General features: G+C 41.3%; 1 protein-coding gene across 17 annotated transcripts; it reads left to right on the top strand.

Moving 5' to 3' along the window:
* The first annotated feature begins 55,770 nt into the window (after window positions 1-55,770).
* On the top strand, window positions 55,771-278,183 carry EPHA7 (EPH receptor A7). Of its 17 annotated transcripts, none has more exons than XM_053287504.1 (18): window positions 57,313-57,415; window positions 61,226-61,340; window positions 62,048-62,112; window positions 68,236-68,905; window positions 134,791-134,946; window positions 135,816-136,151; window positions 237,462-237,586; window positions 240,290-240,458; window positions 242,651-242,759; window positions 244,593-244,648; window positions 250,377-250,502; window positions 253,659-253,844; window positions 254,427-254,488; window positions 256,573-256,782; window positions 259,387-259,536; window positions 272,643-272,836; window positions 274,148-274,303; window positions 274,781-278,183. In XM_053287504.1, exons 2-18 carry the CDS (start codon window positions 61,331-61,333, stop codon window positions 274,893-274,895), a joined length of 2,895 nt encoding a protein of 964 aa, XP_053143479.1. In that variant the 5' UTR covers window positions 57,313-57,415; window positions 61,226-61,330; the 3' UTR covers window positions 274,896-278,183. The 17 variants fall into 17 exon arrangements, 15 of the variants coding, with proteins under 15 accessions (XP_053143485.1, XP_053143486.1, XP_053143488.1 ...); XM_053287506.1 differs by lacking the exon at window positions 57,313-57,415 and adding an exon at window positions 57,681-57,809; XM_053287503.1 differs by lacking the exon at window positions 57,313-57,415 and adding an exon at window positions 58,037-58,552.
* The last annotated feature ends 10,175 nt before the right edge of the window (window positions 278,184-288,358 follow it).

Raw genomic sequence — 288,358 nt, 5'->3', positions numbered from 1 at the left:
CGTGGCAGCAGACGATCAGCAAAGAACAGGCTAGGCTCCCTTAGCCCACTTTTTGCTGATTGTGAGAATCTCCTCTATGTCTTTCATTTCTAGTAAAGGTGTCTATATTTCCTCAGAAGAAAGTCTCATTGATTTTTAGTAGAATTTGTCTTTTTTTAAAACCCATAATTTGGATCAGGTTGTATATCTTTTCTGAGAATTATAAGGTCACTTGCTCTTTATTGATATGTAGTTTCTCTTTAAGGGAGAAGACCTAGTCTGTTCATGTGTTAGTTGCCAGTGCTAGCATCTGCCAGGGCTAGCAAACTCATGTGTTTTTGTTTGTCCCTGCCTGGAGGGGGTGGAGTCAGCCAGGACTGTGGGAGGCCTCACATTCCTTTGAGAGACAGCCTGTGTCTCAGTTTGAAGCCTACTCTGGGAAAAAGCAGCAGCAGCAGCTTCAGGAGGTGAGCAAGCTTTCCTAATTAACAACATCTAGCCTTCCCCCCCTTTAAAATAACTAACAGGAGAAGGAGATTTTGAGGAGCTGTTTTTTCTTTAAGGGATAAGTCCTAGTCTCTGTGTGTGTTATTTGCCAGGGCTAGCATTTGCCAGGGCTAGCAAACACCTGTGTTTTTATTTGTTCCTGCCTAGAGAAGGTGGAGTCAGCTAGGGCTGTGGGAGGCCCCACATTCCTTTGAGACACATCCTGTGTCTCAGTTTGACGCCTACTCTACATAAAAGGTGAGGGCCCGAGAGCATAGAGAACAGAGCATAGCAAACAGGACGTTTGAGTTTAGCAGGAAGTGTGCAGGGGAGCCTGGAACAAGCCCCTGTTTTCACAAGGAGCCTGGTGGAGAAGAGAAGGTAAGTACAAATCCCTCCCTCATACTCTTGAGAAAGACTGTTTGGACAGTTAATAGCTGACCATTACAGCTGAGACCTATCCTTCTAATAAACTATCTCTAAATAGTGTAAACAGCCAACAAAACCAGTATGAAGACAGAAAGCCAGCAGGAGAGGGGGCACTTCCCAGTGTACTGCACAAAGTGCCACATGTATGACTATTTGCTCTGTGGGCAGAAGTCTTGGGTGTGTGCTTGGTGCAAGGAGTTCCTGGCTCTCAGGGAACAAGTTCGTTTCCTCGAGACCAAGGTGGTGGATCTGGAGAAGCTCAGCGGATGAGACCTTCAGGGACCTGGTAGAGGCATCCCACTACAGGGCTGATAGCTCCTCTTGTAGTGGACGATTTGATCATTAGAGGTATAGAGAGATGGGTTTGTGACCCATGTGTTGACCGCACAGTGACTTGCCTGCTTGGTGTGAAGGTTGCGGACATCACACAGTGCCTAGACAAGCTGTTAGGCAGTACTGGGGAGAAGACAGTTGTCGTGGTGCACGTTGGCACCAACAATGTGGGGAAATGTAGTTGGGAAGTCCTGGAAGCCAAATTTAGGTTGATAGGTAGTGTACTGAAGTCCAGGACCCCCAAGGTAGCATTCTCAGAAATGCTACCTGTTCCACGCGCAAGTACAGTGAGACAGGAAGAGCTGAGGGGTTTCAATGCGTGGATGAGACGTTGGTGCCGGGAGGAGGGGTTTAGATTTGTTAGGCCCTGGGAAGCATTTTGGGGCAAGCAAGGCCTGTAAAAAAGGGAAGGCTGCACTTGAACCAAGATGGAACCAGACTGCTGGTGCTTAAAATCAAAAAGGTTGCAGAGCAGCTTTTAAAATTACGCCTGGGGAATAGCCGACAGGAGCTGGACAGTATCCGGTTTGGCAAATGCCATCCTTTAAAGTGTGAGGGCGCGAAGGATTCAGATAAAACAGAAGGGGACAGAGCAGAACCACATAAAGAGCAGACAGAAGGCTGTGCCAGCTGGTCAAGAGTCAAAAGAAAGATAGCACACACCAGGGAAGAGATTCAGCATATAGGTGCTTATTTGCCAGTGTCAGAAGCTTCTGAGCCAAGATGGGTGTGCTGGAGTGCTTGGTTGCTAACACAGAAATAGATATAGTGGGCATAACAGAAACATGGTGGAACAGTGAGAACCAGTGGGACACTGTTATCCCTGGATATAAACTCTATAGGAAGGACGGGGGGGTGGGGTGCCTTGGAGGTGGAGTAGCACTGTATGTTAAAGAAGGGATAAAATCTAACAAGGTAGAAAACGTAGGTGGACTGGGGTCCTCCATGGAAAACCTGTGGGTGACAATACAAGGCCTGAAAGGGAACGTGCTACTGGGGATGTGCTATCACCCTCCGGATCAAAATGCTGACAGTGACTGGGAGTTGCTCCAGGAAATCAAGGAGGCTTCAAGGAGAGGCAGAACAGTAATAATGGGTGACTTCAATTACCCACACATAGACTGGGTAAATTCACAGTCAGGTAATGACAAAGAGGTCAAATTTCTAGATACATGGAATGACTGTGCCCTAGAAGAGTTGGTCTTGGAACCAACCAGAGAGAAGGTGACCTTGGACGTAATCCTGAGTGGCACCCAGGACCTGGTGTGTGATGTCAGTGTCATCAACCCTTTATGGAACAGTGACCATAGTGAGACTAAATTCAGCATACATGTGGGGAGAGAATCACCAAAGAAGTCTAACACAGACACTTTGAATTTCAGAAGAGGAAACTTCTCCAAATGAGGAGTATTTTGAAAAGAAAGCTGAGAGGGAAAATCAGGAGAGTCACTTTGCTCCGGAATGCATGGAGTTGCATGGCTTCTGCAAATGGAAATCTTGCCTCATCAACCTTCTGGAGTTCTTTGAGAGTGTCAACAAGTGTGTGGATCAAGGTGATCCAGTTGACATAGTATACATGGACTTCCAAAAAGCTTTCGACAAAGTGCCTTTCATCAAAGAATCCTGAGAAAACTTAGCAGTCAAGGGATAAGAGGACAAGTACATGTGTGGATTGCTAACTGGTTGAAAGACGGGAAACAGAGGGTAGAATAAATGGAGAGTTTTCACAATGGAGGGAAGTAAGAATTGGAGTCCCCCAGGGATTTTTACAGGGACCAGTGCTTTTTAATTTATTAATAAATGATGTAGAAGTAGGGGTTAGCAGCGAGGTGGCCAAATTTGCAGATGATACCAAACTCTTTCGGGTCATGAAATCCAAAACTGATTGTGAGGAGCTCCAAAAAGATCTCTCCAAACTGGGTGAGTTGGCGACAAAGTGGCAAATGCGGTTCAATGTTGGCAAGTGTAAACCACCCTGAGCCATTTTTGGAAGGGCCGTCTAGAAAAATAATAAATACATACATACAGTAAATACATAAATACATACATTAATAATAATAATAATAAATGTAAATGGATGCACATTGGGATGAAAACCCCCAGCTTCAAGGCAATTTGAAGAAAGAAACAGAGGGTTTAATACTGGCTGCACAAGAACAGGCACTAAGAACAAATGCAATAAGAGCAAAAGTCAAAAAATCCACCACAAACAGCAAGTGCCGCCTTTGTAAAGAAGCAGATGAAACAGTGGACCACCTAATCAGCTGTTGTAAAAAGATCACACAGACTGACTACAAACAAAGGAATGACAAGGTATCAGGGATGATACACTGGAACATCTGCAAAAAATACAAGCTACCTGTAGCCAAAAATTGGTTGGACCATAAAACTGAAAAAGTTGAAGAAAATGAAGATGCAAAAATATTATGGGACTTCCGACTACAAACAGACAAACATCTGCCACACAGTACACCAGATATAACTGTAGTCGAGAAGAAAGAAAAACAAGTTAAAATAATCGACATAGCAATACCCGGGGATAGCAGAATAGAAGAAAAAGAAATAGAAAAAAATCACAAAATACAAAGATCTCCAAACTGAAATTGAAAGGCTGTGGCAGAAAAAGACCACAATAATCCCAGTGGTAATTGGCGCCCTGGGTGCAGTTCCAAAAGACCTTGAAGAGCACCTCAACACCATAAGGGCCACAGAAATCACCATCAGCCAATTACAAAAAGCAACTTTACTGGGAACAGCCTATATTCTGCGATGATATCTATAACAGCAACATCATTGACAATAAAATTCAGCCATCCCAGGTCCTTGGGAAGGACTCGATGTCTGCAAAACAAACCAGTCAATAATACCTGTCTGACTGTGTAAATAAATAAATAAATAATAATAATAATAAACGCAAACTGATGCACATTGGGATGAAAAACCCCAGCTTCAAGGATACGTTGATGGGATCTGAGCTGTGGGTGACTGACCAGAAGAGGAATCTTGGAATCGTGGTGGAGAGCTCATTGAAAGTGTTGACCCAATGTGCGGCAGCTGTGAAAAAGGCCAATTCCATGCTAGGGATCATTAGGAAGGGGACTGAAAATAAAATGGCTAATATTATAGTGCCCTTATACAAAACTATGGTGCAACCACACCTGGAGAACTGAGTACAATTCTGGTCACCACATCCTAAAAAGGAGATTGTAGAACTGGAAAAGGTGCAGAAGAGGGCAACTAAGATGATCAGGGTTCTAGAGCACCTTTCTTATGAGGCAAGTCTACAATACCTGGGGCTATTTAGTTTAGAAAAAAGATGACTGCGGGGACACATGATAGAGATCTATAAAATCATGCATGGAGTGGAGAAAGTGGACAGAGAGAAATTCTTCTCCCTCTCACATAACTCTAGAACCAGGGGTCACCCCATGAAATTGATTCCCGGGAAATTTAGGACCAGCAAACGGAAGTATTTTTTCACACAATGCATAATCAACTTATGGAATTCTCTGCCACAAGATGTGGTGACAGCCAACAACCTGGAAGGCTTTAAGAGGGGTTTGGATAACTTCATGGAGGAGAGCTCTATCAATGGCTACTAGTCGGGGGGCTGTAGGCCACCTCCAGCCTCAAAGGCTGTAGGCCACCTCCAGCCTCAAAGCCAGGATGCCTCCGAGTACCAGTTGCAGGGGAGTAACAGCAAGAGAGACGGCATGCCCTCAACTCCTGCCTGTAGACTTCCAGCGGCATCTGGTGGGCTACTGTGTGAAACAGGATGCTAGACTAGATGGGCCTTGGGTCTGATCCAGCATGGCTGTTCTTATGTTCTTATGTAAATACAGATCTTTTTGAATGTCAAATGGGAAGATCTGCCTTTTTCATTTGGCCATATATAATAGAATTGATTTTCCAGATATCTAGTTAAAGTGAAAGGAAAAACCATGGAATCTGACATATCAAATCATTTCCTTTTCTTTTAAAATGTGTGCCTAACTCTCCAAGCCAGTTCAGTTTTCAATAATGAAGTTTTTCTACAATTATCTTGTAATGCGAAATAATCAGGTAAGATGCTTTAAATTGGACAAAATGTTAAGTTTTCATAAGCAGTTGTTGGGTGCTGAGTTAAGATGTTTACTATGCAATATATGTTGTGAGTTTATAATATGCAATCTGCACTATTATTACAACCCAGCATGTCCATTTTCGGAGGAATCATTACCATTATGCTGTTAAATAGCAATCATAGTAATTGCTGACTATATTTATAAAACATAAAAAGATACGGGTGGTTGAAAATGGTCCAAGGAGTTTTCCCATTATACTTGGTATATGTATCCATAATAAATATTCCATATATATGTACGTAGGCACAATGCATTAAGTGTAATTCAGCTTAGCCTATGGAATAGCTCATCTTAGCACTAAATGACAGTCATGCTGACAGAAACCAATGAGCCTGTTGTATTTTCGCAAAACTTTCATCGCAGTTCCGCAAATATCATTTATCCAAAAAAACCTAGAAGCCTTCAACCCAATTCTGTAGCTATCGTCATGAACATAACTTAATGATTCTTACACTTTTAAGACAGAAATGTAAGAGAAAACACATAGACACGCCCCCCCCCAAGTTAAAGGATTTCACCTCAAGGTAACAGAAAGATTCTGCCTCCTCTTTATTTTTACCTCAAAGTAGTTGTCACGTACTGAGCTTGGGTAGTGTAGTGCTTAAGAGTGTGAACAGTTGCTGGTATAATTCTCATCTCTCACTAGGTAGTCATGAGATGGTAGCAGGCATACAGGTGGACCTCATTATCCACGGGGGTACACTTCCGGCCAATTTCTGTGGATAATGAGACAAAGAGTCAGTTACATTTTGCAGGTTAGATTCTGGGGAGCAAAAAATGGTTTAAAATTGCAGAAATAAAAGAAATAAAGTTCCTTCCTGTGCTCCGCAGGTCTCCAGCTCTCCAACAATGCCCCTCACCCCACAATTTCAGTGATTTTTCATGGAAAATCATGATAATTTTTCCCCAGGAAAGAGCCACAAAATGGTGGCTGCAAATGAACTTGGAGGTAATTTCCAGCCACTTAGGAACCATGGATATGCAGATTTTAACCCTTTTCTGACTCAGGTATATCGAGGTTGGGTGCACATGGCCTGGCCACAGATATGCAAAACCGCAGGTGCTAGGGCTGTGGATGACAAGGTCCACCTGTTCTACTGTTGCCTTAGCACACTGTGAGCCCTTTCTCATGATCCAGGAGGAAGGGCTTGAAGGGGCAGGGGAGGAAGCCTCAAAGGCAGATTATCTCCATCCTTTTGCTGGGCAGGCAGATCTCCTGCTCAGACAATTGCTGGCTGCTGCTGGCAGGAGGGAGGTTTTGGGGCCGGTGCCCCCCCCCGAACTCCCATAATGCACCGTGTGAGTTCTTGATGCACTAGGGAGATTCCCCCAATGCCGGCCAGGAGCCCCACAGTCTCCCAGCCAGGGCTGGTGGACAATAAAAAAATTGGGCTAAGGGAGTGCTTGTTCCCATAAACTCATTTTTAAGGTGGACTCCGGTGGCGGGGTTTGGTGCCGGGAGACATGCGACTCCCAGCAATTCTGATGATCGGCGGAGACCGGGCTTCTCTTTCTTAGCCCAGTTTTGGCTGAGCATCAGAACAGCCTCTGTGTATCATATGGCGGCGGCGGGGGGGGGGGGGATGCTGGCGTGCTTCCAGTGTGTTGTAATTCTAAGTGTTCAAGTAGACATGGCACATGAAATCCTTTATTAGCATCTCCCACTTTAAAAAACAAAACAAAACAATAGTAGCGGTGAGGCTCCAAAACAAATCAGGACTGTGGCACTGGGGGAAGAGAAGTTTAACTCTTTCACTCGTTATCTTTTCCTATTAAAATTTCCCCACTGTACTGTGGGCTGTCAGTTCCTGGTCCCTACTCTAGCTCTAATCTCTTGGCTGATTGATGGAACTAAATCAGCTTTTGTGATTGTGTGCACAACAAGGTAAGTCGAAAGAATGTCCCAGCATTTGCTGAATCTCCATGAGCAATTGCCATAGAAAAAGTGTGGATCTTACAGAGGTAAGGATTATTCCAGGGGATAATAGACCATTGAAACAAGCATAATGCTGATGCATTCTTGAGAGCAAAATATTCTTAGAATATGACAGCAGGTCCTCTTCACTTACAGCCAGTAAAGTGAATAGAGGAATAGAAATTATGGAGTTGGGTTGGGACATAATTAGGGGTGTACAAGTTTTTCCTATGGTTTCATTGCTCTATTTATTTGTCATAGCCATTTGTTTTATGAAGAATAGTAGGAGCTCTCCATTCGTTTTATCAACATGACGTTTTATCTTATAGCATGGAAGAGTGGTAGGATTTCCCAGCCACCCCCACGCCCCCTTTAACTTAGTTTAGACTGAAAAGGGGTGGCAGGTTTATTTTTGGTCACTGCCTTTGGTGGTGACAGCGTCGCCCCTGACATACAGTGTCCCAGACACATTATTGATCCATGGCATTGTGGGTGAAAGAATATGCCTGCCACCAAAAAGAACAATTATGTCTTCGTTGAGTCAGCCATGATTACTCCCCCCCACCACCATAATACCTCTGATTGATGCAACAACCAGGGCATCATGAGTTAAAATCAGGGTTGCCCAAAGGAGCTCTACCACTTCTACTCAATTTTAAATGACTGAAATAAGGGGAAAGGCAGCTGTTCCCAGGCACTGCAAGGTAAGGTAATCCCATCCTTGTTCTGAAATTGATCAAGAGTCCCAAACTGCATGAAATATATGCCATTCATTCCATTTGGGGCCTCTCTACATTCACCTTGAAGCTAATAAAAGTGGACTAAATGGGCCCCATTTGATTCATTTCCCCATTCATTACAAAATGAATGCACACTCCTAGTCTCAATTTGATTGTTACTTGTTAAACATAGGCAAATGTATTTCCAAGTATATTATTTATTATTATTTTGTTACACACATTATACATTTCATTTCAGTTTATTATTAAGATTATCTGTTGTCAGGCCGTGTTCTTACTTTCTTAAATTACTTTATAATAGTAACATATAAAACTGAGTTTTCCAAAAGGGCCTAAAAGCTATATGTGTTGTCAGATCCCAATACTAATATGAAGTTGTGCTTACCTGGCTATTGTGGGCTATCAAAATATTAGCACAGTTTCAACAGGATTTTAAAACACAGTAATTTAATGGAACATGAGATCTGTACCTCCAAAACAAAACCTACAACAGATGGTGAGAAGGGATTTGTTCCCTATCCAGAGGAGCACTTGATTACACCTTCTTCTTTCTAAAACTAATTGGGAACACATTCCAAAAAATAGAGGTGTACAGGTTTCTTCTCATGTGGAATGACTAGTTCTGCAAAACATATTTAATCATTGCTTTGCCTCACTGGATTGTAATAAATAGAATTATTCCATAGTGAAATGATATACAGTATGAAAGAATGGGTACACAATTTCTGGAAGAAGAAGGAGAAGAGCAGCCAGTAACTTAAAGTATGTCAGCACAGCACCCAGTAGCACACATCTTGAAGCACAGGATTTTTCATAGAAACAGATTAAAATAATGCTATTTCACAGACAATTCCACAAGTTGATTATGTGTTGTGTGGGGAAATACTTCCGTTTGCTGGTCCTAAATTTCCTGGCAATTTCATGGGATGACACCTGGTTCTAGTGTTATGTAAGAGGGAGAAGAATTTTTCTCTATCCACTTTCTCCACTCCATGTATGATTTTATAGACCTCTTTTTTCTAAACCAAAAAGCCCCAGGTATTGTAGACTTGCCTCATAAGAAAGGTGCTCTAGGCCCCTGATCATCTTGGTTGCCCTCTTCTGCACCTTTTCCAGTTCTACAATGTCCTTTTTTTAGATGTGGTGACCAGAATTGTACACAGTACTCCAGGTGTGGTTGCACCATAATTTTGTATAAGGGTATTATAATATTAGCCATTTTATTTTCAGTCCCCTTCCTAATGATCCCTAGCATGGAATTGGCCTTTTTCACAGCTGCCACACATTGAGTTGACACTTTCAAGGAGTTGTCCACCACGACCTCAAGATCCCTTTCTTGATCAGTCACCGACAGCTCAGATCCCATCAGTGTATACTTGAAGTTGGGGTTTCTTGATTGCTTTTTCCTAAGTGGTCTAGTGCTTCACACAGTGGCAACCAGTGAGGGCGGTGCAGGGGGGCAGCAATGAGAGGTACTTTTAACAGACTTGACCAGCAATATCACTGGCACCTGAATGCTGTGAGGAACAGCAATGCCCTGCCCGGCATTCTGTGTGCTGCATACAGCACTCACCTGGAGGTTTTTCACACATGGCTCTATGCCTCGGGGTATCTGAAGAGTGAATCTGCTTCGCAGCACATTCAAGGCATTTTAATTCAAGGGATTAGATCAGGGCTGCTCAACTTCGGCCCTCCTGCAGATTTTGGCCTACAATTCCCATAATCCCTGGCTATTGGCCACTGTGGCTGGGAATTGTGGGAGTTGTAGTTCAAAAACAGCTGGGGGGCCTAAATTGAGCAGGCCTGGATTAGATGGACCATTCGCAATTCGCATAGCCTTCAGCACCCCTTTCACATAGCCATCGGCACCTCCACCAATACCTTTGGAGAAAGCAGAAGCCCCGGAGTGTTTTTCAAAAGCTGCTCAAAATAGAGGATTGTTTTACCCAGGACATAACTCGGGCTAAGCCAGAATTCGCAGCCTCTCTTCAGAGAAAAACAAAGTCCTGTCTGTCCTGGTCCCTGACAGCCCGCAGGGTGGTCGGGTTAAATCCAGCGAATATGTGGACTGGAACACTCCAATTAGGAGTGGATTCGGGGGGGGGGAGCCCTGTCTGCAAAACCTCCTGGCTGTCGCGCAGGCACAGTCAGTATGGTGTTGCAGCGCACCCAGCCCAGCATTAGGCATGGTGGCAGCCCCACCTACATCATTCACCTGGCTGCTGCACATGTGTGGAGGCCAGGTAAGTGCTGTGGGCCGCTGCCATGAGGAATGCCAGTCGAGGCACCACTGTTCTCCACAGCAATCAGGTGCCAGTGATATTGCTGGTTAAGTCTGTTAAAGGTACCTCTCGCTGCCACCCCTGCACCACCCTCACCAGCCACCAGTGGCTTCACATGGGCCATTTAAAGGCCTATGATGCGGCAATACGTGCAGCAAGGAAGTGTTTTTATTCTGTGCATAATGCGTCTACTGGTTCTCACCCAGCAGAGCTGTTCCGGATTGTTAGTAGTTTAACCCAAGCCCCTTCTGTTTCAAATCTGTTTCCAGAATCAATGTATTACTGTGATGCATTCAATTAGTTCTTTGCAGATAAAATCTCTCGCACTTGGGCTGATCTGGACTCCAGTATTTCTGCAGGGCCAGTTAGGGAGGTGTACAGCTAGTATCCCTCTTGAGATTAGATTGGATCAGTTTCAGTCTGTGACTCCTGAGGATGTGGACAAGCTGTTTGGAATGGTACGACCTAGCACCTGTTCTTTGGATCCTTGCCCAACATGGCTGATTTCATCTTTCAAGGAAGTTGTTGGAGCTGGCCTAGTTGATATCATTAATACCGCACTGAGGTACAGCAGGTTGCCACCTTGTTTGAAAGAGGCAGTGGCTAGACCTCTTCTTAAGAAGCCCACTCTGGATCTTATGGAGATGGATAATTATAGGCCAGTCTTCAACCTCCCATGGTTGGGTATGATGATTGAGAGGGTGGTGGCTGACCAGCCTCAACAGTCTTGGAGGAAACTGATTATATGGACACATTTCAAACTGGCTTTAGGGCAGGAATATGGGGTGGAGACAGCCTTGGTCAGCGTGATAGATGACCTTTGCCAGGGAATTGACATAGTGAGTGTGACTCTGTTGGTTCTCTTGGATCTCTCAGTGGCTTTTGATACTAACAACCACGGTATCCTTCTGGATCACCTGAGGGACTTGGGGATAGGAGGCACTGTTCTACAGTGGTTCTGCTCCTATGTCCTGGGGAGATTTCAGATGGTGTCACTTGGTGACAGTTGCTCTTCTAAATGGGAGCTACTATATGGAGTCCCCTGGGGCTCCATTCTGTCACCAATGCCTTTTAACATCTACATGAAACTGCTGAGTGAGGTCATCAGGAGATTTGGTACTGGGTGTTATCAATATGCTGATGACACCCAAATCTATTTCTCTATGTCAACATCATCAGGTGAAGGTGTAACCTCCCTAAATGTCTGCCTGGAGGCAGTAATGGGCTGGATGAGGGATAATAAACAAGCTGAATCCAAGCAAGATGGAGGTGCTCATTGTTGGGGGTTATAATCTGCAAGATGGGATAGAACTTCCTGTTCTGGACAAGATTAATCTCCCCCAGAAATAACAGTGTTGGAGTGCTATTGGACCTGCATCTCACCCTGGTGCCTTAGGTTGGGGCTGTGGCCAGGATCACTGTTTACCGGCTGTAACTGATTCAACAACTCTACATGTTCCTTGAGAAGAATGACCTGAAAACAGTGGTACATTTGCTGGTAACCTCCAGGTTGGACTACTGCAATGCACTCTATGTAAGGCTGCCTTAGTTCGTAGTATGTTGTTATGAAATGTCAGTTATTCCAAAATGTGGCAGCCAGATTGGTCTCTGGGATATCCCAAAGAGACCACATTATGCTTCTTAAACATTTGAACTGGCTGTCAATATGTTTCCGGGCAAAATACAAATATTGTTTTTATTCGATTTGTGCCCAAATTGAATGAACCCTGATTTGTTTTGTCTCTGAATCTGTTCCCCCCAATTATACCAGATTCGATTTTGATTTGATTCAATTTGATTTGGACTGATTCAGACCACTTATAAAGGTCCTAAGGGCACCTGATTTGGGTGGTGGGTAGGTCCTCATGGGTATCACCTACCACCCATATTTCAAGGCAGTGAGGCAATTGGTTGATTTTATAGATCCCTTTTGGGTTTTACTGATTTTGTATATTTCTGCCATAGGAAATAATGGGGACTCAATGTTGACCTATCCTAACACTAACATGGATCCCCAGCTTTAATTTTTTTTTTTTTTAAAGCTAAGCTCTAGCCTTTGTAGAAGTAGAGTTATGGAGCAAAATGGGCAGTCACTATTTTCCAAGTGTTTGGCTTCTTTGGTGTATAATAACTTTTCTTCATAATGAATCCCTATGAGGATTCATAGCACACCTTCGTTTCATCTGTTCATTTTGACTGTCTTTTTGACAGTACCAACTGTCAACTGCCATGTGCCAACTACCACACACACACACACACACACAAACACACACACCTACCTGCAAGGCAGTGGGGTACTCATTTTTTGTTTGTTTGTTTTTAGGAATATTAAAGTGTTTAGATCCTTTGGTGTCTAATAACTTATCCTCATAATTAATCCCTATGAAGATTTATTATATCGCTTTATTTCTTCTATTCATTTTGACTGTCATTGGACAGTGCCAACTGTCAACTGCCATGTGTCAACTACACCGCTCCGCCCCCCCACACACTGGGGTACTCAGTTTATTTTTTAGGAATTTTTGAATTGTTTAGATTCTTTGGTGTTTTTATTGCACACCTTCATTTCTTCTGTTCATTTTAACCCCATGTCAGTATCTGGCCACCTGGCAGGGAACTTCACGGTATCAAACGGAGCTGCAGAAACAAGATACGGCTTGGACACAGTTCTTCTTTATCGGGCTTGGCTGCAAGCTGTCAACACGGAAGTTGACAAACGTTGCTTTTCAGCAGTGAATAGAAAGCTGGTGATGTAATTTATAGTATAAGCTGCTCCCAGCTGGCAGGAATTCAAGGCTTATCAGCCCTCTGCAAGAGGCGTTTACTCCTCCTGATAGTTGCAAGCTGAGTTCACCGCCTTGTAATACGCCTCTGTTGTGGAGTCAGTGGAGGTTGCTTGCATAGCTACTCTTCTGATTGGTCCGTCACGGTTTCTGCTGTCTCAGGTTGTTGTGCCTGCTCTAAATCATCAGCTGGATCTGCCTCAGCCGTTTCTTGGAAACTGACAGCCGGGCTCTGCCCCTCAGACACCCCGGCATTGGCTGAAAAGTTGACAGCTTCCCCTTCCTCCTCGCTGTCTGAGACCGAGGGCGTGACACCCCACTGCTTTGCAGGTGGGGCTGGGGAATTAGTGCCAACTACCCCAGAACCCTCAAGCCACAGGATACTCACTTCATATTTTAGGAATTGTTGAGGTGTTTCATTATGAAGAAAGGTTATTAGACACCAAAGAGTCTAATTACTTGAAAAAATTCCTAGCCCATAAACTGAGTAGTACCCCACTGCCTTGGAGGTGGTGGTGGGGGTGTAGTTGGCACATGGCAGTTGACAGTTGGCACTCTCCAAAGACAGTCAACATGAATAGAAGAAATGAAGGTGTGTAATGAATCCTCATAGAGATTCATTGAGGGAAAGTTATTATACACCAAAGAATCCAAACACTTGAAAAATAGTGACCACACATTTTGCTCCATAATGCCACTTCTACAAGGGCTAGAGCTTAGCTTTTAAAAAAAATGAAAGCTGGGAATCTGAGGGGGAATGATAGGAGGAATCCAAATCTCAAAGCAATTTGAATAGAATCTAGTGCGATTTGATTTGGACCCGAATCTAGCCAATGGACCACAGGGGCGATTTGTCCTGTCTCCAAATTGCCCAAATCAGCTAGATTTAGGTACAAATCAATTTGTACCTGGATCGATTCACACATCCCTACTGGTTATTAGCTTTAAAGCCATGAAAGGCTTAGGTCTGGATTACCTGAGAGACCACCATTTTCTACAAGATCCCCACCGCTCATTAAGATCATCAGGAGGGGTCCATCTTTGGTTCATCTGGTGGCAACCTGGGATTGGGCCTTCTCACTTGTCGCCCCTAGGTTGTGGAACATGCTCCCCATGGACATGAGAGGATTATCTTCCTTGGAGATAATCAAGAGTGCCTTAAAGTCTCATCTTTTTAGCCTGGCTTTTAAGGATATCTAGTTATAATTTTAATCTGGTTTAAATGGTTTATTAAATTTTATTTCAATTGTTTTATGATGTGTTTTTGGTTTTAATGTAAACCGCTCTGAGCCACTTTAGGAAGGGCAGTTTATCAATCAATCAATCAATCAATTCAAACAAACAAACATATAAGCTATAGCCTGTAATGTAGTGTAGCATTAATGTCCACATATTGCAGGCCAGGTAGTTATTTTAAGCATACTATTTTTGTGATGACTGCAGGTTAATCACTGAATGCAAGAGCTGGCCGGCAGATGATGCTGCAGCAATTGTGCTAGCTCCCTGCTTTACCTGCCACTAGCAAATATGAAGGTGGAAAGAAAGTGGGTTTCTTTTTAGATTGTGAGCCCTTTGGGGACAGGGATCCAGTGGGTTTCTTTTTAGATTGTGAGCCCTTTGGGGACAGGGATCCATTTTATTTATTTATTCTTTCTCTATGTAAACCTTTGTTGAAAAGTGGTATATAAATGTTGTTGTTGTTGTTGAAAGAAGGAGCCAGTCAGACTGCACTGGCAACTTGCAGGAAAGCACGTATTTTATAGTGCAGGAAAGCACAATAAAAGCTTGCAGGGAAGCCCATATTTTAAGACCCATACCCTAGGTCTTAGAATGAGGGGACAAAAACAGAGGGATTGTTCTAATGCAGCAGGGGGTGATGCATAGGGATGTGCAAAAAATTTCGGGCACAGAACGATCTGTGCCCAAAACGAACAATTTCGGGTGATTCGGGGCCGAATCGAATCACCCCCGATGCCCCCCGAATTTTTTTGGGCACGAGCCGAATCACCCGAATTTCGGGCACAAAAAATTCGGGTGATTCGGTTCATGGTTGATTTTTGGTGATTTTTTAAAGTTTTAGTGACTTTGGGGCAGTTCGGGGGCATAGCATGGGATTTGGGCAAAAGGAGTGGGGTGGGGTGGTAGTGCCTAATGGGTGCAGGCTACCACCCCAATTTCAGGGGGATTGGGCAAAGGGCTGATTTTTGGTAAATTTCTGAAAATTTCATGTCTTTGGGGCAGATTGGGGCATATTGGGGCAGAAAGTGGGGGCTGGGGCAGAATAGTGGGGTGGGGTGGTAGTGCCTCATGGGTGCAGGCTACCACCCCAATTTCAGGGGGTTTGGACAAAGGGGTGATTTTTTGAGAATTTTTGAAGTTTTGGTGACTTTGGGGCAGTTTGGGGGCAGAAAGTGGATCTGCCCCAAAATAGTGGGGTGGGGTGGTAGTGCCTCATGGGTGGAGGCTACCACACCAATTTCAGGGGGATTGGGCAGAGGGCTGATTTTTTGAGAATTTTTGAAGTTTGGGTGTCTTTGGGGCAGATTGGGGGCAGAAAGTGGATCTGCCCCAAAGGAGTGGGGTGGGCTGGTAGATAGTGCCTGATGGCTGGAGGCTACCACCCATCCCCAATTTAAGAGTGATTGGGCAGAGGGGTGAATTATGGTGAATTTATTTGTATGAGGTTTGTCTTCATAAGGTGAAGTGTGCTAAATTGATTACTTCCTCATATTATTCATAGTAAAGGAAAGTGTGAAAAAGTGAAAGTGGGGTCATGAGAGTTGTTTAATTGAAAAAAATCTCATTTGCTATGATAGAATGAGAATTTAGCACACTTCACCTTATGAAGACAAACCTCATACAAATAAATTCACCATAATTCACCCCTCTGCCCAATCACTCTTAAATTGGGGATGGGTGGTAGCCTCCACCCATTAGGCACTATCTACCAGCCCACCCCACTCCTTTGGGGCAGATCCACTTTCTGCCCCCAATCTGCCCCAAAGACACCCAAACTTCAAAAATTCTCAAAAAATCAGCCCTCTGCCCAATCCCCCTGAAATTGGTGTGGTAGCCTCCACCCATGAGGCACTACCACCCCACCCCACTATTTTGGGGCAGATCCACTTTCTGCCCCCAAACTGCCCCAAAGTCACTAAAACTTCAAAAATTCTCAAAAAATCACCCCTTTGTCCAAACCCCCTGAAATTGGGGTGGTAGCCTGCACCCATGAGGCACTACCACCCCACCCCACTATTCTGCCCCAGCCCCCACTTTCTGCCCCAATATGCCCCAATCTGCCCCAAAGACATGAAATTTTCAGAAATTTACCAAAAATCAGCCCTTTGCCCAATCCCCCTGAAATTGGGGTGGTAGCCTGCACCCATTAGGCACTACCACCCCACCCCACTCCTTTTGCCCAAATCCCATGCTATGCCCCCGAACTGCCCCAAAGTCACTAAAACTTTAAAAATTCACAAAAAATCAGGACTTTGCCCAATCCCCCTGAAATTGGGGTGGTAGACTCTACCCATTGGGCACTACCACCCCACCCCAAAATTTTGCCCCTGGGCCCCTTTTTACCCCCCCGAATCGATTCGGATTCAGATTCGGATTAAATCCGAATCCGAACCGAATCAAGGGTGATTCGGGTGACCCAGATTCGGGCACAAAACAGAACGGGGGTGATTCGGCTCGGGTCCGAGCCGAATCACCCAAAAATCCGAATTGCACACCCCTAGTGATGCAGTCATTCGGATTATCTGTTAAAATTGACTGAACAAATGCTGGCAATTCCAGAAAAATAGCAAGCATGGAAGCAATCCTAGCAAGTTCATGACTGAGTTGAGATTTAAACAATAATAAGCCACAGCTTATTATTTTATCTTTAGGAAAAAGAACCATACAAAGCCACGTGCATATAATTTTTGTACTTCTTTTTAAATTAAATATGCAGCTTTAAAAAGCAATGATGATCTATAATTATTTGTAGCCAACAAAACGTAGAATTCCAGCTTGCTGTTTTCTGGAACTTCAGCACCCTCAGATTCTTCTCTCTCTTTCACTTTGCTCATTGATAACTCCTACATTTTAGACCATTGTGTGGAAAATGATTTCCCTGAATTAAAAGCTCCCAAATCTTTGCTTAGCAGACACTTACCTCACAGAGAAGAGTACAAACTTTACATCCTTGAATGTTTTCATCTTAGCTACTATAAGAAGCTCCTGGGTGCTAGGATAGGAACTAGTGCAGAACCTACCAATCTGAACAAAAAAATTGAAAGCATGAAATGACACTTTCATGAAAGTGTCACAGGCTACACTTGAATTCTATTGTGGCAAAAGAACATCCTGCAGTCATTCTCACAGTAATCTCACCAGAAAGTGCAGTACAGAGACGCCAGAGTATAAGCAGCAATACAAAAGGGCTATTCACAAGACCAGGAAGGGTGGGTGAGTGGGAAACGGAGATGAACCTACCTTACCCAACCTTTGACGACGGTGGCTGAATTCTTTGACAAATATTTATATACCACTTTTCAAAAAAGGTTCCCAAAGCAGTTTACATAGCTATGAATGAATACATATATAAATAATTCTTTTGCAGGCCACCACGCACCTACTTGATCTGCACTGCTTCTGGCAGTGCAGATCAGTGGAGGCCAGGAAAATGAGTCCTGGCTTCCAGGAATCTCATAATGAACTGCGCAATGAGCACAATGCATTGGCGGATTCCCCTGGGAGTAGAGCGCTCAAGGTGCAGCCGAGTCACCCATGCAAACCCAGCGCCGGGGTTAACAACGCACTCATGCCCTTAAACCCTGGCTAAAGGCTGAGGCTAACGTTGGATTGGGTGGGAGGACAGTGGGAGGATCAGGCTCAGTCCTAGTGCTGCACTTATTATTATTATTTATTTATTCACACAGTCAGACAGGTGTTATTGACTGGTTTGGTTTATCCAGACATCGAGTCCTTCCCAAGGACCTGGGATGCCAGAATTTTATTGTCAATTGTTATAGAATGTAGCAGAATGTAGGCTGTTCCCAGTAAAGCTGCTTTTTGTAATTAGCTGATGGTGATTTCTGTGGCCCCTATGGTGTTGAGGTGCTCTTCAAGGTCTTTTGGGACTGCACCCAGGGCGCCAATTACCACTGGGATTATTTTGGTCTTTTTCTGCCACAGCCTTTCAATTTCAATTTGTAGATCTTTGTATTTTGTGTTTTTTTCTATTTCCTTTTCTTCTATTCTGCTATCCCCTGGTATTGCTATGTCAATTATTTTGACTTGTTTTTTTTTCTTCTCGACTACAGTTATATCTGGTATATTGTGTGGCAGATATTTGTCTGTTTGTAGTCGTAAGTCCCATAATATTTTTGCATCTTCATTTTCTACAACATTTTCAATTTTATGGTCCCACCAATTCTTGGCTACAGGTAGCTTCAATGTTTTGCATATGTTCCAGTGTATCATCCCTGCTACCTTGTCGTTCCTTTCTTTGTACTCAGACTGTGCAATCTTTTTACAACAGCTGATTAGGTGGTCCACTGTTTCATCTGCTAATTTACAAAGGCGGCACTTGCTGTTTGTGGTGGATTTTTCGACTTTTGCTCTTATTGCGTTTGTTCTTAGTGCCTGTTCTTGTACAGCCAGTATTAAACCCTCTGTTTCTTTCTTCAGGTTGCCATTCTTAAGCCATTGCCAGGTCTTGGTGATGTCTGATTTTCCACTTATATTGTGCAAATATTGACCATGCAGGGGCTTCTTTTTCCCTTTTTTGCTTGGTTCTTGACTTGTTCTTTCTTGTAGGCCTGCTTTCTTTCATTGGTGTTGAATAGTTTCTCGTTCTTGACCATTTGAAGTGCATCTTCTTCACTGTCCTTGATATATTCTTCAAGGCCTCTTTTCTCCTCCACTGCTGTTTGATGGACTTGTAGCATTCCTCTTCCACTTGAGCTGCGAGGGAAGTATAGCCTATCGACATCACTGCGAGGGTGCAGAGCATGACTGATGGTCATGATTTTCCTGGTCTTATGATCTAGCGTCTCTGGCTCTGCCTGGGTCCAGTCTATTATTCCTGCAGTGTATCTGATAACAGGTATAGCTCAGGTGTTTATGGCTTGTATGGTGTTCCCGCCATTGAGTTTGGACTTGAGGATTTTTCTAACTCTCCTGATTTATTCACTTCCAATTTTTCTTTTCACTTCAGTGTGTGCAATGTTATCAGCCTGGAGAGTGCCCAAGTATTTGTAATGTTCTTTCTCTTCCAGGTTCTTGATCTTGCTTCCATTGGGCAGTTCTATTCCTTCTGTTTTTCTTATTTTTCCTCTGTTCATTATTAATGCAGCACACTTGTCTAGTCCAAACTCCATTGCTATATCGCTACTGAATATACGGACAGTGTTTAGCAGTGATTTGATTTCTGACTGGGACTTTCCATACAACTTCAGATCGTCCATGTACAGCAGATGGTTGATTTTACTTGATGTTTTAGATGTTTGTTATCCGAGGCCTGTTTTGTTTAGTATTTGTGAAAGTGGGGTCATGGCGATTACAAACAACAGAGGGGATAGTGAGTCCCCTTGGAAAATACTTCTTCTAATGCTAACCTGTCCAAGTGTCTCGCCATTGATTGTTAACTGTGTACTCCACATGCTCATGGTTTTTTTTTAAAAAAATCTGAATGTTTTTGCTGACACCAGTTGTTTCTAAACATTTTAGTATCCATGTGTGAGGCAATGAGTCAAAGGCTTTCTTGTAGTCAATCCATGCAACACTTAGATTTGTTTTTCTTCTCTTGCAATTTTCTAAAAGCATTTTGTCAATCAGCAGCTGGTCTTTTGTGCCTCTGGTGTTCGGGCAATTTCCTTTCTGTTCAACTGGAAGCTGTTTGTTAGTTAATAAGTGTTGCATCACTTCATCTGCTATTATTCCAGTTAATAATTTGAACATGGTTGGCAGGCAGGTTATTGGTCTATAATTACTTGGAACTGCACCTTTTGCTGGGTCTTTCAATATGAGATGAGTTTTACCAGTTGTTAGCCATTGTTCAATATCACCTCCTTGCAAAGTGTGATTGAACTGTTTTGATAGTTGTTTATGAAGGCTTGTTAGGTGTTTAAGCCCAAAGCCATGCAGTTCATCGTCGCCTGGTGCAGTCCACTTTTTAATTTTCTTTGCTCTTTCACTTATTAATTCTGGTGTTATTATTAGATCTTGCATTTGTTGGTTACATGTTTTGACCTCTTTCATCCACCCTGCTTTTTTATTATAATCTATTGGATTGACCCATAATTTCCCCCAGAATTGCACTGTTTCTTCTTTATTTGGTGTTTCTATGTTTCTTGCAGTTTCCCCTTCTATGCTTTGGTATAAACGACTCTGATTCGACTGGAATTGGAGATTCTGCCTGTGTTGTGTGATTCTGGCTTCGTATCTGCTAATCTTCTTTGACACTGCTGTTATTAGCTGTTTTATTATTTCCAGGACTTCTCTAATTTTCCTTGAATCTAGGTGATATTTTTGGATCAGATACTGTTTGGTGTTTTCATTCTTCAGCTTCTTGTCTTTCATATATTTCCATTTACTAGCATCTGATGTAAGCCTGGAGATTTTATTTTCTAATCTAATCTTCCATTTAGGTGATGTACTACTTTCTTTTTTTACAGGTCCATTGATCTTATATCTGAGCTCTTGTGTTGTTATTGTTGCTGCACTGTACATTATTTGGTTTGTTTCTTGCAAATTATTGGTTGTTATTTCTGCAAGTGCAGCATTGACATCTTTTAATGCCTGAGCAAGTTGTTTTTTGGCAACTGTTTTTAGAGCTGGAAGTTGAACCCTGGTGGTTGTTTGGTTCATGTGCTCAGTTATTTTTTGCTTTAGTTCTTGTTGCTTTTCTGTTAAAGGGCATTTGGGTTTTTGAGGTGAAGGCAAAAGGGAGGTTGCCTGGTTTTGATTTTGAAACAGTTCAGCAACAGTGGCATCCTCTATTTCCAATACCTCCTCCACCTGCGCCTGAGCAACTTCTTCAGTTGGTGGTAATTCTTCTTCTGTGTCTTGAGCCTGTGTTGCTCTTTGCAGTTCTTCCAGCTCAACTCCTGTGAATACTTTATTTCTTATTATGAATCTTCTCTGGTCTGCTAGCCTTTGTTCTGTTATTTCTGTATCTGGATGCTTCTCTATCCAGATTTGGTACATTCTTTTTAAATAACCTCTTCTAGTTGGACTAGACTTGTAATAGCAGATCATTATTTCCTTGTTGGCATTTTTCGTATTTTTTTTTTTTGGCTAAGCGACGTTTCTTCCAGTAACTTTGCTGTCTTCAGCCCTGGTTGGCTCAGGGCGGTTTACACAGAGGAATATCTATATATTTAATTCTCTTACGGCTGACTGAGTAGGGAACTGCGTGGATGTGGGGATCCATCTGGGTGCCTGCTGGAACAAGTTCCAGCCATTGCCTTGCCTTCCAGCCAGGGAGGTAGGTGTGAGAGAGGAGGAAGAAGCAGAATTGAAGGGGAATCAGCAGAGTCAGGTGAAAGGAGAAAACCAGACCCATTGCCTTGGGAGGAAATAGCATCGAAGGCAGCGAGACACCAGGCATCCGCCCTCAAGCTGCCCGATGGGAAGTATGGCTGTTTTGGGAGCGGTGCAGGTGGGAAATAAATAATGGTGGCATTGGTGAGAAAGCAGAGGAGAATGGGGCAGTAGGCGGGGGGCAAAGGAGACTGGGGCAGAAGGGGGCAGGAAAGAGAGGAGACTGGGGCAGAAGGGGGCAGGAAAGAGAGGAGACTGGGGCAGAAGAGGGCAGGAAAGAGAGGAGACTGGGGCAGAAGAGGGCAGGAAAGAGAGGAGACTGGGGCAGAAGGGGCGGGGGAGAGGAGCGGGCAGGTGAGAAATAATGGTGGCTGAGCGGGCAGGTGAGAGATAAATAATGGTAGCAGCAGCGAGAAAGCAGAGGAGACTGGGGCAGAAGGGGGCAGGAGAGAAATAATGGTGGCTGAGCAGGCGGGTGGGAGATAAATAATGGCGGCGGCAAGAAAGCAGTGGATACTGGGGCAGAAGAGGGTGGGGGAGAGAGGAGACCGGGGCAGAAGAGGGTGGGGGAGAGAGGAGACCGGGGCAGAAGAGGGTGGGGGAGAGAGGAGACCGGGGCAGAAGAGGGTGGGGGAGAGAGGAGACCGGGGCAGAAGAGGGTGGGGGAGAGAGGAGACCGGGGCAGAAGGGGGCGGGGAGAGAGGAGACCGGGGCAGACTGGGGCAGAAGGGGCGGGGAAAGACTGGGGCAGACTGGGGCAGAAGGGGCGGGGAGAGAGGAGACCGGGGCAGAAGGGGTGGGGAGAGTAGAGACCGGGGCAGAAGGGGCGGAGAGAGAGGAGACTGAGTGAGAAGGGGGCGGGGGAGGTGGGCAGAAGGTTGTGGGAGTGTACTGCCACACAGATGCTCTGTGCGGGTTCAGCTAGTAAATAAATAAGATGGATCCCTGTCCCCAAAGGGCTCACAATCCAAAAGAAACATAAGATAGACACCAGCAACAGTCACTGGAGGTACTGTGCTGGGGGGTAGATAGGGCCATAAGCAGCAGCCCAACCCAGGCAGGGCTGCCCTAGTCTGCTCATGTGACTAGGCTTTAAGAGTAGAACATACAGGCTAATTCAGAAATAATATCCATTCTTATCCAGTGTTGTCATACGAGACCTGACCTGAAAACTGCAGATTGGTGGTTTAGGCTATTAAGATCCATTTAGCACTTGCCTATGAATGCTTACACAGAAGTAGTAAGTCCTGCTGTTTTCAGTGTGGCTTATTCTCATATAAGTGAACATAGGATTTTAGCCATGGAGCCCAATCCCATGCATGTTTATTCAGAAGTCCCACTAGTTGTGTGGGACTTACGCCCAAGTAAACTTACATTCCAAAACTAAGCCAGCTTGATCCACAGAGAAGTTAAAATGAAATACTTTGATTCAAATCAATTTAGCCATCCATTTCTGATTAATCTGAGGTATTTTTTACAGCACACTCCTATACATGTTTATTCAGAAGGAAGTTCCATTGTGTTCCATGAAGCTTACTCCCAAGTAATTGTGCATAAGACTTAACCCTTGATCTGACGTTTCAGCATGGACTTCTGAATAGTAAAAACAAACTTTCTAATGTACAGAGTTAATGCAAAATATTTCATTTTATCAGCTCTTCCCATAGCAACGGACAGAAATAATCACAATACCATTTGTAGATTTCAGGGCCAAGAGCTGTATTTTTGCTTTGACTCTTCCACTATCCCAACTCCTTCTCTTAGCTCTGTAACACCCAGTTAAACAAACAATGCTTTTCCTTTCATGGTGGAAAACCTGAGCCAATGACACAGCTGAAGTAAAAACTGTTTGAAAGCAAATGAAAGCTTTTGTTGGGATATGGCTGGAAGTCATTGCTTAGTGGAAGGCGAGAGTGTTCCTGCTTTCCCTACAAATACTTTACAAGGCAAGGAACTTTAAAGACGGATGACAGCAAAAACTATTAGAAGATTAATGAGGATCCCTGCAGCCTGGTCTTTTATGGATCGCCAGCTTTTCTTTCATCAGCTATATTTACTGGGCAAGTAAATCTAATACTATGAAATATGAAAAGATCTCCCACAAGCCTGCTTAAAGGTAAAAGACCCTAAACAAAAGACTTAACATCATTCCACAACAATGAAAGCACCCACTTTAAAAAGAAAAGGCGCAAAATGGAATGAGGGGAAAAACCAACCAGGAAAATGTCCATTGTGCCTGTCAATTAGTCATTTTCTATACACTGCCATGCAGATGTTGGGCTGCCTCTTCTCATCTGCCTAAAGAAGGTAACATAAGGTGGCTAATCATATTATAGCATTGATCTTTTACTGCACAATATGTGAAAGCTATAAGGTCTTTACTAAAACGATAATGTTTTTATGATGTACAGTCTTTAAATGGAGGCTTTATGATTTAAACAACATCCTAGAGCACTTGCATGCTCAGGAAGTGAGCATTTAAACAACATCCTAGTGCATTTGCATGTTCAGGAAGTGAATGGAATCTGTTTTTTATAAAAATGATACACATAGTACAGAGTAATAAAAGCATACTATGCCCATATAATAATGGGGCCTATATAGTAATAAACCTCTTTCATAACGGATGAGAACTCAGGGAAGGCCAGTATGGGGTCCATGGGCTCTTAATAAAAGCTGTTTATTTATTATTATTATTTATTAGATTTCTATACCGCCCTTCCAAAAATGGCTCAGGGCAGTATACACAGAGAAATAACAAATAAATAAAATGGATCCATGTCCCCAAAGGGCTCACAATCTAAAAAGCAACATCAGATAGACCCCAGCAACAGTAACTGGAGGAACTGTGCTGGGGGTTGTTTGAACCCCCTCCCAACAAAATGTTTCACTTTTCAGCTCTGCTGGGTTTGATTTGAACTGGAGTCAGTAATTACAAGTGAAAGTTTACAATGACTGGGAAAAAGTTATTCTCCCACCCACAAATTCTAAATCTGTTCCTAACTGCCCCCACCACAAATCTCCAAACAATAATCTGGAGCAGCAGCATCTACCATCTTCACTTGCTCTGTAGCATCTGTGCTGAAAGAGAGGCTATACTCTCCCCTCATCCCCTACCCCCCCACCCCCGTGCACCTTTATTTCTTAGTCTTTTTCTGTATCTCCTCCTCTCTCTCTGGAATGCCAGGAGACGTAAATTTCCCAAGGCATCCCTGATATCATCAAGTTCCTTAGGAAAACTACATTCCCATCATTGCAGGTACCAGGGAGATGAAAAGGAAGAACAGAAAGAGAAAAGTAAGAAAAACAGAAGAAAGAAAGTGACCCTGACATGCTGTCTTCCCTCCCTGCAAATGCTGCTGTCATCACCAAAGCTAGAGTATGACTGGCAAAATCCCATCAGGAGAACAACTCAGGGTTTGTAATGTTGCCTTGACCATTATGAGTTGCTGATATTCACATTTTGAGCTACTGAATCACAGCACTCAACAACATGACTGATATCTTTGCTTTACCAAGTGTTCTATAGTGACGACATTCAAAATATGAAAAGGGAGCTCAACACACTGTAAGCCTCCTTTTTATATATAGCATATGAATCTCACATCATGACCAGTGCCAAAACCTGGCAAGATGAGGAACTCACCTGGATTCCATTAACGCTTAAAAACCTGGCTGTCAGAGTAGTAAGCACATAAGAATACAAGAAAAACCCTCCTTGATCAGGCCCAAGGTCCCTCTGATCCAACATTCCATTTTGCACAGTGGCCAACCAGATTTCTTTGAGAAGCCCACAAGCAGGGCATGCAGGCAACGCCCAATTGTTGCTCCCCAATCTAGCAACTGGTATTCAGGGTCAAACTACATGTTATGCTAAACATATAGTTTTTCCCATTAGAAAAAGTTAAATAGCCACCGCAGGATAATCTAATATGGACCAGGACCATGGTGCACAAGGAGGGGGTACTAAACTCTTTCCTGCCATGCCACAGTTCCAAAATCTTTTCCCCCACACAGGGTGAGGCAGGTCTCACAATCAGTGAGACCCGCTTTTGCTGATACTGCGGGGAGAGCGGGCTAAGCCCGCTCTCCCCGCAGACGATCGCTGCAGGAGCCCTGGGCGGCTGTATCGGCCGCCCACACGATTTCCGGGTCCGTGACGATCGGCCCCCGCAAGTTCTAGCATGCCCTGTGTGAGTGTGCAGGGCATGCTGGCGAGACCCCCGGAGCCGGGAGGCGGCTTTTTGCCTCCCCTCTGGGGGTCTCCTCATGAGTAGCTGTGGCACGGAGCTGCGCTGCATCTACTCACAATCAGAAAGCCCAGGTTTGTGGAGCGCTTGCTCCACAAACCTGGGCTTTAGGGAGGGCTACCAAAGCGGGTGACCTGCTTGTAAGCCACCGGGCTTGCCTGCAAGCCCGGTGGTTTACACAATCAACAAAAATCGAGCTAGGCTCTTCTAGCCTGATTTTTGTTGCTCGTGAGAATAGCCCCCATGAATTTTTGTTAGACCAAGAAAGCAGCTTAATAGCAGCTTAAGGAGCACAAATAGTTCCCTCCCTGTACATGTGATCTTGATTGTGATCAGCCCCTCCATGGTAATTTAAGTGGAGTGGGAGGGACAGGACAAAGAATATCACATGTAGCTTAGCTTCCAGTGTCAGGTCTCTGAATATTAAAGGGCCATATAGCCATCATGACCTATAGCCAGTAGATTGGTTTGGACAATATGTCTACTGGCCCATCCTAAACACATGGAGGAGGAGTGAGTGCTCACATCTTCCCCCTCTAGCGGTCAATGCATTGCCTACTAATTGTTCTAGGGAAGTTCAGGGGAACCACATCTCCCTAATTGGGAACTGACATGCTCACTGTTGCAGAGGAAGACATTCATGCCCACATTCCTCCCCCATGCATCTGAGTGAAAAGTTCAGATTCTTGTTTGAACTGTCCCACTGATAGACCTTCTTCATGAACGTGTCTAAGCTAGTTTTAAATGCATCTAAAATAGAGGCCCTCACCACATCTTGTGGCAGCAAATTCCATTCAAATCCCCACTGATATGTTTCCAGACTATGGGAAACACCTATTTTGGGCAGCAGTGATATAGGGAGATGCTGAAAGGCATCATCTCATACTGTGTGGAAGGAGGCAATAGTAAACCCCTCCTGTATTCTACCAAAGAAAACCACAGGGCTCTGTGGGCACCAGGAGTCGACACTGACTCGATGGCACACTTTACCTTTCTTGTACATTGAGGCTCTACACACAATCAAGGTGCAGAGCCTCAAGGGGTCTGGCGGGGAGAGAGGGCTTAGCCCGCTCTCCCTGCACATGAGCAGTCACTCATTGCTGGGCAGCCAAATCGGCCGCCCACATGACCGGAAGCTGTGGTTGGACGCTCCTGTGCCAGGCTGCAGCTCACTGGGGAGCTCCAGCGAGCGCCCCAGCCCCTGGAACTCCAGGATGGCACCATGTGAGTGCATGGTGCCTTCCTGGGGTCCCCCTCCCCTCCCCCCTAAGTGTGTAAACCACAGCTGCAAGCAGCTGCGGCTGACGGAGGATCAAAATAACACTTTGATGGAGCACTCGCTCCATTAATCTTGTTCAGCTGGAGGGTTATTTAGGTGGGCTAGCCATGGTGAAGCCAGCTGGCTTGCCCGTGAGCCCAGTGGTTCTGACGATCACTAGAATTGTCAGAGTTTAGGGCTGTGCTGGGTTACCTTAGCCCAGGCTCCCTTAGCCTGGTTTCTAGTGATTGTGAGAACAGCTTCATTGTTTCCTTTTTATTTGCCCTAAATATACTGCCAATCAGTCTAATTAAATATCTAGTATAATGGGACAGGGAGAAAAACTATTCACTTTCTCCACCCAATGCATACTTTTATAAACCTCTACGATTCTGCAGGCAAATCCTTCCCCAACTAAAAAAAGCCCTAAATGCTTTAGCCTTCCATTGCCAGGAAGATCAAAGACATAACTATAACTGAATGGTGTGTGTGTGTGTGAGGGGGGAAATGTTCCCAGATCCATGAGGTAGGGGCCAATTAGCTGGGAAACAGCCTGCTCTCAGTGGCAAGTTGACGGCTCCCGATTGAAGTGTGTGATGTTATCAGTATAGAGGCAAGAAAAAGGGCATTCTGAGAATGTTTTTCCCTCACCATGATCATATAGTTGTACTGAAAGAAAGATGGTGGGGGGGGGGAGGAGAAGGCAAGGAGACTAGGGGGCCCCATCTTCACTTTTTGTCCCAGGGCACACAACAACCTTGCTATGCTCCTGGGGATGATGCTCCAATCCCTGATTGGGCTGACCATTTCTGTATCTTTTCTAACTCTTGATATTCTTTTTGATATAGGCAACCAGAATTTGACACACTATTCCCAATATGGCCACGGCATAGATTTCTATAAAGGCAAGCACCATATTTGACTAATAAAGGAATACATCTGAGCATCACATAAAGAGGCGATTCTCACAATTAGTAGAAAGCAGGGTGAGGAAGCTTAGCCCGCTGTCCATGGATCGTGGAAACTGCCAGGCTCGCAGACGAGCCTGGTTCCCCCAAAGCGGGTCACCCGCTTACCTACCCCTCCCCTTAGCCCAGGTTAGTGGAGTGAGCACTCCGTTAACCCAGGTTTTGGAGTCGTGTATTGCCACGGTGCGGCTCCGCAACAACACACGAGGAGACCCCCGGCTGGGAGGCTACAAGCAGCCTCCCGGGCTCGGGGGTCTCTGCAGCATGCCCTGCGCACTTGCACAGGGCATCCTGGAACTTCCAGGGGCCGCATGGCCCCTGATCTCCGCAGCCCCCGCCGGCTGAGTTACAGAGCTGACAGTCATGTGGGTGGCTGATCTGGCTGCCCAGGGCTGCAGCAGTGCTCTCCCTGCAAATCTCATTTTGGCGAGTCTCACCAATTGTGAGACTCACCTCACAATGTAATATATAGGCCACCTTATTTCAAACTATTTTAAGTGAAAACGTTCCTACAGTTTCCTAAACAAGAACAAGTCTCCCCATTATTAGAGTGTTAGAAAACAAAGTAGTACTTGAAATTTGTCTTAATGCATTTAAGCCCTAGGTGAATTAGCATTTATTCTCACTGTCCATTTTCTCCACACCATCTTATAAACCCCATCATGTCCCCCTTTAGTCATCTTTTTTCTAAATGAAAAAATCCCCCCAAGACTGGAGCATTTATTTGTACCTAAACTAAAGTGTGCTGTCGAATCGATGTCGACTCCTGGTGACCACAGAGCCCTGTGGTTGTCTTTGGTAGAATACAGGAGGGGTTTACCATTGCCATTTCCCACACAGAATGAGTTGATGCCTTTCAGAATCTTCCTATAGCGCTGCTGCCCGATATAAGTGTATCTCATAGTCTGGGAAACGTACCAGTGGGGATTCGAACCGGTAATCTCTGGCTTGCTAATCAAGTCATTCCCTCACTGCACCATTAGGTGGCTTATTTAAGGTATTTCAATTCCTTGATCATGTTGGTTATTTAAGGTATTTCAATTCCTTGATCATGTTGGTTATCCTTTTTGGCACCCTTTCCAGCTCTAGGATATTTCTTTTTTTAAAAGGGTGGCCAGGACTGTACACCATATCCCAATGTGGTCACTCCAGAGATATGTATAAAGGCATGAGGATACTGGCAGTTTTATTCTCAACCCCTTTCCTAATGATCCCTAGCATGCAATTTGCATTTTTCACAACTATTGCACACTGAGTTGATGTAGGTGAAATAGAAATAAGTAAGTAAGTAGATAGATAGATCTTTTTCAAATCTGGGGTCTGGACAGAGGCTGGAGGTGCCCAGAGCAGGTCTGGCAGTGGAACTGGGAAAGGGGGAGCAGTTTTTGGCTGACCCTTGGATTGTGCCAGTAATTTCTGAGTGCTCCAGGAAAAGAGCCCATGCAAAAGCTTTCTGTTCATAAGAGGTGTACAAGTTGTTATTTTTAAAAATAAACCTCTTACATTATTGGTAACTGACCTGAAAACAATATAACTTGTCACCCATCCCCCCGCCTCCCCTGCCAAGAGGGTAGATTAATAAGGATTCTAAAGTGATTGGTTGCTTTTGCTGAGAAAGAGGGAGTTGGGAGGCTTATTACAAATGGGAAGTGGTGGCTGGTGCTGGCAGGGCTGTAGGGACAGGGGCAGTGTTCCCTCTAACAGGGATTCTCAGACGTTGTTGACTACAACTCCCACAATCCCCAGCCAAAGGCCACCACAACTGGGGATGTTGGGAGTTGTTGTCAACAACATCTGAGTGAGTATCCCTGTTAGAGGGAACAGTGGACAGGGGCTGGTGGGTGCAAATGGGCCAAACAGCTGCATCTTCCCACCCTGCCCTAGCGACATGTCTTTCCTTCTCCCCCTCTCTCTTTTCGCCCCAGGGTGAATGACCAGCCCGCATGGCTCCAGTTACAGCTGGGGCTGGGTAAAAAGAGAGAAAGACAGAGACACACAGACAGGGCAGGAAGACAGAGGGAGAGACACTCAGCTGTGACATTTTTGTGCCTGCCAGCCTCGTCTCCTCCTCCCAACCCTCCGACCCCTGGCCCCACTGGGACCAGCCGCCTCTGCAGATGGGAGCAAAGACTCTCAAAATATGAAGGTGGGCATAGTTACTCTCTTCATAAATGTTTCATCCATAACCTCCAACAAGAGTGCACATGCTATGGGATATATTATCTTGTCCATAACATGGCTTTCAGTTGGTGTTCAGTCATTAAAGTAACTGCACAGTGCAACTATGTGCAAGCCTCCAGACATACTGAAACAGAGAGAAAATGATAACAGTGGGAAATTGCAATTCAACACGCACAGAGAGAAAGTGTTAGTTCTTTATTCCCACCAACATATACAACATCCATAACCTAGGTTTATCATGTCATCAATACTGAGTTATAGTCTGGATCTCTTACAAGCCCATAAGTATACAATCCTGGGAATAAGGAATCAGATACTTTGCCTTTCACCTTCTGTAGCTTTTATAACTTTCTAGAATGTATAACTTTTGCCCCCAAAGTAATAATGCCATCAATAATAACAGCACTGGAAATGTCTTGATTTTAGCAACAAATGTTTTTTTGGAAAAAAATCATTTTCAAGTTTGATCTTCATCAGACTGTACACTATCCAAACCAGTTTCAATAGTCAGCATGTGATGTTATACCATAAAAGATATGGATGAGTTTCTTTTATAAAAATTAAGAGCCAATATACATATGTACATAGTTGAAAACTAGATATGTGTGGGAAAGTAGTGCATCAAAAAGAGAGCTAAACTTGAATTTTCTTCCCAACATTAGGTTTCCATGGGCAGAATATTTTTGAACATTCAAACATGCAATCCTGTGCCAGCAGTCTGAAATGGTGCAACCCACAAATTCTGTATAATGTGATTTATCTTAGTATGCAGGTCAGGTGTAAAGACCTGCATGCTCTAAAAATACTTATTTTTTATTTGGCTGGGACACCTGAGTGAGAATCTAACTGTAACCAGAACAGCACAAGTCATGCTCCATTTCTTATTAACCTGGCTCTGTGATTTAAAGGATGGGAAAAAGGACCACAACTCACAAACTGCTGCGGACTTATTTTTACTTCATTAATATCCTCCTGTGTGCAATTCACTACCTTCCAATATTTGACTGATTCAAAGAGGAACACTTACACAATTGTAAGGCCCTGGTTTCACACCAATGACCAGTGCTGGAACACATACACACACACCTTCACTATTTTGCTGAAGGTTCTTTTCTGCCAGTTGTACTGTGCTAAGTGTTTGCTCTGCAATAGTCTATCCTGCACTTGCTTCCAAAGGAGACTGTGTTCGTAAACTGATCATTACAGTTTCCTTTTTAGAAAACGTGAATGTTAATAGAATATTAAATTTCACAATGCATCTGGTTGGATTTATTACAGAACAGCTGCAACACAAAACTCTTGGCATGTATTATCTGGATAAGCAGTTATCAGTGGTTTGTGTGTGAAAGGGAAGCTAGTGATCTTTATTACATATGTGTACACACTAACCTTTTTTTAAAAAAGGCATCCCAGAAGATCCATAAAAACGTAGAATTTGGACTGTGATTTTACCAGGGTTAGGTACCAGAAAATAAGGACTATGCCTGGCAAAGAGGGACAGGTGGAGCAGCAGATGAAAATCAGATCCATACAATCCCGAGGGCTTGGCTTCAGGAGAAAGCATGCTATATTATGAGCTAGGCCAGATCAAACCAAGGGAAGGCATATGGTATACTGTGAGACTGTTCTCACGCACAGTCTAACCCGGGCTAGGGAAGCTCAGCCTGGGTTAGGCTGCATTTGAGAACTGCCAGGATCAGGCCCGATCCCAGTGGGGCAGTGCCACCTTTTAGCTGGGGTTAAAGGCACAAGCATGCCCTTAACCAAGGCACTGAGATAATGTGTTTGCTCGGGCTGCATTCAGACACAGGGACAGGCATCTAGAATGCCCTGTCTCCTGGGGGAATCCCACGGTGCATTGTGGTATATCCAGAGGCTGGGACACATCATCCCAGCCTCCAGAGCTCTGTGCTGCATGGTGCAGCATGGGTCGTCTGGGAATGCAATCTGCACACCCAGCAACATTTCAGCAATCGTCTGAGGGAAGGTGAGTTGAACCAGCCACCCCCTGCCCGCCCACCTGGTCATGTGAGTGTTCCCCATCCTTCAGACTCATTCGTTTCTTTGCTGCTGATTTCTGCTGATGAGTTCTGCATAGGAGGCCCAGCAAGGCTAAAGTGTGCTGTTGAGTTGGTGTCAACTCCTGGTGACCACAGAGCCCTGTGGATGTCTTTGCTAGAATACAGGAGGGGTCTACCATTGCCTCCGCACACACAGTATGAGATAATGCCTTTCATCATCTCCCTATATAGCTGCTGCCTGATATAGGTGTTTCCCATAGTCTGGGGAACATACCAGCGGGGTTTTGAACTGGCAACCTCTGGCTTGCTGGTCAAGTCATTTCCCCGCTGCGCCATTAGGTTGCTCCAGCAGGGCAGGAGTAGCTGTATATAAATGTATGTTTTAGAAAACTATTTTTTTCTAAATGTATAGTCTTAAGACTTTGGAAAACTCACTTTGTTCCAAGTTGGAAATAAACTCAATTTATTGTTGGTTGGAAAAATGTTTAATTTTTAGGAGGGAAAGAGACAGGGGTGTTCCATTCTCAAACAGGTCTACGGTTTTTGTTGAATACACTTATTTTATGTGTGATGTTTTCCATATTCTCCTCCTTACATTTCCCTCCGCTGCACTTGTTCCGAGGAGCTGCAGTGGGTGTTGGTAGTTATAGCTGTTTGTTTTTAATGTAGATTTTGTTATGTTGTTGCTCAAGATCTAATGTTTTTTTAAAGTCCTAACCTGGGTGAAGCCTAACAACATAAGACTCCAACGGCTATTAATCGCATAATCACTTCTAAGGCCAACAAATTAACAGTAATACCCTTTAATGTGCAAAGCACATAAACCCAATTAGCACACAGCAGTATAAGTAAATTATACAAGAAGAAAAATTTCCCCTTTGCAATGTTCTCCAGAAAACCAGGACAAATGGGATGGGATAAAAAATGTCCAAGTTCCCGTGGTAACTTTGTTGACTTTAATTACTCACTGATATTTCTGGTGGGCTGAATTCTGGTGTGGAAGGGCGGGTGATTTGGATTGGGGATGGCAGTCATAAAAATGGCTAATTGTCCCCTGCCACCTCTGCTCCCACCTGCCCCTTCCTAAAGCAGTTTGAAAGAAAAAAAATAAACAAACAAAAAGGACACCAAGTACCTTTAAACGTGATTGTGCATAATGCGTAACTTAACTTCTTCACTTTTATATCTTGCTACTTGAACTGAAACATTGCAGCATATCTTGTTTTATTTTTCAGAAGAGTCATCTTAAGTTGAATTATGAATAGCAAATTTCAAACTAGATGTAAGTTTTAATAAGCTATACATATGCAGGAGGAGTTGTACCTGTAGTGTTATTCTGGAAAGATTTATGTGAAATCTTTCGTGATTTAAGACACTCTTAAAACATTCTTTCTAAGAGTATCTCCGTCTGTTACATTTTACATTCAAAATCAAATCAGTTTATTGTGGTCAGTGACCAGCTTGATACAGAATATCATATTTTAAACAAGAGTATGTTACATGAGCTAATACACATAAGATAAAGTGACAAAAACTACTGGAATCTTGTCCGTTGTAGTTATTTAACAGGCGTGTCCATAACATAACTTTTACATTATCATAGCACTATATTGTAAAAGTATGTTGCTTGATTTTATCAAGAGTTTTGAGATATTCCACTTGTTTTCCATTACCAGCTATTTCACTTTTGGACAGTGTCAATTTGCTATAATGCTTCCATCAAACTGAATTTCCTGGTGGGTCGGTGGGACTTACTATAGGAAAGGGTAGAACAATATGCCATCATACTGCTAATGTGTAAAACAGATCCAGATGCAACACGGCTGTATAGTTAACTGCATAATTAATGTAAATATGCAAAAACTACACTGGTTGTCTAAAGAACTAAAATGTTGTTCATGCTGCAGTGAATACTGCTTTGGTGGTAGAGTTAGTCTGTCTCAATATAATCAAATTGTATTGCTAATATGATTCTTAAATAAAATGGGGTTGAGCTAACAAGTGAATATTGATACTCCTAGATTTGCTTGACAAGGATAATTTTTTTTAGTTATTTTGCCCTCATTATTATCCTACCCATTTGTCAAATAATTGAAAAGATATTGGAAAGATAGTTTACACAAGTGGCAACTGCCACCTTGATCATACCTTGCGATTGAAATGATGTAATTTATTTCCAAGTACATCTGTTTGGGATGGAGTGCAAATTTTAAAAAATGAGTTTGTACCTTTTACTTGTTTCTCTTATTAGTGATGTGGGTTGCTTATTAATCAGTGTTGAACAATGTAATTACAGCTGTTTTTAGTCACACTAGATAACACAGATGAATAAATGATCTGCAAGTACTACTGATGTGTGTAAAAAGGGTAATGAATTCTCTTCATAAGCACATTAATTTACTAGTAATAAATAAAGAATGATGAATTATGAGAAATTGTATACTTCCTGAATATTGCAACAAAAATTTCCAGATGAGAGCATTTAATCATTCAGTTTTCCTTCATTTACTGCTCTTCCTGTGTCTTCAAGGGGATCAGATATGCCTTTCAGATCTGAATTAAGCAGTCCATCTAAGATTTTTCAGTTTTACTTTGGTGCAACTGGTATCCCCATACTTTAGCTTCACCTACCAATGGCTGTGGCATCACTTTGATGCAAACTCATTACATCCTTTCCATTAAGGAGAGCAGCTTTAAAGCTGCTCAGCCAAGTACTACTGAATTAGTCCTGAATCTTTAAAATGCCCTTAACAACATTGGCTTCAGCTTGAAAATGATACCATTTGTAGGCAGAAAGAGTTGGGGAAGTAGCCTAATTAATATTACCCACGCCAGCTTGTTAAGTGGGGTTATCACACACATCTCTATTCTTCTAATCTGTAACAATCACACCCACAAGCAAATTTTGTTTTAAAAATGTGAACTGCCTTTCTGTGAACTGTCCTGGTACCCAGTCCATTAGCCTTTCTGTGATAGGTAGGCACGGCACAATAGGTCTTAAACTATTGAGATTAAACTGTATGGGTGATTATTCAGCACATTTTGGGGAGGAATATTGGTACTATTCCCTTGATTTTTACATGGTGATTTTGTTGTTTTAAAAATATGATATGATTTTTACTTTGTGATTTCGTTATTAATATGACACACGTCAGCTTGTTAAGTGGGGTTATCACACACATCTCCATTCTTCCAAGATGTAACAATTGTTTAAACAATTTAAACAAGCAATTTAAAACAGTTGTTGTTTTAAATAATATGAAAGATATCCTGTGATCTGGAAACTCTTTTTCTGAATCCCAGAGGGGTGCCAGATTATACAAATTTGCTAGTTATGGACAAATTTGCTAGTTATGACATACATGCTCAAAGGAACTGCTTTATTTTTGATACCCATATTCCAGAACTCAGTTTTGAAATATAATGAAATAAATAATAGAATAATAATAATAATTCTTGATTCAAGATCTGGTGAGTCCTGGCTCAAACTCAGCCTTGTATATAAAGTTAGATTAAGACTATGACAGCAAGTAATATATTTGGACTTTTTTGGGGTTTTTTTTTAAGGCACAATGCTCTCTTCTTGAGAATTAACAGTTCCATTGTAGGTTCTGTGCACAGCATGGATCTCTAAAACGCCTGCTCAAAAGCACTGTGCAAGAGAATCAGTAAGACTTAAAAACTATTGGCCAAACTAACTAACAAATGTTAAGTTAGAGGTAATAGTTAGAACTATTGACCAAACTAACATAACGAATGTTATGTTAGAGGAATTAGACTGAAACTTGCAATGTACTTTCTTGATGCAAAAGCAGCTACAGAGACCCCTAATTTGGATCAGGGCTGTGGTGTGGAGGGGAAGCTCCAACCCTCCCCCTGTGCCAATTCTCTTATTTAAATTGCCCCCCTAAAGGTGCTATCAGCTGCAGAGAGAAAACTTACTGGCACAAAAATTGTGCTGATACATTGTACGTTTCATGGCTAATAGCAGCTTTCAAAGGTCAATTTAAGTCAGTGCAGGGGGAAAGGATTGTCCTCCCTCCGCACTGCACCTGCACTGTGGCCACCACCCAAATCAATCCCCATGACTGCTTTTACTAGAAGAAAATTATGTTGGCAGTTTCAAACATGTAACACAAACATAATGGGGCTGTTCACATGAGCAGCCCTACCTCGGCTTGCACAGCCCTACGGAGGAAGGGCTGCTCGTGTGGAATGTTGGGATCGAGCCTAATCCTGGCACTGCTCTGCCGGGTAGCCTACACTCCCCCTCCCCGGGCTTTCACTGATGTAAGATGGCACATGTCCATACCCTCTCACCTCAGTTCCTGGTTGTACGCTAGCTGACTACTTGCAGCCCTGTTTACACTAATAATGTGTGACGGATTCCCTTCTTCCACAGACCGCTCTCTCACAAGAGTGTTAGGCCATGGAGACATCCATGTGGGCCAGACGACAGATGCCACCTATCATGGTTGCTCCACACAAGCGAGCCGTGGCACCCTGTCTTAGCAACTGCCATGAAGAAGCAGTCAAAGAAGGCCTTCTGCCAGTCGGTCTGCTCATCTGAACATATCCATCCTTATTTTTGCCTGAGACAACAACCCCACTCTCCTGGGGTCACAGACGAACAGGGCTCCTCTCTCCTGTGATGGCAGATCTGCATATGCCACAACACTGGTCCAAAACTGAGAAATTTGAATGAGAATAGAATTCTGTCCCAGGTGCTGGTGTTTCCCCAGTCTGCTCACCCTGCAACACCAGGACACATGGAACATCAGATTCGCCTTTGGGTGTGTCAAAGGCTTTCCTGGAGATGAGGGGGTCACTCTGCAAAGGTTCTATCATTAACCTGAGAGAACAAGGGCCCCACACAAGCAGGGCTCCCTTTTTTTGGATGGCTCAACTCATGGGACAGTCCAATAGAAGGCCAAAGGTTGGCAAGCCTAAGGTCCTCCCCAGTAGACTAGCCCTCTCATGAGAGTGCTAATCTCCTGGAGGCAAGCCGCCATGGAGGCAGGAGTGTGGCTTGGTCTCCATGGACCGCTTTGCTGAGGTGAGCCATCGCAAGAGCTTCCTTGATCACAGTAGGTCAGACCTCAAGATCCTTTGCCCTCCCTCATATACATACCCCCTCCTAGGAAGTCGCCGTGCTCCCTTCTCATCCCTGAGTAACATAAAAATAATGCCCCTCAGCATCCCCTCCCTGCCAGAAATTGTGCTTCTGCTAGGCTTTTGTTGCATGACTCTTATAAAGGTGGTGGTGCAATCATTGTCAGATGAGGGGACTTGCATGGCATTTAAATTCCCTCTCCCTGCCGAGGGCTGGTGGTCCTTTCTGAAAAGGCACGATCATGTTTGGCACTCCCCCTTGAAACTCCTGGCCAATGGCTGTCACCCTGGAGACAATCTGCCACCTTGCAGACAGTCTGGTGACATGAGTGCTACAGAGCTTGCTGGGATGCAGACTCAGCAGACCAGGAAGAAGGAGGGGCTCCCCTGCTCTGGAAACGGAAGTTGCCGGGCTGCAGTTGGATGAATGTCTGTGATGCAATTCACGGTCAGAAAAAATAACTGAAAAGCTGGATTTTGAGAGATGTTGCATGTGCAAATAATGTGCAAATATTTCTGCAAATAATTATGTAAAGACATTTCTACTCTTCAAGTAAGTGCACATTTTGTAGTGTATTCTTCAAAAATTATTGGACAGCAGAAGTTTGCTAGTCCAAACAGAACTGACTCTCTCATTAGGTTTGTGAAATGCTATACAGTCATGAAGCCCTCATATATTTTCATCTGTCAAATGCTTCGTGGTATGTAGGTGTTAGGGATAGAATAATTCAAAAACTACAGCAATTAACTGCTTGAGAAATACCTTACAAATTAATATGTAACTACTTATTTACTGTAATAAGTAAAAGTGAATAAATATTTGGAAGAAGAAACATGAATTTATTTGGTGGAGCACAGAGCTCTCTGTTTGTGTGGCTTCTGTGGGAGTAAGCTGAAGAAAGAGAGTGAAAGAGTTGTATAATAGGATGATTTGCTTGGGGGAGCTCATTCACAAATCATTACTATTGAAAGAAGAGAAAAAGTATTTGCCTTAGCATACAGCAGAAATAGAATTACGTGGACTGGAGAGGACAATGCAAATGATGAGAAGCAAAGGGAACAGGGATGAATCATTAGTGGCTAAGCAAAACTATAGCACATGAAAACATTATGTAAACCATTTTCAAATTTGTTCCTAAACTTTTAGTAGGGGAGAGAGAGAGCATGAGAGAGAGTGCACCAGTGTACATTTGAACTAAATAAAAGGAGGTCCATGACATAATGGCAAGACAGAGAAGTGAAGATGTTACGAGGGGGCACTGTTGTGCCTCTTTGGGGACCTTTTTGGCTATGGTTATAAAGCAGGCAGTTTCCTAGAAAGTCACAACTGCAGCCTTAAATCCAAACAAAAGTATATTTTATTGAATACAGTGAGGCTTGGACAAACTAGGACTCATGAAGCATTCCCACCTTACACAGAACACACAAGGTGCTTCATGTGTTTGGATGTTACTACTTAATCTCTGTTATATTGGCTATTTAAATGTATGTGCTGCACTGAGGGATGGGGGATGTGAAGGGGAGACAGAGAGAGACATATCTGGCAAAGAGGAAAGGCAGGGTCAGTGGAAAAAAAGATCCAGAGACAGAGTGGAGGGAAGAGAAAAACAGATCCAAATCAATTCAGGTAGAGGAAGTAAATTGGGGTTGGTCCAAAGGACTGGAGAAAGAGTGGAGGATGGAGTATGACACACACAAATGAATGGCGGGGTTGGGGGGGAGAGGAAACTGAGTTGATCCAGAGGACTTGGGAAAGGACTCGGATGAAGAACAAGAGAAGCCCAAATGAGTTTAAGAGGGGAAAGTAGATTGAGAACATCCAGAGATCCAGGGATGGCAGCAGAGTGAAGAAGCAAGAAAGCCCAAACAAGTCCAAGTGAGGAAGCTAGGGAAGAGCAGTGAGAACCCCCTTCACTTCATGACAGGATGGCCACAGCTTGACTTCCTGACTAGGGAGTGAACTTCAGGATGGAGCTATGTAAACAAAAGGGGACTGTTGCATACTGGGAGATGAGACTGGTAAAGTGTGCCATTGAGTTGGTGTCAACTCCTAGCGAACACAGAGCCCTGTGGTTGTCTTTGGCAGAATACAGGAGGGGTTCACCACTGCCATCTCCCGTGCAGTAGGAGATGATGCCTTTCAACATCTTCCTATATCGCTGCTGCTCGATATAGGTGTTTCCCATAGTCTGGGGAACATACCAGCAGGGATTCAAACTGGCAACCTCTGGCTTGCTAATCAAATCATTTCCACACTGTGCCATTAGGTGGCTATGATGAGTCTGGTAGAGATGGTAATCCCTGTGTTTCAGGGGGCCACCTATGGGAAAGCAGATGACTATACCAAAACTATGGGGAACCAAACAACCAGGCACCATGATCAGGGTCTGAGTGGCCAGAGTAATTTGAATCAAAAGGTATACTTGAGAGATACTCTAACAAGGAAAATCAGCTGGAACTCATTCCCCGAGCATGGTGGTAAAAGCCAATGGCAGGCCTTCTGACTGCAGTCTAGACTCTCATGAGAGAGTGGTTCATAGGAGTCATAAGACATTATTGACAAAGACATCTATGCTATTCTCCAGTCTTACCACAAATCATGAGATTGCAGTCTTTGGCCTACAAGGACTTACCTTTTATTCTGGGGAGGAGATGACTGCCCTTCTGACAAGGAAAGCAGGCATATCCCTTCTCTTAACAAACCTTTCTAGCCTCACTGGTTCAAACCTGAAGTGTGTGTGTGTTTGTGCGCACACACACGGACACACACACACAGCCAGGACTTGGGAATGGAAAAATAGAACAACCCCAGGAGCAGGAGGAAGGGAGAGGGTGCTCCCTATATTTACCTGCCCGATGTGAAGAGAAGAAATCTGGAGTCTCAGCGGAAGAAAAATGTGGTGCAATTGTGATTTTTAAAAAAGGGCTAACATTCTTTAGAATGGGTCCCAAAGACTGCAAAAAATGAAAGTCTCTGGCCAGGGATTTGATAGGATTAAAAAAAAAAAATCACTAAAACAGGTTAAAAATTAATGGAGATTGTCGTCAATGGATTCAATGGGGCTAAGACTCATAACAGGATAACCTGGGGCCCCAACACTGAATTTACAGATCAAAAGATTTATTTACTGTAAGGCTTAGGCAGATCTGGAGAGAAGAATTGGGAGGTTTTCACACCTAAATGCAAAAATGAGGATGTGCAGATAAACAAGAGTCATGGAGCCTGATTTGGGGTCTCAAGAAGAAGGCTTTTGGACCATGTGGAGAATCTATTTTGTGGTGCCGGGGAGCCATATGCAGATTCCTATAAGGTAGGATGCAATAGCTGTGCCTCCTTCCTTGCTTGATTTCCTAGCCTGCTCTTAGTTACAATGTTCTTTTGTTGGACTCTCTTTTGTTGAACATTGTTCTTTTCCTGGACTCTCTCTCAAGAACAGGTCAAGCCCAGGTCAGCTCATATGCACTTCTGTATGAATGCCAAGAGGGTGTACATACAGTCCCATTTCTGGACCCCATAACAATTATGTCAACAGACCATAGTGAGGGAGGGAGGAATTTTGCCATGATTGTTGACATTTTGTTGTTAAACTCGCAATATCTTTTGACAAGAGATAAAGGAGGAACTTTCTACCATTCTTGGTTTCTTGCCTACCTGCCTACATCTCCAATTCTTACATTGAGGGTTTCAAGTATAATTTTGATGCCATTGATTCCACTAACATTTCTTAAAAATAGAAGCTCTTTGTGTGTGTGTTGGTTATTGTTTTTGCCACTGGAGGATAAGTCTAGCCTTGTCCGGCTTTTTTTTTTCCAAATGACACATGTACTTACATCTATAGACAACAACCTTTCCTTGACAGTTTTGCCTCTTCCCTCATGTTTCTGTTGTGCTGTCCATGTTTTTTGTTGGCTTGTCTGACATGCTGTTCGTATGATTATTCATTTAAACAGTCATGCATCACTTAGTTGTTTCTTTCTCTCTTTAAACTAGGCCTGCACAACATAAGGCCCAGGGGCCAGATTTGGCTCACAGGGACTTTTTTGCTGGCCCCCAGGTAGAAATATCCTGCAGCAACATGAAAATATTAATATTTAACTTTAATGTAATGATACACAAAAAATAATGCACTGTAATGTAATAATGTACTGAAAATTAACCTGTACACAAGTCATGGTTGGTATATGAGTTGTGCACCCCTGCTTTAAACAAATAAACAAAAACTACCACCAGACATTCATTTGAAAATCTGTTCCAAGAAGAGGATGCTTTATGATGTCAGACATACTTAGCCAATCAGCACTCAACCCAACCTTTTCTGCTTCAGTGGCAGAACTTGTTTCCTTCATATTATCATCAAGACTGTGCATGTGACAATGTGAGCTCTATCAGATATTGTATTATTGTGTACACATGCAGTTGTTTTGTGTACTTCACTTTTAAAAAGTGAAGCTGGGTTGCATGTCTCCTCAAATGGAGGATACAAATAGGAAGTGTACAACTGAATGACATTGGTTGAATACATCATGTGAATAGGGCTATAGTGAATGAACTTTCCTGGGAGGAATGTTTCCTGATCTTATTTACATCGAAATTCTCCCTTGTTGATTTAATGTAATAAGACAATAGACCAGATAATTATTCTTGTAAATTCTGAGGAGTTTTTGAATTGTAACTGAAGCCAATAAAAGGGCAGGTCAGGGAAGTCCTTCATAAAGAGGATTTTTGGGAGCCCATTTTGTAAGTCACAATTGACAGCAGTTAATGTTATTGATTCATTTGTCTGTCATGAGCATGTTCGACTAAAATGTCAGGATAAACATTCGAATACCCACTGGAGTAATCTGGGAAGCAATCAATCTGTTGCACTTTCTGAGATTCACTTCACCATCAGGTCTATCAAATGCTTGTCAAAGTACAAATGCATGCATGCTTTTTTTTTTTTTTAACAGATTTGTAACTCATGTCTCTCCAAAGATGTGAACAATATAGTTAAACAATAAAAGATAGCACAATAATAATAAAGGTTTACTTTAAATAGTAAATAATTTAAATAGTAAAGGTTTTCCTCCATTCAGTTCAGCACTGCTAACCCCTAGGTAAATACTGGTCTTCTAAAATAATACAATATTTTAAAATAAATGCTAAAAGAGGATAGCACTCAAGGCATTTTCTATGGCTAGTCATTTTGATTCGAAAGGCTTGTCAAAGGTGGCTATGGCTAGTGTTCAATTGATTTCTGAAGTGTATATTCACATCTGCTTTTCAACATATTTTCAGAAAAAGTGTAACTCAAGTTCAATTCATACATTATCTGTGTGAACTCAGTGACTCTGCACAACTCTGTCCTGTTATCGGAATGGTGGAAGATCCAACCATGGGGAAGGGAGAGTCTTGTTGCTCTGGTAATGCATGATCAGGCCTCAGCTTTGCCTCCAAGCAGAATGTTTCCCAAGTGTGTTTCAAACAGCTGAGCAAACCTGGTCCTGGAAACCCAGAAGTTTCCTTTCCATGTCTCCATATATTTTCTTATTCTCTTAAAGACTAGGAATAGATTGATCTTTAGAGTTCTCAAGCACCATTCAAATTCATGGGTGCACTCTGTACATCTTCCCCTGTACTATTTAAGTATGTCACTTGCCTTTTGAGTATGATGCTTCCAAGAACTGAATTTTAGCTTACTGTACCACACTGCGAATATGAAAACATTGCCCAGACATCACTGCTTATTTAGTATAAATGCACCCATATTTCTCCAACGCCTAGATCTCTAGAATTATTGAATGTTTCATCATTTTTTTTCTCTGCAGATACTTCCTTTGATATTCCAGGTTAATTTATGTGATTAAAATGTCAGATCACCTTAAGGGTAATCTCAAGTGGTTGAAGTCCAAATCCTGCTGCCGTTTTCAATGCTATGTCACTTCTGTTGCCATTTACTGTGCTATGTAGCTTAAGACCAGAGTTGGTCCTGCCTCATTCCCATGCCAATCCATTCTATCCTATTCTACCCCTGCCCACTGCTACATTTTTGTTCCCAATACTTTAAAAGCTCCAGGCAGCGATGTTGTTATAGCAAGTATCAAACCGAGCCTGGGCTTAAGGCAGCTCTATAAGGGGATCTGGTGTAGACAGGTAGGCATCCCATGAAGACCACCCCCCCACCCAGGAATATAGGGAGCTCACCCCTCTTGGAAGTGTTGGTGGGTTCTAAGAGGAGATAAATTAGGGTTGATTCACATTTGATGAGACAGACATTTCTGGTTTTGTGAATAATGTTTGGCATAGTGAATTCCACAAACGTTAAAGGCAAACAAATGCCCGGAGTTACACCTTACTGTGGCTCTCTGGCATGTGTCCCCTGGTCTTTCAGGACATATATCTAGCCTTCACACTAGATGTATTTGGCCCTCAACATCTGGTGGTTTCCAGGAAACCACAATATACTCATCTGGACTACTTTCCTTTGTCCGACAACATAATCACGAGGGCTAAGCAGCCTAGAGAGTGTGCAAAATGGTGATTCTGCAGGACCACCAGTGAGACAGTTGGTGTCTCTGATGTGGTACCCTGTTCGCTATCAGTGGGACAAGCACTCTAGACAAGCCTTCCTGGCCAAGGAGATGGGACAATTCACATATTACATTCTTTTCTGCAAGGGCACCCTCTAAAGATAGTGTGTTACACGCATGAACAGCTCTGCTGGATCAGACCAAGGCCTATCTAGTCCAGCATCCTGTTTCACAAAGTGGCCCACCAGATGCCTCTGGGAAGCTCACTAGCAGGAGGTGAGGGCATGCCCTCTCTCCTGCTGTTGCTCCCCTGCAACTGGTATTGAGCAGTATCTTGCCTCTGAGGCCAGAGGTGCCCTATAGCCATCAGACTAGTAGCCATTGATAGACCTGTCCTCCATGAATTTGTCTAAGCCCCTTTTAAAGCCATCCAAGCTAGTGGCCATCACCACATCCTGTGGCAGAGAATTCCATACATGTATTTATATTTCCATTTAGACCAGGGCTGCTCAATTTTGGCCCTCCAGTTTTTAGACCACAACTCCCATAATCCCCAGCCATGGTGGCCCATAGCCAGGGATTATGGGAGTTGTAGGCCAACATCTGCAGGAGGGCCAACGTTCAGCAGCCCTGATTTAGACCCTACCATTTAGCTTACAATATTTACAAATATTTAAATAAAATCACAATGCAAGCACAAAATAAAATTACATCAGTAAATACCATTTAAATGGCAACAAAACTAATTTAAAAAGCAGCAGCATACTGAAATCATCTTCAGTCTCAAAGGTCTTCAAAACAAAAATAATGTTACTATGGCTGCCTTTGGACATAGCATGAAACCTCGGGTAGACTAACCTGTGGTTAATCTGTGAGCCCATGAATCATCCCACAGGCAATTGCCAAACTGTGGTCTCTCCGCTGCCGGCTTGTGGGCAAAAGGGCTCCTCCCTCTTCTCGGTCTGCCAAGGCCCCATCCCAGCAAGCTCTATAGTGCTTGCGTTGTCAGACAGCAGGCAGGTGTCAGAGCATCAGTAGAGCAGCAACCATTGGCCACGATATTCAAGGGGGTGTGCCAAGAGTGATCGTGCCTTTTTGGCATCGGTCACCCATCCTGGCAGGGAAATATGGACACAATGAATATTTATATATCGCTTTTCAACAAAAGACACCAGCAACAGCCACTGGAAGGATGCTGTGCTGGGGGTGGATAAAAGGGCATTTAATCCCGTTTCTCACAAGCACAAGCAGAACTACTGGTATCAGGGGATGAATGGGGCACCAGTTTCCTGTTACTCCTGGAAGGGGTCATGATGACTTCCTAGGAGGGAACATGTATATGAGGGTGAGCAAAGAATCCTGGGGTTTAGTCCACTATGACAAAGAGTCTCTTCTCATGATCTGTGAGAAGGGCTAAAGGGCGGTCTGCAGGAAAGGTGGGTTAAGTTTACCTTCTCTACAGATGACCGCAGCGGCGTTGCTGGATCATCTATTACCTGTACGTCCAGGCTGTGCAGAGGGGTTAGGGGTTGGGATGTGCCACCCTAGCCTCCAGAAGTACCATGATGCACAATCCCCAAAATGAGGTTAAGGGAGTGCTCACGCCCTTTACCTCCTTTTACAGGGTGACTATTTAGGCAGGTTTGCTGCTGTGGAGCCACCGGGATTGGCCGGATCCAGGCGGTTCACATGTGCATGCAAAACCAGGCTGGGCTCCCTTAGTCTGATTTTGCACATGTGTGTGAATAGCCTCAAAGGATGCTCTTGGAATGGTAGACATGGGCCAAACAGTCCAGGAAAACCCAACACTTTTGTGCCTGGGGACTAGCTTTCTCATGAGAGGGCCAATCCACTGTCGAGAACTGTCGGACTGCACTCTTATGAGGTAAGCCATCCAACTATAGGGGGCCCTGCTGATATGGACCCCCCAGTATCTCTGTTTAACAACAGAACTCATATTCTGTGCCTTCCCCTCTCCAAACAATCCTTACAGACTCCCAAGGAGTCTGGACCGCTCCATGTGTCTGGGTGATTCTAGGCGGGCAGAATCGGGTAACATCAGGGATGGCTCCTAGTACATTCAAAATTCCCCGGCTGGGACCGGCGTCGAGGTGTATATAGATTTGCCACCATGGGAAATCCCAGATCAGGGGAACCACTGCTTTAAGATATCTCTGCCAAGCTGGGTGGCTGGTGCTGGGCAAAAAACCCCACATGCCAGTGTTCAGGGACAAACAGACTGCCAGAGGGAGCACTTTGACTCCTGCTTTGGTGTTGCTGGGGTACCGTTCCCCGGGGCTTGCAGGGATTTAGCATCTGGGCTGGGTGGCAACAGCTCTCTGGCCTGCATACATGCCTCTGTGGCCTGTCACTCTCATGACAGCAGACCATGAGAGGATTTATCATGACACTTGGTTTTATTGTGCAGTTGATGTAACTAATACCTAGGTGTAACCAAGGACGGTTCTTCTCATGAAGTATGGCTGATATTGCATGCTTGCACCCCAGGGGAAGGGGCTAGACAACTCTTCCCCCATCAACTTGTACAACAAACAGAACAGAAACACTCTATAATTCCAGGGACTGTCTTTTAACCCAAACTCTGCAGTGACTCCATGTGCTTGTGGAAAAACTTCTGCAGCCCTTGATTACTGCAGCCCTGTCCTGCTGTGCCTGTCTTGTCATTCCATACGGCACAGTAGAAAGTGGGCTTTCCCCAATGTACTTCTCTGCCCTTACATGCATTAAAGCTTAGAATGCGGTATCCTTGTTGCCAAGCAATGGCAGGATTCGTGTGGGGACTGCGCAGGGCAGGGTAACTGATCAGAGAGGTGGTCAGTGAGAAGCAGGGCAGGCATAGAACTGACATGTTTCTGGGCTGGTCTGAGCCACCCTGTCTATGGTTTTGTGAGCAGCTACAGCATGGAGCCCATGTTACAACAGTGGCAGGATTTGGACAACACAATGCCACCTTTAAACCTGGGGTTGCAGCAATGAACTCATCACAAGCTGAAGGTTCAGATTATGGTTTGGGGATGGCAGCTTTGGGTCGGTTTGATTTCACGCCTTTGGACGATCACGAAATCGAACCTCTGGCTCATTTGCCTCCAGTTTGTCATTATGTGCAAAGGCTGCCAATATCTTTAAAGGTTTGGAGCAATTGGGTCCAGATTTCTACAGGGAAGATACCATCAATGATAAGAACTTGCTTCCAGCAGATGTGAATCTAACGTCTAAATGATTTGTATACAGTAAATCACATGTATTCTGTTTGGGGACTCAGATTCTGAAGTTGGGGGCTAGCAAAAATTCACATACACACCACATTCTTTCACTAATTTCCCCATCAAATTCAAATATGAGATTGGGAAAGATTCCATGACTGGAAAATGTAACATGTGAATTTGTCCTTATTTATTTATTTAACATATTTTTATACTGCCCTAAACTTGCGTCTCTGGGTGATTTACAACCCAGTCACTGTTTGGAAGGTTAATCTGGATTTAGGCCTTTTTACTGTGAAGATACTAACCTAGTGAGTGTAAACGTTCACTTGCTAAAAATAACAGTTTCAAAAAAGCAGCTTTATGAGTTTATTGCTGCAGTTAAAATTTTAATTTGATAGTCTTTGAGCTCTAACCTACTGAGTTCTATGGAGCCTCCAGCGGGTTTTTTGGCAGGGAATTTTAAGGGGAAATTGATGGTTACCATTTATTCCCCCAAGGTGTTTGAATTTACTTGTAAGTAATATTTTCTCTTTTCAATCTGTTCTTCCTCACAGAAGGTAAATAACAACTACCCAGCAGGATGAAGCAAGGTAGCTTCTATAACTTACTGCACAACGAACAAACAAAAATATGCCAAGAAATATTTCCAATAGATATTGGAAAGGAAGATACCACAGATATTCATGGAAAAGGATTTCAACATGTATATCCCAGAAAATACTTGGGGCTAGAACCAGAATTAATTAGAAGCCATTTTATGCCTTATATCCATAAAATCATAAACAAAAGGATAAATATTAAAAGAACTTTCAGATTTTAGGGCTCTACAGTACTATATTTGTTCACTTTAACCGACTATAAATCCATTGTTCTCTTCACAGTATTTTTCAATGCAATTTATTTCAACCCAAATCATGCTGTTTGAAAGCACTTGTATGATTTGTATCAATAAAGTCCCACTTTCAGGCAACACACATAGGATTATAGCCAAAACATATAGAATCACAGAAGCACAATCCTATAAATGTTTGCTCAGAAGTAAATCTGATTGTTTTCAATGGGGCTTAGTGCTAAAAATAAACTATGCACAGGATTAAGGTTTTGGTTAGTTAAAGTTACTTTATAATATACATATTTACAAAAAAATACTTATTCAAAAGTGTTTAGCAGGGCTGCTCAACTTCGGCCCTCCTGCAGATGTTGGCCTACAACTCCCATAATCCCTGGCTATTGGCCACTGTGGCTAGGCATTATGGGAATTATAGTCCAAAAAGAGCTGGTGGGGGCAAGTTGAGCAGGCCTGGTTTAGACCCATCAGAACCAAGTGAATGTCCAGGAACACCTGAGAGCCAAATAAGATTTGAAGTTGGGCCAGGCCTTGACAAATTTTATCTGGCTATAAGAGACAAGCTAAAAATTGAGGAGCCAAACAGTGAACAGTTGATAAAATTACCAGACTTATTGATGTGCATTGTGGAGTGGAGGGTAAATAAGCTTCTCTAAGTATGTTCTGACAACTTAGGACAGAAACAAAGCTACCTAGCACAAATAAATATTTTAAGAAATAACTTTACCTCTGAATATCCTGGTCTAGGTGCTACAGATAAGCTTCTAGGTGCCATGGCACCCTGGTACCTGGGATCTGTCAAATCCTGCGCTAAGTCTGGAGATGCTAAAGTTTAGGATCTTAAGGCTGAGATGCTAGACTTTAACAACTTAAATAGCAACCTGTGGGTGAAGGGAATCAGGACTGGGACCTTGGAGTGGGAGGTAGATTTACTCCTTTGTCATCATTATCCTGAACTGGATTGCCCCTCCCAGATGGCTATTTTCATAAGAACATATGAACAGCCCTGCTGGATCAGGCCCCAAGGCCCATCTAGTCCAGCATCCTGTTTCACACAATAGCCCACCAGATGCTGCTGGAAGCCTACAGGCAGGAGTTGAGGGCATGCCATCCCTCTTGCTGTTGCTCTCCTGCAACTGGTACTCAGAGGCATCCCCTGTCTTTGAGGCTGGAGGTGGCCTACAGCCCTCATACTAGTAGCCGATGATAAATTAAAAAGCACTGGTCCCAGTACAGATCCCTGGGGGAACCCACTTCTTTCTTCCCTCCATTGTGAAAACTCTCCATTTATCCCTACCCTCTGTTTCCTGTCCTTCAACCAGTTAGTAATCCGCACATGTAAATGTCCCCTTATCCCATGACTGCTAAGTTTTCTCAGTAGTCTTTGATGAGGAACTTTGTCAAAAGCTTTTTGAAAGTCAAGGTATACTATGTCAACTGGATCACCCTTATCTACACACTTGTTGACACTCTCAAAGAACTCCAAAAGGTTGGTGAGGCAAGATTTATCTTTGTAGAAGCTATGCTGGTTCTCTCGCAGCAGGCCCTGTTGTTCTATGTGCTTTAGAATTTTATCCTTGAAGATGCTTTTCATCAATTTGTCTGGAACGGACAGTAAGCTAACCGGCCTGTAATTTCCCAGATCACACCTGGATCCCTTTTTGAAAATCGGTGTTACATTTGCTACTTTCCAGCTCTCCGGCACAGAGTCTGATTGCAGGGATCAGTTATATATTTTAGCAAGGATGTCGGCAATTTCACATTTGAGTTCTTTGAGGACTCTTGGATGGATGCTGTCCAGCCCTGGCGATTTGCTAGTTTTCAGTTTTTCCAGAGAGTTTAGAACATTATCTATTGCCACTTCTATCTGGCTCAGTTCTTTAGCATCCATCCCTAAAAAGCCTGGATCAGAAACAGGTATATGCTCAGTATCCAATGTCGTGAAGACAGACGCAAAGAATTCATTTAGCTACTCTGCAACCTCCATATCCTCCTTAATAATCCCTTTCACTCCCTCATTGTCTAATGGTCCAACCACCTCCCTGGCAGGTTTCATGCATCTGATGTATTTAAAGAAGTTTTTGTTATTCCCCTTGATGCTTTTAGCTGTTTGTTCCTCAAGCTCTCTTTTCGCCTCCCTTGTTGTAACTTTGTATTTCTTTTGCCATAGTTTGTGTTCCATTTTGCTCTCTTCATTTGGTTAGGCCTTAATTTCAGAAGGAAGTCTTCTTCCCTTTTATGGCTTCCTTGATTTTACCTGTTAGCCATGCTGGCATCTTCCTGGACTTAGTCCCTTTCTGCCTTTTGGGTATACTATCTAACTGGGCTTCAAGTATTGTGGTTTTGAGTAAACTCCATGCATTCTGGAGCAAAGTGAATCTCCTGATTTTCCCCTTTCAGCTTTCTCTTCATCATACTCCTCATTTTGGAGAAGTTTCCTCTTCTGAAATTCAAAGTGTCTGTGTTAGACTTCTTTGGTGATTTTCTCTCCACATGTATGCTGAATTTGATTGCACTATGGTCACTATTCCCTACAGAGTTGATGACACTGACATCACGCATCAGGTTCTTGAGGGAGGCTCCCATGGGTACCAATGGGAGATATTCTGCTGGGGCAGATGGCATCCATGAGAGGGCTGCTCTGCATCAGATCAAGTGTATACTACAGATTTGGAAATTGAAATCTTATTAGAATACCAAGTGATTTTATTGGGAATGGATCTAAGAGAGCTTCATTGTAATTGATGGAAGTTAGATTTTGCTCTAATAGTATCTCTCAAACATTTTGAACTCGGGTCCCTTCTTCCAAGCCATGAACCTGTGGCAACCATTCAGCCCATGACTGCCAAGAATTTTCACATGCACTTGAAGGTACACAGCCCACAGCTGGGTACAGAAGGATTGGACTAGAGCACCAATCCAACACTGTCATAAGAAAATAAGTAAAACAGGCTACCCTAGACCCTCTCTAAAACCAGCCAGCATGTAGCAGGACAGGAGGAGCTGTTAGGGCAAGTAGGAACATAGGAAACTGCCATATACTGAGTCAGACTATTGGTCTATTGTCTTCAGAGACTGGCCGCGGCTTTTCCAAGGTTGCAGGCAGGAATCTCTCTCAGCCCTATCTTGGAGAAGCCAGGGAGGGAACTTGAAACCTTCTGCTCTTCCCAGAGTGGCTTCATCCCCTGAGGGGAATATTTTGCAGTGCTCACACATCAAGTCTCCCATTCAGATGCAACGCGGGCAGACCTTGCTTAGCTATGGGGACAAGTCATGCTTGCTACCAGAAGACCAGCTCTCCTCTCCCAAGTAGTTCCCTACCTCTTCCTCTTTTGCAGTTAATAGCAACATGGTTGGCTGTGAAACTAAACATTGACTGCTGGGAAGAAAGTGCTTGTGGTTCTGGCTGCTGAAGTATCCTCTGACTCTTGAAACTTTGCACAAATGCCTCCATGCATCCAGGAAGGCCCACCTTAGTTTGTGACCTTTCTGAGGAATACTAGTATAAAGGGAATAAAACCTTAAGACAAGACAAAGTAACTTTTAAACAATGTTAATTACGTACACTCCAGTTCCTGACCTCAATGGAACCTACTTCCTGTTGTATTTAATTAGGATGGCAGCTTTGAAGATAGTATAGCGACTCACGCATATGCATACACACACACACGAGCTACATAACTAGCAATTCCACTAATTTCTGCAATATCAGCTGTACTGTCTATCATATTTAGATGTGGTAGTCTCAGATTTAACCATAAATAAAATAAGTAACCTTCCTTTTGTATTATTCAAAATGATGATGAAACTAACTAGAAAAGCTTATGTACCTGGAGGCTTTGGCTGCAATAAATATACACAAAATCGGTTTATACCGGGTATGATTCAACCAAAACAAAGCACTTTTAAGTCCCAATGATTTTAGTGGGAGACTGAAGCATTTATTGCAAGTGCTTAACTTTAGCTGGACTGCATACTCATGGATAAACAATTGTGTGCTTGTGCTCTATTAATTTAAAATCCTTGATTTGCTATTTAGGTCTTTACTCAAGGAATCCATATACCATCTAAAAAGAACCACCACTTTATAAATTCACTTTATAGCATTTCTATATAAAACAGTAAATAAACAACATAACCAGATCAGAATCTCCATTGCAACTATGCAAGGTTTTATTTTCCCCCTAACACTTTTGTAAACTGGAATTGCCCTTTTCCCTGAGTTGCCTTCATCAGCTTTAAAGATGTAAACAGGTATTCCATGTATAATTTATAAAATGGGACATTTGAAAAATGTTAAGTAGTTTATATAAAGACTGAGTTTCATTCCTTAGAATATCAAGAAATATGAATACATTGATTTCTGCCAACACACAAGAATTAAATCCATCATCACTTGATAAAGAGTTCTTTCAAAACGGAGGTTCACTGGGTCACCGTAGTGTATGTGGATGTCTTTACTAGCAATTTGATTATAGACTTCATGTGTTCTGTACATGATAAGCAGTCCATGGACTTTATTATTTATATAATTATTTCTATTGTGGAATCTATAGTTTGTATATACCACTGTAATATGTACTTCTAGTTGATATAGATTGTATATATTTCATAATACAGTATTTTTGATCTTATTGTGGTCTTTATCTATTGGTAATTTCATGAGTGATGTTTTTGGCTTTTTTGTGACATTCTAAATGTCTTCATATAAAAAGGCATTTTATACAAAACCCTATAAAGTATGAAATATGATTATAAAATAAATATTTACTAAGGTTCAAATTGCAAGCAAAAAGAAGACAATTTCTTGTCCTGAGTCTCAGTCCGCAAAATTTTCTCAAAGGAGAGTCAACTATCCTATAACATAAAACTCCCTATCTCACGATTGTTGACAAAAATATTTTTGTTGTGCATTCTGTCTATTTGAAGACCATTGCTAAGCTAAAATGCCCAGTACAATCAACAGTAATATTCAAATTTCTTTCTCCTTTGTGTCACTCTTAAAAGCTTTCTTAATCTAAAAGAACTTTTTAAACTTGCTGTTCCACCTATTCTGTGCCCCACACTCCCACAAATAACAACAGAATGAGAAAGTGGAAAGAATGAATATACAATTGTCAGGTTTCTGTTGCTGGGAAAGCACTCTTCGCATCAGTGGGCTGAACTTTAAAATAATTTGACAAATTTCTTTCTTTACTAAAGAAAACAAACCCTTTACTTTTATCTGAATAATCCTTGATTCTGGTTGTGCCTGACTGGAGAAAAAAATGCTGAATATCAAACAGATTCATGTTGTCATTAAACTGTTTCTTCATAACTGTGGAGAAAGTGCTAAAACTGAAAGTGTTGCTAATGTTAATAATTTTACTTTCTAAAGTTCAAAAAATGACAAAGTATACAAAAGTTTTGAATTACAGGCAACAAAAAGAGTTTGTTTCATATTTACAATGGTTGCATGAGAAACAGAACCAAATGTTTTATTACAGATGTTTGTAGTCGACAGAAGATCAAATAGATGAGGCTTCACATTACATAGTGTTATTGTCATTTTTAAAAAAAGAGAAAACAATATTTCCTTTGTATTTTCTTGATGTTTTCAAGCCAGGGTCACTGTTAACTCTTAAAAAGATTTGGAGCTTGAGCCTATTTCATTTATATTCCAACCTTCCTTGAAGGACCTCAGAATAGCTATATGGTTCCCTCCTTACCCTCACAGCAATCCCCTGCGGTAGGGTATGCTGAATATTGGTGACTGGTCTAAGATTACAGAATAAGCTTTGTGGATAGGCATGGCTATGCATTAAGATCTCCCTGGTCCAAGTCCGGCACTCCAACCAGTACACGGCACAGCTCTTTTAATACAGGGACGTGATATTCACTTGATTTTTTAGAAGACATGAATTAGTTTGAACAGAGGAAAAAATTGCTTTATTATTGCTCCTTAAATCTTTGGCAATAACATTGCCATTTGATGCTCTATATTTTGTTGTTACTGATATTTTACAGAAAGTCTTTTTCATTTTAAAAAACAGGGCAACAAACTGCCACCCTCCCTTCCCTGCCCACCTGGCCAAAATACACATGTACGATTAGAAGCTGGTCCAATCTGGTGGAGAAAATTTGCCCAGAATGAGGCAAATCTTCCACTGCTCTGGCATTCTAACTTCAAACAAACAGAGTTAAGTATCCTAGATCCCATCTCTCATTCCCCAACAGAATCCACACCCCCCCTCATACTTACACACATTCACACCAGTGTAAAGGGAAAAAAGGAGAGGGGAGAAAAGAAAGAAAAATCAACACATGTATATCAGAGTGGAACAATCCAAAAGGAATTCTGGCAGCAGAATACCAGTACTTCATTGTTTTTAGAGTAAGAGGAGGAAAAAGCAGGAAAAAAACCTCTATGTTGCACTTTCATATCTCCATATGAATTTGATTCTAGTAAAATAAACTGTAGAATCGAGAGCCTCAGGCTTCCCAAAACACATGCTAGCCATGGGATAATGCTCATCTTCAGCACACTCATCTTTCCCCCACAAACTCAGGGTGAGTGAGGCCTGACCATTAAAATCCACCTCAATGTGAGATTCCCGTAAGTTCAAGTACAGCTCAGCTTAAAATAAAAATTTTTTTTTTAAAAAAAAGTCAAGATTCTGATTTTTTTTTTTTTTAATGAAGACTTTCAAGAAATTAGCAACCCACTCAGGAACCATAAGGGGCCCCTTCTTCAAGTCTTGCCTGACCACGCCACCCTACTCCTGCTACTGTGTCTTCTTGGCAGGCTCAGTCTGCGGAGCCCGCCAATTTCCCTTTGCGCGCATGCACCACCCTCAGCATAGGGCACATGAAGTCCTGCTGCTCTCCCCGTCCTCTTTGCAGTCTGCAGGGAGAAGGAGACCACGTGCAGCCGCACGCTGAGCAGCGGTCTCTCAATGGGGGCTCGCGAAGGGACAATGGGGGGCGGAGCTCCAGCCATCCCCGCCACCCGCAAGGATGTTCCGTTTTGAAGCCAAGGACACTATGATCTGCAAAGGATACAACTGCCAACTGTTTAGGTGTTGTTGTTTTTACACGCGAACTTCTACTCGGCCGAAACTTTCCAAAACACGGAATTTAAACCAGGCTCATAAGTCAGACAATATAAAGTTTCCGGAGTGGCATAATACACCGATGACTATGTCTGAAGAATGTGGTGGCGGCAACATGGAAATCAATTCCCACCTACCATCTCGGATAACTGCGGCAAAAAATAAAAAATTAAAAAAGGGAGAGGGACCATCCAAGTCAGTACCTCGAAAAATAAGTTCTCCACGCGTGCGTGTTGCAGTGAGGCCACACTATATATTTGCATACTTTCCTGCTTACGCGTTACGCAGCTTCTAGACGACCCAAACGATCTAGTTTAGCTATAGACACAAGAACCGCCTCAAATGCCACCGTTAGCTTAAAGGGGTTGCGGCTCGGGCTGGGGGATACGATTTATTAAATAGCTGCGTTGCTGTTGGCTTATACTTTTCTCAGACAGCTCCACCACCAACATTCTCACCTACTGCAAGCGAGCGCTAGGAGGAATACAACAACCTGAAGGGAAATCCTGGACCAGCTGTAACCTGACACCTTTCCCCGTTCATTGGATAAAACGCCTAGCCCCGCCTCCATCCCCGTTGCCCAGCTGAGTCTCCAGAATCTGGGATTCAGCTATGTCTTAGGCTGAGCTTGCCTGCCAATCATTTTGAAGGACGGTCTGCTCTCGCGGCTCTAGTCCTGCCCCCTTTCCCCCGCCTCCCCCCCGCGCCTATTGATATTATTGGAGTGTGGAGCAAGCGGCCGGTCTGCAGTCGGAGACTCGCAGGCAGCAAATACGGAGAGAAGAGCGAATAGGGAAGAGAAGAAGGCAGCCGGGGAGAGCTCCGAGTAAGATCACTGCGAATAAAACACATTGCAGAACAAGCCTTTTAAAGACTCACCGAGTGGCAGCAACGGGAGCAGCAACAACGATCGTATCTCTCTGCATATATATGTAAATAGATATACTTAAAAACCTGAAGCTCACGCACCATGGTCTTTCAAACTAGGCTCCCTTCTTGGATTATGTTGTTTTGCATCTGGCTGCTTCGCTTTGCACACACGGGGGAGGCACAGGCTGCAAAAGAAGGTAAGGTGATTCCGAAAACAAAGTTTATCTGTCGCTTTCTCCCTTGCCAGGGCTTTTTAGGGTGGTTTGCGAGATGCAAACTGCATGCAGCCTTTAACAACACCCCCCCCCCATACAGCAGAGATGAAAGACTGATTGGCACCCGCAGCCTCGTTCCGAGTGCCTCTCTCTACTTCCTGTTAAGGTGGCTGGATACCCATTCATAGATAACGGATCAGGGTTGTTCCCTGATTGTGTGTGTGTGTAGGGGGTTGTCTGTAAGGGCGATGCATTTGGTGTAGGGATTTAGGTTTGCAAGACGCTGCACGTGATGCAAAGCTCCTAGGATGGTTTTAGGTATGCATGCATGCATGCATGCTTGCGTGTGGGGGCCGTTGAGAGGATCGCTGGGGTGGTTCTTCCATTATAATTACTTTGCAACATATAGGATCACTGCTAATACAAGCAGTGCAAAATAAAAAAACCCACCAAAAACAAATATGAGAAATGCCCTCTCCGTGTCGAAGCTCCTACAATTTGTGAGGGAACGAAGCTATCGGCCCACTTCAGGACTGCAGAGGAGTTTGGAGACGGAGGATATGCATCCTAAAGGATTTTGGGGTTTTTTTTGGGGGGGGGGACTTGTTAGTCACCCTTGTCACCCATAATAGCTAATAATAAAGTCCACTTGTTAGTGTCGTGCTGATGGCGTGATCTGCAGCTCTCAAAGGGCGCTCAGTCAGAAAGCTAAAAGTGGAGCAAAGCACACTCATGTCGAACTATCGGCATCCCATATGCATCTAGGTATGGCGCCGCGTTTCTGTGAATACAATGCACATACCTATACAGACTGTACATATAGCATCGCCCCTTTCTCTCTAAGCCTATGTGTACTGTACATATTCAGGCTTCCGTGTTCAGAAGGGAGCAAGCATTTCATCCCTGAATGGCAACCAGCGCTTCGTAATTCCCATCGATCGAGCCAAAATACCTTGAAACATGTACAGTAATCGTCATTTGCATTTTGTGGAAAACTGTTTCCATTAAAAAGAGCGGTCTGTTCGTGCTCTGATGCTGAGATGCTGTTAACATCTGTTAAGGGGCATATGATGTCTTTTAGAGAGAAAGGATTTCTTCCCCCCCCCGCATACGTCAGGGTTGCCCCCTCCCCTTGAGCTATTGGCATAAGGTAAAAAATAGCTTGTAGTTGTCGGGGCGAGTGCAAGGGAAGAAAGACTTTTCTTTTTCAACGAAAAGCCCCGTGTTTCAGCAAGGGGAGGGAAATCAAGAGCTTTCTCTCGGTAGGTTTTGAAAAGTTTATCTGAAAGACTAATATACAGAGTAACATGGTGAAAGGGTGAGACAAGCTGAGGGAGGCGACGGACGGGAAACCACTGAGTGCAGAAGGGCGAGATCTGGGATGGAATGGAAAAGTAGCCTGCTTCGTCCCTCCTCTGCTCTTCTGGAGGTTGAGGAGGTGTATGAGAGAGACAGAGAAACAGGTGGCCCGAAGTCAATGAGCCTATGTAACTTCAATGTGCATTGCGTATCTAGAAGCACGTAGTAATTTGTGGGCTGACTCAAGGTTGAGTTGAACTGACGGAAGAAGGGAGGCGTGTGTGTAAGACAGGGAACTCTGATCCCTGGGGTCTCCCTCGTGTTTACCTGCAGACATGATCGGAAAACTCTTCAAAAGTAACTAACTTCTGAAGCAATTCTTGCTTTGCCTTTCCACTCTGATAGTGAATAGGAATCGCCAGTTGCCGCTTTCCTTGCCAGTTAATGTTTGTCTTGCTTTGGGAAAGAAGCGCGAGGGAGTCGGTGGCGGTGATGTGGAGCTGTTAGTTTAGGGGGGTTGTTGTTAAAAAATAATAATTTGTGGCTAAGTAACTCATACAGGAACGAAAGAAGGATGGGGCGGGGGGAGGACGCATGGGCGGTGTAGAAAAGGTTCCGTTCTTTCAGAGAGGGTAAATTGGCCACCCAGTTGATCTTGGAAAGGGGGGTCGGGTCAAGCGGAGGCGTCTGTCTGGAAATGGGGCGCAATGAGCTGGGTGCGGAGATCAGGGTCGTGACTTAAGTCAGTGGAAGCTTCCCCTCATTTGGTACGGAGCTGCCCGGGATTGGACGCGAATTTGCCCGGTCTGACTCGGATGCCGCTGGTGTTTAAAAGCCAAAACAGAAGACGCGGCGCTTGTGAGCTCTGCGAAGGCTCGTTTCAGCTGCTTCGTAAGGAGGAGCGCGGGAACTTAGGTCCTCCCGCGGCGTCCGTCGGACTGTCGGAGGATGGATTCATTAGCTGAGCTGGGGGATGAAGGCAGAAGGGGCTGCTTTTACTTGCGGCTTGAGCTGGGAAAGAAAAGGAAATTCCGCTTGGAGGCGAGATACTGCTGCTGTTCCTTCCACTCCAATCCCTCCCGATGCCGTTCGCTGTTAAAGTAGGCAGCCCGGAATTGGCGCACCAAAGAGACTCCTGCTGCCTTTCCATTTCCCGCCCTCTGTGGTTAAGGGTGGAAGAGTTCCTTGCACTAAGTTTCTAGGCAGGTCTCTCTGGGTGGTACATATTAGTACCGCTTAATGTACCGCTTCACTATGCAGGGAGCCCAGCCCGGCATTGTATTCTGTATACAGGGCTTCAATGTGTGCCTTAAATGACTCCTGTTTCCAATATCGGGGTTGAGGCCTGAGATATGAGGAGTGCCTCTGGGCATGTGCAAACGACTTTCACTCACCTCTGGCAATTCCAGAGGGTTTGTTCTTGTGCAGCAAAAGCAAAAAGGAGTCTGGTGGGACCTTCCAAAAAAAGAAAAGAAAAAACCTTACTACATTAACTAGGGAGCAGATCTGACCTTGGTAGAACTTACTTGCCTCTGATTGCCCTGTGCTAGATGTATTGTGGCATATACTCATGCCACAATACATCTATTAGTCTTTAAGGTGCAGCAAGACTCCTTTTTGTCCTCTTTGCTGAGCAACCACAATCTGTCTCCTCGCAGAAGCAGGGCATGCATGATCCAAGGCAGATGGTATGGCTCCCTGTCAGATTTGAGTGCTGACACCAAACTGAACAGTGTGTACAGCAGAAACAAAACAAAACAAAAACTGGTCAAAAGCTTTTAAGGTATGTGTTAGGGAAATGAGTTGAGAAATCTTGTCAATAACAGTGTCTATGAAGAAAGATATTGGAGGTGGTGGTGGTGGCTTTCCATTATTGTCTCTTAGTTGTGTATGCTTCAGCGAGTGTAGGAGGAAGAACTTGGATCTTACTGTCCAGAACAACACAGTAGACCATAATGGACACACCTTATTACAGCATGCTACACTCCATTTATTTTTATGGGACATACATCAAGGGCAAAAAGAACTGTGGCAAACCTTAAGGACTAGCTACTGTCTTATACTTTGGAATAAGTTTTCATAGGCAGGAAGCTGTTCCATCTGGAAGGTTCAACTGAGTCCCTTATTCTTGAGATGTTGATTAGTGGGGGTCTGATTTTGCAGTAAAGCAGGTTTCTTCTATTGAGTGGGCTACAGATTTCATTATAGGCCTTTCGTAAACAGCTTCTAAAATTTTCATTTTCTTCTCTTATCAACCTGATTTGAGCAGGCTGGTTGAAGGAAAGATCTTTGAGAAGGAAAGGTGGCAATAACTTCAGGACTGCCTTATAAAGTATGAATAAAAGTATCTCTCAAGACCTGTGAAAGTATAAAGGTAAAGTGTGCCGTCATGTCGATTTCGACTCCTGGCGCCCACAGAACCCTGTGAGATTAAACCCCACCAAAAAAAAGTTACTGTATATTCAGAACTTAGTACCATAAGAAAATATTCTTCTACTAATTTAAAAAATTGAGTGCACACACTAGGAAAGTTAAAGCACCTATCTTGCATACTCTTGAGCACAAAAAGGGTCAACATTATAACTGTTTACAGTATATGTTAAAGCTTAGTACTGAGGATGTTTAGGGCAATCAAAGAATTACAACAGCTTTTCAGTAGATACATTGGTACTGTCACAGAGGGTTTAAAAGCACACTGGCTTTTTTTAGCCAAGCTTTATCAGCGTGGTCTTTAATTAGCAACCCAGTACACAGTATTCTATCAGCTCTTGCTAGGTACCATTAATAGTGATATCTTTAAATATATGGATTAATTAAATAAATGGAAGTTATTTAAAGTTTGAACTTCTACAGTGAGCAACTTCAAGATAATAAGGGTACAGAAACAAATATGATAAATGATATTCCTCAATAGGTTTATAAACATTTACTTGGGAGTAAGTACTATTAAAATAAGTGGGACTTGGTTTTAAGTACACTTGCATGGATGACCAGAATGCAAGACTGTAGCCCTGTTTACTTGGAAATAAATGGCAGTGAAGTCAGTGGGACTTGCTTTCAATTAAAATGTGTTTCGTTTTGGGAAGTAAAGTTAAGCAACCTCTGAAGTATCTGTTTTCCAGAACTTCAAAGTTCTGGATGATGATGATGATATTATTATTATTATTATTATTATTATTATTTTTAACCTTGTTCAATCCTCAAAATATGTCAATATATACAGGATGAATTTCAAATGTTACTGATGATAATAAATTAGTACTTATAAATCTAAGACCATCAATATATTTGTGCAGGAGATTTCAATGGAATTTTCTGCTAAGCAACTGTGTAGAGGACTGTAGGCTATACATTGATTTGTATTAATTGCTTATTTCAAAGGGAAAGGTGTTTTTTTTGTGTAAATGCATAATAAACTGGAAAAATGTACTTGGGGCCAAAATGTGTCAACATATAAACTGTTAGGTTTATATTGGTAATTAACGGATGAATACACTTTAGCCAATTATTTAATTCTATTGTTTACAGTTTCAGCATTGAGCAACATCTTAAGTAGTGCTGTGCAACTATACAGTACCTTTTGGGAAGAGTTTGGGGGTATTTAGCTGTACATGCTATCTTCAGAAATTTATGGGGCAAAAAACCCCTATTTATGTATACGCTTTTAAATTTATGGTTTTGTGTATCTTCTTGGATTAACAGTCAGAAGAAACTGCTGCTAGTAGCAGTATCTATCACTAATAGCTATGTTTGTTACATCAATTTTATTCCAGAAAGTAGGAGCATAATCTATATTTTGCTGAAGTGGCAAAACTTCCATTGAATATAGTGGGCAGAAGCCTGACTAAGTTAATCATGATCAAGCACTACTGAAACAAATGAAACCAAGTTAGTCTTAACTTACTTAAATTTCATTGATTTCCATTTAAGTTAATTGGATCCTGACCGATGTATGTGGGTTGCTTCTTGGATTTCTTAAAAGATATTTAGTAAGATTAAACATTTTTAGTATTTTATTGAACCGTGATTAATTGTTCAGCTAATGTGAGTTTTTGATAATGAAAAGTGACATGTGAATTCCATATATTGTTCTTATGAAATCTTCTTTTCTCATATAATCTTTATTTTAGATATATCTTTCAATGAATATTAGAGTTTCTCACATTCTTTAAAATAACTTCTGGCCAGTACAGATCATACTAGTCTGTTGGATATAAAAGGGGTGGGGGAGTGTGGCTAGATAGTTAATATTATGTGCAAAATTGTTTTTCACGAGGCCAAGATGAAAATATACTTAAGTTTCTTTTAAAAGAAAAATGCATTCTTAAAATGCACACACACACCCTGTAACATTCCCCATACAATTATTTTGGTTTATACATTATCTGCTAAAGTATTTATATACTTCCAAGTGCATTAAGATTTAGACTCTATACCTGAAAATTTAGATTTAGACTCTATACCTGAATTTGCACTTCAGGATGCTATTAATTGAAAAATAATTTAATACAATTTGTCTGTTCAGTTTCATCATGAGGCTTTTATTCTTAATACAGTATAAGTTTTTAATACAAGGGTTTTGTTTCCCCCCCCAGTAATATTGTTGGACTCTAAAGCACAACAGACAGAATTGGAATGGATTTCTTCTCCTCCTAATGGGGTAAGTATATCATACACTTAAAATAAGTAAAATAAACCTCACTAACAATATTCGGGTTTCAAAACTTGTCTCAAATTAATCCTCTTGCCCAAACCTTTTCAACAATTTCAAATTTGGATCAACTCTGATGTCTGCAAAGTTCTTTTTTTTTTAAAGTAGATAATTTGCATTTGTATGCTCTAAGCTCAACTAATTACAAGCAACTATCTCCTTATTCAGCTGATCAGCATAATTCAAAAACTTCTGTATTCTTATTTAGAATGTCATATCTAATGCTTTGTATTATTCAGAATCGCATTATGTGTGCATTAATCTGTAATATTGAAGATGGGCTTTGTGTTCAAAGTTCTGAAAATTTCATTGCTTATATAACCGCATTTTGAAATGCATATTTCAGAATGCTGTTATATAGAAAATATATGTATATATCCAGTTCCAAAACTGAATTGTTTTGACATATACAGAAGAATGAACCCAAAGCAACATTTTATTAAAATGCTCCATAGAATACCTGAATCTAAATCTAAAACTTGCTACCTCTGAAGTAGCAATGTGCATAGTTATTTCTCCAACTTAAAAAAAAAAGGTCTTATCCCACTGTACTTTGACAGCATGCTGATCAATATATATTTTTCATTATATACCCGATCAAGCCCTACCAGTCACGGTTAGAAACCATTTCAAACCTAGCCAAATAATTGCTTCAGTTATTAATTTGAATGTGTGAGAAATACCTATAACATTACAAGAGATACAATATAAAGCTCAAGAATCTAGGGTTCTTTTTAAAATCTTGTAAACACCTCTTAGACGACAATGTAGACTGTTTCCCCCTCTCAGAATTCAAATCAAACAAGTAACAAGACATCCTAAATGCTCTGTCAGATGCAGCTTTGTGCTGCCCCAGTACTTTGAGGATTGGGCTGCACATAATTTAGTTCTTACTCATGCAGGTAGTCTCTTTGAACACATGTGAATAAAGGTTTGCAAAATCAAGCCTTTAATCCAACGCCTGTAAAGAAATCTGGAACCAAATGAGCGTGAACAGTGAGTAGGGGATATAAAAGTGTAACAAATCCTGTAAACAAAAAGAATGAAAATCTGCAAGTATCTTCGTTAAAAAGCAAGTTCGTAAAATCAATCCAAGCACAGAGTGGAAGTAAGTCTAAAGGCTTTTGAAACATATGTAATGTGAGCTGAATGCTTAAGATGAGTACTAACTTTGGCATTAGCATTTTGCATTGATGTAATCCTTTTAAGAGGAGTGTGGGGAAAGAGCAGTTTGAAGCAGATCTTGGCAGTATAGCCTTGAGATAATAAAGACGTGTCCATTTCTTAGGAAAATAGATGAAGTGTTGATGAAAGGTGGTGCAATCACAGCGGAGTTATAGCCAATGGTTTAAATGTATTCTGGTAAGGTTGAAAATATAGGTTCCAAGAAAATAATTACACCTTAGGTGTTATAAAAAATCATTAGTGAGATCTATAAAAGGAAAAAAGTACAGTTTTTAAAATTGTGTGCATTTCCTATGTATGTAGTCCACAAATTCTCAATAGAATTGAGAACAAATCTTCAAGAATTTCTGGTGAAGAAATTAGCAGCTCTTGGGTGGGGTGGGGAGTGCTAGTTCAAGTGGTTTTACTGAGAGTTCTGAAATGTCACTACCACATACAATAGTCTCATTCATTAGTGCATGGAGGAGGCATAAATATGAGCTGTTTTTCCTCCTATAACTTTAGAAAACCCCTAGAATACTTTTAACATGTATATTTCTTTGAAGTTCTAGTAATATCCAAGTTCTAGTGTGTCACATCTTGAAACCTTTTATCTTAAGATGTCTCTGTCCCTGTTTTATACAGCAGTTTATGATTGCTTAGATTCAGGGTTGCAAATGTGTAAAGGTGAATGCAGCAGTTATCCCTTGGTCCTCAAAGGGATGGAATTCAATAGGTATGAGACGACTGAATGTACGTAACTTCTGCAAATTTTCAGTATGGAAATGTCTTGTGTGTTCTCTCAATGATATGGTGAGATTTCCGCCCCCTCCCCCTAATAACAGTGTTGCTGTGTACTGTTGTAAGCAACATAATTGAGGCTTTCCGGTGTAAATTATCCTGGTATATAGACATTTTATCTACATATTCGTTGTTGCACTTGATTCTAACGCTATTCACTCAAATTATGTTGTTTAAAACATCGACTCTGTAGGCTAAATCTTATATTTAAATAGAAGGCAAGGAACTGGGATCACTTCAAATTTACTGGCCGACATCCAGATCAGCGCTTTGTGTACAAGCCAGGAAGGTATTGTTTATTGCAGAAAGCTTTCTTAGCTGCCTTGTACCAGATTCACAGTTGGGGAGAGAAAATTTGAATGATTTGTGCTGCTTCCAGAAGTGCCCTATGACACCCAAATATATGTCCCTGAGGGCTGTGCAGCCTTTAGGACATGATTTTGGGTGACATGGCATTTCTGGAGGCAGTGCATGTTGTCAAAACTTTCTCGCCCCCACAGCAGCAGTAGTGGGAAAACTTTCTGCAGTGCAGACACATCTTCCTGACATGTCCACAGAGTGCTGCTTTGGGTGTCAGCCACTGAATTTAATTTCATTGGAGAACATCTGGACTGAGTTATGTCCCATTATTTTCAATGTGATTTAGTCATGATTAATTCATCTCATTGACTTAAATGGTTCTTTTCCATTACCAATTAGTCCAGATGCTGCTCACTGTGCTTTTTCTATTTGTGTTTTTATAGGAAATGTGCCTCAAATGCCAACAAGGATAAACAATAAACAAAATGCCTCTTTGTTTATGTAAAAATTGCTCTCAGAGCAGGCAACACACGGTTACAGATTTTTACATGGGATTGGCAAGGGAGAGGGGCATAGCTCAGTAGTAGAGCAGTGCTCTTCATACTGGAATTCCCAGGTTCAGCTCCCCGTTAAAAGAATCTTGTATACTAGTAGGGCTGTGAAAGATATTTACCCTCCAGTCAGAGTAGAAAATTCTGTTTTAGACCAATGGTCTGATTTAGTATATGCAGCATCATATGCTTCCCCCCTCCCTTTTCTTTTTAAAATGAATGTCATGTCTCAATAGGCAGTTCAGTTCACTAAAGAAACATCTATCTATATATTTAGTTCTTCTAGACGTACCCGTCACTAATCCCATGTGTGGCAGCTCTCGCGAGAGCTCGCAAGTGAGCTGATGATTAGTGACAGGATGGCCAGCCACCAAGGGAAAAGCGGTGGCCTGGCAAACGGCTGGCCGTGTGGGGGTGGGGGGAGAGAAACAGTGGCCTAGCAAATGGCTGGCCAGCTGCCGGGGCAGGGGAGGAGAAGTGGAGGCCTGGCAAACGGCCGGCCGCGGGGAGCAGGGGCGTGTTAGAAGTGGCAGCCCAGCAAACGGCTGGCCGCTGGAGGAGCACTATGGTCAGAGATGCTGTGCGCCAGGTCAGCTAGTTCCATATATTTCATTACGTTACATAGAAACATGGAAACATAGGAGTCATACTGAGTCAGACCACTGATCCATCCAGCTCAGTATTGTCTGCACAGATTGGCAGTGGTTTCTCAAAGGTTGCAGGTGTCTCTCTCAGGCCTACCTTGGAGATGCCAGGGAGGGAGCTTGGAGCCTTCTGCATGCAAGCATGCAGGTGCTCTCCCCAGAGCGTCCCCATCCCCTCAGGGGAATATCTTACAGTGCTTACATGCAGTCTCCCATTCAGATGCTTAGTAAAAGGGCCATGCTTGCTAAGACCAGCCCTCCTTTCTAATGTGTCATAACATTTGTATTGTAACATAAATATTGTAGTACTTTGAAAACGTTTTTTTAGGTTTACAACTTCTGTGCATTTCAACATTTACAACCATAATATATTTTGTAGTAATAAGTTCCAATATCAGTTCATCATTGCCTGCTTTTCTTGGAGCGGTGGCCAACACTAAAATGATCTCATTTGCTGTCAGGTGGTCTTATGAACGACTATGTGCTACAAGGCTTTGAGCTTCGTAACCTAGTCTCTCTCTCTCTCTCTCTCTCTCTCTCAGTGCTTGCCTTTAATGAGTCATTAATTGTGAGTGAGGGCTAGTATGTAATGTTGGTCAATCTCTTAACCATGGTTAAGAGAGCAGAAGCAGGCTGCACTATCGTGTTGTCCCTCACCAGATCCTTTCTGCCTCCTGAAACAAATTCAGAATTGGCTTTAAAAGCAGTTAAGATGTACATTGGCACAGTTATGGCTAACACTAAACAGGGCATGAAACTGGTTAGGAAACCCTGGTTGAGAAGAAACCTGATTAAGCAGTTTTAATGTTGTTAATACAAGTGGGGGCGTTCATGTTGAAAGAAAGAGAGCGAGCTGGTGAGGGTGGACTGTGTGATCTTGCAGATGATTCTGGATCACTACGGTTGCACCTGCAGTGCCCATGAATTCATTCTACAGGAGACTGAGTATTCTGGTCCAACCTGATCCATACTCAACGCTTGCTCACAGTTAAGTACACAAATAAATTCAATGGCCCACATGTTCTGAGCAAGAGAGCAGAGCAAGACCTGTGCCCTCACAGAGAGGCAGTTACAGAGCTCGGCTAAAGTCTTGTCCCAGAGCCAAGTGGGGTGGTGGTCGAGTGATTCCGCCAAACATAACTTTCTGGCTTCTAGAAATATGTCCCTGGAGGGTCATGTAGCCTTTAGGGATATATTTCTGGAAGCCTTAAATTTTTGGAATTAATTTGAACCCTAGATATATGATCAAACTAACTTCTGCACAGTGTTCCCTCTAAGGCGTGTGCATGTGGATGCGCTCACACATTTTTCTGATGTCCGCTCAGTTAATTTTAGATCCTGCTCAGGTTTAATCAGGAAGGCCCCACTCTGAATGCATGTGCACAAACATTGCCCTGATACTGTTGCCTAGAACAAAACTCATTCCTCACACTGATGAAAAAAATTAGAGACTACTGCTTCTGCATATTAGTCATATTTGCATATTGGTCATTTTTAGGAATAATGGTGTAACAAAACCTGTTCCCCCCTGGTGTTTTTTCTATTAAAAAGAAAAGATCCAGGTTTTTATTATCAATACCCAGATAAATCTGAAATATGGGCTGAAGCTTTTCCAGATGTCCGTTTTTAAGTTATATTGGATTTGAGAAGAAAGATATACAAAAAGTGAATTCACATGTTTATTGTTGACGGAATTGCAGTTATGACGTGCTACTTCAATTATTTTAATTCTATGATGAGTCATTGGATATAATTGTGCCTTTCTCAAGTCCAGGAGAAAACTGGAAGGTGATAAGCCTACCCCATTGCATGTTTTACATACGAATGGGTGACTTTGTTCTCCTAGGTTTGTTAAAATCAAAAGTCTGCTTTTGTGTTACCAGTTTAGTGTTTATATCCTATTATGTTCAGTCAACTAATTCTCTTCCTCATTGCCAAATCACCTGTAGCCACATTCAAAAGAACTATATTCCTTAACCGGGGGTGGGGGGTGGGCGGGAATCAGACAATACTATTTGTCCTTTTATTCAGAAGAAAATGCACTGGAGTTGGTATCACCTTGATGCAGGTTGAGCGAGTTATGTGAGTCAAGAAGTCAGACCTTTGGATTGTAAATGATAGCCAGTATGACACTAGGTGAATAAAACCACTAAATCAGAAGTTATCTTTGTGCGTTTTTCCTCAGTTGTAAAATTTAGTGCTCTTGGGGTGTTTGTTTTTTGCACTGGGGTGGTGGTGGATCCTTTGCACCTACCAGAAATTCTCCTTCACAAATCTTGAGGAGCTCAAAGAAAACTCGAGTTCATGACAACAGTGGAATTGGACAAGCTTAGTCTCTTGGCCACTGTACTACACTAGCTCTCAGTTTAAATCCTTCAGTTACTGGCTGTTTGTTTGTTTGTTTGTTTGTTTACTGAGGAGACTGGCAATGATTTGCAGCAGTTTGTTTTTTTAATGAGAATTTTTAAAACTAAGGCACACGAGATCTCTTGTAGGTTGTTAAGTATGCAAGGCGCAAGTTTTGGGCAGTATAGAAATCTCTTAAATAAATTAAATAAAAAATTGATTTATTAGCATACTAAATATAAATAACTATTTCTTTATTGTTTTAGTGGGAAGAAATTAGTGGACTGGATGAAAATTACACACCTATACGAACGTACCAGGTATGCCAAGTCATGGAACCTAACCAAAATAACTGGCTTCGGACTAACTGGATCTCGAAAAGCAATGCACAAAGGATTTTTGTAGAACTAAAATTCACTCTGAGGGATTGCAACAGCCTTCCTGGAGTCCTGGGGACATGTAAAGAAACCTTCAACTTGCATTATTATGAAACAGACTATGACACTGGCAGGAGTATCAGAGAAAACCAGTATGTAAAAATAGATACTATTGCAGCTGATGAAAGCTTTACCCAGGGTGACCTTGGGGAGAGAAAAATGAAACTTAACACAGAGGTGAGAGAGATTGGACCTCTATCAAAAAAGGGATTCTACCTTGCATTTCAGGATGTAGGTGCCTGCATTGCTTTGGTTTCTGTCAAAGTATACTACAAGAAATGTTGGTCCATAATTGAGAACTTAGCTATCTTTCCAGATACGGTGACTGGCTCAGAGTTCTCCTCCCTAGTTGAGGTACGAGGAACTTGTGTCAGCAGTGCAGAAGAGGAGGCGGAGAACTCTCCTAGGATGCATTGTAGTGCAGAGGGAGAATGGTTAGTACCCATTGGGAAGTGTATCTGCAAAGCTGGTTTCCAGCAAAAAGGGGACACATGTGAACGTAAGTAGCAAACATGTATTAGCTTTCTAAATATTTTATGTTATACTCGATTTTAAACAAAAAAAACATGTCTGAGTGAAAGTGTTATATTATCTTGTTCAAATACACGAGCTTGGGAATTTGTGTGCTTCACAGTAGCTGGCATAAATCAATTGCATTTGGGGATGGAAGTCAACAACTGGATGTCACATTTTGAAAGGCTATTAAACTGACTATACAGAGTACAGTTTACCTTCCCCCAACACTGTTGTACTTGGTGTAAATGCAGTTGCATAATGATGCTTTTGCACAGACACAGGCCAAAGAGGACATTCTTGACTTAAGGGTTCTTCAGAATACCTTGAGGAAATCATAAGTTGCAGAGAACATGCCATTAATGTTCTTGCATCTAAGGATCACCTGCTGTTTGTTCAGTAGACTTATTTATAGAAAATGATACAGAATCTGCAACTAGGAGTATAATGCATTTGTCATTAGCAGCTTGGAATGCAGCAATACTGGGCACTGGGTGGATTGGGGATGTGAGAAATGAGAAAAGCTGATATTCAGAGAAGAAAGTCCCTCCAAGTATGAATTCCCCCACGCCCATGTCTGGATCTGAGGATTTGTCTGTCAGGACTGCAGGATTTGATTCAAGAGTTAGGTTTCGGTTCCAGAAGCCTATCACAATTTTTTTTGCTGCAAGTTTTTCCACTAGTAGCTTTTGTACAGCATTGAAGTGATATCGACTCCAAACCTTTGCAGGACTGAGCAAATCTTCCAGCATTAAAGAGGGGAAGAATAAGTGCTTATGCATTAACAAGGGAGATCTCATTAAGAATTGTAATGTGAAAACTACCCATGCAAATCAGTTCAACTTGCTGTGTCTTCATTCTGTAAGGAGTATTAAAAAGTACTCTGTGTTTATCAAATCTGATGGGTTCTTCTACTGACTTTGACTTATAAAAAAAAAATTAGTTGACTTCAGGATGAGCAGAGAGATTCGTAGTAAAACCAACTGTATGTCTCTTTCAGAAAAATTGGGAAGAAGTAAAAGTTTGAAAACTAAAGATTATTGGGAGAGACCAGTGTTTGGTAATTAGAGTTTAAGTAAATTACAGCCGCCTTAATTTTAGATATCAATGATGTTACAAAGGCATTAAATTGAAATTAATGGGACAAAGACATTGCATGAACACAGGGACTTGAATACGGAGTGAAGCTCTGTGTTCATGTTGCAAGAGCACTTCTCATGCCTGATTCCAAAGCAACTGCTAAGAGAATATCATGTTAGAAGTGATCCAGTTTTTCTTCTTAAAGTATGTTTCCTTTTTCTTTATTTCTGCCCCACCCAACTCCCCCCTCCCAAATGATCCTGGTAAAAGTTGCAAAATAGACCCTTACTCTATATTTCAGGATGCTCTACATGGTTTGATTTGAGAGAAGAGAGAATGCAACTACTCCCTACTATCTGGATAAAGAGGCATGATTTTAAAATGATAGCTTTCTGATATTTAGCAGAGGGAGAGCAACTGCCTCTCTTTATTTCAACATAGTATTTCTCTCAGTGGTTGGTGCTGGTCTTACTTGTTTGTTTTTAGGCTGAGCATCTTTGGGACAGGGAACTATCTTATTCCTCTTGCTATGTGAAACGCTTTGAGAACTTTGATGCTCAAAAGCAGTGTATTGGCATTATTTATTTTTATCAATGCCATTAGACTGTAAGCCATGTCAGAAGGACATGCTGTGAGTGAAATGTATTTAGTCAAGTGCTTGAGTCTTATACTAATTAATCAGCTATACTATTGCTGGAAGAGTTATACACTCACATCGATAGAAACTATCACCAAATGTAATGGGCAGTATCCCGATGAGTTAGTCATGACTATGTATGTTTGAAATCAATCAATCAAGTTAATGATGACTAATGCCCCATTATTTTTAATGGGATTTCATCTGGATGCTAACCAGTGACTTTAATACAATTGATTATTTCTTATTTGAAGCATATAAAGCAGAATTGGTGAGATTCTTTGACCCATGGCTTTAATTATTCTTTCAGTGGCCTTCATTGTGCAAGCAATGTTTATGGTATATAAAATATTAACCTCAGAGGTTCTGTTAAAAGATATATACCTAAATGTACTGCAAAGGTTTAGGTATTTCTCTTGAGAATATTTGCTGTAACCACAGATTAAGTGCAAGAGTCTCTGTGTGTACAGGACTGAACTGAAGATTTAGCAGCCAATTTGCCTATTTCTGGGGAAGAGAATAAGATCTGAATTTAGTTGACCCACCCTCCTGAGATGAATAACTAATGCCATCTGTTTGGTGCTGTGAATAAGCATGATTCTCTAAAGAGATATGTGGTATAGCCCAAGATGCTGGAAAAAAAGAGTATCCAACATTTCCTGTATTTCTGTTTAGAGAAACCCATGTAGAAAGGAATCTGCCCACAGAAACCTGTTTTTGTGTGTGCAAATTGCCCTTGCAAGATTGGGGTGATTTTGTAAGGTCTCTTGATTTCAGTGGAATTTACTTTTTAATAAACTTACTTTTGTGTACTTAGAATTGCTGTCCAAGTAATTCATACTGGCTCAAATTCTTCTTAAATGCTGTCAGATGTTAATTTCCAGAAGTCAAAGTCACTTCTATTTTCTAGCAGATATCCATAGAAATAAAATATATAATATGGAAACTATTTTTCCTTTATTTTATTCCATAGCCCAGTTTATGAAGCATGAATATATCTGTTCTATCTTATATTTTCTGGATTTTCAGTACTTCATCTTCTGGATTTAGTTGTCTGCATGGCTGTAAGCTCATGATGTCAACAGATTAAATATTTTTTTGGTTAATTATAATTTAGTTTTTTATAAGTCAAGATGAACTATTCTTTTCCTATTACTGATATGGATTTGTTATTGTGTATTTCCATGCATATGACCCTACCAGTAAAGAAACAAATTCAGATTTACAGAAACACTGTTAAGCAAATACTCTGGAACAAATTAGATGCTTAAGACTGTGTTGGAATACTATGTTGGGATTCACCTCAGTTCCTCTTACACAAGGCAGCTGAGGGAGGTCCTGATTTGGATTGTGACCTTTGTGAGAGAAGAAAAGGGACTAACTCCTGCTCTGCTGCCTTACCACTGAAAAGTGCCCCCCCCCATTGTTCATGTGACTGGCAAAGCTTTGTCAATTAGGGCAAACAGCAGATCCAGTTTGTAAAATAAAAACTCAGAACATCCCAATCATGGGATTCCAGTGTGCTCTTAAGGCAGCATCTAATTTAATTTTTTTGGCACTGACTAAATTCTCATTGTGTTGTATAACGTAAGTTTATTTTTTAGACAGGTACAATGCTCACGTTAAAAATGAATGAGGATTTTTGTGGGAGGGGGAAATTTTGAGAAGTACTGATACATACACATAATCCATATTTCACATGTTCTGTGTTATGGGGAATAATATCCATTTGCTCACACTCAGCTGTATAATATTTCATATGCTAGGAAACACTTCTCACTGTGCATGAAATATATATGAAAATTAATTTGGCATTTTGTCTGAAAATTCAGACGTCCAGTACAAGCAAAACCGATCTGTTCTTCTGTTTAACAGCTTCATAACACCATGGATTAGTCATCCAAAACATGGAAGAGTGGTAGTTGTTTTTTCATTACATAGCTATGTGTTCCAATTATTCTGCTGTACTGTATAGTATACAGTGCTATGTAATTGCACTGTTGTGAGCCGTTACAATTATAAAATATTTTAAAATATTGATTTACTTCTTTTAAAAAACGTTTGAGTTTAAATATAACCTGGTCGAGACCTAGATTATCCCTTTTGTTCATGTCAATGATTATGCTAAATGAGGAATGCTAGATATCTCATGCAATAAATTATCACTTTGTGTAAGACATGATATGAGCAGCCACATATTATTCCATCCACTACAGACTGAATGATTGTAGAATCAAAGAACTAGAAGGTCTTCTGGGTCTATTTGATGCAGGAGGTCCTCCAGAGTGTGAGGCAGTCTAAGTGAAGGAGAGGAGAGTGGTCTTGTGGTAGCAAGCGTGGCTTGTCCCCTTAGCAAAGCAGGGTCCGCCTTGGTTACATATGAATGGAAGACTTGATGTGTGAGCACTGAAAGATATTCCCCTCAGGGGATGGAGCTGCTCTGGGAAGAGCAGAAGGTTCCAAGCTTCCTCCCTGGCATCTCCAAGATAGGGCTGAGAGAGATTCCTGCTTGCAACCTTGGAGAAGCCGCTGCCAGTCTGTGAAGACAATACTGAGCTAGATGGACCTATGTATGGCAGCTTCCTATGTAAGGCTGGTTTGTCTGGACTCTGGAGACATAATTTCTATAGTTCTTCCCCCTCAAACAAACAAAAAAAAGAAGTGGGAGAGGTCTCTGTATATTCCGACCTTCTATGTGGTGGAGGGGAGAACAAGCACCCACTTCGCCACCATAAAAAATGTGGAGCCAACTCACTAGGGTTGAAAACTTTGCCTCTGGGGAAAGAACTGTACATTGTATTGGCAAGCACATGTTTTCAAATGTGTGTTTGCTTAAGCAGTGTGTCTGTGGGTGTGTGTAGAAGTGGAACTTTTGGGTGGAAGAACTGCTTTAACTTTCCTGCATTTACAGATTTTCCCATGCAAGTACCTCCTAAATGATAGTTTGGGCATTTGAACTTGTTTCTAGTTTTGTAGTCTGCCTGTGGGGAAAGGGGAACTAAAAATGGTCAGAGGAGACCATTTATAAGTGGAAAATCCAGTAGGTGGTGAAACAAACATACAAAGCTATCTTATACCAAGTTAGACCATTGGTCTGACCAGAGCTGGTCTTGTGGTAGTAAGCATGACTTGTCCCCTTAGCTGAGCAGGTTCCACCCTGATTGCATTTGAATGAGAGACCTCATGTGAGCACTGTAAGATATTCCCCCTCAGGGGATGGAGCTGCTCTGGGAAGAGCATCTAGGTTCCAAGTTCCCTCTCTGGCCTCTCCAAGATAGGGCTGAGAGAGATTCCTGCCTGCAACCTTGGAGAAGCCGCTGCCAGTCTGTGAAGACAATACTGAGCTAGATAGACCAATGGTCTGACTCAGTATATGGCAGCTTCCTATGTCCATCTTGCTCAGTATTGTCTATTGTACTGACTGGCAGCAACTTATCCAAGGTTTCAGGCACGAGTCTTTCCAACCATACCTAGAGATACCAAGGTTTGAACTTAGAGCTTTATTCATGCAAAGTTGATGCTCTGCCATTGAACTATTGCCCCATCCCCGGAGGTGGCATTCATGGGGCTCCCATCCAGGCACTGACCACACTGAGATGTGCTTAACGTTAGCAAGGTGGCTGTATTGTGTGTCCTTAAACTGTTGGCTGGGTTAAGCATCATCTCACCCTAAGTTTTCCCCTACAAGTGCCATCTTTGCTCTGTGTTAGTGTTAAGCAATAAATATGGATTTGGGAATCCTGCATTTCCCTCATAACATGTGGGGGGTTATCCATATTAGTTTTCTCTTCCTGCCAAATTAATCATTGTGTAGGCCTTTTGTTTTCCCTGTTATGGCCACTTGTTCTGGAGACGAATATTTCTATTTGTAGCATGTAAGTCCAGAACACAGGGAGAGTTCACATATTCACTCTGTTCTCCCCTGCATTCATATTGGTCCACCTTACATTATCACAGCAGTCCATACAACAATGGTAGGTAAAGCTAATTGTTATATGGATACTAAAATAAGTAAGTAATAATCGATAATACTAGTGCAGTATCTTGATCATGGCCTTTAAACTTGAGACCTGGTATTCTAATTTGCATTTGATTAAAAGGTAGTCCTTTAGAAGTGGGCTCGGGAAGAGACGAGGGAAAGCTTACATTTGGTATGCTAGACTCTTCGTTGTGTGAGTGTGTGGTGTGTGCACACATTGCTCTTTCCAGCATATGTAGAAGTGTAGGTAAATGCATTTCCAACCAAAACAAGCCCTCTTAATGGTGTATATAATGAAGAATTACTGAAAATATATGCCTTGAAGCTGCCTATATTTGCATATTATGTCCTGAAACTGGGAGAAGTAGTAGGTTTACAGGAGCTAGAGCCAGACTCTTGTGAAAGGGCAAAGACCAGAGCAGCAAAACTTTCCACGCTCAAGTAATGAGGGAGCTACATGTATGCATTTCATTATTATATTGCACAAATCTGTTAAGATGGTAATCTTCTGTACTGTCCACACTTCTATGCATGTGTCTGTCTGTGTCTGTAGCATATTTTTTGAAGGTGAAGGCATGGTAGAAATGAGAAATGCCAAAACATTTGTATTCTACAGCAAGACTGAAAGGAAATCCAGCATGGGGGAGAAGAGAAGGGTACTGTAAGCACCCCATGCATGAAGCTGCAGTGGAAGATGAAAGATTTATGTTGCAAATATCTGCATGATTGGATGAAACATTCCATAGTTCTTGTGCCTGTGAAAGACTAATTCATGCACTCACTTTCACTCAGCTGTCCATCCATTTGTATTGATAAGCTTAGGAATTCTAATATGAGTCTCCTTTTACCTGAGAAACCATGGAAATTGTGCTCTTTGACCTTTATCTGGGCCTGAAGCTACTCTTATATTTATTGCCACTTAAGACTATAGTGTAAAAATCAATTATTGCTCCCTCACTTTTAGCATTAATAATACATACTCTTAATGTTTGCCCTCCATTTTGCAAGCTCCAAACTAGAATGGTAGCCTAGTTGATTAAAACCAATAAGATGTTCATAGAATGTTGACATGTAGTCATTAAGCCTGAAAGCTTATGAATTAAACTGTTTCAAATTAATGTGCTGCAGTAGGTGAAATGGAATTCTCTAAGTGGCTTGCTTACTGAATAGTTGTTGCTGCTTTTCAGAAATTGAGACTAATTTTTATTTTATAGTTGACATAAACTTTTATTCCTTAAACACTTAAGCTTTCCTATGGGCCTTCTAAAAAAACCACTCTGAATAAATTCAAGTGGAATTAGAATAAAAACACAAATAGAACATAACAGACTTTAAAAATCCCAAATGCAAGATTTCAAGGAATTTTGTAAACTGAGGCATTAAAAGAAGCCATCTGCTAAAAGCTATGTGAAAGTTCTTTCATATGATACTACATTAAATTCAGGGAACAAAATGGTCAGTACTGTATTTGCAGATCGCAGTATTATCAGTACTACGGCCTGATCTCTAAGGTCTGTATCAGTGCACATTTCGCAGGACCTGAGAAATTTAAGTGCTGTTAACTCCTGATTTATTTGTTCTGATTCAGCTCTGTTAAATACTCGCCGGACCCAATCCAGCCCAAACTGGATGGTACTGATGCAAGCCAGTGTGTATACTACTAAAAGTGTTATTTGGCCTTTGCTGCTGGATGGAGAATAAGGAAGGATCTCTGCACCTCATTGCAGGAAATAGGACTGCAATGCAGGAGCTGTGCCTGGAGAGTGTGTGAGTGCCAGAAGCAGCAGAAGAGGATACTATCAGCCTGTTTTGCATGCTGGTAGTACACAGTATGGATGCTAACCACTCTCCATGTACAGTGCCTGCATGATGAAGGGGGATTTCCTACTCAGCTGCTACGAAGCAGTGCCCTCTGGTAACATCCTTCTCCCACCTTTGTACCAATGAGCAGTAGCAGCCAAGTAATAAGCTTAGCCACCGTATTTTACGATGGATATTGTAGAACTGGAAAAAGTGCAGAAGAAGGCAACCAAGATGATCAGGGGGTTGGCGCACCTTCCTTAAGATGCTAGGCTACAACATCTGGGGCTCTTTACCTTGGAAAAGAGACGATTAAGGGGAGATATGACTGAAATGTAGAAAATTATGCATGGAGTGGAGAGGGTGGACAGAGAATTTTTTCTCCCTCTCTCACAACACTAGAACTAAGTTACCTCTGCTAACTTGGCAAAGAGGCACCTTTTAATGTGGTTCTCTTTCTTTAGCAGGGGGAGAGTAACTGGCCCTATCCACCCCCAGCACAGTAGCTCCAGTGACTATTGCTGGTGTCTATCTTTTTTTAGATTGTGAGCCCTTTGGGGACAGGGATCCATCTTATTTATTTGTTATTTCTCTGTGTAAACCACCCTGAGCCATTTTTGGAAGGGCGGTATAGAAATAGAATTAAATAAATAAATAGAACTAGTGGTCATCCTATGAAACTTAAGGCTGGGAAATTTAGGACCGACAAGTGGAAGTACTTTTTCACACAGCACATAATTAATCTATGGAATTCCTTGCCATGAGATGTGGTGATGGCTATCAACTTAGATGGCTTTAAAAGGGGCTTAGACAGATTCATGGTGGACAGGTCTATCAATGGCTACTAGTCTGGTGGCTGTGGGCCACCTCCAGCCTCAGAGGCAAGATGCCTCTAAATAACAGTTATGGGGAGCAACAGCAGGAGAGAAGGCATGCCTCAGCTCTTGCCTGTGGGCTTCTCAGAGGCATCTGGTGGGCCACTGTGTGAAACAGGATGCTGGACTAGATGGACCTTGTGCCTGATCCAGCAGGCCTGTTCTTGTGTTCCTCTTATGTACGCTAAGCTACTGCTCAATGGGGTTCTAGATAAACCAGTGGGGTTTGAGGTAAACCAAGGCCTCACAGTTCCAGATCACCATTCAGTGTCCCCAGAGAATTGCTTTTCAGTGGGCTATACTCCCCCACACTAGTTTGTGCCAAGTTACATGCACTCATTTAGCGCCACAGAGTTTCTTTGTGGCCAGAGGCCATAGATACAGCTGTAGTTGTGGGCAACTAGTAATTCTTACTGGGTATGTATATATATGCCCCTTCGCATTAGACACACCTGGCTAAGTTCAGTAGTACTTAGTTGAGCATTACTATAAGGATGAGGAGATACATAGAAATTTACACAGTTAAATGATGTAAAATGTGAGTTTGTTTTTCCTAACATGGAATTGCTTCTTTTAGGTTTTTAGTATACAGATTTCTATTGGTTTTTCATATTCTGTTTTGAGGCTACTTTCAATATTGTCCTTGTTCCATAGGAATGAATAGCAACCAATAGTTAAAAGGTTATGCTGAATATATGATTTATAAATAAGTGAAACCTAAAGTGATTTGGGACTGAAGGGTAATGACAACTATTTAAGAAAGACAAGTGCATTTAACTGTGAGGATAAAGACCTTTCTGTCCTTTCTCTTAGGAATAACTGCTTCTAGATTATTCCTACTAAGATACAAGCTTCAATTTATTCCATTCTTCATGTGCCAGGTTAGAAGAATATGTTTGTAACTAATAATGGTTTGTGACCTCTGCTGACACTGCAGAAATAACTACTTCAAAGCTGTCCACTCATTCTTTGTATAAATGTAGTAATATCATCTAGGAAAACATTACTCCATTTCTTTGCCAAGGTGGTTATCGTTCAGTTCAAATCACCTAGTAGATCTTTTAACAAGTAGTATTTTCCCTCCATTTAAGACACTTAGGTATTATTCAGACTTTATTTTTAGGCAATATGCTGCATGTAGGAACAGGAGACGTGTTCAGATTAACTCATAATAATCTCTTTATACCTTTGCCCTCTGCATTGCTTATTGTGTTTCTCCCATTATCAAAACTTGAATTGTAAGTTCTTGAAGGCAGGGACAGATCTCTTTTTTACTTACTCTGTAAATTGCCATTTAGATTAATGGTTCTATAGAAATAATAGTTTGTGCTTAACAAGCAGAGCTGCATGTTTCTGATTATCGAGGTCTAAGATCTGAAAATGGATGCTGAAAAAAGTAAGGATGCTGATCTTTCTAACTTTTATCATAGTAGTAGCCCTGTTGGCCTTACTTCATGGTTGGCCTACTAATGATGTTTGGCAAGGCAGCCTCTTCAGATGGTACATTGGTGGAGATGGTGAACTAACCATGTGCAGGCAGCTATGCCTGCTCTCTGGCAGGCCTGCTGCTATTGCCAGTGCCACTATTCCTCTTACTTATCCATCTCACATCCTCTCTTTTGGAAAAATTATAAGGCAGGGCAGAGTGGAAGGAAATGTTCAGTCCAGTCCAAGTAGCAGAGAGTGGGATGGACAAGTGACAGGAGGAGGAGAAAGAGGCTTCTGTCTCTAGGTGGGGGAAGAGGGGCATTTGGCTCATGTGCACTGCAGGTGGGAAGATGTTGGGGAAACTCGCACACTTTTCTTACCATGGAGAAATGGTTCACCATTCTGCCTCAGGAGCTTGGGCTTTGCCTGTCTTTCCTAGAATGTTTAAATACAGATATGATTTCATATCTTTGAGCAGGAAAGAGCACAGCTGTGAGTTTAACCTGATTTAATGCTGGCGAGTGGAGGGCTACCAGTTTGAATTACAAGCCCTGTACTGAGATGAGAGGGTAAATCTGTTGAGGTGGTCGAGACCAATGTTGCCTTGTAGGCCTTATTGTAGGCCTCCTTGTGGGAGGAGATCTGGTCCTGTAGTAGTGAGCATGAATTGTCCCCTGTGCTAAACATGGCCTGCCTTAGTTTGCACTTGGATGTGAGACTACATGTGATTGCTGTAAGGTAAGCCCCTTAGGGGATGGGGCCATAGCTCAGTGGAAGAGCATCTGCATGCAGAATGTCCCAGGTTCACTCTCTAGCATCTCCAGGTAGGGCTGGGTTTTCCTTGCCCGCAACCTTGGAGAAGCTGCTGCCAGTCTTCAGACAATACTGAGCTAGATGAACTAATAGTCTGACTTGGTATAAGGCATCTTCCTTTGTTCCCTTGGAATATTTGAAATCACATTGAAAGAGTCCTAAATCTTGACCTGGCATTTGGTTTGCAGTTGTGGCATGATAGTATCTTTTATTTTGCTGGGGTGCCTGCATGTATTTAAGAAAAGACAATTGCATTCATTATTCATTAAAATTCAGTGGATGACATACTGCTTGTTGCCAGCCAAAAAGTGGACTCTAGGAGAATATTGAGGTTGATTGATGGACTTACTTGGAGAATATTCACAAACAATCTGCTTAGGTAACTTGGGCACATGAAACCAATGTAGCATAAGCTCAAAGATTCCCCCCCCCCCCGCAAGATCTGATTCTTAATCTAATAAATTTACCATTAACCCTCATTTATGGTCTCTGCGTCTTCATTCTGCCTCCTGAGGCAAAATGCAGAAGCCATTTGATAATTTTGCTTCAGCGACCATCCTGGGCAAATGAAGTAGCTACAGCAAAGGCCAAGTACTTTTAAGATGTCACAATATTTTTTAAAAGATCACATTTTAGAAACCACAAGGCTGCTGGTGCACTGTACGAAGAGTACATGTCCTTCTCAAAACATCATCTTAACATAAAGCAAATCTAGCATACCATACTGCCAGCTAATAATTAACTAGCTGGTGGGATTTATAGCTATGCTCCACCTGCAAGTTTTATGTCTGGAGGCCTAATGTGTCTAAATTCTTAAGTGAGATATCAAATATCAGCCCAGTCTCCTCTGTTAGGAATCAAATATTCCATCATCAAAGACTTAATCCCTGTACTCACTTCTGCCTTTTATATGCTGTTAGTCATATACCTCTTTTTCCTTTTTTTGAGAAAGGCCTTTGTTTTTCTGCTTGTTTCTTACCCATTCAGCTAGCAGTTCATAAATTGTGTTTGGCCTTGGTAGCTAGCCATTTGTTGCCAGCACAGGAATCGTGTTTAAAAAAAGAAAGAAAGAAAGAAATGTGAGCATACGCAGAGTGCCTTTCTGAAGTCTGACTCCTCCCTCTGCAGAATTGCATGGCAGACCTTACATAACAGTTGGTATAGCTTCCATACCAGCTCAGTTGAGTCTGTATATTGATCTCTCTATCTCTTTAAATTAAAAAAGAAATTAAAAACGGCTCCATATTGCCTCGAGGTGGCTAAACATAGTGGCTGACATACAGATAAAGGATGCCCTAGTAAAGCGAGAGAGCAGCCTAACAGAAATTTCTTACTAAATGTGCTGGTGCAGCAGGGAAGTGACAGTGTTTGATGCCTTTCCCTTCCCCTCTGGTACATATTTTCAGGTAGCACAGGGGACTTCCTGGGGATGGCAGGGCATCTAAATCTGCCGCTTCCCTGCTGCAGGGATGCAGTTGAGAAGTTCTGCTAGATTACATCCTTGCTCTGTGTCAGATCTCACTCATATAATTACACACTATCAACATGTGTTACAATAATTTGTTTAATATAGTTTAACAGATTACTTCCTAGGAGCTGCAGGAGATTTATTGGGGGAGGAGAAATAAAGTGAAGGGGGAAAAAGGGGGAAGAAACTCCCAAGGTGCTAGTAGATTTACTCAGTGTTTTTATCTATTATATTAATTCTCCTGGGTGTTATGTGTCCCAGAGCCCAGCTGATTGGCTGGGCGGCGGACGCGCCTGATTGGCTGAGGCGCACCCAGGAGAATTGGTTGCCGCGGAGGCCAGAGGCGGTGGGCCTGGCCCAGAAGGGGAGAAAGAAAGGGGGAGCAGAAGTGGCAGTAGGGAGGAGAGGTGGCTCGGCCCGGAGCAGAGACTAGGGCAGAAGTGGGGGGGAGAGGTAACCGCCGGCCCCAAGGAGCTCACAGATGCTCTGTGTGGGGTTGGCTAGTTGGTATAATTTCATAAACGTGCTTTAGTGTTGCCTTGCGCATTTTGAGCTCTGCTCTTCTTCAGAGGCAATTCTTGGTTAGATAAAATTAAATCACATTTGTTTTTCCTGGAGTTATCTCCCTGCACCACCAAGGTGCAGTCAACATTGTGATTTAATTTGATCTAACCAAGAATTGCCTCTGAAGAAGAGCAAAACTCGAAACACGCAAGGCAGCATTAAAACAATTTTATGAATGTATACCAATAAAAACATTGAGTAAATCTACTAGCAGTTTAAGTTTCCCACTGCCTCCCTTTTTTGCCTTCAATTTGTCGGTGCAGTGTCATTTTTCTGTTTCTCCCCACCCCTGCTTCTGGGGAAATATAGTCAAAACTATGTAAAGTACAGGAAAAACAATATTAACTACTAGTAAAGAAGAGAGTGGCTGGCATGGTGAGGAGAATCTCTCAAAGTAGTCCAATGGAAAATAAAAGGACAAGTGCAGCAATGACTAGTTTGTTCTTTTAACTTAAATAGTCCATGGGACTACTCTGAATAGTTTTCCTACACATGTCAGCAAGTATCTTTAAGTATATGCGATAAGTCTATAGCAATAAGTACCTTATTGTCCCCATTAAGATCAATCCAAGTGATTTCCACACATTTTGGATGGGTTGGGTGTTTCATGAGTGGCAGTGGCTGACACCCAGGCTAGCAAAGTGCATATGAGCTGTGTGATGCACAGGGGCATATTTGGTTGGCAAAGAACAATTCAGAGGGAAGGGGAGGCATGTGAAAATCGCACCCACTCCCCATGTGAGTGCCCGCTTTAGCGTGGAATGAAGTATGCTGCACATGTGCTTCCTTTGCTGCATGTTCAGTGGTCAGCCAGTTGCTTTCAGGCAAGGGGTATGGAGAAACAGAAAATTCCCCAAATGTGGTGTTGGGAGGAAGGACTGAAATTCAGACTGAATTTTCAGTTTCTCCTTGAGGGAATCCTGAAATCTCTGAGATTTGGAAAGAATTTCCACTGAAGAAACTTCCTACAAGTCTCCTCTCTGACTCATGTACAGAACTTGTCCATTTCTATATGAGAATTCATATAGGATCAAGCAAATGGACAAAGGTTTCCCTTATCTGCTGTGGTGGGGGGGGGGGGGGAAGGAAAAGTTGTGCTGTTGAGTCGATTTTGACTCCTGGCAACCACAGAGCCCTATGGTTGTCTTTGGTACAATACAGTACCTTTGACAGTACCTGTCTTTGGTACAATACAGTAGGGGTTTACCATTGCTATCTCCCGTGCAGTAAGATGATGCCTTTCAGCACCTTCCTGTATCGCTGCTGCCTGATATAGGTGTTTCCCATATTCTGGGAAACATACCAGTGGGGATTCAAACCAACAGCCTCCTCCTCTCTAGGCAGGTTACTTCCTCACTGCGCCATTAGTTGGCTGTGGTGGGGGGATAACAAGTTTATAGAATAGAACATCACAACTTCACAATCCTGTGGTATGCCTATGCGCACACTCAGGGAGCGGATTTATGCCTCTAGTAACTGTAGCCTTTTCCTACTGCTGAATGAAAGGGCAGGGGCTGGGTGGGAGTTCAGAGGGGAAGGGGGTGTGGAGGATGAGTCGGGGTGCTTCTGAGCTCAGCAATCAAATAAGAGGTGAAAGGTAGCGGAGTCCTAGCCAGTTCTAGTTTTTAAAGCAAGTGGGCATCTTGGAGTTAGTGGGAGGCTAAGAAGGCTAGATAACTGTCAACAAAGCTTGTCTTTCTGGAGGGGGAGAAAAGGAAAGCAAGGTCATAGTAGGGGTAGCAAATCTGAAGTAAAACTAGGCTAGAATAAAGGAGCTCACTGTCTGTAGAGAATTGGAACATGTCTAGAAGCTGAATCCAAAAGCTGTAGTCATGCCAGGGCAGCAGCAAAGAGCCAGCAAGCATACTCAGCGGTTTTAGTTACTGGTATCTGCTGGAAACAATGGCTCCTGCCTCCAGAGCAACTACCTGGCTAACCAAGGCTTATTTGAAAGTGCTCCTTACTTAGAAAAGCTGTGGAAACAAAAGAAAGTGGCAGGGCATTAAGAAATGCTTAGAGAAGGTAAAGTTGGCAGGGATATGGTTCCGGTATATAAATGTGCAGTTTCCATGGCAACCTGGTTTGGGGCAATCCTTGAGTTTATCGCTATGACTTCTCTAATGTTAAATCACATCTACTCTGTAATTAGATTGCTAATGGGTTAATAATAATATTTTGTTGCCCTGATACACCAAAGAAGATAACTTGTCCTGGGGTAACTTGTATGTACAGATTCCCTTGCTGAATCGGGAGCTGTATAATTCTCTAGGCTGCAGATGTCCATCTGAAGATGAATAATCGAATGCATCCCTCATACTCACTGCATACTTTGCCATTCCTGTCTGCACTTGATGCAGATGTGCATCTCCAAGCACTGTCCTAGGTTGTATGTTGTTTGTGAGTGTATCTGATCCAGTCTTTGAACACTTCAAAGAAAAGGCTATTCAGAGTACCTTGTGTTCATTATTTCAACAATACTTTCAATCCTCCTTTTAAGAAAGGCCAGCACTATTACCTTGTATTATGGATAGAAGGTGAAGCACAGTGGCTTGGCTAAGTAAATAGGTTCATGGCCGAACAAAGGGACAGCATGCTCCTAGTCCATACTCTGTGTTAGGACTGTAACAAGGAAGGCTTAAAGCCCTCTGTTACCACCCTCTACACTCCTGCCACAGACTTGATTCAGATCACCTCCCTATGTGTGCTATACATAAGAAAAAACAAGCATTCTAGGGCTGTGACATGGTTAAGAGTCACATCTAGCTTGGCTCTTGAAATTATTAAATAAGATTGCATGTGAAAGAACTTGACCCACAGACAGCAGTGGCTGAGCTGTTGTAGGGATCAGGGAATAAAACTTGATTCTCAAATGCACATTCAGGCTTTTAGCTGTGAGTGAGTAACTGAAAAGAGAAGGTATATTCTGTTTTTCACATCACAATTCTGTGGTTTGAGAATACATATTTGTATTTGATTTTAGAAAGAAGTATGTTCATTATTCATTAAGGCTGAGAAGATAACATACTGCTAGGTGCCAGTCAAAATAGAGTCTGGGAGAATATTGACATTGATTGATGGACATGCTCTGAGACTATGCACCTACAGTCTATTTAGGTCATCTGAGCATGAGGGCAGTGCATTGTAGGCTCCAAAGATTAGAAAATAATCCTTTGCCTGAGTTATCACATGAAAATGTGAAATTCACTTGAAATAAGTATTTTCTAAAGCTTTTGTCTTCCATTATGTAGAGTGGCTACCTTGATCTGCAAATACAATCAAGTTTCTTATGAACTCAGAATTACACAGGAAATCTCATATTTCCATATTAGTGCTATATTATTTAACATTGGACATTTTCATATGCACACTTAAATGAATCTATACCTCTTCCATTATAGAATTATAAAACAGAAGAGTTCAACATCAGATGCTAGTGAAGTACATAGCATTCATTGTGGGTATCATTTTGAATTATTTTAAACAAAGTATTCCCTACTGATAGGGCAGGGTATCCATTATTGCCTTTGGAAAGGCAACAGAGTATGAACACCCAGCTGAGAGCATGGACCTTTGTTTTCCATAGTTGTGGGCGGCTTTGAGCATTTTCACCTATCAATTAAGGATCTCTCAGGATCTGTTTACAATGACTTGGAAGAAGATGCATCTCAATAAAGAAGAAACAGCCTCTGTCATCTGCTGTGCTTTGGGGTTGTTTGCTGTTTGAAAATGGGTAGAAATAATCCAATGGCAGCCTGCAGCTGATGAACATGTTTTCAATGCATCACAGGCATGATCTACAGAACTCCTTTGGGCTGCTTTTGGAATTGAAATTCTTCACTGCCACAAGTCCCTGATTTAGGGACATTGCTGTCCCACAGCAGACTAAAAAAACAAAAAACCTGAGCATGCTAAAGATTTTTAGACTATAATGTCCATATCTTCCTATGTGGGTGATTAATCTTCAGTGGCTCTCTATACAGTTCAAATTACTTTCTACTTTCCAAGTTAGTGAAGTTATTCTGCATCCTACATTCAGCAGTGGAAGTGGAGCCGTTCCATGGTACAGTATTTTCCAAACCTTTTTACTAATTGGACTTCCCTGGCAGAATATTAGCAATGTAGCATTACCCCCAAAACCCAAAGCCAGTAACTATCTGCATTTATGTGGTGTGTGTGTTTTTTTTAACCCCCACCTAAATTTTCTTGGAATTTGCTGGTAGGCTTTGATCTGCCATTTGGGAATCATTGGGTTGCTAATGTCTAAGTAAGGTATGCAGTAGTAGCTCTATGCCGTCACCTTTTCCTGTAGAATGTATAGCTTAATTTGGATATTTGGCTCTGTTAGGCTGTAGTTAGAATGTTAGGAAGCAAAAGACTCACTTTACAGTTGTTGTATGAATGGACCAAGCTCCAGATTTCAGCTTAAAGTTGGGCAAAGGGTTTTACTAGCTTATTGGAATTTATTTTGTGTTTTTGAATAGTTGACGCCTCCTTCTCCCTGCTTCAGACACTGGTTTTGAGACTCCCCCTTTCAGTTAAGAACCAGAAATCTGAAGCCCACTCATACTTACAGAATATGTTTTCATTGATCCATGGATCCTTCTTATGAGCTACTACTTTGTGTAATGTTGGTCCCACGAGGGTATCCTGCATCAGCATATAGGGGGCCAACCTATTACACACAGACTAGTAATTCATGGATGTAATCGATGGCATCATCATGAATATATTTGAGTGTTGTAGAAATATATAGATCTGATAAGAAATTTATAAAAGCAATATATAAGTTGCTGCTTTAATCTGAGGCCAGATAGTTATTTAACCCAGTGCTTCCCCCATGCTGATTGGCACAAGCACCATTGGCTCTGAGCGATGATTCCCAGGCACTGCTACATGAAAACTCCTGTACAGTGATGAAGATTGAATTTGGCTCCTTATATGCAAGGCATGTGCTCTAACACTGAGTTACCAATCCTCCTTTTTATTACCTTTTGAGAAAGTGATGCTTATTATGAATTGCTTACCTCCCTTGGACTGCTTGCATTATTCATACAAATGTTAATGCTTTAGCTTAGGAACTATAGGACTTGGCACCTTTATAATAATTATCTGCTAGTAGGAAAAAGTGCAAGGATTCGATCTTGCAACCTTTCATCAGAAATAAGTCTACAACAAGGTGAAATGACAGATTGCTGAGAAGCTCTTTTTTTTTTTTTTGCTCATAAAGGCTTTTAAAACTATACACGCAGACGCACACACTCTCACACTTGTTTGTGTTCTGCATTCTGTTCTCTGAACTAGCTGAAAACTGTCTGAGAAGACAGGACAAGTATCATGCACCATGGTGTAAATTTAAGTTGCATTCACATTGCTTATGTCCCCTGCTAACTGAGCAGAGAGGCACCTTAAAGTGGTGATGCTCTTTATTGAGCAGGGGGAAAGCAACTGGCCCTATCCATCCCCAGTGCAGCACCCAACCAGTGGCTGTTGCTGGTGTCTATCTTTTTTTGTTTTTTTATTTAGATTGTGAGCCCTTTGGGAACGGAGGCTATTTTATTTATATCTAAATCTGTGTTAACCGCTTCAGGAATTTTTGTTGAAAAGTGGTATATAAATATTTGTATATGATAAGTAAACACAGATTTTCTGCAGTGAGGCATATGTATTTCTGGGAAACTCATTCTAATCTAGATCAGCAAACAATTTACTTTCATATAGAAAGTTGTACTGTGGCTAGATGGGAATTGCATATATAGTATAGCCATGTCCTCACAACCATGGGGTGCACAGTTAAAGAGTTAACCATGATGGCCGAGCCCCATGTGCTCCTGTGGAGCATGACGTGATCAGATCAGATCCTAGTTACCTATCCTGGTTAAATGTGGTTTGTTCGGGATTGCCTGGAAATTCTGTGTTCTCATATTAGTTAGTTCTTTAGCTGTGCTTGCTGTGGTCATGAGAACATGGCATGCTATGCACCGGCACAGTGCCAATAAACATTCTGCCTTTCACTAGGCAAATCTACAAAACAGTATGCTGCTGGAATGATCCTGTTGAGTAACTGCAGACATCTTAGAAAATGTGCTATCATGCATTTAAATGTGATGCTTGACTTATTTGCTTGAGTCAGTTGGAACTGTTCTCTGCATCTTTTGTACTGCATATGTCCTCAGTCTGCTTGGAGTACACTGAGATCTGGATTGCTCAGTCTGATGATATGTTACTAAGTTTCATGTTTGCTAGCTTCGAAATATGAAGGGTGTTTTTTGTGATGCTTATCTCAAATATGAGTAAGTATCACAATTCCATAATTCTGCTCTGGGTCATATTTTATTAATTGTCTCATTTCTGTTGTGCCCTTTGTCTTAAGACCCCAGTGTGGTCCAGCAGTCTAAACACATCAAATTTTTAAACATGAATTTTTTTTTAATTAAACACAACAATAAAAATTTAAAACAAAGGCAGCCAACAATCACATATGACTTAGAGGCTCAATGCCCAGGAAAACAGGGTCATCCTCACCCATTTCCAGAAAACCTGGAGCCAAGATGGCATGGATATCATCTGGGAAAGAGTTGCACAATCTGAGTACCTTCAATGAGAAGGCTATTTCATGTAAACAACAAGAGTGCTTGCCAAAGTGTTGGTGTGAGAAGCAGAGCCCTTCCAGTAGATCTCATCTGGAGTAGGCAGTCCTTGACCTACCTGGAACCAAACACAAACTGTTGAGGGCCTTCAAGGTAATGACCAGCATTTTGAATTCAGTACCCTGAATCAGTTTTTAATACAAACTACATGTCGTGTCCACAGGCCTGAGTAGGACACAGAGCTGACCCTAGGAGTTGGTGCAATTGAGCCAAAGAAAGCAGCCCTAGGTCACTTCCTAACCCCAAGCCACTTCCTAACCCCAAAACCTGAGCCCATCAGCTGGGAGTTCACAGAAGCGGAGGCCCCCAAACTGGCAGTCACTGAGTCTGAACCGGACTACACCAATGAACTGGCCTTTCCTATAGCACATATTTAATAGTTCTTCACGTTTGCACAACAGCACCAGCAATGGGCCAGGATAAATTTGATGGCATGGAGGAGAAATGCTAGACTCCAAGCCAGAGGATGCCCTTTTAAATCTCTGCTCTTCAGCTTTGGAGGCAGAGCCTGGGAGAGGTAGTCTGAACCATTTTAGACCTCATTTCACTTCTGGCTTTTGTCATAGAGAGGGAGCCAGTGTGGTGTAGTGGCTAGAGAGCCGGACTAGGACCAGGGAGACCTGAGTTCAAATCTCCATTCAGCCATAAAGCTAGCTGGGTGACTCTGGACCAGTCACTCTCTTTCAGCCTAACCTACTTCACAGGGTTGTTGTTGTGAGGAGAAACTTAAGTATGTAGTACACCGCTTTGGGCTCCTTGGAGGAAGAGCGGGATATAAAATGTTTGTTTTTTATATATTTATATATATATATATATATATATATATATATATATATATATATACACACACACACACACACACACACACACACACACACACACACACACGATATATATACACATAATATATATATATAAAATAGCAAGTTGCTCACTGGGAGTTCTTCAAGGTGCTTGAATGCCAACTACCTTGACAACTCTCATTATAGGACAGGACACTAAGAACCCCATCTCAGCCACCCAGTCCACATACATTCTCTCCCCTGCCCCCACATAATTCTCCAAGGCTGGTTTCCACATTCCTATCATCTTTTACTTGACACTGGCACAGCAGTCAGGATGGGGAGCGAGGTCTCTGTGGCCTTTCCCACTTGCACTAATTGTGCTATACAGCAGTGTGCTGAACTCAAGTAGACCTAGAAATGAAGTTTTCCTGAAGACCACTGACATCCACATTGGCTCTTGGGACACCTAAATTTCTCTCAGGTTTACTTGCACTACTTGATGTGGTGTTATGCAGTATTCAAGTTGTGGGGAGGCATCTCTGCCACTGGACCCAGCAGCTATGTAAGTTGTTGGGATGGGGGATATGCTGATAGGAGGGAGGTGGAGTGGTGGGTTTGGAGCCTTTAAAGTGGGTGGGGCCAAAGGCTGAAGGAGGATTGGGGAAGGTGAACGAGGCGGAAAGGGCCCTGAAGATCATGTTGAGTTCTGGGGAAGGAATCAGGCCCCATCCTCAACTGGGGATATAATAAGGTCCAAATAAATTCATACTGGCTTAGAAATCTGCTGAGGTATTTCCTGAGATGAGGGAGAGAGCATGTTTATTTACAGTCAACCCAGATTGATCCTGGGAACACTTGCCCATCACTGTGATGCATGGATGGTCCTGCCTCAGAAGCCTATGCCCATTTTGTCTCTTCTAATTCTGTTCTCCTGTAAACATAGGGTTACTCTGTGGCTTATTTCCTTCGATGTACTAAGTGACTAGCATATATTATAGTGTTATGAGAATAGCTGATCCACAAACATCCAGAATCATTGTAGCACAGTTAAAGCTTATAGCCCAGTATGTGTATGCTACAGGGAAGTGCTCACTGCCTCCTGTCCATAACATACGTAGCAACAAAGGATTGTGGTGCATTCAGTCAGACTAATAATTTAAGTGTGTTATCTGTGACTAGCAGCCACATATGATTTTTTTTCACCCAGTTCCAAATCATTTAATTTTGTGCTGCTTTGCTCTCTTTGGATTGTCATGTCATGATTGCTGCTATGACAACAGTGTCCCTGAATGGGGTGAGATAGATATTTGTGGGCTTAAATTTTCTCATCTCAACTCACCCCTTTGACAAGGTAGAACTTTTTGTCAAAGCAGTGGGCAAGCTATGGACAACAAATTTCATTGAAAGTGGTTTCATGTGGCCAGTCCCACAAAAACAGCAAGGCCAGGAAAGCTCCTGGTCAGCAGGAATGAAATTTGCGAATTCCTGTGAGTGACCCCAAGATAGCCAAGCCTGGATAAGTTAGTCACTCAGCAGGAGGGAGCTGTGTACAAGTGCATGAAAATACCCAGATGTTTGACTCTTTTAGATTTCCAATTTAATCCAAATATGATTGAATTCCTTTTTTAAAAATTAAACACTGTTCCAGAACAGTGTGTTAGGGTTTTCCTTACACTAGAGGAATAAAATTATTGTTTCGAGTATAACACTTGTGACTCTAATAGCTATAATTCTGAACCTTCTTATCACAATCTCACTATTTTTGTTTATACTGTTCAGCAACAAATGCCACAAGGGTCTGCAAGGGTTCTATAGATGAAGAGCATTGTTTTTTTTAAAAAAGAGATTTGTGTTTAGTTTTTTCTTTTCTTTTAAATCAATGCATAGCAAATCTCTGGTGGTTCTGGTAATCTCTAGTATCGAAGTGAACATATTGTGTGATGCTTGTAGCAAAGTCACAGCTTGAATTATTTTTTTCTTCAGTTGAAAAACCTTTGATGATCTATAAAAGGGTTAAACTCTGCAGTCCAGCCACATATCAGTTTCCCTAAAATGCCATTGGGAAACTGAGATAAATAGTGCAGCATTTTCTGTGTTGACATGATGTTCGCCTGTCCGATTGCATCCTTCCCAACAGACAGCGGTGAAGCAATTACAAAATAAAACGACATATGTGCCAAGGTTTGGCTAGCCAAAGAGGGCAAACTCTTGTGTTTAAGAGGTATAGAATCCAATCGATGAAAATGTCTGGACCTGTTAGTACCAATAAAGCTGAAGGCCACTGGGAAGCTCAGAGAGGGTCTTTTGTTCCAGAGATAGAAAGGAGGCCCAAACGGTGACACTTGGGGAGGAATGGGGTCAGCCAGTACGATCATCCATCTTCCTCAGTGGCAGCTTTCTGTCAGCTTGTAACCCTGCTCAGCAGAGGATCTAAACCTCTATTGTTGACACCAGCCAATTCTCAGCCAAGTGTAAATGAAGTTAATATTCACTGACCTTATGCATAGCCAATGAAGGCCCTCAGTGTCATCTTGGAAATAATGTTATCTGACACTTCAAAAGCAAACCCTGGCAGGTTGTTTGTGTATTTTTTCTGTGTGTGTGTGTGTGTGTGTGTGAGAGAGAGAGAGAGAGAGAGAGAGTTGTGCAAGTAAGCAGAGCTCTATTGTTCAGCCATGATGCTATTTTTTTACTTCATTTTTTTTTAAAAAAGATTCATTTTTTTAACTTTAAATAAACATGTGTGTTTGTTTCAAGCCTTACCAGTCTATGCTTAAATGATTAGTGTGGGTTGACTTTAGATAAGAGATGTATCTGTCAGTAAAGAACATTTATGTTCTTACACTGTAAGGTATTTTGCAGCTGTTGTAAACACTAAATGTGTAAAGTAGAGTTTGATTAACATTGGCAAGAATAGATACAACATTTTACTGTGAAATAGTGTGTTTTATTTCTTCTTCTTAAGGGACCTCTTAGAAGCAGCTATCAAGGCTGTACTTTGACTTACTAATGAATGGTTGTTATAACAGCTTTTTCCCCTCAATAAGAGAGTAAAGGAATCTTAAAATATCAATAATAGCTGTATGGCTCAACAATTTGGGGAAAGTCTTTTATAACTTGGTTTTATTTTAAGGAAGTCTATAAGCAGCCTTTGGAAGTGATTTTACTGTTAGCCTCACTAAGTTCTAATTGTGTTTTTATAGTTCTTTTTATGCAAATGGAAGCATTTAACAAATTGAATGGTCATAAATTTTAAAAATAGATTCTGTATTACATACAGTAAATCTCAGCTACACTTTAGAAACAGTCAACATTGATTGAGTCTGTGAACAGGAGACTTTCTAAATTCATTTCCCACAAATATCTCTAGCCAGCTCTTTCCCTTTTAGAGACTACAAGTCACTGTTCAGAGAGCTCTCTACAGCAGAACTTCATTTATGTGAATGGCCTAAGCCAGGCTTCCCCAAACTGCGGCCCTCCAGATGTTGCTGAACTACAACCCCCAGCATACCCAGCCACAATAAATTGTGGCTTGGGATGCTGGGAGTTGTAGTTCAGCAACATCTGGAGAGCCACAGTTTGGGGATGCCTGGCCTAATCCTTGGTCTCTAAGAAACTTGAGATTGCTTGGGAGCCCTATGTACCATCTTGAGCTTCCTGGAAGAAAGGCAGGATATAAGTGTATATTATATATAAAGTAAAAGGACAATCAGGTGTTCACATAAACACAAGTGCTAGTTCCATGTCAAGACAAACAAATGAAATTATCCAGAGACAGTTGGAAAATGGCCAAATAATGGAAACTGTAGTTACTAGAGATGTGCACAAAACATGATTTGAGTAGCAAATCGCAGCACAACCCCCACACCTTCAACATGGAGGAGAGCAGGCCCATACCTGCTCCTCTGCCTCTTACTCCCACAGGAAGTTCAGCAGCGCCCCCAGCAGTTGCTATCATGCACTGGCGGGTCATCTCCCAGCTGCCCCCGTGTGACACATGGCAGTCATGAATGCAGGCAGCTGGGAGATGGCCTGCCAGTGCATGATGATAGCTGGGGGGAGTACCGCCTAACTTCCTGTGGATGACGTGCAGCAGAGGATCAGGTATGGACCTGCTCCCCTCCCTGTTGAAGGTATGGGGGAGATGTGCTGCAATTTGCTACTCAAATCACATTTCATGCACATCCCTACTAGTTATATACACTGTGCTGCTCAATAAGCAAAAATCAAAGTTGTTAAGTTATAGCCACCCATAAAGAACTGTTTTATATGAAGTAGTCCAAACTTCATTCGTTTTGGCATGGAGTGAGGCATAATTGCTGAACTCGGATGGTCAGAACTAGTGAGGTATGATAGGTATTTTTTAAACATACTGGATAATATGCTGAGAATTGCTAGAACAGATCTGCATCTAATTCACATCACTCTAAATATAAACAGTCTATAGAAATTTTGGAAGGCATGTATTGATTTTTCTTCACTTCATCAGACTTGTTTATTTGTACTTATTAAAGACATGAACATGTTTTCTGTAACAACAGATTTGTTTAGACAGCAGATGATCAGCTAGAATTTTCTTTTACATTATATTAATTCAAGTCAGATGGGATAGAGTGGGTTTGTCTATATTCCTGGACCAAAGGATGTGAATAAATGAGTGTTTAAAATAGAAAGAAAGATTTGTAGTTCAGAGTTATTGGTCTTGACCATCTGCAGATAATTAATCAAAACTTTCTGAACATCACAAGATGCTCAAGTTGCCTGATTCAATTGATAACTGGTGCATTCGATGACGACGATGACACTGATGGTATGATGATGATTTTGCTTAATAGAGGCACCTTTTAAAAGTAGTGATTCTCTCATATTTGGCAGTGGGAGACCATCTGTCCCTGTTCAACCCCAACATAACATCACTCTAGTGGTCTTTGCTGTTTTAGAGTGTGAGTCCTTTTGGGACAGGGAACCATCATTTATTTACTATTTATTTTTCTAGGTAAACTTCTTTAAGGACTCTTGCTGAGAATTAGTACCTAAATATTCATAGTTGTAGTCGATTTAGCAGTTTCCAAAGTTGTTTTGTTTCTTTTTGGAAAAACACAGAAATAGTTATAAGCACCCAAGGGAAATGTAGTAAGTGATGGTAAAAACAATCATGGGGTGAGGAGTAATTCTATATTTAATGAGGACAGGTTCAGATGACATTTTTTAGGCTGATCAGTCCCATCACATGGAAAGGAGAAGTACATTCTTGCTCTTCTCCATCTCTGTGTAAATGGCACGACCAGTTGCCCTACACACATTAAATTCAACATATATAGGCTCCATTCATACAGTCAATTCCTTGGATGTTTTCTGGGGAATCAACTGTGCAGAGGCCTAAAAACGTTGAATTTTACATGCATAAGTCAACTTGGAGCATACTATCTCTATGTATGTACAGGCCAATGCATTTGAGTAGCAGGAGAAGACAGGCACAGTAGGATAGACTAGCCTAAAATATAATCTGAACCAGCACAGAAATAGCTGGCCAAAATGCCCTTTTCAAAAGTAACCTATTCCATACTCCTTTACGTGGTTCAGAGATAAATTTGGAACACCTTAAGAATTCTCGCAGCTCAGTCTTTTCTAATGTAGTCCTTTTACTATACACTATAAATCAATTTAGCTTAATGCGACATGTTCCCTGCCTTGTGGAAATATAATTTGGCATGCATGTTCGACATATTTTTCTTTGGAAGTATTTCATGTAGGTGTTATGTAGAGCACATTGGTGACGTTAAATAAATGTAGTACTAGTAATAATATAGTCTGTTAAAAAAGCAAGGTCCTTGGCTCTAAGTCTGCGGTTTTCAAATTTCTGGTCTTCAATACTTCCTGAACTGACTTGCCTCCTGAGGAATCATTACATATTGCAGAAAATTTTTAGAGTTCAACTGTGCATACTTAGTTCATGCTGTGTTCTGGCCAGGACTTCTGTTTATTTTATTGTATCTTTTATTTAAAATATATCTATTCCACCCCTCTCGTACATTGCTGCTGGGGATGGCTTAAAATAAAAATCATAAGAAACTTTTTTTTAAAAGGATAAAAACAAAGCAACAGCAAGATAGAATGGTAGACAGGAGAAACAAATAATATTTATTTATGATCAAAGATCAGCTACAAAGTTTCACCAAAAACTAACCAAACAAAAAAACATTCAGAACCAACTGGATCATGACTGCAACTTGTTGTCGTGTTTTCACGACTGCCATACAAAACTTAGCTACTGTATAAATGGGGTTGTATCAGATATATAAACATGATATAAACCCATGTTTATATCATGTTTGTAACGTGATATAAACCCATCCAATCTACCTGGATATTTCAACAATAAGGATGTTTTTATAAAAAGTATTTATACTTATAAAAGGGGCAATACACCAAGACTTGCTGTATTGTTTCAATCTTCTCTGACCCACACGAACAAGTTTGCTCTGCTATTGGCACGCTGGAATATCTACCCTTCAACAGTGCAGAAGGGAGAACATTGAGTCTAGCCCTAAAACATTTCTTTCTCAAACTGGGAAAAGTGAGTGTTAAATAATTCACAGGTTACCAGGCAAAATTTATAGTTCAGACCTTCATATTCTGCAATATTCTATTAAATTCATTTTGATATTCCATATCATTCTGCCTCTGAAGCAATACTTGTTTGGCTTGATCGTATCCTAGAGAAATAAGGAGCTCTATCAAAAGGCCATATGAAAGTAACTTGGTCACAATTTCAGACTTCCTATTGGACAAGTTCTCATCTGACAGGACTAGCCAAACTAATCCTTTTGGGGGAAACGGAACCGTGAGCCAATAGCTGATGATATACCTCCAAGCCTTCGCTTCAGTTTTGGACATCCCGGTCTCTAATCTGCATTGTACATTAGACAGGGATCTAGGGGCAGAGAGGATGCTCCTTAAGAACTTAGTTTGAACTGTCTCTATGGCATCCCAATTAATATAGATTCCCACTTGTGCCTTGTATAGAATTTGGGCCAGAGTTTTAGCTTCAAAGAGCTTTAACGCTGCTGAAAAAATACTTCTTAATGACCATTGAATATTTTAGTGCCGTTTGCATAACATGCTCAATATGGGACTTCCAAATCCTTGTGGAATGGATTATTACTCCCAAATATTTAAAATTGGGAACCTGTTCAATTCTGTTACCCTCAACAATCCATTTTTGCGGTCTCACTCTTTTTGCAAATTCCATGTTTTTTTTAATTTTTGGAAGTTGATAACCAGTCTGGGCTCTTTACAGTATTAGATTATAGACCTCACAGCCCTTTTAAGACTGGTTCGAGTACACAAAATGACTGCCGCATCAACTGCCTACAAAAGTATGGGGATATTAGTTCCTGCAATTGTGGGTGGATGAAAATCTGAGTTGTCTAAACTTTTGGCCATTGAGTTAATATAAAAATTAAATACTTCCCTGTTTAACCCCTTTATAGGTTGATAACTACCATTTTAAATAATTAAAAATTGGATTGTTTTATTTAAATCAGATTTCTTTGATTTAAATTTATTTTAAAACCTAGTCAAAGATATAATCATGAATATTAGTCATAATTCTATTCTATAAACATGTTAACAGCAGTATAGAGGGATGAGAGATAACGAACCTGATCGGTCCTATTCTGCAGGTAGTATACATGCAGCACATGCACACAGTCAAGCCCTTGCTCCCCTGCCTCCAAGTACAAACACAAAGGAGTTCAATGAACAAATAGAGAATTTGGGGGGGATGGAGTAGATCTGAGCAAGGAAGATATACAATTATTACAGAATGGAGAGGTGAATAGAAAGTGAAACCAAAAATGAACAGAACATACTCATGTAGTCCTGAGGAAATGATTTCCGAGTGTATTCTCCACTGTAGTAGTGAAACACCTATCATGGCAGCAGGCCATAAAATACATGTGGGAATATTTTAATGAAGTTCCTGTACCTGTGGGTAAGAAAGGCATGTGTGCAAAATGCAAACAATGCAGTGATGCTATGCAAGGCCTGGTGGCCCAAATGAAACCACGTAATGAGAAGTGTGCACCTCTTAGTATGTTCCTACCTTGTAAAAATGAAGCCTACATCTAGCTCTAAACATGTATTAAGGTTATATTAGTCAACAAGAATGTACTTTTATAGAAAAGATGAATAAATAGAATATTCCTGACTAGTTATTTAAATTGTGATTTAAATTATTAAAAATGGAGTCCTGTGAAGCATAATTTAAATCTAATTGATTTAAATCAAATCAACTTGGGGTGGTCATCATTTTTGAGAGCAACCCTTGCGGGTTGCATCTCACTCTTAGGGAAGAGTTCGGATACAACTTCTGGATAAGGAAGAATAAACACCTGTCAATGGATGACTGCTTTCCCCAAAGGATCATTCTTAAAATTGAATTGAAAACAATTCTGAAATCATGAAAGACCACATATAAAGCAGAGTTATATTTACAAATATATTAATCTAGTAAATGATGTAAAACTACAGTAGCAGTAGAGTAGTTTGAAGCTTACTCTGGGAAGAGCAGAAGCGGCTTCAGGAGGTGAGCAAGCTTTTCTAAACCTAACAACATCTAGCCTTTCCTCCCTTCAAACTTGCTAACAGGAGGAGGGGAGATTTTGAGGGGCTGGTTTCTCTTTAAGGGATAAGTCCTAGTCTCTCTGTGTGTTATTTGCCAGGGCTAGTATTTGCCAGGGCTAGAAAAATCCTGTGTTTTTGTTTGTCCCTGCCTGGAGTGGGTGGAGTCAGCTAGGGCTGTGGGAGGCCCCACATTCCTTTGAGCAACATCCTGTGTCTCAGTTTGAAGCCTACTCTACATAAGAAGTGAAGGCCCAAGAGCATAGAGAACAGGGATAGCAAACAGGACATTGGAGTTTAGCGGGAGTTTATTGGGAAGCATGTGGGAGCCCCCGTGATCGAACGTAAGTACAAATCCCTTCCTCATTTATTTACTGATCTCTTCCTCATACTCTTGAGAAAGGCTGTTTGGGCAGTTAAATAGCTGACCATTACAGCTGAGACCTATCCTTCTAATAAACTATCTCTAAATACTGTAACAGCCAACAAAACCAGTATGAAGATAGAAAGTTTGCAGGGGAGGGGGCACTTCCTAGTGTATTGCACGGAGTGCCACATGTATGACTGTTTGCTCCATGGGCAGAAGTCATGGGTGTGTGCTCAGTGCAAGGAGCTCCTGGCTCTCAGGGAAAAAGTCCATTCCTGAGAAACAGAGAGGCATGTGGATGAGACCTTCAGGGACATGGTAAAAGCCTCTAAGCCCAGGGTTGATAGCTCCTCTTCTGTCAAAGAGAATGAAGGTCTCGGGGAAGGAGGACATCGGTCTGAGGAAGAGGGAAATTCTCCTTTAGAAGGGACCCCTACAGTGGAAGATGAGCCCATATCTTCTTGTACAAGGGATACTCCTCTGGGGGGTGGGGGCCTCCTTGTAGTGGATGATTCGATCAGAAGTATAGAGAGATGAGTTTGTGACCTGCATGTTGACTGCACGGTGACTTGCCTGCCTGGTGCGAAGGTTGCAGACATCCTGCAGTGTCTAGATAGACTGTTAGGCAGTGCTGCGGAGGAGACAGATATTGTGGTGCACGTTGGCACCAACAATGTGGGGAAATGTGGTCGGGAGTTCCTGGAAGCCAAATTTAGGTTGATAGGTAATGTATTGAAGTCCAGGACCGCCAAGGTAACATTCTCAGAAATGCTACCTGTTCCACGTGCAGGTACAGTGAGACAGGCAGAGCTGATGGGTTTCAATGTGTGGATGAGACGTTTGTGCCGGGAGAAAGGGTTTAGATATGTTAGGCACTGGGATACATTTATGGGCAAGCAAGGCCTGTAAAAAAGGGAGGGCTGCACTTGAACCAAGATGGAACCAGACTGCTGGTGCTTAAAATCAAAAAGGTTTCAGAGCAGCTTTTAAATGATCCCTGGGTAATAGCTGACAGGAGCTCGGCAGTATCCAGTTGGGCAAATGCCATCCTTTAAAGTGTGAGGAGTCAAAAGAAAGATAGCATACACCAGGTAAGAGATTCAGTGTATAGGTGCTTATATGCCAATGCTAGACGCCTCCGAGCCAAGATGGGTGAGCTGGAGTGCTTGGTTGCTAACACAAAAATAGATATAGTGGGCATAACAGAAACATGGTGGAACAGTGAGAACCAGCAGGGTGGGGAGGGGGAGGATTCCTCCAGGTTCAGACAGACAGCACAAAAACTATTTAAAGCTAGAATCCTAATTAAAGTCAATATTAAAATGCTTGTTAAAAATGAGGTGGTTCAGTTTCTTTTTACAACTAATCAATAAGCGAGTGTAAAGCACTCCTGGAAGGGAATTTCCAACGATAGGAGAAATTAATGAGAAGGCCATGCCCTGGTCCCCATCAGCCTATGGGGTCTGGTGGGGCCACAAGCAGGTTCCGAGATGATGATCTGAGGACTGTGTGAATTCACAAAGGAAAATGTTGTCTGACAGATACCCTGGTCCCAAGCTGGGTAGGGATTTGACCAGCACTTTGAAGTTGACCTGGAAGCAACCTGAAGCTAGTGAAACTGCTGCAGGATGGGTGTGATACTAGTGTAGCAATTAGCACCCACAGTCATTCTTGTGCCAGCATTCTGAAGCAGATGAAGCTTCCAAGCCATCCTCAGAGGTAGCTCTGTGTAGAATATATTAAGTAATCCAATCTGGATGTGACCAGTGCATGGAAATAGAGGTGAAATCCAGTTTCTCCAGGCAGGGTTGCAACTGTTGTACTAGTTGAAACTGGTAAAAGGCACCCCGGACACTGGTTTCCAGGGAGAGTGTTGCGTCCAGGAGAATCCCTAGCCTATGAATTTGGTATTTCAGGGGTAGTGTAACTATCTAAGATAAGATTTTTCTTGCTGTTTGGACTACCATTTTTACTGATGCAGAACACGTCTGTTTTAATTTAGATAAAACATTTGTCTTAATTTAGTTTCATTTTGTTTGCCCCTGTCAGCCCAGAATGTCCTCCACACACCATTTCAGGACATCAGCTACCTCCCTGCTACCAGCAGATGTAAATAATATGTAAGAGCTGGGTGCTGTCAGCATACTGATGACACCACAGCCCATAGCTGTGGATGACCTTTCCCAGATAGTTCATATATATATATATGTTGAACAGCGTGAGGGACAGAACAGAACCCTGTGGCATGCTAGGCACCACCTGGGTATGAACTTTTGGGTATTTAAAGTGCCCCCAGTGGCCAGTCCTGACCCTGAGAGAGACCATGGTATTAAAAGGTCCAGGCAAATCCACAGGGTCACAGTCCCCTTGCCTTTCTCCTTGCATAGGTCATCCACCAGGACAACCAAGGCAGTTACTGCACATGCCTGGGCTGGAAGTTGGCCTGAAAAGGTAACTGGTTTCATCCAGTTACTGGAACTGCTGGTAAATTACTCTAGGGCACGGGTGGGCAATCTGTTGTTGAACTACAGCTCCCACCACTCCCAGCCACAACGTACTGGGATGGGGATGATGGGAGTTGTAGTTCAACAACAGTTGGAGGGCCAACATTGCCAGCACGTACTCTAGGGGTGGGGAAGCTGGGCTTAGCCAGCAGTTTACAAATACGATGAATATTTTTATACTGCTTTTCAACAAAAGGTTCAACAAAGCGGTGTACATAGCTATAAATACATAATTTAAGTTAAATGAAAGGGCTCCCTGTCCCCAAAGAGCTCACAATCTAAAAAAGAAACACAAGTTAGACAAAAGCAACAGTCACTGAAGGAATGCTGTGCTAGGGATGGATAGGGCCAGTTGCTCTCCCCCACTAAAGAAAGAGAAGCACCACTTTAAAAATGTGCCTCTTTGCTCATCAGGGGAATGTATTGTTGCTCCTTAAGAGTTTCCCCTCTTACAAGAGGGAACTAGTAGCTGACTAGTATTTTATAGAGCAGTATAAAGTACATCATTTTTTAAATATTTAGCAACTTTAAAAAAAATCTTAATAAAAAAGGAAACATTTTTTAACGGGGAAACAAATTTATCACAGGAATTTATTTCCTGCTTTCAATATTGAAGAGGTATTGCTTTTTACGTTCAGGTTTACAAAAAAATGTGGTTTTTTTGTTTTGGATCACCAAACAAGTGATCCTCAAATAATCTAAATAGAAAGTGTTTGGTTTAAGATACATTTCTGTTTGTTCCCTGCAAAGAAAAGAAGTCAGAAGACAGGTTCTTTGTACTAAATGTCAGCAGAAGATTCATTACGCAGTAGTCACATCTCTAGCTGTGAATTGTGGGTTTCTGAGGAGGTGGCTGGTTTCCTTTGTAGCTTTCCAAGGGAGACATAAGCCTGGCATTACCAACAGCTCTTTTAAAGCTGTCTGTCTGTTTAGCTTTAACATTGTCCACCTCTTACAGGCAAAAGATCATGCAAGGAGTAGGAAGATGAAATCTTATGATAAGTTAGCATGACTCTTCTCCTGATTAATTTGATTTGTTGTGGGGCAAGATTGTAAGAGGCAAACTTTGACCTACTTGTGTTATTCAGAATAATAGGTAATTTTCACCTCGTCTTTGTCTTGGTCTCTGTAGAAAAGGTCTCTATGAATTGGAGTTTACTGTTTATTGCATTGTCAGCATAGCTGTGATTTCCTCTGACAGTTACATCAGTGGGGATAAGGAAGTGGGGGGGAATGGAATTAAAGTATGAAAAATTGCTTTGTTCTCTGGAGTTCTAGAAAAACTGGTTTTGAAGCTTTTCTGTGCAATCTTCAACACATCTGCAGATAATTACATTTATAAAGAATAAGCATCAACATTGTATTTGAAAAATTTAATATTTTAGAGGGGAAGGGAAAAACAAAATCAATTGTAAGTGTAGATAGAATATTTTATGGTGAGTCGCCTACACTATTCAATAAAAAAGCAAATTACGTGACTAATAAAGAACTACCTTGAAGCCAGCAATTAAGCCCTGTGTACCAGTTGCTGTAGGGATTAGAATTAAACAGATAGGCCATAAATAACAGAACTGAAAATGAGTTAAGCCAAATATATGAAAATAAAAAAGTAATTTGGATGAGTATTTGAGTTACAAGAGAGACTTTGAGCCTATTCACATGGGTAGCCTAAACCAGGCTAGGGCCGCCCGGCCTGGGTTATGCTGCATGTATGAAGTGGCGGGATCAAGCCTGATCCCGTCTTTGCCGTGGCGGCTAACCTGGCTTAGTTGGGTTAGACTTTTAACCTCCAGCCATGGCGGGGATTGTGTGTTTGCATGGGTTACAAGCAGCCCGAGCAGACACAGAGATGGGTGCCTAGAGCTTGGAATTTTTTTGCTTTCTTACAAGGATTCTTACCTTCCCATTTCTTACAAGGATTCTTTCTTATAAGGATTCTTACATTCCCATTCTAAACATTCTTGAAAGTTAGACCTACTGACTTTAGTAGGATTTGGTTCTGAGCAATGTAATAAGCATTGGAGTGTTCACATATGTTATAGAAGTTCCCTAGTATATTATAGTAATTCAGACAGGTATTGTAGGCATTGTTACATTTTGCATAGATTACACTTAAAGGAAAGTTAAAAAATATATATAAGTAATACATTATTTAAAATTAATGTGCTTGCAGAAGGGAAGTAAAAGAAGAGTTTGAAACTTATAGGATTTCAGCTTCAAACACTATTCATTTAATTGAATAATTACCATTTATGGTAAATTTGAATCTGAGAGAAAGCTTCTGCTTCTCTTGGGCATGATGTTGTTCTGGAATTATTGAGTGTTACAAATCTGTTGAGAACAGTAGCCATTGAAATGTGATTATATTAAGAATTTCTTCTAAAAAAAGATACATTTAAAAAACCCCAACCTTTTAACTGAGCATATTCTGGTGTAAAAAGTAGTGCATTCAGCTAATTTCAGTGGCAAGTTTGTATAGGCAAAACTTGCTGTCTGTAGGTAACCAGGAAGTATGACATTATTTCTCACAAACCAACCCACCAACAAATTCTTCAAAATCTATAATAGATATTATTTTTTGTTCAAAGTAACTAGTGGGGGAAACCTCATACTAGTTTGTTACAAATTTAGATAGGTTAAGCCTTTCTGCCCAGTTTTGAAATGTGATGCTGGAAAAAACCTTGGTTGAGTGGCATTCCACATGCCTAGAATAATCTAAACTTGAAATTATTAAACAAGATAACTGTGCATTTTTTCATCAGACCAGGCAACCAAAACCAACTTATTCTTAATGAAACTGGTGGGCCACTGTGTGAAACAGGATGCTGGACTAGATGGGCCTTGGGCCTGATCCAGCAAGGCTATTCTTGTGTTCTTATATTCTTATGAAGCTCTTATTAATTGCTGTGTAACTACACCAGTGATTCAAGCCCTCTGCTTTGTAGGTGTATCTGCATAAGTTATTTAATGTATATCTCTCTGATTGAGTACATGAGCAGACTACTTGGTTGTGCAAACTTTAATGTGTTGGGTATCTTTTTCAGTTCAGTCAAATTTTAACTTTTTAGGATTTATTAAGATTCCTTAGCAAATCTTTTTTTAGAAATATTTTAAGTGATGAATACAATTTTCTTATTCCCAAGTGTGTTCATTTTGGAAGAGACAATTCTATCTTCAGAATCTGTGTGACTGGTGCTGTCTGAATGGTGTGGGACGTTAGGTTGCCTACTCTCGTTTCTAGAGAAATCTATAAAACCATATTAGCTTAAATATTACGTGATTTGCAGCCTTGGGCCATGATCTGTAGAACACTTTAAGTTGTGGTGTGTAGCAAACGGATCTACTACAGGATAGCTTCTGAATAAGTACACTTTTTGGATTCCAGTACCACAGTCTGGAGGCATTGTCTTGCCCAGTTCAAGTAGACTTCTTAATTCACTACAGTAGACCCAAGAGAACTCTTCATACATTTGAAATGTATGTGCGGAATGTTGGGATTACAGCTGTTCTTGCTGCCTCGCTGTCAAAGTTCTGAAAGAACCTACTGTTGCACTCACATGCTTACTTCTTAAAAGCCCTGCTCATAGTCTGTTGCGCACCTCTGTTACCCTATGTTGTCTCACTTCTGTTTAGACTGTGGCACATTTGTTGTCCACATTTGCAAATTTAATTTTGCACAAATTCCCCCCAAGTTAGATCCAAGTGTGTTGTGCTCACACATTTATGTAATCAATGTGCTGAAAATTGATGTTGGCTCTCCACACACTAGTCATTGTTGGTTCCGGCACACCGGGGCATTTCAGTTGTGTATTACATGATTGTGCCATGTGCTGGCCCAGGCAGAATTTTGCAGGTGTGGGGTTTTGAAGTTCAGGTATGACTGTACACCAAGAACTTCTTCAAGTTCTTAGTAATACTTGTGCACAAGGGCCAAAGCAGGGCATGCAAATGTATGCAATAATGCCCAGCTTAATAAATAAAGAAAAATCAAAAGTAGCTTCACAAAACTGTGGCATTGAAGAAGAGTGGTGAGAAGGGAAGGAATGCCTGTTTCTCTCTCTGACAGCTACCCCCACCCCCCAATAATTACTTTCCTTTGTCCCAATAGGATTCCAAATACATATATCTTTGTCAGGAATCCTGTGCATGTGTGGAGATTAAAGCACCTTGGGTGGGATTGAGCAGAAGAATGGCTAGTGGGCAACCAGATTTCCTCTTTGATCCTCCTCTCAAATGAGAACCTGGTTTTTGTTTTTTAAAAATGTCAGCCATCTGCTTAGATGGTTTATTTTGTAGCTGGTTTATTTTGTAGTTGAACCACTACAACTGGTAGCTGGTTTATTTTGCAGTTGAACCACTGAGTTTTCTTTTAATGTAACCTCCACAACAAGAACAGTTTAGATCTTACTTGTACAGTTTAGATCTACAACTGGCAGCTGGTTTATTTTGTAGTTGAACCACTGAGTTTTCTTTTAATGTAACCTCCACAACAAGAACAGTTTAGATCTTACTAATCAGTGACATTAGACCAGTGAGATCCCTTTGCATTAGAACTGGGAATTCATGTGGATTTTTTTTTTTAAAGTACCATAACATATTTATAGTAGTTTTCTGTGCTAGAATAGGTGGGGCGGGGGGGGAGAGTCATGTTTGGGTCACAAGTCCAGTTGTGTGTGAGGATACAAGGAGTCAGTTTGTCCCCCCCCCCAATAAAGTTCTTTCATTTCTTAATGAGAAGCTAAAAGGGATCTTCAGAGATAAATGTGCAGCTGTAAGAAAGGTTCTATGACACAAATGAGAAGCTGCAGAAGAATCCATGTAAAAAAAGAAAGCAAGTAGAAGAAATGATAGGAACTGAGCTTGAGCCACATGTTAATGGCTGTGACCGCACACAAATAGGAGGAATTATGCAATTAGGAGAAACTGGAGATTCTAGCAAAAATAAGAGAGATTATATATCTTGTTGCATGCCAAGGCACAGACCATGTAACAAATCATGAAAGTGGGTAGAAACCAAATCAGATTTTTTAAAATTCCAAGCCAGGTTTTTGTACCTTGCAAAAAGGTTTTTATGTTCTATTACATTATGGGGATATAAAACAAAGAGTTGGGTTCTTTTCCATTGCTATTTCTTTGTGTGCTTACCTTTTTGCTGTCTATAAGATGAAGGAAATCGGCTGTGGAGACGCTCTTTATTAATTCAAGTATTAAAAAATAGCAAATATGTTTTAATATAGGCTGTCTGACAGTGAAGAACATTCCTGATGCTGCAAAAAGGTAACCCATTTAAACTCATTAAAAACACATTGTATGTTTGTTCTCACTATGATGCGTTAATAGCACTTCGAGCTATTAGTGTCTGTTGTGCATTTGCAATAAGTTGCATTGCTGGGTCAGCATGTGCATTACCATCTTGTGATAAACGAGCAATATTAACATACGAGGACGTAAGTGGATTAAAAATAGCTTAGGATATCAGCTTTTTATTGTATATTTCAGCTATTTCCTCCTCTTGCTAAAATTATGAGCCAGCCATTAAATAATTTATGACTTCACATTTACCAACAGGGGTTACATTCTATTGATCTAGTTGCAGTCTGGAGCTTTAATGTGAATGCATATTATTCACTTCAACTTTAAGATTCCTTGCCCCCAGGGAGGAGTAAAGGAGCACCGAAGTACAAGCGTAGAACATTTTTTCTTGCTTGGATTGAGTTTGGTACATTCAGAAAATTTTGAGGTGCAGGGGACAGAGTTTTTTGTGTGTATGTCTTGTGTTTTCCCCAAGGCCTAAAATGGAAACATTTGTATTTTGGGGAGAAATTACAAAAAAAAAAAAAAAAAAAAACACCACCCAAAAACTTAGGGAATACTTTCTGTTTCAGAGTAAGTGAAATAAAAAGTATTTTTATTAAAGTATTTTAAAAATTAAAATGTATTTTATATATTTAAATAAAATACTTAGAAAATTAAACCACATGCTTTGAGATAATCTTGCTTCCTCGCCAATACATACTGCTGCAGAACGCTTAGATCGAAAGAATGAAAGACTATAATGTTAGTGATAATAACATTGTAATTGTAGTTGGCAAAATTACTAATCAAGAAATAGTTAAGACCTTATGTTGGAAAAGTCCTTTAAGTGCTGCCCAGTACAGAGCATCTTCAGGTACTTGGTGCAACAGTGCAATCTGGAAATGTTCCGAAACATTGGTCCTCCAACAAGAAGACAAGGACTGACATCCTGACTAACCATTCTCCTGTGTGCTGGGGAAAAACGCCCCCACTGCAGAGAGCTTCCTGAGCTCTGCTGTGCTTATTGTGCATGGGAAACCTGGGAAAATTCTGAATGCAAAGCATGTGCTCCGCCACTGAGCTATAGTCCCTCCTACCATTGGCATTCTTCTTCTTCTTCTAAGTGTGTGAAACTTCTATTTGATTCAGCTTGGAAACCTGTTGTGTGTGCACATATGCCTGTCTATCTGTCTATAGATGGAGCTAGCTAGGTAGAGATATATCAGGCTCATGTTGTTTTTGTTTCTCAGCTTTATAGGACTTTTTTTGTAACCTGATACACTTCTCCAACAGCCAGTTGTGATGCCAGAAGGGGATTGTGACTCAAGGTGGGGAATAACAGCAGTAAGCATTCTTCCAAACATCCTTGATTCTGTCTTATGCAAATTAATTCTACAATAAGGCATCACTGTTTATTGCAGAAAACAGGCGGGGAGGTGGGGAATCCATGCCAGGTATCAATTTCCAAAATTTAAAGATGGCCAGAAGGGTTTTTTGATTTTTTTTTAAAAAATGAATGGTTTCAAGTTTTGTAAAATGTTTAGTGCTGTTAAGGGAAAACTTTATATGCACAGTCTAATTTGCCGTGTCAAATTTTGCAGACATGAACAATGAGTAGAGAACTTGCCAATACATTCACGAGCCAGTCTTTCTTTTCCTCCAAAGTGTTTTCTACAGAAACAGGAGAAGTAAACTTAATAAGAGGCATAGCTTTATTCTGCTGCTGTACAGAAGGTTGTCTTTTGTGAAAGATGAGTTTCTGAATGAAACATTTGTCTCTGGCTTCCTTGTAATCTGCAGTATGGCTGAGCCTGTTGGTTAGGTTGGAATAATGTGTCGATTTTCTGAGGATAAAGAGAAATTTATCCTCCCCCCGCTTTAAGGTCTCCATGCTGTGATTTCCTTGATATCACAATGCCTGACTGGCTTTAGCAGCTCTGATTTCAGCCTATTGCTTTCCTTGGCTAAAGTGTAAAAACTGATATGCTCTGCTCTTTGAGGAAAATGAGGTCCAAGGTAGAGTGCTGTTTAACTAGAAGCACAGGAATCTTTCTACATACCACTGTCTCCATTCATTCTCTCTTTTGAATCCTGTATTTTTTGAACATAGATTCTAATAACTAGGATGCATGGGGGAACAGATTTGATGGAACAGTTCTGTCTGCTTCTGCTTCTCTTTTGGACACATGTTCTCTTTTGAATGGGGATAATTGAACTACCATTCAAACATTATCACCATTCATATTATCATTCTCCATTCAAATAACAGGTAATGCTATAAATTATTTAGTGCTATACTGTATGTTGTTTCTATGTCATCCTTGCATTTCATCCTTGTGGTATGAAATGATAGGTTCCAGAAGTGGTGGAATTGACTGTACCACTTCAGATTTACCACTTCAGACTGGAGGTGGGAGAATCCCATTTTTTAATATACTATGTGAAAATCTTGCTTCAAGTGGTAACATAGGTGGGCTGTATTTTTTCCCAGGTTGTATTTTTCTAGTCATGGGGATTTTTTGACATGGGTAAAACATCAAAAAATGCTATCCTCTGCATAGCTGAAAACAGATTCAGGTAAATATTCAGTTTCAATTGAATAATCTTCTTTTGCTATGTCCTTTTGCATATTACTTTTTTCAGCACGTGCTCTGGAACAGCTTGCTGCCTCTTAGCTTCCATGTCCCTGTCTCCTAAAATAAAATCACATATGTTGGCTAATACTGAAATCCGAAAGGTTTTGTCAGGGATCTTCCTACTGTGCCTACAAGGATAGAGGAATGGGAGACATATTCTCTACAGTGTGTGTGTGTGCACGCACGTGCGCGCATGCCATACACAGTAATCTTATTGAGATGTTTGGCCTACATAAATATTAATCTTGTGCTCTATGGTCATTGCCAGTGCATGGGGGAGACTGAACTAACTACTCAGCTGCTGGTGGTGGTGGGAGGAGTTCAGTGGTAAATCATTTGCTTTGCATACATAAGGTCCCAGTTTCAAGCCTTGCCACCTTGAGGTAGGGCTAGGAAAGACCTAACCTGAAGTCTGTCTACACCAGGGGCGTAGCAAGGTTGGAGTGGGCCCAGAAAGAAGATTTTAAAATGGGCCCCCCTGCTGTTCTAGTAGCTCCAGGTCTTAACACTCAAATCAATTTCGGAGGATGAATACATCTGAAGGAAGCCCGGGTGGGTGTGCAGCTGGGGGAGTCAGTCATGTGACTTGCCTCTGGGGGCCCCCAAGGCAGTGGGCCCCCAGACAACTGTCTCCCCCTGCCCTATTATAGTTACGCCCCTGATCTACACTGAAGCCACTGCCAGTTAGTGTAGACAGTATTGAGCTAGGACCAATGGTCTGCCTCAGTATACGGCAGCTTCCTATCTTCCTATGGCTTCACTCGATATCACAAACATTGGATGGATTGGAGCTGCTTATTGCAGGTGCTATACCTGAACTGCTAGCAATATCCACTATGAGCCAGATCTCATGGGCCTGAGCTCCCACAGTACCATTAGTGGTTATCTTTGCTAAGCAGGAATGACATCTTCCCCCCATGTAAGGTAAGGAAAGAAAATTGGTTCCTTGAGCTTTTCTGCTGGCTGTGTAGTTGACAGAGGTTGCAAAAGAGTGGTCATTTCCTAAAGGCTTTGGGCTAAATTACCTTACATTATCTGGTTGGTGTGATTTTCTGCATTATCACATCCAATCCTATGCCTGTCCATTCACTTTTGAAACATTGTTGCTGGATGTTGTGTTAAGTGTCGGTGTTGTCTGATGCGGTGGGTGTAGCCACATCGTTTGGTCCTCTTGTGTTCTCTTTTCATTTCTGATATTAATGGAGCAGTCCAGAATCAACAATAAGCAGAAATGGCATTTATGTATAATGTAAGAACTTTACATAATAACCTATCATAAGAAGCCTGGGAATGCTGAATGTGAAGAATGAAGGACAAAATCTTCAAATTTTCCTACTGCAGGGACATTTGGGACAGGTGTTACACCTTGTGAAAAGTCTAGAAAATGTCAAACTTGATCTGGCACAAAGGCTAAAAAGTTTGCATCAGAAACAAACAGCCTCAGCTTTTTTTCTCACTTTCTAACTTGTATCATCTTCACATACCTGACATGTAAATAAGTAAGCTCGATTGTGTGACATTTTCAGTAAATGAAATATGTAAGCAGCACTGTGTGCTTGTCTTTATTGTCACCAGCTTGGAGACAATGTTCTCAAGAGGATGTGGGGAATATAGCACTTGAATTCAGTAGTTTATTTCTTAGTTTTCACTGTCAAACTTATATAAAATCCAGATCACAACATTCTGAAGTATACCACTCTCTTCAGAATGAATGTGGAAGTGAATAATACATGATTTCAGACTTTACCCATCAACTGGTATGACTCTTTTTTTTCATTGATGTGGGTGACTAGGAGGGGAAAAAATTCCAAGAGCCTCTGTTTGTATTTTCTCTGTGACATTTATCTTTAAGTAATTATAATTTGTTTCCATATAATATCAGAATTAGATGCTACTAGGTAGCTGGTCCCCCCCCCCCCCTTACTTCTAGTGAACTCATTGTCCATAGTTTTGCTTTGTGATAGACCTACTGCTAGTTAAGAGATGAGTACACCAGTTTGTACAATGGCCAAAGGGTAATACAAAGTATGAGCATATATTGGGCCCTGTCTCATGATCAGTGAGAAGGGCTACCGGGCGCTCGGAGAGGAAGGCTGCTGGAACGTACACTCACTGCAGACGTCCATGCTTGGTGCTTGAATCACATGCCCAGACAGACACTGTCTGAGGTTCAGGGGCTGGGATGTACAAGTGTGCAGTGCACAGGAGCCCCTGGTGGCGCAGTGGTAAAACTGCTGCCCTGTAACCAGAAGGTTACAAGTTCGATCCTGACCAGGGGCTCAAGGTGGACTCAGCCTTCCATCCTTCCGAGGTCGGTAAAATGAGTACCCAGAATGTTGGGGGCAATATGCTAAATCATTGTAAACCGCTTAGAGAGCTTCGGCTATAGAGCGGTATATAAATGTAAGTATTGCTATTGCTATTGCTATTTTGGGGATCTCCCCGGTGCTGGCCTGGAGCCCCACAGTGTATCAGCCATGGCTGCCAGTGCTGACACACAAGCAGTTAGATGGCGGTTAAGGATGTGAGCGCGCTCTTAACCTCTGATAACTTCTTTGGTGGGTTTGTCACTAAGGTGCTGCTGGGATTGGGGCTGATCCTTGTGATTCTTACATGCAGCCTAACCGAGGCTGGGCCTCCCTAGCCCGGGTTAGCCTGTGTGTAAGAGCAGCCTCCGTGAATATCTTTTATATTATCTCCATTCTAAATCAAAGTGACTGGGACGTTTTGGAAGAATACCCATTGCTTTTCTTAGAATATGTTAAGATACAGTTTTTGTTACTGTTTTTAAGTATTTAAAACCCAACTCCCTAACCCTGGTGGGAACCTGAATTCTGTAGGCTGGCCACTATTAGAAGCAGAAGCTGGACTAGAGATATAGTATCTTTGATCTGATCCTTCAGGATTCTTTTTATGTTCCTATATGCTTTATTGCATACAACATTCATGACTAGGGTTGAAAAGAAGCACAACTCACACAAACTATTTTCCCAAATAAGGCAGGTCTGCATGATTGCATGGTTATGTGAGCCACCAACCTGAATGTAGACCACCACCCAAACTGGGATGGCTGTTCAGTAAGGTGAGATGAGGTGGTTGCTTCAATCCTCAGGAGTGATCACCCAGTCCCATCTCCACTGTGTTTGCCACCCAACCTGCCTCTAAGCCTATGGCTTTCACTCCTCCTTCTCTGTTAGCCCTTTTATGTTGTCTATTCCCTCTCCTCCCCCTCCCAGGAGACATGCTGTCTGCTCACCACTGCAGCTTCTTCTCTCAGAAGAGGAAATTGAGGCATATTTGGAGTTGAGAAGAAACCCTATCGCTAGAGTGTCTCTCCAGCATCACACTTGAATCCACCATTTCTCTTCTGAGAGAATGGAGAAGCTGGTCATTGCTGCAGTAGCAGCAGCTGTAGCAGAGGCAGGCAATTGTGCCCTTGGAGTAGAGGGGAACAAATAGGAAAGAGGGACAGCAGCAGGCTCCAGACCACTGGGGCAGGGCTGGCCTTGTTGCAGGGGAGGAGGAGATAGGATGAGGAAAAGGGGGAGATTGTCAAATCCCCTGGAAGGCCATTGTACATGGCTGGTATACTGTATTCAACCTGGTGGGTCAGGAGTTAGAGACGTTCAGTAATAACTACAAATATGGTTTTGATGATGTAGCTTGCACCATCCCTTGTGCTTCCCTGAACACTTATGATAGCAACGGTATGATAGCTTACGATAGCTACGTATGTAAGGGTCACTTATCACTTAAGGATCACTTATGATAGCTACATGCTTAAGGGTTTAGATTTCACTGTAAGTCATAGCTATCTACTACCCTATAGGTGTTAACTGTAGTCACGCGAGAAGGTGACAAAGCATATGGGGTAGCCTCAGGCACAAATTCCTCTTAAAGGCCTGGGATCAAGTATTGGTCTGCCATGTTCCTTTTAGGCAGTGGAATAATATGAGAGAGCTGCTCCTGTGCCAATATTTGATGTTTTGGTTGATGCTATTGTATTTTTATTCGCCACTACTCTTTTGCCCTTTTGAGTCTCACTTCTTCTCCATACTTTATCTATGTGATGTTTCATTTCTTGGCTTCACACTGAAAGTAATCATCTTTGCATACATTACAAGAATATTTATTATTTACTTCTGCCCATGTTTTTGGCTGTATGAAACACATTATGAACTGCTTTCCATATTTCATAAATGCTTACTTAACAACATAATATTTATTCCTTAGTTAAATGCTATTTTGTTACTTTACAATGATGTAGAAAACACTATGTTTGTATCATGATAGCTTGAATACCCCCTCTGAAAGCAATAACAATAAATGCATATATTGTATTTTATATCCCCCCCCCCCAAAGTGGGGGGAACTCTGGGCTAGTTTTTGGTGACACAAGGAGTCTGGCAACCACAGTACTTGGGAAACAACTGAGACGGTAACCAATGCACAGAGGACAGGATGGAACTATAAGGTAGTTGTAGTAGTGAACTATTCATATCTGAATGATGTCAGTAGAGCACATGAACTTCAGAAGATCTAGTGTCAGGTGTCTAGTTTGGTAGTTGTGATTGTGTTTGTCCAAGCAACAAAACAGTACAGAAAGCACCTAAGAAAGGAAGGGAAAGAGGTGCATCTCTGTGTGGTATGATTCTGTCCTATGACCCATGAGAGAGACCCCAGTGGCCATGCCAGGCTGGAATTTGCCATGAAGGCACTTGCTGGTGAGAATTTATGCCAGAGCAGAAGGTCTCCCAGCCTTCAGGGACATATTTCTGGAAGTTAATAATCTTTTAGGAAGCAGTCGAGAGAGCAACAAAAGTCATTTCCTCCCTGCTGTTGCTGCTGAACTGTGGAAGAAGGAAAAAGTGCAGCTAGTTTACAATCTCTTGACTTTTTCTATTGCCTTAGCACTGTGGAGATGTTAGCCAATGGGTTTAGCTATTCTGCAGGCATGGCTTTATACCTGAGCAGAAAATTGGACCAAGCCACTGCAAAATCTTTAACTGAATATATTATCCAGCCCCAGGTCGTTCCTGAACTTTGACTTCACTGGTGAAATCAAGTTAGTATTCCACTTTCATAATAAACTTAATTGGGCACAGCTGAACACATCACATCAGAAATTCAGAATCACTAGAACTTGTCCTTATAACCTTGCAAGTGTGTAGGTAGCCTTGAGGTGATGGTGGTTTAATTATTCCTCAGGTCCTGCTTGCATGAAACAATAAAAACTCTCTCCAAATCCCATTTAAATAAGGATGCATATCTTCTGGGTAAAAGGCACTTTTTGAGAGCTTCAGAAGTGTCTGTGGATCCTCTGCAGTTCTGCAAATGAGGATTAAACTTGTAACTTGACCTCTGTGAGGTTATCATAGGGTGAGATTTTTCAGCCATAGAAGGCTTCAGTAACAGCACTGAAGCACTTTTTGATGCATGCTCTTAAGCCTGGTGACACTGAACCTTTCCACCTGCAGACAGCCTCAGCAGCAGCTGCTTCAGCAGCAGAGACACAACCAGACACTTGTAGTGGAAATGTTAGACCCATATACCCTTAAATAACAAGGGATCTGACACTGCTTTGGCATCCCTTTGAAATTGGCTAAAGGGACTCCAGTGGCCAAGCTATCCCTGGTCTTGGGGGCTGTAGGGAAGCGCTGGTGTTGCAACATAAACATCTGATTCTTTACAGGGTGGGCATATCCCAGCATGTACCATGCAATGCTTAGTCATTTTGGTGCTTGAAGCATTCACTCCAGCCCTAAACCAAATTATGCAGAAGTCAGTCATAAATAAGTTAATTTATGGATGCTTTTTGTTCTGATCTAAGATGTTACTGATAGTGGCCCTTATCCGCAGTTTCAGCAGCCACAGTGTTGTGTATCCACGATGAGGTCCTAGAGACCTAGTTTCCATAGCTGCGGGTGCAAAAATTGGTGATTTCTGCCTATCCGTGGTTTCAGGGCCACCGGACTTTACTTCCAGGATCATTTCTGGTCTGGAGGCAGTGTGAAGCCATTTTGTGCCCTCTTTTTTCTTTAAAAAAAATTCCTGTTTTCTTTTGCTAACATTGGAGGTATTGGGAGTTTTGGAGAGCAAGGTAGTGTACTTTATTTCTCTTATTTATTCTCCCCCTCTCTGGTTTTTAACCTTTTTTGGTGTGTGTGTGTGTGTGTGTGTGTGTAGGAATCTAATCCCTAGATTCTCACAGGGGTAAGATTTCGTTATTCACAATTTTTGTATTTGCCCTTGTAGGCAAGAACAGAATCCTTGTGAATAATGAGGGTCACCTGATTGCAAAATATATTGGGACCCTAGTTGTGATGAAGAAGATGGCTCTACTCCATCAGAAGATGATCAAAAACCAACAGTTGCGTTCGTTCTGGGAGAAATAGGAGGCAGTGTGGATTGGGACCATGGCAAAGTCTAGTGGCTTCTATTTGGGGGAGGGACAACCTTGCAGTTCGACAAGCACAGGCCACAATTCAGCCAGTTCAGTGGTGGCACCTGGATGCAGTTGCACATCTCCCTAAACATAGGAAACACTCCTTTCATGAATGGACTTGCTTACTGATCTAGGCAAAAGTTTGTTTGTAGAAGTTGCTTTAATTACGTTATTACAGTTATATTAATCAACCTAAATTAGGGTAATATGTCGTGATGTGCACGGACTGCGGAGGCGCGTTCCGACGCCAGAGGGGTGTTCCTTTAAGGGCGGGGCGGGGATTGTACTCACCCCTCTCACTGCTTTCCCCCCTCCAGCGCTGTAGTTTTCAGCAAAATCTTCGGGGCAGCAACAGTCCTCCCTGCCCCCTTGTTGGTGCCCAAATGCGGAAGTAACACGTGCACATGTGCCTGCCGCCGACATGCACATGCCGCCAACGTGAGCGCATGTGACGCACACGGCGGCGGGTGCATGTGCGCGTGTTAATTCTGCATTTGGGCACCAACAAGGGGGCAGGGTGGCAGGGAGGGCCGCTGCTGCCCCAAAGATTTTGCTGAAAACAACAGTGCCGGAGGGGGTAAAGCAGTGCCGGAGAGGTGTGAGTACAACCCCCCCTGCCCTTAAAGGAACACACACACCCCCGCCAACAGTTCGTTGGACTGCAGGACCAGCGAACCAGTTCACAGGCCTCCAACTTGGCCTGCGAACTGGTTCGTGCACATCCCTAGTAATATGTTATTCTGATGAAACATTGTGAAATATATTCATTTAATTTTTATTGAAAATATTTTGGCCATGCTTTTCTGATGGACTTTAAAAAGCAGCTTAACTTTCTGGGTCTAAGATTGAGCAGTTCATCAAAATGGTAGTACACTCATGAGCTAATATCTAGTCTCAGTCTTGCCAAACACAACCCATCAGCTAAATAGTTTGATAAACAAGGAGGTTTATCAAGCATTCTTCAGGTGTTTGCTAAACATCCTGTGTTTGTTTCCTGAAATTCCAAGGAAATGTGGGTTGTCAGCTGCCAGGTAGGGCGCCCAGGATATGGGTGGTGGGCTGTATTCATCTAGGTTCAGCTCAGGTTGTACAGGCTTTTTGGATGTGTGATTGGGCTTTATGATGATTTGGCCATACCTTGCTTTTGCAATGTCTTATTAACATAAATTAGACCAATAATGCATGGTCCTCCATACCCATTTTCATTCCCTGAAGCTAATCATGTCCTTGAGATAACACTGCATACACATATCATTTCTTTCCAAATTGTCTATTCATGTTGGGATATTTTGCTTTATCTAACCAAATCTTTTAGTTCAACTCAAGAGTTTGAAAAACCACACTTGTTAACTGCAGTATCATTTTACAAGGAAAGAACAACTCACTCTTTTCCACAGCCTGAGGAGGTCGTCCTCCAATAGTATGGGTTGTGCACCAAGCATGCTCTGAAGACAGGACCCATTTTAGAACTGAAGGAATGGCTAGCGTCCTGCCTGGGAGGTGGCAAAACCCTAGTTCCTGCCCTGTGTTGCTCCGGTAAACAGGTCTGTGATGTAGCTCTCTTTTTCCTGTGCTAAATCTCTGTTTTACTGGCTAGCTTTTTCCTAAAAAATTATTCTTCTGCCTCCTCTATCTTAGCATTGTGCCAGGGTGGGAAGGAAGTAAAAATATTCTCTAAAAACTTGAAATTTACTTTTTCATTCCCATTCTGCCCGATTGGCGTCTTTTACTTTCATTTTTGCCTTGAGCTTGTGTCCTCTGCTGCATGATGTAGTGTTCTCATTCTGGAGCCCCCTTAGAGGCCTCTCTTTACGAAGGGCTGCAGTCATAATCCAGAGGCAGATCTCATCACTGAGACCCTCCCTCTAGTGGCAAACGTCCCCACTCTGCCTTGCCTGTTCAGGAGCATGACTCACCTCCCTTGATAGCCCACAGCAAAGCTGTGGAGGCCTCAAAAAAGGTTCACAAAAAGTAAAAGTCCAGGCACCTGGAGGTCATAAAAGAACTAAGTGTGCTGTCTTTAAAGAAACACACGGTGCCAGCTCCTGGCGTTAGCCTGAGTGAAAGGCTGCTGCTGCAACTGGTTTGCAAGGAGCATCTTCCTCTCCGCTTGCCACTTCCCGTGGAAGATGCTGCTGCTCAGCCCTTGGAGCTATATACCTCAGCAGCCACTGATCCCTACACTCTCCCGCCTGAAGAGGTGATTGTGCTTTCGGCTCCTACAACAGAGCCTGTTCCTGCTGAGCCGCCCATTCCTGTCTCGGAGCCTCCCTTGGAAGGTGAGCAGCCTGCAATCCCGGCGGACTCTTCCCACCCCCTTGAACTACTCTGCCTCCTACCCTCCCAGCCTCGCCGGTTGATAAACCTCCTGCAGAGCACCCTTCAACTCTACGTCTGGTGCCTCCTTTACCAATGCAGCCCATGCTTCCCACGGAACCAGCAGGGCTGAGCTTTCCACCTAAGGGACCTTTAGATGCGGGTGCTTCTCCCATTCCTGATGTGGACCCATTACCACCAGAGATTGTTGCTTGGTTGGGGGAATTTATAATGCGGCAGTGCACTTTCATTATCAAAGTTAAGTTTATTCGGTCATTGACCAGCAAACTCATTATCAAAGCACATCTTATGCCACCTTCTAACTCTTACCTCTTCCTCTTTCCCTGCCCCCCTGCTTTCCCCTCTCTCCCTCTTATGCCCAGGGCTAACCGGCATCACTCCAGCACTCCAGATCACATCCTCCCCAGCCTCTAGCCTGTTGCAACAGCCGATTCCTCCTAATGAAAGGGGCCATTTTCAACCTTTTGGAGAGCCAGCGTGGTGTAGTGGTTAGAGTGCTGGACTAGGACTGGGGAGACCCAAGTTCAAATCCCCATTCAGCCATGATACTAGCTGGGTGACTCTGGGCCAGTCACTTCTCTCTCAGCCTAAACTACTTCACAGGGTTGTTGTGAAAAAGTAACTCAAGTATGTAGTACACTGATCTGGGCTCCTTGCAGGAAGAGCGGGATGTAAATGTAAAATGTAAAAAAATAACCTTGTCCCAAGGCCACACACAGAAAAAGGAGGGATCGATCTCTATTCTTGTCATCCTCTGAGAGGGCCGCTTCCCCTAAGCATCCTGCTCTCACTACTTCCCAACCTCCATCTAACCCTCTACCTCGTGCCAGACCGTTCCCTCCTATCTCGGTGGTGGTTCTGACAGAGGCTCATGCTAATTCTCCTAGGGCTCATGTTACTATCTCTGACCAGTTCTAGACAAGTTAGTCCTAAGTGATACTGACAGTGCCAAACTCTGGCAGGGCCTTAATAAGTTGGTCAAAGCCACAGCCCTTATGTTTGATTCCAGCCTGGACTGTATTTAGTATGCAGCCTGGGCTATGGCCTCAGGGGTATTAGTATGATGTTTCCACTGGCTAAAGCACTGGAACATAGACTCCAGGTCCAGGCGTAACCTGTCCACCCCTTTTCCTGGTGTCTGCCTATTCAGCGAAGCCTTGGACCCCAACCTAATTGAGACCAAGGACAAAAAGAATGCACTCCCTCCCACACACAGTGACTTTCGGAGGCCATTTAGATTTAGTAGTCTGACTTTTCATCCCTTGAGGAATTTCTTTAGAGTGGTCTGCCTCTTTTCACATACAGGTTTGGGGCAAGACGTACTCCTCCTCTTGGCGCAGCCAGTGGCAGCAGCTGGGAGGAGGTGCATCCAGAGTTTGGTCCACCCGCCCCTTCCCCCTCCTCCTCCCAGCCCCCTGTAAATAATGACTACCCCCCAGTGGGAGGTAGGCTTCTCCTCTTCTACGCATAGTGGTAAGCCACCACGCAAGATTGCTAGGTACTCTCTACCGTAGCCCTAGGCTATGCCTTGGATTTTCAGACACACACACACACACCCCGACCATGTCACCAGATCCCCACAATGGAGGGCAGTTCTAGACTTGAAGCATCTCAGCCACTTCATTCACAAATGGAAGTTCCTCATGGAGTCTCTCTGCACTATCAAAGAAGCAGTGTCAAGACTTCCTATCCTCTATTGATTTTGAAGAGTCTTATCTCCACATCCCAGTCCGGCCAACTCATTGGCATTTCCTCAGATTCTACTACAACAGCCTACATTACTTATTATACAACATTTATATACAACATTTATTTATTATTTCTCTGTGTAAACTGCCCTGAGCCATTTTTGGAAGGGTGGTATAGAAATCGAATTCATCATCATCATCATCATCATCATCATCATCATCAATACAGGGCTCTCCCCTTCGGGCTCTCTTCAGCCTGAGGGTTATGGTGGTGATGATTGCCTACCTCAGGGTGGCTGGACTCCATATTAATATGTTCTTGGATGACCTGTTGATCAGGGTGCCACCCTTCAAGCACAACAGGCAGTTCAGCAGACTAACAGAACCACCAGAAAAGACACCATATTCCATCCCAATTGCTACAATGTCTGGGGTCAGTATTCAATACCTCTCAGGCAGCTGTCTCCAAACCTGTGGAATGGTGGGAGAAACTGTAGACCCTCATCCATCATCTCCTTCACACGCCATCCACAGACTTGATGACCCTGGCCCAGCTGCTAAGGTCCATGATAGCCTGGCTGGAATGCACCCCATGAGTACACTGGCACTCCCGTCCCCTCCAGTGGCTCCTGCTCCCATTCTAGGAGGACATTATGGCCTGCATTTAAAGGGAAATTCACCTTCCACCAAAAGTTCCCCTCTCTGTGCACAGGTGGTTAAATTCTGCCATGCTTCGGGGTCTCCCTCTGATCAAAACCACACTAGATCTTGGTCACAACAAATGAGAGCCTCCTAAGCTGGGGCGCTCATAGTGAGGGCCAATATACTCAGTGCACTTGGACCCCCCACGAGAAACTCCACAACATAAACTGGTTGGAACTGTGTGCAGTACTCCTGGCTCTTATTTGGTTCCTGCCTATCATCCACCATGTGGATGTACTAGTATGAACCAACAACATGACCATCATGTCACACAGCAATCGTCAGGGTGCTACCCAATCTCAAGGCCTCATGACCGAAACCGACATGTTGTTCAAATGGGCAGAGGACCACCTCGTATCCTTTGTGTCAGAACATCTCCAGTGCGTAGCAAACTCCAAAGCAAATTAGCTCAGCTGGCAATAGACCTGGCAGAATAGTCACTACATCCAGAAGTTTTCCTTCAGATCACTCTTCGCTTTCGGATTCTCCTAGTGGACTTGTTCGCTTCCCCTCACATCCATCTTCTTCCCTGGTATTTTCCTTGCTTCTTCATGCCCCAAGCTGAAGTGACAGGGCAAACTCGTCCAAAAGCTCCATGTTGAAAAGGCAGAACTGATTCTCATCGTCACATCCTGACCACGGAGGCCTTGGTTCTCCAACCTCCAACAATTATTGGTCGGTCCTCCATGACATCTGCCCCAACAGCTGGATCTTCTCACTCAGGGACCCATCCTCCACCCGAAACCTCAGTGGCTCCAACTCTTCTCCTGGAGGTTGAACGTGCACTCCTAGTTCATAAGGGCTACTCCAGATCAGTTCAAGACACCATTTTAGCATCTAGGCAGGCATCAACGAACCATATCTACCAGGCCTCCTGGGCGGCCTTTTCTAGGTAGGTGCACAGAAAACATGTTAGCCCGTTCTCTCCTTTCTTCAAGCTGGCCTCAACTTGGGTCTTCACCCCAGTACCCTGAAGTGACAAACTCTAGCTCTTTCTTCAGTCCTCCATCTGTCTACAGGAAATTCCTCCCAGCTGCCTCCTCATCTTTGGTGTTTTCTCAAATGAGCTACTGATCTAGCTCCCCCCACTATCCATAGATCACCATCCTGGAATTTAAACAAGGTACTTAATGCCCTCGCCAGGAGTCCCTTTGAACCCTTCGCAGAGGTAGACCTCAGTTTCCTCTTCTTCAGAGTTCTCTTCCTGGTGGCGATTACCTTGGCCCATAGAGTCTCTGAACTCGGAGTGCTCTAGGTCCACAAAGAACTCTGCATTTTTCAGCCTGATGCCGTCATCTTGAAGCAGGATCTCACCTTCTTGCCTAAGGTGAATTCCACATTCCATTGTTCATAGGATTTGGTGCTTGCATCGTTCTGTCCCTCTTAAACGCATCCTAAAGAGCAGATATGGCACTCTCTCAGCGCGCCTTACGTATCTACCTTCCTAAAACCAAGGCCATCTGCCGCTCTGTCTCTCCCTGTCCTTCTGCTAGTCCAGTCTCGGCACTAAAATATCTAAGGTTCCCTTGTCCAGTTGGATTAAATCCTGCATTGCTCTTGCTGATGAGGTTCTCAAGTTGCCGATGCCCCATGGCATCACAGCACATTCCACTCACAGTGTGGCTACCTCTGCAGCCTTTTCAGCTAATGTGCCCCTGTTGGAGATCTACAGAGCAGCCACAAGGTCTTCTATCACATCCTTCAATAACCATTATAAGATCTCTTCTTTGATGCTCAAACCACTCTTGTTCTCCAACAAGTAGTCTGTGTCAAATCCCTTTTTACCCACCCCACCCCACCCCTTTTTAAATCTGCTTGGGTATGTCCCATACTATTGGAGGATGACCTCCTTGGACTGTGGGAAAAGAAACGTTGGTCTTACCGTGAAAGGTTCTTTTTCACAGCTGAGGAGGTTGTCCGGCCTACCCGGGGATGTGCATTTGGCTCTTTTTCTTAATGGGAGCCATGAGTCTTCATGGGACCAACAAACAGAACATCTTATACTCAAGAGGGGCTTAGCCATAAATACAAAGGGCAAGCATGAAAAATAAAATTGGAAATGGAGAAATAACTGGCATATCTGCTCCTTCTTCTTTCTGAAAAAACTATTTAGGACCAAAAAGGGGGGGGGGAGTAGCTAACTACAAGGTGACTTTTTTCTACAGTATAACAGGAAAGAGAGAGAGAGAAAGTAAATTGCTGCTGACTATGCTCTATTGTCAGGAGTTTTTCCAGCTATTTTGCTATACAGTTTTGCATTAGTTTTACTTTTTAATCACTTGCAAAGGTTATGAGTTTGAACATTTTTCTATGTTCCTTAACCATGCATATGATCCCTTTGTTATTTATGGCTAAGCCCCTCTTGAGTATAAATAAGATGTTTTGTTTGTTCAGACACATTTACAAATACATTTTCTTATCGGATCATTGTTGAACATTTACACACCAGGGTATGGTTTAAGTATGAAAATAAACGAAATTTGAAAATCTTATTTGACCTGTTCCACCTGGACTCCATCTGTGATTGTTCTGTCTTCACAATCTGTCATCTGCTTTTCCTCTGTGTGTGCTTTATCATTTCAGATGGGTGCTTTACTACACCTCCCCCTTCTCCCCTCTGTGTTATACTTAGTGGAAAGTGACATTGCCAAATCCTCAAGTTCAGCCAGGCAGATTTGATACACTATCAGCTGAGATATAGTTCTGATGATCAGGGTGTGCAATTAGCAGAGACAGCTTCATTTCACAGTGCAGTGACTCTTGCTTTACTACTTGGAACTGCAGAGTTATGAGATTCTGGGAGTATCTCCTCCTAGAAAAACTTCTAGCAAATAAACCTGTCATAGTGTTATCAAAATTTCTCTCACCTCAACAATACAGAACCTCCTCCTGTTCAGGTTTTATGTTCATACTGGTTATTCCATTTCAGAATTCCTTTGAACAGGGACTATATATACATCGTCAGACACACAGACAATTGATATTTTGTTAAGGAGATTCATGAATACCTTAATATGTTTTGATATATACGTCATACCCTTAAAATATAGTACAATAACACTGCTGTTATATAATAGAAAATAGGATGTATGTATGTACAGTATGTATTGAATTTCTAGCCCATCTTTCAGTTCAGAAGGCTACACTGGATCTACTTCTTCAACTCCAACCTAGTGCCTAGTATAGCTGCCTTTCGCGAAGTTGCCCAGGCCTCGATTCTCAGCCATCATACCTCTTTTTGAGAACTGCTGTAATATATTGGATAAAAAGGTGAGCTGGGAAGTCCCTAGTTCAAGTATCTCCCCAGCTATGAGTTTACTGGATAGCCTTAGACAAGCTATTGCCTTTAAGTTTCAGCTTTCAATATGAGTGGTAATAATACTGTCCTGTTTACAGAGTTGTTGCAACTCTGAAATAATTTCTGAGATAGTGCAGTATGGAACACTGTGGACACACTCTAAAAAATGGTAAATTGTGATAAAATGTTATTGTGGTCCGTTTAGTAGAGAGCTTCTCTGTTGCTCCCCTATTGCAGTGCCCATGCATGCAGTGGGGGACGGGAAAAATGTGCCAGTTGTTTCTACCTCTGGCCATGCACCTCCCAAAGTTATGTCTCTGAGGTTTGTGCATGACTTATTTTTTCGTATGACACGGGGGAACTTTCAGAGGCAGAGTAGACCAGCAAAATTTGTCCTCCTGCAGCTCTTGTGGGTGCTGTGACAGTGGGTAAGCTCTCTGCAGCATGGATGCATCTTTGTGATGTGATGTCTTCAATCTGAAAAACCTTATACCGTGTAAAATTTCTGAATTTTTCATTGACTTTTTTTTAATGTTAAAAGGGTCACATACATTATCGTTTCCCAAGCCTTGGATCCTCTGCAAAGATTTTAAGCAGATGAGGATTTCAACTAAAGCGGTAACTGACATCTAGACTATTACGTAATAGTACTACACAGGTGTTAGGACTAGTGGATTTCAATGGGACTTCTGACAAGTAATTTAGTCCGGATGTCAGCTATTGGTGCCCAAGGATGTGAACAAGGTGTTCAGTCGAGTTCAGCTGACCACGTGCATATTTGACCCTTAGTGGCTTATTAAAACTAGTAGGGATGGAGTTTCTAGCTGGGTCCAGTGGGTTCTAATTGCCTCATTAAGAGAGGGAGTAGTTCCAGCTCTGTTGAAGAAAGCTGCTATTTGACCACTTCTAAAGAAATCTTGTCTGGATCCAGATAATGTAAACAACTATAGGCTTGTGGCCAGTATTCCCTTCCTGGGCAAGGTGCATGAGGATATAGTGGCTGACCAGCTCCAGACACTCATGCAGGAAATGGATTATCTCTAGATCCGTTTCAGTCAGGCTTTAGGCCTCGCTTTGTATCAGAAACTGCTTTGGTCACCCTGTGGGATGACCTGTGCAGAAAGAGGGACAGGGAGAGTGCAGCCTTGTTAATTTTCTCGGACCTCTCAGTGGCTTTCAATACCATTGACCATGGTATCCTTTTGAATAGGCTGGCCAAGTTCAGTTTGAGAGGTACTACTTGGAAGTGGTTCCACTCCTGCCTCAAGGCCTATTTCCAAAAAGTGGTGCTGAGGGATTACTTTTCAACCCCTTGGCAGTTGTGCTTTGGGGTTCTGCAGGTTTTTAGTTTTTCCCCTATGCTGTTTAACATCTGCATGAAACCGCTGGGAGAGGTGATCTAGAGATTTGACCTGAGATGTCATTAGTATCCAGATGTCTCTCAGTTGTATCTCTCTTTTTCATCGGACTCAATTGAGGCAGTGACTGTCCTGAATCAGTGCCTAGATGCAGTAATAGACTGGATGGGGGCAAACAAGTTGAGATTTAATCCAAAGAAGACACAAGTACTGTTGGTTGGTTGTTCCTCTACCAGGTGAATGATGTTCATCCTGTTATAGATGTGGTTACACATCCCCTAAAGGACCAGGTTTGCAGTCTGTGAGTGCTCATCGATCCAGTATTGTTGCTAGAGGCTCAAGTGATTTCTGGCTCAGAGCACCTTTTATCGGCTTTGGTTGCTACATCAACTGAGACCATACCTGGATAGTGATAGCTTGGCCACAGTTACTCATTATTATTATTATTATTTTTACATTTATATCCCGCTCTTCCTCCAAGGAGCCCAGAGCGGTGTACTATATACTTGAGTTTCTCTTTCACAACAACCCTGTGAAGTAGGTTAGGCTGAGAGAGACGTGACTGGCCCAGAGTCACCCAGCTAGTTTCATGGCTGAATGGGGATTTGAACTCGGGTCTCCCCGGTCCTAGTCCAGCACTCTAACCACTACACCACACAGAGCTCTCATGCTCTGGTAACCTCTTGTTTAGATGACGGTACGTGGGGCTGCCTTTGAAAAAGGTCTGGAAACTGCAGTTGGTACAAAATAGGGCTGCAAGATTATTAATTGCTACTGGGCGCTTTGATCATATTACACCAGTGCTTCGTCAGCTGCACTGGCTTTCAGTCCATTTCCGAGCCCAATTCAACGTGCTTGTTTTTAACCTTTAAAGCTCTAAATGGCTTGGTACTGGGTTACCCGAGAGAGCGCCTTGCCCAATATGTCCCAACCCGGTCCTTAAGATTTTTTTCGGAGTCCCTGCTCCGAGTGCCCCTGCCAAATGAGGTGAGGCTGTTGACTACTAGGGAGAGGGCCTTTTCAGTGGTCACACCCTATTTATGGTGCAGCCTCTCCAGTGAGTTTCACCTGCCAGCATCACTCTGTTCTTTCCTGTTCACCTGATACCAGGTGAAGACCTTTCTGTTCACTCGGGCTTTTAAAAATTGATTTTAAAAAATTAAAATGGTTTTGTATTGTGTTTTTTGATGTGTTATGACTTGATGTGTGTTATGTGTTTTTATTGGATGTTTAATGTTGTATTGTGAGCCACCCAGAGAACAACTTGTTATGGGGTGGATAACAAATAAAGTTGTTTTTTATTATTTATTATAAAGCCTATAGACTTTTCTGCTTCTGCTTATTATTATGCATAAGCCATCTAGATTTATTTTTGCTAGCTTGCCATTAGATATTACTAGAGCAAAATTAAATTAAAAATCTAATTCAGATGCACTGTGACAAAGCCTCTTAAAACACCATCTTACCTTATTGCTTCCTTTTTTCAATGGTTTATAACAGAACAGGGTATTTTATGCCTGATTCACTCAGCTGTATTTGTTGCTTAACAATTAGAGCTATCATATGATAATTTGGTGGAATGAAATAGCTGTCTCTAAACACCTATCTTGTGTATACCTAGTTTGAATATGATGGCCAACTCTGATTTGGTTTTATGTCTGAGTTTCAGTCTCGGGGTTTAAATTCTAAAGTGAGTTTCCGGTTTGGAGGCAGTCTATGTTTTGTGTAAATCACAGCTTGCTCGATTTCAGAATAATAGCAAAATATGGTTTGCACAAAATCAAGAAGGGAAGGAGAGAACTGCCACTCAGAGTGAAGGGACAAGGGAGTGCACAAGCCAGACAGTCCCAATAGCCAAACTATGATTTGGTGGTTAACTGTAGCTATGGAGTTATGAGAACCAAGTGCTATTAAGGAAAGAGAGAATAGCATACACACCATTTGTCATCTTTTGGTGGTGTGAATATAACCGTAGCCAAATGTACTATTTGATGTACAACTAACATGGGGAGTATTCAGTAAAATAGAACAGATTCCTATCTCAATAGGAGAGTCACATTTATTAGTTTTATTTATATAGGGATTTTTACCTTGCTGCTTCCAGATGACCTTTCTGTTTCCAGAAAAATGCCCAAAGTAGTATAGAATCTTAAAGCCAGAATAACGAATATAACAAATACAGAACAAACAAAAATGATGGTAAAATGTGAAGCGATCCATTTGTATAGTGGAAGAATGGGCTGCAGTACTGAATGGATAGGTTTGCTAGATTCATCCTTTTGAAATTAAGTTTGTTTGTTTTTAAGTTTGGACACTTCATTTTTGTGTGAACAGTAGAGTGTAAGCAATTCTTGAGAGATGTCTAGGAATATATATGACAACCAGGGTATTACTGGGTGAAGGGGAATAACAAGTCTAAGAGATTCTTGACAGGCAACAACAAACATTGAGCTGGTGATGGTATGCAGCCAGAGGACAGTCCTATTTGGAGATGTCATTCACACTATTGCTGAAGAACCATTAAAAGTCTTGTGTTTACTTTGGCTAACCATACAGCATAACTCTTTGATGGAAGCACACATAGTCTTTAGACACTATTGCAGTTTAAAAGAAACATTTGCAAGATAATGTAAACATATTTTAAAGCTAGGCATTTATCACTGCATAGTAGTTAAATAAAATACCACAGTCTGGAATCTGAATATATATGGCAACAATATATTGGGTGCCATGGAAAACATAACAGATGACATCTTTGACTCTAAAAACATGTTATACTGTCCAGCATAGTCATGACTGAGAGTTGTATTGCAAAAGGGGGCTTGTGGGTGGGGGAAGCCTTCCTGACCACCCCCCCACAATAGGTCCTCCCCATTCAGTGCTGAAACTTGATTTTATATCAAGTGCTTTACTTCAAGTGATATACTGCTTTGATTTAATATCTACTGTCATTACAGATTTCATAAATGTGACTTTTTAATGTCCACACAACTGTGCTATTTATTTCGTTACTTGTCTTTTTCCTAAACAAAAGCATCAGTTAAGCATAATTAAAATACATGAAATTAGGCATTTGAAAAAGTGAAAAATCTGTCAGTACAAACAGTAGAAGAAGAAAAACAGTGGCTGACATCCAGCCAGACTAAATTCCTTAATAGTAAAGAGGAGTTACTCTAAAGGACTGCTAAATTTCATAAGACTTCCTCTAGTAAATTTACTCAGGATGTCAGCCAATATCATTAAAGCTGGAATTTATTTTAAAATCTTCTTATAGTGATATATCCAATATAGTTAAAACAACGAAGGATCTTTCCCTGTCTACCACAATGCACTTTTAAAAGAGAACTTATATATGCTGAAATTATGTATTCCACAGCTGATCAGAAATTTGCATTCTTTGTTTCTTCTTTGTCAAATTGGCACGGGTTGCAAAATAATTGTAATAGATTAATACATTAGAATACTTACAAATCTTTAATCATTGCACCATGTTGTTTCCATCTACCCTATATTCTGTTCATTTTCATTGTGAGGGGAAATGGTAATATATCAGTGACAGGAGCTTTGAATTTGAGTCCGTTGTAATTATTCCCACTGAGACACTGTCAATAGGATTAAAATGAAGATTGCGGATCTGTCCATCCAAGATGAGGTCAGCAACACTAGCAGTAGGAGTAGTGTTTCTACAAGCTGTGCTTTCAGTGCTGAATTACAGAACTATAGGCTTTAGTATGACACAGATTTTGAAGCACTGCAGTGGTGAAAAGACTTTCCAAAATAAGTTGAAATGTCCATCTTCAGCAATAAAATAAAATAATTAATTAAATAAATAAATAGCAGTATCTATCAGTGCTAATATGCTTTATAAGCTGATTAAAGAAAACAGAAGACCAGTTTCAATTACATATCAATTTATTTATATTTTATCACTATTAAGCTCTTTGCAGATTTGTAAGAGAAAATGTCTACACAAACTCCTATAAGTAACTTTGCAAAGGTGAGATGAGGACAATTTTCCTCATCATAAAATGACAGGCGGACTAGAAGGGCTGCAAAACTAAGACAGACATGGAATAATATACATTGATCTAAGCTGAAACGAAATGAAATTTTAGCTACTGCCTGCATTGAAAAGGGTATTAGCTGAATTCAGGACAAATGAATAATTCGAGTATTCAAATTGAATGCCCAAATTGAGTTCTAGAGCTTGGGCAACAGTGTCCTGGTTCTTGTGAGTTATTTGGTACATGTTATACCACAGTTTGTTTTCTTTGTGCTATCCTAGAACAGTAAAGTTGAAATTGTGCCATTACATGCCAATGGTATTTTATTCTTAACATCAAGGAAGCAATACCTATTAAGCTGTAATACTTTGACAGGCAAATGTCTGTGCATTTCAGTATAACCTTCTCTAATGGCAGTGCCAATTGAAATAACTCTGTTTTCTCAAATCTGTCTAAAAAGTTATTTCACACAGTAGCAGATACAGAAATGTATTGTGCACCTGGTGCATGCATTTCATTGCAGCTTTCTTTTCCCACTGCATAGCCAGTATAGAACAAAGATAGTGCCAACTGTTAGTCCAAATTGGCAGGAAGTGGGAGCAATCAAGAAAGGCAATGCAGCTGTGTGGACTCAGTGCACAAAGGGCTACAATGCTCTCTTCTCTACCAGTTTGTTTGTTTATTATTTCATTTCTATACCGCCCCATCCAACGGCTTTGGGCGGTTTACAAAACCAAAATGAAATATTATTTTAAAATCAAACTTAAAACCATAAAATTCAAACAGTTTAAAGCAGTTAAAACAATTAAAAAACCCTGGAACCCCAGACCAAACAATAAGTCTTAAGGGCTCTCTTAAATGCCGGTAATGTATTTAAACTACAAATTTCTGTGGAGTGCATTCCACAACCCAGGAGCAGCTACACAGAAAGCCCGGTCCTGCATTTCCACCAGACACACTGGTGGCAGCTGGAGACAGACCTTTCCAGATGACCTTAACATGCAATGAGGATCATACAGAAGAGGGTGTTCTCTAAGGTAACCCGGGGCTAAGCCATTCAGGGCTTTAAAGTTAATAACAAGCACTTTGTATTTTGCCCGGAAACTTATCGGCAGCTAGACTGTTTAAGAACAGGCATAATATGGTCTCTCTGGGTTACCCCAGAAACCAATCTGGCTTTCACATTTTAAACTAACTGAAGTTTCCAAACTACATATAAAGGCAGCCCTATGTATAGCACACTGCAGTAGTCAAGCCTAGAGGTTACCTGTTGGTGTACCACTGTTTTGAAATCATTCTCTTCAAGGAATGGGTGAAACTGTTGAATCAATTGAAGCTAATAAAAGGCCCTCCTAGCCATAGCCTCCGCCTGAGATACCAGAGCGATACCAGAGGTTTGTTACTTCCATTACAATGAACATGACAAACGGCCGTACATGGGGAACCAGCTAATGTATGTACACAACTGTGTACTTGTGATATTCTTTGTGGAAGAGAGTTTTTTTTATTTATTACATTGATATACCGCCCCATCCAGACAACTCTGGGCAGTGCACAACAATAAAAATGAAACCCACAAATCAATCCTTTAAAAAAATCATTACAGAACAATTTAAAAACAACATAAAACCTGATTAAAAACAGAACAATAAAAACAGCATAAAACCATTAACATTAAAACATTTTAAACAGTTTTAAAAACTTGAAAGGTCAGGCCAGGGTTGAGCAATCTCTCACACTTGAGCTCTCCTTTCATTAATCATTGAAACATTTCAGTGTGTTGACTGATTTCTCCTTCCCATTAGTATGATTCAAACATGATGAGCAGCCTCCTTTTGGTGCTGCTTGAAGGAGGAGATAACTGTAAGGAATATGCACATTCCTTTTCCCATTGAGGTCTTTTCCACCCTCCTTCCCTACTGAAAGAATATTTAAGTTCATTGGAATAAAGAGAGCCACTGAGGTTCTACAAAAGAGAGCCTCTTGATGGTAAAAAGATTCTAAGGAAAGGGGGATTAAAGCTTCAAGAACAGATTTCCTCAGTCTCCCTGTTCACCCCCCCCCCCCCGAAGCTGTCTAGGCAAGCAACTCTTGTGTTGGCTGACTGGGATACAAATTGTACCTGTGTGCCACTTAGCCCATCTGATTCCCTACCACCTGAGGGCCCCCACCTCTTGTGCCTTTGCTGCTGGGGTAATTTGCCATTGGCAGGAGGGAAGGTATCCCCTGTCTGCATACTGCATTCCTCTCTCTTCAACTGCATATTTCTGCCCAGGGTTCTGTTTAATCATTTATATATATATATATATATATATATATATATATATATATACACACACACACACACACACACACACACACACACACACACAAAACAAAGTACCTAATAAGTAGATAAATATATTTCAATAACAAAGTTGACAGAAAATATGTATAAGAAATTTCTGAGCAATATAGAAAACAAGAAAACAATAAGTAATTATATAGAGAACAAAACGCAAGTTTATACAGACAACTAATAATGGAGTATCAAGATATAAGACTTGCAGCACTATTGTGAAGTTTTGGATATTTCAGTAATTAGGAAATTACTTCCTAATTTCAATTAGAATCTTAAAGTAAAAATACAGAGAAATCAAAAATCCTTACATCAGCACTCACTTTGTTGTCTACTCCAAGGAGCAGGACTCAGTGCTACATCGTGCTTCTATAAATTCCCATCTGACACTAAGAGACACAATTCATGTGTTTAGAAATGTTGATCTACCCTTAATAATATCATAATGTACATCCTGTGAGCTTGATATGAGTCTAAATTGGAAGTATGTATTTGAAATTCATAAAAGTAGTGAATTAACCCACCAAAGTATATAGAAAGATGGTAAAATCCAAAGATGGAATTGACTGTACCAGATGAGGCTGCAGTTTAGACATACAGTTTTGAATTTTCTTGTAGGTAAAACATTCACTGTTAAAAAAAAAAAAAAACCTAACAGATGAGAGAAAATGCTAGAGAATCACTTTCCTTGATGTGGTAGTTTCTTGCTCTTAGGTTTGTTTGTTTGTTTAATATGGGAAGGTAGTCAACATGATATGACTAGTGCTTTAGTCTATCGTCCCACATCTGAAAGGACCATAGCTCACTGTTAGAGCCCATGTTTTGCAAAGCTCAATCCTTTGCCACTCTAGTTAAAATGATAAGGTGTGTGATGAGAGAGACCCCTGCATGAGATGTAAAATTTCTTTATGTGATATTTTTCTTTGCGACAAAGCAAGCAGTTTGATTATCTCATACTCTAGTCCCAAGGGATACATTCTCAGAGGCATTTTTAAAAAATGACTTTGAATATACAATAGTTGCCTAAATGACATTTTTACCTCTGTTAATCTAACCCAAGGGTGCTTTAGCACTCTAAATTTTCAAGCAGGTCAAAATTATCTGTCCTGTCACATGGAAGTGCCAAGAGAGCTGTTCACATGTGGTTCCCTTGAGCCTGCCATACACTGCATTTTAGTAAGTGCTGTTGATCCAGTCTGGATTCTGTATGGCAAATGTGCAATTGGATAAGAGTGTGTTGCATTTCCTGGACCATATCTACTGTTAGGTTGTTGTCACTCAGACTGCACTCATATCAGAACACATCTCTTCATAAATAATTAATATTATTTCATTTTAATATTATTAAAGTACATAGTCTAAGATGTACTTTACCTCAGTCTTGCATAATGTGGTAAAATATAGTTTCTAATTCAAAGAATAGCTGCTGTTTAGGCAATACGAATCTCTCTTTCTGTTATGTATCTAAAATTTGTCACTAACAATTTGTTAGTGTTGGTTAACAAATTTGTTAACAATTAACAAATTAATATTTACGCAACAAGCTTTAAGTACATCATTAATTTGAACAAGGAAAAGCGATGACACTCTGTTGGTGGAGAAAACGTCTTGCCACAGCAGATTGTTATAGGTTCCCCTTGTTCTAATCACCATCTTCCTATTCAATATCCACATCTACTTTCTCTTTTGATCTCCAAGTTGAACTTCTCATTCCCTCTTTTCCCACCTTAATCTTCTGCACATGTAGATTCGGCAGTCCCTTAGACATGTTGGCAAATGTAAAATGAGCTACTTAATAGGGATGTGCTCGAAGCATTTCAGCACCTCTGTTTCCAGGTGCTGAAACGCTTCAAGCTGCCCCAGCCGAACTGTTTTGTGCTAGGGATGAGCAGGCACTTTAAAGGGAGGAAGGCAGGTCTTACCTGCCCCTCCATTAAAGCTTCTCTGCCTCCCACACCTTCCCAGAGCGGTGCTGTTTGTATTAAGCCAGGCTCACTGTTTGCCCAGCTGCATTTGCTTAGAAACAGGAAGTTCCCTGTTCCCAGCAGGAAATGGAATCTGAGCATGTGTGGACACCATATTGAGGGATCAGAACTGACCACAAATGCTCAGATGCCATTTTCTGCGGGGAACAGGGAACTTCCTGTTTCTAAGCAAATGCAGCTGGGCAACCAATGAGCCCGGCTGCTTAATACAAACAGTGCTGCTCGGGGGCAGTGAAGGTGTAATGGAGGGGCAGGTAAGACCTTCCTTCTTCCTTTTAAAATGCCCACACCTCACTGCCCTGGATGTGCACAAAACACTTCGTGGACATCCCTAGTTGCTAAAGCAAATGAAACTGATGTCAGTGTTGAAATCAAGTTATTTCTAGTTCTAGAAGTTTGACTCCATAGGCATTTAGGGATGCCTTCGACATTAGGTAGAGACTTGATACTGAGGGCAGGATATATGTTGATTGATTGATTGATTGATTGATTTCTATACCACCCTTCCGAAAATGGCTCAGGGCGAAAATTAACGAAAATTAACAAAACTAAAATAAATTAACTATTAAAATCAAAAACTGTAAAAACAACTTAAAACCATTATTAACACATTTTAAACAGTTTTTAAAACCCTGGAAAACCAGGCCAAACCTGTATGGTTTAAAAACATTTTTAAAATCCTGGAAGGCCAGGCCAAACAGATCTTAAGGGCTCTCCTGAAGATGAGCATTGTTATGCCATGTTATTACAGCATAGCAAATTTGATATGAAAGGCAATGAATGTTGATGTCCCAGCACGTATGTTTAGGATACAAGTGTCACTCTTTTTAGGTTGTGATTCCTGAACACACTTATTGGAAAGAACACTGAAATCAGTTTAGGTATGCATACTTGTCAGTATAGGCTCAAAAGAACACTTGGGTAGTTATGCTCTTCACCTTAAATAGAAAGAACTGGCTCTCATTGAAGCCTGTAAATTATGCAATCACTTAAAACTTGTTAAATCAAATGGTAACACAAACTCAAGCAATGTTATGGACACATAAAAGCTCATCTGGGAGTGTATAATTTATGAAAGCCCAGCACATTGAATCACAGAAAGCCCACACTGAATCACAGCAGGAGGATGCCTGAAATTCCTGGAGTAGTTCTGAATATATCTGAAGCTCACCACCGTTCTTCTCTGGGGAAGAGGAACAATATAAAGTATTAAAATGTTGGGGGATATGTGTGTGTGTGTGTGTGTGTGTGTGTGTGTGTACGTACATGCACACACTTGCAAAGTGCTTATTGTAATGGTGCTGTGAAACCTGCTAGAAGCTGCATATGATGTATACAAATATGCATGTTTGTTTTTATTTAAAAAGAAATTTGCTCCTATTTTCAGTTTCAAATATGATTAAAAAAATAAATTAAGATACTAGTTACCCCAAACAGGAAAACCTAGTCCTGTACTAAATGTGCAGATAAGTAAAGATTTGGGGAGCGTGGGCAAAACCCATGATTTTCGACCATTTTGAGCAGTCCAGGAACCTAACCCCGATTTCCATAGACCTAATGCCCTATTATTCATGGATTAGCTATCTGTGTCCCCCCACCATGGAACAGAACCCCCACAAATAATGGGGTTCTCCTTTATCTACTTATACATGTTCACAAATCAGATATGAACTCAGATCTTCCCAGTCCTAGACCAACACTCTAACCACTAGACCACTCTAGCCATCTTAGATTTAGGAATGAAATAAAGCATTGTATACAGTAGATATGAAGCGCTGGATAAGAATGACTAGATTTGAAAAATATCTGGAGTGATTTGCATCAGAAATACAACTACGCAATAGCCTTGGACCACAAGACTGGTTTAGCTTGTTTTGTGGTTGGAACACTGCTTGTGGTTCTCTGGACCAAAACCATTGCACTTCTATCTTAAAAATCAATAACAGTTGAAACAGAAAATGTAATGACAACAGATGTCCTTTTCTTTTGAACAATAAAAACACGTGCACAAAGTAAGCTGGCTGACATTAGAACCAGGGATATTGAGGTCATGATTTATGCTCTTAGCCACTATATTTACTAGTAAACCATTCCAGATGTGAAAGATGAACTAGTATTCAGTACCCTTAACACTGTAAGTTTTGCATATATCGGAAAGAACGACACTTCTAAAGCACACATATCAAATGATATCTCTTTCATTCTCCCCTTAGCCTGTGGCCGCGGATTCTACAAGTCGTCTTCACAAGATCTGCAGTGCTCCCGCTGTCCTATGCACAGTTTTTCAGACAGGGAAGGATCTTCACGATGTGATTGTGAAGACAGCTATTACCGAGCACCTACTGATCCGCCATATGTCGCATGCACAAGTGAGTTATGCATGAATTTAATCGCAAAAGAAGTTGCTTAGACAGCCACAGGTCCAGCCAATTGGAAGGCACTCTTTTTCTCTAGTACACAGCATTGGCCTTCAGTATATCTTATTCATACTTGCAAATGAAAGTTGCAACTGAGCAGGAAAGTGGGGGAAGTAAACAGAGAATGTAGAATCTACATAAATATAATCTTCATGTTCTTCCAAGATAACCCAGACAAGGTGCTGGGTAAACACATAACCAGTAATAGCAGAAGAATGTGGTTCCTCAACAGATATTTACATGGCCACAGACAGCGTGCCTAATGTGATACAGTGCCAAATGAATAACATGTGAAATGAAAAGTAACCTGTGTGGAGTTTGATTGAAATGTAATAGGATCTGGCTTAGCATTCCATCTGCAAATAGACTAACCTGCAGAGATTGGTGGTTACAGTAATGAATTTTTGCAAGTCCCTTGAAGCCAAAGCTGTACCCAAATACAGCTGTAAATCACATCAAAACTGATTAAGGAATCTCTAAATGCATTCTGTTTCATGTGTTTTAAAAGGGGACGAACAGGAGGAATTCTGAATGAGTCAGCTTCAGAGGTGCATTAACTTATCCCTTTAATTGCACAGAAGAAAAGCTGCTAAAGCTAGGTGTAGTAAATACACAGAGAATGGCTATCCTGTTTCCTTAATGGAAAATAAATAAAGCTTCTTGTCAAGTGAGTTCAAGTAGGCTTTTTGATAGCTTGTAGTAAGTAAATATAATGGAAAGTGTATGTCTTGGCAAGCTTTTGTGTGGGTAATTAAAACATGAGCTAAATTTTCCGTGCTAATTTTTCTCTCTTTTACTGTTATTTTTTGTATTTAACAAAGGACCTCCATCAGCACCACAGAACCTTATTTTCAATATCAACCAAACTACTGTGAGTTTGGAGTGGAGCCCTCCTGCTGATAACGGAGGAAGGAACGATGTGACCTACAGGGTATTGTGCAAGAGGTGCAGCTGGGAGCAGGGCGAATGTGTTCCCTGTGGGAGCAATGTTGGATATATGCCCCAGCAAACTGGATTAGCAGACAACTATGTCACTGTCACGGACTTGTTAGCTCATGCTAACTACACTTTTGAAGTTGAAGCTGTGAATGGTGTTTCTGACCTGAGCCGCTCCCAGAGGCTTTTTGCTGCTGTTACTGTGACCACTGGTCAAGCAGGTAAGTTACTGAATCCCACAACTTTGAAGCACATGCCAGAAAATTGCAAAGTATATATGTTGCAAATTGTATTTGTCAACAGCTAAAATGAGGCCCACCTCATTCCACCTCTCCTTAGTAATACCTTGCAACACAATGCCCTTTTGTTACAGCATTTTGCTAGCACAACATTGCAGCGATGAGCTGCGGGACAGGCCCCCTTAGAATAACACACGAGGGGATCGGTTTTCTATAGAATACAGTACAGCGGAAAAGCAAAAAGCCTTTTGTGCCAGAAATGGCATCCTTCTGCTAGTTCCCATCTTCAGTTACTGCATGCCCCATAGTGTAAGATGAGCTGTTAGCAGGTTTCCACTATATAGGTCTGATCCAGCCAAACTTAGCACTTGGTTTCAGTGAGACAGTTGAGTATATTTTCCCCGTTGACATCAGTGGGATTTTGAAGTGGTTACCTTTGTCTGGATGTTGCCCTTCAGGTTTAATATGCTGCTACTTATGTTCTGAATGCAGTAAGAATTGTGTGCTTGTAGAGTGCATTCATATTTATTCAGATAGTAATTGGTCAATACATTGATTTATTTCTGGTAGTTCACTTTTTAATAGTACCAATTCCCTAGTATTTTCAAACTCTAAAGTGTCTCAACCTGTTTATATGTCATTATGATACAGTTTGAATCCTCTGCTGGAATCATGAGTTACTTAGGTGCCTGTCAGTATATTTGGTATTCATCTCCTTCCCCCAGGATTACGTTTCCAACTTATTTAATGCTTCCAGATATTTGATGATGAGATTCAGTGAGAATGTGACAATTATTCTTTGTTTCTTATAGTTATGATAATCTGACAGGTGAAATGTCAGGGAAAATAAAATCAAACTAGCATATAACCCAAGGGGCAAAACGTGTTTTCTGTGGTTTTGCATGCTGAAATTGGAAGCCTCCTATTCAAGAATGTGAACTGATGAATTACTTGTTGATAAAATGATGATCTGGCAAGACTAGGCTGCATTTTAGTTTGTATTGCTTGTACAAAAGAGCCCACCTGAGATTTAAGCAAAATTCTTAAACAGTATAGTACTAATATTTTCTGAAGTTCAAGAAAATGTGGGGGACAAATTTAGCATGAGGAAGTTAGAGGACATCTAGAGATTATTGACTGGTTACTTAGATTTATATCCCACTCTTTCCAACAGGCTCAGATCGGCTTATAGCATTTAAAAATAATTAATAATCCTGTCCTGAAGAGGCGCGCTCTCTCTCTCGCTCTCTCTCTCTCTCTCGCTCTCTCTCTCTCTCTCTCTCTCTATATATATATATATATATAAACAAACAAACAAGAAAGGAAAGTTTGTTAGAGGGGAGGGTCGAGACGGTACTTGGGCCTTGCTGCTTTGCCTTGTTGTCTGTTGCAGCCTGATGATAATGGCTGTAGAGGAGGACAGTTCTTCACAGAGAGGAATTACTTCATATATATTGATTATTAAAAGACATTTATAGTAAGCAAATCTGTTCTCTTAATCCACAGGAAATGATCTCTTCATCCCTTTTAATAGAACCCCTTTTCTTTCTTCTATGTTTCCTATTGGCCTCCAGTTATGCATGTATACCAGAGTACACCAGATATATTCTCCACAGAGTCTCGGGTGTAGGAAATGGATTGTGTCCAATGTCTCTAATACTTTTTAATAGTCTTTTTGTGTGTGTATTATGAGTATAATAATGCAAATACTGTATATATATTCTTGTAAGAGTAAGTTTTCATGGTACAGCTTATGTGCTGAGTGAAATAACCTGTTAAATTTCTTTCATGATGTAAGAGTAAAGGGAGAGTGATGTGTAGGAGGAAAATGTACATGTCAGTAAATATGTTACTTTATAGGATTTTCATTAGTTTTGAGGTTAGCATCTGTCTACCTTTTTTGCCTGCAAACACAAGAGCATGCATCCCATGTGGATCACATACAGAATCAAGCATGTTAGACAGCCAAATTTGTGACCACTTGCTTCAACTTAAACTAGAATATGTTTATACATAGATGTCTGCTGCGTTTTAATGTCCCTGCTTTTAAAAAAAATTAAGTACACAATCCAGGGGGATGGGATGGGAAGAAACTTCAGGACAAAGATTCTGGCTGATGTCCTGACTAACACTGCAGTTGCACAATAAACAAAGTTGTGCTGGCGCAAGTAGATATAAATCATACGGATATGCAGAAGTCAGGCTTCTCTCTCCACCAGGGTTTCTTCTAAGCGTTGGACTTCCTCCCTGCCAGGGTTAGGGTAGAGTGGGGGCTGCCTGTAGAGCGGGGGCTGCTGGAGGGATGATCGCTGGCCACTGCCCTGTGCACTCCTTGAGCGCTGGCCTCTTTCCCTGTGCCTCCTCTGCCCCCACATGCTCCTAAAGTGCTGGTCTCTTTCCCTGTACTTCCACCGCCCACACTCTGCACTCTCTCCTCTCTCTCCACAGTGGAGGTCGGAAAGCCACTATTCCATGTGCTTTTCGAGTGCTTCCCTGCAGAGCCAGTGCCACCCGTGTGCTCCTTTGAGCACTGCTCGCTCTTTTCTCTCCCTGCAGTGGGGGTCAAATGCTTCATCCCCAGAGACCGGGGCGGGGGGAAGCACTGAAGCAGGGCAGAGCCGGCATGAGGAAGGTCTCTTCCGGAGAACTGGCCTTCATCACTGACCAGTCAGGGCTTCCTTATCCTTTCCAGGCCTCGCAAGTCTTGTGAGAACTGGGATTTGATTCCCGGGTCCTCGTGAGACCTGTGAGGCCTGGGAGGGATAAGGGGGCCCTGTCCGGTCAATTATGAGGGCCTCTTCGTGGAGGAAGACCTTCCTCATGCTGGCACTCCCCAGGTCTATGGGGATGTCACATTCAAACCCCGCTGCGGTGAGAGAAAAGAGAAGACAGCATTCAAGGAGCATTCAGGTGGTGGCGGTGCTGCAAGGGAGTGCTTGAGAAGTGCATGGGGTGGTGGCTTTTTGACCCCTGCTGCTGCTTGAGAAGAGAGGGGGCAGTGCCCAAGCGCACAGGCAGGTAGCAGCAGCACATGGAAAGAGGCCAGTCCTTGAGATGTGCACAGGGCGGCGGGCGGCCCTCCAGCAGCCCCCGCTCTACAAGCAGCCCCTATTCCACCCTAACACTGGCATGGAGAGAGGGTAGCACTTAAGAGAAACCCCGGTGGGGAGAGGGGCCAGCGCTGGATGTCGCCTTCGCGGGGGACGGTGGGGATTGCACATGATTTCACTTAACAGTCTTTAACCTTCGCAAAACAAAAAGCAGAAATCCCCACCCAAATATAAACTACAATGTTTGGTTATGATACTAATATATTGTAAAATCTTAATCCTGTAAAACAGATTACAGATTCCTCACCAATATATTTGCCATCATTGGGTTGAATTAACACAATTAACACTATATAAAAGTTTTTTCGTGGGTCATCAGCTTTCTTGCTCAAGTTGGAGACCATGCCATACCAGGTTTTGCTTGTGTTTTGAAACCAAACATCAGAGCTTTCACTATACAAACAAACCATAGTATCTGCAAGACCAGTATGATTGGTTGGCATCATTGATCGCCTGCTGAGGGCCTGTTTCTGAAACCACCTATGTGCCCTTAGCATTTGTGTGATGGAGCAGTTCTTTCCAGGTATTCTGGGTAGGAAGGAACCTGTTGAGGACAGTTTGTTGAAGGTACCCTGAAAGCCTGGTTGTGTCTCTCCTTTTTCTCTTGCTCAGCTCTACAGTCTCTAGGTGCTGTGGCCACTAGAGGCAGAACAGAACAGAGGTGTTTTGTCAATTCAGACATCATACTAAACCATAGTTAAGATAAACTATGGTTTGCAAATTGACTTCATTACCACAATTTCTAACTCAGGTTTGCCAGTTGATCTCAACCCACAGTTTGTCAATTCAAACATCAAATTAAACCTTAGTTAAGTTTCCTTAAGCATCATTTTGTGTGGCATCTGAATTGAGCTGTTAGCTTTAAATTGCTCTTTTCTTTCTTTGCATACTGCCACCACTTTAATTAAATGGCTGGCAAAGAGACGGTCAGTTCTCAGTGGCATATATAAATCCATGCTGTCAGTACTTTAGAGTGCCATATGGTAAGGAGAATTTGAATTCTCAACAAATTAAGCTAATCAAATGAAGTTCATTATAAAACAGTATGTCCTACAGAACTGTGTGGTATATTGAATAGGAATTAGATTATGGAGATAGTTTAAAATAATGTTGATTGAGGATTTTTTTGCCTTTAGCAGTAGCTTTCCATATGTTACAAAAGACATGGACATATATTAATAATGTAAGGATTAGAGTAAAATACTATTTTAAAAACATAGACATATCCTACATACATCTCTGTGCAAAGCAGTATATAAATATTCGTAGTATTGTAGAAGATAGTTACAGTGACTATATACCGAGCACATAGCAAAAGGCTGCACTCTCGCAGCCAGACACTTACTGAGCAGCTGAGTGTGCATTTCTGGAGAAGATGGAACTATTTTTGCTGATCTCCCTCTCTTCCAGCCTCTGGAAGTGCTGTGTGCCTTCCAGAAATATGTTTGTGAGGGCTGAGTAGTCTCAGGGACACTTTTCTGGAAAGCTTATGGTACTTCTGGAGCCTGGGGAGATCAGTGAAAATTGCATCCCGTAATGTGCATGGCTTTCTGTTTGAATAGCCTCTGGCTGTTAACATCATCCTCCAACTGAGCTGGGTCCTTGGTACATTGCTCTGAATCTCAGCCCAGGTTTCTTTTCTGACCTTGCTCCAAGAAACAGAAACAAGCATGGTAGTCCTAGAAACATACTTGTTTGTGCTTCACATCTACATTCTGTGGAAAGAGGAAATTTTCACTCTTCCATTCACATTGGGTACTATCAATAGAGGATCTGGGGATTTTCTCTCAGCTTGTGAGTACACTGGTGTTTTGTACAAGAATAGAACCCTTATAAAACTATAATCACACATCCTTAAATTCTGTCATCTTTCTAAATTTTCCTACCTGTACTATGGAACTAATACTTACCTTTGAAATAATCTTGTGTTTCTGATAAAAGTTTCTTGCTATATAAATATGAATCACCCCTGAATTCTATAAAAAGAAAAAAATGGAAGGTTTTTACTTTAAAGAACATTATTAAGATCTAAAGAATAAAGACTACTTTATTTTGTTATTGTGTAGCACAAAATAGTTTTGTCATGTAATTGGTGACTTCTACAGTTAAGAGAAGAGGAAATGTTTTAGGGACAAATGATTGACTATAATTGAGTATAAAAGCCTTGGAACTCAATAGTGAAAGTCTTGCTTCTGTTCCTTTATTAAGAAAACTTTACTATAGAGAGAAGGAAAATGTTATCATTTATAGCTGTGTAAACTGGGGTCCATGCAGTTTTTATTTGTGACTATGAGTGTTTTGTGCTACAAGGGAAAAACTAGGGTTATTTTCTGTAGTCAGATTTTTGTGGATGTGAATGTGCCTGTATCTTGTAAACTTGCTATTTTGATTTGACTAGTTGGCCGAATTCATTAATGGGTCGCATATCATACAATCATATTTTTCTGTAAGATCAGTTCTTTCAAGTGTTTGTTTCAGTGTTTCCACAAATGAGGTTTCATTCACAAAATGCAAATTATTGTGTAAAGAGAATGTCAAATTATTTGGAGAAGAAGGGGAAGGGTTATATATTATGTGCAACTTGTTAATCTCCTTTTGTTCTGCCAACATAAAACCAAAACCCTAAGGAGATGACAAAACCATGTCAGAAAAGGGAAAAAATGATGCCAAATCAGCTGAGAATAGGACAGATTATTAAGATCAAATTGTTTGTCATTTTGGAATAATATGAAGGAGGAGGTGTATGTAATTGACACATTGCTCAAGCTTTATTATTATTATTTTGTGTTGTGCTATAATTAAAGTTGAAATTGGTGTGTAACATGCTTGGATTGTAGCAAAAGGTCATGACAGTGTTACTCATTTGTTTAGTCATCTATACAACAAAATTGGAAAGAAAGCATTCAGGAGTGCAAATTAAAAATTATTTTAATTGTGTTCTTAAGCCTTCCAAGAGAAATGTAGTATTTCAGCCCTAAACATATATCCCGGAATCTACTTGCTATGACACCTGTCAAGTGTAAAGGCTAGTTCAGAGGCTGATATACTCTGGCTTCATGAGCATGAGATTTCCCCCTTCCGCAAAATAAAATTTTACAGTTGAACTGAAGAAGTGATGAGTTACTCTTGTGTTAAAAGCAAAAGAGTCATTAAGACATTTTAGTAGAACATTAAAGAAACTTCCATGATGTTATTTACTAGTGGGGTTATCTTAGTCATAAGATTCCTTAAACTTGTATTAAACAAGAATTTATAAATATGCTAGAGACTAACAGCCAGAAATATGATTCATGTTTTAAAACTACCAGCACATGAATCTCTCTTTTAAATTACTGCACTGTGCAAAGAAGTGCTAGGTGTAGAGGGAGACGTACATCCAGGACTAGGGTGTCATGCTCAATGTGTTTTGCCTTTTTGAGTGTTCATAAACATTCTTTAACATGCAGCAGCTCAATCAATAGGAAGGGAGGTTTTCTGGTCAATATTGATAAAGAACAGAATGTAAGAGTTAAAAAAAAAACTGGCAGCACATAGGGAATTCTAATATTGTTCAAAATTACAGCTTGGCATTGGCGGAGCAAGTGGAGGGTTGACCTTCTGTTCTTGCATATTAAGTTTGTCCATATCAACCTGACCCTTGAAGCTAAAGGGTGCAGAGGATATTTAACTGTACACTATATGTACAAAGAACAAAAAAGCTTTGATTAAACAGACAAGCAATAACATTATATGACAGTTACTTGCCTTGAAGAGTTTTATTGGCTGACATCCAATAAAGCATCACACGTGCTGCTAAAGTTGCATTAGACCTAAGGGGGAAGGGGCAAATTTCATCCATCTCTTCCTTGTTCTGAAACCCACTGTGCCTGCTGAAAATGGAAATGTGCCCCTGAGAGCTGCAAGTCCTATTCAGAGCAAAGGAAGATCCACAAAATTGGCCTTCCCCTGTAGTGTGCTCAGCATCGCTATACCAGCACCTAGTTAGTCTGGATGTCTGCCATTGTCCTCATAATAGTAAGAATTTATTCACTTAAAAATACTATAATTTAAAGTATTTCTACCAGAGTTAAATGGCACACACTCTTCTCTGTTGAGTCTATTTTGTCATAGCTTTATAGAGATGACTGTTTGCATACTGACTGTTTTACACTGGTGTGGTCCAGATAAAGTTAATTGCTCCTTGTGCCAGATTAATATGTCAGGCATCTGACAGGATTTAGTAGTTGGTTTTATGCCTGAGTTAAATCTAAATAGAATGGTTGTCTTGTCTCCATGAAACAAGCATCTGACCAACATTAAGGAATCTGGTCATTCAAGTGATTACAGCCGCTATTGCTTTAACATCTTAAGACACAGCAGCATAGGTGGTTGTATTTTCTAAACAAAACTGGTACTATAGTTTGGCAATTCTCTCTCTCTCTCTCTCTCTCTCTCTCTCTCTCTCTCTCTCTCTCTCTCTCTCTCTCTCCAGAATGGGACATAAATTTGCTTAACTGGCAAGGTTGTATCCACTTGTTTCTTGTATAGAACAGCTTTATAAACTTCTCTGAACATTTTACAGCCTGTCACAGAAATGACATTTCCATGAAAAAGTCACAAGAATTACAAGCAGATTTATGCATGTCTATGACTTTCATTTTATGATGCGAGTTAATCAGTAAAAGCCTATTTTAATTTTAATTTTAAACTGACACTGAGAATTTGGTCTGAATAGCTCTTACTGGCATGCAAACACCACCTACCATGCTGGCCTTGCAGTTGCTCCTGATTTTTGATTCGGTCAGACTGATGATGGGCAAGTGTGAGTCTAGTTTCAACTGGTGTGTCCTGCAAATACATTTTGCAAAACTGGGGATCACATTTCATTGTAACATTTTAACCCTTGGCTGGTTTTTTTTTTAAAGTTTAGTTGTAATAATAGCACAAAGATGCTAGTAAGGAATGATGTTTCTGCACTGCCCTACTTTTGAAGGCTTATATAAATTCTTTGCATTATTTCTGTATAGTTTGGTAAACAACTTGCAGCTGCAGATAAGCAAATGTGCAGTAATGAAATGCATTCTGCTACAGGAAAGTGCATGTTTTCACTGATTGATATATATATATATATATATATATATATATATATATATATATATATATAACCTAAGTAGTCCATTAATTTTCCAGATTGAATTGAAAAGTAGAGCTTGATGTTGAAAGGTAATGTGCAATGCCATGCTAAGGACACCATAAAATATAGTGTGGTTAAACAAATTCAAAAAGTATTGCAAAATTCTAGAAAAATATTTAGTTGGGCTTAAATCTGTAGAATTGTCTGTGCCAACACCAGGTTTTTAGGAAACAGGGTGACCAGGAAACTGGAATTTCCCCCAGTTCTGTTTAAAAGAAGAAACTGAAGTATTTGTAGGTAATGTCTGGAATCCAAAGAGGCATGTGTATGTACAAAGTGCTTTCAAGTGTGTTGGGAGTTTGCTGATTTTTTATTTGGGGGGAAAAGGCAGGCTCTTCTGCTTTTTGGAATTCTACTGTGACTGGTCTCATGACCTCTGGATCAAGAAGCTGGTATTCTAATGGATTCCTAAAAAGCCCTGTACAGATTCCTCTGTATCCTAACCTGCTTCCTGAACTTTTCTTGAAAAGTACCAGTTTGCAATAATCTAAGTTTGGCTATTTTGAGCTTTAAATATCTTCCATTTCTTTTTTCTGGCTTGTGTTACTTCCACTACTCAGTAGTACAAAAGATTTATCATATCCAACACAGAAAATGATATACCTGTTAGATTCCATAGGGTCCAATTAGAGCAGTAGATCTCACTAGATACAATGTAGATATGACTGGATCTACTCAGTAGGGTTTGTTGTCCTTTAAACACATCCCTTGTTGGACAAGGCTGTTTGGCTTGTGTTTCTAAATGGTTATTTCTGTGCACTGTACCATATTAATCACCTATTGATAAAGTCACAAAGTATATCAATATGGTGTATTTCTGTGTCAGACAGCTCCCTGACTCTGAAGAAAAGAAATTCCAATCCTATGGGTAATTTGCTGAGGTAGATGTAATTGCCAGTAGTATTTGGTATCCCATGTTCCATATTTAATGCTAACAAAGTAAATGTTGATTATCTTATTTTTTGCTTCGTTAGTGATGAATGAGAACAAATTTGATGTAGACAAGCAGTCTGGTGGAATGATGCAAAGCCATCTATGAAAACATCTGTATGACTTCACCAGTGCAGTAAATTATTGCTACAAGCAAAAGACATTGATCCAAGAAGATCATTAACAGCTTTAGCCAACTGATCCAAGTAATAGGGTAAATGAAAGAACATTATCGAAATCTAAACTTTTAAAAGCTGTCAGTTATAATTGCTAAATCCTTGTCACGACTTGGTTTCAGTATGGCCCATTATGACTTAAATTCACTTTCTTCTATTGTGAGCACAAAATAAATATCAATTAAGTGGTAAAATCCACAGGGGAAAAAATTCTAGCCACCCTGCACTCCATTTACCAAGAGGTCAGTCACAAAGGGAGAGATAATTGCTGCAAGGCAGCAAAATTAATCCAGTATGAACAAGAAAGGATGATCTATGTTCTGTGACAAAGTACGTGACAGAGATGTATGTACAACTGTTACGTTCTTCTTTAGGAGATGATGCAAGGACAAGAGAAGGAGACCTGTGAGAAACAATTAGCATGGCTTAGAATGAGCAAGTCTTAATTATCCATAGCATGTTGACATCGGTTCATAATTAGTGTTCCAGTTTTAACAATATTTGGTGATTAACTGCAGTTGTACTGTAAAGAGTAAAGCCGGTTGTTCGGTGTAAGTGTTGCCTAACAATATGAATCAATCCCAGTCACGATAATCATATGAGATGGAAACCCTGTTATAGCTTCGCTGACTCAAATGTATAAAGGCTTAAGCACTCTCCTGAGGAAGGGATCCAAAGAGACATCCACAAATTGCTTCATAGTGATGCAACTGGGAAGGACAGTCAGCTGGTTTCTCTTCTGGTGACATTCCATGGAATGCCATCCCAGAGAGACCTATAAGGAATACTTCACTGACAGTTCTAATGCTGCTAGGAGTTGCTGAAAAGCCCCTTGCGTGCACTGGTCTTTTGATGCCAATTGGTGTATCTTTTAGTTGGCTAAGCGATTAAGTGTACACTGAGGCAAGCCAAAATAAAAATTCTAATTGAGTAACTAAGTGCTTCTAAACTAGATGTACACTGTAACAATGCAGTGTGTTTTGGGTTAAATTGAACATATTTTTCTTTGGGAATTCTCTTTGAATTATTAGAAAATACTCAATTACACATTTGCACTCTGTGAATAAGTTATTTATTATTTTTGTGTTTTTGTTTTATAAGAAGCTTGAAATCTTCTGCCAATAGCATTCGTATTAGACCATAAAGTAGATACAAATTGTGACACTATAATGTGAGTGTGAAGGGTCTTTAAAGTCTTGATATCTCCTTCTTTTCTGAAACACTCAAAACAGCTCAAGTGTTAAATGTAATTGAACACAGTTCGCTATATGGCAATACAACTGAACAAATTGACTATAAAGTTCACTGACACACATGAATTTTTACTGAAATGTTTATTATCCAGTTTGTTAAAGTGCTCAGTGTGCATGCTTCCAAAGGTTACTCTGTGTGTGTGTGTGCGCGTGCGTGTGTGTTTGCAGCCCTTTCTAGCACATACAAATAACAGCCAAGTATGTGTCTGGTTTGATTTGATGTGTTTCATCAGCATTAGGTTAAATGTGGATAGCTCTTTTAAATAAATAAACCTTGCACAGACAGCACACAGTGGAGTCCAATTTCTTAATGGTAGTTATGAGATCAGGAGTGGATGATGAGATTGCGTACACCCACTAACCATACTTTCCTTTCTACATCATGAATTCCCCTTGTCCTTCTCAACATGACTAAGAGATACATTGGCACCAATGTTAACTATAGCTCTACACCAGGAAGTTTTTCACACTCGGCTTTTAGTACACATCTCTGGAATGGAGGGGATGCATTTACATATTGGTCAAATTTGCTTAACACACAATTTGGGTTTTTAATTTATTACATGTTAGAGTGTAGCCCGATTTATATCCGGGGTTAAAAAAAAATCCACTTTTTGCATCGGTTTGGGGGGCAACTTTGAACTCACAGTAATGCCTAGCCTGTTTTCTGGGAAAGCTCCAGGTCTCTAAATAGTTACATACATGCCCTACCTTTTCTCTTCGGACTCCACGATAACCTGCTCTGTGAGACCAAGCTGAGAGGAGCGGCTTGGATGCAAGGAGGTGAAATAGTGCAGGTAGAAGGAGTGATGAGTGGAGCCGAGGAGAAAATAAGTTGGGAGTGTCTTGGCAAGACTGCAGGACCCCCAAATTTTTGGAGGCATAAACCACCTCTGCTTGCTACAAGGAATTCCCACAGCATTCAGGAAGATGTAATAGCAATGAAGTGAAGTTCATGTCGTATCTTCTTAAACCTAATTTATACCCCTGCTTGATTACCACAGCATGTCTTTCATCTGTAAGAACTTCACCCAAGAGACCACTCAGTTTATTAATTCATTATGTTACCTTTTTAATGGTGCAATCTTCATTATGACATTAAAAAAAAATAAAAGAGGAGGATGACAGACTTGAAAGCTGCCTGCCTGTTGGCTCCACCTTGGATGCTTTTTATTTTGCCGGCACAATCCTGGCACATTTTTAATTGCTTTCCCGTTCTTGAAAGGAAAGTTCTGTTCTGACTTAACAGTGTTGTAGTAGAGGGTCAAAGGCAGAAAAATTGCTTTCAATGGCTGTAGATACTGTAGCCTCTAAAGAGGTAAGGCCTGCCTGAAGTTAACCTGTAGCTTTTTTTTTTAAAGCCTTTTGATTTATCTGTCACCTGATCCATCAGCAATGAATAATTTTCATGGAAGGTGCACTTTAATTACATTCCCATTTGACTTGCATTATCATGCCCTATCTAGGTAATTAATCTCACCAAGTATCCAATTTCGGCCTTTATTGCTGGCAGGCAGGCCTCTTGAATTATGTGTGCTTGAATGAATATTTGGTCTATTTTAAGCCAAACATACCATGAGACAATTTTTGGGGTCCCTAGGGGTTTTCCCCACTTTAAAAGGTCTTACGTAATAAACTTTATGTTACAGTGATTTGGTTGGTTAACTGATTTTACTTGACTATCCAGCATTTGAGAATACATAGGAGTATTCAGTTCGCAAAGTGACTGAAACAGTAAGACTGGTTAAGTAGCAAAAATCCTAACTTCAGTGCATGCTCTGAAGAAATTTTTAGAAAAGATGGTGGCTGACATCCAGATCAGTCATCATCATAATTTTCAGTAGTGAATCTCATAAGTTAATTGTATGTTGTAAAAACATACGAAAGTTTAATTTTGTGACTCTGAATTCTAATACTTTGTGGAAAATTCAACATATTATTCATAACTCCATCCTATAATCTTTTCTTGTGACTAGATATCCCCATAATTTGTTCATAGGAGAGATGCTTAAAAGCTTTCAAGGTCCCCCCTCTCCAATGGGAAATGTTGCTGTGACTGTTGCAGAACAGATGTGTTCAAATGCGTTTGCAGAACTTACACAAATCATCTGCTTACCTATCTTTAAATCAGAAATATTTTAAGACAAGTTCTGAATTACATCCCTACTTTAACTATTTTATTCATATAAGAATATTGAATATAGTTAACTTCTGGAAAAGATTAAGCTAGAAACAATGTAGTGCCTGCTTGCCCTTTAAAAAAAAAAAAATATTACAACTTGACTGTTTAACAACATAGCTTTGAATGGTACCACTCTGAATCCTTCTTGAAAAAGCCAGCTAATGAATGAATAACATAGGGAATTGATAGTATGTCTCTGAGATCTTTAACCTCTGGATCGTGGCTCAGATTCTGTCAGAGTTAAGAAGAGGATGAATACATGGTACCATCTGAAAGCTGTTCAGATACTACAAGAGAACTATTTATTTTTTGTTTACTAGTTCATAAATATAATTACCGGTGCCTCTGTGTCAGTGGAAAGAGAGCGATGCAGCGTTAAATATAGATCAGTAAATGTTGAAAGTGAATGAAAAATTTGACTTGTACTTTGCTGGTTAACCAAGAACCTGCTGTGATCCTAGCCACTACTTTATAGTCTGCTGTCATTGGCTGCCTAAGCCAGGAGGTGCTGAGTGCAAAGAAAGAATAGTAAAACTGTTTTTTTTTAAATGTGCAACCCAGATACAACATGTGCACTTCCAAATAAACACTGGTACAATTCAAATCCATTTCAAGGATCATATCTACCACATCAACAGTAGCTACGTTGACATTGCCAAGAATTTCTGGAAGCAAAGAGGCACAGCTAAGTTGTGTGTTCCCCACTCTTCACCCTCAAATCAACAGAGCAGCTCACTTAGGCAATCTTGCTGTACACACTGGCAATCTTGGTATACACAGTGAAAGCTCTCAGGAGATTCTTCTATCATAGAAGGCTGTTCTGTGCCTCAGGACAGGAGAAGGACTGTGCTTTCAGGAAAAAAAACTTGTAGCTGTCTGCACCATTTGCTTGACTTCCCCAATTCAGTTGCTTGTGCCCTATCAGAAGCAGAAACAGGCAAGGCAAACAAGTAGTGAGGAACACTGGCCACATGTTTTTCAGCGTTAGGGGAACAGAGAGGAATCACCTGTGAGATCCTCACAGTATCTCACCTCTGAGAGGCTCTTAGTGTATCCACACAACCCCCGTGTTCCCTCTAAGGTGTGCACATGTGAATGTGTGCACACATATTTTTTTTAATGTCTGCTCAGTTAATTTTAGATCAAGCTCAGGTTGTAATCAAGAAGGTCCTACTCTGAATGCATGTGTACACACACTGCCTTGATACTGCCACCCGGAACAAAACTCATTCCACACACAGAAATGAAAAAAATTAAACACTGCCCCCCACACTGTTGCAGATTTGCAGTGAAGACAAACCTTTACTGGTCATTTAGGGTATTTGAGCTGCACACGCTCACAACAGCACAGTTAGTTTCACTCGGAGCCCACAGCAGCATGGCCATGTTAACATCCCATGCTAACAGTGCAAAAGTGCTAAATTCAGATAGCCTCTACATTTAATAATCCAGAGTCCTGCTGCACACAGGGTTTTAATTTCTGCCAATCACTACTTTCTTTAGACACACTCTAAAATGCCCTTGGATATGCCCTTGAGGATTCTCAACATAATTGATAAAAATCCCCATAGACATCTATTGGGGAAACACCAAAAAGAATTGGCAAAAATAATCATGGCTTGATGGAGAGCTCTTCAATTTGGCACATACATAGTGAAGGATGGCAGGTATTTGTGTGTTTAATTTTGCATAAATCAGGCCATCTGGTGATTTTTAATTAATTTTTTAAAAATAACCTGGAAATTGTATTCTCATCTGAAAACTGCGGCCGTGATGTCTCATCTGAAAATCCTCCACTTTCTGTTTTAAATACTAATTTAAAATTAAAATATGCTAAATAAATAAAAAGGGTGAGCAGGCAGGCATTGGAAAATGGCAGAATATAGCTTCCTTTTTTCTCAGGCATGCTCTGGACACCATTTTGTGATACTGACTGAAGTCCGACATTAGTTCCAACATTAATTCTGACAGTTCCAACCTGATATTGAGAACCCTCTATCAGATCGGTTTTCTGACCATTTTTCATGATTTTGCCAATGTTGGAACAATCCCGACATTGGAAACCTGACTGTGCAGAGACCTGCTTTTGGGTTCCTGCAGAATCCCATGCAATTGGTGTAATAAGAACAGTTTAACCTGAGCCCTGCAGGCCTCATACTCTGTGCATCTGCTTTGACTAAATTCCCATTTTCTCTCTTGATGTTAGTTTTTTTAAAGTATTCTTCACTCCAAATAAAGTGTGTTTGGAGATCATGACGCCATGGTAGTGTTCTGGAATAGTGCTGACAAATTTCCAGCTTTGAGGGTTTCTGCCACTCTGTGTAGTCTTTTAAATGTTATGCAGTGTGACTCCAAGTTACATAGTACATACAAGGGGGGGAAATGCACAGGTGTGTTGTAGTGGTGCACATTGCATGCACAATTTATAATCCAATACCACTGTGCAGTTAATAATTTTCCATTTTTAAAAGTCCTGAACAATAATGACCAAGGACTGTCATCCCACAACTTTTTATAATTTGAGGGCCAAACAGTTTATTAGGAGCAGCCTAAACTGATTCCATCTACATTGTGGGGGGAAGTTCTGCAGATTATACTGCCCTATTGTTTAAATAGTTGTTACATAGTACAGACAGCATAATTTGACATAAATATTCATACTGGCAATGAGCATGTATCGGGTCTGTAATCTGTGAGGACTGTATCAGGTCTGTTGTCCCTACATTGTTAGGCATATCCCTTCATCATCATCATTATCATTATTATTATTATTATTATTATTATTATTAATGCTATGAGCAGATATAAGTAATCACTATTACTGTTACGTACTATTAATGTTATGAGCAGATATATGTAATCTTTATCATGGTTTAGTTAGAAATACTTAATGAACATAGATAAAATATTTTAAAAGCAATCCTACTTTTTAAATGTTTAGTTTTAAGTTGAGTTAGCCTTTTAACCATTTTAATTTTATTCATTCACATTTTTTGTTGTTTTTATTGGTTGTTAACCACCCAGGGCTATTAGATGTGGCGTTCTGAAAATGTAATACTAAAATAAAATTATAGTTGCCAACATGGGCAATCTATAGGACTTCTTTGGGTGGGGGGTGGGCAAAGTCAGTGGCCACTATTGCCTCCACAAAGCTGCTGTTGTGGTAGGGATGGAAGCTGGCCAATGTAAAAGTGGCACCCCACAAAACCCACTAACCACCACCATCATGTAAACCACTTAGAGCCTTTGGAGTCAGGCAGTATATAAATTAAAGATATTTAGTTAGTACATTTATATGCCACCCAATACAAAAATGTCCCCGGGTTGTTCACAATATAAAACCATTAAAACATTAACATAATTAAAACAATTTAGCCGAGGTTAGGCAACACACAAGGAGACCCCTGGCGGGAAACTGAAACAAGCCTCCTGACCCTGGGGGTCTCTCCAGGATGCTCCGCACACTTGCTCGGGGCATCCTGGAACTTCTGGGGGCCACACGGCCCCCGATCACTGCAGCCCCTGCTGGCTCCATGACAGAGTCGGCAATCGTGTGGGTGGCCGATCCGGCCACCCAGGGCTCTGCGGGCGATCATCTGCAGAGAGAGCAGGCTAAGCCTGCTCTCCCTGCAAACCCCCTAAAGGCTAGTATTACTGATTGTGAGACTTGCCTCAATAATTGACAAAATAAAAGTTAAAACTTACATTTCTTTAAAAAAAAGAGAGAGAAAGGGAAACTCTAATTTCATTAGGAACCGCATTCTAGGGTCCCGGGACTACTCTAGAAAAGGCCCAGTTTCTAGTCACCACCAACTTAGCTGGTAGCAACTGCAACTAGACCTCCGCAGATCTTAACAGGCGGTGAGGTTTATGAAGAAGAAGCCATTGTCTTAAATACCTTGGACCCAAGCCATTTAGAGCTTTATAGGTAATACCCAGCACTTTGTATTTCACCTGAAAACTTATTGGCTGCCAGTGTAGTTCTTTCAAAATGAGTGTAATATGATCTCTTCAGGCAACCCTGGAGACCAACCTGGCTGCTGCATTCCGTACTGACTGCAGTTTCTGAACTACATACATAGGCAGCCCAAGGTAGAGTGCATTGCAGTAGTCAAGCCTGGATGTTACCAGCATGTGTACCACTGTTTCAGAATTGTTTTGCTGTGTATCCTGGTGGCCTTCTGTTTGATACACATTTGGATTATGCTTACGACACCTGTCAGCAACTAATTTTTCTGGAAGTGACTTTGATGAAGGAATGGGGATTTGACAGGCCAAGACTCTGTCCCATCCTAACATGGTCTGCTGTCAATTTGCCATCACTATTCATTAATTCCTTTCTCTTGCCTGTGCAGTTAGTGGAAGGAAAGGAGGCAGTTTGTCTAACTCAGCCTATAAAAGGTTTTCAGCTGCCTCCTAAGCTTTACAGTTGTCATTCCATGATTTCTGGCTGAGATTGAAAGAGAACATCTACTACTATTGATATACAAGTTTTCAATACAAATATTATCAAAGTGGTTTACATAAAGAATAAGAAAATGGATCCTGTCCCTCCCAAGCAGTTCACAATCTAAAAAGCACAAGGTAGAAACCAGCAGCAGCCCGTGGAGGATAGGGGTGTGTATGATCCAGCTTGGTTTGAGCCAGGCTCGATGTCAAACCAGCTTGACTTAACAGGTTCTGAGTTGAACTGAACTGGTTCGGAGCTCTACTGGTACAAGAGAATCCAATGAGGATTCCTCTTTTCCAGTAAAGGGGTAGGGGGGCTTCCCTAAGAGTCAGTTTTTACTCACAAGTCCCCCCCCCACCCAGTGGTTCCCTCCATCCCCTCCAGCCTCCCCCAGAATAGTGGAGGGGAAGCCACAGCCGCAGCCACTGCCACCCTCCTGCCCACTATACCTTTAGGGAAGGCCCACCCCCGCCCTTTTACTGGTAAAGGGGAATCTTCACCGGATTCCCCTTTACAAGTAGAGCTCCAAACCAGTTGAACTGGGCAAGGTCCAGTTTGTTCATAACCAAGAATGAACTGATAAAACCGTTTTTCTGCACATCCCTACTGGACTGGCACTGTGCTGGGATTGAATAGGGCCAGTTGTTCTCCCTCGTTTAGATAGAGAATCCACACTTTAAAAAGGTGCCTCTTTCCCCACTTAACATGGGTTAACCCCTTCTGTGATTTGCTGCAAGAGTTGGACATTTTGCATCTTTGTATCTGCTGCTGTTGTACAACAGATCAAGCTTTTAAATACCTACTTGAGAAACAGCAAGACTGGAGTTCAATTCTGCAAGCTTTACTATTGTTCAAAATTCCATCAAAGACCGTTATAGTGCCATCAACAAATGCTGGAAAAATCAAAGTTAAAGTGCAACTAAAGAACACTATGCTTCCAAAATCTTTATGTTGACTTAACAATTCAGTGAAGCATATGTTAATGCAGTAAGCCTTAAAAGTAATGTGAGGAAGAGAAAAAACAGAATACCAAGAACTTCATGATATACCATATGCCATTGTTATAGAAACAGTAGATGGTGGAGGCTCAGCTGATTAGATGAATAGTTTTAAACAAACCAAATAATTTTTAAAACCTGAACAATAATCAATAATGCTCAGCAAGCAATAATTGAGAAACCCTCCATCTAACAATCAGGAAAAGACACAGACATGACTATGGGGCATGTTGTTGTTCAGATCTTTCCTTCCAGAAATTCTCAGTACTTGCATTCCAGCTTGGAGGCTTGTCTTTTTCCTTTCATTTGAGAAAAACCTTAATACTTTGAGTCCCTTATTCACTTCTTTAGATGTCTAAGAAATAACCTCAGATGCATCCCCACAGCTCTTGTTTCACGAGTCTTGAAATAAAAATGGGAAATGGGATTCAAAAACTGAGCCCATTACAAAGCAAGCTTTAGAAATAAAAAAAGGATTGCACTATCCCTAAAGACCTACACAACATTGCCAGTAAAAGTTCTTCTTCCCTCTTCTTTTTTAGAGTAGAAGAAAAACTTTACCGGCCGACATTTGGCTAGCAGTGCTTTTGTGCAGCAGTGTTGATTGAGATCTGTAGTACCACTGGGCTGTAACACAAGCAGAGAGAGGGGAGACTTTTTTAATGACCTCCCATTCTTTCTTTCTGAAGCCCACAGTGTGTCACAAATATGTCCCTGAGGGTCTCATGTCCCTTGGGATATATTTCAGTGAAACACAGTGAACTTCAGAGGGAGGAGAGATGGCCAAATGTCACTCCTTCCCAAAGCTGAGCAGCAATACAGCACTAGTCTGGAACTCAGCGCTGCTGCACCCAGGTGTGCTAGTCTGGAAGGTGGCCACCATCTTTAGTTATTGCACGTGAAGATCAGTTGCTTTGTTGGAGTTCATCATCTTCATTTCTTGTAGTGACACTATGTACAGATTCAGTCTCCTTTTGGTCCCTCTTTTCTATTGTGACTGGTTAATGTCCGCCCTCCTCTTTCCTGGCCACCTCCAGGATCTCCTTTTTGGCAGTGGCCTGAGAAGGTATGGCAAGGGGAGCAGTCTCCACACTGGAATCCCTGTCTTGCCCTGAATACAATCTGTGGACTCCTACTGGATCTCACTAGCCTGTTGCCCTTAGCCCTTCTTGGAGCCACCCCAGTCATCAGCCTTCTCCTTGCCTAAGTAGGCCCTGGCAAGCTGGATCATCCCAGCAAGGGGAGGAACTCCTGCCTCACAAGAATCCCTTCCCTTATGGGAGTGGCATTAACTCTGCCTTGGACAAAAGCAATGCTGCTGTCTTTTAAAACTGGGACAGATATATCTGCCAGGAACAGTGTCCCTGCCACACATGGCTCATCAGGGATCCAAACTACCTCTTCTTTAACTGGGGCCAGTCTGTCTGCCAGCAAGGTTATCCCTGCTGTCCATGGATCATGGGAGAGTAGGCAAGAGGTATCTAGCTGAATATTCCTGGCCAGCCCATTGAGCCCTCCAGATCCCCTTCATCTCAGTATTCATGCTATATGGTATCCTAAGAGTCAAACTAGACTTAATGTGAAATGTGTTGTAATTCTCTTTTCTAAAAAAATCAGCATTGGGGCCCCTGATTTAAAAAAACAGCAGGGAAGGAAGCCCACACTATGAACCCTAACATTTTATTTGCATGCACGGATGATTATTGCAAGGAAAAGGCAATGAAAGCTTTCACTACAGTCAAGCCCACGAATCAGTAACTGTATTATGTGAAAGTCATTAGACTTCCTATTAAATATATAGTGTAATTTTCTAGATGGTGCTGAGAAAAACCCGGAGGAGGTAGAATTTTACCTCTTACCTAAATATGGTGAATGAAATTACAATTGCAAAGCACTTTGTGTGGGGGGGAAAAGCATATATTTATATTATTGTTACAAGCTCATGGATTTTTTGTAGGAAGAGATAGTGTTTTTGTTGCAAATATTTTGCTCTGTACAACATTGGCGAAGTTCTGTTGAACTGTCAGGTTTGTAACTATATAGTTACTTATAACTTGTAACTTAACTTTAAGTCATATATTACAGCTAAGAACATCATAGCTTGTACTGATGCAGCGAAGGTGGGCAATGAATATGCTAATCCTGCATGCATGAATGATTAGCTACAATAATAATGCATTAATAGTTCAATATCTGTTTAATTATTGAATCAGTAACTATTCAGGGCTGCACAGCACTCAGGAATGCATTCCTAAAGTCAGAAATCCTTTTTGGGTAAAGGAGATGAGGAGAGAGCACCAAAAATCACTTACTCTTTGTATACATTTCCCTGTTCAGCAACACGTTGGGTGAAGGTGCAGTGGAGAGTCTTCTACTGATGCAGCTCCTTTTATGGAGTTCCAACACTGCAGACATTCAGAAGAATATTTACTTTGCTATGCACAGCAGGGAAATGACTAGCAAGCCAGAGGTTGCCAGTTCAAATCCCCACTGGTATGTTTCCCAGACTATGTGAAACACCTATATCAGGCAGCAGCAATATAGGAAGATGCTAAAAGGCATCATCTCATACTGTGCGGGTGGAGGCAATGGTAAATTCCTCCTGTATTCTACCAAAGACAACCACCGAACTCTGTGGTCACCAGGAGTCGACACCGACTCGACGGCACACTTTACCTTTATTCTTTCCAGCACCAAATACCATGGACATCCAGGAAAACAAACAAATGGGTCAAAGAACAGAAGAGGAAGAAGAGGACAACCTGCAGCAAGGTGGATGGACTGGATTACGACAACAATGAATGCATCACTGAGAGACCTTAAAGGCCAAGTTGAAGACAGATCATCCTGGAGAGAATCTATCTATGTGGTCGCTAAGAGTCAACACCGACTTGACAGCACTTAATCAATCAATCAATCAGTTCTTTCAAAGAATCTTGGAAAAGATCATGGGCAGAATCCAGACTAAGTTAGCATGACTAAGCAGTATTGAAATAAATGAGTCTGAACTAAGTTAAGTCCCATTAATTTCAACAGGACTTAGTCTCTAGAACCTGCCCCATGTGTTTGCCCACAAGGTCAAGCAAGGATTGCACAGGGATGCGTAGAAACCTTGTGAGAAAATTAACCAACGTTTTTCTTTGGGATGAATCCCGAAATTCCTTTTTCAATATCAGTTTCTACTTGGAGGAAACCTGAAATTCTCTCTTGGATTTCCATTTGGAGAAATGTTGGTTCCAACTATACATACATAGAGCTTCAAATAGTTATGGAGTATCCTGTTCTTTAGTCTTCATTCATAATGTTCTGAGTGCAATGCACATTCTTTAACATGGAACAAACTGAAGCAGCCCTTGCTCACATAGGCTGACATCTGGGTTAACTGCACACCCACACGCAAGGAAGAAGCCTCACCTCTGAGGAGAGCTTTCTGAGATTCACCTCACTTAATGTGAAAGAATCTGCCCGAACACAGTCTAGAGCCTGTTTTAAGAACTACTCCATGGTGGTGGGGGCAGCGAAGAAACGCTTTTTCTCCGCCTCCATTGCATCTGCTCAGTGCAGACCAGTGGAGCTGTTTCGTGTAGCAAATACATTGCTCCACATATCCTCCTGGGTAGGGAGGAATCATCTACAGCCCATTGTGATCAGTTTGCATGTCACTATGCAGATAAAGTTGCTCTCATCCATGCTGATTTGGACTCCAGAGTTTTGCAGGTTCTGACAGATGTGCCTCATATACCATCTGGTCCTGTTGTGTTGGGTTCTTTTCAGTTGGTGCAGCCTGAGGATGTGGACAAGATCCTGGGCAGTGTGCAGATGATATCATGCACTTTTGACCCTTGCCCTTCATGGCTAATAAAAGCTACCAGGGAGAGTCCTGGCAGGTGGTCGGAGGTGATCATTAATGCTTGATTAAGGATGCCATCATGTATCAAGGAGGTGCTGGTAAGACCATTATTTAAAAAGCCCTCCCTTGATGCCTCCAACTGAGATAACTATAGACCTGGTTCTGACCTGTTTCTAACCTTCCCTTTTGGGGTAAGGTGATAGAGCATGTGGTGCCGAGGGTCTTGGATGATGTGGATTATCTGGACCTTTTTCAGTCTGGCTTCTGCCCTGGGTATGGGACTGAAACTGCATTGGTCGCTCTAGTGGATGACCTACGCGGGGAACTAGACAGGGGGAGTGTGTCCCTGTTAGTTCTGCTGGACCTCTCAGCAGCATTCAGTACAATCGACCATGGTATCCTTCTGGACTGCCTCTCGAGTATAAGAATCGGAGGTACTGCTTTGGAGTGGCTTTGGTCCTTTCTTGGGAGGAGGGTCCAGAAGGTGTGCTGGGGGACTATTGCTCAGCTCTGTGGCTTGTGAGGTCCCGCAGGGTTCAGTTTTGTGCCCTATTCAGTATCTACATGAAACTGCTGGGAGAGGTCCATAGGACTGAGTTGGCAGCAATATGCAGATGAGACTAGGCTTTATCGCTCCTTGTCACCTGATCCTAGGAAGCCAGTGGATGTCCTGAACTGGGGGCTGGAGACCGTGATGGGTTGGATGTGAGCTAATAAACTGAGACTGCCTCCAGGCAGGATGGAGGTAATGTTGGTCAGTAGGAGAGCCAATCGAGTTGAGGAGATTCTACTGGTTCTGGATGGGGTTGCACTCCCCTTGAAGGACCAAGTACACAGCTTGGGGGGTATTGCTGGACCCAGCTCTACTTTTGGAAGCTCAGGTGGAGGCGGTGGCCAGGGGTGCTTTTGCACAGCTTCAGCTAGTGCGCCAGTTGCATCCCTTTCTCGAGAAGACAGCTCTGGCCACAGTTACCCATGCCTTAGTCATGTCACGGCTGGATTACTGTAACGCGCTCTACATGGGGCTTCCCTTGAAAAATATTCAGAAACTGCAGCTAGTGCCAAATGCGGCAGCTAGGATTTTATCTGGAGCTGCCCATTGGGTTCACATCACACCCATTCTGAAAGAGTTGCACTGGCTGCCAATTTGTTTCTGGATCCAATTCAGTGTCCGCCTGCTCCCAAGGGTTGCTGCCCACTTTACAAGATCATCTGAGGGGGCTCTGCTCCAGGTGCAGACAATGAGGGAGGCTTGACTGTTGTACACACGGGACAGGGCTTTCTCTCTTGCTGCCCCAGATTCTGGAATGCTCTCCCAGTGGCTATTCGCTCCATCACAGCTTTTAGAAAGCATGTGAAAACTTGGCCTTTTACCCTGGTTTTTATGTGATTGTCTCCTCTGCTGCTTCTTTGTATTTTCTATGGTTATTTTATGCATGTATTTTAAAATCTTTTTAGTTAGATCTCTGTTTTAATTCTTTAGCTTAATATTTTAATTGTGTAATTTTTATAGTCTTGTTTTAATTTTTCTATGTTAACTGCCTTGGGATTGTTATAATGAAAGGCAGTATACAAATTTAACAATCAATCAATCAAGTGGTGGGGAGTTATTCCGGGAAGTTCCTTGTGCCACTCAAAAATTCCTTCAGGGTTTCACAGCCCTGGGTCATATTTTAGGTGGTGCAGGGTATTTCTATGGGGAGGACAGATCGGCAATTGCCTCCCTTGTGTGATAAATTTTGTGGAGTCTTAGAAGCTCTCTGCAGCAGGGATGTCGTCGATAGAGCCATACACTGTACCCCTCTGCAAAGTATAGGCCTCCAGGTAATCTTTATCCTCTCCACCCATTATTTTTGTCACACGTGAATATTACATATGGATATGAAGGCAAATAGGAGAGATGTTACATGGCCTCTGTCAGTGATTCAAATGTTGGGATATATAGAGATCTTACCTTCAAATAAGCATGATATCATCTAGATTTGGCATTGTATTCTGTGCATGTGACGATGGGGGTGGTAAGAAAAGAGACATGTGAACCTAAGACCACTCCCAATTTCTAAATTGTGTTGATGAGTATCATTTGAATACTTGATTATACAAATGACTTTATATACATGTATGGTATACAAACCTTATAAATAAGGTTACGATCTGATGTACAAAATTGTACATCATGGTGAAACTCCATAAGACTATGCTAATATGTCATTTAAAATTATTTAACCTTTTGCTAGATTATAATATCTACTTATACTTGGAAAACATGAAATCACATTAATAAAGCCCAAACAATCAAAACTTGATTATTACAGTGGATACAATATCTATCTATCTATCTATCTATCTATCTAACTATCTATTTCTCTTAAATGTACCTGTCACTAATCCCATGTGTGGCAGTTCTCGTGAGAGTCTGTGAGCAAGCTGCCGGAGAGGGAAGCGATGGATTGACAGGCAAGAGAGTTGCACCGGGGAAAGCAAGAAGGTGGGGGGATGAAGAAAGCGGCACTGGGGAAACGGGGGGAAGAAAACAGCGGGGGTGGCGGTTGGCCAGGCAGCTGGCCAGAGGGGAAAAAACATTGGAGGGGGAAGGGCCAAGAACTAGGGGTACAAATGCTCTGCGCCCAGCCCAGTTAGTTATATTTTAATTTCTATGTAGAAGTTTGAAAGTGTGACTTGTGCTCTAGCAGATCTACCACAAAATCTAGAAATAGCCTTTCTGGTAACAGAATGCCTCTAAACTAGAGTCTCTTGATTGTCTGCAGCACACAAAACATCTGTTCAGTATCTGCTCTGAACATACGCACACACACACACACTACACTAAAGCTCCAAAATAAATATAGCTTTGGTTCCAATGTTATGTAGTTTAATATCTATAGAGATTAGCTAGAGTAAAACAGGCTTGGTCTCCTACAGTGATAAAATATGTATGAAATTGGCAGCTATACCGCATTGTGATCTCTGACTAGTCATCTTAAAAATGGAATATTTAGAGGTTAGGGGTAGGGCATTTTGAGATTAGAGTTACATTTCATTACACTGCTTACTCTGTGGTGGCTTCTCCTAAAGCTACTTGGTCTGCTGGGATTGTTTTCAAGATATTGACCTAGATATATATTGTTATCATAGACAAGCCCTGTTATAGTTAGTAAATGAGGCATGACTTTATTAGCTTTTGCAGTTGTTTTAACTTTGACGGATGGAAAAGTGTGGAGAGCACAGTTTAACATGTGATGTTTCCACGTAGGCCCATTGGCTTAAGCTGGTCAGACATTGCTTTTCCTGCATACTGACATGGTGAGTTTCTATTTTCACTTTAGTATGTCATCAAACATTCGCCATGTGATAAAGCATCATCCCATTGTGAGTTCCTCGGATCCCACCAGCAGCCGCCACTGACATGAAGCAGGAATGGCAAAATGTTTGTGATGAGATTTGTTGCTTCACATAGTGAGTGTTTGTAGATGTTACAGTGCTTAATGGAAACTTATCATATAGAAGCAGCTCAAATACAGGTAAAGGAAGTCTGGACCAGCCCTACATAGTGCTTTTGAGGCGTCAGTGCTGTGCTTATCTTAATGGTTTTCGGAAGAACTTTATTGTCACTGCTGTATACAGTATACATGCAAGAAAGGGTAGTTTCACTGTGCATAACTACTGTTCTATGCTCTCTGGCCATCGTTTTTAGCTGGGACAAGCCAATGACTATGATAACATTTTTCTTGAAGTCTAAACTGCAGGAGCAGATGTGAAAGAAGATACTTACAAAGTTACTGTGCATTTTATGGTGCTGCAATATTTTGAAATTGAGTTCACCAAATGATCTTACCCACTGCCAGACCTGTGAGCTCTATGTAGACTAGGTTTTATAGGCCAGCTGTTGGCCAACCACTGCTTCTTGTTTGAGCAGATCTGCTGGGTGATGCATCAGGGAAGCTGCCAAGTGAACTGTTTGCTTCCTTCTGTTCTGCTGTACATGCCATCCCCAGAATGGCAGACTTTCCTTTTTATTATTTTATTGGAATCCTTAGCTATGTTATGTAGATATAGTTAAAAATACTTTGCCTCATCCAGTTTCTCTCCAGTAGGATGATGGCATTTTTGAACAGCTTGGAAATATTGCACTTGTCCCATTTGAATGGCTAGTTGCACTATGAAAAACACAGGAGGGCAACGGTTTCCCAATACAAACATATAAAGGAGAGCTATGAAATGCATATTTGAATGGGAATAAGTAGCACATAGTTCACACATATGAAGAGCAAGCAGTGATGAGAACTTGACACCGTTTTGATATCATTGTCAAAACAATGCTCTTTGTTTCATTGGTTCTATGAATCCTACCAAATTCAGACTCGTTATGCAGTCTATTTTGTTTCTTATTTCCTCTAAATAATCTTACTTCCCCAAGCAGCTGATCCTCATGCTATGGAGCTTTAAATACATGTTTGCCTTGGGAGGGCTAGTTGTGCTGCAGAAATGGCAAGCAGGCAAGAGATTAAGCACTTAACCCCACACATGCACCTTTCTTATTGCCCTCTCCTAAAGTAGGGTAAGGTTTTGTGCACTTACACACTTAGGCAAGCAACAGAGTGCCCTCAAATATGTGTAACAGTAGCATGCTAGCCATCTTTTTTTTGCTTTAAAAGGTTAAGCAAAAAACTGGCTAGCAATAGACTTACACATGTTTGAAGGGACCCTGCCATTTGCATAAGTGTGTAAGTGCATAAGACTTTACCAGCACATAATAATGCAGTCTAAAAATGGCTTGGTTTGAAAATTACCTTTACTCAATCACTCTTTTATTTTTAAATTATCCCTCATCCCTTAAAACCAAAGGGAAGGGGTGGATTCACAAAGGTCAAGATCACATATTTAGCCGCTATAAATAGGAACAGTAATTGTAACTTCATTGACATCTTGCCAGTTAAATCTTTTTAGTATGACATTGTTTGGTCTTGATGGTTTATTATTACCCCATTAAAAAGTGATACCTGAGTTTGCCAGTATGTATAGGCATAAATAAAGGAATGTGTGCATTAAAGTGAAATATTACAGGTTTAATACTATATAGCATTAAAACACAGAACATTTTAGCTTAATACTTCCTACATCATAGTCACTCAGTTTAATAAGATGCTTATAATTCCTTCAGTTGGCCTGGGCTACAAGAATCATGCATTCCACCCCCAGCATTGTTCACTTAAGCTTAGTTTGCACATACATGCTCATTGCTGGATTTATCACACTTGATTACTGATAGCCAAATGTAATACAGATGTGTTTGAGAGAGCTTCTTTTATAGCTTCCATTAGAAGTATTCAATATAATTTCATAATGGTAAAAAAAAAACACAGCAAAAAGTCATACCCCCCCCCCGCACGTTTTTGGTACTCTCGCAAATAATTCAGCTTCAAGGACCTACAGTATTGAATTAATGTGTTTACTTCAGCCCATTTATGCCATGTGCTGAAGTGACTATGGATGCTGACACCACTTGTAAAACTCATTGTGGGTTTGCTTATATGTACATACCTGCAAGAATAGCTTTTTAAAGTGCTTGCAGTGGAATGCAAAAAGCGCTGATCCAACCCAGGTTCTGTGCATGATCAGGATTCATGCTTAAAATCAACAGGTATGTGCACACACACATTCACTGTTTGTATCTCGATATAGAACTTTATTGAACCAAGCATTCATTGCCAGTGTAAGAGGCATTTTTTCTCCTGGTTGAGATATTTTCGGATTGTCTTTAATCAGACGCTGGAGGGTAATGTGCACCTACTTTCCGCACTGAAACATAAGGCACAGATAATAGGATGACATCTTCATTCGCTGCTATAACTGGCCTTGCACCAGGACTCAAAATCTATGAAATCTTCATTCTTAGCTGAACTCTAGTTTTATCTGAAGTGATAAACCTGAGTCTCAGTTTTATAACTTCAGGCAGGAGTTGAAAAAGATATTTCAACATAAAGGTATGAGAGAGAAGGCTTCACTAGCATTATTCTCTCTTCCAGTGTGTTTTGCCAGGAATCCTGTGTATGTGGGATTATTTAGTCATCTGAGCCTAGAGTCTAAATGGTATATCTACTTGAAGACTTTATTTGTACAACTCAGGCACAAGTTTGGCGCTTAAATGAGGAACAGATACTACCCCACACTACTTCCTGCAGAATTGGATAGGAAAGTGTGAATGTTGTAGAACTCAGCATTTTGAAATCTGATTAATTTGCTGTAGAAATCAACATCTGACACTATTTGACTTAAACAGTGAGCCCTTTCTCACAATCACGAAGAAAGGGCTCCACTCTGTAGGGGAGGAAGCCTTTAAACACTTACCTCTCCTACAGATTATTCTGGTCTTCTTGCTCACCGAGAATGTTGCTGGATCACTTGCTCAGATGTTCGCCAGCAACCAGGAGGCCCATGGAACTCCCATAATGCACTGTGTGAGTGCACGGTGCAGTATGGGGAGCCTTCTGACACCGGGCGGGAGCCCCGCAGTCTCCCAGCCCTGGATGCAAGCAGCTGGGGCTGGCAGACAATCAGCAAAATGGGGTTAAGAGAATGCTCACTCTCTTAACCCCATTTAAGATGGTGGTTAGCTTGGCAGCTTTGCTGCTGAGGTGCCCCAAGAATTGGGCATGATCCCAGAGGTTTTCACATGCGGGCAAGACCAGGCTTGGCTTCGTTAGCCCAGTTTTGCCTGCGCAGAACAGCCTCAGTGCTTGACAGTATCGGACACCTCATTTTATACAGGGGCGATTATCACAATGAACAAAAATCGGGCTAGGAGAGCCTAGCCCGATTTTTGTTGGTTGTAAGAACCACCGGGCTCGCAGCCGAGCCCGGTGATTCTTGAGCGGAAACCCGCTCCATCACGGAGCCAGCCATCGTGTGGGCGGCCGATCCGGCAGCCCAGGGCTCCCTGCCCGCTCATTTGCTGAGAGAGCGGGCTTAGCCCGCTCTCCCCGCAGTTTTTACAAAAGCGGGTCTCACGGATCGAGAGACCTGCCTCAGTGTATTAATTTTGTACGAATTTCATCCATTTAGATAACTAATCTGGAAACATTCCCTTACAAAAATGATAAAAAGCAAAATGGAAAGATTTTAGAATCTTAATGTCAAAGGTTGAGCCTGAAAACCTATATGGCAACATTTGGAATGAAAATACATCATCAGTATCCAAATAATTAAAAGTAAATTGTTAAATTTTACAAGTTCATTTCAGTTGTATGTGACATGTTCCAGTCATTAATTATAGGGAACCCAGCCATTCCCTTTTGAGTTGACTCACAGTTAGTATGGAAGATGGTCCTGGTACTCTTGATTTCTTGGTCCATTTAACCCTTGGCAGTACTGCTCATAGGAACATAGGAAGCTGCCATATACTGTGTCAGACCATTGGTCTGTCTTGCTCAGTATTGTCTTCACAGACTGGCAGCAGCTTCTCCAAGGTTGCAGGCAGGAATTTCTTTCTGCCCTATCTTGGAGAAGCCAGGGAGGGAACTTGAAACCTTCTGCTCTTCCCAGAGCAGCTTCATCCCCTGAGGGGAATATCTTGCAGTGCTCACACATCAAGTCTCCCATTCATATGCAACCAGGGCAGATCTTGCTTAGCTATGGGGACATATCATGCTTGCTACCACAAGACCAGCTCTCCTCACTGTCCCCTACCCTTAAGGAGCATCATTAGTAATCCATTTTCCTCCTGCAAATGTTCCCTTAATTCTTCCTTGTGCCCATAGATATATAAAAAGCATAAATCAGACCAAAGGTTGTGTGATTCAACCAAGTAGATGTTTCCCAATCTTTAGATAAAAAGGCTGTGATAAAAGAGCAGATGCTCTGGCTTTCTGCTGAGCTATTCTTCCACTCTTGAATTAAAGGGAGCCTCTCCTTTAAAAGGATCAACCTTGCTGCATCCATTTCTGTGACAAAGGCTTGACAAGCTAGATGACATAATTACTGTCTTGGCTGTGTAAAACTAGCCACGTGGCAATCCTATGTATTTGAGATCAAAGAAACATACACATTAAATGAATTTATAAGTCATTGAGGTGTGGTTCACACGACCCAATCTACTGAGGTTAGCGTAGCCCTACCTAGGTAGATTTGGTTGTGAGAACTGCCAGAATTGGTCCTGATCCCGGCACTCTCCTACTGGGTAGCCTGAACTTCTTTAGCTGGGTTAAAAAGGAGGTAGGAGGTTGTTCAGTTGCCCTCCTACCCCACTAATCGATTGTGTGGGATCACGAGCTCCCGAGCAGCCATTGCTACCATAGATTCTGGAGGAAGGAGCAACTTGGCCCCTGGGATTTCTGCAGTGCACTGTGTGAGCAGCACAGTGCATTGTGATCCCACAGTAATTTCTAGTGGCTGGGCATCATTCACTCTCCCCGTGCCACTCACCTCGCCACAGCGGTGACCGTGTTGGAGCACGGCGCAGCAATCAGGGCAGCAGTGGCAGTCATATGGAAGGTAGGACCGATCCTGCCTTTCTCTCAGCCCCAGGAAAAAATGTTTTTGTGAACAACCTTAAAATTTACATAACTGAATAAATTTGGGGTTATATCAATGTCATTAGCCTAAGGTTGGTTCTCTAAAACTATGAGATTGGCTTAGAAATATTTTTAAAAGTCTGCTCCTGGTTGTCTTAGTCCACAGGATGCATTGTGATAATATTTGAATACCCCAAACCAGAAGGCATGAAACTTTAGAGGCGGAGAGGTTCATTATCCCAGGAGCCAAGATTTTCAGAAAATGTTTGAGACATTTCAGGTACCATGAAAAAAAACAAAAAAACCCACTGTTTGGAGGCAAAATCCTCCCCCACCCCTGGGCTGGCCCTATACCCTGGTTCTTTATCTGTATGAACGCCATCTCTGGATTTCTGGAATTTAGAGCAAACTGAATGAGTAATAATGTAGATGTCTTTAAAAGTATATTTAAAAAACAACACAGAAATCTGGAAGAACACCTGGAGTTCATATTTTATAATTCATTTGCTGCAAGCCACCTCAGAAACTCTATTTTATTTTGTTTCTCTCCCCCAGTAGAATTGGTGTGGAAATGTTTATCTGAACAGATGGAGCTACAGCTGGCAGTGTATACATTTAACATGTTAGCTGGTATTATCTACATAAAAACAAAACAAAAACCAACCAGGCTAAAAGATGTTAAAGAGCAGCCATGACAGGAGACTGAGATAACTTCATTTGATCATTCAGAAAGGAATGTTCACTTACACACACACACTTACACACACACACATGATTTCTCCCCCTCACGCACATACACGCACATTATTCAAATGCAAAGTACTGCTTTTACTATATATTAATGTGTACAATATTTAGTGTTTAAGAGCCTGAAAAGGGATACATCATTTACTTAAAGGTGCTCTGAGATTTATAGGAGGATTGTGTAACAAATGAAATGAACAATCATTGTAAAAGTTCATGGAAATTTCAACAGTGGTGGCTAGGTGTGGGCGCTGCCGGCGGGGGCAGCAGGAGGTCCCTTTTAAGTGTAAATTAGTAGGTGCTTATCTCCCATACCGCTGCACCTGAAAGTTCTTCTCAACAGTGGTGTGCCATCCAGCACCTGCTGCGACGGAGGATTGGCTCCACCACTCAGCTGGCATGGCCGGCAAAGGACCTCTATGCATGTGTGAAGGCCAGCTGAGTGGTAGGAACTGATCCTTCACCGCAGCAGATTCTAATTAGAATTTCAACTAATTAGTTATTAGCCTTCAATATTAACTTGAGTTAAGTTAAAAGTTCCATCATATCACTTTCAACTAATTCAGAATTGCCTACCAACATCACATCTCATTTTCAGATTACTAGGTTTAATTTTCACAAGTCCACAGCAGCCCACTAATTTACTCAGAACTTGCTTGACTGCAATACAATGTTCCAAATAATAAAAACAATAATAATGGATAATACGAATATTATTTTTAATTAGTCCCTGGACTATCTGAAGTAATAAAAAGAGTGATACTAAGCTTGTGCAGAGGGCTGTGGAACTTTGCAGAAGGCTGAACCCAGAGGAGGCATAGGGCATTTTAAAAGGCTTTTTCACAGGTACGTGGGGAGGATGAATTCAAATGGGCACTCATATCATACAGTGATGCATTTTTAATATATATGGTAAAACACATTTATTCATGATTATTTAATTTTATTATGAAATGATTAATTAAATAAACATGGCACTTAATATTTATTTTAAAATGTCCAGCATTCTGGTTTTAATTTTTTTAACAAATCTCACTGGACATAAATCTCTGATAGGATAAAATAGCATCCAGCTACACAGTCAAAATGACTTCTAAAACTCTGGAAGCCTTCTGCTCCCTTGTCCCTAAGTTCAAAATTTTTTAGAAACCCATTGGAAAATGTATGTTTTCCTATGTACTGAAATTTATTCACCTGTGGTTGTACCGCAGATATGGAAATCATGAATATCAAGGCATTATTTCAATGGGGAATTGGGGATTGGGTTCCCAGTCACCAGGAAAATGTGGAAATATGCTGATTTGGGGGCAATATTGTTTTGGGGGGGTCTCCTTACCATGCTTTGCTGATCTCCTCCCTTGTTGTGCTGTACCCCCAGAATGCCTGAAAATCACTGGCTTTTTGTTTTTAAACAGGAGCCATTTTGGGGACTGGAAATGACTTCAGTCATTTCCGGCCACCTCTGACCCACGGATACACGAAGTTGATTTGTGGTTTTGGGGCGTTTCTTTCTGTGTATGCCAAGATTAGGTGTCTTTTACCCAACTGCAGATCCACGGATAATGAATCGGCAGATAACAAGGTTTCCCTGTACTTGAGAAAACATATCCTCTAAGAAGACATATTACTCCTTGAGGTTGTTCTTACGACCAAAATCACTGGGGGTTGGGAGGGAAGGCATTCCTCCCATACGAGTGTAGAGTCTCTAGTGTTCCGCCTCACCACACACTGACGATTGGCGCGGTGGAGCTTACTGCATTTGGGATCTGGTGGAGGAAGTCATGTTGAGTCTTTGAGAGTGGGTGCATCGGTGGGAGGGGACTGGGAAAGCTAATTTTCAAATATGTGTAACTTCTAACTTAATGTTGACTTCAGTTTTTTTAACTTGTTAGAAAAAAGTTGATAGTTGCAAAAATTAACTAAACTAAAAAGTTTAAAATGGCTGACATCCAGACAAATGAAGCACCTGTGTGACAGAGTTGTACTAGTGCAAGGAGATTGTGTAGCTGTACTGAATCATGGGACTTTCAGGAATGCACTTTTGCATAAAACATATGCGTTTGCCACAGGTGGTGCACATACTTTCAGCTATCTACTGTACTTCATTCATAACAGACATCTGCAAGCCTGGGGGGGGTGCGTATATGTGCATGTAGACTATGTAGAAGAAACTGTTCTGCAGATAAGCAGGACCAAAGCTACATAGGGTTTTTACAGTCAAAATCAGCACTTTTTGATGAACCTGGAACCAGACAGGTAGCTAATGTGTTTTATGACTGGTGTTATATGGCCCTGGCAGTCTATATCAGTTAAAATCCTGGTACTGCATTTGCTGCACAAAATGCTCTGCACAAGATGCTGCACAAAAGGAAAATGTGAGAAATGTCATTTGGACAATGTTTGGCAAACATATCACTGTGGGTTACTGAGCAGCAGTATATTCAGATAAGGTCCCAGGACTAATTAAGCCACAAACTAATCAGAACAATTCTACTGCACAACAGTTAGCTGATGTGATTGTGGTAGGAAAGTACACTGCACTGTCATGGCTGCCATGTAGGAAGCTGTAATATGAACCACTGTTCCATTTCATTGATTGGCCTGAATCTTTCTCCACCTCTGCTCTGCTCTCTCTCCCCTTCTCCCAGCAGCTGAGGTGGCATAGTGATCCTCCTTCTCCCAGCTTTCTCCCCAGATACAGTCTGAACAGCATGCAGCACACATTGCTCTTTGTTCTCCGCAGTTCAGTTCATCCCTTCCACCTTACCAGTTATGGGCAAAGTGTGTTGCTCTTCTCTCCCCCTGATCATTCTCCTGTTCCTCACTCCACCCTGTAAAGAACAGGGACACCATATCTGTGCCCTGTTCTTTACCTCACTTGATGGCCTACTGACACTACAGCTGCTGCTTTCCTCCTCTGCTCCTGTCTGTGACGCATTTAAAAGCCAGAGGCACGGGAATAAGGGAATGTGTAAGACGTGTGGATGATCAACCCAGTATTCTTCATCTGCACTTGCTTTTCTTCTGGCTTTAGAAGATGCCAGTGGCAGTAGTGAAGGAGGAGGAGGAAGCAGGAGGAAGTGCTATGCACAGCAGTAGGGAGTGCTATGTCACTGCCACGTAAGGTTTTGTCAAGGAAGTTGAGATGGATGGTGTTAACACATCTGTATACTTGAGGTGGTTGCTTCACCTAGCAAGCCAGCCATGAGCCATTGTCCTGTCTCTTTCATCTCAGTGGCATATCCTAATCATGGTGTTCTAGACAGGGAGAGGACACTTAGAAGCCATTCCAGAAATAATTCCGTTGCAATGCACCTGCCAGTAATACCAGCCAAAGAATCTCCAAGGGAATTCTGGAAACAAATAGTATTAATCAGTGCTAGAATGAGACCATCTGAAACTGACTTCCAGAGGGAGAGAAAAGATACTGCCATGATCCCAAGTTTTATCTGGTCCATGACAACAGAGTTCCTTTAAACTCCACATTCATTAGGTCAGTTCTGAATACAACATAGAATTCTCATATTATTATTCTTATTATTTCTTGTTTACACAGTCAGACAGGTGTTGTTGACTGGTTTGTTTTATCTAGACATCGAGTCCTTCCCAAGGACCTGGGATGGCTGAATTTTATCATCAATACTGTTGGTTATTATAGATATCGTCACAAAATATAGGCTGTAAAGTTGCTTTTTGTAATTGGCTGATGGTGATTTCTGTAGCCCCTATGGTGTTGAGGTGCTCTTCAGGTTGTTTTGGCATTGTACCTAGGGTGCCAGTTACCTTTGGGATTATTTTGGTCTTTTTCTGCCACAGCCTTTCAATTTCAATTTGTAGATCTTTGTATTTGGTGATTTTTTCTATTTCTTTTTCTTCTATTCTGCTATCCCCTGGTATTGCTGTGTCGATTATTTTAACTTGTTTTTCTTTCTTCTCAACTGCAGTTATATCTGGTGTATTGTGTAGCAGATGTTTGTTTGTAGTCGGAAGTCCCATAATATTTTTGCATCTTCATTTTCCACAACTTTTTCAGTTTTATGGTCCCACCGGTTTTTGGCTACAGGTAGCTTGTATTTTTGGCAGATGTTCCAGTGTATCATCCCTGCTACCTTGTCATGCCTTTCTTTGTAGTTAGTCTGAAATAATAAATAAATAAGATGGATCCCTGTCCCCAAAGGGCTCACATTCTAAGAAGAAACACAAGATAGACACCAGAAACAGCCACTGGAGGTACTGTGCTGGGGGTGGATAGGGCCAGTTACTCTCCCCCTGCTAAATAAAGAGAAACACCACAGTAAAAGGTGCCTCTTTGCCCAGTTAGCAGGGGATATGATCTAATCCAAGGCTCAGATATATATTTGTCATGGTTTTCATGGCAGCCATGACCTTGAACTAATCCAAATTAGACTTCTCCAAGAAATCTCCAAGATACAGTAACTGTGGTCTTGCAGCCAGCTCCAAGACATCCAGACTAACACTGCAGTTGTGCAAAGAACAAAGATGCACACACAAAAAGGTCATGCAACTGAACGTATGCTCAAAGTTGCTCAATACCTTGTATTCTCGGACCACATGTGCAAGCATTGTGCTTTTACAGCAAGGACAGCAGATGCGTTGCATCATTTCCTGCAGCATATATGGTCTGAGGAAGAGGTTTCACACCAGGAGATGCACCACAGGTTGCACAAGAGTATCCTCTGTATTGGTGCAATGCTAGTCTGGAACTCAAGCTCTTGACTTAGCAAAACTAGCTATCAGAACATCCTTGCACTACTGCAACATATTTGCAGTACTGCAGTGTTAGCTGGATGTAAGCCTGAGTTCTTGTGTACATAGGAAGCTGTCTTTTACTAAGTCAGACCATTGGTCCATTTAGCTCAATATTGTCTACACCAGTGTTTCTCAAACGTTTTGGAGTCAAGGACCGCTAAATTCTTCGTGCAGAGTTTCAAGGACCGCTACATTCTTCATGCGCAGTTTCCCGGACCAGCAGTTAGTAAAGGGGTTTCAAGTCTGTCTGTCTGTCTGTCTATCAGACTTCTATACTGCCCAAAACTTGCATCTCTGGGCAGTTTAGAATGAAAATAATATAAGCATTAAAATAATTAAATTTGGAATCTTTTGCAAACATGGAATATTAGGGGTTCTTAACCTTGGGTCCCTCAGTTAAACTCCCATAACCCCCAACAACAATGGCATTTGGCCATTATGGCTGGGGATTATGGGAGTAGAAGTCCACCAATGTCTGGGTACCCAAGGTTGAGAACCCCTGAATCTAAAAGCCTGGGTGAACAAATTTGTCTCCAGTATGTCTGGAGTGGAGGTGCTTATGATTACTCAATGGAGAGGGGATGTTGGGCCATTAGAAAAATTCAAAAGCTACATGGGGCCAATGAAAACAACATACAAGCAAGCCCCACTGATGCAAGAGGGAAACAGCGTTCCCTCTCAAGGCGCCTCGACCACAACAGGCAGCTGGGTTTCAACCAACCAACCTTTGGCTGCAAACAATGAGCATGCAAGAACCAGCAGCCCTTCAAGTGGCGCCCACTGCCATACTTTTTCCTCCATGCCCCCGCATCGCATACAGTTTGAAGCTGTAAAGATAGGGAATAAGATAGCTGTAGGAAGATCTCAGCAGCATGTGGAGGCAAGGCACAAGAAGGGTCCCATGCCTCCGTGATACTCTTCCTCTTCCGTGCCATGTGCAAAATTGAGTAAGTGAGTGCCTTGATTTCAGTTGTGCGGGGGGGGGATTGACTCCCAGTCAGGGACCGGCACTCAACCCTTCGGGGACCGGCAGCGGTCCAGGGACCGGTGGTTGAGAAACACTGGTCTACACTGACTGGCAGCAGCTTCTCCAAGATTTCAGGCAAGTGTCTTTCCCAACCTATCTGGAGATGCCAGGGATTTAACTTGGGGCCTTTTGCATGTGAAACAAATGCTCCACCCCTGAACTACAGTCCTACCCACAGAGGTGGCATACATGCATCTCCTATCCAGGCACTGATTACACCAAGACCTGCTTAGCTTCAGCAAGGTGGCTGTATCATGTGCCATTAGACCATACTCTGGTACCGTCTCTGTACAAAAATGTACCATCTTTGCTCCAGAGAAGTAATCCGAATTGTATCTTCATTGTATAAGATTCCTTTATGAATTAGCATCTCCAAATATACCCACAGTGGTATAGAGATTTATTTATTATAAGGTTTTGAAAACCCAAGGTGAGTGTGGGGAAATGAGATATCCCTGTGACAGAATGCTAACTTGAAAGCATATATTGGCTCCCCTGTAGTAAATGAGTTCTAACATTTATTGTGATAAAATGATTATCTGGGATTGTCCAAAGCCATGTTCGGTTTGTTCTGCCTCCCTGTGCAATTTGCCCTGCAAAGGTAAGGATAGCTTCTGCTCCAACATACCAATACAACTCATCCTGATGGAAAGACCTGGAGATAATCTGAATTTGATATATAGTCAAACCTAGTCAGGGGTATTGATTTAACCACAGTTATCTGCGTGTGTCTTGTCTTCACTGTAATGGTATATCATGACATCTATCTCAGGTTAGCTGTCTTACTGTAAAGAAGGAAAGAAATCATCCATTTCCCACTACAGCTCTTCTGCTTATTGTCAAGTAGGGCCCAAGTGACTTTCTAGGCACTTAGAGAGGGAGTATAAATGATTGAGCTGAAATCAGACATACTGCTTTGAGTTAGCTGACCAACATTTTGCTTTCCATTTTGATGCTGTTGAAATGGCATCTTGTCACTTGTGTAATTTGACTTTAACCTTTTCTGCTCTCGGTTACAAAAGACGCACATACAAAACACACAACAAAGCTTTGAACCACAAATCATAATGTTAAAGACAGCTAACTGATAGTAAGTCCAATTTTAAACTCTTTGGACAAAGACATAAGTGTGTCAGCCAGTAACTGTTACAATTTTCATCTAAATGCATTACATAGGCAGTTGTTATTTATTTAAAATATGTATATCCCATCCTTCCAGTGCAATGCCACTCGAGGTAGCTCACCAAAATAGTATGACAATCGACATGTAAAAAAAAACCCAGACATAATCAAACTATATAAAATTAATAAAATTAACAAAAATTAACTTTAAAATAGGACCCCGTTAAAACCAAATATCTCTAGTTAGCGCCAACTCGTTTGGTGGCGACACAGAGACGGGCCTTCTCAGTCGCTGCCCCGAGATTATGGAATGCGCTCCCTGCTGAGATGCGGTCCTCCCCATCTCTGGCAATTTTCAAAAAACACCTGAAAACCCTTCTTTTCACCCAGACTTTCTCATCTGCCTAAATTGTGGGGGTTTAATTTCTGGTTTATTTTAAAATTCAAAACCCGATTTTGAAGTTTTAAATTACTGTAATTGTTTAATTGTTTTAAAATGTTTTTAAATTGTTAATTGTTATATTGTTTTTTTAATTTGTTTTAGCTCTTTACTTAAAGTTTTAGTGGTGTGTTTTAATTGTAAACCGCCCTGAGCCATTTTGGAAGGGTGGTATACAAATCAAATAAATAAATAAATAATAAAATATAAAAGTTAAACCCACCACATATTGGGGTAGATAAAGCACTAAAAGGCCTCTCTTAAAAGAGGGCTCTTCAGATGTCACTAAAACATGAGTGACTTCCTACTTGGAAGTCTGACTCTTCCAAGAAGGGTTGCAGCTGGCATACCAGCCACAGCTGGTAAAAGATTATGGTAAACATTACATGACCCTTCTCCCTACAACTGTTCCCTTTTTGAGTTTCTGACTGTTTTGTTTTTGTATTCCAACCAGGGATGCTCTGGACAGCAATTTAGCTTTTCGACAATAATAGATTAGTCTGAGGCTCAGTGACTTGTCCAGCAGTAACCTACAATGATGTGTAATGACTTGAACAAAATTTCCCATATCCAAGGCCAACAATGTAGACCATGTCACACTTGCTTTCTATTAAGCAGGCTTCTTCATTTCCTTATGTAATAAACTGCATGTTTACTGTTTTCTGGGAGGAAACTAAGCTCAGTCTTGTTCATCTTAGTGGCCTTAGCACATCCAATTTTATGGGGGTTCTGTTGACAGTGTTTTATTTAGCAAGCGTGTTGTGAATTTGAGTAACCGGCCTTTTTCTTAGTATGAATTGTCACACATCTTGGCTTGCTACTCATTAGGAACTGTCTACATTCTATTAAAGTTAATGTCCAGTTTCTCATTCATTTTATTGGTTCTGGCAGCTGCCTTGACACTAGTTCGCTTTCCCCTTTGTCCTCTTCTGAGAAGAACCCGCTAAGGAGACAGGGATAAAAACATGGCCCTAGATAATGTTTCTATAGAGAGAGGAGAGGAAGCTAGAGAAACCTATCTGAAATATATGGTATGAAAATCAGGGATCTGGAGATAGAAAGGAAGCCCCAGGATGCATGTGCTTGCTTGTGTAGTGGCTCAGCTCTGGCAAAACCTTGCAGGATCATACAGGAAGATGTGGTTTGCTATGAAAGAGCATAGATATATGAATGAATTCCATTACTACAGGCTGAAAAGTTAAGACCCAGTATTGGAAACTCTTCCCTTGGAAGTTGTTGTCCTAACTGTGGTGCCAGATCAAACACAGATTAAACAGGGAAATTTTATGATTGCAGGCTTCCTGAGATGCACTTTCTGCCTCCACACATATAAAAAATTCAGCCTTAGCATTTGATATGCTATATCCATCTTAAATATTTTTATTAGTATTGTTAAGTATGTGCCACTGAGCATGTGTTTCACTGCTGAGTAACTGCCCAGAGATGTATGTTTTGGGTGGTATAAAAATATGTTAAATAAATAAATTAAATAATCTGGCCCCAGACACCATATTTTGGAGCAAGTGTCCAAGTCAGAAGTATTTTAACTTACGTCTTTTTCAGTTTGTGCTTTTTATAAATGAAAATCTAGATACCAAAACCCTTCATTTGCATGAAATGCTTGGTTTTTTCGACATACAATTTCATGTAGAATTGAATATTTGCTCAGAAAAATGTGATATTTCATAGAATATTGTGTCATTTTGTATAACACTCAACCATGTGCTAATTGTTTGGAGCATAATTGCTATTAAGCAGTAACATTTGGAATCTCTTCAAAGCATTATTGTGTTCTTCAGGAAGTCTTCAAGAGTCTTGTGCGCAAATTTTTGTTTATCAAGCTTATATTCTTATATTTTAGATTTTTATTTCTGTTTCAACAATTCACTAGTTGTTTCAGGCCATACTAGTTCCAGAGCATTAAAATGTTTGTGCGATATATGCACTTAAAATAATATTTAGTAGAATTTATTTTCATACTAGTGTGGATGTAATTATAGCATACTTATAGATAAATGTGGTCAGTGAAAATGGATATCATGTGTTTAAACTTTTGACTGCCTGTACTAAGAATTGATGCTTTAGTTTTGAGGAAAATAGAATAAAACCTTTATACGTATACCTAATAAAGCCCTATATTATGAAAATTGCATTCCATAAGTACTAAAATATATTTGTAGATCGTGAAAGAGAATTTAGTTTCTCCCCAGTGTCATAAAATTACAACTGACTGCTTTGTGTTCTAATAGCCATGCTGTTTTAAAGTAAACCAATACAACTGGCCTATGGCCAGATTGCATATCATAGTGAATAATATTCACTATCCACAGTACTTTTGTGTAATGGGAGAAAGGAGTTGCTATGGCGACTGAGCGTGCATGCACAATACATGATTGTAGTAAGCTGCCATTTATTATCAACATAATCGTTTTTCTTCTGACATTTGATAAGTCGTCCACAAAGGAACAAGGAGTAGTACCCTGCAAACTTGGCAAAGAGGCACTTTTTAAACATGGTGATTCTCTTATTTAGCAGGGGGAGAGTAACTGGCAGATAGCCTGACCCCTGCCTTGAGCTGAACGCTGAATGCTGAGGGAGAACCAGTAAGGAAAGACAAACAGAGAAACTGCAATAGATATACGGAGGACGGGGAGAAGGGAGCAAATATCAGGAAGAGAGCGAGAGGATGGATAGACAAAACAAGGCGGGCAGCAAGACGGAGAGATAGGGACGAGGAGGTGATGCAGCAAGAAAGACACCTCTCCCCACCTAGGTGGCCAGATTTGGTTTTTAAAAAGCCAAATTCTGGCTTACGGCCCATTTGACCCACGAGTATAGCCCTTAGGTTCTGGCAACTCTGCGGTCTCCGCATATTCCTCCAACCCACATCCTCCGCCTTCATTGTTCTTTTGCTTAGTATTTTAATTTCTAAAGTGAGAGGCTGAGAGATAATGTGCACGTGCCCCTGCCAGCAGCTGAGCCCCAGGGTGTCACAGGACTGTCCTTGCTCCAGCTGCCAGCCCTGCAGCCACAGGATACACAACTAATTATGATCATTCATTCTCGGAGGAGGGGGCGTTCGGAGGCCCTGTGGCTGGGCCCCCCTCTAACTGCCGGGCCCTGGTAATTTGTACCGACTCCCGCCCCCATCGGACCTGGTGAGGATTATCACAATATATGACCATAAGATTTGGATCTGACAGCACTACCACTGTTACCACTGACAACAAGATTTCTGTTCAGAATAAGGTCTACCCTTCCTGAATAGATTAACACTTTTATCCCTTTTGGTAACAGTTGCTGAAGTACTGCTGAAAGAGGGTGAGTATCTTCCGTGCTGATGGAAATATTTGTGTAAATTGCCACCTCCCAAATTGTCTGGGGTATGCACGGACTATTCATTGCCAAACTGGTTTGGCAGCTCAGTCGCAAACTGAACTGGGGCAATTTGGTCCACTATCGAACTGAACCAATCCTGGTTCGGGCAGAGTGGAACAAACAGATGGGGGTGATGGTGAGAGAAGTAGTGTAAGGGTCTTACTCAGCCAGTGTGGCTGCTGGTGCTGCCATTCTCCTCCCCCACTCCCGCCCGGTGCAGCCCAAGCATGCACTGTGCCCCATTAGCAACCCACCTGCGTGGATTTCGCTTTACAAATGTTAGCTGCTAGAACCTCCGAACCAGTTCAGTCAAACGGTCTGGCCGGTCGGTTCTACTGAACTGGTTCAACAGCACACGGTCCGGTTAGAATTTTATCTGAATTTGAACTGCAATTTTTGGTTCACAGTTTTTGGTTCACTAGTTGCCTTCCTATCAGACTGCAAGTGAAGGAAACAAACCGGTTTGACTGATTTGAGCTTGAACCAGACTGGACCTCCAAAAGGCGGGGGTGGGGTGTCCTAGCTCAAGCTGAACCAGATTCTAATGGACCAGTTCGGACCCAGTTTGACCAGTTCTAGTGCTTGTAAAGAAGAATCCAGTTTGGCGGTTCAAACAGATAAAGTGTCTCTGAAACTTGAAAGCTTGAATGCTCTCTGAAGTAGCCCTGATTCAATTTGGGGGAATTCCCATTTGGTTTCAGCCTGAATTTCTTGCTTCAGTTCGGGAATGAAACTTTCGCTCTCTTTCCTCATCGTCCCAACTCCCTGACCTCTGTCGGCTTAGGAAATGTTCTCCTTCCATTTTTGCTGGAGCACAGTAAGGAAGTAGCATCTTCTGTGACTTCACTTTAAATATGAAATGTGAAAGACATTTCCTTAGAAAGGTGCAATATTTTCTGGCATTGCTGCAGCCCTTGTATATAGGATTATTAGCAAAGTTGTTTTAAGAGTTGTTGGAACTTCAGGTTTTCACAGAAAGGAAAGCTTAATTAAAATGTGCTAAATAAATAAAATAAATAAATAAATAGGGAATGACTCTGAGATTAATCAATTGCACCAGTTCTTGGACCCTACAGTCAGTTTTGGATAGCATCGAGATAGCACCTTGCACATAATAAAATGACTCTTGGGAGAAAGATACCCTTAACCTGGCACTGATTTTCAGTCATAACCAGGCTTTTTAAAATGTTTATTTTCTTCCCGATTATTTATCATATTTTTATACCACCTGACATGTGAATCTGTATATAAGTTAAAATACAATATATAAACAGGATAAAATAATCAAAACAATTATGATATAAAATTAATTAAAAGCCTAAGAAAGTGGGCTAGTACACAAACACACCAGAACCAAGACAGAATTAAAAACAGGAACAAGCCCTGAATTTATAGCCTCACAGATTTCAAATTTGTCCTCACCAATTAATCAACTAAAAGGCTGCTTAGGCAGCTACTTAGGACAGACCATTGTGCTATCCTGTCAAACTAATGTTTTTAAAACCTGCATTTGTTCAGAAAATATGAGTGCGGTCAGTAGAGAGCCATTTGCATCAACTTTTCCCTGTCTGCCAATACTCCTTGCAAATATCTCCCCTCATGCTGTTTTTATGTGTCAGGCATGTTTTCCATTTCCAGGGAACAAAAGCTACATGAAGGTGAAAAACTGCTTTTGGGGAAGGATATTTCCCATCGATGCTTTCCAGACTGTGCGGGAGGAAATGGTGTAAAATCCGACAGCTAACCCTAAGGTTTTGTGAGCCAACTTACCTGTTGGATTTTACCCCACTTCCCCTATGCTGAGAAGAGGAGGAGGGTGCGGGTGACGCAACAGCTTTCCCTCCCTTCTCCTCCCACCCCCAGTAAATTTGCATGAGAGCACCAGGCTCTTGCAAAAAAAAAAACAAAAAACCCAAACCCAACAAGTTGGTGATTGCAATTGAAGGAGGTACCTCTGGTACCCTTGCATGAGAGAATGAAAGGCAGCACCAAAGCAAAACACATGCACCTTGTCTCCCTAGACCAAGAAGGAGATGGGTCATTTCGATTACTCACCCAGACTCAACAATGATCATAATCATAAAACACACACAGATACAGACACACACTCACACCCCTCTCAAAGGCACAGAGGGAAAAATAGTATGCTTCTGTGCAAGCCACACTTCTACAGCTGCAATTCTATGCACTCTTACTTAGGAGGAAGCCAACTGAACTAAATCATTTACTTTTGAGTAAACCCAGCATGCCTACAAACTGTTCTCAAAACGAAAAAAGCAGGTACTATTTTACTCACACACATAGAATACTTTAAACCTGAAACGTCGATGAGCTCCAAATACAGGCTGTGGCTGTGTGAATGGCACCTTGCTGTTCCCGTATGCAAGACCGTGTCAAAACCCAGATCGTACAAACAGACACCAAGCCTATACATAGAGAAGCAAGTTTAAGTTGCTATCTGGAAAGCACCATGCAGAATCACTGAAACGTCTATTACTTTGACTTCATCTCAGTATAAGAGATGAAGTTAACAGAATGTAACATTAACAGAAACATACAGAGCTACAACACTAGTGTAATGCTGTGAAAATCTGACCGTTTGATTTGCATCCTTTAGTACTGAGAGCCTGAGAGCTAGGTGGAATTTCAGCCATGTGTACTTCAGGAAATCCAATGCAACGGTCATGATAGCAAACACGGGAATTAATACTGCAAAGCAAAGACATTTCAAATATGAGCAGGATATTGATTTTTCAGACGTGTGTGTGTAATTCTTCGATTCTTTTGCTTGCGTTAGAAGTAATTGAGAGGGAGATGATTATTATAGTGTCTGTCTACCCAGTGCTCCTCAAGAGGCAGGAGAACGTTCCAGCCATGTTTGCCTTCTGCATAGGCAGTGAAAAAGCCAGCTGATGGCTTATTCCAAATTTATATAAAATGTAGATCTCTCTCAGGAACAGAAGAAAAATTCATTTTTTATGAAAACAAAGAAGTTGCTGATCAGACTACAATGGTAGGTCTTCCTTGCTTTCTCCTGCTTTTTTCATGCCTCTTGCCCCATAGCTATGGGAAGATGATAGACGAGACAAAAGAACAAACAAGATTTAAATTATTTGAGCATTATTTGGATTCTGTGATAGCTAATGAGATTTTCAATGAAACACCATGAATCCACTCTAATTTGCTATCATAGAATCCACACTCAGAATACCTCTGAAACAACAGAACCCTGTACCCCATGGGTTAGAAACCCATGGGGGTGGTTGGCACCCTATGTGCACTACACTACCACTCGCTCTGGGCCACCCCAGCACCCCCCAAGTGCACTTATGGGGCTGCTGAAAGCTCCATGTATACCCTATGTGGAAAAACCTTAAAAGACGCGTAAACTTTAACAATTCCCCAAAAATCAGCCCTCTGCCCAAATCCTTTGAAAAAATTCAGGTAGCTTCCTTGACCCTACCTGGCACTACCACCAACCCCACACTGCTCTAGGCCACCCCTTTGCCCCCTGCGTGAAGCTATCCATTTGCTGACACCTCAATGCTTCTCTATGGGGAAAAACCTTAAAGACGCAAAAACTTCAACAATTCCCCCAAAATCAGCCCTCTGCCCAATCACTCTGAAATTGGGGTGGTAGCCTCCACCCATTAGGCACTACCACCCCACCCTTTTTGCCCAGATCCCACGCTGTGCTCCCGATCTGCCCCAAAGACACTAAAACTTAAAAAATTCCCCAAAAATCAGCCCTTTGCCCAATTCCCCTGAAATTTGGGTGGTAGCCTCCATCCATTAGGCACTACCACCCCACCCAACTATTTTGCCCCTGGGACCCGAAATTCGAGCTGACGTCACATCAGACCTTTTTGCATTCAAATCAATGGATGCAAAAGGGCGGGAAATTCAAAGAGACATCATCCCGAATCACCCGAATTTTTCGGGCATGAATCAGGGGTGATTCGGCTCGGCCCAGAAGAATATCGGGGGATATCGGGGGTGATTCGGTTCGGACCCGAATCACCCGAAATTGCTCGTTTTGGGCACAGATCGATCTGTGCCCGAAATTTTTTGCACATCCCTACGGAGTAGGGGGGAAATTGGAAAGATGCTGTAAAATACAAAATGTTAAAAAAAAATTAAATTAAAAAAGTGATTTTTTAAAAGCCAAAAGCGGGGGGTGGGGGGAAGCCTGGTTATGACTGAAAATCAGTGGTCTTTGCTTCTAGGTTAACAGTTAATGGAGAGCCAGCGAGGAGCACAGATTAGTACTGGACCCAGGAGAACCAGGTTCAAATCCTCACTCAGCTGTAAAGCTCCTTGGGTGTCTTGGGCCATCACACTATTTCTCAACTAACCTATCTCACAGGATTGTTGTGAGGATAAACTGGGGTGAGAAATATAAATGATGGTGATGTAAAAAACTGGAAGGTACTTTGCACTGCCTTCTGTATTTTAAAAAGGCGGTTATATTGAGCTTTGTTAATATGTAAACTCAGTGGCCCACAAGTTGTGCAGCCCAATGTGGATGGAGCCAATCCGACTGTGCTGCTGTGGGCTTGTAGTAGTTATGGAAATACTTGGTAGTCTTTGAAATACTTGATTAGCACTCCTGAAGCACTAGTTAGATCGAAGACATGTTGCTTGACCATAAGTGGTATCCATCCAACTTATCACTCCTGGAGTGCAGGCACACTAGGTGGAGGAAAACAGATAAATAATATCCAAATACTATTTAATCTATTGTCAAACTGAGTTTTACATTTTCAGAGGGTGTTCAGAAGACATTGAAATGGATTTAATTAGAAATATGGCAAGAGCCATATTTGTTTCGCTTCACATGCTTTCTTTCAAAATCACAAATGTTTCAAGACAGTGTTTCCCAACCTGGGACCCTCCAGCTATTGCTTAACTACAACTCCCATCATCCCCAGATACAATAAATTGTAGGTACTATTGTAGGTACAATAAATTGTATCTGGTGATGATGGGAGTTGTAGTTCAGAAACAACTGGAAGCCCCCAGGTTGGAGACCACTCTTTTAAGTTTTTAAAAGTCTGCAGCATTTATTTATTTTATTTTATTTTATTTTATTTATTACATTTATATCCCACTCTCCCTCCAAGGAGCCCAGAGCAGTGTACTACATACTTGAGTTTCTCTTTCACAACAACCCTGTGAAGTAGGTTAGGCTGATAGAGAAGTGACTGGCCCAGAGTCACCCAGCTAGTATCATGGCTGAATGGGGATTTGAACTCGGGTCTCACCGGTCCTAGTCCAGCACTCTAACCACTACACCACGCTGGCTCATGTATGTATTTATACATTTATTCTTGTTTGTGTAAGGAATAACAGAGAATGTCTTGGAGAATTTTTCATATATCTTTTTCTTCCTGTAACATGCTTTAACAGGTCGCTTACTGTACATTGCATTTTTTAACTTTACTTTAATATATAATTTTTCACCCATTAACCATTTGCTGCAACCTAATTTTATACACAATATCCGGTATATGCTGTTCAGAAATACCACAGTTGTAATCAAAACAATTTTGCTTTTATATTCATTTGTCCATCATTCCTAAGCAAATACAGCAATTTAATACAGCATGATTACTTCTTAAATTGTTTGCAATACGTTGAACTTTCCATTATAAAAGGGCTTCTTGCCCTGTTAAATTAACTGAACATTCAGTAAATGTTCACAGCTTGTGGTCTGTTGAGTTCACTCTCTTGGACCTCCATGCCACAATATCTCAGAACCACTTTTATATGTTACAATTGCATGTATAACCTAGCCCAATCTAAATGCTTGTGAGTGGAAAGAAAAATGTGTCATGTAAATCAATCTCCATGTCAGAAATTGTAGAGTACGAACCAGTGCTAACTCTTTCATTATAGAGGGATATTTACAGCTTTGCAGACAGGAAAAATAATGTACAGTATAGGGCAAATCAATTTACTTGTGCCACAGTATAAACACACAGTAGAACCAAAAATATTCTCTACTTACTGCATCACAATGTCAGGCTCCAAGCTGTTATAATGTCCCATTTCCAAGATATAATCTGGCTTCATCATTGATGTAATTAATGATATTATTTAATATTTAAATTATAATTAAAATATTTTATTTAAGAAAGTTGGTCATGCTTAGGTACTTTATGGAAGAACTCCAGTGGGAGTCATTGTTAACGTCTGCTATTGCTTTCAACGGAACTTGGCTACAACTAACTGTTTTCTCAGTCAAGAACAGATTCAGATTGAACCATATCCACATCCCCATGGAATGTGGGAAGCAGGTGTTCATCTGTCCTCAAGAAGAGGGTTTGCAAGAACAATGGAGGCAATGGTAGCTGCCTTTATAACTATATCCTTACTAAGGAGAGACAGTAGACTAGTATGAAACAAGGAGCAGATAACAGATTGACTAAGTGCTAGCAGAAAGATTAGCCAGCCCTACCTGGGAGGTGTTACCAAGTATTGTCATGGACATACAAGTTACAAGTGGTGTGTGTGTGTGTGTGTGTTTAATTGGTCACAGTGTGTTACAACAGACAGAAGGGGAACAAGATATTTCAGGTACTCAAATATATGATTTAAGAATAATAAGGAAATTAACCACAAGTGGATAATGAATTTGCTCTAGGATTTCTGTATACATCTATAATTTATGTATACAAGAAGATTGCACCTTCAGCAGGGAGTGAGTGTGTGGAAGGGCTTAAAACATGAGAGCAGTTGGAAGGTTGCCGAGGCAGTTGGTGGTCGATGAAAGTTGGGTGGAAGCCAGGTTGACAAGAAACAATGGGAGGAAAAGCAGTAATGATAGAGCAGGGAGACCAAATTGGTAGCAGGCATGCACTGAAAAATTGAGAAAGAAACGGGATGAAAAAATACGTTAGGCAGCAAATTAAATAAGAAGAAGCAGCAGAAAGAGTCAGGAGCTGACATCCTGACTAATGAAGCACCGGCTCAACAATGTTGCATTGGAGACTAAAGAAAAACGATCTCCCTTTCCTTCTGCAGCCATCTGCACCACCCCAAAATATGTCCCTGTGGCTCATAGTGGCATAGGGAAGGAGAGAACAAATTTTACATAGCGCACAGTGCAGCCTAAGACTCCAGGAGGTTACCAAAAGAGCCTGGAGAAAGGGAAACGAAAGGCCAGGATGCCTTGTTCTTGTAACATCCTGCTTGTATCGAAAGGAGAGAACTTGATGGATATAAGACAAGAATTTCCCTACTCAAATCTGCTCAGTGCAAATCGTGAAACGATACAGAATTGATACGTGTGTCAGAATGCATAGTTAATGAGTAATAGTTTGTTCCTTCATCAATCAATTGTTTATGCAGCCACTTAGGCTAGTCTTCTTTGTTATTCAGGGATCATGATATGCCTTGGCATGTTTCTTGCAGCAATCCCAGACTCCATTCATATACCAGTGTGTGAGGCAAAAATAACAAACAATATGTTTTCCCACATATGTGTTTCCAAAGCACGCTGTCGCTCCAATATCCATCTTGGCAAAGGGCGGGGGGAGAATTCATACAGGGACATGTGGATGATTTCCCTGGTGCATCAGCTGATGTTAGGTTGGGCAGTCCATGCCTGTTTCATTGTACCAGAACAGATTTTTAACCATGATTCTGTGTTCTACAATATTGGATCAGTCTCTTAGGGAAACAAGTTTAGGTAAGAGAGTTTATTTTAGGTTAGGGCAATCATTATCATGCAGTTATACCTTGAATTCCTGGGCTTATACTGAATCCAGTGGGCTGGCTGAAAGCAGTTAAAATGAATTTGTTTCAAGTCACACCTCCAACCGCCAGCAACTGTGCATCTTAAGAAGCCTTTAATTATTTGAATAGTTCATTAGAGTCAATAGCATATCATCGTTCTGATTACGTTGCTCATAAAATACACTAGGAAGCTTGAATTTGAAGTAATAAGTATTTGAATATAGATAGAACATTAATTTCCGTGCTATTTCAGAAAATCACTCATATTCAGAAAGCACAGAAGTATTTGCTTAACATTAATTTTTTCCCCCTTCCCCTCCATAGGGAATAGATTAAGCACAGCCATAAGTGATTTGCTGAATCAGCACCTTTGAATTCCAAGTGAGCAGCCAAGTCCTAAGTCAGTTGCATTGAAATGAGTGGGGCTTCATTTCCAGAGGAACTGGGGAGGGGCACTGAAGTGCCATTATTAAACCACATTTAAAATAATAATTCCACTTCGAAATAACCAGCTTAAAATGTTTTGTTTTCTCTGCATTCCTTCTGAATATGCAGGAGCTATACATTTTTGTAGTATTTTAGTGCCTGAAGGTGGTCTAGGCAAGGTTTATAGCTCAGTGGGAGAGCACATGTTTTGCATACAGAAGCTCCCAGATTCAATCCCGGGTGTTACCAGGGGGACTGTGAAAGACCGTTCTGTGCAGAACCCCAGAGAGCACCTGCTGGTCAATGCAGATAATACTGAGCTAAATAGACCAATCCTCTTAACTCAGTATAAGGCACTTCCTATGATACCCAGTCCCACCGACAGATTTTTACCTGTGACATCTCCTTCCATCCCACCCATCAGACTTGGTCCTTTTCCCCATTAAACTGCTGCTCCTCTTATATGTCTTACAGCACTAACCATTGATCCTAGAGCACTTCTTTATTATAACTTCCCACAGCCAATACACTGTTGTCTTCTGCCCTTTGTACTCACCTCTGTTACAGGATGTAACAGGCAGGATATGAGAAAGTGATGGGGAAATTAAAGGGCAAACCTCTGTTACAACTCTGGGTAAACAGCAAACTACAACCTTTAAAATCAATAAGTTCTGGTAAGAACTAATCTGCCTACTTTTTTCACTGTAATTTTAATTGATAATTACCATCTTCAAATCTGTGCACTTTTTATGAAATGCCATATGCAATATTCAGGGTAAGTAAACCAGTAGACACCAGAACCTCATCAGGGTGTACCGCACATAGGTGGAGGATGGCAATGAGAGAATGATGTCCTTATAGGACATGCTGTTGAAATGTCCCTATGGGGCATTACAACTGTACTAAATTTGATCCAGATTGATCCAAGCAAAACAAAGAGGAAAGAACCTACCCGTTACTAGGACAGAGATGTATAAAAGTCATATATTGCAAAAAACAATTATAAATATGTTTTGATAATCAGTAGGACAATAGTAAGATAATTTCTTATTTCTTACAATGGTAAGAAAATTAGTAATTGAACCAAACATAACAATTCAAAAATGAAACATGAATAATAACATGTATAATAATGGTCAAGACATCTAGAGGAGATATTCCTGAAACAAGGCAAAAGGGGCTGCTCAAGACCAGAATGAAGCAGGCAGGCTCTCAGCTGGCTGTCCCTAACTGGCTAACAGCCAGTCCTAATAGCCCCTAACAGCCTCAAACCAGTAAACATGAAAAAAACAAAAGCCAAGGTAACCAAGGAAATACAAAAATGACATAACAGAAAACAATAAATGCCAGTATAAAGGGACAAAAGGAAGGTGATGTCTGAAACACAGCTGCCAGAAAATATCATGGATGATGTAGTCTCAATACAATCTGTGTAGGAGTAAAATGTTTCAGGTTCCAAAGATAAGTCCAGCTGAGTGTAGCCTCAGTAGAATGTGGGTATCATCAGTCACAGACTACGCCCCCACATGTCATAATAGATGAATGCAAAGTTCATATATGAAAACTTCATATGTCGTACGGCTCTTCCGGATATAAGCCGTTTCGTGAAGATAGCTTCATCAGCCTCCTCTGCCATCAATAATACCAATACCTCACACCTCAGGCTGGATAGACCCTCTCAGTATTGTCCGGCATTGACTGATCCAGGCATTGCAAAGTTGTTAGAGGAGAACTTACACATATCTGCTATCTGGAAATGGGTTCTCAAATTCATTTATGAGATATCAAGGTTTTAATGCCCTCTATAATCTTAACATGTATGCCACTTTTGGTGCATATCCGTTAGGTGGTTCACAAATATCAATGATATGCTTTCCCTTTTCAGAGGCTGAAAAAATGAGATAAAAATTTTGTGTGGTAAAAGTGGTACTAAACTCTCAAATGATTTTTCACAGATTCATATTTATCGGAATGAAGTAACTTTCCCCCCTTATTTATCAAGTTGGTAGAGGTCAGCCTTGAATCACTTTCATTCACAGTGATGCCTTATATCCAGGGATTCATGCCACTCTTTATAGCAACATAAAGTGTCCTTGATTTCCACAGGGCTAGTCAAACACTCATTCATAAATCAATTGTCACAATTTTTGCATCCCAGTTAGCATTTCAATGAAAGTGATGCAGTTAGGTTAATACAGAAAACAGTGTTTCCAAAAAAAATCTTGGAGAAACTTAATTGTTCATTCACTTTATTCATACTCTCTCACACTCTCACATTATTTGTAGGGATGTGCACAAAATGGATTTTGCTTTTTGATTTGAGCTCGCAGATGGTGAAAATGTTTCATTGAAACAGAAGTCAACCCAATTGCTTAGACAAAACAAATCTCAAAGTGTTTCAAGTGTTTCAGCCAAAGGGAACAATGGGGAAACTTGAACTCAAAATCTACAGGTTGGGTCCATGGTATTTAAGAGAATGCCTTCTTCAGTATCAGAGAATGCCTTCCTCACCACCTATTAAGATCTTCAGGGGAGGTTCATCTGAGGGTGCCGCCAGCTGTCTGGTGGCGACTGAGAGGTCTATGTAGTTGCCCCAGGACTGTGGAATGCACTTCCTGCTGATATTAGAGCTGCTCCATCCCTGTTGTCTTTTAGGAAGCAACTATAAAGGCACATCTCTTCAGCCAAGCTTTTTAGTTAGTGGGTGTGTTTTTATGGATATTCTAATCTGATTTTTATATGTTTTAATTGTTAAATTCTTGGTTTGTTTGTTTGTTTTATGCTATAAACTGCCTAGAGACTTCGGTAGTGGGCAGTATGCAAAAATAAATAAAATAAACACACACCCCATGGGTAGCTCCTAGGGACAACAAAGTAGTTTGGGTGGCAGGCCATGATGAGTGCTATCTACCACAAAATAAATGATGTCCCTAGAACCTACCCATGGGGGAACAATGGGATGTTTCGAGTTTCCCCATTATTCACTATGGCCGGAACAAGCTCACAGAATGCTAATTGAAATGCACAAGTTTTGCGTTTAAATTTGCAATACATTTTGAAACCCTGCCTCAAAAAACACTGCAGAAGCACATAGTGAATGTGCCAAGGTAGGACAGTTGCCCATGACAGCAATTGATTTGCATGATAACAAGCCAACCAAAAGGCAAGGAACTCACAAGCCAGTTGGAAGCCAGTGCCAGAAAACCAATCAGCAAGGGGAAAACAGGCCTCCAAAATGGCACACGAAATGTCAAAATGTTTCGAATCAAAAATGGGGTTGTTTTGTTCCAAAATCAAAACAGTCACTTGATTTAAAGGGTGTTTTGTTTAGAGCTTGAGATACTCGAATCGGCCTGCTTCTATGTTGAAACATTTTGCACATCTCTAACTATTTGTTGTAATGAGGAGATTAAAAGCTTTTTCCCTGCACAGGCAGTGTTTTAACATATTGAAATATATATATGTATATATTTCAAAGCTTTTCTTATTGTACTCTTCAGCAGGAGAAACAGAGAAAAGGGATTTTGCCAAGTGTTCATCTTATTAAAGGATGACAAAGTGAGTTATAAAGCAACATTCAAACTGATTTCATTGATAGTTTGGAGCGGATCAAGTTCTTCTGAATTTATTGCAGATTAGACTGAATTAATCCGTATCCCAGCATTCTACCAGCTGTGAGCTTTGTGGCTTTCTTTTCTCTTAGAGGCGGATTAGTTTTGATTTAGTTTGGAGAGGGAATAGAAGTCACATTTTTTCTTTCTAAAACCACTGTTAATAAACTGCAGTCCATTGACAGGTCTTTTGCTGGGTTTATTGAAACCTCTTGCACTCGCCAGAGCAGGTGATAAAGGGAACCTTTTGAGCACAGTTCTGAAAGCCTTTGAGATGGTACTTTTCAGCTGCCTTAAAAGCTTGGTTGGGTTAGATCCTGAGATGGAGCTTTGAGTTATCAGGTAGCACATCACTCAGTAGTGATTAATCCTCAAAGGCTTTGACAAGGTGACCATTTTCATGCGAAATAAAGAGTACTTTGTCTATATGCCCCCTTCAACTTTTTTTTGGTCTCCTCAAACCTTTCTCATCTGTCTACTTTCTCATCTGTCTACTAAAACAATGCAATTAGAAAGCTTCTGTCTCCATTTTTAAAGTACAATGGCATGATAAGCAACACAAAAAAGAACACTATCCACATTCATAAATATTGATATATAATTGCGAGGTAGATTCATGTTCATAAAGCTATAAAAGGTTTTAAAAAATCATCTGCTTTTAAAAATCCTTGACTTTAATCACGGTTTCAAAATATGCAAATTAGTATTCAAAAAAGAATATTGTTGAGAATAGCTTAGCTGCAGGTTATCATGACTGTATACAAGGAGATTGTGGTATGTATCAATCAGTTCCCCTATGAACCCATATACTATGTATTGAAGTTTATGGTGCTAAATGAAATTTGTCCTGATGGGTTGGAAAGAGAAGTAGGGACTACATGGAATAAACTTGATAACTGCATTTTAACTCATTTTGTGTGGGTTTACCCTTTCACTAGTATTTTATTTAATATTTGAGATAAACCACTAAGAGCAATAGTTGTTTGTATACCAAGATACCAAAAAGAGGAAACCTTCTGTGCAATGTTCCCTCTAACAAGGATTCTCAGATGTTGTTGACTACAACTCCCATAATCCCTAAGCAAAAACCATTGCAGCTGGGGATTCTGGGAGTTCTAGTCAACAACATCTGGGAATCCCTGTTAGAAGGAACACTGCTTCTATGTGAACAGCCATTTTTCACTGTGCTGACCTGTGCGCCGTGCTGTGCTTTCCCCAGTGACCAGACTGACTCTTGTAAGAGAAATTGAGCCCTGTCAAGTCCCAGCAGCATCATGCAAAGAGTGCATAGAGTGGTGGAAAATGTAGTCCTCCCCAGGGCTTTACCCATAGATCTCTGAGGATAATGCCCTGGGAAGGACTATACTTCCTTACGTTCCAGGATGGCGCTGGTCCTCAACAGGTCTGTTTTCCCTTAAAGAGTCCCACTGGCACTAGGCAAGGTGCAGAACTGTGCAGTAGGACTGGTTATGCCCTTCATGGTGCCATGAAAGCGGTATGGAGTATTCAGCTCTAACCACAGGTTTGCATAATCTTAATAAATAATTAGGAGGCTGCACTTAGAGTTGATGAGAGCCACTCCTAGGCTTTGCAATGAAGAACACTGGTCTGTACTGTGATGTGGAGTCTCAAATGTTATGTCAAACAAGACATAATATGAAATAAGACACAATCTTTCCAGCTGTGTATAGTTTTAAATAGCAGCTGCAGGGTATAAGGAAGGTATTTTTTAACCATTTCCTCCTCTATGATTCCAACAGGAATAGTCCCTTAAGTTGCTGTTTCATCCCCAAAACAATTGGCACCAGTACAAGCTTCCCTCCTAGGCAAATCGCAGGTTTGTGGAGGTACGGATTATTTTTATCAGGGAAATGGCATTGGGGTGGGGGATGAGTGGGAATTAAAGTCCCCCCCCCCATGCCATGGTCTCAGCCTTCCTTCACCCTCCTACAGATACTATTTGGGAACATAGGAACATATGAAACTGCCATATACTGAGTCAGAACATTGGTCTATCTAGCTCAATATTGTCTTCACAGACTGGAGGCAGCTTCTCCAAGGTTGAAGGCAGGAATCTCTCTCAGCCCTATCTGGGAGAATCCAGGAAGGGAACTTGGAACCTTCTGCTCTTCCCAGAGTGGCTCCATCCCCTGAGGGGAAGATCTTGCAGTGCTCACACATCAAGTCTCCCATTCATATGCAACCAGGGTGGACCCTGCTTAGCTAAGGGGACAAGTCATGCTTGCTACCACACGGCAAGCTCTCCTGCTATTTGTACACACATCAGTGTGACTCTTGCTAGACTTTCTGAGAAGTTTTTCAGCTACTGACTCTTTCTTCTTCAGCTGTGCTCGTGGTGAGAATAAAAGAGAACATAGAAGAAACCTAGGTTCCACTTCACCTCAGTGGAATTCTCTGCTTAATGTAGCCAAGCCTAAGAAGATGCTGCTGCTGTTGTGCTGCCAGCACTGCTTTTCAGAGCTGAGCTTGAGGCAGTCGTTAAATGGGAGCTAGAGGGCAGCGCTGGCGGGTTCATAACTAGAGAACAAAGCCATGTATCGGAGCAAGTGAAATCTCAGCCTGAATGGGAAGACTTTATAACCCTTCCTGTTAAGGAAAGCCAGTTGTTTGCCTGGATGGATAGAGTCATTCTAATACTTAGGAATGCTTTATTCTCCACAGAGGCACTTCAATCTAGCCCTGACTGCTAACCCTGATGACATGGGACAGTCTTGCCCAGAGCCAGACGCACCTGGTTCTAGCCCCAGGGACCTCCACTGAACTACACTGAACCTCCGTTGTAGAAACTGCACAGACCTCTTGTAGAACAGAACTGGGCAGAGGTGAAGGGTGGCCACCCATCTGTCATTTTAAAATGTTTTGCAACATGAATGGAACTAGGTAACTTGGTACAGCACTGCACTCCTGATACTGCAATCATCCACAAAGTTAGAAGTACATCACTTTATTGAATTCAAAGGATTTATGCCCATGTGGCGCTGGGTAAGTTAGCAACCCTGCTGTGTATCTGAAACCTTTTATAATGAGATCGCACCTGGCAGTCAGTTTATCAGGACTCATGCTCCATATAGGATATTGCTCTAACTGCATCAGTATCTACCACACAGTTGACATTTTCGTGCACATTTTCAGGATTGTGATGTCTCTCTTGTTCCTAGTCTTGCCTTTAATATAAATCAGGCCAGTACAACTTGTGACCCACCAAACAAACACAGCCCACCAACCATGTATTGTAATTCAACCTTTTACATATATATCTATATATCTCCCCTGCTTTTGTGGCTCATTTCATACTGGAAAATAAAATGCAGCAAAGCAAATCATATGTAAACTAACACAAGCCAGCCCATACACACAGGGGATGCTCCTACATGCACCAGGATTGTGAGAAAGTTCTGCATGTTGAAATCCCAGGGATGAGTATCATTAATAGTTTGGTCTAAAATCCCAGACAGAAACAGATCTCTGTTGTTGCCAGAGCTAACGGAAATGAGTGAAATTGACTACACTGCATTGAATATATATATGAGAACAGATTAGTAGCATTGTAAGGTAGTACTAATAACATTATATGTGTTACTTTTAAATGTTTATGAAGCTGTTTGGGGGGGTGGGGGGTGTTTTTCTTTTTTTAAAACATTCTGATATTTTTTTTTCCCATCTCAGGCTAACTTTTGTTTTTAAGCCAGGATACCTCTCCCCATGTGACTTGTTTTCTCCTTGTTCATTTGTTGGGAGAGAATGAAAGGAAACTCAAGATAATGGGCAAAACCGTATTTAAAGACAATAATACAGTAGTCTTTAAAAAAAATTAACTGATGATTAATAATCAAAATACAACAGAAACACTGCAAGCATTGGCTTTTCATTTGATTGCATACAAACTGGCTGTAATTCACCTTTGAAATCTGTATACTATCAATTAGCACAAGATATGCTTATTTCTGCCTACACAGCAAAGGTAACTTGTAATTTGTTAATACACAGTTCAAAGGAGTTGACTACAAAGGAAAAGACTGCCATCTTCTGCTCTATTAAACATGCATAAGTTTATTTCTTACATTTTTACTTCATTCTTTCTCCAAGGAGTTCCCCTGTCTTTTTAACATCATATCAGCCCAGTGATGCAGATTAGTCTGATTGGTAGTAACTGACCCAAAGTGAACTTCATATCTGAGTTAGGATTAGTTAGAAGCCAGTTTTTCCCAATCCTCGTCTAACACTTGAACCACAGCACACATCCTGGAACTCGTCATGGTGAGTATTAGTGCCAAAATGACAAGATTAGTAATCACGTTGAACTGGGAACCTGATTATTTTATTATTTTGATATCACACTTTTCTTCAATGGCACTCAAGGCAGCATACATAGGATTCCTAGGCGCTCTCCTATGCAAATACTTGAGTGGAAGACATTTTGTGCAAATTAGCCTCTTTACTTGACATCCTGAAAATTTATGGCTGTGATAGGTCAACTCATAAAGAGCTGAATGTCAAATGAATTAATTAGCAAATGTTGTGGCAGGGGGGAGGTACAAACTATAAGCAGAACGTTTTTGTGAAATATTTTCACTCCATTACTTTCCTGGTGTAAGCCTGAAAATACCTTTGGCAAGGGAATTTAGATCATTTTGTAAAAACTTCAGACACGGAAGAAAAACCAAATGCAATTAACCATCCCTGTCTCTCAAACTACTTGCACCAGCACATTTCACATATAACTATGATCACATGCCATGCATTTTAATTGAAACAGTCTTGTTCTATGTCCATGTTGACATGTCAGTTGTTGGTTTATTATTAATGTCACAACCTGAGTTACCTTGTTATCCTGAGTTATGTATCCTGTTCATTGGTAGATTCAAATCTCTCTAAGCCACTCTGTGAGTGTGACAGTCCCACCTGCGTTCACCAGTTTTAGACACACTCATATTTGCCATTTTCTATACATAACCAATTTTAGGCATTTCTTTTAAACCATATAAAAGATATTTTAGATTGTGAGCCCTTTGGGGGCAGGGAGCCATCTTATTTATTTATTATTTCCCTGTGTAAACCGCCCTGAGCCATTTTTGGAAAGGTGGTATAGAAATCAAATAATTAATAAATAAATAATATAGCTATTTTTGTTTGGATGGATGGAATGAATTTGTCTTGAAGTGTATATTGCCACAAGACTAAGACATTGTCTGACATCCAGACTAATACTGCAGTAGTGCAACAAACAAAGAAAACACACAGAAGATGGCCATGCAGCTGAGCGAATGCTCAAAGTTGGCCAAACAGATCTGGCCGCAGTTACCCAAGCCTTAGTCACGTCACGGCTAGATTACTATGATGTGTGCTACGTCGGGCTGCCCTTGAAGAATATTCAGAAACTTCAGCTAGTGTAAAATGTGGCAGCTAGGATTTTATTGTGCTTGTAAAGCAGCAATAGTGCATAGCTTTCCATCATTCCGTACAACATATATGGAAGCAGGCATGTGGCCACCATTGAGCATGGGAGGACAAACATCCCTCAGCTGCCAAAGGCTCACCTAGCTTTCTCTCAAACCTTCAGGGGACCGCCGGAGTTGCTCGTCCATCCCCTCACATCCATCCACCATGCCGGGCATGCTGCACTGGGCTTATTTCATGCGCCATTAGAGTTTGGTCGGGCAGAGAAAGAGCACATCCACCCCAACCACAATGGCATGCAAACAAGGTGCTGAGTGCAGCAGGCAGATGGACACCTCTCCCGTCTTTCTGCTCATGACCACACACCCTTGCATACAATTTCATGCACAGGGTGTGTGTCAGGCACGCACTAACACATTCATACACACACACAACCACATGAGAGCTGGTCTTGTGGTAGCAACTATGACTTGGCTAAGCAGGGTCTGCCCTGGTTGCACATAAAAGGGAGACTAGATGTGTGAGCACTGTAAGATATTCCCCTCAGGGGATGGAGCCGCTCTGGGAAGAGCAGAAGGTTTCAGGTTCCCTTCCTGGCTTCTCCAAGATAGGGCTGAGAGAGATTCCCACCTGCAACCTTGGAAAAGCCGCTGCCAGTCTGTGAAGACAATACTGAGCTAGATGGAACTATGGTCTGACTCAGTATATGGCAGCTTCCTATGTTCCTATGTCACAGCAGCAGGGGACTAGCAGTTGAGCTTGTCCCACAGCTGCCAGCGAGTTCCCTACACCCCTGTATAGAACAACTTATTCCCCAGACATAAGGAAGAGGTTTCACAGCAGGAAGCAAGCCACAAGATGCCCAGGCACAGCCTGTTGCACTGGAGCAATGCTAATCTGGAACCCAAGGCCCCAGCTTTGCAAACTGTTGACAAGCCCAAGATCTTTGCAGTAGTGAAATATGTTTGCAGCAGTGCAGCGTTAGTCTGGATGTCACCATTGTCGTTCATGCCAGGAGCTATATGAAGAAATGTAGAAAGGAAAGCTTGCAGAGACTGGAGAAAAATAATGGGAAATGGTTATGGGACTGGCCTCTGAGAAAATAATGTGGAGAAAGTGACATGACATATATGAGGATGCGCTTGTCAAACAACTTTGATTCCATTGACAAAACTGCTTGAAACAAGTCTGACAAAATACTGAAATTGTGTATTCAGATAAGGAAAGATGTATGCCAGATAGTAGAAAATGGAAAACTTCCATCTATTTTTTTATTGTTTAACGGAAATGCAAATCTTTTGTATAAGTATTCGGTTTGAACCCTTCTGAAGTTTAGTTCCTCATTTGTTTTTCTAAATTTTCACCTTTATTCTTATTTGGACTGGAAACTGAACAATATTTTAAACTTCCTGCAGCATCAACATTCCATTTTTCAACAGCTATAGTGATCACATATTACTGATGTAAAGCTTTTAGGCCAGAGGAGCTTTATTTAATATGTTCTCTAGGGTAGCTGCAGTATGCTGTTGGGAGAATTTTAAACTGATTATGTGTGCATTTACCAGGCTGGGGGAAAACAGCTTCTTAGACTAAACCATAGAAATAAACATGGACCCTTTTCCTGGTCAACTCACCAATGTTTATTGCAGAAGTAATTACCAGTGGAATATTCTCACAATAATGACTCATTATTTTCCTCCAAACTAGGCTATTAGAAGAACACAGTGTTATTGCTTGTGCCTACAATTTTTGGCCAAAAAAGGAAGGCGGGGGGAGAGAACAGGAAGAATTTAAGCAGAAACATATTTTGAAATGTTTATCTTGGCTCTTAATGATCTTGATGGCTGATTGCAATGTTGCAGAATTTTATAACTAAAAAACCTTCATACCTTTGACTTCCGTTTTCTGTAATTGCCATTTTTTTAAAAAACCCAATTATGTTACTGTCATTCATGACTCTATTCTGTAGTGGAAAGATAGTGATTATTTACATAGTTTAGCACCTTATAACAAAAGTCATGTAAGAAACAAACGGGCATCATGTATCCAAAGCAAAGTTTTTCTAAGTTCCATTTCTTCCAATAGGACAGATTTAAATACATACAGGCAAACTTATTTACTCACGGAACCGCTATTCACAATTCTGCATTTTCGTTGGTGTCTAATTGACACGCCATTTCATTATCTGTGGATACAAAAGGGTTAAAATTCATATGTCAGCAATTCCTAGGGGGCTGGAAGTGACCGTGGAGCTTATTTCCGGCCACCATTTTGTCAGGAGGAGCCATTTTTGTGGCTCATTTCTTTTTTAAAAAAAAGGCATTTCCCCATGATTTTATGTGGTGGGGTGGCATTTTGTGGTGGGGGGGGCATTTCTGGGCACAAGGAACAGGGTACAGTAATGACCTTTAGGGTTGTTGTTGTTTTGCCATTTGTGGACCTTTTTTCTCCATCCAGGAACCTAACACTCTCTTTTCCATAGGCACAATGGTTACAATGGTTTCATTATTCGCGGTAGTAGATGAGGAACGGAACCCCTGTGAGTAACGAGGTATACATGTGCTTAACCCTCCTATTGAAATCTATGAAGTTTGACTGGATCATGCCTGATCTCACAGATACTTAGGACATTATAGGTGTCTATACAGTCTCTGTTATCCAGGTCAATATGAATGCACTTCAGTCTCTGATTGAATTGCATATCTGGGAATGAATTAAAAGTCAGCGTGAGCTGTAAAATAGTTTACAACCCCTCCCATGATAATCAATGTTTGATTTGCCCCTGTGTCATCCCAGGAGAAGTCATTGTGCTTATAGTTGCTGTGTGATTACCACTTGTAAACAGAATAAAAACAATGGCATTAGAGTGAACAAAAAGAATACAGCAAGGGTGTGTGGCTTCACTTCAGAATTCTATGCAGTGTGTGGCTCAGCCCTGCTCATGCATCCCCTTCCCTAACCACCCGAAATGAGTCAATTAGATTTAACTGTGTCAACTCCTTTCCAAACATGATGGCAAAATTTGCAGAGATCTTAAGATATAACCAATCTCTTTAGGAGTTGCAAGAGTTGTGACCAGTGTAATGGATGGTATGATGGGTATCAAAGCATTTTGTTTGGGACTCTTTATCTTCATGGAGCTATGATGAAATATCAATACTTCCCTGTGCTTGCTGTTTGAACATGGACAAATGTCAGTAGTGAGAATTATTTTTTAAAAATCGTTTTTAAAAAACCCAACACAAATGAATTCCATTCCCCTGTCCAGTCTTTACCCTATGAGTCCTTCCTGTTAACACCCATTATTTCATTGAAAGAGCATCCATTGGTTCCATATATCAATACAGACTGTGGAATAACTTGGTTGTAAACCACCCAGAGACATAAGTTTTGGGTGGTATAAAAAATGTGAAATAAATGAATAAATAAAATAACTGGACAGGTAGCCGATGTTCTGAAAAGAAAACAATCCAGTAAATCAAAACTGAAATCAGATCAGAACTGGGGGTTGCCCACACCTGCTTTCCATAGTCTTCACAAGCTTTGCTACGTTGAAAAGTGAATGAATACAAATCCTTTTGGTTTTCCCAGGAGTACTGCAGCTATTTTACCTATTGTAGTCCAGGTTAAATTGCTTTCTTGGCTTAGCCTGTTTTTCTTGCCGAAGGTGACATTGTGTCCTTTGAATAGCAAGACGGTTCCTCTCATGCTGTGGCAAATTCCTTTAAGTAAAAAAGAGCTAATTGAAAGGGGTTTTCAGATTCTCTTCACCAAGTATTATTGGAACGCTGTCGCTAACCCAGCAGGTACTGTTTTTAGCCATCTGATAGTATTCTGATTGGACCGACGTTTCCATTGTTTCCACAAGGGATTTAAAACATCTTCTCTGTTGTAATGCATTCAGGGCTGTGAATAAAGATATTTCACCTGCAAATGGTGTTTTTGTTAACCTCTTGCTATAATCTGGAATTCCTTTTCTGCATGTTTACTATGTGAAACTCATCATTTCTCATGTTCGTGATAGCATTTTTGCTTTGTAGTTGGCCTCATTACCCTGATAAGATTAGAATTTATTAATAATTCCTGCAGGTCTCCTTTCAACCATTTCTTTCCATTAATGAGAGTTATGGAGCCTTATCTGTGAACAGCATGAAGACAGGCGAAGGTTATTAGTTACTTCAGCTTTAAACTTTCTTAGATAGTCACTTTCAAATTTCAGAATAGAATTTAGAAATAAAATATTTTAATGCATAGATAAATTCTTATTTAAAAACTTGAACTCATTTAGATTCTCAAAGATAATTTATTATATACTAAAATTTTGTGTCTTTTAAATTAATACTTGCAGTGTTTTGTCACATAGGGACAAAGAGTAATAATATTATTATAGAACGGTGGTGGTGGTGGTTATTGAACACTGAGTACACCAGATATTGCTGAACTACAACTCCTAGCATCCCCAGCCACAACTAGTGCAAACATCTAGTGTAGGGATTCTCAATGTTGGGTCCCCATATCTTATTGGACTTCAACTCCCATAATCCTCAGCCAAAAATCACTGGGGCTGGGGATTATGGGAGTTGAAGTCCAATAACATATGGGGACCCAGTGTTGAGAATCCTTGCGGACCCCATGTTAAGAACCATTATTATAAACTATGGCTGACTTCTGGGCTAAATTACAGTGGAAGCCTCATTGAAGTAATAGGGCAGGTTTGTCATGACTAACTTCTTGATTCAAACACATTAGTGTAGATAAGAAAATAATAGGGCAAGCATGTCCTGTTAATTTCAGTGGGACTTGCACTGGGTAATTTAGTCAGGATATCAGCCAATGAGACTCACAGAAAGTAAATAAATAAACATACCTGTGCTAAAATGTTTGTGCTGATATTTTACATTTGTCAAATTAGATGTGTGATGATAATAACAACAAAAGTTTGACTTTTTCAGAGTACATAAATAAGGTATTTTAACCTTCAATAAAATGGTTTCATCATGTGCCTTTTATCATGGGACATTCTTGTTTGTGTGTGTTTTCACTTTATTTCCATTTCCAGTCTTCCATTTCCCACATTAAATGCCAGCATCAAAACTCTAGCAATGTATGTGTTACAGTGAATATTCAATATTTGGATATTCACCATTTATGTGAATATTAACTATCCCAGTTTAATTTTGTCAGTGCCTGAGAACACATATTTCTAGTATAAACAACAAAATACTGACAGTCACATTTAGGACATTGTTTTATAATGTATCTCTGGCATTTGGGCATGCTTCAGATATACCTTGGACTGTAAGAATTCACATGTAAATATCAATATTCACTAGTTTAGGACATTCACAATAACATATTTAAGTTTTATTTTTTAAAATCCTGAAGTTATGTTAATAAAGATGTGAGACTATAGGGTACATTAAGTTTTCACCTTAGTTGTTCGTTGTATGTTAGTATATTACATGGGGTGGGGGACGTTCTTAGAAAAACAATTTAGAACAAAACGGATGAAAAGCATTCCATTCATGGCTGAAGTGTATCAGATTGGCAAACAAACAAGGTCTAAAACAAAATGAGCCAGGCAGTGTGTACTGGATGGGAGCACATTTCACTATCACCATCACACAGGATGTCTGGATTAAATAATATGCCGGTACTTCTGTGGTTTTGTCAGACAAGGCCTGAGCTATTGAAAACCCAAACACAAAACAGGGATAACACGGAACATTTAAAAGAAGAAAGCTGGACTGGTTAAATGCATACATAAAGGCATGCCTTAAAGAAATAGGGGAAAGGTCTGAGGTGGGGCAGGAAGTACACCACTTTAAAGATTTGAGTAGTAAAGTGTGGGGGGGGGGAGAAAAAGCAAAGACTTCAGACCTTTGACCGATTGCCAGAGATAGAGAATACAACAAAACCAAGTTAAGCAGATAAAGAAGGAGGGTTGCACAAAAGTATTGAAGCTAGGGATGTTCACAAAACGGATTTTGTGTAGGGTTTCAAGCTCGAAACAAAACACAGATGGCCGAAACATTCCGAGTATTTTGGCCATAGGGAACAATGGGAAAACAAAATTCCCCATTATTCCACATGGAACACCAAAGTGGGTGGTGTGGCAGGGCATGATAGATAGGGACATAGGAAGCTGCCATATACTATGTCAGACCATACATCCATCTAGCTCAGTATTGTTTACACCGTCTGGCAGTGGCTTCTCCAGGGTAGTTTGCAGGTAGGAATCTCTCTCAGCCCTGTCTTGGAGGTGCCAGGGAGGGAACTTGGAACCTTCTGTTCTTCCCAGAGCAGCTCCATTACCTAAGGGGAATATCTTGCAGTGGTCACACATCAAGCCTCCTATTCATATGCAACCAGGGTACACCCCTGCTAACTTGGCAAAGAGACACCTTTTAATGTGGCGATTCTCTTTATTTAGCAGGGGTAGAGTAACTGGCCCTATCCACCCCCAGCACAGAACCTCCAGTGACTGTTGCTGGTGTCTGTCTTATGTTTCTTTTTAGATGCCCTTTGGGGACAGGGATCCATCTTATTTATATATTATTTCTCTGTGTAAACTGCCCTGAGCCATTTTTGGAAGGGTGGTATAGAAATTGAATTATTATTATTATTATTATTATTATTATTATTATTATTATTATTTAATTAATTAATAAGGGGAGATGTCATGCTTGCTACCACAAGACCAGCTCTCCTCTACCATGCTACCTACTCCTCTCCATACCTACACCTCACTACCCAACCCACAGAAGAAACGGGCAAGCGGGTGGTTTTAAATAAAATTATAACCTTTCCCCCAAAAGGTTGTGGGGGGGAAAGGGAAAGGTTTTTTGGGGGGGGGAGGTTAAAGGTGTGGTTTTTTTAATCTCCCACTTGCCCATTTCTTTTTGTGGGTAGGTTATAGGCTACCAGCCAATCTACTTTAGTGTCCCTAGGAGCAACCCATGGGAAATAATGGGGTGTTTCGAGTTTCCCCATTGTTCCCTACGGCTGGAGCAAGCTGCACTCACAGATGCACACATACAAGTTTTGCATTGCAAATTTTGCAACCATACCTTGAAAAACACTGCAGAAACACACAGTAAAAGGGAATTTGTCCCTTCTAATACAGAATACACATTTCAAACACAGTCCAAAAATGGCCAAAAAAATTTGCTGACCCAGAATCCACAATGCCTGCGCTGCAGTAACATCAATGGCACAAGTTGCTCTCTCTCACACACAATTATGGCTCCTTATTTTACTTCCAAGCATTGCAAGAGCTGCCACAGGATAATCCTTACTAGCAAGCATAGCTGTTCTCGCCACAACACTATCTTGCAAACAAAACAGAACACAACTCAGGGAAGGCAGACACCCAAGTTCTGCTTTTGTCAGTCTAAGATCCAGAAAATCAGATAGTTATAGCAACAACAGCATAGCATGTTGCCCTTCATGGCTAATAAAAGCTGCCAGGGAGGGTACAGGCAGATGGTTGGAGGTGATAATTAATGCTTCATTAAGGGAGGGCAGGATGCCACCGTGTCTCAAGGAGGCGGTGGTAAGACCATTATTTTAAAAAGCCCTTCCTTGATCCCTCCAACCTGGACAACTATAGACCTGTATCTAACCTTCCCTTTTTGGGCAAGGTGATAGAGTGTGAGGTGGCGTCCCAGCTGCAGAGCATCTTGGATTATACGGATTATCTGGACCCTTTTCAATCTGGCTTCCACCCCAGATATGGGACTGAAACTGGTCTTGATCGCTCTAGTGGATGACCTTCGTCAGGAACTAGAGAGTGGGAGTGCATCCCTGTTGGTTCTGCTGGACCTCTCGGCGGCGTTCCATTGACCATGGTATCCTTTTGGACTGCCTCTTGAGTATGGGAATTGGAGGTACAGTGTTGGAGTGGCTCCATTCCTTTTGTGGGGGAGGGTCCAGAAGGTGGTGCTGGGGGACTACTGCTCGGCCCTGTGGCCATTGGCTATTGGGGTCCCGCAGGGTTCGATTTTGTCCCCCATGCTGTTTAACATATACATGAAGCCGCTGGGAGAGGTCATCCGGAGACTTGGACTAAGTTGTCAGCAATATGCAGATGACACTGAGCTCTATCTCTCCTTGTCATCTGATCCTAGGGAGGCGGTGGATGTCCTGAATTGGGAATTGGAGGATGTGATGGGTTGGATGTGGGCTAATAAACTGAGTCTGAATCCGGACAAGATGGAGGTAATGTTGGTCAGTAGGAGAGCCAGTCGGGATGAGGTGATTCTGCCTGTTCTAGATGGGGTTGCACTCCCCTTGAAGGAACAAGTACACAGCTTGGGGGTATTACTGGACCCGGCTCTGCTTTTGGAAGCTGAGGTGGAGGCGGTGGCCAGGGGTGCCTTTAAGCGCAGAGGCGTAACTCGGGAAAATAGCGCCTAGGGCAAGCACTGAAATTGCACCCCTGTCCAAACAGGAATGATGGGACTTGTAGTCAACAATATCTGGAAATCCCTGTTAAAAGGAACACTGTACCATCTAGACATGGTTGTTGATCGAAACCTGAAAACGTGAGCCATCTCTGTAAAAGACTTAGAACAACAGTCAGGAGTTATGTGAGGATTCCAAGTGTCATTTTCTCTGTCTCATCTCATTCTTTTTAAAAAACATGACTTTGTCCTAGAGGATCACCTGCCCAAATAGCCACTAGCAAAATAGGGGAAGAAGAAGGGGGGGGCCGCGGTCTATAAACCAGTGAATGATTCCTGCCAGCCTTTGTCTTATGATGACTGTTGGCTCATGATGGGGTATATGTGCATTCACCACACCAGTGCTTACTTTGACACCAAGAGGGAGGAGGATACATTAGTTTGCCACACTAGACAGAAGCATTTGCAACAGGAGCAGACAGCCAAGTTCTGCCAGGGCCAAAACCAGCCCCTGCCAGACTAAGAAATCATTGTAATTTGCCCCTTCCTGTCACAAGCAGTGTGGTGTTCTTTTATTATTGACTCTAACTCTCAAATATCCCAGTCATGGATGGAAAATTCAGGGTCAATTTACAAGAGACATATTTTCTACATGGGAGTTTCTTATGTGCAGGTGTTGTGCAGAAACCCATGTGTAGTGACCGCCGGGGGCATAGCAAGGTTGGAATGGGCCAAGATGAGATTTTAGATGAGGGCCCCCAGCCCCTCAAAGTCCAGGGCCTCCACACATCCCAGGCGCCCAAGGATTTAAGTCTGATATTTCAAAATAAGTATGCTGCGTGGAAATACATTTCACTGAATACACACATGCACACTTCACAGTATGTAGTGATATACATTGAGTACTATATATTTGTGCTACTTTTAATGCCTAGAACACACTAGCAATGCTAATTATTAAAATGGCCCCCTTGCTGCAGATTAGCAAAGGAGACTTTCAACCATGCAGGGTGAGCCTATGTTTGTTTTCTCAGAATTCTGAACAAATTCAGTAAAGTTGGATTGCAGGAGGTTTTTCACAGGAGGCTTTTAAAGCGCTTTAACACACATCTCCTCTGGAATGGAGGTGCTGCATTCACATGTTGGCCAGATTGACCCTGAAGTCCCTGCAAGTTATTGGAGAGCAGTTCACACACAAGAAAAATAAAATGAAAGCACAACACATGCTTCACAGTTCTCACTCAGACCTTCTGGGTTGCAAAACAACTTGAACATAAGTGCATTTATAAATGAATGAAAGAATGAATGAATAAATAAATATTTGTTCCAGAAGTTTTTGTAATTTTCTAACATGAAACAAGCCACTTATAGGCCTTAGATAGTTTTTGTTTTTAAAGCCAGCACATTTTTCAGTCTGTTTTAAATTAAATATTCAGAGACTTCTCAGTCTCGCCCCACCCCCCATATCAAAGCCCTATGGCAAGCAGATCCCTATATACGGGGGTAACCACAAAAAGGAATTCACAGCCTACCTTGCAAAAGCTGTCCTGGATGGTCTGGTCTGCTGCAGGGAGCTCTGCCAGCCTCCTTCCTGGCTTGCTGGGGCCTGCCGAGTTCAGGCTTCAGGGAAGCCTACTGGGAGGCCTCTCTGGAAGCCCCGCCCACCCGCTGATCAGCTGAGAGGCGGGGAGAGAAGAGCTCTGCAGTTTGCAGGCTGCTCGGATCCTAGGCCTCGCTGATCCTAGGCCAGAGCTGGAGGCAAGTGGCTGAGGGGCCCTGGGGCTGGGCAGGTGGGCAATGGGGTGGGGGTGGCAGGAACTGGCATGGCTCCCCCACCTCAGTGGCACCTAGGGCACGTGCCCTGCCTGCCCCCCCCCAGTTCTGCATATGTTTGCACGGCTTCCGCTATTGTACCAGCTGCGTCCCTTTCTCGAGAAGGCAGATCTGGCCACAGTTACCCATGCCTTAGTTACGTCACAGCTGGATTATTGTAATGCGCTCTACGCGGTGCTGCCCTTGAAGAATATCCGGAAACTTCAGCTTGTACAAAATGCGGCAGCTGGGGTTCTATCTGGAGCTGCCCGGTGTGATCATATCACACGTATTTTGAAAGAGCTGCACTGGTTACCACTGTGTTTCCAGGTCCAATTTAATGTGTTGTTTTTGACCTTTAAAGCCCTTAACAGTTTGGGCCCAGGATACCTGAGGGACCGCCTGCTCCCAAGGATTGCTGCCTGCTTGACGAGATCATCTGAGGGGTTCTGCTCTGGGTTCCGACAATGAGAGAGGCTTGGTTGTTGTGCACTCGGGATAGGGCCTTTTCTGTTTCTGCCCCCAGACTTTGGAATGCTCTCCCAGTGGCCATTCGCTCCTCGGACTCCATCACAGTTTTGTTAAATCTTGGCTTTTTTTCCAGGCCTTTACAAGATTTTTTATTGCTGCTTCTGTGTGTTTTTATCCATGTACAGTTTTTATGTTTGTATTTTATATATTTTAAATCAGATTTGTTGTCATATTTTTAGTTTAATACTCATAACTGTCATTTTTTAATTATATGTTTTTTAACTTTTGTAAGCCACCTTGGAATTGTTTTCCTCCTTTTGTTCCCCCCCATCCTCCCTCCCCCCAGCCAATGGGAGCACAGTTGCCCATGACAGCACAATTTGTATGACAACAAGCCAACCAAGGAGATGGCAAGCCAATCAGAAGCCAGTGCCTGATAACCAATCATCAAGGGGAAAACAGGCCTCCAAAATAACAGTCAAAACGCCAAAACATTTTGATCGAAATGATGTTTTTGTCCCAAGCTTTAAAAGGGCCCTTTATTTAAAGGGGGGGGGGTTGTTTTGAGTTCAAAACAGTCATAATGGCCCATTTTGAGTCAAAACGTTTTGACGTCAAAATGTTTTGCACATCCCTAATTAAAGCATGCAAAATACGTTCTGTTTAAGTATGATGTACACAATCTAGGCAATGTTAAGCATTTCACTCACATTGATTTCAGTGGGAAAATTAAGCAAGTGGTATTTTCAGTTGAAATCAATGAGGCTTCAAAATGCTTGACTTCAGGTTGATCATGCTTTGTTGTCACTGGTTGACATCCTGACTAATGAAAATGTGGGAGGTTTCCCTTCATTCTCGGCAAGTGGAGGTAGGGTGGTTTTTGCCGATCTTCCCTGCCATGGAAATAATTTGTGCCTTTCCAAAAATATGATCCTGAGGGTCACATAGCCCTCAGAGACATATTCTTGAAAAGCACAGAGCACTTTCAGGAAAGATCAGCAAAAATCATTTGTCCCATGCTCATGTCCTGTGAAAGTGGAGAAGTCTCCAACTTCATTAAGAACAGCTTTCCACTGTTGAATCATCTCTTAGTGAAACAGGATGTCAACCATTGATATTTATAATTTCCTTGTCTACTTGAAAGGGTATGCAAGGTCTGCTCCTGAGACATCCAAACAGACCCACAATCGGTGTAGGCTTTTGCATGCACACAAATGCACTGTGGAATCGCTGATTGATTGATTAAGTGCTGTCCAGTCAGTGTCAGCTCTTAGCGACCTCATAGATAGATTCTCTCCAGGATGATCTGTCTTCAGCTTGGCCTTTAAGATCTGTCAGTGATGCATTCATTGCTGTCATAATTGAGTCCATCCACCTTGCTGCTGGTTGTCCTCTTCTTCTCTTTCCTTCAACTTTCCCCAGCACTATAGACTTTTCAAAGGAGCTGGGTCTTCGCATAATGTTTCCGAAGTATGATAGTTTGAGCCTTGTCATTTGTGCCTTAATTGAAAGTTCTGGATTGATTTGTTCTACGATCCATTTGTTTGTTTTCCTGGCTGTCCATGGTATTCTCAAATGTCTTCTCCAGCACCAGAGTTCAAAAGCATCAATGCTTTTTCTGTCTTGCTTCTTCAAAGTCCAGCTTTCACATCCATAGAGTGTCATGGGAAAAACCATTGTCCGGACAGTTCTAATCTTTGTAGGTATACACATGTCATGACATCTAAATATCCTTTCCAAGGCCTTCATTGCAACCCGACCAAGTGCTAGTCTGTGGCGTGTTTCTTGACTGCTGGATCTTTTACTGTTGATGGTCAGTCCTAAAAAGCAGAAGCTATCCATCTCTTCACTGTCTTCATTATCAGTTCTGAGGCTGTTTGCTGTACCCATTGTCATTAGTTTAGTCTTTACATTTAGTCGAAGGCCCATTTTTCACTGTGCTCCTTGACTTTCATTTCTAGAGCTTGTGGATCATCCACGTTCTCAGCTATCAGAGTGGTGTTATCAACGTAGCACAAGTTATTCATGTTTCTTCCTCCAACTTTAAAACCACGTTAATCTTCTTACAATCCAGTTTCTCTCAGTATATGTTCAGCATATACGTTGAATAAATAGGGAGATAGTATACAGCCATGGTACAGTGGAATCATAGCTTCCATTATTTTCTCTGTGGCTTTTTATATTAATGAGAGGGTGCTTTTTTTCACAGGGTAGATGTCTGTCTTTCTTTTTCTTCCTTTCTTATTCCAGGGATATTTATCTTCTGCATTAACAGGAAGGATAAGACTAACGTTGCTAAATAATGGAGCACATGATACAGTCTAGAAAATGAACCAACGGTCTTGTAAAAATCACAAAAATAAGGAGTAAGAAGTAGTCAGGGCATTCAGCACACCTTGTTTTCATTTGCAAGAAAGAGAACTCTGAACAGCTTCTTTATCCCACACAGAAAGACTCCCACTACAAGCAATTAGATTTAGACCAGACATTTTTCAGTGATGACGTTAAAGATTGATTATTTACCCTGAAATGTTCCTTCAGTTTGTCGTAGCACCATTTACTAGGACTCTGAGAAAAGAAAAAGAGATTTAGTGGCTGGATTAGAAGGAGTGGTACAACTTTAATCGAAAATGGAATTGCTGCCACGGCCTGGATAACTAGTGAGACTTTGGCAGTGATGAGCTCTTTCCTCCATAAGAAATGGTAACCCTTTTGAGCCTCCCTTCACTTTCATGATTAATGGACTCATTAGAAGAGTGGCTTGTTCTGTTTTTTATTTCTAAGATTTACAGGGTTGTGGTGCAAAAGTGTCATTAAATAGATTATTCCCCAGTCCAGCTTTTAAAACTGCATTACTGGAATTTTTTTTTTTTTTAAGAATTTGAATGGTGTTTGCTTTATTGATATTTTCTTCTTGTGTGACAAATCTCTTTCTAGATAAGTGTTAAACTTTGCCTATTAAATACTGTGTTAAATACTTTACCAAATAAGTTATTTAAGAAGATGAAAACAACTATAACACCCAGTGTCTTAATGAAAAACAAACCAAAAAAACCCAACCCTGTCATAATTGAAGCTGGTTACAAAAACCAAAAGGAGTTCCTAACACAGAAAAGAGTGAAAGGAATTCTGGGAACTGAAGCAAAATGCAAAATTCTTATAGCTAAATATGACTTAGTTACTTGCATATTTCTTTATACAGGGAACTTTATCATATGAACAAAAGCAAGCTTGCTGACTTCGAGGAACTTACAAAATTGATTTCACAGGGTGGGAAAGAGGAAAAAGAAACTTTTCAAACATGCATGTGAAAAAATATATTTATACACACTTAACTTGGTTATAATTTGGAGATGAGGATTAAGGAATTGAGACAGAAGTTTAGTGACAAACATGGTGGTCAGCATCCAAACTTTGCCGCAGTAGTGTGCTGTTCATTGGGCATTACTTCTTCTCACATAAGGAGATTTTCTGTTTTTCAGTGATCAATTGCTTATGGAAGGAGCCCTTGCATGAGTGTCACTCTCCTTCAGACAATGAAAGTGGCTTCCAATGACTCTACAGCTACACTAAAGGATTATCTACCTCCTAATATGTATATCCCAGTACAAATACCCTGTCAAGTGTGTAAGGTTGGAATGGAAATTTATCCAAAGTGAAATGTGAAGAGAAACTAAGAATTACTCAAAAGAGAAATTGATATTCAGAGAAAGAAACGAAAAGCCCAAAGTCACTAGCATCTGTAGGATGTTGACTGACATGTTGTGCATCCTTACGAGAGACAGACAAGGTTTCATCCTCACAAGGAGCAAACTAACTGACTGCCTGAACCTCCAGGCCTGTCTCACAGAGCAGATTGTGGGAGGGGATGTGGACATAATTTTTGCTTCCCTCTCCTCCCAGAGAAAGCCATGTTCACTTGTAGAAATGTGTCTACAAGCAAACAGAGCTTTTGCAGAGAAGGGAGAAAAGTGAAAATTTCATCTACATCCCAGTCCCCATACGTTGCTCTATGAGACAAGCCTGGAGAGCATCTAATTTACTTGCTGCTTGCAAGTTGCAAGGTTGGAGCTCTTGCTCTGCTCTTGTAGGGCTGCATAACATATCAGCCAGTATGACTTACCCTTCATGCGTATATCCAACTAAATTTTCAAAAGAAGGAGATCCCCTTCTTTTGTAAATTGGGGACCAATTTACAAATGGGTTGTGTTACAAAAGTTCATTTGTAAGTCAGTTGCTCATAATTCAAAGCACATATAGTTTCCAAGAGTGATGACTTGCTTGAATGTGTGGCTTGGCCTTTGTAAGTTAGGGACTTCCTTATTGTAATATGTTATGGAGCTTTGTATGCACAGATGCTTGTAAGTTGGATGTCTGTAACTCAGGGAGTGTGTCTATTAAAGAATACTTTTGCTTTAATGCAATTCTATTTTGGTGGCACTTCTTAGTTGCCTTATAAACACTTAATCTGTAGACAAGGTTTATTGTGATAAATATCAAAATGTGATAATAAAGAAACATTGACACTATAGGAATGTGATATGCATTGATTTGCAGTCATCTCCTAGAGCATTTCCAGATGGGGCTTTTAGTTCGCTTCTGTTACAGAATGGAGGGTGTACATTCACATATTGGCCAGATTTACTCCCAGGTCCCTGCAAGCTATCGAGGAGCGCTCCAGATATGATTCAGGTTTTTCATTGTGCGTTAGAGCGTAGTCTCATTTATATCCATGGTTAAAAAAAATCCACTTTTTGCATTGTATTTTGGGGGCAAATTTGAACTTGCAATAAAGCCTCACAGTAAAGCCTGCTGTCTGGAAATAGATGTGGGATAGTTATGGCATTGGTGGTTATGCAAAAGGACACTTCCAGAACAGAAACGTTCTAGAGGGGAGATGAGTGAAACCGACGCAAACATTCCACCATTTGGTTTAGTTATCTCTGAGAACTCTAGTATTGTAGCTGGATGACGAGTGAACTGACACTAGTTCTAAATACCTTCTACCTTTCACCTCCAACACATCTGTATCTTCCTGGGAATACTCTATCACTTCACTGGTTTACTGTAAATTTCTGTTTGTTGCTGATCACAGGCAGTAATAAAGAATTAAACTGATCATTGCATGTTTCCTGCATTATTTATGAAGCAGAAGATGTATATCCTATTTTAAGATGGTTCTGTTGTGTTTGTGCAAAAGGAGATAAACCAAACAATAGGCTGAAGATGAGGGCCAGTATACTACAAGATCATTTCTCAAAGTGTTTCCATTCATAAGCTTCCACTGATAATGTTATAAACCTCAGGAATGAATGAACGATTGCCCTCCATTAAGGTGTCAGATGTGTTGATACTGAAGGAAAGACTTCTAGTTTTCTGCTTAACCATTTCCTAATTTTCCTTAGTTCACCTCTCAACTTAATAGGGTATACCTAGATTTCAAAGCTAACACTGTCTTATAACTAATTGTTCCTTCAACGTGAACTTGCAGCAGTGTTAGGACTATGCCAAACAATTATGTTTCCTAGTTTCGTATTGTTGAAGGATATTTCTCTGAATGTTTTGGTTTTTTTAAATTAATCTCTTCAGACAAAAGGAGGAAATTACTGTTTAAGTTTATTTTCATTTTTTGAAGTATGAAATTTAAAAACAGAATGGCTAGTTAAACTCAAGGAAAAACATGACCTGTTAGGGGAAAGTCTGCATAGATTTTGTAAAGGGACATTTATAAAAGAATTAAATATTTATGTATGGACCCATACAATTTAAGTCAGAATCTGGCCCAGTTCAAATACTTTGAATTGTAAACTAATCTCTTGACTAGGGATGTGCACGGAGGCGTGCTCCGGTGCCGGCAGGGGTCTCCCTTTAAGGGCGGGGGGGGTTGCACTTACCTCTCCCGCCGCTTTCCCCCCGCCGGCGCTCGCTTTTTCTGAAACGATTTTGGGGCGGCAGCGTTGTTAGCCACAAATACCGGAAATCACAAGCGTGTGTGTGCCCGCCTCCATTCACACCCGCAACGTGCAACATGCGCAGCAGGCACACGCGTGCTTGTGATTTTTGGCTAACAACAGGGGCATGGGCGGCAGGGAGGAACACTGCCGCCCCAAAATCGTTTCACAAAAAGGGAACGCCGGTGGGGGGAAAGCGGCAGGAGAGGTAAGTGCACCCCCCCACCCTTAAAGAACCACCCCCAACCAGCGCTGGACCGGGCCCTGTTCGAACCGGTTCGGAGGCCTCTAACATGGCCTCTGGACCGGTTCGTGCACATCCCTACTCTTGACCAGATTGTGATTATACTGTATCTATAAAAATGTGTCCAAGAATATCACACCAAATGTTATTTGTCTAATGTGTGTACAAATCAAGATTATTTTCAGAGTGTGTTGCCATTATCATTGTTCTATAAGTGGATCGTGATAAATAATATATGGAAAGCAACACAAATAATGCACCTAAAAATTAACAACTAATTGAGCACTATAGAATTAAGTCTCACAGCCTATAGAGATTACTAAGCACAGAACAGCAGATGGAACGTAAAGGAAATTTCCACACATACACAACCTTATGACTTCTTCTCTCTGCCTTATTCCAGGATGATGTAATTTATGGACCTAGGCCTTGGTGAGAGAAGTAAATAGTTTTCAGGGTGGACTAACCTTCCATTCTGATAGTATGCTGTAATCTATACACAGCCGGAGAGATAGAGAAAAAAGGTTTCCCATGAGCCCTATGCTGATTCTCTTCTAAATCGTGGGTGGGGTGGATGTCTCGTGGTCTAAATAAGAAACCAGTGGAAAGGGCTATAGTACAGGACAATTCTTCAATCGTAATGTATCACTTCACAGAGTAATGTCTCAAAACAAGTGATACAATTCATTTGAGAAGATAACCAATATAGCCCTGGGATGAGTTTTATGAAAGGTGGTATAAAAATTGAATAAATATTGGCTGACATGCAGACTAATGTTATGCTAGGGCAACAAGAGAAGTTGTGCACACTGAAGTTTGTGGAGCTGTGCACTGTTGTGATGCTCCATGATGCTATACAACTGCGAGTGAAAAGCCTTTTCTGAGAAACGTACAAGGTTAAGCAACTTCTAAAACATTGCACAACTTTTCAACATCTTCTGCTGCTTACTTAAGAATTAGTTAGAACAAACGTTCCTTTCTTTGCTCAGCGTCATGCTACATCCTTGTGCTAACTCAGCAGTGTTGTACTAGCGCAACTCTAGTCTGTAGCCCTTTCTCTTTATACTCTTTCCACTTTCCTTACAAATGGAAAAAACATTAATATTGTAGGCTTGGATATTATCATAGTTCATAGTTCAGTTGAATTCCTACCAGTACACACAATAGATGCTGAAAAGTAGTTCATTTGATTCTGCAAAGCTTTGTGCCACTCATGTTACCTTTATACCAAATATGACCCACACTTGTGTAATTTGCAGTGAATGATGAAATATTTTTCAAGATTAGAATACTTTATGAAATTGAAATATGGTGGTTAGCATCTTTCCATACTCATGCTGCCACATTTACTTTTACTATAACGGTGACAGTCCGTGTTCTTTGACTTGCTTTGGAATTATATAATGGCCCCTCAGCAAATTCTGCTAAGATGTAGGTTTTGATCTAGAACAGGGGTAGGCAAGGTGTGTCTCTCCAGATGTTGAACTACAACTCCCATCATCCCCAGCTGTTAATATATTAATATAAAAGGATGGATTGCAGCTGTAAAAATGATGGCTCTTTCAAGATTTAATTTTTTGCTTCAGTCTCTCCCAGTGGAAATTCCTGATAGAATATTATCACTATGGCAGAGGAAAATGGAAAAAATTCTGTTTTAGCTCTAAGAAACTGTGGATTAATAGGAAGATTTTATATAGACCACAGAAGAAGGTAGGGTGGGGAATTCCAAATTTAAGACTATATTATCAAGCTGCACACCTTGGACATATGATATCATTTATACTAGAAGACTCAACTGAGCAGTGGGTCCAAACAGAGAATGTACAAGGGGCAGATGGTTTTTTAATACAAGTTCTTTTTTTGTTCAATTTATTTTCTAAAGATAGCCAAGATTTACCATTTATTTATTAAAGCCATGTTCCAGATATGGAAGAAAAGACATAAGGAGCTGATGGAGACTATTTCCCCATCAACACCTTTAAAGACATATTTTGACCCTGGTAATAAATATGTGTTGATTCAGCTGGATTCATTGAGGAAATATGGGTTATATAGATTCAGAGCCTTTTTTAATGGGGAGAGGTTATGTAATAGGGAACAGATTGAGCATAAGATAGGTGATCAATTACCATGGGGTTTTTTTGTTTCAGGTTAAATCTATTTTGAGCAATGAAGATATAGTAAATTCAGTATTTCAATCACTTACACATTTTGAAAAATTAATTCTGTCTTATCAGGATCAGCCAAAAGGGATAGTTTCCAAAATGTATATACTGTTGTTACAATTAGAAATAGGGGACCCTCAAGAGCTTTGAAGAATATTTGGGAGATGGATTTGAGAAGTCCTATAGAAGACAGTAAATGACAAATATTATGGAAGGCTGGAGGATTCCTGTCAGCTTCCATACAAGAGTTGCAATGGAAGATTTTACATCGTTGGAATTTAACTCCAGTAAACTTAACATACATTTCTCATAATTATTCTGCTCAGTGTTGGAGGGGGTGTAAGCAAAAGGGAATATTTTATCACGTGTAGTGGTCTTGTGAAAAGGTGGTGTGTTTTTGGCAAAAAATATTTGGAGGAATAAGAACTATAATGAGACAAAATGTGGAGTGTTCTCTGGAATTAGAGTTATTACCTATATTTGTAGGAAATAATGCCAAGTTAAAAAATAAGGAACTTGTAACTTTTTAATCTTGGCAGCAAAAACACTAATTGTTCAACAATGGAAATATTTGGATCAATTAACAATTGAGCAGTGGTATAATAAGGTGTGGTCAATTGTGCTCTTAGAAAAGATCACTGACAAGATTAGATTAATACAGGCTCTGAGAGTAGAATCACTGTTCCACCGTTTTTGGGGAGATTATACAGTATTTATTATTTTAACCGTACGAGATATGATTTTGGATTTTCTTGTGATATTTACAAAATATGATTGTTAAATGTACTGTGTTATCATGTTACTGTTCTATGTTATTATGTGAATATTGCAAATAATTTTGTTTTTAAAAAATAAATAAATAAATCCCCAGCTGTTATAAATTGTGACTGAGAGTGATGGAAGTTGTAGTTCAGCAATATCCAGAGAGTCACATGCTGCCCATGCTAACCAACCTCAACACAACATGTTGCTGAATCTATTCCTCATTCAGCAGAATATACCATCCATATGTCCTGCTCAGTTTTCTCTCTAACAGGGATTCCCAGATGTTGTTGACTACAACTCCCAGAATCCTCAGCTATAACGGCTTTTGCTTGGGGATTCTGGGAGTTGACGTCAACTGTTAGACGGAACACTGGTCCTGCAGGCATACAAGAATATTCACAATTCTTGATTTGAGGTGAAATATATTGGATCCAAGGAGCTTGCCTCTTCTATTGTCTGCTTGTGCACCTCCTTTCCATAGGTCAAAGCTACCCAGTAATAAATTATCTTCATGTGTTGCCTGTCTCTGACTTCCTGCATATTTAAGAACATGAAAAATTACTTTAGAGAGCTGCAGTGTTAGGAAACATTGAAAACCATGTGTGGGAGGTAAGCCCAGACTGTTTAAACTAGTTATCCTTTATGTCTTTCATACTTATGAATTCTAGACAATATATGAAAATTGTAGACAAAATTACTTACAAAAATAACATAATCATTCCCTGATAAAATTTTAATATGATTTTGAAAAATGGTTGAGTAGGAGTATTAATGATGAGTACTTTATGATTGGTTACAATAATTAAATTTTTAATGATGTGGAAATGCTTCACAAGCTGCGCATTAGTGAGAAGTGAAACTACATATGGAAATAGCACTTTGCATGTCAGATTCTATTCCGATATGCTGCTGTAAACCAAGCATAAATCCACTGCAGTCAATGAAGTAAAACTGATGTAACACAGAAAATCAGAATCAACTCCTTTTCTTTTTAGGGAACTAATCAGAAAACAAAATGGTTTTTTTTTAATGCGGCCAAGTGATGCTTTCTTTAATAATGCATATAATGACAGCTTTGATTTGAAGCACTTGCACAATAAATTAACCTTTGCGTAGATGCTCTGCAGTTGCCTTCATAACCACGTTAGGCTGCTTTTCTGCAGTAGAAGAGAATGTAAGCAATAAGATGTCTGGAAACTGTGCAGGTTCCAAATATCCCAATTTTGATCACAATCCAAAGCACACAGATGAACTTATCAATAGTTCTTACTCAGTGGGACCTTTCTGAATCATCATGATTACTAAGACTGAGTTGGTAAAGCTGCCTGAAACTATTGGAAACCTACCTTTATCCTAAGATCTTGCACTCGCCCTTTGGAATACCTAGAAGGTTCATCTTATGGGCTAGGTTCCAGTGCCTATAATAGTGTAACAATTTTTGGAGTGGAAAGAATGTAGGATTGCCAGTTCAGCCTGAGCTAAATACATAACATTTGGTTTTCTGTGTTAGAATTCGAGGACTTTAGATATCCAAGGTCTACACCTGATTCCATTTGTAGCTTCTCAGTTGTCCCTGGAAATTGACAAGCAGGACATGAAGATGATGGTCATATTGATAGATGATAGTCACCATATTGTTTGACCCAAATAGCTGGAATTAAGACAGGTATTGTTTCATACAAGTAGACTCCATGTCATTATTATCATAAGATTTGTATTTAAGGCTATGGCAGCAGGTAGCACCAGATAGTTCTCTTCTTCCCTCGCAGTGAGTCACTGCATCCGCTTCCCAAGATACGATCTGATCATAGGAACAGATCTTATATGAATTAAGCCATGTATTTCTGTGCTTGACTGATTTCCTCCAGGAGGGTTAGTAATTTGTGGGCCCTGTGGGCTGACCAACTGTACCAGCAGTTCCATAAGGACAAGGTAGTACTCAGGACTGATGTCAAGTTGCTGCCTAAGGTGGTGTCCATGTTTCACCGCTCGTCCCCACTCCCTTTGCCTGTGTTCTTTCCAAATCCTTCATTGGATGCGGAGAGGCGGTTGCGCCGTTTGGATGTACGCAGGGCTCTGTACTTTTATGTGCAGAGATCTGCTGAGTGGAGGAAGTCCTCCTCTTTGTTTGTTCTGTATGATGGGCCGCGGAAAGCGCTTCAGGGTTTTGACCCAATCCATGTCCCAGTGGATAGTCTCCACTATTGAATTGTGTTATCAACTGGCCCGTAAGCAGTTGCCTGACCCTGTGAAGGCTCACTCTGTTAGGTCCGTGGTGGCCTCTGTGGCCTTTGATCGGGCGGTCCCATTGGACGCTATCTGTCAGGCAGCTACTTGGGCTTCACCCCATTCATTTATTCAGCATTATGCTATCTATGTTAGAGATCGTAATGATGCTGTATTTGGCAGGAGTGCCCTGCAATCTATTTTCAGTTAAGCTGCTTGTCCTGAAATAAATTCTTCCTGATTGTTTACCTGTTGCCTCTGTTTCTTCCCTCCTCCTTGCGTGCTTGCTTGTTATGCTCCCATATGTGTAGAAGACAGAGACCACGTCGAAGAACTACAGGTTACTCACTTGTAACGTTGATTCTTCTAGTGGTCATCTGTACTTCTACATGCCCTCCCGTCCTCCCCGCTCGGGTCACTGAAGCTTGACTCTGTGACTGAGGGGATGAGGAGTGGCACAGCTGTATATAGCGGCTGGGGGCGGGGCCCAAAGCAGGAGAAATCAAGCTTGTTAGATTCCGACGAGGGCTCTGCGCAGGCACATAGCCCATATGTGTAGAAGTACAGATGACAACTAGAACAACCAACGTTACAGGTGAGTAACCTGTAGTTCCCCTGGCTTCTATAATTTCAATGACTACCAGCAACCCATGCGCCTACACAACTGAGCAGTGAGGTAGGAGAGCATGTGTACCCTCCAGTACAAAACCCACACACCTGGGTACAAAACCTGGGCTACCCGGCAGAGTGCTGGACCAATCCTAGCAGTTCTCACTACCAGACCTACCCTGGTAAGGCAATGTTAGCCCGGGTAGGACTTCTTGTAAGAACAGCCTTACTACTTTTCAGCCTAACCTACCTCATAGGGTTGTTGTGATGATGGGGGAAAGAACCATTTGCAGCAACTGAAATGTCATTATCTTTAATAGATTTTATTGTATTTTGCCTTGAGAACTTTATTGGAAAGGTGAGTGAGAAATGTGAAGTATGCTGTGGATAGAGATAACTCTTCCTGGCAGCTTTACTGTGCGGGGGGGGGTCATTAAAAATCACATGGTTGAGCAATTTCCTTGAAATAAAAATACCCAGAGTCCTGCCATTTTGGACTACATGTGCCCCCAGTTTCAGAACTCTAAGCCCAACCATTTTGGAAATGTAAAGGGTTGGGCAAGGGAGGGGAGCATATGACACTTTTATGAAGGCAAAGGAAAGATTCTTTCACACTGGGGTACAATGATGGTCCAAGGGGACACTTGATAAGCTGTCCTACATCTGTGCCAAATTTCAGAACTCTAGGCCAAGCCATTCCAGAAAATTAAAAGGGGCCCTCTTTTCCCTTGTGGAAAGTAATGGGGCCCTCCAGGAGAGTGAGCACATGGACCTGAACCTCCAGGTCGATGCCTAACGGCACCCCTGACTATGGTCCCATCAATACCATATTTATTCCATAAACTGACATGGATATTTCTCATATTACTTTCTTGTAATACAAGTTTGCAAAAATGCATAGTAATTTCCCAAGCGAAATTAAACCCTAGATAAATTATATAGGCTATTCAAACAGGTTTTAGTAAATAATTATAACGTGCAATATTATTCTATGCACACCTACTTTAAAGTCAATTGTAGTAGAATTCTCAGATGTTGTTGACTATAACTCCCAGAATCCCTAGCCAAAGGCCATTGCACCTGGGGATGCTGGGAGTTGTAGTGAACAACACCTGGGAATTCCTGTTAGAGGGAACACTGGTCCCAGTGTTTACCAAGAGATGTATTTTCACCATAATAGAGTGCTTCTAGACCATGGGGATGCTGATGATAATTGCACTGTTGTGCAAGACCACCCACTCTTCAGAAGCGCGGGGACTAGCACAGTGGCTGATGCTGCATATGGATCCACCTGTCCCCTATGCATGACATTGTACCTAGAGCCCCCAAAACATTGATTTCTGTCAGGGCCAACTACATGACCACCATGAACATAGCAGCAATGAAAGGTAGTGACGAAATTCATACTGAGAAGATATGTGGTAGGGCAAGGGTCACTCAAGGAGCAGTCTTATCTCTTGGAGGTACCATTGTGGCTTGGAGTCAGAGTAGGAATGATGAAAAATAATACATAAATATTTCTGTGCTTTCAGTAGTTGTTGAGAGATCCGTGCCAGTTCTAGCTGTCTCCTGTTCAATCTTGCAACCCTATTTGCAATTTGCTATTATCAGTAATACTTTAATAAATAATTTGATCAGGCTACATGGTGAGCACACAGATTTGAGCCTGATTTTAAAAAGCATACAATATTTGAGTAATCTGACTGATTTGTATGCCATGTCTCAGCAGGGTTTAACCATATGCTTATCTGATCTGTAAGAACTATGGCAAGTGTGGCATCTGCAAAGCCCTGATTACATTTCACAGGTATTTGGAAACAATTTAGGAGTGCTAATACTAAGTGATGTTGTAGTTCCTGCCACAAAATTATATCCCTGAATGTGGCAATTTCAATAACTCTAGCACAGCACTAATTATTGCTTTCTGTTGACACCTGGATGGACTATTTATACAACTTGCATTTAATATTTGACTGAATACTACCTTGCTGTTAATTTGCTTTTCCTGTTACTGAGCCCTAGTTTATTTCAGGCCCAGCCAAAACAAAAAACAAAAACCCACCAAAATCCAACTTTGTTAGGAGTCTGAAATTTATTGAAGTATCCCTCAGGCCTCTCTCTATAATAAACCTAATCACAGCAGTGTGCAGCCTGTAAAAACTGTGGTTTTATTCACCGATATATTTCAGTGCTAGAAATACTGATCATCCATGTAGACAACTTTAAGACTGAATAGTATTGCCAACAGTACAGTAAAACAGTGGCGTATATTAAGATATTTTTTCCATGACTAACATCCTTGAAGTTGACATCTTCTTGTGACTGAGTAGATAGGAGCAACAAATTCAATTACAGAAAGCCGTCTCTGTCATTACACCTGTCCGCTTCCACAGGAAATGATTTGTAAATTGTGCTTTATCTTTCCATCCCATAAATCTTGTGTTCATAATTGACACTTGTCGAGGAAGATGGATAGTGAAGGAAGGAGGATAGATAGAACATAAATGAGTAAACTTACCCGGGGGGGGGGAGGTCTCTGGTTTTGGGGTCTTGTGTTTCCTATGGGGTCGAGCTTGAATCCTGAGGGATCATGTTTGAAGAAAATGGTGGGAGATCTCAATTTGACACATACACATGTGCATATAAATGAGCATGTGGTTATAAAATGTAAAATAATAATAAAATGGTTGCTTGATAAGTTTATTTGCCATCTCTCACACTTTTGATAACACTGAGTTTGTTCCTGACATGTCACAATTCATTTATGATTCCAGTGCAGGAGCCCTGAATGTCATCAGAATCAATATTGTCACTTCTTATGCAAGTCAGGATCACAACTGACTGATACCTAAGTTGATGGGTTTGGAAGAAACAGGACACCAAATCGGCAATTATATCTGTACCAAGTATGAAGCAAAAATACAATTCACAAATAAAGCGCTTTTAAAATAGCTCTACAAACTAGATCTTACTGAAACATGATAGCTGTGGATTTCACATAAAACACTTTTACTGCCTTGATTTTATTACATGTGTACACTGCTTTGATTAGATTGTAGAAAGGGGACTGTAAATACATTAAAAACATGATTTATTTATTTTTTTGTAATATTCTTCTGCCACCCCAAAATTGGTTGTATTGGAATGATGCTGCACAACTGATCCCTACTTCCCATTTGCAGAGACATTTAACAGAAACTGGAACTGAACACAACAGAGAGAATATATGCTACTGTGCCCTATTGTATACTTTAGAAATTCAGTGCGGAGTAAGGTCTTCACTTGCATGTTTTAATAAATTTTATATCCAAATGAACTGAAGCAGTCAAAGGCATTTTTATTGTCCAGATTTTACAAGCTTTCTGTTCTAGTCTTGGAACTGTAACCTGATTTGAAAATGTATTCAAGAAGCTATTGTCACCAGTGTTTTTTCAGGAATAGCAGGTAATTTAAGAGCTTTTCAACCACAAAAACAATGGCAGAAAACTGTAATAGAGTAGTGCAGTCAAGTATTCTTGGAGTAGATCCTCTTTTGCTGTCTAATACTTCAGTCCCCAAGTGGTTCACATTGCATTTGTTGCCTCTCTAGCCAGTTCTTACAGTGCATTGGAAGCAGAATTTGGTTTATGAGCCAGAAAGTAAAGTGTGTCTAAATGGAAGTTAAAGTGGCTCCTCTTTAGGCATAAAAACCAGTTCATTTGGATTTGTTTCTGGCTTGAAAAATTAGTGAGGGATTTATTTAACGCTTACTGCCAATGATAGTTGTAATTACCACTCAATAATGTTTTATCGTGGTTTTCTTTGTCATGGGCTAAGCTTAACAGAGGCTACCAGCACGAATGTCAATAAAGCAGAGTGAATTATATATTTTGTCCAATTGAGTAAAAGCTTTCAACTTCAGAACTTTCACCATTTCTACCATCACATGTTTATTGATTGTTGTCATAGACCCTGGTACCATAATGAATACAACTAAATGTATGATACTGTTCAATATACAGTAGCGCAATTGTGGCTGAAGATCTCGGCTTTTTCCATGAATTAGGGATCACTGAAACTGATATGTCTATACTACAGACTTATACCGGTTTCAGAAATGGGGACCTAGGAATCTCACAAATTATTCTCAGTATCCACTCTAAACTACAATTCCAAGAATTCCCTGGGAGAAATCATGACAGTTATTTAAGATAACATAGATATGCTATACTGAAATAAGGCAGGTCACTTGTTTTAGTTTGATATTCCGGAATACAAGATATTTACTCAAAATAAATAAGTTAGTGGAGAATGTTTTGTTTACTGGAATAGTTTTCACTTGTGTACAAAAAATCCTAATTATGCAGGTGGACCTCACTATATGCAATACCACTAATCAATTTTGTGTATTTGTGGTCCACAAAAAGGCATCCTACCTCATTATCCGTGGATATGAAAGGGTTAAAACCCATGTATCCATGGTTCCTAGAAGGCCGGAAATGACTGTGGAGGTCATTTCTAGCCATCATTTTGCACACAGGAGCCATTTTGTGGCTCATTTCATCAGAAAAAGGAAAAGATTCGTGATTTTCTCTCCCCCATTTGGGATGGGGGAGGACATTGCTGGATGCCAGGTGACCCGTGGAGCACATTGGGCACTTTATTTGGCCTATTTTCGCATTTAAAAGGTGATTTTCTAGCAATTTTTTTTGAAGTCTGGGAACCTAACCCCCGCAATCCCATAGACTTCAATGACTCATTATACTCGGTTTCATTACCCGGGTAATCTGTGGGAACAGAACGCTGGCAGATAATGAGGTCAATCTGTATACCTTGAATGCAACCAGTAAAATGCTTCTTTTGTGGGGACGGTGTGCTGTAAACCAGTACTAGAGAACTGCAATGGTGGCCTGTTTAAGTTGGGAATAGATTCTTTTGCTACAGTTAAGAGAATTGACAGTCCTACTTTGTGACTGCACTCATAGCAGCTGAACCAAGGATTCTGTGGCCTCTGGCCATGTGGTATCCCAAACCTAATTTACCTGAGATTTGGGGAGTCTTTGCTGCCTATGTTGTTTTGAGGATAAGGGCTGTGGATTACACTCAAGATTAGCATGCTTGCCACTTTGTTTGGATATATTTTTTGTGTTTATTTGTTTACACTGGCTGACATCCTGACTAATGAAGCACTGGTGCAATAGGAGAAGCATTTCTGTAGCACTGATGCTTCTGAAGAGTTTCAGACGAATAGTGCTAGTGTGTGAGGGGAATTTCATGTTCACCCCCAAATGGCCTCTCTTTTTTTTCCCCCAAATTCATTTTTTATTAATTTTAACAATAGCAATATTGTCATTCATTACAAATACACACATAAAAGATGGACTTCCCGCTCACATTTTTTCGTGAATCATCAACTATAAGATTTATCCTTGCTATAATAATAATTCAAAACATAAGTTCAAGCCCTTACGAACATAATTAAACTAACCAACCTGCGATTTATACTAAATTTCAAACCCTGCTGTCAAGTCCATAGTAGGGAAGTAATTTTTTAAATACAACAAAAATGGTTTCTAATCTTCTTTAAAACATTCCAAGTTTTCATCTCTAAATAGTGCTGTAAGTTTTGCCATCTCCGCATATTCCAAAATTTTTATCAGCCAGTCTTCTTTTGAAGGCAGTTCACTATTCTTCCATTTCTGTGCATATATAATTCTAGCTGCCGTAGAGGCATACATAAAAAATGTTAAATTGGTTGTAGAAATAGCTCCTTGTGTTATTCCCAGCAGGAAGGATTCTGGCTTCTTAGGAAATGTCATTTTAAATATTTTCTTTAGTTCATTATATATCATATCCCAATAGGCTTTAGCCTTCCCACAGGTCCACCACATGTGAAAAAATGTGCCTTCAGAATGTCCACACTTCCAACATTTGTTTGAAACATTTTCATACATTAAAGCCAGTCTTTTTGGTGTCAGATACCATCTATACATCATTTTATAATAGTTTTCTTTGATAGCATAACATACAGTAAATTTTAAATCCTTTTCCCATAACAGGCTGCCATTTCTATATTACGCCCCACATCTTGAGCCCATTTTCAAATGGCCTCTCTTTCAACCAAAAATATGTTAGTGAAGACTGAGTGACCCTCAGATGTATTTCAGATGAAACAGAGTGCTTCCTGGGGCAGTGGAGGTCAACGTTTGCGCCCGCTGCTGAGCCAGCTAAGTTTGCTGAACTGAGTGGAGCTGAGTTTGTTGAACCTTTCAGAAGCACTGCTGCCTCTGTCAGTGCATTATGCTTCGTTTGTCAGGGTGTCTGTCGCTGTTTTAAGCTTAGGAGTTACCTCAGAGTTTTTTTTAAAAAAGAGTAGATATATTAAGCGTGTGTAAGAACATGCCATTTAAACAGGTGTTCATGTAATGTTTTTTAACATTAAAATTTTCAACATTGAAACATGGGAGAATAGGATTTTTCTCTCTCCAAATGAAACCAGCTTTCTTCCACCTTTGCAATGTAAATGACAGACATGCACACCAGTGAATCAGATATGGATATCAGATTAAGTGTGAGACAACTTTGTAAGGATCAAACCTTCTAAAATGTAGTCTCAAAACTTCAATCAGATAAAACTTTTGAAAGCCAACAAAGTGGCTTGGTTTGTTTTTTAAACGGTCTGAATGTGGGATGTGCCCACATCTGCCATAGTAGATTGCAGAGCTAGAATACACAGCTTTTGTTCCTTGCTCGTTTTCCTTGTGGCAAAATGAGTAGATGTAGTAATTGCACCACTAACTGATGGGCATCTGAGAAAAAAGGGTGGGGAAAACTATATGTATGTGTAGTAGATATGCTACATCTTAAATGCAGGAATTACCAGTGCAGTGTTGCTGATATTTTATTTTCTGTTTCTATTTCATAAAAAATGTTGCTCCCAAGACACTTATAGCAAAATATATACCCAAAAAGATGCCCTGATGACTTATAGTCTTATGTATAGTTGTGATTTATCGATACGAAGGCTTTTAGCTCAAACAAATGCAGAAGAAAATGGCTGAGTTAATTCTCTTTTACTGACTCTTTTAATGAAAGCTCGCATTAAGCATATTTAGCACTAAAAGCAGCTCTGCACACTTGCTGATATATAGGAAACTCCCGCTTTTCTTATTTTCAATTTTCTAGCTATCATTGTTTTGTTTTATTCTGGACTTGGGTTAAATTAAAGTGGAAAGCATTTCATTTTACATCGGTCTCTGCACTTTGTAAATTTCATTTTGTACTGAGAAAAAAATTATGGGACTCAGCTCCACTGTGCAATTCGTACATTTTATTTTTTCTCCTAATGAGATAATTGGTTAATAGCAAGAGAAGCTAATATGGATTGAAAAGCTCACAGTATTTTAGAGGCGGGGGGAAAGTTCATATTCAAGAACTCTGGGCTTTCTGTGTATTTGTGGTTTACTCATCATGCCTAAGAATATTGGTTGACATGATGTCCAAGGCACATGCTCAGTGCTACTTACATTGGAAACAACAAATGTTCTGCTGTTCAAGTGCGAGTACATTATTTTAAGTAACACAACTATACTCATGAGCAACACCAATGTCAGGCTGGCTTCCACAGGTTTAATCAGGAAGGTCCCACTCTGAATGCACGTGCGCAGAGCAGCACCATCACTGGAAACATCAGCCTTGTTTTGTGCATGATGTTGTCCATTATGAATATTTCTGCATATACTTTAAAATGAAGCTATATTTTCCTGGAAACTTTTGATAGCACCATTTTGTTATTTCAATATTAATTTTCCCTGCAACTTGGTTTGAAAATGATGATAACCTTGAAATCCATACAAGCCTTTATCAGTAAAGTCCAGCAGAACTATATTTTGTTATGGTTAGATACCCAAATAATCAATTTCTGCATGTAAATGGTGTATTTTTAAAAAATGTTTTGAGTGAACATGTGTATTAGACCAAGGTCTGGTGCCTTCACTGTGCACCAGGTCCTCATAGATGTGGTAGCATAGAAGGGAGACAAGATAGTCACAGTTATTCTCTTTACCATTATGATAGGAGTGGGAGAATACTTAAAGGCTTACGATTAAAGACATAGGACTAGCAGCTCTATATCTCATACCTAGATATTTCCAGATCTTGGGATCAGACTTTTTTAAAAAGGCTCAGACAAGACAGAACACAAAGGAAAGGGAAACCTGTAGGATGCATCTGATCTGTAGGTCAAAGGCAGGTTTACAGCTACAATGGATATTTGCATATATAAAGTGCTGTAACCATAAATTCTCTAATACATTTAAATATGCCAATGCCAATGCATATCAGTTGAGCTCAATATGAGGGCGAGGGTGGGTGCAATACGCAGAAGTTATATTGTTCTAGCACTTACAATCACTACTGTGATTGCTGCTGCCTGCTGCTGTATTTTGGTTTGAGTAATGTGACAGTTGTATTTCCTCTCATTGACATCTAACACTGAACATTTGTGTCCAAATGTGTTGTGTTAATGCAAGGGTGTTCTACTAGCTATTTCCACAAAGTCTGGAGCTTGTGTTATGCACGAGCACAACAGGGTGCACTGAGGCTGCACAGCAAGTAAGCCATAGAGAGCTTCCATTTTCATACCTGATTGGCCCTCATCGTTTAGGGAGAGAGGTACAGACAGACTGTTCCTTATTACTGGTGGGTTTTTATTTTCAAGAGGAACATGTCTTTTTTATTTCAACAAGATTAATTCAGTCTGAACACAGCGGCTAATTTTATTTCCTTTTTAAAAAACCAATTCTGGTAATAACTGATCTGCCTATTTTCCTTTCATTAAAATCTTAATTGATAATCACTATCCTCACTGGTTAGACAACTTTAACCTTAAACGTCCACAATCTTGAATTGGGGTGGATGACACCATCACAAACTATGTTATTGAGGTGTCCCTATGTGTGCCTACAACTTTACCCAATTTGGTTCATAGTGGTCCAGGCATTGGGAAGTTGATAGCAGGGAACACACACACACTATCAGGTGGTCTCATAAGCTTACTTTCCTCAACAAAAGTAAGCTTAAAAATAATGCTTTAAAAGTTTAAAAGACATACAACCTAAAAGAGAGAGAAAATGTGGCAACTGTCAGATTATATATGCAAGATATGGTATCTTTTCAAAGTATGTTTGTACAGATATGATCATTCTAAAACTGTAACAGAGTGAGAACAATATCTGAATGAAGCAGAAATGTGTCAGTAGCACTGGGAAAACAACTTTCCCAGTGATCCTTGCGCCTTACACAAAATTTTAGCAGGGATGCCAACAGTGTTCCCTCTAAGGCGTGTGTGCACCCTCACATGTTTTTTGATGTCCACTCAGTTAATTTTAGATCCTGCTCAGGTTTAATCAGGAAGGTCCCACTGAATGCATGTGCACAAACACTGCCCTGATACTGTTGCCTAGAACAAAACTCATTTTGCACACAGACGAAAAAGGTTAGAGGGAACACTGGATGCCAGGCATCAGAGAGAGAGAGAGAGAGAGAGAGAACAAACACATACACACAGGTGGGTGGGGAGAGGACACCCACACAGGCGGGTGCAGGCTGCACTTCACTCACCTTCCCCCCCCCCCCGCCGATGACCATTTTGGAAGTCTGTGGCACGCCTGCTCCACTGCAGCGCAGATCATTCAAGGCTGAGACTCATTTTCCTGGCCTCTGGTTATCCCACAATGCACTTCACAATGAGCACGGTGCATTGGGGGATACTCCCATAAGATGAGCAGTCTAGGCGCCCGTCTCTGTGGCTTACAGCCCAAGGAGACTCACGATCCCGGAAGCTGGGCTAAGTGTGTTTGCATCCTTACCTCTGCTCTTGAAAACAGGGTTATGTGGGTGGGCAGCTCCAGGATCCACACAGATCCTGGCGCTGCAAACAACCAGCCTAACCCAGACTGGGCTTGGATGCACTATCCTGGGTTAGGCTGGTTTTGAGACCAGCCTTAGAGACTTACATTCCATTGCTGCTGCTGCTTGCTGCTGCAACAACAATAAAGATAAGTTGTTCTTTGCTAACTGGACAAAGAAGGCACTTTTCAAAGAGGTGATTCTCTTTACAGTTAGCAGGAGGTGATCAACAGACCCTGTTCAGCACATCATTCCTTCAGTGGCTCTTACTTTGTGTTTCTTTTGAGACTGTGAGCCCTTTGGGAAACAGCAAACCATCTTATTCTTCTTATTCCATTTCTATGTTAGCTGCTTTGAGAACTTTTTTATTGATACAAAAATACCAATAATAGGTAAGTGGAAGGTTGGAGGGAAGTGGGTGGGTTATAGGTTTACCAGAAGGGTTTGAGAGGAGTGAACTCCATAATCAGGAGTGTTACAGGATCTGAACTGGATCCAATATAAATACCAATGCATCATGATAATGAATGTGAAGAGCTTTGGACAGTCAAAGCACTGGACACATTAACTGAAATAAAAATAATCTACACAATTCTATGAGAAAAGAACTTTCAGAAATACCGGAACATCGGAAGCTGCCTTCTATCAAATCAAACCCTTCATCCATCTAGCTCAGTATTATCTACAAAAAGTGGCCAAGGTTCTTCTCCAAGGTTACAGGCAGGAGTCTCTCTCTTGGAGATGCCAGGGAGGGAACTTGGAACCTTCTGTATGCAAGCATGCAGGTGTTCTTCCCAGAGCAGCCCATCCCCTAAGGGAAATACCTAACCGTGCTCACACAAGCAGTCTCACACATTACAGTGCTCACACATTCAAATGCAAACCATGTTCTTATTTCTTCCACGCAACTGTAATTTGTAACCGTCCCCTAATCTCTGCTGATGAAGTTCAAGTCTGCATAATCAAATGCCTGCCACCTGAAGGATCCTGCTTTTCTGCAAAAGCCTATCATAAAGGCACTATTGATGTGAAGTTTAGTTCTGGAGCTACAATCCTTAGCTCACTTCTGGAAGTAAGCTCATTCAAAAAGGACTGTAGGTATTATTAAATGAACGTAAAACTGAAGTACACTCATTTTTATTGTGCTTTTCACTTGGTGAAAAGAATTAGATGTTATTAGGGCTAGTGTGCATGATTGCTAACACAGAAGCTGGATCAGTAGCACAGTAAGGGAACGGGGGCTACCCATGAGTGTTATTTACCCTGAGGAGAAAATGGTTCCACTGGTGCATATGAAAGGCTCAGTCCATTATATATCCAGCTGGCCTGAGACAAACCTCTGCTGAGACCCTGGAGAACCATCTTTGCCAGTTGGAACAGATAAAACTTTATTAACAACCCAGTCCTAAGAAATACCTTTTTTGTTTTCTTAGGCCTGGGGAGACCAGAGATCAAATTCCCATTCAGCCCTGAAACTCGTTGAGGCTATTCTCACGACCAGCCCAGTTCCACACAGTTGTGTGCTGCAACGGGAGCGGCACAGCTCCCGGCAGCAAACATTCAGAAATATCCCTCCCCTTAAACCAGGTTAACAAAGCAAGTGCTGCATGGAGGATATAAATGTAAAAACAAATAACATAAATTTCAGGGAGCCTTCTTACAAATAATGCTGCTTATTATCTAAGCACAATTTTTTGAAACATACTAATAAGGCAAACTAGATGTAGTAATGATAGTCTTTTCTACTTGTTTAATGTATATGTTGGAGATAGGGGTGTGTGTATGTTTGTGTTTTAAAAAATAGAATTATGTTTTGATCTTAGGAAGTAGCCTGGCAGATATCAACCAGTCTATTTAAACTATTCTAATCCATGAAGGAAGTGTGAAGCTTTCTCATGTTGTTTGGCAATCACATCCAAGGACAGTGTAATCCTCCAAACTCCCCTTTGCCAGATGTATTAAATTATTCCATTTGTTGAGTGGAAAAACCAGCCAAGTGGGAATTTGCTTAGAGCTTTTGGGCCGTATTGTCACAGCAGTACTCAATATACTGGATGAAGAAGAAGAAAGGTCAGAGTATAAATATGTGGCTCCTTTCTGAAGACACACTTTGCTGTCCTTTTCATATGAAGCTGCCCTTTACAGTTGCCTCATCTAAGACTGTGTTCTCTACACTGACTGGCAGCAGCTCTGAGTTTTTCCTGGGGTGTAGCTATAATTGAGCAATGTCCCTGGGCCACTGAGTGGGGGCAGGCATAGCTTTCCCCCTCCCACATCCCTGACTCAGTAGCACACTGCTGAGTCCTGACTGGAGGACTCATCTCAGCTTCAAGCTGAGATATGATAAGAAAATATTTTTGGGCCAGGGAAATATGTGTGTGTGTGTAAGTGTCTACATGAATGGGGAGTGTGTATGCATAAGCATGAGAGAAAGGGTGTTCTGACAAGGTTTTATTTTTCACCATGTCTTTAGAGTTCTTCTGCAGCAAAGATATGGGGGCGATGTATCTTTGGCATAGGGCCTGAGGAGGCTGTGTCCAGAGGCCCATCTTCACTTTTTGTCCCAGGGCCACTCCAGCTTCACTATGCCCTTGCTCTTTACCTTCACTACCTATAGATACCACACTTTGAATCTTAGAGTTCTGTATGTTCTACTGTGTTATAAAGAAAGGAAAGATTGTGCCGTTGAGTCAATGTCGATTCCTGGCGACCACAGAGCCTTGTGCTTTCCTTGGTAGAATACAGGAGGGGTTTACCACTGCCTCCTCCTGCGCAGTATGAGATGATGCCTTTCAGCACCTTCCTATATCATTGCTGCCCAATATAGGTGTTGCCCATAGTCTGGGAAACATAACATCTGAGATTTGAATTGACAGCATCTTGCTCTCTAGGCACGTTGCTTCCCCACTGCTCCATTAGGTGGTTTATAGCCCCTATTAAATAGCATATCCATCTATAGTGACTCCTAAATGATGTTTGACTTTGTGGAGTAACCCCTCAATAAATAATCTTTATATAGACCAGTAACAGAACTAGGGTTTGTAGATCACAAAAGAACCTGTTGTAGCAGGTATGAGATTAGAAATAGTAGCCTTCAGGTGGTTTTAAGTTAGTGTCCCTGTAGGTAGTGTGTGACTTTTGTTTAATCTGGGATTAGGGATGGGTCCGAACCGGTTCGGACCTGGCCGGTTCGGGTGGGGTGGGTTCCTTTAAGGGCGGGGGAGGGTTTACTTCCCCCTCTTGCCACTTTCCCCCCTCCAGCGCGCGTATTCTTTGTAGTAATTGGGGCGGCAGGATACCTCCCTGCTGCCCCTTCTCCCTCTTGAGTGCAGAAGTCTTGCCGGAGCCTTTTGCACACGAGTACGTCGTGCGCGAGCTTCACGTCTCCTCGACGTGCACGCATGTCGGAGAGACATGAAGCTCACGCGCCACGTGCACATGCGCAAAAGGCTCCGGCAAGCCTTTTGCACTTAAGCGGGAGAAGGGGCGGCAGGGAGGTATCCTGCCGCCCCAGTTACTACAAAGAATACGTGCGCTGGAGGGGGAAAAGCGGCGGGAGGGGTAAGTAAACCTTCCCCCACCCTTAAAGGAACCCACCCCACAGTGCCGGACCGCAGCTCTGCGGTTCCGTGAACACCCCTATCTGGGATGGCCTGAGCTAATTTTGCAGAAGTTATCAGGATGAGAAAGAGGGATATTTTTCCATTTCTTTTTGCTGCATTTTCACAGGCAAAGTAGTGGTTATAATACCAGCTAATGATTATGCACAGAACAGGTCCGAGGGTGCAATAGTTGTTCCTCATGGGGGCGGGGAGGGGGGTTTGATATGTGACTCTCGAAGACAGAGGTACCCTTAGGGAAAGAACTGGAAGGCAATGTTGATGTTCGGCATCAGATTTGCCACAGTCGTATTTTTTTGTGATTTTATTATACTGTATTATTTTATAAATAGCATTTTGAATGGAAATTGAGTAGTAAGAACACTAAATGTTTATGATGATGAACTGGAGGAAATGGACAACGGAGGCACACTTTTCCTAGAAATAAGAAAATATAACATACTTTGGTTTTGAAGCATGATTTTAAAAACCTTCCCAAAATGTCGTTTGTGAAAACTGAAGTATGTTGCTACTGTGTGTTTTATGACTTCTAGGGAAAGTGTGTCTCTGTTGTTATCATCCACTTCCTCCATTTCATCATCAGAAACTCTCACTCAACGTGCTATTCATAAAATAAAATGTAATAAAATCACAAAACTCAATTCAGGATCAACTTTTTTTAAAAAAAAAGGAAGGATTACTCAAAAATGAATACCAAAAGTCTTTTGAAGCATAAAATTGCTAGATTATTAGGAACTTTTTGAAGGCTAGCAAGAAGAAGCAAAACAAAAAGCCATTTTGGACAGAGTGAGTTGAATATTGAATTTTGCATTGCTGTTTTGGTAAAGGAAATCACATGGGCATGGGAATAGTGGATCTCAGTATATCCCATTTTTATTGTTCACAAGCAAGATTCTTTGTGCAGTCCATCATAAGAACAGCCCTGCTGGATCTGGCCAAAGCCTGTCAAGTCCAACATCCTTTTTCACACAATGGCCCACCAGATGTCTCTGAGAAGCCCACAGGCAATGCCCTCTCTCTTGCTGTTGCTCCCCTGCAACTAGTGTTTTGAGGCATTTTGCCTCTGAGGCTGGATGTAGCATATAGTCCTCAGACTAGTAGTCATTGATAGACCTGTCCTCCATGAATTTTGTACAAGCCCCTTTTTAAAGCCATCCAAGCTAGTGGCCATCACCACATCTTCTGATAGACAATTCCATAGATTAATTTCGCTCTCTGTGAAAAAGTACTTCCTTTTGTCGGTCCTAAATTTCCTGACCTTCAGTTTCATGGGATGACCTCTGGTTCTAGTACTGTGAGAGAAAGAGAAAAATTTCTCTCTATCCACTCTCTCTACTCCATGCTTAATTGTATACACCACCTCTATCATGTCTCTCCATAGTTGCCTCTTTTCCAAACTAAAGAGCCACAGATGCTGTACATAGGAACACAGGAAGCTGCCATATACTGAGTCAGACCATTGGTCCATCTAGCTCAGTATTCTCTACACAGACTGGTAGCGGCTTCTCCAAGGTTGCAGGCAGGAATCTCTCTCAGCCTTCTGCTCTTCCCAGAGTAGGCTCCATCCCCTGCGGAGAATATCTTACAGTGCTCACACATCAAGTCTCCCATTCATATGCAATGAGGGCAGACCCTGCTTGGCTAAGGGGACAAGTCATGCTTGCTACCACAAGACTAGCTCTCCTCCTCTATAGCCTTGCCTCATAAGAAAGGTGCTCTAGGACCCTAATCATCTTGGTTGCCCTCTTCTGCACCTTTTCCTGTTCTACAATATCCTTTTTTAGAAGTGGTGACCAGAATTGTACGCAGTACTCCTGGTGTGGCCGCACCATCGTTTTTTATAAGGGCATTATAATATTAGCATTTTGATTTCCAATCCCCTTTCTAATGATCCCTAGCATGGGATTAGCCTTTTTCAGAGCTGCCGTGCACTGTTGAATCTTTCAATGAGCTGCCCACCACAACCCCAAGATCTGTGTCCTGGTCAGTCAACGACAGCTCAGAGCCCATCACCATTTATGTGAAGTTGGGGTTTTTTACTCCAATATGCATCACTTTACATTTGCTTACATTGAACTGCATTTGCCATTTTTTTGCTGACTCACCCAGTTTGGAGAGATCTTTTTGTAGCGCCTCACAATCTGATTTGGATTTCACTACCCTAAATAGTTCAGTGTCATCTGAAAATGTGGCCACTTTGCTGGTTTCCCCCTTCTAGATCATGTATAAACTAGGTAAACAGCACTCGTCCCAGTACAGATCCTTGAGGGATTCCACTTCTTACTTCACTGCACGGTGAAAACTGTCCATTTATTAGGGGTGTGCATGAACCACAATTCAAGCACCTTTTAGGTGTGGGGAACAGGAACTTTAAGAAAGAGATCAGGACAGTGCGTGACTCAGGACCCCCCACATGGCACCAGGATGTGTATTATGTCCGTGAATCCAGAGGGCAATAGCATATCCCCCTTTCCTTTCAGTCCTCTTACTATCACCCATAATGTTTGTATGGAGTTCTTTAGTACTCCTAGGTTTTCTAGCTTATTGGGTGCTATCCCTTCTTTAACATACAGTAAACACCATCCCCAATCCGCCCCTCCTTATCCTTTCTGTAGAGTTTATACCCAGGAATAACCATATCCACTGGTTGTCACCATTCCACTAGGTTTCTATTATGCCCACTATATCTATGTTTTCATTAGCAGCCAAGCAATCTAGCTTGCCCGGAAGCTGCTTGCATTGGTATATAAACATCTATATGCCGAGTCCCTTACCTGACACTGGCATGTGCTTTCTCCCTCACTGGCATGATTTGACCTTTTTGACCAGTTGTCATGTGTTTCCATCTGCTCTGCTCCTGGTTCTACTCCGTCCCCTTCTGAAACGTTTGCACCCTCCCGCCTTAGGGGATTTTGCTTGCTGAACTAGACAAACCTAATTCATGTCGGCAATCCCCATGGCATCATTTTAAATTCTGCTCCTCCTTTTTTTATTTTTAGCACCAGTAGTCTGGTTCCAGCCTGGTTCAAGTGGAGTCCTTCTCTTTTGTAAAGGCTTTGCTCACCCCAAACTGTATTCCAGTGCCTAACAAATCTAACACCCCCCCTGCCCCGGTACCACTGTCTCATCCACACATTGAGACCTCCTGACTGCATTTCCCCACCATCATTGGTGCCAACATGCACCACGACAATTTACTGCTCCTCAGCACTGCCTAACAGCCTAACTAGATGCTGTGTGACAACCGCAACCTTCGCACTAGGCAGGCATGTCAACATGCGGTCTACACATGGGTCACAAATCCATCTCTCTATGCCCTTAATTATCGAATCACCCACTACTAGGAGGCCCTCAAACCCTGGAGAAGTATTCTCTGTGCAAAAGGATATGGGTGCATAACCCAAGAAAGGGGTCCCTTCTAAGGGAGCATTCTCCTTTTCCTCAGACTGATATCTTCTTTCCTTGAGACCTTAATTCTCCATGACAGTAGAAGGGCTATCAGCCTGGGAGTAGGATGCCTCTATCACATCCTAGGAGGTCACATCCACTTCTCCAGGTCAGCCACCCTGACTTTGAGGGAACAATCTTGTTCCTTGAGAGCCAGGAGCAATATCCACAAAACGCACACCCATGACTTCTGCCACCCAGGCAGATAGTCATACATGAAATACTCAGTGCAATACACTGGGAAACATCCCCTCTCCTGTTGGCATTCTGCCTTCTTAACTGATTTTATTGGCTATTTAGAATATGTAGAGCTTGTTTATTTGAAAGCTAGGTTTTAGCTGCAGATGTCAGGTAATTAAAGGTTTCAAGAAAATTACAAAAGTTGGGTAATGCTCACCTTTTCTTCATGCTGGGTGTCTTCTTTCTTATCAATGGGTTGGCTTGTTTGCCTCCCCACACACTTCCCCACTAAACTCCACACAAAACTCCTTTGATATCTTTTTGAAGCTCATGTTCACAAATCTTTTCAAAAGCTTCTTCCAAACTGAGCCACCTCAGGAATACGGCCCCTCCCACAAGCTATGTGACTCACCTGGAGCTAATCCCCCACCCAAACAAACTGCCCTGTCAAAAACAAAACCTCTAGCCAGCCAGAAATCAAACTCTAGACAAGACTAGCCCTAACAAACTTAGCTTCCCCCCCCTTTTTTTGTCAATTTATTTATTTATATATTTGCTTGCTTGCTATCTTGTTTAGCAGAGAATTTAAATGTTTGCTGCCTCCCCTGGTCTGAGCATTTTCTCCTCAAGAGCTGCTTCCAAACTGAGCCACATCAGGAATGTGGCCCCTCCCACATTTTGTTCCTCCCACAGGCCCTCCCACAAGTTATCACACAGAGCTACTGAGATCCTAGTAGGACAGAGTCTCCCATAGTCCAAAGCTAAATGCCTGTTAAGGTGGGTTGAAACAGGACACAAAAAGCTGGACTTCAAGTTTCTGGAGTTTGGTGGCGAGCCCAACTTCTGGTGGGGGTGAGATGCCTACTTTGGTTGCTTGTCTGAACCAACCTCTTTGGCATAGTCTATCCAGTTTACAGTTCCAGGCCCAACATCTCTAACGGAGTTCAATCCTTGGTTACAGATGTAAAGTTTGGAAGCTGAAATTGGGTGGAATATGCCAGCATTGTTAGTTTCAGATAGCACAAACAATGTCAGCATATCCCCTCTCCCCCACACTGAAAGCCAGGCTTGCCATCGAACTCTGGGAACCGAAGGTTACACTTTTTGTGTTTCATCTGAACTTGCTCTTACTCAATGAGGTGCTTTACGTGATTAGTGTGAAGCGCCTTGAGGTGGTTTGCGGGGAGAGCGGGCTTAGCCTATTCTCCCCACAGACAATCACCTGAGGAGCCCTGGGCAGCCGAATCGAGCACCCATATGACTACTGGCTTTGTCATGGAGCAGGTGGGGTTTGCAGGGATCGGGGGCCGCTTGGCTCCCAAAAGTCCTAGGATGCCCAATGCAAGTGCGCAGGGCATTCTGAGGCGACCCCCGAGCCCGGGAGGCTGCTTGTGTGTTGCCATGTGTGGCAGCAGCACATGAGCAGAAAAACAATATTAACTGAGCACTTGTTCCGTTAACCTCATTTAAGGGGAGGGGGAATTAGGCGGGTTAGCCACCTTGGAACCACCAGGCTCGCCCGTGAGCCTGGTGATTCCAACAATCACCAGGAAGCAGGCTAGGCTCCCTTAGCCCACTTTCTGGTGATCGTCAGAATAGATTCACTAGCTAAATATGCTTTCTGCAAACTTTTACAATACAAAAATTCAGGCCAACTAGATGCCCAAAAGAAGAGTGTTGGAAGGCTTGGTGCTGAAACAGCTTTTGCTACATACTGTTTGTTTTCAATAAATTCTTTATTGAAACAACATGATCATTTGAACTTGGAATTTACACATGGTAAGAGTCTGAAGTATGGACTCGTCTTTTTATTCATTTTTTTATCAGTGTCATAGAAACTTGTGTAATAAATATTTGGTCTACTAGTTTACCACAGGAGATTAATCTGGAAGCATATTTTCCTGGCTTAATTAGAATTCATTTGCTTAATTATCATTCTGATCCCATCAATTGCCATTTTGCACTAACTTCAACAATGCTGTCTTTTGCTGTGTGCACTTTAATTTAGATTTCTATTATTGTTTATGAGCAGTAATAAGGCCCTGTTTGAATATTCATTAGCTTTTGAATTGTGAACTATGGAAAGGTGCTTTCTCTTACCTTAATGAACGTGGCACAGCATGGAACTGATCAGTTGTGACACTTGATTGGGGACATGCAGCACATTTGCTCATTGTTTATTGACACTTCTTCTCCAAACAGCTCCCTCGCAAGTTAGCGGTGTAATGAAAGAGAAAGTGTTGCAAAGGAGTGTGGAGCTTTCCTGGCAGGAACCCGAGCATCCCAATGGAGTCATCACAGAATATGAAATCAAGTATTATGAGAAAGTAAGCACTACTCTGAAATGTTCCACACTGGTCCTTTCCCATCATATCATTTTGCTCAACTGTGGGCAAATGCTGTTTTCAGACCGATTCTACAATTTGTTTTTCTTTTCAAATCTTCCTGATTTTTTGGTTGCTTCCTTTTGTGTGTGTGCATACATGTGCACTTGTGTGTGTATAAAGTTCCTTTTTTAAAAAAAGTGTCTATGCATATGTTTTAATTGGGAAGATACAAGATTTAATCAGTGGTGAGGCTTTGATTTAAGAACACGTCTGCTTTTCAAGGCTGCTGATTTTCTTGTTTTGTTTGTTTACTGTAATAGGAAATGGGAAAATATTTAAATTACATTTCCTTCTAACAATGAATAATTCTTATTTACTAAATTATTCGTAATCTCACATCTAAAAAATATTGAGTACTTGCAAATTAACATACATTAAATTCATTGTTTTATTGATTAATCAGTTTAAATGCAGGTGATCAATTCACAAAAAATTATTTATTTAATGAAACGTCTAATTATAACATGTAGAATTCTGAATACCTGGCTGCTCCATCTAGAGATTTAGGATTAATTCCAATTTAATCATCCAGTGCTAATCTAGAGAGAAACTACTCTTGAATGAAAAAAGATGAATTGTTGTGGAGTAAAAAATGGTGAAGAGAATTTGTCTGCCGCCTTCTTACACATTTTTCCTTCAAAATCTATGTTTTGCTTATATTCCTTCACACTATGCCAGAAAAGCATTATGGAGAAACAGCCCTAGACCATTTTGTCTGTAACTTCCTTATTTAGTAATGGCATACTCTTGTCTTGGTGTGGTTACCAGGAGAAATTGTATCTGATGACCTAGATTTTCTACATTCCTCGCAGTTTGAATGAAATAAATTATTATTCTCGGATATATTTGCCTATTTCATATTCCTAGCATTGTTCTGCTACAACCCAGAGTATGACGGATTTACCTCACCAAACTGCTGGCTGCTTCTATCAATTAATCATACTTGCAAGTCTACAGTCCTGGAGTAACATATTTGCAATACCTCTCATAAGGAATTATATGATAGAGACACAAATCTTTTAGAACAGGCCTGAAATACATTTGTTTAAGGCTCAAAAATGTTTTGTTAAGTCTTCTTATAAGATAATTTTGACCAATAACTAGAAATTAAGCCGTAGAAATCCCTTTTAAATAGATCAATTTCTGAGGTTTCTAGTTAAGTTTGCAAACTCAAGAAGCTGTGCATTTTAAGTAAACTCCAGTTTTGCAATGAAGTCATACTTTTAGCTATAAATTATGTTCACAGCCAAGTACTATATATTACTTCATGCTAAATTTTGTGTGGCTTTTCCTTTCCTTGCCCACATCCACATTCCCTTCTTCCTTATTTTAGAAATGATTGATTTATAACCATTTTTTAACATGCCAATACAGAAGTCTAAATTTGACTCAAAATGTGCTAACCCTCAAAATGTGCTAACCTATGTGCTTACTCGTAGCCAGATTGACTCACAATCTGCTTACAATGAGCCAAATTAATGTCACTTTCAAAGACAAATGTCTGCTGTTGGTGTCATCTGTTAAGAATTATTATGCAAGGAAATTTGTAACAGTTCATGATCAAATACTTTGTAAGATTTAAAGTAATATCTAAATGGAAAATTCAGTTTTAGTGTTTGTTTCTTAATTTTATTAGAAGGAAAATTCAGTTTTAATCCCTTCTACACACACACACACACACACACACACACACACACAAGTCTTTCCATAAGGGATATCTGTGCTACAAATCTTGATCAGTTTTATACCATGTTGCCATAGCTTTTCCTTATGACTCTTGGGATAGTACTTTAGTAAAATTCTGATCATTTTTCTTAAGAGATTCCTAGACTGAACTGAAGTACAATTCTCAGGGGATGACTGTTAAGCTATTTTATTAAACCAATATAAGTTTATAGTGATGGTTGAATGTTCGTACAAAAGTATTAGAATTATGTAAATAGAGCAAAGCGCGAGTACATTCCAATCATTGTACGCGCAATTCACTGTACAGTTCTTCTGTTCATGCCCTTTTTAAAATAAATAGGAGTTGTGCAGAATACTCTTGTGTGGCTCCCATTTCAGTGAGGCTTGCTCTGCTTTTGAAAGAATGCGAAGCTGTTGCAGTCCGAGAAACTCCACATACACTTTGAAACTCCTGTGCCCGGAAGACCTGGCCTGAGTTTTATTTTATTTTTTTGCGCGTCTGCTCTATTGAAAGTAGCAGTTACTGTGATTTTCTAAAGAGCTATAAATGGAACATTTTTAAAAGAAAAAGACAGAGAGAAAGGAATTGCTGTATTGCGTGCTGTGTAATTCATAATCTGATGCAATATAGTATTTGAGCCAATTGATGATCAAGCAGCAGAAACTCAGCTGTTACACAATCAAATGCAAAAAGGCAATGGTTTTATCTCCTAGAATTTTACTAGCAGCACCATGTGCCTCACATTTACATTTTATATCATTTTCAGAACCCCTAAATGAAACGGCACTGTGTTATAATGCTCCACAGAGAGTGCTATGTTCTTTATGTAGACCAAAAAACCTCCCCCTCATAGCAAATTGAAATAAAGTGCAAGGACCAGTTGTCAGTTATGACATGGAGTAAAACTGAAATCTGAATTTTAAATATCATCCAATCGTTTGTCTTTTTGTTTACAGGACCAAAGGGAGAGGACCTACTCAACGGTAAAAACCAGGTCCACTTCTGCATCTGTTAATAATCTAAAACCAGGAACAGTATATGTTTTCCAAATCCGTGCATTTACTGCTGCTGGCTATGGGAATTACAGCCCTAGACTAGATGTCGCCACACTAGAGGAGGCCACAGGTAACATTTATGTGCATGACACATATCTTACCTATTAGTAATTTGAAGGTATATCTCACTAAGGAGACTCAGGGAGGTGCTTGGGGAAGTGCTTGTCATCAGCTTCTCTGTAACCTCATGCTTTGGTCCAATTTTTTTAATATCTTAAGCCCTATTTACATGCTATGTACATGTGATGATACACAATTTATATCAATACAGAAGTCGAGCAACGTGTTGAAATTTATCTGCTCTGAACCTTTGTAAGACCAACTATTGTTTTGTTCTAAGTCTACCAAAAAGTATTTAAGTTGCAGTCCTGTTCTGTTCAGAACTATGAAACTGAAGCTACCACTGAAATACTTGAAATATGTACATTATTAGTTTTAATTAATATGCTAAAAGCAGGTTCAAGTTCTCAGAAAGCTTGCTGTTGCGCAACAGCATTGTTTTAGATGCCCACAATAGCATGGGCAGTACAGAATCATTGGTGGTATACTGAGCAGCATGTTGGCCATTGGAACTTACTTTTGGTAAATGGGCAAACATTAAGTTTAAAATCAACATTTCTAGTGCCTTCCTTAATATGATTTTTTTTTAGTCTGGGTAAACTCTAGGGACATTTTTTTTTTTTGCACTTAAACCAAAGTTGATACTCTTCCATGATATTTGTGCTCATGCGTGAACATTGAAAATGTAGAGAGCAGAAAAAGGCAGTTTCCAATCAAATTCAGCCAATGCAGATTTTGCAGCTGCAACAGCTGTAGAGAATGCAAAAACTGCTTTTAGCATAATCCCAAAGCCACATTCTAATAATACCTTTATTAAGACCAATTCATATGACACAAAATCTTGAGCAACAAGCTTTTAAAGTCTTCAGAATTCTTCATCTATCTGAATGGTAAGGAACTCAAAAGGTGAGGGTGGAGAGAGCTGGACCTGGTGAAATGGACCCCAGTATGGCTTCCATTGATGGAGTCAGGAGCCGAGATGGAGTCAGGAACTGTTCTTTAGATTCATGTGATGAGACTCTCTAGGTGTCTCCAGTTGGACCCAGGATTCCTGGAATGAAGGAGAAACAGTAATAACTCTATCCAGTTTTTAGAAAATATAAAATCTGTCCATTTACTTTGATGCATCTCCAGCACTAATTGCCATGTGCTCCTTATAACTATCTAAATTTGTAAGCATCATGAGTGATGACGATCTGAGAATATGCATATGTCCAACTTCATTACATGCATCCAATTCTCCATAGGAAAACTGAATGAATTTCAGACTTTCAAAAACGTATTCTGTTTGTCTGGAAGCTTCCTTTATTATAACACTCTAAATAAATGATGATGGTTATTATGTCTCACCATTTTGTTCTTATCAGTTCTTGTCTCTATATAGCCCGTGCTTCTGTAATTTTTTTCTCATTGCTTCTGGAGCAAGAGAGTTGGTGGTTGTATCTTAGTATTTGAAATAATGTACTGATGTTTGAAGGCTTCAAGCACAGTTTTCAGATATTATTTGTATTATGCCACTGCAACCTATACTTTTCAAGAAGTATAGAGAGTCAAAAAAGCTGAAGTCTGTTCAGAATTATGCTGACATGTGGATCTGAATCCAGAAAAGGCCTACAGGCCCTGCTGTCTTCAGTAGTTTAATGAATATATAAATCTTTCCAGGATCCTTTTGAATTTACTTAATCCCCTCTGATTGCTACTAGGAACAGAATGTAACCAACAGCAAAAGTTGCCATGAAATGATGAAAAAATTCCTAATACAATCATTATGAAATTGTTGCGCACAGCATTCCTTCCGTACAGTATTAGGAAAAAAATTACTAACTGTTTTTAAAAATAACATGTTAATTTAATCTGTTAGCAATTATACAGTTTACTGTTTGCAAATCATGTGCTAGGATAGCGACATTTTTTACTCACCAGAGACATCTCAGAGCTGTGACAGCTTCACAGCACACATGCACTTGTTTAATTCCTGTACCTGTCATGAAGCTGTTGAAGAAACCCATACCGTTTCAGGAAAAATGGGCAAATCTGTTCTTACTCATATGCATTTAATGTCTGTCCTGTGCTTTAGGTTACAAAAGATGTAACCTGTATGCCCATTGTTTCTAGAAGTGTGTATGTTCCCCCTGTTCTCTTGAGAATTGCATTTTAAAATTAATCTTTAGCTCTTTCTATCCCTTTCTTCCCTGCTGGCAGCTACTGCCGTCTCCAGTGAACAAAATCCTGTAATAATCATAGCTGTGGTTGCAGTGGCAGGCACAATCATACTGGTCTTCATGGTTTTTGGCTTCATCATTGGACGAAGGTACTGTTCTCACGTATTATGGTAGCTTAAGTGTTTTCTAGCCAGGCTTTCTCTAAACTTGGAAAACATGATGGGTATTGATCATAGGGCTAATTTAAAAGGTCTATATTCTTAGAGATTCTTGCTTGTCTGTGTATAGACTGCCATAGAATGATAATGTTTCTTTTTGATCTGAAACATTGTGTGATAAAAAGCTTCTGCATTTTAATGACAGCTGTAATGTTGGTTTTATTGAAAGCTATACTACTAAAATGTGGCAGGGACATTCAATGAACTTATGCCTGCACGTTATTTGAATTGGTTCAATGACTTGACCATAATATTCCTAACAAAGGCTGAAATCCAAAAGGCTATATAAGTGTTAAGCCACTTAATGGCGCAGCGGGAAAATGACTTGACTAGCCAGCAGGAGGTTGCCAGTTCGAATCCCCGCTGGTATGTTTCCCAGACTATGGGAAACACTTATATCGGGCAGCAGCAATATAGGAAGGATGCTGAAAGGCATCATCTCATATTGCACAGGAGGAGGCAATGGTAAACCTCTCCTACCAAAGACAACCACAGGACTCAGTGGTCACCAAGAATCAACACGGACTTAACAGCACACTTTGCCTTTATATAAGTGTTATGCAAGTACACCAGGACTTCTAAGGCATTTTCCCCTTGTGCTTTTTGCCAAAAGTACTCCTGAGAGAACAAGATCCTCAAGAGAGCTGTAAGCAGTGCAAAGGACACGTCTACAGGTGAAACTCGGAAAATTAGAATATAGTGCAAAAGTCCATTAATTTCAGTAACGCAAATTAAAAGGTGAAACTGATATATGAGATAGACGCATTACATGCAAAGCGAGATAAGTCAAGCCTTAATTTGTTATAATTGTGATGATCATGGCATACAGCTCATGAAAACCCCAAATCCACAATCTCAGAAAATTAGAATATTACATGGAACCAATAAGACAAGGATGGAAGAATAGAACAATATCGGACCTCTGAAAAGTATACAGTGTACTGTGCTTGATTGGCCAGCAAACTCGCCTGACCTGACCCCATAGAGAATCTATGGGGCATTGCCAAGAGAAGGATGAGAGACATGAGACCAAACAATGCAGAATTGCTGAAGGCCGCTAATGAAGCATCCTGGTCTTCCATAATACCTCATCAGTGCCACAGGCTGATAGCATCCATGCCACGCTGCATTGAGGCAGTAATTGCTGCAAAAGGGGCCCAAACCAAGTACTGAATACATATGCATGCTTATACTTTTCAGAAGTCCGATATTGTTCTATTCTTCAATCCTTGTCTTCTTGGTTCCATGTAATATTCTAATTTTCTGAGATTGTGGATTTGGGGTTTTCATGAGCTGTATGCCATGATCATCACAATTATAACAAATTAAGGCTTGACTTATCTCGCTTTGCATGTAATGCGTCTGTCTCATATATCAGTTTCACCTTTTAATTTGCATTACTGAAATTAATGGACTTTTGCACGATATTCTAATTTTCCGAGTTTCACCTGTAGGATAGCCGCATTCTTTCATGTTCACATGGAAGTACATTCTGCTCATGCGTAATGGCTTTTTGGATCCTGACCATTGTAAGTAGTCAGTGAAAATGCTGTTAGCCCCTCCTACAGCCTTCCAGAAAGATTATCTGTCTGTCATAGCAGTTTATATAGACTGTAGCCATGATTAGACAAAAACATACAAGGAACTGGGATTTTTACCTTCTTTTATACCCATTTCACATTTACAGCAGTAGTGCTTTCCGAATTGAAAAATTTAAAAAAGTGATCCTTTTATTTTTAGTAAAACTGATCTCTTTCTCTGCAGGCACTGTGGTTATAGCAAAGCTGATCAAGAAGGAGATGAAGAACTTTACTTTCATTGTAAGTGTTTTGCTGTTATTTCCCTCCGGAATCTCCAGACCAATTATAATGCATTGGGACTGGCAGTAATAGAATAGAGACAATACTAAAACAACACTCTTGCAGAGGAACAGCTATAATAAATTTTAAAATGCTGTGTAAACAGCAAGTGTAAAGATAAAAACTGTAAAAGAAGTATGACCTCTTCCAAAAAGGACACAGAATAAAATCAACATTGTTCACACTACAGATTTTATTGCTGTACATTTGTATGATGTATGGCTGTTTCCAATCCACATTTTCCTTTCGTTGCTTTTGAATAAGTGTTTCACAATATCCTAATGGTCCCCCTTGAGATACTGTGATTGATAGCTTGTTGGCCCAGTTGCTATTTGATTTCCCCCCCACCCTTTGTTCAGCACATCTCTGATTATGAAGTTAGGATTCGCTCTCACCCCAAGGCTTAAAACAATCCAATCAAAAACAGCGCTTCAACATTTGTTTCAGTGATATTAGCAAACATTATATTCATAAAACTTAAAATAATGGAAGCAGAAAATAGCTTAGTCAACCAATTAAATTTTTATTGTAGTCTTGATTTTTATTAACCAGTACTCTAGCTGATAAAATCAGCATTCCAGTATAAAGAAATGTTTAAGGAAGATTATAGTTTTCCCCAACTTACTAACACAAATAATTTAGGTTGTGATACTGCAATTACTCAAGCATTTTCTCCATTCTCACTTAGACTTGTACAGACATAACCCTACACAGGACTATTGCCAATTAAAACACAGAACACAGTTCAGTTGTGTGTATACACTGACAGCAGAAGAATTGTGAATGCCAACGTGTGCCATTGAAATCAGTTTGGGGTGGGGGGGAGGCGCAGTCCTACTGATTTGAATATCTGGGATTGCAGCCCAAGACAGAAATGTTCCACTCCTGTCCACCAGACTTCTACTGCTGTGTGCAGTAAATCTAACTCATTATCTCTGACAAAACTGATCAACTAAAAATGGGGCAAGAATAGGGGACGCCATGATCCATTTCCTCCCAAAGTTGATAATTAGTTACTTTATTATCTTTTAGCAGAAGCACCTTATTGACACCTTATTAGCACCCCATAGCAGTTTTTTGGATACCTAGGGTCAAATCCTGGCGTCTGCATGTAAAAATAGTTTATGTACAAAAAAATTATATTTCCACACAAAATGAACTAACTCTTTGTGGATTAAGGCAATTGACTCTATTCTGCAACTAATTCTGAAGTAAGTGGATCAGAATGTGTAACTGAATGAAGAATTCGCTTTCAGTTGACCACTATTTTAAATACTTTGAACAATAGTCCCTCCTCCTCTTTCCCTGCGTTTTTTGTTTCAGACAGTTATAGAGTCATAGAATGTTAGAGTTGGTGCTCTGTTGGCCTTGTAGACCAGCCACATGGTCTGACAGATGGCTGTCCAGCCTCTATTTGACAACCTCCAGCAAAGGGAGACTGTCACTGAATGAGGCAGATAGTTCCACTGTCCCTACAATACCTTTTAATGGGAATCAACAACATTAGCTTACAAATCCCTATCAAAATTATTTCAGTTTAATTCTTGCAAATTAAGTAATGAATTGATTAATAGAAAATAATTAAAACAATATTTGGTTCAAATTTAAATTTCTGTGCTTTATCTAATAAATAAGTTGCTTACATTTGAAACTGAAATGAATAAACTTCATATTTTATTTTTTATTTATTTATTTATTTATGCATCACATTTATTTACCGCCCAAACTTTCATCTCTGGGCGGTTAACATAAAAATACACATTTGTTTCCTTTCCTTTCCAGATGTAATGGAAATTATCTTTGTGGGTTTTGTACAAATGTGTCATACAGTATCTATGTAGCACTGATGTCATAAAACTTTATCAACAAGAGGCTAATAGATTTATATGTCTATAAAGTCTATATCTGACCATTAAAATAAGCTCACAGCTCACAAAATGCTGTGATTTATGGACACAAAGACAAGATCCAAAGAGCTCCCTATGGATGTGCACAAACCTAAGTTCATGTGCTGGTTCAGTGCTGTGGGGAGGAGGCAAGGAGGAGCTTTAAAAGAGAGGAGAGCAGGTCCTTACCTTCTCTCTGCCTCCCCATAAAGCTTCCTGCTGGGGCAGTACTCATCCCAAGAACCCGTGTGCGGCGCCAGCATGCACATGGCATCCGTGCATGCACGGGCACCATTTGTGTAGTCAGCAGCACCATGCTGACCATGCAGATAGTGCCCATGCATCCTTAGAGCTCCCCCTGGGTACACACCTAATCCTCATGTGTAAAGGGCTTTGGTGAATTTAACTTGCAACTGGAGCCCTTTCATTGTTTTGGATGGCACTCCAGAAGTTCCCTCTTACTTTCAGGAGCAGCTTTTCAGAGGTGCAGTCGTTATGCCCTTTAAATTCTTCCCCTCTTCGTGTAATTAGTACTAAACATTTATTTACTATAGAATTCATAATTCACTTACATGATCTGGGTGCCCTGAATCCAAGCTTGTCATTGGTGCCTATTGAACAAACTGACTGAACAGCCAAGTGAAATTATCTGGACTTGATAATTGATAACAGGTACTATATTATATATAATGCTGTTCCACAATTCAGCATTTAGAAGCTTGATCCTTTTTAGATTTTAACAGCAGTAGGTACTGTAAGAAATGGGGACCCTTCAGATAACACATGGAATCTCGGTTTAATCCAGGGTCCATTAAACATCTCTGAGTCTTGGGCACTCTGCCCTCCCAACCCTACGCGAGTATACACTTTCTATCCACATGAAAATAAACAAAGATTGATCAAAATGTCTGAATCTACCACTCTTGGTTTATTTTAGCCCACGTCCTTCAAATATTGCAAGATCTGTAGCAGGGGTTCCCAACCTGTGGAACTCCAGATGTTCCTGAACTACAATCCCCATCATCCCCAGCTAAAATAAATTATAGCTGGGGATGATGGTGGTTGTAGTTCAGCAACATCTAGAGTACTACAGTTTGGGAACCCCTGATACATAGGCTAATTATCAGTGTTATAGTTTTTAAAATATGCTATAATTTTTGTTTGTTGGAATTAAACAGTACAATTAAAAAGTTTGTTGGAATTAAACAGTAAATTAAGCTGCATAACAGTACTAGTCATAAACATTTTATTCTAGCAATTCCTTGGTGTTTAGCACTTAAACAAGTAATGCTGTCCAGAGACGCGGGTCAATGTCAAGTCAAGGTTCCTTTTGACCTTTCCTGCTCTCAGAAAATTTGATCTGCCTGTGTTCATTCATGTTCCCTGAGTTTAGATATGTCAATACTAAAATCACTTCATTAAAGTACAGATTGAAACCATTCCAACCTTAGTCAGTCCTGCAGAGTACTCAACCTAAAAGATAGAAACTATTAATGGGGATCAAGATTGTCACATTCTAAGTAATAGTTGTCATTCTAAAAAGAAAGCAGTAGCAAATATTCCTGTATTAAATCTGCTCTGAGGGGTAAGAGTCTTACTGAGACTAAGACTATCTTGTCTTAGTTGTAGTGAGCCTTTTCACATCTCTGAAATATTTCAGTTATTTTAAACATTCCCTGCCAAGTCATGTCTGACGAGAAAATGAAATTAATTGTGTTTCCTTTTACTTGTGACTATAGGGAAAGTGAATTCTTTTCCCCAGCATGCACTATTTTTAGATTGCAAGTTGCAGGGAAAATGTAAATAGGTTAAGAGTCTAGTCTTAATAGTCAGAAACCAACATTGGAAAGGAAAGAAAGAAACCAACTTCATTCCTTCATTATATTTCTTTGAAGGAACCTAGTTATCCAGTATCTAGGGAAGTTTAAAATCTGTCAGAAAAGATAACCTACCATGAAGCCTATCAGAAAGGCTTATGATTTTCCTTTCTTACCAGACTTCTTTTTCAGGGCATTTTCATAGAAAGCATAATGTTTAATTTGATGTGATCATTGTTTTCAGGAAGAAATTAAGCACCATTTTGTAGTCACCAGCCATTTCCAATTGTATATCTTTTTGTCCCCGTACAATCCAAACAGTTCTGATATTCTGAAATATCCAGCTGGATTTTCACAGAAACCTGAAACAGTAAGTCCCTAACTAGCTTTCAGGGCAATGAATTTAATAGAATGTCCAGTCTTCCCTTTCATTTCCCCTCAACTTTCAATAACCCCAAGTGCTACATTTTTAAAGGTATAAACACAATGGAGGAGTTTAGTCAACCAATTCCAATTTACATTTTGTTTCCTCCTACCATTTTCTTTTAACAATGTCTTTGAATGCAAGGCAGCACTATTTCATGTTGGTATGCCAAGAAAGCTTTGGCCTGTCAAAATGTTTTATGACAGCTTGAATAAAGTACCATCAGAGACCCATTTGAGATTCACAAGGTTACCTCCAATCCAGGCCCCTTATCGCAAGCGCAAGAAGATGGCTCATTCCCCATCTGCTTGCTTGAAAGCACAATATAGCATGGTTAACCTATTGTTTTCTGCTCTCTTTCCCTTCTGGTTGTGGATGTAAATAAAAAATGAGCACTTATCAGCTCCAGAAGCTGAGCCATTATCATTATGATTAGCACTAAACCTATTGAAAAGTGCAGCACAGCAAAATTAACCTCTGGGGAAGATCTGAAATAATTTCTTGCAGAGCCTGAGTCTGCCTATTCAGCTCAGTGGATGACCTCCATATCACTATCCTTGCTTTCCCATGGCATGATTTTGAATAGCACTATTGCTTTAGTTGAAACATGCAATACCTACTGAATATATTGTATCTGACTGTTTCCTTAATGGCTTTCTGAGAAGGGATGAAATCTGCATCTGAAAACTGCTTCTGATCTGTCCTGTGTCTTTGTTATTTGATTAATGTGTTGTTTAGAAGAGGACACTCTTTCTTAGTGCTGCTTCTCACACCCCAGTTTTCCTAAACACAAACATACTGCAGTAGGGAACAGGTGAACATTAACTGTGAAGCAGTACAAGTATTTTGCCTTCCCCCCTAGATGCATATATGGCTATCCAAATTGCAACCAGACTAACCTGCATATCTTGGGCTGTGGAAATGGTAAACCTTTAATGATTTCTTTACAATACTAATGTGCATGTACTGATTTACAGTACTGAGTTTGCCAATACACTCATATTTAGATAAAATTGAATTTTGTGAATAAAGAAAGAGATCTCAAAATCCAAAACAATGGTGGCTATCTCTTTTAGCTACCCAAGACCAACTATGTCATTAAGTGCCCCCTTCTGATATTCATAGCCTTTTCAGAGCACAGGAATATATGCAGAATGTGAATAAAAGGACATAAATTTGAAAGAAAGAAAAAAGATTTGTAATCTTGGTCCCACTGAGCAAGAACAATTATCAGTGTAAAGTAGGGATCAGCAACAGGATCACGTTGAAGCCCTGAATATCATCAGTTGCCAAATCAGAAAATATGTGTGGAATAAGTGGTGACTGCTTGTCATCAAGTTTGCAAAAACAGAATGGGTCTTCATCCTTATCCCTCAGAACTGCCCTATAATGCTGATTGCTAACCATGAATGTAAAGACATGTGAAGACTTCCATGCCTGATTCAGTTGGTTTGACAGGACCTTTGCCATTCTAGAGAGCACTCTGCATAACAAAATTCCGGGGTTGGCTACACAATAAGTGCTTTGCTTCATCACAGTCATGCTTTCTTACATCATTACAGTTAAATTTCCAGGCACCAAAACCTACATTGACCCTGAAACCTATGAAGATCCAAATAGAGCTGTCCATCAATTCGCCAAGGAGTTAGATGCCTCCTGTATTAAAATAGAACGTGTGATTGGTGCAGGTAAGCTGGCTGTAGCTTCTGTATACAACTCTTCCATTTAGCCAGGATCGAAACTCATACATCATGATGACAGGCATATAATTATATCTTGTGTATGGAGCTTTTTGCCTGTACCAGAGTGGCTAGAAGCAATGAAGCTGCACTTGCTCATCAATGTAAAATAAATAAATAAACAAGACAGTGGCCCAATGGTAATAATAATCTGTGATCCTATTTTCAGTTTGAAAAATTAAATGAAAATCGCATTTTGCAAATGCCAGTAATTTCATTGTTGGGAGAAGGAATTAATGCTTAAGTGCAAATCCTGATAGCTATATTTATGTTAATATTTGCAGAAACTTTCACAGACAGGATTACTTGCATGTATCTGTAGAGGAGCCACCGTTGAAGTTAGATCATGTTTGTTATAACGAGGGTTTGGTTTTATAGAGCAAGCTTTCCCCTAGGGACTATTTTTGGTGCTGTCTTTAATATATTTCATTGCTACAAGAGGTTCTTGTCTTGGATCTTGTGAGTGATGGTAATTGTACTGTCATTACATTGCTTTTCTTCCTTTTTCCACATACTTAGGCAGTGGTGTTCATGCTCTGGAAACCTGTTTCCATTTGTTTGCATTAATAAGATATGTGACACTTTTATTACACTAGTTCATGTTGTGAAATTAAGTATCCGTGGGCAAGAAAAATATCAAATACCTGCGACTCTTGGAGGAAACATCATTTGATTTCCTGTTGTTTTTTGCAGTCCTTTTAGAGTCCATTTTTCTCTTTTAGAGTCCCATCACCCTTGCAGCAGTTTGACAAGTATTGTAAATTTTGTGAAATAGTTCTTGTTTTAAAAGGGCAGGTTGGGAACCACTAGTTTTAAATAGCAATTTCTAAACCATAAAACCAAATATGAAGCATGTATAAACCAATCCTATTAATGTTTACTTGGAAGTCATTTCTATTGTGTTCAATGGGGCTTGCACCCAAATCTGTATGGAATGTATGTATAGGATTGCAGTGTTGGAAGCTTTTGTTTATACTCTATAAGAGCCAAATAATACAGGAGACAGGCTTCAAAGCAGAAATGGCTTCTTCTTTTTTCAGAAAGAGTTGCTGTGGGCAATACAGATTTGGATCACGTTGCATGGGGTTAATGTTTTCCCCTTCACCGCTTTCTTGAGTTAGGGTCGATTTAGAAGTTATCTTCTTCTAAAGTAACTACTTGCCCTGGAAGTAGTTATCTGCAGCAAATAGCTGCTTCAGGAAGTGGGGGGAGTGTTAACTTCTTCCTACATACCACAGTCCAAATCCACCCTGAGGGCCCCCACAGCTGCTTGCTTGGTTATTTGTTTTGTTGTTGTTTTTTAAGTGACACTTCTTTTAATGCTGAGCTTCACCTAACCTATTGCTTAGCCCAAACTAATGCTATCTTCTGGGGCATTAGTCTCTAAACTCATAACATTCCAACTGAAGTCCATGGAATTGTTTATTGATGCTCTACTCCTGCATCTAAGCAAGATAAGCATATATGATGCTAGCACAGAACCATGCTTTATCATGAGCTCCAGCCACATCTCGTATTGTGCCCTAAGCACTTCTTGCAGGTCCAGCAAGGTAGTGAGAAGGATGGTCCAGCTAAGGGTGAGATAGTGAGAAGCAGGTCCAGCTCAGGGTGAGAAGGATGCCTAGAATCAACTTAAACTATTCTCTAGAGGCCAGCACTGCAATCACACACTGAGCAAGCAACAAAAATACCTTTCTTCATGCAGTCTCCCATGTGAGCTTGTTTCCCTTACAAACAGCCAGTTGATATTGTCCTTTCATGTAGAGGGATTGCTTATGCAGGAAAATATCTGTGAGTGGAAGAGAGAAGCTTGTACCTGTAAAACATTGTTGCAGTGCTGCGGAAGCTGAATTATGAGTAATAAGCAGCAGTACATTACTAGAATGGAGATATGTTTTTTCAAAGCAGCATTACAGCATGGAATTCTGCCTTAAAACACTTTTAACTCTGATCCAGTGGTCTGTTTAAGGCAATGGGGCTCTTAAACACAAACAGTTTCAGCCCTGTTTATGACCGTAGTAAACAATACCGTAACCAGTATCTTGGTAGGCTGACGTTGTGTAAAATCCACAAATCAGAGCAAGTGCTCAGTGGTTTAGGACATAGCTGGACAAAATAAGTGAGAGTGCGTTAACTGGAGGTAACATGAGAGAACTTAAATTAACAATCTTGGTTTTCTGGGGGGGGGGCTTATTCTGTTTCAGTTGGGTTTTTAAAAAAAATTCTAATTTATTTTATTATTATCAACTCAGAATTCTGCTGGCAACAGGGACACTAATCTAGAGACACCATTTGTCTAGTGATACACATATGTGTCCTTTGTACTGGGCTTATTTATGGTTCAGTTCAAGGAGCATATTTAGTGAAGAAGATTGAGAGGGACACGGGCCCAGGCTGACAAAAGCAAGAAGAAATAGCTGTGCCACTCACATCAAAGATAAAAGTATGGAATATCTGTTTAAGTGACAGACAGAAAAGTGGCATAGGAATCTTAGTCTGTTCCTCTGCTATTGTGATGCAGTTGTCTGTGGAGTAAAAGCACTCAGTTTTTCAAATGGATGGTGACACAATGTGCATGTTTGATTGTGATGAGGGGAGTAAAATGTTCTGCTCCCTCAACCTCTTTCCCACTTTTATGCACAGGCATTGGTTTCTACTTGTCATAGCATCGGTCTTTCACATTTATATTGTATACAGGTTACAGGTTAAACTAATTCCAACTGAAGTCACTGCAACTTTAAAGTGCTGGATCAAGGATAGATTATTGGATTTGCATCTGGCACAAAATTCAGAGGGAGCATTCAGTTTTCACATAAATGTGTTGCAATTGATTATGGTTTCATGTTGGGTCCCAGAGCATGATCTGAAGGGACGTGACATATTATTTATTTACTGATAAGCACCATATGTGTGCATTGGCTTATGTGTGCATTGGCATGTACACATCTCTGTCCAAGAAGGTCAGCAGTTGGTTGAACCTGGACAGGAGACTGCCTGGAAACCTTCTATAACTACCTTGAGTTCTTTTGCTATTAAATATAATAAACAGAATAGTAATGTGACTTAGATATGGTTCCCCAGAAAATAATATGTTTTCCATTTCAGGAGAGTTTGGTGAAGTATGTAGTGGGCGCCTAAAGCTTCCAGGCAAGAGAGATGTTGCAGTGGCCATTAAAACTTTGAAAGTGGGATACACTGAAAAACAAAGGCGGGATTTTCTGTGTGAGGCAAGCATCATGGGGCAATTTGATCACCCTAATGTTGTTCATTTAGAAGGAGTTGTTACCAGAGGTAAGCAGCTACCACATCTGTCCTTCAGTAAATATTTATAATGGTAGTAAGTTGCTCATAAAGTACCCATAGCCAGTTATTCAAATGAGACAGATGTACTGCGTAGATTAATGGATTTTCTCCTGATGCGTAACTAACAAAAGCAATACTTAACTTATGCTACAACCTGAGGAAATAAATTATGGTTCGTTCATGATGAAAAGTTGGAGAACTTGTGTATATTTTCCCTATTCTCATTTGGCCTCAAATACTATATAGAAAGTTGCGGTTTTCTTACTTCCTTTAATATTATCTGAAGTGTCATTTTCCCAGAGTTCTATCCACACAGCAGAAGAACATACTGATATTTTTATTTATACGGTTCAGTTTTGCAAATTTTGACCATGCTCTGGATGCAGACATTTAAGGACTTATTAGAACTCAATAATTATGTTGGAAGCTCCAGGAAAAACGCATGACTCAGCTATTCAGCCTTTTAAAAAACAATATGTGTTTATCAAGGTGGGGAGAATTCACTCTGCCCAGATTGTGATTTCCTTAAACAAAATATGCCTCATTTTCCCCTTCCTTTCTGTTTTTAAGGGAAACCAGTAATGATTGTAATCGAATACATGGAGAACGGAGCCCTCGATGCATTTCTCAGGGTGAGTGCATGAGACAGAGAGAAATTTATATAGCACTCCAGAAATAAAATATATATGCTACCAATTTAGCACAATAAAACATTTTCAGTGTAAAATGAGGACACAGAAAATATTAAGAGATCTCCATAAAATTAGAAGACCAGACAGGATCAAATGAAAATATTTTCAGCCATTTAAGTGATCCAATGTGGGACAGATATTGCAGTTTTGATTAACATCATAGGCTGGGGCCCGAAGCCATATTGTGCATGCACATGCTGCAGAGATACACATTTGTGTCTTTTTACCATGGTAGAAAATAAAGAATCATTATATTAAATGCAGAAGTAATTTAGAAATGAAGAAAGAAAGAAACCAACCCTATCTATATATGGTTGGCATTTTCACTCCCTCCACAAACGTTGAGTCACACTGCAGTGAAGCAACTCCTAAACCCATGATATATGAAAGGACATAGGACTATAACACCGATACATTATTTATTATTAAATTATCACATTGTGGGGTACATGCCCTAGATTTCACCTACTAATCTTGACATAAATGTTGTTAACATTTTTGCAATTACTTAAAAAAAAAATTATCAAGGACAAAAAGTGACAGTACTTCTACATCTGTCACTTTTTATCCTTGGAAATGTTTTGTAAGTTGCCTTCCAGAAATGGTAGATTTACATAGAGGTTGTAAAAATTCTTCAGTTAAGGTTAATGTATGGGAATGTAATGTTATATGGCTTTCCCCACGAGCATTGCCACTGTGTTTAATATTCACACACATTCTCTACAGGCATAGGATGACGTGTGTGTGTGTGTGTGTGTGTGTCTTTAGCTGGAATGCAACAAATCACAAACACAAATGATTTGTAAATGCAAAGTTTTGCACTCACATAGAACCTGTTCAGCCCACCAGCTTCATAGTCAACAGATGCAAATCATGCCACTTGGTTTTTGCTGTCACCAGTGGCTTTTAAAGTACGCATCCACATTGTTTGCAACATATCTCTTTGCCTGCCAAAACACAATATTTTGATAATGTTTTAATAAATAACTTGTAACAAGACAGTGCAATACAGTTGCATATTATTTGCTTCCCCCAAAGAAAACAGTGAGCCCTTTCTCATGATCGATGAGAAAGGGTGTGAGTGGAGGAAGCCATAAAAAGTTGACCTTCCCCCATAGACTATCCCTGGTCTGGGTCTCGGCGCGGAGATCGCGCACTCTGGTGTGCAGCTGCCTCCTCTAGCAGCGCAGTCGGTCAGGGGCCAAGACACATTGCCCCAGCCCCTGGAATTCCCATAATGCACCCCGTGAGTACACAGTGAATTGTGGGGATTCCCCTATCATTGGCTGGGAGGCTGCTGCTGTGTCAGAGCTGTGCAGTACTGACACAAGATCATTTAGTCTGGGTTAAGGGCACACTGGAGCCCTTAACCCTGACTAAGTGGCGGGCCTCTTTGCTGCGTTTGCCACCACTGGGAGTTGTGAGGCTCCTGGCGGTTATTATGATCCACCAAGACCAGTTTTACAATCTGCCTTAGCCCAGTTTTGTCTGATCATAAGAACAGCCTCAGTCAGTTGAAAGGCATTGGGCATACACAATGCCATCATAAATTTCTATTCTCAAGGACTTGCTTCTTTATTGTATTTATTCTGTTTTCTTGTGCCACTCCTTATTTCCTTCTGCCATAATGCCAAGGGCTAATTCAAACAAGGCTATTGCAAGTACATAATGTCTATAATGAACCTCAGGCACACACATTTACTGCCAGCTTGTGGAGAAAGTTTTATGAATCAGAGTTTATATACATTCATACAAAAATAGGCCTTGCCATGTGATCCATTTTTCACAAAATGGCAGGTGGATTGTATGAACAGAGATTAGGCATGTATCTGTGCAAGTCCTGGTTGACAGTAAATGTTCTGCATGTAGGTTAGGGGAATGTATATGAAATCAAGGGTTATGCCTGTGCTGTACTTGGGTGTGAATGAACCAGCCCTAGAACAGCATGAGGTCATTCAGAATGTTTATGTCCGTCCTTCTCAACTGCACTAAGAAGTATTTCTCTGCTTCTGCCTTTGCTTCAGAAACATGATGGGCAATTTACAGTTATTCAGCTGGTGGGGATGTTGAGAGGAATTGCTGCTGGAATGAGATATTTGGCTGATATGGGATACGTGCACAGAGACTTAGCAGCACGCAATATTCTGGTCAACAGCAATCTTGTTTGCAAAGTGTCAGACTTCGGCCTATCCAGAGTTATAGAAGATGACCCAGAAGCTGTGTATACTACAACAGTAAGTATACTCACAGTGGCTTCACAGCCGTTCAACTAAATTAAACATTCCTGGACAAAATATAAAGTGCTGGTGATTACATATAAATCATCTAAATGGCTTGGCACATTCTCCTTCACAACCCCCACCGCTTATTAATATCTTCTGGAGAGGTCCACCTGCGACTGCCTCCCAGCTTGTCTGGTGGTGATTCAGAGTCGGGCCTTTTCTGTAGCTTCTGGAAGAAAGTCCCTATTGCTGTAAGAGCTTCCCCATTTCTATCAGGTTTTAAAAGGGCACCCAAGACACATTTATTCCTCCAAGCCTTTGACTAGCTGTAAGTAGGTTTTTTACTGTTCTGCTGTTTTAAATTGTTCTACAATTTTTATAATTGTTTTCATTTGGTTTTAACTTTGTTTTTGTAAACCGCCACAAGACCTTGGTATGTGGCAGTATAAAAATGCAATCAATAAATAAAATTAATGCCTGCAACTGCAATTGTAGATTGATTATCTATCTATTACATGTTAATGTAAAATGAATGTTAAGAGTTGGTTAGGGACCTTGGAGGTCTTGTATTCCAACCTTCTGCTGAATGCTGGAAGTTGCTACAGCATCCCTAACAGATACCTGCCCAGCCTCTGTTTGAAAGTCTCCAGCCACACAGAGCCACCACTACGCAGGACAGACTGTCCCACTGCTGAGCACATCATACAGTTAGGAAATCCTTCCTAATGTCTAACTAACCTAAATCAGTGTTCTTGTAATTCCAACCTACTGGATCTATCCTTTCTTCAGGAGCAATAAGGAGCAAATCTGTTCCTCCTCCAAGGTTATAGCCCTTCAAATCTCTGACAATGAGGAGATTCTCACAATCAGCAAAAAGCGGGCTGTGGGAGACTAGCCCTCTTTCTGCTGACCGTCTGCTGCCACGGGAGCCACATGGTTCCTGGCAGCAAACTCTCCTAATTGCCCCACCCCTTAGCCGAGGTTAGCAGAGTGAGCGCTCCGCTAACCCTGTCATTTTGATCATGTAGTGCAATGGTGCGGCTCCACTCCGCAGCAACACACGAGGAGATCCCCAGCAGGAAGCTGAAAGAAGCCTCCCGACCCTGAGGGTCTCTCCAGGATGCCCCACGCACTCACACGGGGCATCCTGGAACTTCCGCGGGCCATGCGGCCTTCGATCCCCCAGCTCCCACTGGCTCCGTGACGGAGCTGGCAGTTGTGTGAGTGCCCGATCCAGCCGCCTGGACTGTCTGAGGATCTTCTGCGGGAAGAGCAGACTAAGCCTGCTCTCCCCACAAACCCTCTAAAGGCGGGTCCCACCAATCGTGAGACTCACCTCGATAACTATTACACTGTTAGTTTTCTGTTGGCATTGACTAGGAAGTAAGTCCCACTGAGCTAAATGGAACTTACTTCTTAGTAAACATTGCCTAGGAATGGGCTGTGAAACATATTTCTGTTAGAGTTCCACAGAGGCCTTAGTTAAAATTAAAGGAATTTGCTCAGGTAGGCTGGTTAGGACTCCAGGGTACAGACTACACCATTTTGGGAACATTAAACAACAACAACAACAAATATTTATATACCGCTTTTCAACAAACATTTCCAAAGCAGTTTACAAACACTTTTCAACAAACATAAATAAATAAAATCCCTGTCCTCAGTATAGGCTAATAATGTAATTGTCTGTGTTGACCAAACTCCAGAATGCTAGCATGTCCTCTGCCTGAAATCATAGTTTTCAGTGAGCAGGAAACCTATTTTATTTATATATGCAGTCTCTGAAGCAGCATAGTCCAGTAAGAGCTGTACTGCATGATTTTGCATATCAGATGGCTTGAGCCTGATGAACAAGCTGGGCAGTGCTGGTGAGTCGGGGTGTGCACGGACCGGTCCGGGGCCATGCAAAAGGGCTCTGGACTGGTCTAGAATTTGGGCGGTTCGGCGGGGGGGGGTTGTCTTTAAGGGCGGGGGGTAGTACTTACGCCCCCCCCACGGCTCTTCCGCTGCCCCCCACCACTGGACTTTTCTAAAGCGTTCCTCCCTGCCGCCCCTGCCCCCATCATTGTCTTCCTTCCAACAAGCCAGAAAAGCTGGCACCACGCATACGCTCATCGCGGCACACGCCCATCACCACCGGCGGCACATGCACCGCATACATCACAGTGACGTATGCGGCACGCGCGCCATCAGCGACAGGCGCACGCGCACCGCGACAGGCGCATGAGTGGCGCCAGGTTTTTCGGCTTGTTGGAAGGAAGACAATGGTGGGGGCAGGGGCGGCAGGGAGGAACTCTGCCGCCCCAAGAACACTTTAGAAAAGTCCAGTGGTGGGGGGCGGGGGAAGAGCGGCGGAGGGGTAAGTACTACCCCCCGCCCTTAAAGACACACTCCCCCCAGTGCCGGACTACGCCTCCGTGGTTCCGTGCACATCTCTACTGGTGAGTTTTGCACAGTTTACAAGAGAAACATAAGGACAATATTCTTCCCAGATAAAGCATTTTTTCGCCTCAGGATTTATTTGAAAAAGTCGTAACTGGCTTATTCACTACTACTTTCATCTGTGGATAATGTTATTATCACTATGTACATTTTAGGAAATTTCTTTTTCCATAGGGTGGAAAAATACCGGTAAGATGGACAGCTCCAGAAGCCATTCAGTATCGCAAGTTTACATCAGCCAGTGATGTATGGAGTTATGGAATAGTTATGTGGGAAGTAATGTCATACGGAGAAAGGCCTTACTGGGACATGTCCAATCAAGATGTAAGTTCCAAAAAACATCCCTATATTTTATATTACACATAACATGCATTCTTCCTCCCCACTGTATGCCCACCCCAATAGCCATTCTGCAGCTTCCAGAAGGGTGCGTGCAAGCTGCTGAAACTGATGGATGCAACTTGCGTTAGTGGGAGCTCAGAATCCACAAGGTGCCACAGCCTGATTTCAAGATATTCCCCACACCATATGCCACCTCCCACTCCTGGAAGTTCCCAAACCTCAGACATAGCTTTTCAGGGAATATGAGACTGCAGTGGGGAGGAGGCTTCAGGAAAATTCCCTTTTCTGAGTATCCTTCCCATCACATTCATGTAGATCGAACCATGCACTTATTTTCCTAATACCCAACATTTACCTAAGGTGAACTAATGATTAAACCAAACCAGCAATACCTTTCCATAAGTATTGTGCATTTTAAAAATGAAAGTTCTTTGTTCCAAAATACAATTTTGTCATAGACTGGCCTCTAAATATTTTTGATAGGTTGGAGTTATTTTGCTGCTTTTCGTATACAGGCAAACCTCGTTACTAGCAGGGGTTCAGTCCCTCGCCTGTTAACACAAGTAATGAAACTGCAAGTAACAAGGCATTATGCCTATGGGGAAAGAAGGGGTTAGATTCCATTGAATAAAAAGGGCAAAAACAGGCCAAAAAAAAAAAAGGTGGAAAACAGGCAAAAAAGCAACTGTACAAGAGAACCTTGTTATTCACGGGGGTTTCGTTCCTCACCTATAGCTGTGAATAAGGATGCATTATTCCTATGCGAAATGGGGGGGAGGGTGTTAGGTTCCAGGATGGAGGAAACATGCTTTAAAAGTACAAAAGGTGGGGGCACAAAATTCTGTACTGTACTGTACCCTGCTCCATGTGGTCAGCATGTGCCCAGGATGTGTCCAGGATAACTCCCCACAAAACCAGGAAAAATGGGGGGTTTCAAGAAATGAGCCACAAAAGGGCTCCAGTGGACAAAATGGCAGCCAGAAGTGACCTCTCCAGTCACTTCCAGGCCTGTAGGAACCACAGATACATGGGTTTTAATCTTTTCATATCCACAGATACTGAAAAAGGGGGTCAACCAGACACCTCACGAATACACGGAACTCAAATAACGAGGTTCTCCTGTACCATGCTCTGTGGGGTCCCAGCAATAGCACTTAGCAATAGCAATAGCACTTACATTTATATACCGCTCTATAGCCGGAGCTCTCTAAGTGGTTTACAATGATTTAGCATATTGCCCCCAACATTCTGGGTACTCATTTTACTGACCTCGGAAGGATGGAAGGCTGAGTCAACCTTGAGCCCCTGGTCAGGATCGAACTTGTAACCTTCTGGTTACAGGGCGGCAGTTTTACCACTGCTCCACCAGGGGCTTACAAAATGGTGAAATGTTGAAATGCTTACAAAATGGTGGCCGGACGTGACTTTGCATTTACTTTCCTCTAGGAAGCACGGATAAATGCGTTTTAACCCTTTAGTATCTGAAGATAATGAAATCGGGTGTCAATTAGACACCCGTGGATACACAAAAACGTGGATGGTGAGTCCACAAATAGAGAGGTTTCCCTGTATGTCATAGTAAAGTGCATAAAAAGACATGCAAAATTCTGCACAAAAGCATAAACTAGCAGGATAGGCTAGGATATAAAAGACTAGGTGATGGTGCACCTTGGGAATCTCCCAGCCCTTCTTCCCTTCGTGCTTCTTAAAAAGTCATTCCTGAAAGTTGTTGCACTTCCTGAAGCAGCATTTCCTACACTGTAACAGGTTTCAGGTGAGAAGAAAATCAGCAAGTGCAGGAGCACTTTGTGCTCACAAATTGAGTACTTTGAATCCCAGATACACAAAATAAAAAAATCTACAAGCCAACGTCCTGATTTCTGCTGCAGTTATGCCAGAAGGCTGTGGTGCTAGCTAGTTGCATTCGGTTCAGGATTAGTGTTGCACTGGTACAAACATGTCTTCTCTTGTGCAAAAAGGTGCACAACTTGTGGCATGTTCATATTTTTGCAATAAACATTTGTGCAAGTGCACCATTCGAAAATCCCAGTGATTTAGCGCAGTGATGCGATCTTTTTGCACAAGCACAGAATCACTCCGAATGTTGGCCACAGATTATTAAAAAATTATAAAAAGATCAAACCGCTTCATTTATAAAAGGACTTAAAACACGTGAATAATAAAAGTTAACTAAACACTTAATAAAATAAAAACAAGATATACTTTTCATCCCGAGCGTTGGATTTGTTATCCGTATAATATCAGAACATTTACACCAGAGTATCTATAAACAGAATATTATAATCCTTCCACTGATGGGGAGGAAGATAACCTTCTCAAAAACAAACAAACAACCAGCACATGAATCCTTGCACTTGGTCTCTCACTTTTTTCCTTACAAAATAGAAGAACATGGGAACATGTAGTCATCTCCACACCCTTGATCTTGGCCCCAGTCTTGTTTACACAGGTATAGAATGAGGGGTTTTTCTCATGACACTCAACTTAGCTCTTACAAGAGCATCTGAGCTCTGTCCTATGTGTGGAACCCCTTGACTATAAATTTCCAAGAGGTTTGTTTGTTGCATAATGTAATCAAATTCACAAGTAAAGGAGATGGTCTTACCTTGAGGGATGTTTTTACTGAGTATCATGGTAAATGACTGTGAGTAGAATTATCCCTCTGGACTAGTTTTCAATTTTGGCACCAAATCAAGAGAGAAAATAGTTTAACCTTGGTTGTAAGTGGCTCTGTGACCTGCATCGCACAAATCATTTTCAGTATTCAAAAGTCACCTTGAAGTGAGTTTTTCTACAGTTTTGGTGTGGTCTTGTGAAAGAATCCCTGTGTACTAAGATCACCGTTTGCTATGAGAACTTCTTTAAATTTCTTTTTTCTATGTCAAAAATCGTTTTGTGAATCAAAATCGTGGCAAACAAAAGCCATCCTAACACATGTATTTCTCATCAGTGGAATAGGTTGAATATGGAACCTTTGCTTCAGAATGTAGCACAGGAAAATAAATGCTCTAGGGAACGCCCCCCCGCCAATAGTTGGTTATTCTTCGCCTACTTTCCTTAAGGAAAGTAAACTTATGAGATCACTCAGCAGTATGTGTGTATATGAGTGTCCCCCATCAAATTTGCAATGCTTGAACCAATATGAACCAAATTGGGTACAGTTGTAGGGACATATAGGGACACCTCAGTGGCAGATTTTATAATGATGTCATCCACCCCCTTTCAAGATGGCAGACTGGTAAACCTTTGAGGCACAAGTGAGCTAACTTGTTCTCCATCTAACCAATTTGGACAAAATTTTGTACAATTGTAGTGAGTGACACATACGGACAATTTAAAGACTTAGTGAGGCTCTCCACATGAGCAGTGCGGAGAGCCTGCAGGGCTTGTGCAGGGAGAGCGGGCTTAGCCTGCTCTCCCCACACACGATCAGACACCTAGCCCTGCTCCATCACGGAGCCAGTAGGGGCTGTGGGGGGAAGTCCCAGGAGGCCCCGAAACCCAGAGGCTTGTTTTAGCCTCCTGGTGGAGGTCTCCTTGCGAGTCACTGCAGCACAAAGCCGCACCATGGCTACTCGCGATCGCCAAAATGAGGTTAGTGGAGCGATCACTCTGATAACCTCATTTAAGGGGAGGGCTACTTTGGTGGGCTAGGCTCCGGAGAACCACCGGGCTCGCCTGTGAGTTTTCACGATGGGTGAAAACTGGGCTGGGCTTCCTTATTTATTTATTATTTATTTATTGTTAAATTTATATACCGCCTTTTTAAAAAAACAAACCCAAGGCTTTAGCCTGGTTTCTCCCCATCGTAAGAATATCCTCAGTTTCTGATGATGCCATCCACCCAAATTCAAGATGGCGGATGCATGAACATTTGAGGCGTAACTGGGCTAATTTATGAACCACCTAACCAATCTGAACCAAATTTGCTAAAATTGTAGTGAGTGATACATAAAGAGGGCTCAAGGGTGTAGTTTTTAATGATGTCATCAACCCCAATTCAAGATGGTGGATGTGTGAATATTTGAGATGCAAGTGTGCAAACTTGTGGATTACCTAACCAGTTTGGACCAAACGGTGCAATTGTAGTGAATGACACAAAGGGACACCTCAAAGGCATAGTTTATGATGATGTCATCCACTCGAGTTCAAGATGGCAGACATGTAAAATTTTGAGGCACAAAAGGGCTAACTTGTGAACCACGTAACCAATTTGAACCAATTTTGCGACAGCTGTAGAGACATGTAGGGACAGCTCAAGGGCATAGTTTGTAATTATGTTATCCACTCCCTTTCAAGATGGCGGACACACATATATTTGAGGTTCACGTGAGCTAACTTGTGAACCACCTAACTGATATGAACCAAATTTGGAATAGTTGTAGGGACACATAGGGACACCTCAACAGTGCTATTTGTGGTGTCGTCATACACCCCAACTCAAGTTGGTGGATGCATGAACGTTTGAGACATAAGTAGGCTAACTTGTGAACTGCCTAACTGATTTGAACCAAATTTATTACAGCTGTAGGGACATGTAGGGACAGCTCAAGGGCATAATTTGTAATGATGTTATCCACCCCATTTCAAGATGGCTCGAGGGCGTAGTTTGTAATGATGTCATACACCCCCTTTCAAGATGGTGGATGCATGAACATTTGAGGCGCAAGTGGACTAACTTGTGCATCGCCTAACCGATTTGAACAAAATTTGCTACTAGTGATAGGGATGGCTCAACAACATAGTTTGTGATTATGTCATCCATCCCAATTCACAATGGCGGACATGTGAATGTTTAAGGCTGAAGTGGGCTAACTTATGAGGATGGCAATTCTCAATTAAGATTGTAGCGAAAGGAATATTGGCAGATTAGTTCTAATCAGAAAAACCTGTTTTGTCTCCTTTGGTCAGGGTCAAGAATCAGCAAGGTAGAAATTATAAATTATTTGATATCGGCATTAGGGCAATGACAATACTGTGATAAAAATGCAGTGGCAAATATCACCAAGCATTGATACTAAACCATAACCTACAATAAAATAGATAACAATATAATATGCAAAGTCAAATGTATTATAGAAGCAACAACATACACTGCAAAGACAAATATCTCACAATCTGCTAAACTGATCATCAGTGTTTTGTGTCGCGGGACTGGAGGTCTTTATTGCCACTACTGGTTTTACTCACCATAGTCTGAGCTTTCAGTATAGATTTGTAGAATGAAGCTATCAAAAGAATGAAGATGTTTGCTGCTTATCTAACTATCCATATGTTGTAGGTTGCATTTCTCTAGGGCCTTTCACATTAAGAAATGCTTTGAACTGTGTCTCAAAGAGTCTGAAGATAGAAATGTATGTTACAGGTACAGGGATACTGCTGAAAATATTCTCCCTCTGGTGACTAGTCTGCCCTGTAACATTTGCAGATATTCACTCCACTTTGACTTCTTCTCCTTGTTAGAGAAACAACAGTCCAACACACAGCATTAAAAAATAGGGTTGATTGCTAAGGGGCAGGTAGGGATTGCTCACTACAGGCAGGCCATTTTGTGTACGTGTGATCTGACCCTTTGTGTGAGAATAACAGTTATGTTTGGGGGGTTTTTGCATAATCCTGTCATTTTATAATACTTTGAAATCAAAATATAGTTACCATGTGAAATTAATTTTGTTGTCAAAATAAGATGTGTAAATAAATACTGAGGATTGATCATGCTGGGGTGTGTGTGTATACACGCACACACACATATATTTAAGATTAAGTGGTCAACATCAGAGTTAGTTCTTTCTTTTAAAAAAATCTACCATATAAAATCTAAATGATGAGTCAGTTTGGCAGAGTGCAAAGTTGTTAATATTTGACAGGTCTCAGTGTCAGAGATTTCATGGACTGTCAAAATATGGGCAAACAAGTCCTTGGGGCAGAGAAAGAAAAATATTTACATTCCCTAGACACCCAGTAGAGTTTCATTCCTTTTGACACCTTCCTTCTGTACTAGATTCAAACATAAAAGGTGTCTGACAGGAATATAAGATGCCTCAAAGGCAAGGCTTACCTATCTTTCAAAAAAGACTAAGGAAAGAACTAAAAGAGGAGGAGGAAAAACTCTTCACAAAATCAATATTTTGATACTTCTTTGATACAAATTTGGTGAAGTTTTGCATTGGTCTTCAGGTATTTCCCAGACCTGTAAACAGCTGAACAGAGCAGATTGTTCCATTTACAGCTGCTGTTTCTTTTGGTGACAAGAAAAAAAATAGACCATTTATTTTTAATTTGCACATAAAGGGGGGAAATGTTCTCTGCTTGGTGAAAGTGAGCGTAAATTATTTTTGTCTGCCATGATGTTGTGTACATGCGATGAGCTGCTGCACTACAAAACAAAACAAAAGACAAACAATTGAACAAAACAAGGCAAAATAATGTAGTCTATGCAATGTATGTTTTTTGTGCTGTTCTGTTCTTAAACTTACATTTAATTCTGAAACTGCTTATAGGTAACCTTACCAGACAGAACAACTATACATGTGTTGGTGTGAAAATTTCCAGCCAGATGGTTGTAGACAGCAAGAAAGCAGCCAACATGTTGCACAAGGCAACACCAGAATTTCCAGCCTACCGGGGCTGCTGTGCACATGAAAACCAGCTCTTGTGGTGTTTGTGGAAAAGTGAAGTTGCACAACTAATTAAAGCCTCACAAGTGCATTTGCACAGTGCTGTTTCCAGTGCAGAGCTGCACAAGTGCCCACACCTTTTTTTAAGTGGTCGCAGTACTGCCATCTTGTGCAACACTCCTGAAGCTAGCTTTCACATGTGCAGCAGCCCTGTGGAGCAGGTTTTTTAAAGAATAAAAATAAATAGCTTTGATAAGCAGAAACAGATTGAAACACGATTTTTGTTCTTCTTAACCTTTAAGAACTGCTAATTTAGGAGAAATATTCAAAACTATCTGGCCCAGGTGCAGAGCATCTGTACCTCTAGTTCTCCCTTTTTTCTCCCCCATGCTCCCCCCACCCCGTTCTCGGCCCTCCCTCGGTTCTTGGCCCCCGTCCCTCATTCTCACTCCCTTCCTTCTCGGCCCCTCATTCTCAGCCCTCCTCTTCCTTCTTCCCCTTTCCTCTCAGCTTTCCCCCAGTTTTGCTCCCCCTCCCCCGTTCTTGGCCCATTTTGGGGCTCTCTGCACAGGTGGACCCAAAGAAGGAGGTTTTGCCGCCCTCTCCCATGCCTGCTTGGCTGTCCTCCTAATGAGTAGGCTGGTTGGAGGCAACGTGCACTCTCCCACCTGCTTGCAGTGGAGGCGGCAGGTTAGAAGTGGTGTGCGCTTCTGCTGGACTGCCCTCTGCCCCGGCCACCACTTACTCTGCCCCCTGCCCACCCACCTGCTCACTATTTTTCTTTCTCCATCCAGCCACCTGGTCAGCTGCTGCCATTGCCTGCCACTTCTTCTCCCCAGCCACCCACCCATTCATCTTTCCCCCCGGATGCCGCTTTCTCTTCTCTCTCCCCCGGGCACCCATTTGCCTGCCTGCCCGTTCTCCTTTTCTTCACCACTATCGCTTTTGTCTCCCACTCCTGGCAGCTTGTTCGCAAACTCTCGCAAGAGCTGCCACGCACGGGATTAGCCACGGGTATACCTTAGAGAATTATAGAGAGAGATAATCCTCAGTATCTTCTTGGAGGAAATTTTGTTCATGCAATCCCAGTAAAAATCTGTTGTGGCAGTTGGTGCTAAATATAATAATATCTAGTCTAACTGACTCAGATTAAAACTACTTGCTTAAAACTAAAACCAGCATCAGCAGAGCACAATAATATTAGCTGCACATTGTATAATTTGAATTCACCAGTGCGTACTGAGTGGTAAATGAAGTGGTGAATGTAGAAGCAGGAGAGAACAGGAAAGAGACTGTTTATTTTAGATATCTGTCTGTGTTGACCTGATTTGATGCTGATGTGGTTTAGCTTGAGGGATCCATGTTAAGATCTCTTTCTCTGCTGAATTTTTTTCTGAATTGTTTTTTAAACTGCTAGTTTTTTAAATCAATTGCACTGCAGCCCTTGATTTGAAAGGGTACAATTTATTTTATGTAAATCTTTTATAAAGAAAGATTCACTGCTTAATACAGCAGTTCTAGATCTTAGTCATATATTGTGAAAAGTGAATCCCAGACCATTTGCTCTTTTCCTGAATAGTTGTTTGGCTCACTTCATCATTATGATCTTAAATCTTTTAAAAAAATATTATTTGCATCACAGTGCTACCACGTTTGCTCAAATGCATTATTGTTGCCATACTCTGTGACTATGCTTTGGCTAATGTTGGGGCAATTAGCTTGAATGGAGTGCAAGTGCATACAGTAATGTTGTATTGTAAGGTATCTAGAAACCTGGCCACAGGTAAATGTGAAATAAGAGTTAGAGTATCCAAAAGGGAGTAGTGGAGTCAAGGCAGATCTCTTTGAAAAATAAGATTTAAGATTATTAAAGAACAGAAGCACACATGGTTGAAGAAGTAGTTGGCTATCTCCTGGTGAACCAGTGACCAAAATTCCGACCACAGGATGCTGGTCCCTAAGTAGAATTTATTTATTTATTTATAAAATCTGTATACCGCCCCAAACTTTCATCTCTGGGTGGTTGAATTGGAATCCATTTAATTCCAATGGATACAAACTTGAGAGTATCCATAGAGAGAGATATGGAAATGATAGACAAAGTGGAAGAGTCACAATCAAATACCTAGCCTAAGTTGTCTGCAACATTGATGGCAAGGTTGTAGTCCTTCTCTGGATAGAAGGAGGTGGATTGGAGGTCCCTTTGGGCTATGGAGGAGATTGCGGGATATGAGCAGTTCAGAGATGCAAGTGTGAAATTCGCACTGACTTGCTTCAGAAGAGCCTCAGCAATGGAAATTGCAGGGAAAGGGCTGAGTCAACAAGGCCTCTGATCCAGTGGAAAGCCTGCATGGACTTACACTACCGGTCTCCCAATGTTAAGCCAGAGCCTGCTGGAACTTAGGGTGCACTGAGGAATTCAAGGGGATCAAGAAGTTGCACATGAACACACAGGTGTTACGCACAAATCACAGAAGATTCTAGCACAAACACAAGCACACTGAACAAAAGAAAGGGCTTCTTTTATAGAGGTATCCTTCCCTCAATGCTGGGATGCATGCCCATCCATAATGGAACCACCTCTAATAGCTCAAAAATAAAAGGGGCCTCTTAAAAGCATCTCTTTGGGATGCTCTGCTGCAATTGGTCAGTAATTCTTCTGCATGACTCGCTAGTGTTGCTTTTGGCTTTTACAATGGTAGACTCAAGATGACCATGACAACTCCCAATAACTTTTACCATGTTCACTCCTGAAACTTGGCATCCGGAATCTCAAATCAAGAAGGCAGATGGCATTCCACATCTGGAAGCCAGGTCCTAGGCACAATGGAGGGTGTTGTGGGGAGAGAAATACAGAGGTACTGGCTGAACCTGCACAGAGCATCTGTGCGGTAGTTTACTTCCTTTTGGGGTTTAGTTGGGATAATTCATTTGGCGGGTCCTCCCTTTGTAGCCGTGCATTGTACCCTGTTCCCCTCTTTCCCTCCCCCCAGCTCTCTCACTCACTCTGTCCCCCCCCCACAACAGCTCACTTTCTCACTCTGTTCCCCCCCCCCGGCTCTCTCACTTGCTGCCATGCACCCGGCTCTCTCACTTGCTGCCACCCCCCCAGCTCTCTCGCTTGCTGCCGCCCCCCTCCCGGCTCTCTCGCTTGCTCTGTCCGCCCCCCCCCGGCTCTCTCTCTCTGTCCGCCCCCCGGCTCTCTCTGTCCACCCCCCCGGCTCTCTCCCTCTTTCTCTGTCCGCCCCCCCGGCTCTCTCACTCTCTCTGTCTGCCCCCCGGCTCTCTCACGCTCTCTGTCCGCCCCCCCCCCCCGGCTCTCTCACTCTCTCTGTCCGCCCCCCCCAGCTCTCTCGCTCGCTCTGTCCACCCCACCGGCTCTCTAACTTTTTTTCCCTTAAAGGCAGCTCTTTGTGCTCACAATTCTCAACATTGTAGGCAATGCTGGTCCACACAGTCCCTTTTTTTGTGTGATAACTGGGAGCATTGGTTCCCTTTTTTTGGCATGGGGGGTCAGGAAGACTGTCTGGGGGTTTGGGGGGCTGCCAGCGGCTGGCCCACACTGTCCCTTTGTGGTTGGTTGGTTGGTTATTGAAGGGGTGACTGGGAGCTGAGGGTTTTTGTTTGTTTGTTTTTTGGTGATGTGGGGTGTGGAAGACTGGCTGGTGTTGGCGGGGGGGCGGAACAATGGCACTGGGTTTTTTCTTTGTGGGCGGGAAGGTCAGCAGTGCGTCCTCACAGTCCCAATGGTTTTTAGCTGCCCCTTACCTCCCAGCAATTTGGGGCTTCATTTGGTTCTCCGTTCTGTCTGTCCCGTCATTTACCCACCAGCCGCCCCCTCTCTATGGTCCGTTTGCTCTGCCTTTCCTTTCCGTTCCTGAGTCTGCTGATTCCCACCTCCTTTGCTGCTGCTCCCTCCCCAGGCAATGGTTCCTCCTTTCCCCTCTGCCTTCCCTCCTTGCTTCTTCTGTCTCCTGAGTCTGCCGATTCCGCCTGCCTCCCTAGCTCGCTGTCGCTCCCTTCAGGCATTTGCACGGTTCTGGACGCCTCCGGACGTAGTCCTCAACTCAGTCGTCCGTAAGTGAATTATATGTACAGATGGTCAGTTACACCAGCCATTGTATGAAAAGCTATAAGTTTGATATCCGGTTTTATTTTGTCAAAGCTCTTGTGCAAAAATTGTCTAAAGCTTCTTTTTTTTCCCTTTCAAAATTAGCACAATTAACTTTGGCCATTAATTATTTCCCATCATTTTGGATTTCTCCGTTATAAAGGAAATGGCTGACATCCACACTAACAAAGCACTAGTGCTGTACTGATGCTTTTCCCTTCCCTCTGAGGCCCACTTTGACTCCAGAAAATATGGTTCAGAGGATTGCACACTCTCAGGGACATATGTTTGGGAGTCACAGTGGGCTTCAGAGAGAAAGGGAGATCGACAAAAATTGCAACTACCCAAGCACTTCGTTCATCTGGATGCCAGCTAATATACTTACAAAACTGCCTACTAATGCACTTCTTGTTTTCTGTTGCAATTTTATCTTTCATTCCCTTTGACTTTGCTGTCTGTTTGACGTGTTCTGCCAGCTTTAACATTCTCATGGTGCTCATGTTTTGGATTTCTAGATCAATTGACGCCAATCAGTCAAACAATTGCTTTACAATTGCCATGGGAGATCAACCAAGTGTTTCATATATGCTTTTCTTCAGTCTCTTAATTCCTGTAGTCATTCTCTGTAGCATTGGCATTTTATTATGAACTGCCTGAGGTTCGTTTTCATTGCTGATATATTTGATGTAAGCAGTAGGTGTGTTGATTGTTGTGAAATTATATTTATTTAGAATGTGTGTACCCTGTCTCTGTCACAACAGTTTGAAGGTCACAAACATTTTCAAAGGCTACTAACAATAAAATAAATGTTTTATTTTAAATAAAGTAAATACCATTTCTTTATACCTTCTGCCATATACTCTATACAACCCCAACACGACCCAAACATCAAAAATGAAAAGGTTTTAAGACTTCCAAAGCAAGCCATCAGATCTCCAGGAACACCTTGTAGATCATTCACATTTAATCACAGTCATGACAGTAGAGGTATAGAGTAAGAGAGAGAAACTTGCATCCACTGAAATGCACATGGCTCAAAAATGAACGCATTTGATGCAACATGAATAATGTTTAAGCAAGATAATGGATTGCAGAGGGATGCACTGCACTTGTTTTACTTGTAATGTCTTTTAATGAGTGTGTTGAACCCTCTCTGTTTGAGGAATGGATAAAATTTTGCCTTAAAGTATTAATATGGTTGCTGTTTTTGTATATGAGGTTAGATCATGTTATACTTTTCTGCTGCATTTTCGTGTGTGTGTGTGTGTAGGTAGGTAGGTATTATGTTTGCAAAAACCCTAGATAGTCACCGGCTTTACGTATCATACCAACCAGCTTTATTTCCTAAGGCTTATCCCAGAAGAAACCACGGATGTTAGTTTGACTGCAAAGAAGAGAATACGGTGCTATCCTTCAAGAGAAAGCACCCTTCCTTAGCAATTCTAATGCAGTTATGTCAATCAATGTCAGTATATTTGAAATCCCCACCCCACCCTCAAACAACGTTTTAACAGTTCCTACAACACATGTTTTTTTTTTAATCTGCACATTGCTTTCTGGTGTGCTTTCTTATCCTGCCCTAGGGGCTTATAGCAGTTTCCTATGATTTTTTCCCCCATCCCTGTTTCTATCTTTTACTTAAATCCCAAATGGGCTCTGCTGAGGAAGTCAAACAGTGGGTGTAACTCTTCCTACAGACATTAAGTCCCCTTGTACCATATCACAACACACCACCTTTTCTTGTTAATTCTGTACTTTCCTTCTGCTGATTCATTCAGATATCACCCATCCAGGCTGTGCTCACTTCTGTCTTTTTGCATTCAGGACTAGTTTGGTATGTAGTATAATGGAGACTATTTTGAGAAAGTGTTTTTACACACGCACACACACTTTTTTGTGCACTAGTTTTCCGATAATTTTCTTCAAGAGTTCTTGCATAGCATGCATGAATGCTTATACCTCTGTTCATTTAAAAAGTGTTTGTTTCTCAGCAAAGAGGAAAATAAAGGAAAAAGCCTTTGGGGCAAGTACTATTGCTTTCAAAGAGCATCTCCATGTATCAATTTATCAGCTGCACCCTTGGTGAATTTAATTGCTGTTCCCTGCTGTTGATTTGACTAGGTAATGCAACCATGTTCTCAGCATACACCACAGAATAATCTGTTTAATAAGCATGGAAAATAAAAACAAGTTTATTATACAGCAACATGAGTGTGCATGTCAAAACATCAGGCTCCGTTTGAAAGATACATTTCATAAAGCTTTGATTGCTTAATTTGGCTGCCTGTTTCTTCATGGGCTGTAAAAAAGAAATAATTAAATGTTGTTTTGGTTATTAGGTTATAAAAGCCATCGAAGAAGGGTATCGCTTGCCAGCACCCATGGACTGCCCAGCAGGCCTTCACCAGCTGATGCTAGACTGCTGGCAGAAAGAGCGTGCAGAAAGGCCAAAGTTTGAACAGATCGTGGGCATTCTGGACAAAATGATTCGGAACCCAAACAGCTTGAAAACTCCTTTGGGAACCTGCAGCAGGTAACATTAAGGATTATATTTCTGTGTCTGGGGCCAGATTTTTAGGCTGTGTTTTGTTTTTAATTCAATACAGCTGCTGATAGGGTACATACATGAGGTATGAACAAATAGCACATGTTTATGCTGTCTCCACAAGGGCAAATCAGAAAATCAGACCATAATCCTAAAGGGAACTGACAAGTGAAGAAGAGGGAAGACAGAAAGTAACATTCCATTTCCCCCCCCCCTTTTCCCCCTTAGAAGATTCAACTTATACATAAGTTAGACCTGCTTATTTAGTTTGCTGTGTAATCATTTTCTTTGTGTGTTCATCATATTTGTATTCATCATCATATTTGTGTTTGTCATATTTCTTAGCCCAGTATACAGGTGGGCCTAATTATCTGCAGGGGTCCCATTCCTACAGATTACCACGGGTAACGAACCCGCGGATAATGAGTAATTGAGTCCATGGGAACGCAGGGGTTGGATTCCCAGGCTTTTTTAAAAAACAACACCACCCAAACACCAAACATGTATTGCATAAAAGTGTTTTCTTCTTGATAAAATATGCTCAGAGAGAAATGGCCAAGTGAGGGGTGAGGGATGCCACCATAGGCAAGCACTGCTCCTCCGCTTCATATATGTTTCTTGGATAAATTATGGAGTGGGACTTTCCAGAAGGTGAGCTGAACTGGTTGCCTCTTGCCAAATCATTTCACTGTTTTACCTTATATTTATTTTTACTTAAGGTACAAATATGTTAATCGCTTGAGTTTATAATACTAATAATTCCAACATAGCACTATTGAAATAAGTGGAACTACTCTGGAGTAAATGTTTTGTGTGTATCAGATATGATCCACAAATGTCTTGGGCCCTTGAAGGGGGGAGCCCACTGGTTGGGGTGGCAGCTCAGTCTTCCCCTCGTGCCCCCTCAACTACCTTGGAAGGAAAGGGCCCATCTTCATTACTTGTTCTAGGGCCCATTCCAATCTTCATATGCACACCACTCTTATACTGGTGTACTTGAAAGTAAATCCTGCTATTTTCAATGGAGGTTTCTTACAACTTTTAAATTGCTTCTAGAAGGAGAATTTTCTTGGTGTGCCTGGCATCCAAAAGTCATTTAGAGTCTGTGATCTTTCTCATGTTGATCCCTGCTAGTCTTAATGGACTAGCAAGAACAGTACAGATTGTGTCGGTGTTTGCTTTCCTTTAACCCCAATTAGAGATCTCTTTTCTTCTTTTATCTATCAGGCAGTGTAAATGCTCTCCAAAGTTTCATTTTCCCCAAAATAATAATTACTTTTGAATTTCCTCCCAACTCAGACCAATCAGCCCTCTTCTGGACCAGAACACCCCCGACTTTACTACATTTTGCTCCGTAGGAGAATGGTTACAAGCCATCAAGATGGAAAGATATAAGGATAATTTTTCAGCTGCAGGTTACAATAATCTTGAGACGGTAGCCAGGATGACTATTGAGTAAGTTGATTGCATGCCTGTGATTTAAAACTGAGTGTAATACTTTACATCCTAATTTTACAAAGGTGTGGGGCCTCAGTGCACACAGTGCCTTTATAGCTTCAGATGCAAGTCTAGGAAGTAAAGCGCATCAGTCATGTGATGCAACCATAAGCTGTCATCCTGTAGTCATAATGGTAACCATAATAGTAAACACCCCACCCCACCCCCGCCAAGGTCCCACTACAACTCCAGTTTGGAATTCTATATAAAATTCAACCTAAGATAACATGCTCTGGAAAAGATATGTGAGTCCTGGAAGTCCCATTGATATTAATCGGACAAGTTACAGGACCTGTTAACTTTAATAGGACTTTCATTGAGTAATTTAGTCAGGATGTCAGCCAATGACTTGGTTGTTTTGCTTTGCTTTTCAAATTGCATCATGTGAAAATTAAATACCATATTCCTTTCTCCCCCCTCCCCCCCCCCCACCAGCGATATTATGAGCTTAGGGATAACATTGGTCGGCCATCAAAAGAAAATCATGAGCAGCATTCAGACTATGAGAGCACAAATGTTACATTTGCATGGCACTGGCATCCAAGTGTGATAGACATTTCTCCCTTTTGAGGGAGGCAACAGACTGAGAGAACAGAGCTGGCCTTCAGTCTACATGAAGTGCTGCTAGAAGAGACATGATTTCCTGGGCCCTTCGTGCAGACAACAGAAGGCCCACCAGAAGCACCTACAGACTTGAACTCCTAAGTGCCACCAGAAAGTTACTTAACAAGGGAACCCGGATCCACCGATGGCGGCAACGAAAGCAGTGACAATAAACAAAGTACTACCTGAAACACCTACGAACACCTTGAACTCTCTAACCTCCTTTTTATCTAATGGACTTTTTAAAGTGTACATAAGGGATTTTAAAAAAAGAAAGAATATATTTGTCAGATACAAATCATGATATTATTGTTAAAGTCAACAAAATATTTTCCCTAAACCTTTGATTTCAGACTCCTCTTTTTTCTTTTTGAAGGAAATCAGTTGTAATTCTTCTTCATATAGACCTTCATTTAGTGTATCTTTGGACCTTCTTAGTGCTTAAACATATGACACATTATTACACTGGGGACCTTGGAAAGAATGTACAAATTTCTAGTGTCACAAGAAGTGTAACAGAGAAATGTGTGTCAGGCTGGCCGCTGGGTGGAGTACGACGGGATCAGGATTGGGTTTTCGTTATGACGTTTTCTTCTGTCTGTTAATTCCATGCCACGCTGAGGTGGTTTGCTAATTGGCAGGAAATCAGGAAAAAAGAGATGTTGCCAAGAGTTCTGATATTTTTAAAAATAATTTTGTATGACTAATCACATGCTCTCTTTAAACAGGAAATGAATAAAATGGAGAATCTAGCAATAATGTTCCCCTGAAAAGGCCTAGGCACTTTTAAAGAAATTGTTTGAGAGTTAACTTTAGCGGGTTGCCTGGATTAAATGGAATCTGCAACTTTAAAGAAATTGAGACACCTTTCACTGAATGATTGATTGTAGGAGTCTCAAAAGACAGGTGCAGTACTATAGTGTTGCCTAGCCTTTTAACTAGAGCACATTGGTTTTGATTTTTCCCCCTTCCATATTCCACGTTAAAAGGTCTAGGAGAAATAACTGGCATATGATTAATATGAGATTAAGTTGAATGTATTCCCTCCCGCAAAAATAAAGATTTGGGGGTGCAATCCAGAGAAACTATCTGCACCCACTGAAGTTAATGGGAACTTAGCATTAGACTTTGTATTTAAATAACACTGGCTGACATCTTGACTAAAGTGAGGCTGCAGCAGGAGCTGTCCTTGCAGTGGGAGGCTTCCCCCACTCCTGGAGCACAGGGAGAGGGGTTTGCTGATCATCCCTGCCTTTGGAAGTGCTCTGTGCCTTCTGAAAATAAGAGGGCTGCACAAAACATTTGCTAAGAAGAGCCCCTGGTGGTGCAGTGGTAAAACTGCTGCCCTGTAACCAGAAGGTTACAAGTTCGATCCTGACCAGGGGCTCAAGGTTGACTCAGCCTTCCATCCTTCTGAGGTCGGTAAAATGAGTACCCAGAATGTTGGGGGCAATATGCTAAATCATTGGAAACCGCTTAGAGAGCTTCGGCTATAGAGCGGTATATAAATGTAAGTGCTATTGCTATTGCTATTGCTATTGCTAAGGCAAGCAAGATCAGTGAAAATTGTTCCTTCTGCATCTGCACACTCTGGTAGTGAGGAAGCTCTCTGCAGCATGGACGTATCTTCCTGCACTGTCCACACTATGTTCGGATTTTAGCCAATGATTTCAATAGAGAGATATCCTGTTACTGCTCATTTGTGTGGTGGACAAGCAGACCAGCATGCAGATTATCTTACATATGACTTCCCTTTCACCATATAGATCACCTCATGTATGAATGAAGCACTCCTCCATGCCAAAGCCCAATTGGGCATCCACCTGATTCACACCGTTCTCCATCGCCTTTCTGAGAATTGCATTCATTGTGGGCATCCCTCTGCGCCCACTTCATATGTGAGATCCTTTGCATGAAGATGCTCCCCCACCACCTGAATGAGAGCACTGCTGTCAGTAATGGCAGTGAATTCAAGTGATTCCAGGTGTAATCTTTCTTTCGATTATACTCTTGGAACCATTGTGATGCACAGTTCAGACAGAGAAAGGTAGGCACATTTATGCCTCTTTGAAATCAAGAGTGTATTGGTGTTATGAAATCCTGGTGATTTCAATGTACCAAAATGTACCTCACTTTCTCTGGATTGCACACTTGCACCTCTTTGAATTCAGTTTGATTCAATAGCTGATTTGTGTAATGAAGTCCTAGTGATTTCAGTGGGAGAAAGCACGCCTAACCTTCTTTGGATTGCACTTCTCCTATGTAAGCTCGCATAAAATGTATGAGAGGTGAACAGGAATCCAGTGGGGCTTGCACGGGAGACATTCCTATCAGATGGTGCCTTTGGATTTTATATGAGAGCTCTAGAGTGTAAGGCAAGCGGCAGTTCAAAATTTTCCAGGTTTTTTACAAGCTGCTCTAGACACACAAAGTTATTCAACTTCTGACTGAAAGATAGCTGTTGAATGAGGTAACTCTTTTTTTAAGCATTTTTAATTTAATATATATATGCGTACTTGAGTTGAGTGAAATGTAGAACTACCATAAGCAATAACAAAGTGTGTTGCAGGAATATATACAAAACAGGTGATGAATGCTATCAACAATATCATGAAAATCGTGAGCTACCCCAGCAGTGAATAGCTGTACTTCCAAAGAGAACTGGGCTGCTCCTTTCGGTTTTCATAGAGAAAGATCCCAGGGATCAGTCATATAAATTAAGACTTGTTTGTTAATGTGGGCATCCACACAAAAGAAACAACGACCCTGTAAATGTTCCTTTGTAAAACTTGTACATTTTATTTATACTGTCTTGTTTTGTACACACATTTCTGTGCAGTGAGCTCTGAATACATTGAAAATGCACTATATTTTTCTATTTTACTTACAGAGCATCACAAAAATAACATGTTTCTCAGTGCAACATAATGTGTTTTCCCACATTTAGGACCAAAGATAGCTACAGAGAACTCGAATAGATCATTTGACCTCCCTCTTCCCCATTCCTTATCCCCCCTCCCCCTTTTAGATCACTGTACAGTTATATTTTATTTATTTGTTTTGTTAGGAAAAGATCACTTTGGTTATACTAATTTTTTTCTTCTTTCCCCCTTTGTTAAAGAAAAATCTGTAAAAACAAACAGACAAAAATATTTGAATTAACATAATCCCATTACATAGACACTTCCATTTGTAATCTTTGTAATAGACTGTAAATATATTTTTGGAAATATAAGAGTGTGCATAAGGGTTATTTTTCACTGTCCATTTATAGCAGTTGCAACACTTTATGTTCATCTGATGGGAAGCATAATTCTCCCAGGAACCTTGGAAACACAAAAAGTGTAGGTGATTAACATATTGATTTCATATTAAATGGTTAATTCAAAAACAAACTATTTTTATATACATTGATGAACTTTTTCCAGATTTGTAAAATCAATTAACTCAATACATTTTTCGGGCAATGTATATATATATAAAATAATCAAACATTCTACAGCTCAGTTCTAAGCATGTTTGCTTTGAATTAAGAACCTTTGATTTCAGTGAGCTTAATAAGTGAACTTAAGAAAACAGTCTAATGCCTGAACCAACAAGTTGTACATTGCTAGGTAGTTATATGAGAAAGCACTTGCAAACTGACTGAAAAGCTCCATCCAGATCCCAAGGCTGTACATGCACAGCCCAGTCAGATTGTCAGTAATAGTGCCTATCACATGTTCAGGGGCAGGAGTTCTGGAGGCGGGATTTGAGAGCCTTTTGCTCCGCCCACCCCAAATAGGTGATTTGGTTCTAATGTTCCCAACTAATGAATAGGACTCTTCAGTCAGGGGCAAATGTATGTTCAGCCCACTGCTATGCTCATATATAGTTGGATGGGTGCCTAAGGCTGTAGTTCTAAGCTTATTTAATTTGATGGCAACACCTCTCTTGACTTTAATTGCTTTGGCTGGTTCCATTAACTTTCAGATTTATGTTCCTTTATCCCTATGACCTCATGCAGAGATTTAGGAGCTAATTGTGTTTGCTTTCTACACAAAAGGAAATTCCATGAATGCAATTTGTAAATAACTACATTTACTAGACATTAACCAATATGCAAGTTCAAATCTTATTTGTGTTTATCCTAACATCTTGTTCCTATGATCCAGTGAATATGTGAATGGCTTCCAAATATACATGCCTACTGAATCGGGAACCGTGCACACAAAAGGAAGGTGCACATGCCGTTCACAAAAATTAGACTTCTTTCATAGTTTCTTACTACTAGGCTCTGAGTTTGGGGCAATGTGATAAGTCACAGGTATACACTTAAATAGCCTAAAAGGAAGCATTCATTTTTCTAAGAATAAAGTGTTAAAGAAGTGAGGATACATTAGAAAATTTTCAGTAATGAATCTATAGCAGAATTCCAAAAGACAGAGATATTTTGATTGATTAAGTCCCATCAAGTCAGTGTCGACTCTTAGAGACCACATAGATAGATTCTCTCCAGGATTATCTGTCTTCAACTTGGCCTTTAAGGTCTCTCAGTGGTGCATTCATTGCTGTCATAATCCAGTCCATCTACCTTGCTGCTGGTTATCCTCTTCTTCTCCTTCCTTCAACTTTCCCCAGCATTATGGACTTCTCAAGGGAACTGGGTTTTTGCATAATGTGTCCGCAGTATGATAGTCTGAGCCTGATCATTTGTACCTCGAGTGAAAATTCTGGATTGATTTGTTCTATGATCCATTGGTTTGTTTTCTTGGCTGTCCATGGTGTCCTCAAAAGTCTTCTCCAGCACCAAAGCTCAAAAGCGTCAATACTTTTTCTGTCTTGCTTCTTCAAAGTCCAGCTTTCACATCCATAGAGTGTCACGGGGAAAACCATTGTCTGAATTATTCTAATCTTTGTAGTATAGACACGTCACAGCATCTAAATATCCTTTCCAAGGCCTTCATTGCAAGCCTACCAAGTGCTAGTCTGCAGCTTACTTCTTGACTGCTGGATCCTTTACTGTTGACAGTCGATCCTAAATAGCACAAGCTATCCACTACTTCAATGCCTTCATTATAAATTCTGAGGCTGGTTGCTGTACCCGTTGTCATTAATTTAGTCTCCTTTACATTTAGTCGTAGTCTCATTTCACCATGTCTGTTTCACCATGTTCCGTCTGGACTGTGGCTTCCTGTCCTGTGTATAGGTTTCTCATGAGGACAATGAGATGTTCTGGGATGCCCATTTTCCTAAGGATATTCCACAACTTGACATGGTCGAAGGCTTTTCTGTAGTCAATAAAGCACATATTTACTTGTTTTGTGTATTCTTTGGCTTTCTCAATTATCCAGTATGCATCAACAATGATGTCTCTTGTTCCTCGGCCTTTTCTGAAACCAGCGTGAACATCCAGAATTTCCTTTTCCACATAGGGCTCTAATCTACATTGGATGATCCTGAGCATTATTTTGCTAGCATGTGAAATTAAGGATATTGTGTGATGGTTTGCACAATCTGTTAAGTCTCCTTTCTTTGGTATGGGTATGTAGACTGACCTCTTCCAATTTGTTGAAAACCCATTTTAGGGGGAATTTAATACGAAGCTAAAAATTAAACATGGAATTGTGCAAATCATCTGTGGATGGCAATCCTGAAAAATTCTGTACTTGTGTTGGGCAGTTGTTACAAGGCTTAATTGGAAATGAAGACTCAGCAGAACTAACCCCACAATTGTTTTCAGTACCAAGGTTCAGTCTCAGAAAGCAGTGGCAAAGATGAGCATATCTAGTGTGTTTAGTCTCCACACATCTGGATTTTATTATTGAAGTATAGCTTTATAATTGCTTTTCATATTGACCTCAAGCTGGTGTACAGCTTGATTGAGAGAGAGAGAGAGATTAAGTGCCGTCAAGTCAGTGTTGACTCTTAGCGACCACATAGATTCTCTCCAGGATGATCTGTCTTCAACTTGGCCTGTAAGATCTCTCAGTAGTGCATTCATTGCTGTCGTAATCGAGTCCATCCACCTTGCTGCTGGTCATCCTCTTTTTCTCTTTCCTCCAACTTTTCCCAGCATTATGGACTTCTCAAAGGAGCTGGGTCTTCACATAATGTGTCCAAAGTGTGATAGTCTGAGCCTGGTCAGTTGTGCCTCGAGTGAAAATTCTGGATATATTTGTTCTATGATCCATTGGTTTGTTTTCCTGGCTGTCCATGGTATCCTCAAAAGTTTTCTCCAGCACCAAAGTTCAAAAGCGTCAATACTTTTTCTGTCTTGTACCCCTCTGGCCAGTCGGTTATGGCCCTGCCGCTCAGGTGAGTTCAAATCTGTCCACCATGTGCTGTTGTTTTGTCCTTATTATAATGATAGCCAGTGCAGTCTTATTTCTCCCTTGCTATCATGCTTTCCCAACTTGACTGCTGAATTTTACACCATACTCCTCCTTGCTGATAAGAGACCTTCTACCACCTACAAGGTTTCCAAATTTTGTACAGCTGCCATTAAGATCCGTCAGCTAACCTCTAGCCCTTCTTTTTAGATGTTGTTACATGAGGCTTCTGTGTTGGTATATTCTGTTTGATTTACTTCTTATCTGACTGTAGCTTCATCTGTTTGTATATATAACTGATCAGTGATCGTAATAAAGTTTTTCATTCATTCATTTATATCTTGCTTCTTCAAAGTCCAGCTTTCCCATCCATAATCAAGGGGAAAACCATTATCCAAACAATTCTAATCTTTGTAGGTATAGACACATCACGGCATCTAAATATACTTTTGAAGGCCTTCATTGCAACCCTACCAAGTGCTAGTCTGCGGCATATTTCTTGACTGCTGGATCCTTTACTGTTGATGATCGATCCTAAAAGGCAGAAGCTATCCACCACTTCAATGTCTTCATTGTCAATTCTGAGGCTGGTTGCTGTACCCATTGTCATTAGTTTAGTCTTCTTTACATTTAGTCGTAGCCCCTTTTTTTCACTGTGCTCCTTGACTATCATGACTATTGCTTGCAGATCATCCACATTCTCAGCTATCAGAGTGGTGTCATCAGCATAGTGCAGATTATTGATGTTTCTTCCTCCCACTTTAAAACCACGTTCGTCTTCCAATCCAACTTCTCTCAGTATATGTTCCTTATATAACTTGAATAAATAAGGAGAAAGCATACAGCCTTGTCTTACTCCTTTGCTGATCTGGAACCAGTCTGTTTCACCTTGTTCCGTCTGACTGTGGCTTCCTGTCCTGTGTATAAGTTTCGCATGAAAACAATGAGATGTTCTGGGGTGCCCATTTTCCTAAGGATATTCCACAACTTGACATGGTCAACGCAATTGAAGGCTTTTCTGCAGTCAATAAAACACATATGGGCTTCTTTTTGGTATTCTTTGGCTCTCTTAATTATCCAGCGTGCATCAGCGATAATGTCTCTTGCTCCTCGGCCTTTTCTGAAACCAGCTTTAACATCCAGCATTCCATTTTCCATGTAGGACTGTAATATGCGTTGGATGAGCATTATTTTGCTAGCATGTGAACTTAGGGATATTGTGTGATGGTTTGCACAATCTATTAAGTCTCTTTGTTATGGCTATCTAGACTGACCTCTTCCAATCTTTTGGCCACTGTGTTGTTCTCCAAATTTGCTGGCATAGTTGGGTTAGAGCCTTGGCTGATTCTTCTTCTGTTGCCTGCCATATTTGTGTAGCTATTCCATCAATTCCTGTAGCCTTCCGACTTGGTAATGACCTGAGTGCTGATCTAACTTCATCTTCCTGTACTAGAGGTTTTTGCCCGTAGGGAATATTTTCTAGAGTATCTTGGATGTTGACGTCCCTGCTGTACAGATTTTCAGTATATTTATTTATTATTTATTTGTTTGTTTGTTTGTTTGTTCGCTGTCTAGACCACCCTTACAGAATAGCTCAGGGAGGTTCAAAACAGTTAAAATCAGTCAATGATCGAAAACAGACTTTAAAATACAATAAAGCAGCTAAAAATAAAACAATTCAAAGCCTTATTTTTAAAAAACCCCGATACATTAAGAACCCTTTAAACAAACTTTAAAACCCTGGATGGCCAGCCCAAAGAAGTAGGTCTTTAGGGCTCTCCTAAATGCCAATAAAGAATTCAAATTACGGATTTCTGCAGGGAGTGCATTCCACAGTCTAGGAGTGGCTAAAGAGGTGGCCCACCTCTGAGTCACCACCAGACAAGCCGGTGGCAACTGGAGCCAGACTTCCTCAGATGATGTTAGCGTGCGGTGGGGATCGGACCAAAGAAGGCACTCTCTAAGGTAAACTGGTCCTAAGCCGTTCAGGGCTTGAAAGGTAATAACCAGCACTTTGTATTTTGCCCAGAAACATATCAGTAGCCAGTGCAGCTGTTTCAAAACAGGCATAATATGGTATCTACAAGTTGTCCCGGAGACCAGCCTGGCTGCCACATTTTGAACTAACTGAAGTTTCCGAACTACGTACAAAGGCAGCCCCACGTAGAGCACATTACAGTAGTCAAGCCTGGAGGTTACCAGCTGGCGCATCACTGTTCTGAAGTCATCCTCCTCAAGGAATGTACACAGCTGTCGAATCAGCCTAATCTGATAAAAAGCACGCCTCGCCACGGCCTCCATCTGAGATACCAGGGTGAGGTCTGGATCCAGGAGTAGGAACATAGGAAACTGCCATATACTGAGTCAGAACATTGGTCTATCTAGCTCAGTATTGTCTTCACAGACTGGCAGCGGCTTCTCCAAGGTTGCAGGCAGGAATCTCTCTCAGCCTTATCTTGGAGAAGCCAGGGAGGGAACTTGAAACCTTCTGCTCTTCCCAGAGCGGCTCCATCCCCTGAGAGGAATATCTTGCAGTGCTCACACATCAAGTCTCCCATTCATATGCAACCAGGGAAGATCCTGCTAAGCTATGGGGACAAGTCATGTTTGCTACCACAAGACCAGCTCTCCTCTCCCCAAGCTGTGTACCTGCTCCTTCCAGGAGAGTGTGACTCCATCCAGCACAGGGAGATCTAACTCATCCAGGTTCTGAGCCCCTACAATGACTACCTCCATCTTGCTTGGATTGCGCTTCAATTTTTTATCCCTCATCCAGCCCTTTACTACCTGTAGGCAGGCATTTAAGGAATGAACACCATTTCCTGATGAAGCAGATGAAAGAAAGAAGTAGATTTGGGTGTCATCAGCATACTGATAACACCCAGCACCAAATCTCCTGATGACCTCACCCAGCGGTTTCATGTAGATATTGAAAAGCATTGGTGACAGAATGGAGCCCTGAGGGACTCCATATAACAGCTCTCGTTTAGAAGAGCAACTGTCACCAAGCTCCACCATCTGGGATCTGCCCGAGAGATAGGAGCGGAACCACTGCAAAGCAGTGCCTCCTATCCCCAACTCCCCCAGGTGACCCAGAAGGATACCATGGTTGATGGTATTGAATGCCACCAAGAGAACCAACAGTCACACTCCCTCTGTTGATTCCCCCGGTATAGGTTATCCATCAGGCCGACCAAGGCTGACTCAACCTCATAGCCTACTCTAAGTCCAGTTTGAAATGGGTCTTAATAATCAGTTTCCTCCAGAATCACCTGGAGCTGATTGGCCACCACCCTGTCGATCACCTTGCCCAACCAAGGGAGATTAGAGATTGGCCTATAACTATCCATCGCTGAAGGAACCAGGGAAGGCTTCTTAAGAAAAGGTCTAATTATTGTCTACTTCAAGCATGGAGGCACCTTACCCTCACTCAGCGATGCATTTATGATATTCACCAGGCCTCCTCAAATGATCTCCCTGCTAGATTGAAGCAGCCAAGTCGGGCAAGGGTCCAGAGAACAAGTGGTGGTTGTTCCATCTCTGCTTGTTCTTCTCTGAATCAATCCTTTGGAATCCCTTAACATACCAATACGAGGTTGAAACCTCCTTCTGAGTTCAGATATCTTTTGGAAAACTTGCCTTGTTTTTCTGTGTTTATTTCCATCCTCAAGGCCTTTTCAGATTACATTGTAGTACTGCTCCTTGTCTCTTCTAACAGCTTTCTGAAATTCCCTATGAAGTTCCTTCCTGAGGTCTTTATATTTCTTGACTTTGGCTTCTCTCCTCTTCTTGGCAATATCCACTGTCTGTTCTGACATCTATTTTGCTTTCTTCTGTTTCTTGGTCTTCGGCAGTCTCTTTTCACTTTCGTCCTTAACAACTTCTTTGATTTCATTCCACAGTTCCTCCGGTTCCCTAATAATTAGGTTCAGAACTTCAAAGCAGTTCCTGATGTCCTCCTTGAAAATAGAGGGTACATTCTCAAGATCATATCATAGAAACTGGACAGCTTTGTTTTTCCGCTTTAGCTTGACTTGGAACTTGCACATGAGCAGTTCATTATTTTTATTACAATCAGCCCCTGGCCATGTCTTGGCTGTTATAACTGAGATCTTCCACATCCTTGCACCAATAATGTAATCAATTTTATTTCTATGTACTCCATTTGCTGATATCCATATGTATAGGTGCCACTTTGGTTATTTGAAGAATGTATTAGCAATGAAGAGGTCATTGGATTGGCAGAAACTAAGAAGTCATTTTCCTGCTTCATTTCTGTTTCCTAGGCCATACAGTCTGACTGTGTTTTCCTCCTTACCATTTCCAATTTTGGCATTCCACTCGCCAGCCACCACCAGCACATCTTGCTTCCATGTTCTGTCAATTTCAGACTGGACTTGAGCATAAAACCCATCAACTTCTTCTTCTGCATCAGTCGCTGGGGCATAGACTTGAAGAATTGTCATGTTAAACCATTGTCCACAAAATCTAATTGATATTAGTTGGTCACTGACCTACCTCATTGTTCCCAAGTACTGTCATTGTGATATTCTTCCTGACTATGAAAGCAACACCGTTCCTTCTTTGTTTTTTATGTCCTGAGTAGTAAATGGTATGATTTTCTAACTGAAAGTGTCCAATTCCAGTCCATTTTAATTCGCTGATGCCCAAAATATCAATCTGTAGTCAATTCATTTCATCTTTCACTGTGTAAGCTTTCCCATATTCATGCTTTACATTCCACGTTCCCATTGTGATTCCATCTTTGCAGTTTTGAATTGTCTTTTCCTGCATGGCAACATCAGCTGCTAGACGTCCAAAAGGCTTTAGTCTAACCACGTCATAAACATCATCGGTACTCTGAGAGATCCTCAGCACTTCCTCAGTAGCATGTTGAGTACTATCCGACTGAGGGGCCCATCATCTGGCACTACATCAACAACCATTCTGTCTTGTCTATCCATGTGGTTTTCTTGGTGGAGTGATTTACCATTGCCTTCTTCTGCACTGTATGAAATGCCTTTGAAACAGAGTCATAGACGTATATATAAATATGCCAGAGTCCCAATGGCTATCAGCTGGATTTTGGTGTCTTCTGCTCGTTCTGTACTTTTTGATAACCTACATTTAAGAGCACTTACACACAGTAATGTGTCTCCACATTAAATATGATCTTAGAAGCAAAAAGACAGCATAGAAAGCAGTATTCTTGGGGGAAAGGTATAACACAGTGCAGTGAATCTTGTACCTGAACCAGTGTTTGGACTGCATCTGGTGCACAGTCTGTGATTTTATATACACCATATGTCCAGGCATGGGATCAGGTTATGTACAGGCACCATGGCCAGTTAATCACCAGTGTGCTAAATAAACCAAATAAAAACTGCTTGCTGTCTTGATAGTGCATTGCCATCAGGTTTTCAAATTTATCGCAGCGTTAATGAGGGCTTGGGGCTTAATTTCAAAATGATGCCTGCTTCTGAGGACTCCCATGATCATACATCATACAAAAATCAGGAAATCATCTCATTCTGTCCCAGAGCTAGGAAAACGATACTTACTCCCTGAAAATATCTCATAACTTCAATAGCAAAACAGTACATGTGGCACAAGAGCAGCTTTTACACTGCAAAGCAATAAGGACTCTTTAAACCGGCATTTGTTAACCCTCATCACATGACTGTCACTGCTTTAAATATAGCATGGATTGGAGCTATCTGTGTGTGTGTGTGTGTGTGTGTGTGTGTGTGTGTTGGAAAATGATTCTCTACAGTCTTGCTGCTAACTTTTTTTTCCTCCCCTCTAGTCCACCCTTTTCAGAATGAAGGTCATACAATTATTGTTAAGCCATGCCCGTTTGTTTCTTAGTTACATTGGAATCCTCCATCTTGTAAGTTGCAGTATTTTAGCCTTGCTACCATCCTATGATTTAGATAAAACTAAGATATAGTTATTTTTCCCAGGCCAATTTTTCCTTTCTAGCTCTTTAGTTGCTTTGGTTCATACATGCATAAGGGACAGACCAGAGCCAAATACACAGAATTTCACATGCTCGTATCAAGCTATTTCAGTCTTAAGTATTCTACAAACTAAATGTGTGCTCATTTACTCTGTAAATAGTGATCACCCCCTTTTTGGACTCTCCATTGTCCCTTAGGTTTCCAAGATTATCTTTTCAACTATTAAAGCATCGTAGGTTTTTATTTGTTAAAATTAACACTAGTATCCTTACAACGCAATGCTATGCAAAGAGGCACCTTTTAACATGGTGATTCTCTTTATTTAGCAGGGGGAGAGTAACTGGCCCTATCCACCCCCAGCACAGCATCCCTCCAGTGACTGTTGCTGGTTTCTTTTTAGATTGTGAGCCCTTTGGGGACAGGGTTCCATCTTATTTATATATTATTTCTCTGTGTAAACCGCCCTGAGCCATTTTTGGAAGGGTGGTACAGAAATTGAATAAATAATAATAATGTTTATTCAGAAGGAAATCCTACTACATTTAGTGGAGCTTTCATCCTAGTAAACATGTTTAGGATTGCAGCCTTCATGTAGATGGGTCATACATAGGTTGCATAGAATGCACCCAGCACTGGCTATTACGGTGCTTCAGTGCATTTCAAAGCAGCACATCTAAAGGCCACTAAGGAAGTACTATTATGATCATATGTCACCTTGAGAGGGTTAGATACTCAGTTCATAGTCTGGCCTGGGGTAGGCAACCTTAGCTTTCCAGCTGTTGCTGAACTACAACTTCCAACATCCCCAGCTGCAATTTATTTATTGCTGCTGGGGATTATGGGAGTTGTAGTTCAACAACAGCTGGAAAGCCAAGGTTGCCTACCGCTGGTCTATCCTGTCCCAGAGACTGTTTCTGTATTCTGGGGCTTCCTAGAATACAGAAGCCAGGGGCTTACATGATGTAATGCTTTGCCTCACGGCTGCTGCGGACTTGTAAGCAGCCCCAATGCTGTTCAGAAGCAGCGGTTGAACAAGCTGAGGGGCTGCATTAGAGTTGCCATACCCTTCAGAATTTCGGGTTTCACCTGGATTTTAAGCATCTCACCCAGATTGCCTAACCCACCCAGATTTGCCCAGA

Source organism: Hemicordylus capensis, chromosome 1 (genome assembly GCF_027244095.1).
Source record: "Hemicordylus capensis ecotype Gifberg chromosome 1, rHemCap1.1.pri, whole genome shotgun sequence".
NCBI lineage: Eukaryota > Metazoa > Chordata > Lepidosauria > Squamata > Cordylidae > Hemicordylus > Hemicordylus capensis.
This window is presented reverse-complemented; position numbering and strand designations above follow the sequence as displayed.

Coding starts and splice junctions, on each gene's coding strand:
- EPHA7 (XM_053287498.1), top strand. CDS start 56,039: ATGGTCTTTCAAACTAGGCTCCCTTCTTGGATTATGTTGTTTTGCATC. Junction 62,113..68,235: donor TTTCTTCTCCTCCTAATGGG/GTAAGTATATCA, acceptor TTATTGTTTTAG/TGGGAAGAAATTAGTGGACT. Junction 274,304..274,780: donor GTAGCCAGGATGACTATTGA/GTAAGTTGATTG, acceptor CCCCCCCACCAG/CGATATTATGAGCTTAGGGA.